At 36.1% G+C, this 242,493-nt stretch overlaps 13 protein-coding genes across 24 annotated transcripts; 8 read left to right on the forward strand and 5 right to left on the reverse strand.

Annotated features, from left to right (window-relative positions):
- Nucleotides 1-878: 878 nt before the first annotated feature.
- mutyh (mutY DNA glycosylase) lies at nt 879-6,317 on the forward strand. Its single transcript, XM_051116989.1, has 15 exons — nt 879-1,259; nt 1,360-1,487; nt 2,018-2,057; nt 2,168-2,241; nt 2,323-2,364; nt 2,453-2,524; nt 2,634-2,747; nt 3,848-3,945; nt 4,038-4,182; nt 4,273-4,363; nt 4,453-4,635; nt 4,724-4,869; nt 4,989-5,138; nt 5,299-5,340; nt 5,937-6,317. Exons 1-15 carry the CDS (start codon nt 1,151-1,153, stop codon nt 6,081-6,083), a joined length of 1,581 nt encoding a protein of 526 aa, XP_050972946.1. The 5' UTR covers nt 879-1,150; the 3' UTR covers nt 6,084-6,317.
- A 317-nt stretch (nt 6,318-6,634) lies between these two features.
- On the forward strand, nt 6,635-10,143 carry elovl8b (ELOVL fatty acid elongase 8b). 2 transcript variants are annotated; one of them, XM_051116996.1, is made up of 8 exons: nt 6,635-6,802; nt 7,233-7,336; nt 7,493-7,680; nt 7,773-7,853; nt 7,995-8,051; nt 9,203-9,317; nt 9,473-9,600; nt 9,767-10,143. In XM_051116996.1, the coding sequence occupies exons 2-8, from the start codon at nt 7,279-7,281 to the stop codon at nt 9,932-9,934; spliced, it is 795 nt and encodes a 264-aa protein (XP_050972953.1). In that variant the 5' UTR covers nt 6,635-6,802; nt 7,233-7,278; the 3' UTR covers nt 9,935-10,143. The 2 variants fall into 2 exon arrangements, with proteins under 2 accessions (XP_050972953.1, XP_050972952.1); XM_051116995.1 differs by having other exon boundaries at nt 7,271-7,336; nt 9,767-10,140.
- Nucleotides 10,144-10,249: 106 nt separating this feature from the next.
- rps8b (ribosomal protein S8b) lies at nt 10,250-14,883 on the forward strand. Its single transcript, XM_051117001.1, has 6 exons — nt 10,250-10,363; nt 10,812-10,918; nt 11,137-11,236; nt 13,074-13,249; nt 13,763-13,892; nt 14,270-14,883. Exons 1-6 carry the CDS (start codon nt 10,360-10,362, stop codon nt 14,377-14,379), a joined length of 627 nt encoding a protein of 208 aa, XP_050972958.1. The 5' UTR covers nt 10,250-10,359; the 3' UTR covers nt 14,380-14,883.
- Nucleotides 14,884-15,887: 1,004 nt separating this feature from the next.
- On the reverse strand, nt 15,888-111,053 carry LOC127169522 (zinc finger protein GLIS1). The gene is made up of 12 exons (XM_051116970.1): nt 110,984-111,053; nt 110,518-110,886; nt 110,058-110,356; nt 77,619-77,808; nt 72,558-73,779; nt 48,727-48,888; nt 44,335-44,445; nt 42,810-42,978; nt 33,902-34,058; nt 20,136-20,296; nt 17,688-17,840; nt 15,888-16,137 (listed from the first exon to the last, which is right to left on the reverse strand). The coding sequence occupies exons 3-12, from the start codon at nt 110,323-110,325 to the stop codon at nt 16,004-16,006; spliced, it is 2,727 nt and encodes a 908-aa protein (XP_050972927.1). The 5' UTR covers nt 110,326-110,356; nt 110,518-110,886; nt 110,984-111,053; the 3' UTR covers nt 15,888-16,003.
- Nucleotides 111,054-112,422: 1,369 nt separating this feature from the next.
- On the forward strand, nt 112,423-116,412 carry dio1 (iodothyronine deiodinase 1). Its single transcript, XM_051116997.1, has 4 exons — nt 112,423-112,919; nt 114,587-114,730; nt 114,836-115,035; nt 115,395-116,412. The coding sequence occupies exons 1-4, from the start codon at nt 112,565-112,567 to the stop codon at nt 115,458-115,460; spliced, it is 765 nt and encodes a 254-aa protein (XP_050972954.1). The 5' UTR covers nt 112,423-112,564; the 3' UTR covers nt 115,461-116,412.
- Nucleotides 116,413-120,078: 3,666 nt separating this feature from the next.
- ssbp3b (single stranded DNA binding protein 3b) lies at nt 120,079-134,409 on the reverse strand. Of its 2 annotated transcripts, XM_051116992.1 has the most exons (17): nt 134,234-134,409; nt 133,494-133,566; nt 133,341-133,402; nt 132,376-132,460; nt 129,783-129,872; nt 128,239-128,310; nt 127,980-128,039; nt 127,829-127,889; nt 127,624-127,741; nt 125,998-126,046; nt 125,839-125,874; nt 125,700-125,754; nt 125,445-125,509; nt 125,184-125,256; nt 125,059-125,087; nt 122,747-122,845; nt 120,079-121,678 (listed from the first exon to the last, which is right to left on the reverse strand). In XM_051116992.1, the coding sequence occupies exons 1-17, from the start codon at nt 134,287-134,289 to the stop codon at nt 121,646-121,648; spliced, it is 1,116 nt and encodes a 371-aa protein (XP_050972949.1). In that variant the 5' UTR covers nt 134,290-134,409; the 3' UTR covers nt 120,079-121,645. The 2 variants fall into 2 exon arrangements, with proteins under 2 accessions (XP_050972949.1, XP_050972951.1); XM_051116994.1 differs by lacking the exon at nt 128,239-128,310.
- A 750-nt stretch (nt 134,410-135,159) lies between these two features.
- acot11b (acyl-CoA thioesterase 11b) lies at nt 135,160-147,037 on the forward strand. 2 transcript variants are annotated; one of them, XM_051116982.1, is made up of 16 exons: nt 135,160-135,302; nt 137,640-137,856; nt 138,466-138,535; nt 138,622-138,682; nt 139,325-139,426; nt 139,573-139,708; nt 140,022-140,178; nt 140,297-140,416; nt 142,349-142,487; nt 142,658-142,713; nt 142,883-142,949; nt 143,029-143,112; nt 143,233-143,366; nt 144,809-144,940; nt 145,026-145,152; nt 145,406-147,037. In XM_051116982.1, the coding sequence occupies exons 2-16, from the start codon at nt 137,667-137,669 to the stop codon at nt 145,562-145,564; spliced, it is 1,734 nt and encodes a 577-aa protein (XP_050972939.1). In that variant the 5' UTR covers nt 135,160-135,302; nt 137,640-137,666; the 3' UTR covers nt 145,565-147,037. The 2 variants fall into 2 exon arrangements, with proteins under 2 accessions (XP_050972939.1, XP_050972938.1); XM_051116981.1 differs by having other exon boundaries at nt 137,657-137,856.
- Nucleotides 147,038-147,569: 532 nt separating this feature from the next.
- Nucleotides 147,570-150,944, reverse strand: lrriq3 (leucine rich repeats and IQ motif containing 3). The gene is made up of 7 exons (XM_051116988.1): nt 150,658-150,944; nt 150,249-150,572; nt 150,014-150,144; nt 149,734-149,869; nt 148,698-148,781; nt 148,493-148,619; nt 147,570-148,422 (listed from the first exon to the last, which is right to left on the reverse strand). Exons 1-7 carry the CDS (start codon nt 150,922-150,924, stop codon nt 147,788-147,790), a joined length of 1,704 nt encoding a protein of 567 aa, XP_050972945.1. The 5' UTR covers nt 150,925-150,944; the 3' UTR covers nt 147,570-147,787.
- A 432-nt stretch (nt 150,945-151,376) lies between these two features.
- Nucleotides 151,377-156,314, forward strand: fpgt (fucose-1-phosphate guanylyltransferase). Of its 2 annotated transcripts, none has more exons than XM_051116984.1 (5): nt 151,377-151,413; nt 153,029-153,196; nt 153,430-153,597; nt 153,677-153,769; nt 154,036-156,314. In XM_051116984.1, the coding sequence occupies exons 2-5, from the start codon at nt 153,124-153,126 to the stop codon at nt 155,430-155,432; spliced, it is 1,731 nt and encodes a 576-aa protein (XP_050972941.1). In that variant the 5' UTR covers nt 151,377-151,413; nt 153,029-153,123; the 3' UTR covers nt 155,433-156,314. The 2 variants fall into 2 exon arrangements, with proteins under 2 accessions (XP_050972941.1, XP_050972940.1); XM_051116983.1 differs by having other exon boundaries at nt 151,385-151,608.
- A 1,356-nt stretch (nt 156,315-157,670) lies between these two features.
- tnni3k (TNNI3 interacting kinase) lies at nt 157,671-175,062 on the forward strand. Its single transcript, XM_051116974.1, has 25 exons — nt 157,671-157,793; nt 157,999-158,107; nt 158,295-158,380; nt 158,588-158,685; nt 159,244-159,354; nt 159,462-159,560; nt 159,638-159,776; nt 161,099-161,243; nt 161,364-161,468; nt 162,681-162,775; nt 162,927-163,076; nt 163,239-163,325; nt 163,460-163,516; nt 163,823-163,915; nt 163,992-164,049; nt 164,121-164,315; nt 166,520-166,624; nt 166,814-166,866; nt 167,196-167,248; nt 167,491-167,623; nt 169,172-169,281; nt 172,231-172,290; nt 172,374-172,543; nt 173,291-173,370; nt 173,623-175,062. Exons 1-25 carry the CDS (start codon nt 157,754-157,756, stop codon nt 173,697-173,699), a joined length of 2,508 nt encoding a protein of 835 aa, XP_050972931.1. The 5' UTR covers nt 157,671-157,753; the 3' UTR covers nt 173,700-175,062.
- A 153-nt stretch (nt 175,063-175,215) lies between these two features.
- erich3 (glutamate-rich 3) lies at nt 175,216-187,536 on the reverse strand. 2 transcript variants are annotated; one of them, XM_051116968.1, is made up of 14 exons: nt 187,380-187,536; nt 186,164-186,257; nt 185,768-185,893; nt 185,425-185,496; nt 185,200-185,328; nt 183,170-183,337; nt 182,821-183,018; nt 182,541-182,718; nt 182,128-182,314; nt 181,032-181,243; nt 180,672-180,845; nt 180,201-180,584; nt 178,907-179,038; nt 175,216-178,685 (listed from the first exon to the last, which is right to left on the reverse strand). In XM_051116968.1, the coding sequence occupies exons 1-14, from the start codon at nt 187,397-187,399 to the stop codon at nt 175,570-175,572; spliced, it is 5,190 nt and encodes a 1,729-aa protein (XP_050972925.1). In that variant the 5' UTR covers nt 187,400-187,536; the 3' UTR covers nt 175,216-175,569. The 2 variants fall into 2 exon arrangements, with proteins under 2 accessions (XP_050972925.1, XP_050972926.1); XM_051116969.1 differs by lacking the exons at nt 175,216-178,685; nt 178,907-179,038 and having other exon boundaries at nt 179,147-180,584.
- Nucleotides 187,537-191,043: 3,507 nt separating this feature from the next.
- Nucleotides 191,044-196,681, forward strand: LOC127169999 (LIM/homeobox protein Lhx8). The gene is given in 9 exon segments (XM_051117719.1): nt 191,044-191,100; nt 191,103-191,216; nt 192,242-192,382; nt 192,482-192,603; nt 192,687-192,907; nt 194,492-194,592; nt 194,781-194,876; nt 195,009-195,171; nt 196,531-196,681. Coding segments are annotated over 9 exon segments (1,092 nt in total). The 3' UTR covers nt 196,608-196,681.
- A 48-nt stretch (nt 196,682-196,729) lies between these two features.
- On the reverse strand, nt 196,730-237,800 carry slc44a5b (solute carrier family 44 member 5b). 7 transcript variants are annotated; one of them, XM_051117411.1, is made up of 23 exons: nt 237,614-237,800; nt 221,422-221,470; nt 215,345-215,418; nt 214,104-214,188; nt 213,925-214,009; nt 213,683-213,811; nt 212,580-212,640; nt 210,905-211,028; nt 209,413-209,445; nt 206,832-206,915; nt 206,645-206,757; nt 206,379-206,510; nt 206,133-206,232; nt 205,912-206,004; nt 205,130-205,217; nt 204,709-204,971; nt 204,509-204,603; nt 203,248-203,351; nt 202,975-203,048; nt 202,484-202,554; nt 202,186-202,274; nt 200,931-201,015; nt 196,730-197,903 (listed from the first exon to the last, which is right to left on the reverse strand). In XM_051117411.1, exons 1-23 carry the CDS (start codon nt 237,648-237,650, stop codon nt 197,770-197,772), a joined length of 2,202 nt encoding a protein of 733 aa, XP_050973368.1. In that variant the 5' UTR covers nt 237,651-237,800; the 3' UTR covers nt 196,730-197,769. The 7 variants fall into 7 exon arrangements, with proteins under 7 accessions (XP_050973368.1, XP_050973371.1, XP_050973367.1 ...); XM_051117414.1 differs by lacking the exon at nt 237,614-237,800 and adding an exon at nt 226,926-227,240; XM_051117410.1 differs by lacking the exon at nt 237,614-237,800 and adding an exon at nt 221,873-222,023.
- Nucleotides 237,801-242,493: the final 4,693 nt, after the last annotated feature.

Consider the following 242,493-nt stretch of genomic DNA (forward strand, 5'->3'; position numbering starts at 1 on the left):
CCTCTGTATATTATTGTGCTAACGCCTATATTATACAGTGGCATATGAGTTTTAATTAAACTATAGCATCTAGTAACGCTTGTGTCGGTAACAGCGTTGAAAAATAGTCATAAAATAATAAATTACATTGGCCTGAGATGGGACAATACAATTTCTTGTCATTTAAGGTGTTTTCATTTCATGGATATTTAAAAAATATTGATTAAACTTATTTTATTTTAATATTAAGTGGAAAAAAACAATTTTGTGGAACGACCCTTATATAATTGAATGCAATATGTAACTGGAGGTTCCATCTCTGTCTTTTTATTCACTAGTGTTTTTGTTTTTTTGTTTTCAATGATTTATTAACAACAAATAGCATGTACAATGCCATAACTCACTGTATAACAAAACACATTTCACACGCCTCAGAATAAAGGAACAAGGAACAAGAAGAGGAGAAAAAAAACAAAAAACAAACAAAAAAAACAAAACAAGAGAGGGTACATAAGCAGTTTACCGACAAATATATCTTGCACAAATATTTACATTCCATATGATATTACAATGAAATGTTAATACAGAAATGTACTTTGCTGATTAGCACCATTAAATAACCTTATTTTATGTGAAAATGTTAAGGGATGAGCATATATTAATCGTTTTAACCGCTTTACTATTTTTAGATTTTGACATCACATCTATATACATTTTAATGTCTTTTTCAAGGACTAAAAAAAGAGGTTTGCACTTTGTAAACTTGCATTTATGAATGTGAAATTTACATAAAAATAAAATGAAATTTATAATCACTAGTGGTTTACTAGGCTTAAAAAAAAAGCTCTTGACCACGCCTCCTTCTTTAAATATGCAGTGACGAGGCGTTCCAAAATCAGCTATTGGTTCAAAGACGCCCCGCCTTTCAGGAAGTCAAACAAGGCGGGAGCGGTGCTGCTGCATGTTGTGAAAACATGCTCGTCTCTTACTGTCAATAATATTATTGTAATATATGTCGTTTTTAACGCTCTGATGTTGTATTCGTTCTACTTTGTTCTATAATAGCGACCATGTGCAGATACGTTTGTGCTTGATTTTATTTTAAAGTTTTAAGGGAGTTTTAAGTGTCCAACAGGTTTGTTATTAATTAGTAAAAGATAGGTTTAGCGCTATGAGCAGGTTAAGATCTGCAGTGCAGAAGGGGAAGAGAGCAGCTCTAGAAAACACAGAGGTGATCAAATCCAGCAATAAGAAGAAATCAAAGCCTGCTGTTAAAGAAGGTGAGTGGTCCAGTTTGTGCTTTATACATAAAGGCAACTTGATGTTTGCCTTTAAAATGTTATAATGTTTGCGTTTGTATTGATTTCTTATTTCCACCAGAGGAACCATCTGAAACTGAACCCTCATCATACCACTTTTTCCATGATCCAACTGAAATCTCTCTTTTTCGCTCTCAACTTCTGCAGTGGTATGATCAAAATAAAAGAGAGCTTCCCTGGAGGACACTGGTAAAGACATCTCATATTCTTAATTAGTAAAAAAAAAAAAACAATCTAAAAGACTAACGTACGTAATTTTTGTTACCTGACCATGCTTTTTGCCATCATATACAGCTACAGCTGAGATGAGATGCTCATGAAAAGTTATCAGCATTTCTATGCTAGTTTAATGCATTGCAGGAAGAAAATGTTTCATTGTAGGCCTAAAAATATGTTTCACACTGGTAAATTGTTTGTGTATAAAAACACACACACACACCCGGAGCAGTGGGCAGCCATTGCTCCAGTGCCTGGGAGCAATTGGGGGAACGGTGCCTTGCTCAAGGGCACTTCAGTCATGGTATTGAAGGTGGAAAGAGTGCTGTTCATTCACAGTCCCCACCTTCAATTCCTGCCAATGCAGGAATTGAACCAGTGACCTTTGGGTTACAAGCCAGGCTCTCTAACCATTAGGCCATGTTTCATTGCATTTCATGAGCAGCAAAATAATCCTTTTTTTGGTCCTTTTTTGTTTTGGTGTTTGTATTTTGTCCTTTTAGGCTATGACAGAACCAGACGTTAATATAAGGACATATGGAGGTATGAGAAAACTGCTTTAATGTCATGATGATCATAACCTTTTTCAAAGCTGATCAGAATCCTTTCTTCAATTTTTATTTCTTTATTTTTTTTTCTCATGCCGTTCTTAGTGTGGGTCTCAGAAATCATGTTACAACAGACTCAAGTTGCCACAGTGATAGACTACTATAACAGATGGATGAAGGTAGGCGAGCTGACTGACTTCTCCTCTCACAGTACCTCTGGAATGCCACATTTTATGCTGTTTCTGCGTCTTTATTTTTAGAGATGGCCGACTGTGGAAAAACTTGCTGCAGCTACACTGGAGGTGATAGTTAAATCCATAGACATACACAAAATAAACAGACAGAAACATAGTGAGCATCTGACAGTAGTGTGTTATTGTCTCCCTGCAGGAAGTGAACCAAATGTGGGCGGGTCTTGGATACTACTCTCGAGGACGAAGGCTGCATGAAGGTGCTCAGAAAGTAGGTTTAAACACAGTAATGCAGAGTTTAGATATGATTTATATATTTACTCTTATATTTATGTAATCTGCACATATCTGCACAAGATACATAATGATTCTTACAATAGGTAGTGTCAGAACTGGATGGACAGATGCCAAAGACCACAGCAGGACTACTAAAACAGCTCCCTGGGGTTGGACGTTACACTGCCGGGGCGATCAGCTCTATTGCACTTGGACAGGTAACTTTGTTTTGTTAATACATTTGATAGCTGAAATGTACTCACCCTTAGGCCATCTAAGATGTAAATGAGTTTCATGAGGCAGACAGTAGTGAAGTACTCTGCTTTTATAGTACTTTTCAAGTTCTGAAAAGTTACTAAAGTGCTACGTTTTTAATGTTCTTATTTATTAAATGTAAAAAAATCCAACAACTTTTATTTATGAAATGTAGTCTAGTAAAACGTATGCTTTTTTATGCTTTGGAATGTAGTGAAGTCAAAGTTTTCTAAAGGAAAACACTGATAAGTACAGATACTTTTTAAATTTATTTGAGTAAAGCAAAAATACTTCTACTCTCCACCTCTGGAAATTTAGCATTACGTCACTTGCTCACCAATGGATACTCTGCAGTGAATGGGTGCCAAACAGCTGATAAAAACATAATAATCTACAAGTGATTCACACAACTCCCGTCTTAAATTAACATCTTGTGAAATCCATCATGAAGACATTTTGAACGTCAAGCTGTCGCTTCTGGCTAAAATACCAGTCCATAATCCATGATTATGCTTCTTCCATCCCCTGTTGTTCTCTCACAAGATAAACCAAACAGTTTAGAACTGTTTTGGACTGTTTGTAAACTCTGCTTTATTTGTGCATATTTTTCTCCTGATTCAGACAAGATGAATTTTTTTCACTTGAGAAAGCAATATTATGGATGGAGGATTTGTATTTTAGCTGGAAGCAGCAGTTTGAAGTTAAAAGCATCTTAATGATGGATTTGTTTATTACAAGCACACAGTTCTTCTCTTCACAAGACATTATTGATAGACTAGATTCGTGTGGATTACTTCTGAATTATTGTGATGCTTTTATCAGGTGTTTGGACTCTCATTCTGATGCTACCCATTCACTGCAGAGGATCTATTTGTGAGTAACTTTTGTAATGCCTGTCTTTGGGTGAACTACTCCTTTATTAGAATGAATTTACTTGTGTGATCCACTGATAACGTGCCGCAGATCACATTGGGCAGCATTGCATTGTCGGGGTATTAAACACTGTAAATATTTAGCAGTAACTATTTATTTATTTGTTGCAATGGTGTTTGTTGTTCTCCAGGTGACAGGTGCAGTTGATGGAAATGTCATTCGAGTTCTGTGTCGCGTTCGAGCCATAGGAGCAGACAGCACTAGTCCTGCTGTAACAGATGCTTTGTGGTACGTAAAGTTCCATCAAGTTGATGTGCTGTTAAGCAAATCTAGATCTAAGTTGTATAATGTTTGATTTAATTGTGATGTGGTCTGTTCAGGAAAATTGCTGATACACTTGTCGACCCAGAGAGACCTGGAGACTTTAATCAAGCTGTGATGGAATTAGGGGCCACAGTCTGCACCCCGAAATCCCCTCTGTGCAGTCAGTGTCCCATTCAAACCCACTGCCGTGCCTTCAGGAAGGTACTGCTGAGCAGCTCTTATCGAAATACTTCCTTGTAAAACTGTCAAATGACCTATTATATATCATATTTTATGTGTTTTGTAATGTAGGCAAGCATTAAACAAGAGACTGACTCTAAAAGACTTATAAGTAAACTTGTCTCAAAGCTCAACACCTCAGTTCCTGACATAGAGAATTGTTGTAAGTTGTAAAATCTCTTGTTGAAGACTTCATACATCAGCTCTTCAAATCAAAAGCAGTGTCTAATGTATGTTTATATTCTCTGACAGTGGCTGCTGGCAGCTGTGGTTTGTGTCTGTCAGAGGACTGGAATCCTCAACTCGGGGTGCAGAATTATCCAAGAAAGCCTGTTAAAAAGGCTCCACGTGTGGAGCAAACCCTAACCTGTGTGGTGGAACGTCAGCGAGCTGGAGAAGAGATGGAATATCTGCTCACTCAAAGACCAAGCAAAGGTGAAACTGTAGTTTTGGCTGGGTGAACGAGAAAAATAGAATAGAAAATATGAAAAATATGATTTTGGATTATATGGATGTGTTGCAGGACTCTTGGCAGGGATGTGGGAGCTACCCAGCATGCTCCTGGAGGCTGACATCTCTGAGAAAAAATATAAAGCCTTGATATGTGACATGATGCAAAAACTGCTGGAAAAATCTCTAGATGCTAACTCAGTGAAGTTTGTTGGAGAGGTGGGTGTTTTCAAAATTTACTCAACAGATGTATGATTTGCATCTTTGGCAGTGATGTGCATGTTCAGTTACAATGCAGGTGTTTGATATTCATCCATGTCTTTAATGTTCTCTGTCAGGTGGTGCATATTTTCTCCCACATCCATCAAACCTATATTGTGTTTTCCGCGCGTGTGTCTGACTGGTCAGAAGGAGATAAAGAGCAGAAGACCTGCTGGCTCACTAAATCTGCTCTGAAGGAGGCAGCTGTATCCACTGGGGTTAAAAAGGTTGTGTGTATTTTCATAGGTGTCACAGCAAGGCCACACTAACCAGAGTTGTAACCTAAAACATTTTAAAAATGTTTGTGTGTTCAAGAAATGCATTCATAAATCATGTTGTCGCTGTCATTCGCATGTATGTAATCATCTTGTATATTAAATTACACAGATTATGAAGCTCTATGAATCTTCAAGCAAGGTGGACAGCAAGGTAAGTTTTCCTGATTTTGCAGGTTTGGTATTTTCGTATAATTTCTTGATTGATATAGAGGGTTTTCATCAATCGGCCATATTGGTGGCACTGAATGTAAACAATGCCACTGAACTGAATGAAACTCGCATATTTTGCTGATTATTGCTGCTGAAAATGGTCAATTATTGTCATGTTTTGGGCTGTACTAATTGGATGGACCGGGAAAAACATTTGGAGTACTATAGTTTCACGGAAATTTCCAGGGCAAGAAAATCAACATTCGTGTTTGTTCTTATTTCCGGTCAGGTAGGTGAAATATTAGTCTCATATCTTAATACTGCTTGTGCGTATCTTTACCAGTAACTACTAAATTTAGTTTGTCAAAATATTGCGCCCTTTCCTGCTTACTAAGTCTTTATCTATATGATTTATTTGCTTCCACACATTTTTTCAGTGGTTTAGACAGCATCAGTTAGCAGAATGACGTACTTTGTAGTACATTAAACGTGCAATCCATGGTGTTGTTTACATCCGAGTATCGCCAATATGGCCACGCATCCAGGTAACTGACCAAATGGTGGTGTAAGTGCAAACCCTCTTTCACACTCTTTCAGGAAAAGAAGAGAAAACCCAGCCCTGAGAAACAGTCAAACAAAATAAAAAAGCCTAAGGGTGCTTCTACTAACGAAGGACCCAAACAACTCTGCATCAGTAAATTCTTTTCTACTGCAAAGACAACAGCCAAACACCAAAACTGTTGACAGAAGCTTGTTTGTATATTAAGGTTTATGATTTTTGATATGGTCAATACGTACTGTAGTCATCATGTAAATTTGCTATTATGTCAAGACAGTCCCATATAATAACTCATAGTACCTAAAGATTTAATGTTTTATGAGTTGTGTTTTTAAATAAATAATGAATGTGTAATATGAATAATATTTTTAAATAAATCTGACCTGATTTCATAACGCATTTTCTGTTTTTTTTTTTTTTTCCAGCATACTTTTAATTTAACAGCGTTTAGCCAGACAGATAAATTTAATTACATAGTCATGTAAATTTAATTCTCCGCGCCCTGAATGTACTTCCCTCTCAGATACTACAATGTCAAAATAAGAGTCAATGTATATATTTTCTGTAACAAACCTAAGATTATTTCTAATATAACACTTGAGGAAAAATACTTTGTAGCTCTAAAGCGCTGTTAAATGTATCCTTTGGTCTGTTTGTGTAAAGTTCAGATTAATGTATCTGTTTTTTTCAAACGCACTGGGACTTTTAACTGTGAAATAAAACTAGTCATGAAGTCTAGGTGTAGTCCGAAGTTTTTCTCCAACAGTTCAGTGTACTTCTGCATAACAGCTGATAATACCCCATCTTCCACGTTACTCAAATGATTCAGTTTAAAGTTCCCATCTAACTGTGCGACTGACTGAAATCTTTCCCTCAGTGTGATACGTTTGTACTTTCTCCCCAGGTAAGTTCACCGGTGAATTTATGCTGATTGCAAACTTTGCAAAATGCGAAATAATCCAAACACGGATAATAAGATAACTGCTGCTAATGAAAACGCACGCTATACAATTTTTTTCTCATTTGGTTAGACGCTTATTTATTAAAATTAAGTTGCATAAATAGCACTAACGTTACCTGCATAGGTTAAAGGTATCACTCAAAGACAAGACCTCAAATCGGTGTGTTGCAAAACTTGTTTCCTTAACGCGGAAGGTATGCAACTCTTCGCAGTATATCGGATTTTATTTACAACGTGCAAATACGGGATATACTATGGTAACGTAGAAGTATGCAAAGTATAAGGAAATAAATATAGAGAGAGTAAGAGAGCAAAAAGTAGTAGTGGTAATAATAACTCTTGTTTTTACGTGTTTTCTCCTCTTCTGCTACAGTAAATAGACTTATTAATTATAAAGCAATCCTATATTAGGGTCCACTATGGAATCAGCGTGGCAGAGAATGGAGTCCATGCATCGCTGGATTCTTGAAAATGGAGGTATTTATTTTTTTTAAGCATGATTTATTTCTATACCTTGTAATTTACTATCTACATGGAGTAATACTTGTATAATATAAGTACATAAAAACGTTACATTGTAAAATACGAATATAATAATTTGCCGAACTCTTTGTGTTTTCTATGTTATTTTAGACAAGCGGACGGACCCATGGCTTCTAGTCTACTCTCCTGTACCAGTCATCTGTATATTTTTGTGCTATCTTGTTATTATTTGGATCGGACCCAAGCTTATGAAAAACAAAGAACCAGTGGACCTAAAAGCAGTGCTTATTGTGTACAACTTTGCCATGGTCGGTTTGTCCATTTACATGTTCCATGAGGTACATTATGTGTGTCATATATACATACTCTAATTCAGTCCAAGTCCTAATACCCTAGTCATCAAATCTAAAATCCAGTTTTCTTTTCACAGTTCATGGTCACATCTTGGCTGGCAAACTACAGTTATCTGTGTCAACCTGTGGACTACAGCCGCAGTCCACTAGGAATGAGGGTGATTACATCTGTCTCACTTTCTTTTTCCAAATCATGTTTTCATGTTTTCCAAATCATAATCGAATTGACCCATTACTTTATTATATTTACATTCCAGTAAACATGCATTTGTTTCCTATGTATTACTGTACCTTTTCAGATGGCCAGTGTATGCTGGTGGTTCTTTTTCTCTAAAGTGATTGAGCTTAGTGATACAGTAAGTTTTACTATTTTATTGCATTATTGCACGTACAGTTGATGTCAAAAGTTTACATACCCCTTGCAGAATCTGCAAAATATTAATTATTTTACCAAAAGAGGAGGGATCATGCAAAATGCATGTTTTTATTTAGTACTGACCTGAATAAGATATTTCATATAAAAGACGTATACATATAGTCCACAAGAGAAAATAATAGTTGAACTTATACAAATTACCCCGTTTAAAAGTATGCTTGATTCTTAATACGGTGTTGTTACCTGAATGATCCACAGCTGTGATTTTTTTTTTATTTTTTTTTGGTTTAGTGATATTTAGGCAAAATAAGAAAAATGTACACATCCTCATTCTGCTCAAAAGTTTACACCCCTGGCTCTTAATGCATCGTTTTTCCTTCTGAAGCATCAGTGAGCCTTTGAACCTTCTGTAACAGTTGCATGAGTCTGTCAGTTGTCCTCAGTGTGAAAAGATGGATCTCAAAATCATACAGTTATTGTTGGAAAGGGCTCAAATACACAAAAATGCTGAAAAACCAAAGAATTTGTGGGACCTGAAGAATTTTTCTGAAGAACAGCAGGCACTTTAACTGTTCAGGACAAACAAGGGACTCATGAACAACTATCACTATCACAAAAAAAGACAGCGAATCAAGCGTATGTAAACTTTTGAACAGGGTCATTTTTATTCAATTTTATTCAATCCAAATTTATTTGTATAGCGCTTTTCACAATACATATGGTTGACTGGTGACTATGTCAAGTTGATGTACATATGGCAGAGATGTATGGTAAAGATCAATTAATGACATAATCAAACAGACAAAGAACACTACGTTGTAGCTTGGCAATGTTTCTAAGATGGAAGAATGCTGTTTTTGTAACATGAGAAATATGATTTTCAAAAGACATGATTTTTCTAAATTCAACTTATTTTTTCTTGTGGACTAAATGTAAACGTCTTATGCGAACTATCTTATTCAAGTCAGTACTAAAAAAATAACGCATTTTGTATGATCCCTCTTATTTTGGTAGAATAATTAACATTTTACAGATTCTGCAAGTGTATCTAAACTTTTGATCTCATCTGTATACACACCTGTTGTACACGCACAGTTCAAAGACAGATGCTTTCTCAATTTTCACATTCAGATTTTTTTTATCCTGAGAAAAAAGAACAGCCAGCTCACATTTCTACATGTGTATCATCATGGAACTATGATCTTCAACTGGTGGGCAGGAGTTAAATATTTGGCAGGTGGTCAATGTAAGTCAGAAATATGTCTAAGATTAAATTATTAATAATAATACACACAAGTTGAACACTGAACTAATAAACCTAGACTAGACTAAACTTTTCCTCTGTGTTAACATTATATAACATAATACTCAATGTATTTTTTTTTTTTCTTATTCTTTCAGCATTTTTTATTGGGCTGCTGAACACCTTTGTTCATATTGTGATGTATTCTTACTATGGCCTGGCGTCCCTGGGGCCTCACATGCAGAAATATCTATGGTGGAAGCGCTATCTCACCTCACTGCAGCTGGTAAATAAACACATATTAGTAATCTGGTCATTTGAAAAGACTCTTTTAGTCTATCAGAGCCTTTGTTTCACTCATTCAAATTATAATATTTGAATTCAATATAGGGATCCATAAGATTAAAACAAACAACACATAAACAGGGCTGTTAAATAACCTCTCATTACAGGTCCAGTTTGTCCTGCTGACTATTCACACTGGATACAACCTCTTCGCTGAGTGTGACTTCCCTGATTCCATGAATATGGTTGTGTTTGCATACCTCGTCAGCCTCATTATACTTTTCAGCAACTTTTACTACCAGAGCTATGTAACCAGGAAAAGCAAGAAGTCTTAACAGAGTAATTCTACATGATGAGCGGAGGAATCACCCGTCCTTTGACAGACCAACTTGTCCATTGGTTTTCGCATTGCAGTTATATTTAGTCATCAGGACTGAAAATTTGGTTACACCACTGACCTCGTATCTAGTTTGGGTTGTAAATATGACTTATCCAATAAAGATGTGACATGTCTTATTATTACTTTTTGCATTTTGGAGCTTTATGTCATTAACCGAAATTACCAGAATTGTAAATAAAGTGTAATTTGACTTTAAACTCCAAGATGGAAGCTTATTAATTTATCTGCATCGTAAAACAGCTTTGTGTGTCTCTGTTAACAATAGTGAAGTGCACTAGATGGCACCATTTACGTATCTTGACTGCAGCTGCCGATGTTCTCGCAAATTCCCGCGATAATTAGCGTCGACAGCACCCAGGAATGGGTGAGTATTTCGTAACGTCGACTGAATAACCTCAATTACGCAGGTCTTTCTTCAGCCTTGTCAACACTTTATAAACCTTAAATTTACAATCACAATATGACCATAATATAAAGTGTTTGAGATGTGAATAAACAGCTCAGGACTGGCGTTTTTGCGGTGCTCACTGCTTATCGCTGTCAATAGCTATTTTTAGTCTACAGCTCTTCCCGTTTCAGTTTTGCACTACAAACACATTCGCCAAAATCACGTATTAATATTAATTAACTGAACCATATACTCAAATCAAGCCTCGCAATATTCGCGACAGGTGCATTGCAGTTTATAAGCAGCTTATTTCCTGCAAATACAGCAGAGCATTACTTCCTATTAGGAATTTAAAGTAATGACGTTTAGGTGCATGCATCATGTCAGTTTATTTGCTTGTGTTTTTCATCTCTGTTCTCTTCAGGTATCTCCAGGGATCACTGGCACAAGCGTCGTAAAACTGGTGGGAAAAGGAAGCCCTACCATAAGAAAAGGAAGTATGAACTGGGCCGCCCTCCTGCCAACACAAAGGTGCGAGACTTTTGTTGACGCGCGTCAAAAATAAGCATCGGGATATGTGCGTCATTTTGTGTGGTTTTGATAACTGCAGAGACGCAGTCTACTTTCCTAAGTGGTTTAATACAATATGTTGTTAATAGCATCAATTATAGACATAAATTAATATAACGTAAATACGTTGAATATACACAAAAACAAATTATTGTAATAATATTTTGGGAACTCTTTAGATCGGTCCCCGCCGTATTCACACAGTGCGTGTGCGGGGAGGCAATAAGAAATACCGCGCACTGAGACTGGACAGCGGGAACTTCGCCTGGGGCTCTGAGTGTGAGTGCACTTATTTCTTTCTTTCTTTCTTTTTCTTTCTTTCTTTCTTTCTTTCTTTCTTTCTTTCTTTCCTCCTTTTCTTATTATTATTTTCTCCTTATTCTCCCTATTCTCCCTATTATTCAAACTCCAAAAGCAATTCAAATGTTATGTCAGCAAGTTCAGATTTGTGTTATGTTTTGTTCTTTTTTTTTTTTTTTTTTTTTTTTTTTTTTTTTTTTCAACTATAGTATTTAAGATTAAATCTACATTTCTCATTGACCTAAAACTGTCAATATTAAGCAGACATTGCAAGTTTACATACTAAATTATTGTTATTTATTCTGCATATCCTTTATTAGTGACCCTGGAGAACAAAACCAGTCATCATTTTTTTTAAATTTAGATTTATGCATCATCTTAAAGCTTAATAAATAAGCTTTCCATTCATGTATGTTTGTTAGGATAGGACAATATTTGACTGAGATACAACTATTTAAAAATCAAAATATTGAGAAAATCGCTTTTAAAGTTGTCCTAATGAAGTTCTTAGCGATGCATATTACTAATCAAAAAATTAAGTTTTGATATATTTACGGTAGGAAATTTGCTAAATATCTTCATGGCACATGACCTTTACTTGATATCCTAAAGATTTTTGGCATAAAAGAAAAATTTTCACACATACTATGTATTGTTGGCTATTACTACAAATATACCCGTGCTACGGTTTTGTTGTCCAGGGTCACATTTGTCACTTTATTCATTAATGTTGTTAACGATTCCTTTATTTGGTAATTTATAAATTCATCATCATTAATTATCACTTGGAAATTAAAAGGATCATGACATGTTTTTTTTTTTCATTATTTTAATATGTTCCGTGAGGTTTACTTGTAATGTTAAACGGTTAGTTCACCCAACAATTAAAATTAGACCATTATTTACTCACCCTCAAGGCATCCTAGGTATATATGACTTCCTTTTTTCAGGCGAATACAATCAGAGTTATATTAAAAATTGTTTTGGCACCTTCAAGCTTTATAATGCGGTTTCTCTTTATCAGTTCTAAACAAGTCCAATAAAGCGCATCCGTCCTTAATAAAAAGTGCTCCACACGGGGGGGTGAATAAAGGCCTCCAGTAGTGAATCGATGTGTTTTAGTAAGAAACCCTTTAATAACCCTTTAATAAATATTACTGCACAAAAAAGAAATAAATAAATGTGGAGTAATGATTATTTTCAACCCTCGTTCTGATCCTCTATGTAAGCTATGTAACCTGCAGGATGTTCTAATGGTACAAAGACCTCTTATATGCCAAAAGATCATGTGATGACCCCTTAGGTTTTAGAACTACAAACTAACCAGCTCTATTGAATAACTTTATTGACCTTTTAAATGTGTAGGCAAAATCTGTGCGTTTTCATATGTTTTCACCCCCTAACTTTCAGAGGTCTTGCTAACTAATATTTTTATTGGTTGTCAGGACCCTGAGTCTGTGTCAGTGTGTTTAGAAGTATTAAAACCATGAAATGCTTTTAGACTGAGGTCATGGAAGTGGTGCCTGGAAATTTTCTCATAAATTTTGCGTGAAGTCTCTGATGTAACACATCACTGTTAAACAAAACAATTTGCTTGCGCAGGGAAAACTGTTGAATTGACCTGTTCTTAAATGTCTGTCTCATGGGTTGCATGGACATTTTTCCGTTTTTACACATGCCATACATCATGCCATGTGAATTATTTATTCTCTGTGAGCAAATCCAAACATGACATTAGTGAAGTTCTACTCTGGAAGTTCTGTTTTTTTTTTATAATAATTAAAAGTACATGTGATTTTGTCACTCTAACTCACAGGTTGCACTCGCAAAACCAGGATCATTGACGTTGTGTACAATGCCTCCAACAATGAGCTTGTGAGAACCAAGACCCTGGTGAAGAATTGCATTGTTCTGGTGGACAGCGCACCGTTCAGGCAGTGGTATGAAGGTCACTACGCCATTCCACTGGGCCGTAAGAAAGGGGCGAAGCTGGTAAGCTTTCATTTCACAGCTCACAGTATAAATAGATGAGCCATGTCTATTATTAGAGATTGAACCGCCTCAGACAGTTCATAGACCCTTGCATGCATATTGCACATAAAATGACAAGCTTTTCCAAAACCACAAGCTCCAGTGTGTCATCTTTGTATGGTTGCTACAATGCAAGTTTTGACATTTATGTTGACATAAGCAACAGAGAGACTGGCAATGCAACACATTTGAGAATTGTTAAACTTTATGAAATCGAAATAACGCAGAAACACTTTTAAATCCACCTTTAGACTTCAAATTGCGCAACTTTAGAAGTGCACTATGGGTTAGTTCGGCATCTTAAGCAAGAATTAACCAATATCGTTTTCTAATTAAACTCCAACAATCCACACCATGTACAACACCAGAATCTAAATCTCTTGAAGCTTTTAAGTGCGTAAAAAGAAATACGAGATAACTGAGTATTTTGAGGAGTTGCTTTTGTAAATTTACATATGTATCTTCATCCTTCAGACTCCAGAAGAGGAAGAGATCTTGAACAAGAAGCGGTCAAAGAAGGTTCAGAAGAAGATTGATGGACGCAGGAAGAAGAGCAAGATTAGCAGTTTGCTGGAGGAGCAGTTCCTGCAAGGCAAGCTTCTCGGTGAGTTTTCCTTTCACAATCATCTCCACTTTCTTAAACTGGTCATCGGCAGTTGTTTTCTCAACAGCATTAGCTAGAAGTGACACATTCCCATTAGTCCATTCAATCCAAAGCAAATAAACATTACAGTATGCACACTAATCCTTGCTGACTGATTTAGTAATATCACAGGATGTTCTCATTTTTATTATCATTTGAGGCATGTCCCATTAGAACAAGAAACAAGACCAAACTGTGGTCTCTCACCCATTTTTTTTTGTTTTTCCTGCATTGTACATAACCAGTTGGACTGGTCTCAGTCAAAGACAAACCTTTGTTTAATCAGTCAAAGAGTGACAATGCATCTAAGTTTGTTTTTTGCTGTTCTGCTGTGTCAGCCTGTATTGCGTCCAGGCCTGGGCAGTGTGGCCGAGCAGACGGATACATCTTGGAAGGAAAAGAACTGGAGTTCTACCTCCGGAAGATCAAAGCCAAGAAAGGCAAATAGACTTAAGCAATATAACAAGAGCTCTACAGTATGAGCACTTACGGGTGAAAATGACTATGAATGTGAAAAAGAAAATGTAACGATTAATGATTTCCTAATCAGCTAAAAAAAAAAAAAGCTTTTCCCTGAAACGTACAGCTTAAAATATACCGCACTTTCACTCACCTGTGTGATCACTTCTGTATCCCGCACTAACTGCACTTTTAAGTTAGAACTTACTATTACTAATTGGGTTTTTTGTTCTATTTAGTCTTGTCGTTGTCGCTTTAGCTCATGTTTTAGAGTCCAAATTAGGTAAATCATACATAATGACAATAAAATGATTAAATCTTTAAGGTCAATCAAATTAGTGTGTAAAATGTGAAATTATGAATAATTATTTTCTCTGACTGTATAAAACTAAAAGTTTAAAATTCTAAAACATATAAAACTTAAAGTTGAAGTCTTAAAGGCTTCTGAGTGTAGAGCTCTGATTACATGAAACAATAAAATGTACTCATTTCAGTTTTTTGGAGTGCTGTTTTCTATAGTCTCAGTTGTGATATTTAGTAATTATTTGAAACCTGAAAGGACAGTTCATCCAAAAATGAGAATTTTGATTAGTGGGATCCTCATCCTCTCCAAAAGGGGGCAGACTGTCCCCAAAAAATAGTCTACAGTCGTTTATTTTTTTTTTTCCTGCTCAGTTCATTATATGGCTAAGTCTAGTTCTAATAAACTTAAAAAATAAAAAAAAAGTTAAGGGAACATATGTAAATCATTTGCAAAATGTCTTGTGGTTTGATTCCCCAGTATATTTCATAGTGTTTAAACTGAATTTAATGATATTTGAGTCTGAGTAACACCATATTTATTTAGTTAAACAGTCAACATAATTACCACATCTAAAACATACAATGATGAGCGTTAGACTGCAATATTCAAGAGTCATTTATTTTCAGAGATTCAGAGATTGACATAATTATTAATATTAAACAAACTGTACATTTTATACATATGTTGAAAGTGTGGTAGATATTAAAGCCATCAACCATTACAAAATAAAGAACTCTGTTTATCTGGGATGATGACAACCAAATGACAAAGCAATACAAACATTTGCAAACATTCACTGACAAAACACAGCAACACTAAATAATTGTTTCCAACACAACAGCCAACAAATTCAAAAAAAGAGCTCTGAGAGGGAAATGTGGAACTCATCACTGATGAGCTGCGGTGGTTCTGAAGTTTCTATCAAACTGTTCCAAAGTCACAACAGGATCTGAGCTGACCAGCTGGATTTATTAAGGCTAGTGATGCCGTGATGACGACAAGGGAGTATCTCATGAGACTTGAAACATATCTTTCAAATCACTGAGAAAAAAGCACAATTTCATAACATCCACAAATAAACACCCCCCAACACAAAACCCTCTTCATTTAACCTTCATTTGTTGTGGAATAGCAGCTTTTTGCTTAGTCAACAAAACAGATATTTCAGTCCAATGAGGTGATGTAATCATGCATTTTAGGGATTTTTTTTTTAAAAAGTTGAATTGACAAGTTGAAACTGCAGAGGTGAAAAGAACATTTTGGTCTGAAAGACGACAATTGTATTGATGGCTGACAAGGTAAGCTGGTCCTATGTCTCTGTGTACACTGACGACATTTGGCTCAAGCCACGATCGAAGCCGCCCACCTGAAAGAAAACGCTCTCCTCTGTGCCCGGTGAGAACTGGCAGCCTGATCCTATGATGTCTGGTACCAAGCTGAAACCTTTGCATTATGAAAAAGAAAAATATGTTAGAATTCTATTAAGAATGTGCAAAAAATGTCCTGTTAGCTCATAATTACAGTTGAGGTCAAAAGTTTACTTTGTAGAATTTTCAAAATATTGTGTTACCAAAATAAAGGGGACATACAAAATGCATGTAATTTTTTTTTTTTTAATGTAGTACTGACCTGAATAAGATATTTCACATGAAAGATGTTTACATATAGTCCACAAGAGAAAATAATAGTTGAATTTAAAAAAAAAAAAATTGTGTGACCTGAAGGATTTTTCTGAAGAACAGCAGGCAGTTTAACTGTCCAGGACAAACAAGGGACTCATACACAACTATCACTAAACCTAAAAACACAGCTGTGGATCATTCAAGTAACAACACAGTATTAAGAATCAAGTGTATGAAAACTTTTGAACAGGGTCATTTTTATAATTTTTTTTTTCTTGTGGACTATATGTACACGTCTTTTATGTGAAACGTCTTATTCAGGTCAGTACTACATAAAAAAACAACATGCATTTTTTTTTTTTATGATTTCTCTTATTTTGGTAAATTAATGAACATTTTGCAGGTTCCGCAAGGCGTATGTAAACTTGCCCTAATGTGTAATGACATCTAACAATATCAATAATAAAAGGATATGTAGAGGTAAAGGTTTAGTCACATTTACAGTTATTTGACGAATTTTTGTGAATTTTCTCAATCCACAAAATTGCATGTCAGGGCAAAAGTATTGATGGCTAAAAACAGCTTTGTGAAGTAAGCATCGCTGGTTTTAATTTTTGGTTCTGCAATAGATTATTTTTGTTTTAAAGAAATAGACATTATTTTAGTGCCAATACAAAAATGAAACTGAGTTTGGAAAAAAATGAATCAAACTCTGATATTGTGCTTTAATGTCAAAAGCAGAGCTTTGAACCAAAAAGATTTCCTCATGCAGATTTCACAAAAGGTTTAGGCTGGTCACAAATGATCTGGTCAAAATCGCAGTATTGACCAACAGAAATCTGCTGGGTTTAAAAGTGACTTAATTGTGAGCTGTGCTACATACAACGCTACACTACTGAAATTAGACAATTATCTTTGCCAAAGTAATTATACCAAAATTTGACTTATGTGACTGATCTTTAAAGGGATAGTTCACCCGAAAATAAATTCTGTCATTAATTACTCAACCTCATGTCGTTCCAAACCCGCAAGACCTTTGTTTATCTTCGGAACACAAATTAAGATATTTTTGGTTATATGTAAGAGCTTTCTGACCCTGCACACAAAAAATATTCTTGTAGCTTCATAACATTACAGTTGGGCACACAGACTATTTTAACAATGTCCTTACTACCTTTCTGGGCCTGGAACAGTCTCAGTTGCATTGCTGTCTATGGAGGATCATAAAAGCTGTTGGACTTCATCAAAAATATCTTAATTTGTGTTCTGAAGATGAACAAAGATGCGGGTTTGGAACGACATGAGGGTGAGTAATTAATGTCAGTTTTCATTTTTGGCTAAACTATCCCTTTAAGAAGGGTATTTGTGTACCTGTGGAAGAGGTGCTGGTGGAACAGCTCATGTGGAAGCCATTGTGTGGGTTTGTGTTGAAGCTGTGGGACTCAGGTTGATGGCCGCTAATGGACTGGTCCATTCTGTAGCCGTCACCAAAATGGAAACAGCTCTGGAAGTTGCCACGGTAATCTGTGCACACATACCCAAACACAAAATAAAACATCAGAATAAAATGGCATTCAAATGTGGCTTTTTTCTATATGTTCAAATCTTAAAATAGCTCTTTAGCAACAGCAAAAACCACAGAAAGTCTGCATTCCTGGTTGTATTTCTATTTTTGGACTATTCCCCTGTTTCTCCGGGTTTGCTTCCAGAAGTGTTAAACGAGTAGTCTCTCTCAGATGGGGGTCTTGGATTTGAGGTGGTACACACATGTACATCTGTGTACTGACAGGGAAGTTGAGCATTTCTCTTTCACAGCAGTTCTTTTGACAGACAGCTTAGCTGTTTTGGACTAGGACTAGGTGGTTTTAGAGCAAAAGGCTTCCTCTTGTGGTTCCAGGCATTTTTTTCAGCCCACATGTTCTGGCTAACGCACACAGCACTGCAGAGGCTACGCCAGTTCTCATACTGATGGGACACTCTGACACGAAACACTCATGTGCTGAGATTTTTAAATGGGTATACTCCAATAGGTCACCAGTAAAGGCAGGCGATGGGCGCTGTGAGATTGGACTTGCTCAGGAAATCATTAATATTAAAGGATTAGTTCACTTCCAGAAAAAAAAAAGAATCCTGATAATTTACTCAGCCCCATGTCATCCAAGATGTTCATGTCTTTCTTTCTTCAGTCAAAAAGAAAATAAGATTTTTGAGGAAAAACAGTCTAGGATTTTTCTCCATATGATGGCCAATGGGTTGAAGGTCCAAATTGCAGTTTGAATGCAGCTTCAAAGGGCTCTACATGATCCCAGCTGAGAAATAAGGGTCTGATCTAGCAAAACGACAGTCATTTTCTTAAAAAAATTAAATAATATAATTTTAACCTAAAGCACTAGCTCGACCTTATGCATTACATAGTCACGCTGGAAAGTTCATGCATGATGGAGGCGGAAAGTACCGACCCAATCATGTCAGACCATTTTGAAGCTGGAGGAGAAAATAAGATGGAGTTTTTCGCCCTATCCTACCTTTCTGAACCCGAGTACACAGTTGAAGAACTAACCACGCATGACTTTTCCAACATGATTACATAATGCGTGAAGACATAGACTTGCAATGCAGAGCTAGTGCAAGATGAGCATTGTTGGGTAAAAAGTATATACATTTTTATTTTATTTTTTTTTTTAGAAAATGACAGATTTCGCTAGACCCTTATTCCTCGGCTGGGATCGTGTAGAGCCCTTTGAAGCTGCTTTGAAACTGCAATTTGGACCTTCAACCCACTGGTCCCCATTGAAATCCACTATATGAAGAAAAAACCTGGAATGTTTTCCTCAAAAACCTTCATTTCTTTTCGACTGAAGAAAGAAAGACATGAACATCTTGGATGACATGGAGGTGAGTAAATTATCAGGAAATTTTTATTCTGGAAGTGAACTAATCCTTTAAAGCTGCCTTATTATAAAATCAAAATCAAGTCCTTTTAATGGAAAACTAAAATGTTTATTATAAACAATTTATCTGTGCACATTTTCACCCTATAAAGCCTAACGCATCATATTTTATACATTTGATATTTGATTATAGAACTTCTATAGCCTCTAAATTATTAACATGATCAATACTTTGCAGAAAATAAAACCCTGTTGTAGACAAATAAAAGGCCTTTTAGTATAATTCTGAAAACATCCGTCTTCAGATTATGGTGCTCATACCTTTCAGCTGTGAAATCTTTACTGATTATTATGAAGTAAACGTAAGAATTACTTTTATAGTTATCAATATTTCAAGATGAATAAGACAAATCATGCTAAAATGTGAGTAAAAATATGATACATGAGACTTTTGAGGAACATTTATTTGTCCATCTCTCAGTCGTCATTGTATTGCATGTGCCCCTACAAAACTAGAGAGCTTTAATTAAAAAAATAAATTTCTTACTAAGACATTATTGGGAGATATAGAGTGCTGACTGTCATTTTTATGCATTTTATGTTAGTCTGCTATACTGTTATCAAGGTCTCAGAATTTCACCTACTTTTTGGTCATATAAATATGTATCAATTGATACATTGTTCAATTATGAAACTGGTGTAGAATACTCTCAGAAATTGCTAGTAAATTTCACAAATAATTACAAAAAAAAGAATACCATTTGAAGTTTTGAAGTAGAAAGACTCAGTATTTTCTTGTACTCCAATCATATTTGTAATTTTTTTTACTGTGCAGTTTTAAAACAGCCTAAAGGAAGTGCTAGACTTTTAATGCGTGTGAAGACTACCACCCAATAAAATCAGAGCAAACAAACAGGTCGTCTCGTACCCTCACTTGAAGGTAGGTTGTGGAAGGCGGTGTAGGGTTTATGGTGAGTGTGGAGGTGTTGCTGGCTGGAAGAAGAGTTCTGTTGCTTCTCTAGTGTTGGTGGAGGAGACGTAGTGGCCTTCAGCAGACTGATCCCTGGAGACAGCAAAGCTCCAGATAACCTGAAAGAGAGAAAGTGAATGTTAACTATTAAAATTAATGGTGGAAGATAAGCAGGCCAAAAAAAAAATGCTATAAAATTTCATATAGAGTGTATAATTTGTATTATGTGAGTCCTGTGAATATAGTAACTTTATAGCCTCACCCCATCCTTTAACCCTGAGAAAGAGCTGAGAGGATTACCTCAGAAAAAGAGTCACATAGCCTAAAGTGAAACATTATTTATTTATTTTATTCATTTATTTTTTATTTACTCTAACATGCTTCATCATTTTCCAATTCTTGTTATAATGGAAAGTCATGAGCCTGGTTTTGATTGAGTACAAGCCCATTCTTCACTCCAGATGCCACTTATACATAACATGCCCCTGACTTACTGTACACTGTGATGGCTTTGGGGAAGTTATGATAGCTTGCTCATGCTTGCACACAATGGAACAAATAAAGGCTTTGTTAGTGCCATTAGATGCAGCTGTCACAAGCAAGTCTTCAAATATGCAAAACCAAGTTCCAGCGAGACTCGCAGTGCCAACCCATCGGCCCTGTGAAGTCGTTCCTGCCCCCTAAGTCAAGGCTCTCTGCCTTTAGTGCACACATCAAAGAGTCATATTCTGAATTTCAAAAATGAACAGAGAACAAAAACAAACTCAAAAAAAAAAAAAAAAAAAAAAAAGCCTGTTTAAACAGAAGTATGACAAACAGATGCTTGTCACGATGTAGTTGTGGAGAGATACTATGAGGACATATACTGCTATAATGTAAGATATGGAAGGACAGAGGAAATGAACAAAGGCACTTTACTGATTGTTTACTCTTGATAATGTTCACACACTAATGTTCACTTTAGTACTTAAAAGACCTCATGGAATATATATTAGTGTTTGTGGCTTTTTCCACGGCTCTTAAAAGTTACAATATGGTATACAACACTACTGTATATGCTAGTCTGCTCCTAAATACTGAGAAAATTCATTAAACACTACCATTACAAAGTTTTAGTCATCACGATTTTTTAAAAGAAATTAATACTTTTAATGAGTAATTACACAATAAATGTACAAAAGCGACAGTAAAGACTGTTACAAAAAAAGAAAATAAATCTTAAAATGTATCAGTTCTCATAAAAATAGTAAACAGTAGTGGTGGGAATCATGTTGTACATCATGATCTATATCGATTCTTGGCATCACGATTCGATTTAAAATTGATTTATGATTTTTCGAATTTTAATCACGATTCACAATTTTTCCATCACGTTTTTTGTGCGCACATGTATTTAAAAACAACAACAACAACAACATTATGGGTAGTCCTGACACAAGAAATCAGTGTTTCCTATTAACCATTAACTTCCTAATAAATCAAAAATATTTTACACTTCCTATTAGGGATGTATCGGAATCCGATCATACCATGTTTAGAGAGGGAATGAGGTGTACTACGAAACCCCTAACTACCAGATGGAAGGAAAAAATATATATTTTGATGTTTTCTCTCAAAATTATATCACTGGGTAATTATACTGTTATTAATATGTGGGGCATTGAAATCGCTTTTGAATCCACGTTCGCTTTTTACTTTCGCTTTCGAGATTCGCAATCACACCGTGCGGCAGAAGTCCTACTTACCTCACCTTCTACAAGATTAGATGTTTAGTGGTGCTTAGGATCTGCAAATCATTCGCCATTGTCCTATCAGTCATCTCTTCTTACTCTGTTTATGTGGTAAGTAAAATACATATTTTGTACTTTAAAGGTGCAATAGGTGATTGTTTTAAGAAACATTTTTTGTTATGTCGGTTGAAAGTCTCTTCACATCCCAATAGCAATCATTAAGTTAAGTGGTCTGAATGTATTTAAATGTATATATTCTGTGGAAGCCGTAGGACCAAAAAATGTTCATCCAATCAAAATGTTCGGTCCGAACATTACGATAGGCTGTCCTACCTGCCTGTCAACATATGTATTTGCATACCTCTGCGCACCTTATTTGCGCAGACAGCATACGTCATCAGCGCGTTCACAAACGCTGTGCAGACAGAGCGAGAATGGCAGGCAAACATCAACAACCTGATCTTCCTTCCTGGTATTGTAATACTACTAACTGTACTATAAAGCAGAGGTCCCCAACCAAAGGGTCACGACCCACTACTGGGCTGTGGAAGAATCGATGCGAATTGCTAGAAGACTGAATCGCGATTAACATTTACATTTTTTTTTCTCCCCACCCCTATTAAACAGCACAACTGTTGTCATCATTGATGATAATGAGAAACGTTTCTTAGAGGCATAGCTCCTCAAGCCATCCTAGGTGCATATGACTTTCTTCTTTCAGACAAATACGATTGGAGTTACATCAAAAAATGTTCTGGTTCTTCCAAGCTTTATTGATATTCAACAGCCCAATAAAGTGCATCCATCCATCATAAAGAAGTGCTCCACACGGGTGGGTTAATAAAGGCCTTCTGAAGTGAATCAAAGCATTTGTCTAAGAATAATATCCATATTTAAAACTTTATAAACCATAATCTCTAGCTCCCGCTAACTGTTGTACGTGGGACCCACATTTTGTTTACAGGAGCAAAGAAAACAAAATTTTCTTTCTTTAGAAAGGAAAACCAGTCTCAGTCTGGCTTATATCAAAATCCTCCATCATTTTTCTTAACAAATCCTTGTTTTGTACTTCTAATTTGTGAGCGGTGTTTTGTTTTGCTCTCTCTCCTCTTCATATCCGCATTAGTCACCACATGTCCAGCATCATCCGCAGGAACGCCACTCTCTCACGTACACACGCATGACAGTTAGAGAAAGCTAGAAATTACTGTTTATAAAGTTTTAAATATGGATATTTTTCTTACACAAATGCTTTGATTCACTTCAAAAGGCCTTTATTGACCCCCCCCAGAGCTGTGTGGAGCAATTTTTATGATGGATGAACACACTTTTTTAGACTTCAAAATCTAAAGTAACTCTGATTGTATTCGTCTGAAAGAATAAAGTCGTATACACCTATATACACCTAGGATTGCTTGAGGGTGATGGTAATTTCCATTTTTGGGTGAAATATCCCTTTAAGCATCTGACCAAACCAGCATATCAATGACTGATGAAGGTTAATGACTGGAGTAATGGCTGCTGAAAATTTTTGAATGGTATTGTACACATTATTATTTACAGTCTTGTCTGTAAAAATGAAGCAAAAACTTTTTGTCTCTCCCCCTAATATCAACGCGCCAGCAAGCAGCAAATGTTTGTTCACTGCTTTGATATCAACTAAAGTAATACTGCCTATTTTAAAAGAAAAGACACAGGCCTTTCAATGTGTCATACAAACTAAAAAATAACTAACTACATAAACACATTAGTGTTTTTTTAAACAAAAGAAAATTACTGGCTTCACCTTTAGAGCATATACATTTAAACAGACACATTATAAATTGCATTTAAATTGCCTTTTGTACTATCATCCACAGAGTTAAGACCTAGCGAAGCGCTAATGTAAAATTTGGACTCCAATGAGCTGATCATTCTTTTTTATTTATGTTTCAGGCCTTGTGTGGGAGTGAAATTTCCCATCGTTCATTTGCCCAGAATCTGATAAGGACTTCCTTGGCTGTTACATCTGTTAGACCATTATGTCGTTTTTCACTGTTAGCCAAATACACATTCCAAGGACTCAGTTTCATCACAAGTGCTTAAAAAATATCCACAATTTTTTTTTTTTTTACTGTGCTCGGATGTAACCCCATGAGTCATAGGGCTCTTCTCAAACAGTCATGTCCTCAAAAGCTACACTAACATATTTCACAAGGCATGCAGCGAATATACGTTTAGGAATTAGTGTTAGCGGGCTAGCTTGTGTTCGTATGCAGGAAAGCTGTTCGGATCTAGTCGCTGACTGTGATCTGACGTGCGGCCATGTGTTTCTGCGGAGAGCACGGCGGCAGCGTTTCCCCTGGGAGCTGCTGTCAGCACAAGCTCAGGAAACAGTTATACTGTTCATATTTTTACAAGCAGCCTCTATGTGCAGCTAAAGTGAATCATGCTATAATCACTGCCAGCTGCTGCTCGCTAAGGCTCCAGGAATGAGGGGAATCTTTCATATGCAAGATTAATCTCTCCCTTCGGTATTTACCTTCACTGATCATCTGCTTTCACCTTCGCAGGCTCTTTTTCATGACTATAGAGCTCGTCTCTCACGTCATAAGAGCTTTGTATGGCCGCTGACCTACGGATCATCCGAAAGTTCATGTTCAGCTAATCTTCAAAAGTGATAGAAAAGCATTTGGCTCGCTCAAGTATGACACTTAAGTCGACCTCACAACGGATCTAAATAAGGAAAGAAAAGTACAACTGATGCTGGAAGACTTTTATATTGTTATAAAACATTTCTGTTTCAAATAAATGCTCTTCTTTTGAACTTTCTATTCATCCAAGAATCCTGGGAAAAAAAGTATCACGGTTTCCACAAAAAATATTAAGCAGCACTGCTTGATTGTGAAAAGAAATGTTTCTTGAGCACCAAAACAGGATATGAGAATGATTTTTTAATTCTTTTTTATTTTTTTAATGACATTTTAATTCGCATGTCTGCTTATTTACTGGCTTAGTGCTATGATAGGCATATTTAAATAATTTATATTACTTGAAGCACAAACATGCCAGTTTCTTTGGAAGCCCATTTCCACCACAGAATAAACACAATTCCGACTTTTTTTTTATCTCACAACTGAGAGTTTACATCTTACAATTCTGATGTTTTTCCTCAGAATTGCACATGAACTCACAATTGAGTTAGAAAGAGCTCGAAAAGTCAGAACTGCAAGATATAAACTCGCAACTCTGAGAAAAAAAAAGTCACAATTGTGAGTTTATATCTCGCAATTTGGACTTTATTACTCAGAATTGCGAGTTTAAATATTAGAATTCTGAGCTTTTGTCCTCACAATTGTGAGTTTATATCACACAATACTGACGTTTTTCCTCAGAATTGCGTAATACAAACTCGCAATTGCGAGTTATAAAGTCAGAACTGCATGATATAAATCACAATTGTGAGAAATAAAGTCAGAATTGAGAGATAAAAACTTGCAATTCTGACTTCTCGCAAATCCAAGTTTGTGTCTCGCAATTCTGGGTTTATATCTTGCAATTCTGAGGAAAACAAGTCAAAATTGTGATTTTATATCTTTCTTTTGTTTTCCTCAGAATTATGATATAAACACGCAATTGCATGTTGTAAAGTCAGAATTGCAAGATGAAAACTTGCAATTCTGAGGGAAAAAAGTCAGAATTGTGATTTTATATCTTTCACTTTATTTCTCAGAATTATGATATAAACTTGCAAATGCATGTTATGAAGTCAGAATTGCGAGATATAAACTCTTATAAATCCAAGTTTTTTCTCGCAATTACAAGTTTACATCACACAATACTGACTTTATAACTCACAACTGCGAATTTACACCACGCAATTCTGAGAAAAAAATACTTTATATTCAATGGCGGAAACAGGTTTCCATAAGTTTCCATGCAACTGACCCTTCGCAAAGACGCGTCCCCTTAGTTAATGCTGCTATGTCCGACAAGCCATGGCACTCTCACACCACACATCATGTTCTCACAAGGTGAAAAATACATTCAATGTGTCGTGACAGATCGCTGTAGCACCTCAGTTTAAGCGTTGTTGGATAAAATAGCAGATTCGGCATTGGTCAGATAGCCTGTCAAAAAATGTAAAATAAAATGTAAAAAAAACCAAAGAATTTAAAAAAATAATTAAAATAAGATTCAAGTTGTCTATTGATCACAGCGGCAGTAATTCAACAATTTATAACCACAACCTCCACTCAGAACTAGCAAGATGGGGATTTCTGCAATGCAAAATTGTATTTATCACAGATTTGTTGCGGAGCTTCTGAATTGGATGTTTTGAGTTAAGAGTGATGGTTTAGGAAACTTTGGTCCACTATCTAAAAAAAGGCAGTGAGTCGACTTCACAGTAACTTCAAAGCATGATGACCTAACCCTTAATAGTTTGCTTGTGAACAAAGTGTTTACAAATGGTGTTTCTTCAAAGTAGCAGATTGAGTAATAAAGGCAAAGTGCTTAATGCTGACTGTGATTCAGTGAATGTGACTCCATGGAAACTTGTATGAATATCCCAGAGCATCGCTCAGTTGACATGAGTAAGTCCTTACTCAGCACAGCAGACGTGATTCAATGAACGTGACTCTTCTGAATATGATTCACTAGACGTGCTCCATGTTAAAGAACATATACTTTACAATACGTCTGGCTCAGAAAGTAACCACTAAAAGGATCAAAGAACGATAGTCTAAATGGGACATAGCAACTTTGACCACAAAAAAGAAAACGAAAAAAAATCATGTTTATGTGAACAAACCATTGGGGGTTTGAAGTTAAGTTTACACTGCTGACACACATTGCAAAGTTACATTTTGGATGATGGAATAATAGTGTTATTAAATGCAGGCTGCGAGCTTCACGAAAAGCGCTGTCGTTTTCAAACTCCGTAGTGTCACGTTCCAGTTTAATCCCTGTTAGAGGGGTCAAAGACCTTACAAATCGTGCAACAGAGGTGCTGCTTTCAGAGGCGAGGCAATCCTTATGCTCAAACAGACACAAATCCTCTAGGAGTCGGCTGGAGACAAAATAGATCAAGATGGAGTTTTTTTTTTTCCTCCACATCCTTTTTGAATGAAGATTCATGAAGATGAGTGCTCTGTTCCCAGTTTGTCTTGTCTCACCTGTCAGGTTGTGTTCCACTGGGAGACGGCATGTATGAGAGAGCGTGGATATCCCCTGTACCTCACGTTAAGCTTTTCTGATTGAAGAACGAAGTGGCCGCTGACTTGGCACGGGTCGGTGGGAACCTTTCTGGTTCTGGTTAGCAAACTAAAGCCACTCGTGAGAGATCAGGCCCTTACTGATCCAAGCCTATTGCTCACTTCTAAACACTCAAAAGCTGAAGTGCTCAAACGCTCAATGTGCAGTCAAGCGGGGAAATTAGCTTAAGATACAGTGTATCAGTGCAGCTACTGTTTAGATCAGGGGGCGATAGTGAAACCTGCTGAAATGAACTTAAGATCAAGGAATTTGAGTCTTTTTGACAATATTTTATGACACTAGTCAGTGTTTTAGACTATAGAGTATATATATATGTAAATTAATATATATATATATATATATATATATATTTACAGACACATACACACACTACCAGTCAAAAGTTTTTTAATGAGAAAAATTAAAAAAAAAAGAAAAAAAGTTTCTTCCGACCACCAAGCCTGCATTTATTTGATCCAAAGTACAGCAAAAACAGTAAAATGTTGAAATATTTTCACTACATAACTGTTTTCTATTTGAATATATTTTAAAATGTAATTTATTCCTGTGATTCCGAAGGTGAATTTTTAACATTATTACTCCAGTCACATGATCCTTGAGAAATCATTCTAATATTCTGATTTGCTGCTCAAAAAAAAAAAAAGATTTTTTTCAAGTTTCTTTCATGGATAGAAAGTTCTGAAGAACAGCATTTATCTGAAATAGAAATATTTTGTAACATTAAAAATGTCTTTATCTTCACTTTTGAAGCATCCTTGCTAAATAAAAGTATTTCTATAATTAATTATCCCCGCCCCCCCAACCTTTCTATCTTTCTATTTATCAAAGAATCCTGAAAAAATGTACTGATAATAATAATGATATGAAAATGTTTCTTGAACAGCAAATCAGCCTATTAAAATGATTTCTGAAGGACCATGTGATGCTGACTGAAGTTTTTAAAATAACTGCTTTCTGTTTGAATATATTTAAAAATGCAATTTATTCCTGTGATCAAAGCAAAATTTTCAAATTCAAATCTTGAATTTGAAAATTTTGCTTTGATCACAGGAATAAATTGCATTTTAAAATATATTCAAACAGAAAGCAGTTATTTTAAAAAAGTAGAAATATTTCACAATATTACTGTTTTTGTTGTATTTTGGATCAAATAAATGCAGTTTAGAGTAACTAATGTTTTTTTTGTTTGTTTGTTTTTGAAGGAATGGTCCCTTATGCTTACCATTTATTTAATAAAAATACAGTAAAAACTGTAGCATTGTGTGATATTATAATCAACTGTTATACATTTAAATATATTATAAAATGTAATTTATTTCTGTGATGACAAAGCTGAATTTTCAGCAGTCATTACTCCAGTCTTCAGTGTCACATGACCTTTCAGAAATCATTTTAAAATGCTAATTTAATGCTTAAGTATTATCAATTATTATTGGTGCTTAATTATTAATATTTGTTCTTTTTATCATTGTCACAAACAGCTTTTGCTACGTATTTGTTTATTATATTTTCATGAGAACCATGATACATTTTTCAGTATTCTTTGATGGATAGAATGAAGGGGGTGGAAGTGCATTAATTTGAATATTTATTGATAAATTGTTAATTTTTCTTTTTTTCTTTTCTTTCTTTCTTTTTTAATATTGCTTAACCTAAACATTTGAATGGTAGTGTATCATGGTTTCCACAAAAAAAAAAAAAAAAAAAAAAAAAAAAGCACTAAATAAGCATATGAGAATGATTTATGAAGGATCATGTGACACACTGAAGACTGGAGTAATTCAGCTTTGCCTTGACAGAAATAAATTACATTTTACAAAAATAAAATAGAAATTATTTGAAATTGTAATAATTTACTTTGGCAATCACAAAAGACTTCTTTCAAAAACATCTCACCAGCCACAAATTTTTGAACAGTAGTGAATATAAACGCACTCCAATAAAAAATATTACATTTTTAATACCCTCTCGTTAATACACACCTGTTTCTCATTACCATTAATGTACACAAAAATCAGCTATTCCTAATTTTACTGTAAAACTGTCACCTACAAAACATGCAAATGAAGCCGTTGAGATGCCAATGCCACCCATTAAGCCCCTCGGCCCTCCAGCACATTTCTCTGAGCAAAAGCCGAACACTTCTGCCTCTCTCCATCTCAAACTCCACACAACGCTAAATGTATTTTCACTGGGATATTTTTTAATATTAGCTTCAAAAAATGACACTTGTATTTGCGAAGTAAAAGGAGTCTAAATGGGCCATTTCAGCCAGGGTAAACACATTTAGCAATGAGGTCAGAGGCTGCAGCAGTGGAGTCAAGCAAGTTAGATAATTTTGTCAAAATGTTTAACGTCCTGCTAAACCATTTGGGAAAAACAAGAGCGGCAGCTGCTGTTGACTTTGGCAGCCAAGTGTATACTCTAGGCTTTAAACATGTAAATCAAAATGCTCCATCTTCAAATGTAAGTAGACGTTTCATACCTGGTTAGTTGTAGGTCCTGGCAGAGATGTGGCGTTAGGTGGATGGCATAAAGCGTGCTATATGTGCGTATACATTTTTGATTGGGAACCCCAACGCTAATGACTTCCGCAAACAAGACGACGCCATTTTCTTAACGCTGTGTTGTGGGGAAGTTATAATATTTCAGCTGACTAGGCGGATAAACTACTAGGTTTTAGGCTACATATATTCGTTACTTCCAAAAAAGTTCGCGTCCACCTTCATTTCATGCTTTGCGTGAAGGGTGTGTATAATCTTACGTTTTCGCAGACTTAAACCTTTAGCATCAGTGAAAAACAGTACGTTTGAATATGTCATCGTGACCTTCAGCGCAAAAGCATATAGAGTTACATGCGTATCCCCTGAGCTGGTTTGTTCAGCTCTCATTCCTCTCCCAAGTAGCAGTAATTGTTTGTGGAGCTTTAAAATGGCTCGCTAATTTTCTTGAGCTTTTTTGCGTTCTTTCTGCGACCTGGAAAAACAGCTCACCTTCCAAAAAGATTTTAAAGAACATGACAACTCACTGCTGCCTAGGCACATTTCATAGATGTTGGGGTATTTAGCTAGAAATTGACGTATCCAATGGGCTTATGCTAACGTTACAGTCACTTTGATTCAAATTTCAGGCTGAGAAATAAATAAATAAATAAATAAATAATGTTTTTTTTCTCCCTGGAAATCAAACCCACAATCTTGGGGTTTGTTAGCGGTGCTCTACCAGTTGAGCAAACAGGAAGAGAAAAAGAACAAGTGAAGGAGAAAGAGTTGTACAGCTCATTATTGTTTCAGTAGAGTCATGTTGTTTACAAGCTCTTGAATAAGTTGCTATTCTCAGATGTGGGTGAATTAGTTCATTTACTTAACACTCCACTTTTGCTTTCATTTAACTCTGATAAAGAACAGAAAAGTCCTATTTGAATCTGAGGCTTTAAAAGAACAGATTTTCTCTCCGTTTCCCTTACTCATTTCCAGCATCTCTGTTTGTCACTATGCACATTGTGCATCTTGATGACACATTGGATTTGCAGCTCTGGACTTGGCTGGTCCAAAGGGAAATCATGGTTTTTTAATGGGAAACATGCCTCAATCCTGTTAGGGACATATTAGGCTTCATTGTATTCCTCCTCTGAGCGTTCCAGAGCGCTAAACACAGCCTGAGGACAGAGAGGTACGCTCGAAAATCTTTTTTGGGAACACGGCCCTGCTTTAATTACACAGCACTGACACCTCCAAACTAAAGCCAAGAGCACAGAGTTGGTTTATGTTGTGTTAGGGTGACATTGGTTTAATCTAGATTTGTTGGATAAATACACACTGAAGCCAGAGCAAGGGAAGAGCGCAGCCGCACGCATCAAATGCGTCGTAGGGTGTGTGTTTTAGGAGCGTGTTACAATGAAAACAAACCCTCTGTATGGACAAGGGAAAAATCTGCCGGTGGTGCTTTGGATGGTAAATAAATCCAGGCCCCTAAATCAATACGGTTCTTACACACAGTGAAAAACACATTAGACGGCACACATTACCAAAGAAAATCTCCCTTTATGAGAAAAACCATGCAGCACTGCAATAGAAACAAGATCCTGGACGTGACTAGTTATTCCACAGCAGTTTGATGACATCAAAAACCACACATGCTTCTCCTAGTTATTAGGTTTTTACAAATAAAAAAGGTTATTATTATTCAGGTGTATTTTTTAAGACTGCTTGTTACACCAGTAGGTCGCGACAAATCACATTTTTTACGAGTGAGTCAATGAATCAACTCAACTGATTCATTCTGACACACTGATTCATGCAGAAATGAAACAAGTGACTGTCTTTATGAGCAAGTCAATAAATCATTCCCTTAATTAGTTCAAGACATTAATTTACACTAGAAAAAGTTTCTTTATGAGGAAGTCAATTAATCATTTATTCAAAATATCAATTTATTCAGGAATTAATCAAAAACAGTTTTTGAATTAAAGCCCATAGGGCAAAGTATGAGTAGTATGATAGTATCCTATTCTGAATTCAGCCACTGTTTCATTTAAAGACAAAAGTGACCCTGAGCGATTCAAACAATTCATTTAAAAACAGAGATTCTTTCAGGAATGAATCCTGTGAAAATCTTTATAAGTGAGTCCGTTATTAAGTTACTCAGTGATTAGTTCCACTCATTAGGTCCAGACTCAAACAAGTGACTACATTTAAGAGTGAATCAATGAATCATTAACTTCACTGATTCATTTCCAAACAGAGGCTGAATTCAGCATACTACTTAGTATCTATGCTGTATTTTTTATGGCAAAATCAGTAGTACACTAGTATGCAAGTATGCTATTTATTCTCAATTCAGCCACTAATTCATTCAAGGAAAAAAAACGTGATAATTCAAATGATTAATTCAAAAACACAGATTCATTCTGGAATTAAATAAGTGAAAATCTTCAAGTGAGTCACTTAAAGGGGTTATCGCATGCCCATTTTCCACAAGCTGATATGATTCTTTAGGATCTTAATGAAAAGTCTATAATATACTTTGGTTAAAAATTCTCAATAGTTGTGTAAAACAACACCCTTTTTACCTTGCCAAAATCAGCTCTGCAAAAACCATCTCATTCTGGTCGAGGCTGCTTTAAATGCAAATGAGCTCTGCTCACCCCGCCCCTCTCTTCTCTCTGTGGAGTGACGAGCCTGTTTACTTTAGCCGCATTTAGCCGATAAACTTGCACTTTATTAGGAAAGGCGATCACAAAGATTCATTAAAAAACCCTCTTATACTCACTTCTGCTGTAAGTGAAGCTGGATCATGAATGATTCGCACGAATATAGACGGATATATGTAGATCAGGAGGCGCATTTCATTCACAAACAAATGTAAACTACTGCATCTTCAGCTGCTCAGATGTCAGGAGTCAATGACAACCACTATGTTCATTATTACATCCAGCAACACAACACCTCAGTCGCTCAATCGGAGATATACTTGTGTAACTTACATCCCTGCTCCGGCATCGAAACAAAGAGGGCGGACTGTGACAGCTGATTTAAGGTAAAATGCTCATGTCAATCAACTATCGTGGGAGCGGCCTCTGTGGGTGTGACACCACAACGACAGGCATCTGAGAATGGCTCGATTTGAAAAAGAGGATATTATTTTAGAAATTTTTACAGATTAATTAAAAACCACTGCATGGATTTTTATTATTATAGGGTAGATTTGTACATACACTGCCAACACACTTTAATGTTCAAATAACATGTAAAAGTGAACTTAGCATCCGATGACCCCTTTAATAATTTACTCAATGATTAGTTCAAAACCACTCATTCATGCCAGACTGAAACAAGTTACAGTCTTTAAGAGTGAGTCAATGAATCATTAATTTAACTGATTCCTTCAAAAACAGTGTCTGAATTCAGCGTACTACCTAGTATTTGTACTAATTTTCTTATGTCAAGAACAGCAAGAGTAGTATGCTAGTATGATATTCTCAATTCAACCACTGATTCATTCCAGAGAGAAACAAGTGAATGATTTAAACAGATTAATTCAGGAATTAAACAAGTGAAAATCTTTATAAGTGAGTCAATCAGTAATTTACTCAATAATTAGTTCAAAACCACTTATTCATGTCAGACTGAAACAAGTGACTATTTTTAAGAGTAAATCAATGAATCATTAACTTAACTGATTCATTTAACACATTCGACAGTGGCTTAATTCAGCACTTAGTATTTGTACTAAACTTTTTATGTCAAAAACAGCAGAATGGTATTCCCAATTCAGCCCATGATTCATTCGAGAGAAAAACAAATCTGAGTGAGTCAAATTCACCCAGTTGATTTATTAAAAAGCAGTGATTCATTCAGGATGAAACAAGTGACTACTAAGTGAATCATTCTATACTTACTGTTTAATTAGACTAAAGTATATCCTTTCATCATCATTTTCTCTAAAATTGTTCACAGAGCATATCGCAATGCACAGTGGGATTGCCTATTCCTCAAAGGATCCATGCAATGCCAATTTTGGTCAAAAGGAGATATCTTTAAGAGATATAACAGGGTTTCTGTCACAGCTCACTCAATGGAACAGAGCCAATGAGTGTAACGATGACTACAGTGATATATGTTACTGTGATGACAACCTTCATCCATTCTGACATCATCTACATTGATCTCATCCACCCTGCGTGTATGTTAGAGCAAACTGGGAGTAAATGTGACGCTCGGTGGGTTAGGTACTCACCCTTCCCGGTTGTTCTCGAGGCCAGACAGCGGGGAGAGATGGTGGGGGCTGCCAATGTCGCGGTCCAGGCGGGGCTGCCTGGGGGGCAGGTCAGGTCCAGAAGAGAGCAACTCAAGTGGGGCTCCATTGTGTGTCGTGCTGGAGCCGGCGTACAGGCCTGGAAGACAAACAAAACTAATGCGCAAAACATGCCTGATAAACCTCAAGGAGCCCTCAAGAACGGCACATTGACCAAATTAAATCTCTACAAAACAGCCCTTAATGGCAACAAGCGCTTGTTATGACAACACAAACTCACCAAGGCCCTTTTGGATGAAATTAAATGTTCCTGTTCTGTGCTGTTAGCAATTTACTGTACATGATTTATGTTGCCGTGCGGAATGGATTTGATTGACTGTTGCTGTTTTGAACATAACATCTTTGACAGATTGCTTCAATTTTAATGGAATGGCAGAACTAATAAGTATAGACAGATCTACTTGAAGCTACTTGTATTGAAATGAAAGGAACAGGTAGGCCGGAGCTACAGCCAAGGACACATAACCTTGAAGCGAAAAACAGCGGACGCATCAACTTCATCCACAGTTTATAATGGAAATAACAGTGTAGATCAGAGCTCCAGCTGCTTCAAATGTCATCCCACCATAGATTATACTACCGTGCGCAAACCGGCCCAGACGAAATTCATAGTTGCTCGTTCCGTAAAGGGGCTTCTGCCGTCCCCGGGCTTCTTGTGCAGCCTGAGAGACTGACAGGCGGACACTGTTCCCGGTTGCTCCGCCTGTTAATGTGCTCCTCTGAATTTGCCCGGTAATTGTTTTCCCAGAATCCCTCTGGAGGGACGGCGGCTCGACCCAGCACCCCGTTCTCTTTGTGCTCCTCTTCAACTGCTTTACGGTGGAAGCGGGGCCCATCTGACAGTTTTCTGAACTGGTTACAAACTTGATTCATTACCCGAAATCATCAATCAAAGTCCTTAAATGCTTTCCCCTTTAGCCCTAACATCTGCTACCAGACTGGGAAGCATTCAACAAGTAATGGCCATGATTGCTTTAGTTGTTATCTGCTGGAGAGAGGGAAGGGGTGCACCAAGAGGCAGAATCAGACTCTAATCGCTGAGAGTGATCGTAAATAATAATAAAAAAAAAAATCAGTACATTCATTGATTAACATGCATGTTCAATAGTTGGTGCAGGTTTTTGAGTGTATTCTAATTGTGACAGTGTTTTTTTGTAACTTGTAAAAATTCTTTTATTAAGGAATTTTCTAATTAGATTTTTTTTCTATCACACAAATGCACTTACATTTATTAAAAGTTATACATATTTGACCCTGAAGCACAAAACCAGCCTTAAGCAGCACAGGTATATTTGTAGCAATAGCCAAAAATACATTGTATGGGTCAAAATTAACGATTTTTCTTTTATGCCAAAAATCATTAGGATATTAAGTAAAGATCATGTTCCATGATGATATTTTGTAAATTTCCTATCGTAAATATATTAAAACTTAATTTTTGAATTTTTGAATTCTAAGAACTTCATTTGGACAAATTTAGGTGGGATTTTCTCAATATTTAGATTTTTTTGCACCCCCATCTTAACAAACCATACATCAATGAAAAGCTTATTAAATCTCAATTTTTAAAAAAATACCTTTATGCATGGTTTTGTCCAGGGTCACATATTATTTCAAGAATTATACAAATATAATATGTATTGCTTGTATTATTGCACTTTTATTTATTTTAGTTTAAAAAAAATAAATAAATAAAACAATAAACTAAATAATAAAATGTGATAATACCATTATATTTTAAAATAAAAGTTTTAAATAAAAATACAATTATTTTATATTAAACCTAAAAATTAAATGCTAATATGTACTTTTTCCCTTTTTTTTTTAGAAGGATATGAATATGAATTTTCATCAATTCAAACCTAAAATCAGCAAGCTTTTATTTTGGCAGGTTGCCGGTGAGTAAGTATGTGTGCTACCGGGTTTAGCGCTGCTGAGTGAAAAGCTTAAGTGAAGTGCATCAGTAAATTAAATAATGAAATGTCACAGTTTTCGGTTTGAATGGAAATCTTACACAGTTATATAGTTAGTCCACATAAGACAGTGAGTGTTCATTAACAGCTGTCAATCATGTCGGTACAAATGAGCGGTTTGAACTTATTTACAACCCCCTTTTTTTTTAATTTTGGTTGGGCTTGCACACCATTTATGTGCATCCTTGTATGTATATATATATATATATATATGCACTAAACACTAAAATTACATAAATCAGCAATGTATAATTACGACAAGATTAGCATATGTTTAAGCAGCCATAGAGATTGCACAAAATTGTATGGAGCAGCCAAACGCAAACTACACAAAGACACAACGCAGGACTAGAACACACTTTATATGTGCAAATTACAAAATGACAGAGGTGCCCGCTCTCCACTTAGCTTTTCTTTTTCTACTGGCCCCGGAACAAAGCATAGGGAGAGGCAGAAACATCAGGAACATTAAATGCAGGCATCTTGGCCAGATCCAACCACAACTTCTCCTCTAAACAAGAACAAACAGCCACAGTAACATAACAGGTCCTTCAGGCTAAAGACATTTGCACATTGAAGCAACAACTTATCCCCTTTGAACCGAGCGAATGAGAGAGCCGGTGTAAGCCAGGACGTCTATTTTTCCCTGGCACACGTTGGCAGCGATTTACGCTGTTCCAGTGCAAAGTGTGTTTTGTACAAGGATGCTTTAATGATGGGGAGTTTTGCAATTGTCCTTTAAATTACTCTCACACGGACATTTAAGGTCTGTTCTACCTTTCTCCTGCATGAATTTCTGCTCTTAAAGAAATAGTTCACATAAAAATCAAAACTCTGTCATCATTTACTAACAGGTCATTCAAAACCTGTCCAACTAACATTCTTCCACAGAATTCTGAAGATGACATTTTAAAGAGTGTTTTCCATGCTCTGGTTTTTCTGTGCAATTGCGATTAAATGGTTCAAAACATGCTGGAAAAAATGCATCAGCATAGTAAAGGTGGTCCGTATGCTATGTTTTAGACATGAAACGCCTGAGAAACAGACGGAAATTAAGTCATTAATCATTGACAACTGGGTTTACTGGAGGTAAGGCTGCACAATTTGGAAAAAAAAATGTTTATCACATTAAAATGTGATAAAAATGCATACTATGCTTGTTTGTAGATATGCACAACAAAATGATAATAGAATATCATTATTTAATATTATTAATACAATTAATATATAATAATTTAATACAATTAATAGTAACAATAATAATAATTACCGTTGTTATATTAAATAAAAATATTTTATATTAATATTTAATATAATAATAATAACTATTATTATTATCGCAAGTTATTCTTCTTACAAGTTTGGAAAGAAAGTTGATTTTACATGTTGCATTTATCAGTAATTAAAGGTTATCAGTAAATAAAAACTTAAATTTCAGTCTGTTTCTCACAAAAAAAAAAAAAAATCATCTGGTTTTCAGAAGACCAGAATATAGTCACATGGATCACATTTATGATACTTTAATGGTGCGTTCACATGGTGCTTTTTGAAGCCTGAATGCTTCAATCCTTATTCATTTTAATTGCATAGATGAGAGAGAGCAACACAGTTTTCAGAAAGTTTCCTTATGTGTTCCATGAAAGAAAAAAGTATTGGGATGACATAAATGTTTGTAAATGATAACAGAATTTTCATTTTAGGGTGAACTGTTCTTTCAGTATTTTAGTTTTGCTTTTTCATGAAATCTCCTCTACATTATGTGCAGCATTATGACAAGAATAAGCAGAAGAACATGAAGAATTACTTACAGTGAGAACCATAACTACTGTGTTGTAACTAATGCAAAGCAAACTAAATACAAAACATGCAAAACCTTAACCTCTGACCTCCCTCCCTAAATCAAAGAGTCATGAGTCATAGTAGGGTATTTTAAGGTAAGTGTCCTCTAGCTCCGATTTAGCGTGAATTGCATAACATTGGAAGTAGCATGGGAAAATTCACATCTAACGCAGATCGTGCATTGCAGCTGTTTGCAATATTATCATAGCATATGGTCTTCATAACATTACAATCCCCTTTATTCTGTCATGTCCATTTGAGCTGTTAAATCGTAGCTTATTGGTTTTGGATCACATAAATGGTTCTGCAAGTGAACGTACACTTAAACACATCTGGGTTTTGGTACATTCTAGGGTGGAGGGAACAATCCTCTACCCATCTCTACAAAACATCCCAGGATACATAAATTAGACAGCACATATGCTCCTACAAAAACAAGCAGTAATGGATTCTATAGACCAAGATATACAATCATGTCTCTCAAGGTTTAGAAAGCAGCATTTAATCTCACAAGTTAAAGTATAAAATTACTATCAACATAACCGTTAGAATCATTTACGTAATTATTTAAAAACATTTCAGATATTATTATTAGGATCATTCAAACATATTTAAAGTTAGATTCAGAAGAAAACATGAGTGGTGACCGTCTAAAACTCACATCGCAATGCTTGGGGTTTGCTATGTGGTTGCAGCGTGTTCCAAAAAATAGACCAAAAAAGTAATAAAAAGCAGTGTGAGGCCCATGTATATGGGATACTTTTCATTGCCCTTTTTAATATCCGCCAGGTTAAAATTGATACTATGCATATATTATCCATCCTAAATAGTATGCAAAATTAAAATTAGTGTGTCCCAATTTGTAAAAAGCTTAATTGTGTACTCCAAAAGTGTTTCTAGTTCAAATTTGAGGATGCAGATTCTTGCACTCTCTAATGGCTAATATTGCCCACAACTCATTGCATATGAGTATTCAGTTAAAATACAACCATGAACAAAAGGTGTTAAAAACTACAAATACTGGGGACATAATGTGACAGTTAAAGCGACAGTTCACCCAAAAAAAAAAGTTCGGTCATACTCACCCTCATGTTGTTCCAAACCCGTAAAACCTTTGTTCATCTTTAGAACACAAATTAAGATATTTTTATCTTTCTGACCCTGCATAGACAGAAACGTATTTACCATGTTCAAGGCCCAGAAAGGTAGTAAGAACATCGTTAAAATAATCCATGTGACATCAGTGGTTCAACCGTAATTTTATGAAGCTATAAGAATATTTTTTGTGTGCAAAGAAAACAAAAATAATGACTTTGTTCAACAACTCTTTCTTTTCCGTCTCAGTCTTCTACACAACAGGACCACGACTCTCCAAATGTGGATGAAAGATCCACAGCAGATCAATGTGCTACATAATTTCTTTATAACATAGAAAATTAAATTAAACAGAACATAAATGTGATAACATGACTGACAGGGCAGTTTAAACAGTGACAAAAATGTACGTAAGTGACAGAACGGTTTGTTTAAAACACAATTATGACAAAGCACTTTTCTGTTACACACTCAAAAATATGTACTATTTCTTCACTAAAAGAATACACACTTTCAGGGCATAATATAAGTAGGCAAACTGGGATGCAGCATTATAGTAACAAGCCACTTGACTTGAGATACCAGCGTTTATAATAAAAACAGAGCCAGAGAGTTTAATTCTCATGGTATGAGCAAAAATAATAGTGATGCTTGTTTTAGCGAGCACCACTAATTACAATCGCAATCCATGATTGAAACTTAAAGGTATAGTTTATCCAAAAATTTACTCTCCCTCAAGCCATCCTAGGTGTATATGACTTTCTTCTTTCAGACAAATACAATCAGAGTGGTATTAAAAAATATCTTGGTTCTTCCAAGCTTTATAATGGCAGTGGGTAGTGATCCAGATTTTAAAGCAAAATAAAGTGCATCCATCCATCATAAAAAGTACTCCACTTGGCTCCGGGGGGTTAATAAAGGCTTTCTGAAGTGAATCGATGCATTTGTGTTTAAGAAAAATATTTAACAACTTAATCAATAAATCTCTAGTTTCCGCTAACTGTCGTACGCATGTTCATGAGAGAGAGAGAGAGTGGCGTTCCAGATATAGGACGTAGGCTTAGCATTAGCTCTGGTGAGAAAATGCTAGTCTCTTGAAAACCAAGTTTTGTTTACAGCAAAAGAAAATCACTCTTGTCTTATATCAAAATCCTCCAACATGTTATTTTATTTGCAAATCCTAGTTTTGTACTTCTAATTCCAGACTGGTGTTTTGTTTTGATCCCTCCTCTGCACTTCTGCATTTGTCACCGTGTTCGCATACGTCAAAAACTACAGAATACACAAGAGGTGTCACTCCTACAGTTTTGACCAGCAAGTAATTTCGTCTTTTTGTTTTAATGTTTAATTAACATTGAGACAGATCTATATTAACACCTACTGTAACGCATGGATCTAATATAATGTTACACATCAGATTTTTCCCCACCATTAACTAAACGGTCATGTAAGACAACAGATTATGTTTGTGTGTATCTCACCAAGACATATTTCGCAATAATGTACTTTATAGGGAGATCGAGTGTATTCGGAAAGGCACGTCTTATGCAAGCGCTTTGCAAATGTCAGTCAGTGCAATTGTTTTGTTTTTATCAGCATGGGTTTGACTTATGTCACTGAGATTTCGATGTGAATTTTCACAAAGCAGAAATGCTGCGCAGCAATAGACCTACAACTTGTGGTGAAAAGCAGCAGCAAAAGTGAGCAGAGAAAAAGGTACTCCTCTCAGAAAAAGAAGTAATAAAGATCATTTTAGATGGTAAATTACTATTTGGGCATTGGGATCGCTAGAAAAAAGCTTAACCCTTGTGTGTCAATAAAGAGAAATTACACACAGGTCCTTAGTGGACAAAAATGTACAAAATGTCAATGTCAAAAAGATGTCATAAAAATTTGAAATTACAGAGCACAGACTTATGTTTGGTCTCATTTTAAAGAAGACCCATGGCAGATTATTGTTGAAGTAGAAAAAGTTTAAAAAGTAAAACCAAAAAAAAGTTATAGAGGTTTAAGTTTATGAAAATGTTTTATGAACAATATATATTTCATGAAATAGGTTGAAATCTAAACTTGCTAGAAAATCAAAGCCTGAAATCTAAACAAGTTGTATTCCAAATCTGAGGTTGATATCTTAAAAAATGAGCTTTCAGTAAGATTTTGTTTTGGGCGCAGTACCAGATTTTCCTCATTAGGTGCCAGCGAAACTGCACTGGCGCACACAGTGGTTGGATTTGTGATTTGCAGTATTTTTTCTCTCTCAAATATTACGAGAACACAAATGCACACACGCACAATTTTTTTGAGACACACATACAAACCACACTCTGACATCCATACCAACACACACACACAATAGCTGCATTATTTATCGAATTGGCTCTATAATATGCAGAAGCAGAAAACAGGAATAAAGCAAGTATTTGCTTTATAGGCCATACCTGAAAAAATGGCACCATCTGGTAAAAAATAGTAAAAAAATAAATTTGAAAAGCCTGTTAACAAAAAATGCATCATTTTACAGTTAAATGGCACTGCAATTAAAAATTGCAGTTTTAATGGGTTTCAATGGGGAAATTTTTGTCCTTAAGGTCCCAAGAGGGACCTTGTACCTAGTGCAAAATAGATTTATTAAAAGGAAATAGGGGTGAAATAGTAAAATTCCAATAAAAATACACACATGTGCCAAAATTTATGCAGCTGGCAATAACACAGTCAAAATGATTAACTGAAAAAAAAAAAACTGACATGGACAAAAATGTCCAAAAGGTTGCACAAGGGTTAATGAACTAATTTTTGTGAAAACCTCAAATTCAACCAAAACGAACATTTTTCACTTCCAACTAATCTTTCCAGCCTGTGTCTCTATTTAACAACATTAACTTATAATAGTGAAAACTTATAATAGTGAAAGACGTCTTCCCTCACGTAGATTGTATGTTTTCTAGCTGTATGTTGTGCTTACATTCAATAAGGAAAGGAAAGGAAAGGATATGACATGTGGCCAAGAATGGTGACCCATGCTTGGAATTTGTGCTCTGCATTTAAACCATCCAAGTGCACACACACAGTAGTGAACACACACACAACGTGAACACACACCTGGAGCAGTGGGCAGCCATATTGCTATTGCTGTGGTGCCCGGGGAGCAGTTGGGGGTTCGGTGCTATAATAATCACGTCTTTGCATTGGCTCAAACTGATTTGCAGAAATCAAAACGAGAGTCCCACTCGCTGTGAAGCCACTTCCCACCAACCGCTTCTCTGATGTATTATCGCAAAAGAGAATTGTATTGTTGGCCCCCTAGTGCTCAGGGCTCTGGACTGCGCCCATGTTGCCCATTAGAACAACGCGACCCTGGGAGCTATACTTGCATGCCCGAGAAGAGTTTCAAATATGGCCGCTGAGTGAAATGACTTGTCTTAAAGGAACTTTTGCTTACGTCTTACATCATCCACTGAAACGCCTCTCTCTTTTGAATGCGTGAACGACAGTTAGCGGCAGCTAGAGATTATGGTTTATAAAGTTGTAAATAAGGATATTTTTCTTACAGAAATGCATTGATTCGCTTCAGAAAGCCATTATTAATCCCCCGGAGCTGTGTGGAGTACTTTTTATGATGGATGGACGCAATTTATTTTGCTTCAAAATCTAGATCTCTACCCACTGCCATTAAAAAGTTTCAAAAAGCCAGTACATTTTTAAATATAACTCTGATTGTATTCGTCTGAAAGAATAAAGTCATATACATTTAGGATGGCTTGAGATTGAGTAAATCATAGGGTAATTTTCATTTTTGTGTGAACTATGCCTTTAATATCCATTCCTCCATTCCATCTGATTTCTTCATTATACCTCACCCACTTCACATCACTGTCAAATCACTGTCAAAAGAAAGTGCATAAAGAAGATAAAGTAGGCTGTACCTGTGAATATCTCCTGCCCGAGCGCTGGGGAACGGCCTTCTTTCCCATTCAGAGAGTGCTGAGAGGTGGCAGGACAGTGGGGATGCTGGGAAGGGGCGGGGCCATGCAGATGCTGCATTGACAGACATTCGCTCAGGGCATCTGATTCTAAATGGGGGCAGGCCCTTAGCTGTCAATCAAAACGATAACCAATTAAAAGATTAGGCAATAAAAATGTAATTCTGTTGCACATTATAAACATGTGGAACGTCTGTTCCAGAGTGTGATGGAGTGAGAAGAGTCACGCTTGTGTAAAATGGACTGGCCCCAAACAAAAGTAATAAATAATTATAATAAAAAAACACATCAGTAACTGTGGTGACATCCCACACCAGCCAGCAAAGGAAATGACAAGCTTAGAGAGGCACGATTTTTCACCGCAAACAGGAACCTTTGATTGGAAACATGAGGGGATGAGGGGAAGACATACCCCACATACACATCCATCGCCTCGAGTACAGGTTGGGATGTCACGTTGCCGGCTACAAAGAAGTGGAGGGGTCTCTTTCACTGGTGAGATTAGCATGCAAAGCTGATTTTTCCCTCCGTAAGGCAACAAAATCAAAGTTTTGGCAGTAATCATGTTATATGCGACATTTGTTTAGAGTTTGAGAGTCATATGTGTTTAGGATTTTACTTTGAAAGCTCAGATTGTAGCATGGAATTATGTTTAACTGGAAAATTTTCTTCGGTCACATGATTTCGTGGACTGAATCTGGAGGCGATTCATCGCAATAAACAATAACCAATAACCGAAATGAGCCGTGACGTGCAACTTGAATGTGTTATGTTATTTTAATTCCAATGCAATTAAGATTTTCAAAATAAGAGCTCACAAACTTGTGAATTAGAAATAAAACAAACACGTTTGAATTAGACATGAAGCGGCTGCAGCTCTCGAATATTACAAAAGAGCACAAACCACACGTTCCTCAGATGAGACGCTGGTCCAAAACTCCCAGCCATTCGTCAAACGTTTTGGTGCTTTGCCGCAACGTGCTATAACAGGCGTCGCTCGCGATAGATGGAGTGGGAGTGTTTGTTTGACATCGGCCCACAACATCTGGCCACTGGGGTATAGCGCTGCACAGGTTATTAACAATGGTACACGCTCACATGTGTTTCCGCTTACAACGGCAAGCAAGAAGAACGCATCAGTCAGCTGTCGTTTAGACCAGTGCAACAATGAGGCCATTCTGCTTATAATTACCCACTTTAATGAGGAATGCACTCTTCACCATGTAGATGCTGAAATGTGGTCAGAGTTGATCTATTGTTGGGGAAATGATTTTCAAAGACAAACCTAACTAGAACCAACTGCACCAAGCCGTGAAAAAGACACAAGTGACCATGAAAGATATCTACTAGAAATGTTTCTCAAGGCCGATGGCGAGAGCCAAAGAGCTAATTGTACTCTGATGTGTTGATTTGTACAGAGAAAAATTTACAAAAGAGAGAAAGTGACATGAGACATTTTTATCCTTACCTTCCTACGCACCTGCTGCTCTTTGGCCGAGTGGATCTTCACATGCTTGCGGAGGGAGCTGGGGTCTGTGTAGCGTTTAGTGCAGCCAGGGATCTGACACGCATATGGTTTCTGAAACAGGAAATGCACAATGAGTCTGAGAATCGTGATTATATGCAGTTTAGCCACAAAGAAGACACAGAAACACACTGCTATGGACACGCAGACCACAAAATTATTATATTATGACAGCATTTGTAATTGAGTAGATATAATTATAGTTCATAACAGACATTAAATGCAGTGCACAACATTTATGAACAGACATGGAAACTAAAAATACATGACAATTTAGACAAGCAACTATTTTGAACTCTCAAAATAAATGTTGTGTTTTTAAAATTGAAAGTATATTTAAAGTCATTAAATCTGCATTAAATTGCTAAATATAAAACATAAAAAATGTGTGTGGAAACTGGGACTGAAACTTGAATTTAAATCTGAACATTTTATGTAAATACATAATAATAATAAAATATTTAATATTCTGCACTATTTATACAGGTAGGTTATTAATACAGGTGTCAATACACAAATTTGGGTAACACTTTACAATAAGGTGCCATTTGTTAATATTAACATGAACAAACAATGAATACATTTATTACACTATTTATTAATCTGTTAATGTTAGTTAATAAAAATACACATTCATTGTTTGTGATTTTAATAATGCATTAGTAAATGCTGACATTAACATTACTAAGATTAATAAATGCTGTAGAAGTATTGTTCAATTTTAGTTCATGTTAACTAATATAGTTAACTAATGTGCATTACCCAAACTTGTTCTTTCTTCTTCTTTAAATTTGTGGTAAATTGGACAAAAATGTCAAAAAAAATTAACTTTTGAAACCCACTGCATACTTTTTTTCTATAATCAGCCTTAATATTCACTTTTAAATTGAATGTAAATGGACAAACACAAGTGCAATAACTTCTTATTTTGAGAGCTTATAAATAGTCAAAGTTCAAGAGGAAAGACAGTATCCTACCTTTTAGCTGAGAGGACATAGGTAGAAGAAAAGAAGAATACAGATTGTTTGGTAAATGTCAGACAGGCATACAGGTACTGTACAAAAACTCATTTACTGCTTTACAGGTAACAGACTACTCTGTCAGTTTTGAAGTTGAAGTACTTAAACATGTATATTTTAAGTTATATATATATCAGTGTACCCATTATTCTCACTGGTAAACTTACTGAAACACTCTTTCTCTCAGTCCAAAACATGCAGAGGTGATTTTCTCCCATGCATTTTACACTGCTCTTTTTTCTAAAACAGAGGCAGTCATTAAAGTGAAAGTGGATAGGCTTCCTTTATTAGCTCTCTTTTCCTACCTTCCCTCGTTCTCTAAATAACGCTGTTTTTACAAGCCGCTTGCGGGGCAGCTCGTCTCTGCGCATTTATTTGTTTTCACTGTGCAATGCCATATAATCCCCCTGCCGTCTAAACGCACTGAAAACAGAAAACGAGAAAGCTTAGGAATGGAAAAAAGAAAAAAGGCCGTCAAGAATAAATATCATTACAGTCGGAGTGATTTTTTCACTGTATATGAGGCGTGTGGGAAGGCTGTGACAGGGCGCACAGGCGAGTTAATGTGCAGCGCTGGGCATCTGGAGTCGGGGGGCTAATTGGCCATGGCAGCGTGGCGGTAGCGCAGCGCGGGAGCTGTGCTGCGATGTGATACAGCGCAGGGTTTTTGCCAGTTAGTGAGGAATTACTAAGTCAAGCTTTCCCTGGCCTTTGTTTTTCCTCACATTGTTGGAGTGGGATGCAAGACGGGCCTGCCTCTCTCTCTGTTTCTTTTTCTATCTCTCTCTGCCATGTGTCGTTGCTATCACAAACGGAGCATGGTGTTAAACGACGTATGATATAACGTGTTTCCCCTCATCGACCCATAGGGACATAACCTTATGCCTGTTTTGTGCATGCAAAATTAACATTTGGGTCAAAGAGGGGTGGCAAACAGCACATTTATGGCTTTGTTTGTAAGGTCCATTTGGTTGGGGACTTAAGTGCTTGGGATTTTTGCTCTGAACTTGAAGGTCCTTGGTTCACTCTTTAGTTTTGTTAAAAGGAAGGTACAGAAGTTAAAATACAGTCTGAAAAATAGTTAGCAATACTAAAAGCTACTAACAAAAGCAGTAAACTACATCACGCCTACGAAAAATGGCAATATCTATTAAAGAAAAATATATATACAGTTGAGGTCAAAAGTATACATACACCTTGTAGTATCTGCAAAATGTTAATTATTTTACTAAAATAAGAGGGATCATCATCAAAGTGCATGTTATTTTTTATTTAGTACTGACCTGAATAAGATATTCCATGTAAAAGACGTTTACATATAGTCTGCAAGAGAAAATAATAGTTGAATTCATAAAAATGACCCCGTTCGGTTTACATATTCTTAATAGTGTGTTGTTACCTGAATAATCCACAGCTGTGTTGTTGTTGTTGTTGTTTTTAGTGATGAGGGACTCATATGCAACTATTACAGAAGGTTCAAATGCTCACTGATGCGTCAGATGGCAAAACGATGCATTAAGAGCCAGGGGTGTAAACTTTTGAACAGAAAGAAGATGTTTACATTTTTCTTAATTTTCCTATATATCGTATTGTTTTCATTTAGTACTCTCCTTCAGTAGCTACAGAAGATACTTACATGTTTCCCAGAAAACAAAATAAGTTAAATGTACTCTGATCTTCAAATTCAAAAAAGTTTTCACCCCCCAGGTCTTAATGCATTGTGTTCCCTTCTGAAGCATCAGTGTGCGTTTGAACCTTCTGTAATAGTTGCATATGAGTCTCTCAGTTGTCCTTAGTGTGAAAAGATGGATCTCAAAATCATACAGTCATTGTTGGAAAGGGTTCAAATATGCAAAAATACTGAAAAACCAAAGAATTTGTGGGACCTGAAGGATTTTTCTGAAGAACAGTGGGTAGTTTAACTGTTCAGGACAAACATGGGACTCATGAACAACTATCACTAAACCAAAAAAAAAAACAACAACAACAACAACAACAAAAAAAAACAGCTGTGGATCATTCAGGTAACAACACAGTATTAAGAATCAAGTATATGTAAACTTTTGAATGGGGTCATTATTATAAACTAAACTATTATTTTATTTTGTGGACTGTATGTAAACATCTTTTATGCGAAATATCTTATTCAGGTCAGTACTAAATAAAAAATAACATGCATTTTTTGTGTGATCCCTCTTATTTTGATAAAATAATTAACATTTAACTGCAAGGTGTATGTAAACTTTTGACCTTAACTGTATATAAAACCCCCAAAATTATATATTAAAATGTTAAAGAATAGCAGTATTTAACAAAATATTCCACTAAAAATATCCAAGATGCTATGCACAGACTTAGATTGTGAATTTAATTTTTTGTTTTCATTGTATTTGTCTAAATGAACTAATTCACTAGAAAGAATCAGCGTTCACAGAGCTATATATCAGAGAGAACCATTTAGGATAAAACAAAACAAATTACTTCCCAACTCTAAATATGAAAATGAGGACCTTTTAGGATGAACTGATTCACTACAATGAATCAAAGTTTGAGAAAAAAAATAAACATTTAGAATGAACCGAATCACTATATATATTTAACTTTCTAACTCTACATATGAAAGTGAGGTCCTTTTTGGATGAAAGAGTGCTATATGTAAGAAACAATAACAAGACAGCCTTGCTGTAATGTAACTTTTCAGTGCTACTGTATGTACAGTCGTTTAAGCCAACGGATTCACTAGAATGAATCAGACTTCTAACACTACATTGGAAGGAAGGAGAACCGTTTAAAAAGATAGTACCCACAAAAATGAAAATTCTGTCATGAATTACTGACCCTCATGTTGTTCCAAACCCGTATCGTTGAACCACTAATATCACATGGACTATTTTTTACGATGTCCTTACTTCTGAGCCGTTTGAATGTGTAAGTTGCGCTTGAATGTGTAAGAAAGCTCTTGGATTTCAGCCAAAATTTTTTAATTTGTGTTCTTTAGAAGGTCTTACAGTTTTGGAATGACATGAGGGTGAGTAATTAATACCAGAATTTTCATTTCTATTTTTTGAAACGATTCAAAACAGTATTTCAAATTAACACTGCTGCCACACTTGTCAATGTATTAAGTATTTAGTAACACATACAAAATTGAGCAGCGTCACTAGACTATCATTTTGTGTTTCCCCAACACTGCTAATTTCTACATATCAGGATGGTGTCAGTTAAGAGTCGTGTTTGCTTTCTCGTGTTTTGAAGCACTTCTTTCAGGTTTCAGCTATGACATACAGGTTAGGGGCAGTCGCATTCATTTACTCACAGTGTCTAGATGTGTGCGCTGGTGCTTTGCCCTGTCACTGGAGTTGCTGAATGCTTTCTGACAGCCCGGATGCTGGCACAGGTACGGCTTCTCTCCTGTGTGACTCCGCAGGTGAATCTTCAGATTCTCCAGCCGTGAGAAAGCTTTGTTACACCCTTCAAACTAAGAGAAAGATGACATCAGTAAACATCAACAAGTGTTTTATTTCTTTTTTGAAGGATGATGGTTACTAGGCCTTGCATTTAATATGTGCATGAATGTGAACAAAGCTTTCATGTCATTTTTCATGTCAGCACTGGTCTGGCCAATCAGAATCCCTCAAAAGTGCAGACCATAGACAGTTGACTACTACGCTGTGCCCCGTCCAATTACATCTACTCCTCCTAAGTCATTACAGGATGGTCCTCTGCAATCTATCTCTAAGGCATCTGTGTAATGAGGGATTGAACACACTGATAGTACATGCTGTCTTGTAATTTAAGGGCCTCATACATCCTATACAATCTCTTAGCTCCACCCCCAAATGTTGACAGCCCTCCAATCAGGAGCCATGGATGGACTAGGGTGGTAGATTATGGAGGTGTCAGAGAGAGTGAAACCTGACATGGCAGCTTTGCTCTCTATTGTCCACTGACCTCTAACTGAGGCCCCCGCTTCTATCGCAGCTCCAGTTTCACTGAAGGAAAGAGCCTTCCATTCTTCTAATGGGCCCTCAGAACATCATTCGGGCTCTGGCCTCCTTCAATCACTCGCAAAAGGCTTGCTATTGAGGCCAGGCCATTTAATACGGGCCGAAACCTTAGACTGCCACGGTCGGGATATATTGAGTGACCTGGATTATACAGTGTGCGTGTATTTGTGTGTGCAGAATTCTTATATGGCACACTAAAAGCATGTGAAAACAAGAGAAAAATAAGCCAGTTGCACTTTCACACGTTTCACACACAGACAAAACTGGATTTGCATTTGCAAAACAAAAAAAAAATCAAATGTCACATCGGAGAATTGGATTGAAATCAATAATAGACAAGGAATTAATAATTTTGTGTGAAAATATTCTTTAATGTTTGTATTTAGGAAAAACATAAAATGTTAGCTGTGAAAAAATCATCATTTTAAAATGAATGTATTCCTGCGATGGTAATCTAAATTTTCAGCATCATTAGTCTTCGTGTCACATAAAATCATTCTTATATGCTGATTTGGTGTTAAAAAATGGTTGTGCTGCTTAATATGTCTGTGAAAACTGATACATTTTTCAGCACTGTTTAATGAATAGAAAGAAATCTTTTGCAGCATTATGAGTTGATAAAATTGCATTCGGTTTTGATCAATTTAATGTGTCCCAACACAAACTTCCCTCTTGTAAAAGTACATAAAAGTTTATATATTTCATAAAATAGAATTTATCTACAAAACATAGTTTTAATGGAGTTCATATGTCCAGTAGTTGAAGTTGAATTAATTGCAGAGTTTTGTTTTTTTTTAAGATGGGGTTTGTCAGAGGAATATCAATCCAAACTGTAATCGGCCACGCACTTTTACACATTAATTTCATAAGCTCACACAACGGAGCGACACAGTGGTTGAGACACGTTTGCATGGGGCTTTTGGACGTTCAAACCTCACAATGTCAACTTGTGCCTGTATTATTCCACAGCATGAAAACGATTTAACATATCCACAACACAGAACTTAATAAAGTCAGGCAAGCTTGAGATATATGCCCCGTACTGACTCCTAAAATACATCGAGTTTTCAAAACAAACACAGCGATTATGTATGTCCTAAAATGTGTGTATTTATGTATAGGGGAAATAATCATTCTTTCACTGCTTTCTTTAACGTAATACAAATTTCAGGCTAAATTTAATTTATGGGTCCGCAGAGAGCATCCTGCTAATCGTGTAAAGCCCGCCATTAGCGTGAGGATCGACTGCCAATGAAGCGAGATGCAGAGCATTCTGGGATACCTTGCAAACACAGCAGTGCATTCTGGGATGCCACGCAAACACAGCAATCCGCCAGAGTTTAATCCACACGACTGGGAGGAATTTCTTTCTCTCACTTCTCATTGTCTCTCCGCTCATATCTCTGGCTTTTTTTTAAGAACACAACATTCTCTTTTATATAATAGCGCAAAAATGCATCAGTATTTGCCAAGCACAGAACATTATTTTCCAAATAATTCTAATGCAACCGGTTTTACAACTGACGTCAACATCTATCAAAACATCCCCAAATGTTAACCGAGGAATGTGAAGTTTCTGAGGCACACACAGACGTTTATCATAAAAACCAGAGAGACTCTAAACACACTGAATATACATTGCGTTTTTAAACCAACCATGACAGCTCTTAAGTCTCCACAAGTCTTTGATTTTATTTGTAAAAACAGTTTAGCACGCTAATCACATTAATTGCCCTAAACGTGTTTAGCTTTCCCCTCTGCAGGCCTGTGTGAGGGCAAACAGAGTGATAACCGTCGAAAGTGGACGGTGGTAAGTCATTTGACGCCATCTTTCCGAAGTGGGCCTCAGGGTCTGCCGTACACACACAGAGTGACAGTTCGGCCTGACATTTTTGTCAGGGGCGCACAGCCAATCACGGATGATTGCGGGCCACTCGGGTTGGCGGAGGCCGCTCGACCCTAACCTGATGACCGTATGGGAAATGAAGCTTGATTGCGGCCGAAAACGTCCGACGAGGCATCGGGCAGCTAAAAGCTCATAGTGTACACAAGCACTCGGAAGAAAAAACAGTTCATTAATAGCCTTAAATACCTGTCGAATACAAGCCAGCCATTATGGCGCATTTTCAAGCCAAAATAAGGCCACGCCGTGTCGCTTGTTGACGTCACACTGCGAGAAAATGTGCTTATTATGGGAATTGCATTCGGGCCACATTCTTTCCCATGGAGTCAAAGGTCCACTGCTGTTCCCGTTAACATTCGGAGGTGCTCTGAAACATAAAACATATTTCCCCATTATACTGTAACTACCGACCTCACCTTCCCTCAGGCTTGCGTTTATTCTGACATTAAAACCTTTAGCAACTAACAAGCATTAAATACATTATTACTCGTAATTAGTGGGCTGAAAGGCAAATTTTAACGAGCACCGTGACTTTTCTTACACCCAGGCGCGTTTTCGGTAATTCGTTGTGACGTCCAAATTGCCCCAGCGCTCTCGGATAAGCAATACGGGGTCTGTCTGCGGGTTATGGCGATGTTCTGTGATCTGCACTTGTACAAAATCGATTCTGGTTTCTTTTGCAGAACGAGAGGTGTTACGAGGTTTACCGCTGAGCGCCTGGAGTAACTGTGACCTGTAAAAGAAAAACCGCCGACACGTCTTTCGGCACGGAGAACTCAGACGGAGTGGCTAAAAACTACAGGCGAAAGCGAACATGTGCCTTTAATCTGCCTGTTTCCAAATGCCCCCTGGCAACCACAGCAAAGAGCAGAAAAACGTAAATGGATGAAATTATATCCATATGATTCAATGAGACAGCTAAGGGGAGACAGGTTTCTCATGCACTTCATCAGGGTACAAAATTAAACACAGCTTAGCTAAAACATTCGCATTACATAGTTTACACATATCATTTCCACATCCAAACGCCACTCGTTTTAGCAGCCAACTTCATCTGTTGCTAATAGGAGGTTTAATATGAATCAAAGATCTGGTTAATTTTTCTCTCTCTCTCTCTTGCTGGTTTTTTTGAAAAACATATTTTTGGAACGAAGCTGATGTGAATTCACATTCAATTATTCTCACGAATCTTTGATTTTTCTTTGTTGCTCTTTCGTCTGTTATTTTCGAATTTCAAAACATTTGATTTATACCTGATGTGATGCATACACAAATCCTCAGCTGACAAATGTTGTCCAGATGGGATCGAAGGCTTGGCCGATAAACTGGTGGAGGAAGTAGTCATGTAAATGACTAGCAAAATTGCTCCGAACAGCTTTTTTCTTCTCATGCAACACTGGTTAGACCAGACTGAAACCCATGTTAGACTGTAGATCTAGGAACATTCACAGGAAGCAACCTATGATGACTAAATTGGGCCTCTCGCGTAGTCATTACGCACCCCCCACTCGACGTTTCTGAAGGAAATCGAATTGAAGGTGTATTACGGATTCTGACCTCGCTACTATGGAAGTCAGGCATTAGCAACTTATGCTACATGTGGGAATCCTGAACGTGAACATGAAGGAAACATATGGGTCTTTATGAGAGCACTTAACCCAGTGTCGTTCTGGGGCACACCGTCAAAGTGTTACCAGCCAGGAGACACTTTGTCCATCAAAACTAGCTGTGATCTTCTTCTGACCTAAATAAATTCATATTTAGACAGGTGAAGGTCCTCTTCCAGGTTAACTGTGGCTTCGACATGTTCTCTTCCTTTCCAAAAAAAGCATTTAACCTGTAACTCCAGTATGAACTTTCTCTGGCGTCACTCACCTGCTGCAGTAATCTGAATTTATGACTAGGTGGCGTGCTCATTTAAACATCCTGAAAACAGATTAGTGTAGTAAAAGTAATCTATATACTGTACCTCTAAGCCATGTTTCAGGCTTCCTACCAAGACAATCCATTCTGATGTTAAAATAGCAGATGATGTTGTATGGAATGGATTTTTTCTTTTATGATGGATTCTATTGAAACAAGATGAAGATGCTGGTTATGCAAGAGGAGTTTGGGATGCTGGATCTTCTCTATATCAGAGTGAGCACACAATCAGGGTTCATTTTTCTTGTCACCAGAGATGTCACTACATTTAAGGTAAAATGCCCATCTCATTTGAGGCAGAAGGTCACCTGTGTCACGTTGCTGGTGTTTTTATTTTTATTTTTTAAATAGTCACTATAAATTATGAAATTATTATGTAAACATTCAATGGTAAATCAATATATTATAAATATTTTCAAAGATCATGTGACATGTGATGGCTGGAATAATGGATGCTGAAAAATCTAATTTTGTCAGCACGACAATAAATAAAATTTAAAAAATAGTATGGAAGCCCGTTTCCGCCACTGAATAAAAAAATAATAATAATACATTTTAATAATAAAAAAAAGATTATTGCGACTCTTTTTCTCACAGTTTCAAGTTTATGATATAAACTCGCAATTGTGAATTATAAAGTCTGAACTGCGATGAACTGAACTGCGTTGAAAAGTCATAATTGTGAGATATAAATCACAATTATTTTTGTACAAACACACACACACACACACACACACACACACACACACATATATATATATATATATATATATACATATATGTATATATTACAAAAGTACAAACAGTAATATTGTAAAATATTCAAATTTATAATAGCTATTTTCTGTTTTATGGAAGTCTATTTTTCCCCCACTGAATAAAAAATTTAAAAAGATAATTGCAGCCTTAATTACAATTCTGACTTTTTTTCTCAGAATTGATATATTGATATATATGCATCATTAAAGAGCAAAAGAATCATCTTTCAACAACATTAAAAACACGAATGTATGACCCAAAAATTTTGAACAGTAGCATATCTAATTGATTCCCTTATTCAATTGAACTAAATAGTCAAAATGCATAAATGTAAACAGAATTTTTCTTTAGTCTTTTACATTAGTAAAAATGATCAATTGCACACACAAGCACACATTTATATGATACATATTCATCAAAAGTCAGGATAAGTTTATTCCATTACTGTTGCAAGACGGGCCCTTTTCAATTTTGTGCTATAAAAAGTAAATTACCAGACGTTTCCTTGTATTTATCTTAATAATATAAGCACATGCTACAGTCATTACTAGTAGTACATGCACACTGTTCTTAAAGGCACAGTTCACCTAAAAATGAAAATTCTGTCATTAATTACTCGCCCTCATGCATGGGTCATAGTACTATTGTAAACAAATGTCAAACACTGACACGGAAGTGAAATTGTTGAATGAAGTCATTATTTATCTTTTCTTTGTGCACAAAAAGTATTCTCATAGCTTCATTAAATTCTGGTTGAACCACTGACATCACATGGACAATTTTATCAATGTCCTTACTACATTTCTGGGTCTTGAACGTGGTAGTACCATTGCTGTCTATACAGGGACAGAAAGTACTGATTTCATCAAAAAAAATCTAAATTTGTCTTTTGAAGATGAATGAAGTTCTTAAGGTTTTGGAACGGCATGAGGGTGAGTAATCAATGACAGAATTTTTATTTTTGGGTGATGGTGACATGATGGTGTAGGAGTGTGCCCGAATAGTTAATCCGTATTCAGAAAGGCATGAAAAAAACAAATCGCATTCAACGGAACCACAAAAGGGACACGTTTCGCAGCTTGCTAGCGGTAGCCTGCTACATTACACTACATAAAATTTCACCTATCCAATAAACAGAGTAAGGAGAGATGAGTGTGTGAAAGTGAATCTTGAAAGTGAAAGTAAAAAACGAGCGTGCATTCTAAAGCGATTTCAATGCGCTGCATATTAATAGCAGCTCCCTGATGTCCACAATTCACATACAATATAATTGCAAAGAAAGCACTGTAATATATTTTCTCTCCCATCTCATATTTATGTAGTTATGTGTGTTATGTAGTACACATCATTTCCTTTCCTAACACGGTAGCTATTTGGATTCTTAAGTTCTTAAGCTTTTGGAACGGCATGAGGGTGAGTAATCAATGACAGAATTTTCATTTTTGGGTGAACTAATCCTACAAGTATGGCATCTTCCCTCATCCTACCATACATTTTACAGGTCTAAAGACCTGGCACCATTAACTCAGTGTCAAATTTATTTAATCCGTGTTTTCTTTGTTAAACCGAACACCAGAGAAGTCAACCGGCGTTCTCGGTTTCTCTGTGGAAGCTCTCAAAGCGCTGATGGACACCAAGCACAATCTGTCACTCCAGTAACCGGCCTCTCACTCTCTCTGTTCTAAATATCTCTAATAGCTAATTAGAGAGTATTACACTCAGCCCGATGCCTTTACAATACCACCGAGCCATCAATTATCCCCCGGTTTCGTGCAACATGAACCAGGACACAGATGAGATGCAATGAAACTCCTCAACATGATATGTGCAGTGTGTTCATGCCTGCGGAGGGGCAAATCCAGCGTTTGACGCTGAGGGATCTCAGCGTCCATTAACGGCCGTCAGTCCCCATCTACTCACTGACACCTGCTAGCGTTCGGGTTCCCGGCAGTGGTGACACAACAACAGGGTAACGTGACAGATACTTTGACTTTAATCGCTCGGAAACTTCCTCTTTAATTGGTCGGCGCGAGAAACCCGTCGCTTTTAATATGCTGGAGTGTGAGTTTTTCCTTTTACTTTCGACTTATGAATTACGCTTGTTGAAACTCACAATTCTCACACGTGAGCTCTTTATTTAAAAAAATTGGCTGTCAGGGTCACGCCATACTTCATCAGGTTCAAACGCCATCCGAACTCCAGGCTCAATACCAAAAAAGGCCACATTTCACAACATCTCTCATTATATGACATGAATAAACTCTCCTGACCAACTGTCTTTCTCTCGCCTTTTCTTTCCGTCCTCCACCCTGTTGGCATAACGTCTAGAGTTGACACAGCTGGCTCTGTCTCGTGCCCACTCTCTGAGCTACTCTATATCTCCGACCTGACAACAAATAAACATCCCAGAGTGCTTTGCGCCTGCCAAAGCAAACACCTCTGCGTCAAAGGCCCCGTCAGATTCATGAACAAAACAAAACTGTTCAATTGGACAATAGGTCAACATGGCACGTTAAACGCGTTAAGTGTTTGGTCGACGCTGTAGAAGAGTAGAGTGACATCTAGCACAGTTGGATTGAGAAGCAGAACATTTACGCCCTCCAGAAATGTGATGAAATTCAACTACAATAGAGAGAGCTTGCGCTGTTGTCTTTTGGGAGCCCAATTGTTGCGTTTCCCCTTCAGGATTCTCTTGTTTTGTTATTTTCTGCTCAAAGTGCAGTGAAAGGGCAATTTATCAGGTCATATTTCAGAACAGAACACATTATTAATACTGATACGTCATACAGTATGACTCCACATTAAATCATGTTGAATCACAGTGGAATATGAGGCAGAGTGTTCTGAAAATAAATAATATGTAATACTTACAAAGACCAAGTCATTATTAAATGAAAACTTAACAGCGCAACAAAAGGGAAAAAGATTTACAAGATAAACTGTTCTGAAATATAAAACAAAATAATACTAACATAAAATCCAATTTCACTTCAAAATCAGTGACTCAACTGAGAAAGAAAAAAGAAAGAAAGAAACAGACCCGAATAACAAGGCCTCACTGTCCTGTGATATTCCACAGTAAACGTTTTCATATTTATGGAGTATTTAGCTTGAAATTTCTCATCACATACTTGTTTACCTTAGCAGTAATATGAGTCTAGGGCTGGCACTCAATCCTCTCTTGGTATTTGCAAGCGAGACGCTCACTGTATTACAAAGCAGTGTTTTTTCGACGCTAATATCCATTTTCCATCTTTGCATTAAATTGCGCATGACCTAATCTAAGTTTTGGCTTTTCTATGCTGAAATATGAATTTGGCTCATCCGTGTCACTTGTTCTGGTTGTATTTAAGCTTTGAAGAGGATAATATTCAGTCTTCAAGGAGCCATAGAACATGCTATTTTCTTAATTTTTCACTACTGTGGAAACAATGGCTGGACATTATACAGAGATTTGGAGCGTTCCTTTATGGTCACATTCAAGTCCATTAAGAAACTGAATCCTTTATAGCTTCACAAACCTGTCGTTTTAAATCAAACTTAAGGGGTGAGTAGATGAGACACGAGCTTTGAGGTCACTTAGAATTTATCAGAATGCATCATGAGACCTTTAGTAAAGGAATGAAATCATGGTTTGGAAAAAAAAGCCTTTGGCCGTTTGTCACTAAAATGAACAAAACAAGAGTTGTATGTCTGTGCTACTGATCTTTGGGATTCCACATCAATGGGCTGCACACAATAACAAGCCACATGTTATCTCGATGAAAACTTACAAGCACACACAGAGCAGGCACTTTCATATGGAAACATTTCTGCTGGAGCAATGACACCAAGGTCATGAGTTCGATTCCCAGAGAGTGCATTAACTGATTTAAAAAATGCTACATAAGTTGCTTTGGATGATACTGTCTGCCAAAGTTTGTGGTTTGTAAGGCTTTTTCATGCTTTTAAATGTCTCTTAAGCTCACCGACTATATTTATTTGATATGTGAATATGTGATATGTGATTGTGAAATATTATTACAATTTAAAATAACTGTTTTCTATTTTAATCTATTTTAATGTTCTTCATTCCTGTGATGGCAAAGCTGAATTTTTAGCATCATTACTCCGGTCTTGTGCCACATGAGCCTGAAATAATGCTGAAAACAGCTGTGCTGCTTAATATTTTTGTAGACACGGTGATACTTTTTAAATATTCTTCAATGAACAGAATTCAGAAAAGCAGCATTTTTAATTAATTAATCAATTTATTTATTTATTTATTGTGACATTATAAATGTCTTTACTTTCACTTTTGATCAATTTAATGCATCCTTGCTAACTAAAGGTATCAATTAAGGGAAAAAAAACACTTTTCTAACAAGTAGTGTAGATGTGAAATGTAAAGCCTATTTCCATGTGTGGAACTGTGACTAACTGTGACTTCACTACTGCAACTTTGTTTTTATCAACTGCGATTTGGTATTTCTAAATGTCACTTTGCACATACGCTACCAGTCAAAAGTTTTTGAACAGTAAGATTTTTAATGTTTTTTAAAGAAGTCTCTTTACCAAGAGTCTGCTCACCAAGCCTGCATTTATTTCTACTATTTAAAATAACTGTTTTTTATTTTAATATATTTTAAAATGTAACGTATTCCACGATTTCAATGCTACATTTTAGCATCATTATTTCAGTCATGATCCGTTACAAATCATTCTAAAATTCTGATTTGCTGCTTTATGTTCAAAACAGTGGAGTAAATTTTTTTTCAGGTTTCTTTAATGAATAGAAAGTTCAGGAGAACAACATTTATCTGAAATAGAAACATTTTGTAACAAAATAAAAATGTCTTTGTCATCACTTTGAACAATTTAAAGCATCCTTGCTAAATAAAAGTATTAATTTCTTAAATTTCTCTAAATTTCTCTAAAATGTGCAGTTTCTTGAACAGCAAATCAGCATGTTAGAATAATTTCTGAAGGATCATGTGACATTGAAGACTAGACTAATGATGCTGAAAATTTAGCTTTGATCACAGGAATAAATTATATTTTAAAATATATTCAAATAGAAATCAGTTATTTTTTAAATGGTAAAAATATTTCACAATATTACTGCTTTTGCTGTACTTTGGATCATATAAATGCCGACTTAATGAGCAGAAGACACTTCTTTAAAAATTTAAAATCTTGCTATTCAAAAAAATTTGACATTATCTCAAAATGTGGATATTTTTTAATTTTGCAGTTCCAACTTTTATCTCACAATTTTACACAATATGACTTTATTTCTTATTTGAAACTTTATATGACAATTACCTTATTTACTGTATTGTAGAAACAGGTTTCCACACTTTCCTTGACACACAGAGAAAGTAAAAATAACTTTATTTCTTAAAAATATTAATGAATGATTTCGGATAAAAATGACAAACAGATACATTCTAAACATTTCGAGAATGTAATTTGTAATAATAAACAACGATGCAAACAAGTTAATGCAAGAACAGGGTAAGTTCATGATGGTGTAGGAGTGTGCTCGAATAGTTAATCCGTATTCAGAAAGGAATGAAAAAACAAATCGCATTCGACGGAGCCACAAAAAGGACACGGTTCGCAGCTTGCTAGCGGTAGCCTGCTACATTACAGTACATAAAATTTCATCTACCACATAAACAGAGTAAGGAGAGATGACTGAAAGTGAATCTTGAAAGTGAAAGTAAAAAACGAGTGCACATTTTAAAGCGATTTCAATGCGCTGCATGTTAATAGCAGCTCTCTGATGTCCGCAATTCATATACGGTATAATTACCCAACTATATAATTACAAAAGAAAGCATTGTAATATATTTTTCTCTCTCATCTTGGATTTATGTAGTTATGTGTGTTATGTAGTACACGTCATTTTCTTTCCTAACACAGTAGCTATTTGGATTCGGGCCCATCAGAAAGTGTAAAAGTAAAAAAGTTACTGTTATTATTATTGGTAGAAATTGTCACTCACAGTGTAGTCTTGGTGATGGCTGTTTCTGAGCTGTACCTCGATACCAAAAGTTGAAATAAATCTACTGGCTTGACAATATAAACAGACAAGTGCTTCGAAAGAGTGTGGACAGCTCTTCTGGCGAAGAATGAATAGTTTCATAGGGAGAGCTCTAATTGGACTGTTGAATCCAGCTGTGAGTCAGCAGTAAAGCGCACCACGTCCTGCCAGATCTCTATATAACACCCGGCTTGAAATATGGAACCAAAACAGTGCACCACATTCTTACTGCACCCCCAAATCCACACCCATAACCGTTGCTGTGGCGAAGACTTTATGAGAACGGGCTTTTGGTGAAGATGTTGCTCTGGTTACATCCATCCGAGTGACAGCAGATGACAAATTAGACAGAACGCTGTCACAGCCCATAAGTCTGTAAGAGAGAAGCTGTCACAAGCCGCCCACACTTAGTTTTGGGCTCTGTTCAGACCATAGATGGGACGTGGTTTTGAGCTAGTGGGGCACCATGAAGTCTCCAGTTATGTGGCTGTTTATTAACTGGGTTGGTTTGGTTTTGAGAGATACTTGGGATCCTAACCTGGCTCTCTGTGCTGCGAAGTCCCATGGCGCATCTGTACCTCAACAAATCCTTTCTGAGAACACTGGGATATTCAGTCTTAACTCAAAACTGTCCATGCTCTGTTTACATGCTGGGGTTTATGGCGAATGTTTGCGGAAAGGCTGGGTGCGATGTAAATAGCGCCTTGACTACTGTTATTTATTCTAAGGAGTGTTTGGCAGATGCCACTTGGCATAAGCTATGTGTCAACATTCTCTCTGTAGTGACAATGAGGAAGATACTCTAAATTAAACACATTTATGACTGGCCCTGTGTACATTTAGGCCATAAAGGGCCCACACTGAGACATTAAATCACCGTTATATAAATTTATGACCACATTTCTTATGTGTAACTAGTGAAATAAAAGCACTATAGAAACACCGTTAGCACTTAAAATTCATAAAAAATTAATAAAACATATTTATTACCATACCTGTGACCAAAATGTTACAGACAAATTTAAAGAGATTTTCTGGATTGTATATAAATTAAGCTCAACTGACAGCACTTGGGACTTAATGATAATTAACACAAAAAATGAGTTTGGATTAGTTTCTCCTCTTAACTCTATAGTGAAAAATAAATATACTAAATATACTAATACTTGATTAAAAAAATACTCTGCAACTGTATTTTTAGTATACTAAACTGATATATTTAAAGCCTGCTAAATTGACTAAACTAATTTTGTACTTAATGCGCAATAATTGTGCGAAAGTAGTGCAACTAAAGATATGATTAAGTATATTTGATTTTTCTAAAGTGGAACTATACTTTAGATATACTTTAAATATCTTGCATTTAAAGACAGATATTATTTAAAGATCATACAATCCTCCATCAATAGTGACATTAAAACATATTTTAGGCTTTAATGTGCATTGTGCACAAGTAGTTCTCCCAATAAAGTTTAATTAAAATTTTTATATCGGTAAGTCTCGAGTGATATGTCTGTAAATATTTTAATACACTTGAACTATACATAGTATAAAATAAATGCTTTTTAAATCTATTACTTTTTTACTAGAGAAATAAGTAAGTAGATAAATAAGCTTTACATTTGCGCTTTTAAATTTGGTACTATATATATTTTTAAAAAAGGGTGCATTTACTTTTAAAGTGCCTCACAGTAAATCCAATTTTATTATTTTATTTATTTGTTTGTTTTTTTAAGAAAATTAATGATACAGTGAAATTATTATTTGTTGTAAGAAACATCATGCCACAAATGCTGCTGAGTGAGCTTAACTTCTAAAATGTGAACCCATCCCACGATGCATACGAAGAGTTCATTTGCAAAAACAGATAACTCATTTTCTAACAGTTTTCAAAAATCATGTTTTTTCATCGTGCGTTCCAATTAATCTCAATCAAATTGCTGTTGGGTTATTTTGATTAAAGGAGAAGTCCATTTCCAGAACAACAATTTACAAATAAGTTACTCATGCCCTTGTCATCGAAGATGTTCATGTCTTTCTGTCTTCAGTCATAAAGAAATTATGGATTTTGAGGAAAGCATTTCAGGATTTTTCACTTGATTGGTGCCCCGATTTTGAACTTCCAAAATGCAGTTTAAATGCAGCTTCAAAGGGCTCTAAACGATCCCAGCCGAGGAAGAAGGGTCTTATCTAGCGAAACGATCTGTCTTTTTTTTTTTCAAAAAATAAAAATTTGTATACTTTTTAAGCACAAAATCTTGTGTAGCACAGGCTCTGGGATGTGCGTCCATGACACTACGAATTAGTAATGGGTCGTTCTTGAACGATTTGTTAATTTTGAATTTTGAATCTACATTGTGACTCGGGAAGAACGAGTCGTCTCGGGGAGTGATTCGTTCAGTCGCGCATGAGCAACATCCTATTAGGTTTTGTACTGGAATTAGTTCACCTGTTTCGAGTCTTCGGGTTTTTCTAGTCATTCGTTCATCTTATGGGGCTGTCACGTGATGAACGAATGACTCAAACCCGAAAACTTGTCAGATAAGAGCCCTTTGAAGCTGCATTTAAACTGCATTTTGAAAGTTCAAAATCGGGGCACCAATCAAGTCCATTATATGAAGAAAAATCCTGAAATACTTTCCTCAAAAAACATAATTTTTTTTACGACTGAAGACAGAAAGACATGAACATCTTGGATGACAAGGGAGTGAGTAAATTATTTGTGAATTGTTGTTCTGGAAATGGACTTCTTTAAGTAAAAATAGCTAAAAAAAAAAAAAAACACTTACACAACTAACACAATAAAACACAAAAAAACATGATAACATAATAAAAACATGATTTTTGAAAATTTAAAAAATGGAGTTTTCTGTTTTTGCAAATAAACTCTTCATATCAACTTTTTTTTTTAAAAAATGTATGACCAAGGAGCATAAGAAATATGGCTAGCAGCTCTTAAAAAGATAAAATAAGCTATAACAGTGCTACTGAATGCCAAATATCTGTATTTAACTAGCAACACTTCACTTTACAACAACTCAGCATTTTCTTGGCACACTCTCCACCAGATGTTTTAATGTCACCTGGCTGGATCATGTTAAACCAAGTGATTTTCCACACGTTTGTGCTGCAATGCTAATAAACAATTGCAAAAAATACAGACAGAGGTTATATGGGAATAATAAAAGTAGTAAAACTGAATAATAAAAGCAATATGGCACTAATATAAATTAATAGTATGATATTGGAAAAAAGGACAATAGAAACATGAGGCTTTCCACAACTTTGTGCAGTAAATAAACCAAGAAAGTGCACCAAAAGTCCACAAGCCACATTTTTATGTAAGAGTAATTCTGACCAGGTCTCAGTCATTATTTGAGCAAATATAATGTTAATGGAGTTTGTTTCAAATTACCTTTCACAAATCAGCTGGAAAGTCCATTATAAGATGACTAAAGAAAGACAAGCCTTTTTTTCCATACTTAGGATGATGGGACTAAATTAAGCCACTCGTGTATGTGGCAGGATCTATTGCTCAAAAAGCCTGAGGAAATTTTGACCATTAGCTTTATTTAGTCCCCTCAGTGTATTAGCAGACGATACGCCCCACTCGCAGGGTTAAACCGATTAAGTGCTTGGACTCGGGACAGATATGACACAATGCTAAAATAATGTGCCCATCAGTCTGTGTCTCACATTTCAGGTATGTAATTAAATGTGAGGAAATGACTTACTCAAAATATAGCATTCCGGACAAATGTAATTAGCACAAAACATGTTATGGATATATCATTCTTTGATACCTGGTCATGCGCATTTAAAGCCCTGCAGCCATCAGGTGAACCGGCTGAGGTGAATGCATCCCATAAAAAATAAAGGGGGAAAAAAAAGAGCTACTAGATATTTGACAATGATTATGGGTTAAGTAGCTATTAAGAATGCTTAAGTGGCAGAATGTCAGACAGGAAGAGAGAGAAGAGGAGGAGTGACTGGATTGCATTACTATACAGAATGACTGGAAACCTTTTACGGCTTGACAAGAACTTGGCCTGGCGTATTTGACAAGGAAAACAAGCACGATCCATCAATTCCCAGGCCTTTCATTCCATTGCCAAAACATCAGTCTCCTGACAAATCTCAGACATTTTATGCCAGCAGTTTCATCATGCTAATATATGTATCACATATGGTCTCCGTTGCCTAGCTATTAGCATGACGGGAAGACAATCGAGGCGCAGATTGGATTTGACAGCGAGAAAAAAAAAGGAGGCGGATTTGTTGATCTTGAAATTAAAGATATAATTCAACCGTAACTTTCATGTGATGAAACATTAGAGAGTTGAAGGTTGCAAATTATGAGCCGTAATTGTAAAAATGATTCTGACCGCGTGCATTCTTCGGCAGTACCATCTGGAAACTTGGATTCGAGGGAGATTTATGACGTTTCTAAAAACTCGTATGAACAATGATCATTCACTCCACCTTCCCATTAAATACCCCAAACAGAACAATCTCCCCGAGCCACTGTTTAAAAGTCATTCACCCAGAATGCAAAGCTTTGGCAAATGGAAACAGATAGGAAACAGTCCTCGAGTCCTGCAGCTTCAGCGCAGGTAACTGTTGCTACCTTCTAGCATAATGGAGCTTAGAGAGTTGGCAGTTGCTAAGTTGAGTAGACAGGGCCGTAATGTCAGCAGCTCATTTTAGTACATCCACATTAGTATCAACGCCACTTTCTGCCTTTGCTGGGGCACAACTCAGACGGCTCGGGTTTCGCCGGTGCATTCAGAGGAAAAAGTCGGCTCATGGACACAGGCCGTGCGTTTTAATTAGCTAATGGCGCTAGTCGTTTCATCTCCAGCATCTGTGTCGATTGCTTACAAAAGCCTCCATTTACTCCAAAACACGCCATTTTGGCAAAGGCCTCGGCCGGCTGCTGCTGCAGAATTCTGAACGCCTGTCCAAGAATCAGTCTAATAAATCTTTATATATACGTTTGCCGCTTTCACACTAGCAAAGGGGGGGAAAAAGGAAATTCCATGATCTATGTTTTTTCCAGCAGGTTGTTTCAGCCAATTTTCCTTCAAGCAAAGGGCTTGTATGTTCAAACTTTGAAACGAATGCGCCGTAAGGGTGGCTCCGCATTTAATTTTGATGAGGTAAGAAAAAAGGTGTGGTTTAGGAAGTTAAATCCTAATATCCGTTAACATTACAACATGTAATTTAAAAATAAAAACATTCATTTGTGGGCCAAATGTTCAATGGCCAGCTGTCCGGTGATGGTGACGACGACAAAGATGAGAAATGCAAGCAAATGGGTGTGGGCTTCTAAGAAACATTTACTGCTTCATTAAAAATTAAGTCACATATTCAGACTGAACTGCAAAAAGCTTGCACACCCTGTCCATGTGATCTTGTACAATGAATATTTCACAAATTAGAAATGTTGAAAAACGAGGTCACTTTTGAAGATGTAATATTTGGCAAATGAGCAATAAGAGTAAAGTAATAATAATGATTCGAAATATATTTATAAATAAACGTATTATTATAATTATTTCTAAATAGTTCTAAAATATGGAATGACATGTTGGAAAGGTTTCCGACCCCTGATTAATATTTTAGGAAAGACAATGCAGGCAAAATTTTTTCATGCACCTGTCAAGTTTGAGATTTTGGGCTTTTTGGTTTTTAATAAAGTGTTTTTTCAGACTAGTGGGCAGAAAACATCCAAAAGACACTGTTAAGTGTTTCTTTTATAGCAGTTCATCTATTTGTGTCAATAGATTTCAATAACAATGCATATTTTTAAAGGCCACTTTCTCAAAATGAGTTTTTTCTCCTACATTGAGCCATAAATCTCCATTTTAGTAGCACTTACACACACCAAACTTTACATTTTTATTCCTGTCTATATCCTGAATATATATATATATAGGGATTTGTTCATATATAATTTGCTTGATTTTATACAACATTTTATGCCCCAAAAATTATTATTTTTTTTTTTTCTGAATTATGGAGTGACAAAATGAGATGCTCAAAATTCCCTCTGTAAAACACTGGACTCTAATGTTTCAAAAAAAAATTAAGCAAGAATTTTGAAACCAACTTCATACAGTGTTTAGATTTTTGTACTAGAAAATTAAGCAAATTAGCACATATTTCATTAAATAATGCCTCATTTTGCATATTTAAACCTAACATTTTAGAAAACTTGTAATACAAAAAATGTTTGCAATTATCAATGTAATCAATCAACTGGGTAAGTAAGGTGATAACTATTAGTTAAATTTTTTACCCTATTCACCTGCAGAGTCTCGCCTTAAACTTGAAACTTTATTACGTAAAAAAAGCCAAAAAAATGCAAGACAGAAATCACTGAACAAACAATTCTGTTCCAAAACACACAAAAGACATTTTTGCATCAGACTTCTGAATGAATGTCAGCAGAGATGACGCAGAAAAAGCCAAAGTAGTAAAATCTAAAAGGTCAGAGGAATTAATACAGAGTGTTATTATGACTATGAGAACTCAGTGACCGTTTAGTACAGTAGTAAACACACACTAACTATATAAAATACAGAACAGCACAGCCCATATTCTTAACCTGTCACAGCAGGCACAAAGTGCAGAAAATGGCAAGAAAGCCTCAAGTCAACTGCAAGCACGCTAAACCAAAGCCAAGATATTAATGAAATAAACTGATACATTCCAGAGGAAATTCAATAAAGAAACAATCATTAACATCCAACGTTGTAGCATGGATCTGCTCATCAAACATGATCAGCTGGATAAGTAACAAGAGTATTACGAAATGATATGCTTTGATGAATATTTACATGAATTTCATAAGCTGCTGGGATAGGTGATCTAAAGACAAATCCAGAGATGAGTCCAGTACAGCATTGACGTATAAAAGCCCTGGGACAGTGTTGGGGCAGCAGTCGCAGGATAAATTTTTAATATTAATGCAGACGAGAAGGGGAAAAAAAGCAATAAACTAAAACAACACTTGAATTAGGCATGAAACACAACAGGATATTGCAGTGAGATTATGTTGTTTCCTTTTAGATGCCTTCCCTCTCTGCTGTCCGACTACCACAAAACAGCCCGCGGCCCTTTTTAATTGGACAGGGTGAACCGAAAAGAACCTCTCAAACTCCGCGAAGCAGTTTTAAGAAGTCTGCCGAGCTCAGTGATTGCAGATGTAGCTGTGTTTTTACGTGCCGGGGCATAAAACCACGTCCAGGTATGGACGGTGACAAAGCGGAGAGTCAGAACCCCGTCCTGTGTTTGTGATAATGACTTTTTCCTGCCAAGGCGCTGCATGATACAAATGAAATGCAGCACAGCTGGGAGAAAAGACAAAGAAAGGGAGAGAAATAGAAAGAGAGAGAGAGAGAGGAATGAGAGAGTGTTATGTTTGGATGCAGGAGAATAATGCCTCGTGCACTCTCGGAGGAATCTGCAGTTGGAAAGATAATAAAGGGATTAGCTGGGTTTTCTGAAGCATTTGCTTCTAAATCAAAACGTCTCATCGGTTTCCTCTGCACAAATAGCTGGAATACCAAAAGGTCTTAGTATATTGTGCGAGGGCCACAAATGCAACATGTTTCAGAAAAAAAATGCTTCCTGCGGAGGTCACAGGAAGGCATTGATTCGGAGGAAAAAATAAAAACATTACAGAACCGGAGCAGGGTCAACTAGTCAAGTATGTGCACTTAACTAGTCCAATTTTTAAAATATGATTTTAATAAATATAATATTTTGAATAAATGAATAATATAAATATAATGTTTTCTCTCTAATATTGAGTAAGTACAGAATGGATTAAGATGAGTTATTATTCAAAATTAAACAGTTTATATGGTTGTGTTTATTAAAGGCTTCCCACACTGTAAAAAATTCAAACGCGTATTTTCCAGTTTACGAATCATTTTGAGTCTCAAATACTAAAAAAAGCTCTTTTCTTGAAACAACATAAAAACCCTTGTTAGACCAACAAAATTGCCCCAAATGTTGTCCTAACTAGTCAAACACATTTTTCTAAACAAAGAATTTCATATTGTTGAAATGTTAAGGCTTTGTGAGTTCCCAGCATGCATTGCAGCATGAATAAATTATGCAGTTACTGTTATAGGATTATTGTTTTGTTGTTTGCTGACTTAATTTAAACTTTTTGCTGTTGTTTTGTCATTATTGTTAGTTATTTGTTGCACTGTGGTGTAAAGAGCTCATCTTTTTAACATCCATTAGGTTTCTATAACAATTCACTGTTTGTCATTTGTAAATAAACAAAAAAAATGATACATAAAAAAATGAATTACCTCAACGACAGTAATTGTTGTTTCAGTTGCTGTGACGAGACCTTTTCTATTAGCAAAATGAAACAATCAGCATTGCATGAACAAATTCATGTTGGCTAAACAAAGTATATTTACTGAGGAAGACTAAAAAACTATTGTTGAGAGAACTCAAAAGTCTTACTGCATCAAGTTGCCTTACTTTTTTAAGTTTTCTCAACTATTTTTTTTTTTTTTTACAGTGCATAAAAACTGCAAAGAAACCGCATAACTGGATTATATAATTTAGTATTAGTATTAGTGCTGAGCGGTTTCAGCAAAACTCTATATCACTTTTTTTCCGTTAGGATTCTGATGGTTTCACAGTTTAATAAAGTTTTTTCCATGACTGTGTCTTTATATGAATCAAAATGCATTAAACAGCTGCAGAACCGCTGCATTTTATTCATGACTCAAACAAACATGCTACATGTAGAATTACAGTTTTATATAAATTAGATTGTATAATTTTAAAATTTGAAGCAAAAACAGAATGGTCTTACATTAGCTTTGTGAAATTATGTTACATAAAACATCTGAATGAAACAAAAACAGCAGACAGGCTGAATGAGAACGCAAATTCACTCTCTGACAGCAGATGGCGCTTATGGAACAGCAGCGATATAGTGTTTCCTTGGTTACTGCTTTAAACAAAGCAGCGCCAAATGGTATGGTTCAGTACAGTATTGTATGGTATGCAATTATTTCCGTTTCCATTGTCTGAAGTTGTGAATGGTACCGAAATAGCGAACTATACTGTACCACTTTTTGGGAATCCTTCCGCTGAGGTACCTAGCATAGCAAAAGGTGCCAAAAGGGTGGAGCTAAACTCACTGCAGAAAGTCAATTGGTTGACTAGAATCGTCATTTGTGCGTGCTACAAGGGAATAAAGTGTCTCCTTCACTCATTCCGCTATGCTGTTTATGCATGTTGGGCTTTTTTTACATCAAAGTGCGCAATTTAACAGTGTATTTTATAATTTTATATTTTCACACAGACAATAGCGGTTTCTCAATATGCGTTCTTGTCTCTTCTTGTGGACTTGTGAAATGTCATTGCCCAAAAACCCACATAATTTTCAAAATATTACTGTTATTGTGTCATGAAATGTAGTTTTAAGAGTTTTCAGGCAAGAATGTAGTTGTTTAAAACTTAAATATGCAGTTTATTTTTAAAGATAGTACCTACACTCTTAAAAATAAAGGTGGTTAATAGGTTCTTCACAGCGATGCCACAGAAGAACCATTTTTGGTTTCACAAAGGACCATTTAGTCTAAGGTTCTTTTAAGAACCATCTCTTTCCAACCTTTTTATAATCGGAAAAACCTTCTTTTGCCACAAAGAACCTTTTGTGAAACAGAAAGGTTCTTTAGGTGTTAAAGGTTCTTTATGAAACCATTTAGACAATTTAGCACCTTCATTTTTAAGAGTGTATTTGAAAATGTACTATGCTGATTTTGGAGATGTGCTTTCTAGGCGATGACCATTAGCTCAGTGCTCATGTATCCCGCATAGAGCAGCCTTAGCTCGGCTGGTCCTTCTGATATTTGCCACTGGCTCTGATGTCTCTTTAGTGATTAAACATGAGATACAATTTGTTTTGGGTATATCTAACAGAAAAACATCACTGGTCTCATAAATGTATTATTTGTTCCTGGTCATATAGTTTTGGCTGAGCACAAAGTTGTTTAACTTTAAATATTTATTTAAAACTTTACCTTAGTGCAGCGCTGACTTTGTAGCATACGTTTGACTAAATTGTTTGCTTTTGTCTTTATTTCCTCTTATGTTAACCTCTTATACTTTGTATTTATACTTTTATTATGGCTATTATTGTTCATTAAATTATTGTTCATTAAATTATGTCAATATTGAGAAACGGCTATTAACGTGCTTTATCGTCAATCACTATTTTACCACGCCTATCAAAGTCTCTGTCTTCTGTTAATGGCCAGTTACAGTTGGTTTTATTTTTTAGTTAAATAATCAATTGTGTGTTATTCATAGTTCTTACGACGATGTCTACTTTGTTTAGCCACTTTTATTTGTATGCCTTTTTTTTAAAACCTTGTGCGTAATTCAAACCACTTACCGTCCAGCACTAATTAGTATTAATATCATTAAAGTCACTTTTAAATAAAAAAAAACATTAGTACTGTAAAACATACCACCCAGTAATATAATAATTCGGATCAATTCAAGTCAATTCCAAAATCCACACAAAACTGAACACATTAATTAATATTTGAAAGTCCTATGCTGCAATTTTTTAAACACAAAACAAAAAAAAAATTTACCTTAGGGAACACATAATACCAGCTGGGAACTGTTTAATGATCCACTAAATACTTTGATGTTTGACTCAAATTGATTTTTTTCTGTTATTCGCACAGGAAACCTTAATGAGATTCTAGCCCAGGCCACCGGACTGCCTGAAAACAGAAAGTGAACTTGGACAGGGTTTGACTCAGTGAGAGGCCCTCACTACATCCAGAGACAATGTCCAGCCATTTTACAACAATACATGGGTTTGTTCCTATCTTAGCATCTGCTTAGCATTGCCATGAATAAAAATGAGTGTTTGTTTGTTCTGACAGGTTGTGACACAAGGGCTCTTGCCACATACTCTGAGCAGAGTTTTGAGAGTAAGAACAGAACCCCTAAAGCGCTGTTTACAAATAAGAGCATGTCAGAAAAAGAGAGATATTATGCCACAAAAAACAAACCAACAACAAGAGCAACAAGTCACAAAAAAGATTTCCAGAACTACCAAGTTTATGCCGCAGAGTGCGCAGCGATGCCGAAAATGTAGTTGTGATCAAATTACATCTGTCAGTCCAGCTGCTGTGAGCTCAGAGTAAACCAACATTCTCTCAAGAATAAACAAAACTTGTCATTAATAACCTCAACGGAACTACTAAATGCTACTCTTGTAACATACTCCACATATTCGTGTACAGCTGTCTCCTATTGACACGGCTAAACAGATCATTTGGATACAAAAAGGTATCCCGGGATTTAGAGGAACAGGCCGACTTCAAAACAAGCTGTTAAAGTATGTGTAAAATAAAAGGATTTTTGGACCCAATCTTGTATATGAAATTGAATATATCTGACAAGAAATCCAACATTCTCCGATTGAGCAATAGAGGGGAATTTTGCTAGTCATCTCCTCTGCGGCTCCGTTCGTACAGACTACTACATTTTTCCAAGTGTTTAGTTTGGATAAAGAGCCAATTCGCTTAATACTTGTGGGACAACTAAACGTTTAAACCTCCTATTTAAAGGGATCAAGTGCACGCATTGTTTGGTTATGTTAAACAGATGTGTAGGGTTTTTTCTTAGCTCTCAATCATTTCGATTTTTTTAAAAAGGAAAAGACAGATCTACAGAGACAGAGAGAGAAAGAGATCTTAAGAAAATAAACAGAGTTTCACCCTACACAAATTGTGGACTAATTGTGTATTTGGACTTACGCATTGGTGGGGCCGCAGCCATTTTTCCACTTGAGCTGAGAATGTTAGAAAAGGCACTTTGACATTGATTAGTGTGTTGACTTGTGGAATCGGAGAGTTTTACCTGGATGTCTTGGGTTTCACCACAACACTATTTATACAGCTAGACTACAGGTCCAATTAAATACCCAAACCCGTCAGTGGAAAAGTTAGCTGCGCTTTCAGTTGAAATCATAATTTCTCATGCCATGCGATATGGTTGTGAAAAAAAAAGCTGAGGAAAATAGGCATAGGTGGTCCCTTGAAAGCTGTTACAAAAATGAAGCTTGGAGAGAACTTCCAAATCCATTCATTGAATAAAACAGACATAAAATCTCAAAATTATACATTTGTAAAAAATGTTTTGTGGGGCCCTCAGAAAGAAATTTGGTTTAATAACGCCTAACGAAAGAGTTATTCGCCCTCTGTTAATAATACATACTTAAAAATTGATTTTAAAACCTACCTGCTAAATTAAAAATAATTATACCAGCATTTGGTTTCCCCAACTTTCCACTCAAATTAAAGTCAGTGAGGATTCCAACACAAACAATTCAATCCGAAATACTGCTTATGCATTTTCAAGGCCATTTCAGCTGCCAGCTATAATCACCTCTACGAATTTTATTATGGGGACAAAAAATGCGCTGCATTTTTGACATCCAGTTAAAAACTGTGGAGACTCACCATGCATTTGTTAGGTTTCTCTCCAGAGTGAACCCTCATGTGGATGAGCAACTTGTAGCGGGCGTTGAAGGGTTTGTAGCGCCGGACGCATCCGGCCCAAAAGCAGGTGAAGTCCTCGCCCTTGCGCTGGTCAATGTGGACCTTCTCGATATGCCTAACCAGCTCCTCCTGCTGCTCATACGCGGCGCTGCAGTCAATCCATCGGCATACCTGCTTATCGCTAAATACATCCTCCCTGTCTCCCACCTGCTGTTCGACCAGGCCTGTGGGTTTGGGTTGTGCCAGCAGGCCTGAGGGTGGAGACTGCTGCTGGCTCTGAAGATGCAGTAGAGCTCCTGGGCCGGAGCCCATGTACTGGTGCAGGTGGTAGGGAGGGGGCATGGGCGGCCGTGGGGGGCCTGTTTGGTGGTGGTGGTGATGGTGGTGGTGGTGGGAATGCCCACCGCAGTGGCTTCCGCGGCTCGTCAGATGGTGATAGTGATGCTGAAAGAGCTCCTCCTCACTTGGAGAGAACTCATCCACCGGTTCTTGTTTCAGCGTCGCCGCACAGCCGTCCAGCACAGCGCCGGGCTGTATGAGAAGTCCAAGCCCGTCGCTGCTACCCACGCCGGGCCCCGGCTGCATGGAGCCTACGTCCTCGCAATGCTCCACCGACGACACCGAGGAGGACGAGGACGAAGAGGACAAGGGTAGGAGGCAGGACGAGGTGGAAGGTGACGGCAGCTGAGGGCTGGGTGTGGGGAGAGGCTTGTGGGAGAACGTGGCGGCGGTAGGCGACGACGAATTGGTGCGCAGGCCGTTAGCGCAGGACATCTGGGAGGAGCAGATGTTCGCGGCAATATCGATTCCCTCCGAGGCTGACTGGGAGGCCACCGAGAGGCAGCGTCTCTTCAGTCCGCTCGCGTTCGGCCTTGCTGAGTGACGCGAGCTCGGGGACAAAGCCAGCGGGGAGGAGCCATCTTCATTATTAAATGGATACACAGTCACCGCCATTGCCGACAACGACAGAACGGTTGCTAAGTTACCTTCGCCACCGCCACCACCACCGCTGCTCGGACGGTCCAATTCCCTGCGACCTGCTCCCATCCCACCTGAAAAGTCGGCCAGGGATGATCCCAGCTTGTAGCCCTCTTGTTTGATGGGGTACGACGGCAACGCATGACACCCATTGACGCCACCGGACAGAGACGACGAGCTGAGATCCGTCTGAAAGCCAGCAGACCTGCGGGAGAATGAAACACACCCAGAGGAATATGAGGAGCGTTTAGGCAGAAAGAATATGCACGCTATTAGCGGCCCGGCCTGTTGAAAGATAAAGGCCGGGGCTTCTCAAAGCGCTGCCAACTCTGCACGGGAACAGTCAAGCTCTGTGCTCCGGTCCTGGCAAACCTGCACTCTCAAACATCTCTGTTAACACTGACACTTTGACCAAAAGCGGCACGATTGGAGATTCATTTTGCAAACTCTTACAGAATCTTACTAGGTTATAATGTTTGGTTTGTGCTGATCAGAAGCGACTTTTCAAGTTCCCCTCTCTCTCAGGAAACAGCCATTGGATGGGTTTCCACTGCGGTGTACTTTAAACACCAGTTAGATCCACCACAAATGCTCCTGAGCAATTCCATGAATAAATGATGCAGGAAATTTGGCCTGAACTATAGTTATGAATGGGTATTTAAAAATAAGAAAAGAGAGAGATGAATACAGGCAGGCTGTCATACTCCAGCTATGACAGGCTTTGATGACACAATAGGAGTTAACCGAAGCCTACATGTGAGCTAAATAGAAGTCACCTGGTTTTGGTGGTATAATGGTGGGCCTCTAAACGCTCTGTGTTTACAATACTCCCCATTATAGTGGGAATCTTTGCCCCCCCCCCCCTTGAATGGGGGTCATATTTCCCAGTGCGTCGCTGTGATCTTCCACATAATAATTCCTGTCAGTTTGCTCATTATGGATTTGTGCGCAAAACTCTGGGATGATGTGAGAAGGGCTCTCTGTCCCAGCAGCCTATGAAAGATTTTGTCTAAGTCCCCTTTTCACTTGGTGCGGGAAACCGCTAATGCTAGCGCACTGGCTGAGCCGAAGCCTCAAGTTTGTCATGAGTCGCTCCATTCAGGCTCGCCACTTCCTGTTTGGCTGAAGCAGTGACATTCAGCGACAATATTGGGAGAGTTGGACGGCATGTTTGAGTGAAAGCACTTTGGATTGCATCCCTCGCTGAAACGATGGGTTTCAACTGTACTGTGGCTACACAGAAGCCAACAGAAACCGACGGCAGTCTCTTTTCCTAGCCGTTTAAAAAACAAACGGAGCCAAGAAGCGCCATCAGTACTGCAGTGTTTGACTAAGTTGTTTGACTTGTTCTGCACTACATTAAGCTTTATAAAACAACCTACATTAAGATGCAGATGTGTGTTTACATTTCAAATATAATTAGCAGGACAGTAAAATGACTTTATATACACTTTATAAGATCCTAGTATACAACTTTATATTTTGAACAATGTGTTTAATGGGTGTCCTTTTCTGTCATACAATCACTCCCATGAACACATGAAATCCTGGACATCTCAGAGGGCAAAAAATAAATCAAAAGCAAATACTTTTTTTCTTTTAATAATGGTACTAATATACCATTTAAAAGTTAAGGATAAATGGAGTAAAAACAGTAATACTGTGAAATACTATTACGATTCAAAATAACTCTTTTTTTTATTTTAACATATTTTATTCTATCTATTTTATTCCTGTTACGGCAAAGCTAAATTTTCAACAGGCATTACTCTGGTCTTCGGTATCACATGATCCCTCAGAAATCATTCTAATCATATGCTAAAACTATAATATTGGCACAAATTTTTCAGTATTCATTGATGAATATAAAGTTCAAAAGAAAAACTATAATAGTCTTTACTGTCACTTTTGATCAATTTAATGCAAACTTGCTTAATAAAAGCATTAATTTCTTTCTTTGAATCAATCAATCAATGAATTTACACTACCTTTGAATGCTAGTATAAATAGAAGGAGGTGCATTCAATGTTGAAAAAATATTGATTTCTCCATTTTAATCGCTTCTCATTTTTATGAAATGATATTGATTCTGAAATGCCAAGAATCAATTAGTCTAGCCTGTTTTCAGTTAATGAACGGAAAATTGTAGCACACCTCCCATCCAATAAATCGTAATAAGCTTTGTGCTTTTTTATTTTTGATATGAAACAAAGTCTCAGATTTCAAAATTCTGTCCACTTCATTACAGTATTCAAACATTAAATGCTGTTTTAGTGATGTTTAATGTGAAGTGACAGATTGTTGTAGCGCCTCAGTTTAAGAGAAGTGCAGCACGAAGTGGCACGTTAAATGATCATTTCCTCTGCTTTAACCAGTTTCAGCATGAAATAAACATGAATTACCGTCTGAAGATATGTTAAATAAAGAGTCCAACTTACTGAAATACGTATCCTGTCTCATGTAATTACTCAATTAGTGTTTCAACTGTGCAAAGATATAACAATATATTCGGTGACCAAAAAAGAGCATTTGCTAAATATATGTGCTATATAACATATTCATTATAATTTTTACTGTTCTTCAATGTTTAATATACGTTTGAATAAATCTGTTAAAGGGGAAGTCCACTTCCAGAACAAAAATTTACATATAATGTACTCACCCTCTTGTCATCCACGATGTTCATATCTGTCTTTCTTCAGTCGATAAGAAATAATGTTTCTTGAGGAAAACATTCCAAAATTTTTCTCTGTATAGTGGACTTCAATGGTGCCCCAAAGTACAATCGGTAATTTTTAAAACAAATTGACAATTTATTTACTTTTTAACCTCAAATGCTCATCTTCTCTCGTCTCTGCGATGTGCATGCGTAGCCTGTAATCCGGGTCAATACATTTAGGGTTGTCGGAAAAACTCCCGTCTCGTTTTCTTCTTCAGTGTCAAAATCATCGTTCATTGCTGTTTTACCTTTTTTTTTGTAAAGGGCGTTTGATCTTCTCTACATGTTCACTTTGTAAACACTAGGTTGGTACTTCTGCAGTGATGTAGGACGATTTTGAAGTTGGGAAAAAACGAGATGGGAGTTTTTCAACATACTCTAACTGTAGTATAGTATTGACCGTATTGAACTGAAAAAAAACAGAGTTCACGCAGACTTAGACAAGATGAGCGTTTGAGGTTAAAAAGTATATAAATTGTCAATTTGTTTAAAAAATGACCAATCATTTTGCTAGATAAGACCCTTCTTCCTCGGCTGGGATCATTTAGAGCCATTTGAAGTTCAAACTTGGGGACACCATTCCACTATATGGAGAAAATTTTGGGAATGTTTTCCTCAAGAAATTTCTTATCGATTAAAGAAAGAAAGACATGACCATCTTGGATGACAAGAAGGTGAGTAAATTATCTGTAAATTTTTGTTCTGGAAGTGGACTTCTGTTAGTTTCTATGAGAGCCACCATTTAAATGTTTATATTTGAAAAAACTAAGTGGTGTTGAAATATAACTAATGTAATTTAAAGTTAAAGTTAGTATTAGAACTTTAATATTATAGAAACCTCAGAGTATAATTTAAGTGTTTGTATACAAATAAATTTTCACCTTCAATATTATAGTAATGTAGTGCCAACTAACTCTCATGCCTATTTTACAGCATTAGCTCAGAGATTTTTTTCCTTAAGAAAATCTGGCATGTACTGTACCTGACATATATCCAAAATAATGTTGAATCAGAAATCAAATCACAAGCTTGTGAATCAGAACTGAATGGTGAAATTTGTGTCAAAACCCAGCCCTATTAATTAGCCTAATCAAAAATGACTAAGAACGTTCACAGTTTTTACAAATAAACAGTCAATGTAATGAAGATCAGATTTGTAGCGTTTGCAGATTTCCAAGTCAGAACTTACAGTATGCTTAGCAAATGTTCAAAATTTAAACAACATTTTAAATAGCACACTCAGTTACTTGTTTAGGCACATAAGTAAGTTCTCATAGAGCACCCGTTCTTGTTTATCAGTGCATGTGTTGTGCTGGGAGTCTCACCTGGCATCTCGGTGTGGGCTTTCCTGCAGGTGAAGATTTTGTGTGGGCTGTTCACAGTGGCTGCTGTGGTGGTACTGGGCTCCAGGCTGAACTGGCAGGTTCTGTCCACAGCGTAGCAAGTTTCCTTCTTCCGCTGTCAGCTCAGAAGTGCTCTCCTTCTCTGAAGAGAATGAGATACATCCTCCATTCACTGAAACAGGTGAAAAAAACAATAGGTTAACAATCTTTTAAACCCATTGCACAGCTTTTTGGAATACTCCATTCTAATTGGCCAATATTTTTGACTCAAATCAATATACCATGTTTATTTGGTAAGTGAGAGACAGTTAGTGACATTTTAAACTTTTGAACTGAGTGTAGCAAATGTAATTAAACTAAAGATAAATATGATTTCACAGTGTTTGAAAATGACACTCTTTTTGATTCCAGCGTGGATGACCGCATCTTTCATGTTTTTTACTAACTCGATTTGAGAAATTTAATTTGCTCACAATGGTGATATTAATAATGCAACACCCAATACAGTCAATGATGAAAACCAGCATCTAAACCTGTGGATAAAGCCAAACCAAAAACAAAGGAGGTTCGCTTAGATATTGTTTCCATGTACACAAAATGAAAAGGTGACAAGTAATTGCTTTAAAGCAAAAAAAAAAGTGAGGAAAACAAAGAATTGAGTGTTGAGAGGCGAGAAGAAACGAGAGAAACAGAAAAAGAAACGATGGAAGGAAGCTCACAAGACACGCAGGTCCTGTAAAGCACATGCTGGATCCACTCAACTCTATAAACAGAAGAAACACACTTTTTCACATCCATTCTAGTTTTCAAAGAACAATAATGGTTGTTTATTAAATCTTGGATCATTTTTTCTTGGCTTAGAAATCCCACAGTTGGAATGTCAAACTGTGTTTGTGTATAACATCACTGCTCACTGAGCTAAAGCCAGGGCTTTCTTGCTTCATCTGGAGAGGATTGAGAGGTTTGTCAATGACGCTGGAATAGTTTGTTTCACACTAAAACTAACATTCTTTTAATTACGTCCTCCTGTTCTTGCGTCCCTTAGCGTGCTACTTTGCCGTGAGCTCATTTTAAATAGAAATTATATCTCTGAAACGTACTTTAGCCTTGATTCCTGTATGTGACACTGATAATCGGTTTCACAAGACGTCTTCGAATGCCACAAAGTCAAGAGGTAAACTATACTGCTGATGTGAGGTGCAGAGAGAATATAGCCAGAAGCCACAGGAATTTTCAACACAAATCTGTTTTACAGATTTTCAAAATTGCTCAATATCATATCTGGGATGCAATTCTTGCCACAAGAGGCAGCTTGTGAAAACATTTTGCTGTTAGTGCTTTAGCCCTAAGACCCTTTAACCCCCAAAACAGCTTTTTAAGCAACCATGAAGAACAGAAGACACAAATATGCATTTTTTTCCCCAAAAAAATAACAGTAGAATCTTTGAGCCACTTTTGATTACAAGTCAAGAATAGCAGATGAAACGCATTTGCTGAAGATGTCTGGAGTTTAGATGACTGTCCCTCTTTTGCAACACCGAAATGTGCACATCGAACCTGCAGAAGATGAGGCAGATGGCTCAGAATCAGAATACTTTACACTCCATATGCTTCTTTTAATGTATTATTGTCCAGCTCCAAAAAACATGCTGCCAAGTTACATCAATTCGGATCCAAGTTTGCATTAAAAGCCTTGCTCTATACAGAGAATTATGGGAGAGGTTTAAAGATACAATGCTTTGTTACATTAACAGAATTAGTCACGGCAAGGCTGCATCAGAGAAGCTCCTCCACATTTGGAAACTTGGACAGAATGCTAGATTGGATTTATATTGAATTTGCAATGGTAATTCACTTTTGGGTATTGCACTTGGTTTTGGTCAGAAGGTGGGAGTCTGTGAAAGCTCCAGTTGTGAAAGCTGGGACAAAGAGAAACTGAGTAAAGAAAATGAAAGAGAGAGATTTTAATGCTCGGAGAGCAGTGGAAACCCACAGTCTAACACTGGTAGCATCAGATGTATGACTGAATTTATGTTTTCCTTGAATTATAAAGTATTGTTTAAGAGTTTCGTTGGGGAAGCCAGATTCAAAACTGCATCTGCCACAATGCTAAATTTCCTAATAGGATGAAGAACACATTGGCTCTCATTTATACCTGGAGGACAGTCAGAACACAGAGAGGATGTTTCTCCAGAAGATCTCTGATCCTTGACCAAATGTAAGCGAGGGTAAAGGAGGGAGCAGGTTTGCAAGCATTCAGAAGCCATTAAGGAATGACAATCTTGGGTGTGAGATCACTGCGTGCTGTGCCAATAACACCTGAGGGCAAAGCAGAGCTCTGTGATGAAGACCAGACTGATGTGCTGGCCTCATTCACAAAAACACAAGAACACAATCAGCAGTACCGAACTGAGGGAAGAAAAACACTTCCATTGTCATCCTCGTTTCACATGTACAAAAGAACAAGGCTTTTAGACTCTGAGCAAATAACAAAGCTGTTTTTCATAGCAAATGCTTCCATGCTGCAAATCCATTTTAGCCAGACTTGTCAACTGTTAAAAAGAAGAAAAACATTTCCCATATATTTTGTTGTTAAGTCGAAGTCTCTGCTTCTAATCAAGTGCCACTTAATTGGTGCAAATCCATCTCTCAGTTGGTTTCATACTAATGAAATATTTAGGGAAATTAATAACAAAAATTGGGAAATGAATCCCATTTTATATATAAATGTACAAATTTCAATGTCAATTTGTCATGTAATAATAGTCATAACTTTCACAAACTGTGTTTGCACAATCTCACACCAGTTGTATCCTAACAAAGTGTAAGTAACCTGGAAAACTGTTGTTTTATCAAGTGAGGAATGAATGATACATATATATATATATACATATATTTTTGCCCACTGACTAACATTTAACTTTCTACACAATTCAAAAGTTCAGGGTCAGGTTTGTTTATTTATTTTTTTACGTGCAGGTCTTTTTGCAAATGTCTATTTTTATCTTGCAATTCAGATTTTTTTCCCTTGCATTTGCAAGGTTTACATCTTTTACATCTTGAGTTTACATCTTGCAATTCTAACTTTTTTTCTCAGAATTCGGATATAAACTCGTAATTTTGACTTTTTTCTCGCAAATGTAAGTTTGTATCTCGTAATTCTGACTTTTTTCACATTTCTGACTTTTGTTCTCGCAAATGTGAGTTTGTATCTTGCAGTTCCAAGTTTACATCTCGCAACTCCGATTTTTTTCTTGCAATTCTGAGTTTATCTCACAATTCGACTTTTTTCTCACAATTCTGACTTTTCTTCTCAAAATTCTGATATATAAACTCACAATTCTGATTTTTTTCCTCAAAATTCCAAATTTATCTCACAATTCTGACTTTTTTCTCGCAAATGTAAGTTTGTGTCTCATAATTCTGACTTTTTCTCTCAATTTTGATTTTCTCACAATTCTAACTTTTTTCTCACAAATGTGAGTTTGCTTTTTGTAATTCTGACATTTTTTTCCTCACAATTCCAAATGTACATCTGGCAATTCTGACTTTTTTTCTTGCAATTCTAAGTTTACATCTCGCAATTCAGATTTTTTTTCTTGCAATTCCGAGTTTATCTCACAATACAGACTTTTTCTCACATCTTGCAATTCTGACTTTTTTTCTCACAAATGTGAGTTTGTATCTCACAATTCTGACTTTTCTGATATATATTTCTGATATATAAACTCACAATTCAGATTTTTTTCTCACATCTTGCAATTCTGACTTTTTTCAATTCTGGCTTTTTTCTCGCATCTCACAATTCTGACTTTTTTCTTGCAATTCTGAGTTTCACACAATTCTGACTTTTTTCCTTGTATCTTGCAATTCTGACATTTTTTCTCACAAACGAGAGTTTGTATCTCGCAATCCTGACTTTTCTTCTCACCATTCCGAGTTTATATCACAATTTACTTGCATCACGCATCTCGCAATTTTCAACTTTTTTCTCAGAATTCTTCTTCAGAAAAAAAAATTCTTTCAGACTTTTTTTTCGCAATTCCAAGTTGATATCTCATAATTCTGACTTTTTTCTTGCAAATATAAGTTTGTTTTTCACAATTCTGACTTTTTTCTCGCATCTCTGAGTTCTGACTTTTCTCACAAATGTGAGTTTGTATCTCCCAATTTTAACTTTTTGTCTCGCAATTGCAAGTTTATCTTACAAAACTGACAAACTTCTTGCAATTGAGTTTACATCTTGCAATTCTGACTTTTTTCTCAGAATTTGTGAGTTATAAAGTCCAATTCTCCAATTCTGAGGGAGAAAAAAAAGACAGATATGTTCTTTTTTCACAATTTCACAATTTATATTTCACAATTCTGACTTAACTCTCAATTGCATAGTATATAGTCAGAATTGTCCGTTTGTAATACACAATTCTGAGAAAAAAATCAGAATTGTGAGATAAAGTCACAATTATCTTTTTTTTTTTAATTTTGAATTTTTTATTCAGTGTCGGAAATGGGCTTATATAATCTGATGTGAAAACTGGAGAAAAAAAAACATTTAAAATCTCATGTAGTTATCAGGATACTGTTGCACATGTAAACACACTCAGCATTTGATTTTATAAATATTTTTGTGGATATTTTGTTTGATAAACAATTTCACTATTACTAGTGTAAGGCCAAATGTCCACTTGATGTCCAAAATCAAAAGGAATCTTGAAAAAGTACTTCAAATCAGTCCTTTACAGTAACATACAGTAGTTGAAGACACAGTGCAACCCCCTATAGCCCATAACCCCACAACTGGACCACGGGGACTCCCTGCATCTGATCAGCAGATGGGTCGACCATTATTAAATGTAATTGGTGGTAATCTTAGGCGATTTTTTATTTCGGTGACACTTCATTTTCTACAATTCTCGCCTCCTGCCTTTCAAGTCACCTAAGTGCAGCATTAAGTGCTGGAGTGAGACCGAGCTTGTGCCAGCATTTAATGTTTTCAAGTCTTCAGAGATGCTGGCAATGGAAAGCAGATGTCTGAAGACGCAGGAATACGGCAGAACAAGACGGGGCTTAGGAGAGAGGATGGGAGAGGACTGCGCGTATGCGCATGTGTGCCAGTACACGTATGTGTGCATCAACTCTAATGCACGTCAAACATGTAAGCCTACAGAACAACAAGCTGCCAAAACCACAAGATAGATGCATCTGGAAATGCACTGTGACATTTCTACTCAGGCCACTTTAGCACCATAAATCATAGCATCCACACTTAAACAGTTAATAACAATCAGAAGTCTCTGATGCTCTCTTCCTCTTACATTCGCCGGGCTTTTTCTGCCTTATTAACTCGTTAGTGGGGCTAGCTATAAGGTGGGCATAACTATTACTAGTGCTGATATTCAGGGTTAAGGATTAAATGTTTACATCTGTTAAACCTCAAATCATGCAGCTTGTATGAGAAAATGAAGCTTTAATAGTTTTCTAAGGGATCTGACATGTTTTACCTGGTGGAGCATAAAACGAACAAAAAAATCTTATAGCATCGGGAGCAAACCACTTTGCATTTCCTAAAGCAATCTTAAAGCACAGTTCTGTCTTTTTCTTTTAGAGACCAGATCTGGAGACCCCTAAGAGTCAGCTTACCATACTGGATTCTCTTGCGCTTCTCAACACGACTGTAGTGTCCTGCGCAGATGTTGCATATTATGGACGAGAGCCTTTTCCATGTTTAAATCTCATAACTCATGTCTATACTTGTGTCTCCACACAGACCCGGAACTTATTTGTTTGCTTAGTAATGAAGGTTTGATTGAAAACCTGAGGGTACAACAAAATGAAAAATAACAATGTCTGGGGAAAGGTTCCCTTAAACAGGTGCCTGGCCCTGCAAGGGTACGGGGGGAAAAAAACTTGATTAAATTATGGGAGACTGAAATTACTTTCTTTTTCTTGCTGGATTAACGGTACCACCAGATCAGGTTTTTCATAAGGATGAAATTGGTTTGTTATGGCAGTTTCTGTATGAAGAGAAATCTTGGTTTGGGTTTCATTTCTAAAGACAAAAGTGTCACTTTTAGCAAAAATATATTCTTTACAGAGTGTTTCATGTCAAAGGTAACAAGATACACCAAGAGTAAAGAAACTGAAGGCCTCAATATGATATGAAACTACTTTTGTGTTAGGGTTATTACCATTAACTAAAACTAAAACCATAAAAAAAACATTTACTTGATTTGATATGAAATAAATGTTAACTGAAAATAAAATATAAAAAAGTAAACACACCTCTCGCAATTGCTAGTTTACATCTCGCAATTCTGACTTTCTTCTCAGAATTCTGAGATATAAACTTGCAATTCTGACTTTTTTTTTTTCGCAAATATGAGTTCGTATCTCGCAATTCTGACTTTTTTCTCACAATTCTGACTTTTTTCCCTCAGAATTCTGATACATAAACTCACAATTCTGAAGTTTTTTTCTCACAATTCTGTTTTTTTCCTTGCAAATGTGAGTTTGCATGTTGCAATTCAGACTTTTTTTCTATTCAAAGTTTCTCACAATTCTGACTTTTCTTCTCAGAATTCTGATATATACTCACAATTCTGACTTTTTGAGAGTTTGTATCTCGCAATTTGGAATTTTTTCTCGCAATTCCAAGTTTATTTCTTGTGATTCTGTCTCTTTTTTACACAAGTGACTTTTTTTTTTTTTTTTGCAAAAGTAAGTTTGTATCTCACAATTCCGACTTTTTTCCTCAGATCTTGCAATGTTTTTTTTTGCAAATGTTATTTCTGTTATTTCAGTTCACTGTTGTTTAGTTGAAGTACCAAATAACTAAGACTAAGACTGAAATAAATATTAACAAAACGCATGTAGATATTTTTAAGAAAATTAATAAAAATAACAAAATTACAAAAAAAACATTTTAAAAAAATCAAATGAAAACAGAAAATATAAAAACGAAATCTAATTTAAAATATAAATAAAAACTATAATAGTATATCAATTAATAACTAAAATAACATTATTTAGAACACAATTTTTTATTCATTTTTAGGTGAAAAACATTTAAAACAGCAGTAAAGAAAAGTACTAAAACTACATTTAGTAAAATACAAAATAAATAAATAAATAAAAAGTAATTAATATTCTGTCACAATTTACTCAGTCTCATGTCTATCAAGTTCCAGTTGGAAAAAATACAATAAAAGCACCATGGAAGTATAATAAAAATAATTATTTGTAGTTTAGACAGTAAATCATGTCAAAGGAAACAGCAAAAGCAAAGAATATGATGGTTATTTTATAGAGAAACCACTTATGTTGTCAGGGTTAAATCATTAACTAAAATTAAAACCATAAAAAATTGATTTGAAACTGAATAAACGACAACTAAAAATAAAATTAAACATATTTTTTATCAGCCAGTTGCTGTTTAGCTTAAGTTGAAGTACCAAAAAAACTATAACTAAAACTGAAGTAAAAATTCATGTAGATATCTTCAAGAAAACAAAATAATAAAACGACAAAATTACCAAAAAAAAAAAAATTAAAATTAAAACAAAATATAAAAATTAAAACTTTAAAATATTAATAAAAACTATATTCATTATATAAGTATATATAAGTATATCAATTGACAACTAAAATTTGTAAATAATTTGTAAAAAAAAAAAAAATGTAAGAACTGGAAAAAAGCATGAAAAGTACATTTAGTAGAAATGCAAAAAAAAAAAAAAAAAAAAAAAAGGTAATTAATATTTTGTCATAAATTACTAATCATAATTTTAACTTGTCATAATTTAGTCTCATGTCATTTTTTCTGTGGGATACAATTTCAGTGAAAAAAAAAAACATACAATAAAAGCACCATAGAAGTGTAATAAAAGTAGTTTATTTGTCTTTTTGTCATTATTTGTTGTATGCAAAAGAACTGCATGGACAAAAAAAATAGCTTATGGGTTTGGACACAGACACCGACGTTGAGTAAATAATACCAGCATTTTTATTTGTGGGTGAGCTTTTTACAGCACAGCAAAGATTCCCTTTTTTTTGCAACCACATGTGAGGTTTTACTTTCAGTTGCACAGACAAAATTAAGTTAAAAATCAGCTGTAACATTATATCTACACAACGCTTCATCAAACAAAAGAAGAAGAATCGTTTGCTCGTGCGAGGGACAGATGCAGCTGGCCAGTGATTTCATAATAGCCTCGGCTCCTAAAACAGTCCGAACTGACCGCAGACTACTGAACACAAACAAACACAAAACACTGCCTGCACTACTCCTACGGTTCAATGACTAAACCGCACGCTTGGACAAGAGAGCCTTATAAATCAAGCCTCGCAGTGATTAAAGCATTACACGGCCATTTCAAAACCATATCGGCCTTGCACATAAGGACAACCACACCTAGCAAAGAAATGCACAAGATTGTGATCAGTCCAGTGACATACTTCTTGATGTGCTTCCAGATATCATGATCAGTTGTTGATGTTCTTCCATACATTTATTGTAATTACTGGGTTCCACTTGGGCATGTCACCACCTGCTGGTGACTGGCTGTCACTGGAGGAGCCTGTGAGTCTGTCCTCTGTGGACTGACGTGGGTGGATCTGGACCACCATCGCTTCGGTTTCCAGTAAGCCGCGGGTGAGGCTGGGTCAGGGTGGTGCTGGAGAACCTGGCAGAGCTTTGGTGGTGCCCATTGTGCCAGAGATGGGGTTCGTGGCTTTCGTAACTTTTCGGTTTGTAATGGATACGCACTCATCAGATCAAATAAGATACAGTGCAGCTCCTGCCACCTCAGTGACTTATATAACTTTCCAAAGCCATGAGCATTCAGGTCTTCTTTTTCAAAATCAAGTCATCTTCAGTTCTGCCATTATGACCATTATCTTCAGTCATTTTGATCATTATCATCAATAAAAAATGTCAGACCTACTGTTAATGTGTCGTTTCACTGAAGCAAGGATTATTCAGCGTTGAAATGTGGCCTTGTTTTCAGAGCTAATGTCTTATGGAAAAGGTTTAGAGTCTGATGAGACATTAGCTCAGATGAGCTTCAATATGGAAGCTTGTTTCCACGACGGGACAAAAATAAATAAATAAATAAAAGGTAACTGTAACTTTTAAACTCACAATACTGACTTTATATCTCACAATCTTGAGCTGTGAGAAGTCAGAATTGTGAGATATAAACTCACAATTGCAAGAAAAAGTCTTGAGTTCGAGAACTTCGAGTTTATATCTTGCAGTTCTATTCTTTTATTCAGAACTGCAATGAAAAAGTCAGAATCACGACATTAAATGTCAGAATTGTGGGATAAAAACTTGCAGTTGCAAGAGAAAAGTCAGAATAGTAAGATAAAAAGTGGCAGTTACCTTTATTATTTTTTATTTTGTGGCAAGAACAAAAAAAAAAACAGAATTGCAAGATGTGATTTTAGAATTCAAAGAAAAAAGTTGTAATTGCGAAATGTAGAATTTTTGTGAAAAAAGACATAATTCTATAATATAAACTCAGAATTGCAAGATGTAAACTTGGAATTGTTAGAGAAAAGTCAAAATTGTAAAATAAAAAGTGGCAGTTACCTTTTACATTTTTATTCTTTGGCAGAAACAAATAAACAAAAAACAGAATTGCCAAAGAATTGCCAAAGTAGAATTTTTATGAAAATTTTTTTATGAAAAAGTCATAATTCCAAAATATCAGAACTCAGAATAGCGAGATGTAAAATCAGAATTGCAAGAAAAAAACTCTTTTCTGAGTTTATATCTTGCAATTGAGTTTTTTTCTGATTACAAGAGAAAAGTCAAAACTGTAAGATTTTTTATTCTGGGGCAAGAGCCAACAACAACAACAACAAAAAAAGAATTCTGAAATGTAATCTCAGAATTAAAAGAAAAAAAGTTGTAATTGTGAATTGTAGATTTTGTCTGAGCAAAGTCATAATTCCAAAATATAAACTCAGAAAAGTTTCTGTTTTTTCTTCAGAATTGCAAGGAAAAAAGTTGGAATCGTGACATCAGAATTGTGAGATAAAAACTTGCAATTGCAAGAGAAGTCAGAATTGTAAGATAAAAAGCGGCAGTTAAAAAAAAAACAGAATTACAAGATGTAATCTCAGAATTCAAAGAAAAAAGTTGTAATTGCAAAATCTAGAATTTTTGTGAAAAACATCATAATTGCAAAATGTAAACTCAAAATGCAAAATGTAATTTCGGAATTGCAAGAATAAAAAGTTAGAATTTATATTTTGCAATTCTGTTTTTTTTCCCCTACAAAATTCCAAGGTAAAAGTCATAATCGCAAGATATAAAGTCATAATTGTGAGAAATAAACTTGCAGTTGCAAGAGAAAAGCCATAATTGTAAGATAAAAAGTGACAGTTACCTTTTTATTTTTTATTCTGTGGCAAGAACAAAAAAAAAACAGAATTGCGAGATCGTGGAATTCAAAGAAAAAAGTTGTAATTGCGAAATTGCTAGATGTAAAATCGGAATTGCAAGAAAAAAAACTTTTTAAAAGTTTATTCTGCGCTCACATCTTGCAAATCTGTTTTTTTTTTCCTTTAGAATTGCGAGAAAAAGTCAGAATCCTGAGATATAAAGTCAGAATTGTGAGAAAGAAACTCGCAGTTGCAAGAGAAAAGTCAAAATTCGACGTTTTTTTTATTTTTTATTCTGTGGCATGCAGGAACAAAAAAAGCTGTAACTGCGAAATGTAGAATTTTTGTGAGCAAAGTCATAATTCCAAAATTAAAACTCAAAAAAGCAAGGCGATCTTGCAATCTAGTTTTTTTCCCCCTCACAATTGCGAGGAAAAAGTCAGAATTGTGAGAAAACTTGCAATTGCAAGAAAAAAAAAATTGTAAGATAAAAAGTGGCAGTTACCTTTTTTATTTTTTATTCTGTAACAGGAAAAAAAACAGAATTGCAAGAAAAAAGTCCTATCTTGCAATTCTGCTTTTTTCTCTCCAAACTGCGAGGAAAAATTCAGAATTGTGATTTAAAAAGTTGCAATTCCCTTTTTTATCATTTCATTCCATGGAGGAAACAAGCTTCCATAATTCAAAGAGCTCTCAGTCAACTAAAATGATTTTCTATTGTTCTGTTCAATTCTATTGTCCTAGAAGAACTAAATCATGCCAGGGCCCCTTAAAAATAATGCAGTGTAAAAAGAGAACAAGAAAAAAACTTGTTTTACAACGAACAGTAGTAAGAAACGGGTTCACAAATAGAGTTCTCGTTTCACGGTCTACGTACAGGATGAGGTTCCTGGAAACGATTTGACATCAGGCCCACTGGAATCTATAGAGTGTGAAATACTGGGGCTGATTACAATGTAAATGTGTCAGTAGCACGGAGCTGCGGTACATTCCTGTGTCTTGTGCTGTAAAAACGTACAGCTTCAACATTAAGACTCGAGGTTCCTCATCACAGACTGCTGTTCTGGCTTTTATTGGATCTTGACGGCTCTTTGGGGCTCTGTAAAAACACAAGAACTTTGGGACCTCGGAGGTCCTGCGATACTGCCGCAGTGAAACTCTACGGGTTGCATTACGTCGTTTCTGTTTTGCGTGCCTGCATGTGTGCAACTTATGTAGAAATAATATATCAGTAGTTACTCCAAGCTTTGAGACAAGACAAACAGCCCGTGTTTGAACAGAAACAGAGCTTTTCTTCTCAAGCAAAGTGCTTTGGTTTCTCTTTTTCCCCTGTGAAGTCATATTTAAATAGTCTTGTATTGCCTGCAAAGATTATGTGAAATTAATTCCATTTGCAAAATATCTTTTCACACTAAATCAGGCTGTCAAGGTTGTGGCTTAATAATAAAGTTCTCACATAATCCTTATTATGAAAACTGGCCATTGTAATTAAAAGTGAAATGCAGTCTTGTACTCTATCCAGCGTTCTAAGCACAAATTCCTGTATTGTATGAGTCAAGGCTAATATTTTCATTTAAAGCATTCCTAAGGTATGACAGCTAATGGTCAGCACGCCATTTCCAATAAATACATGACGAAGGGAGCTTTACTATACACTTCAGCCGTCCTATTAGTCTTGTTCTTTTTAGTTTATTAGAAATAAATGGCATACCAGTGACAAATATCAACCAGTACAGGGGCGACGGCAGTCCTGTCACTATCTGTGACCAAAGACACGCTCTGCACACAACTGTACTGGCCCACATTTCCGAGTATAGCGTTCACTTTAGGCTGCTTCCAATATTTACAAGCAAGCCTGAAACTGTGAGAGAATTCGATTGAATGCAGATGGCAGGAAGTTCCACTCAAATGACAGTGGCCAAATTCAACCGCAAAACATGAGAGGAACCTCACAAGCACACATCACGTATCCTCTTTCCAAACGCTAGTACACTTGTCTGAAGCTGAAGAAGACTATATTCATACATCATTATTTCAAAAGTATAAAAGATGCTTATAATGTTACAAAAGACTTCTGTTTCAAATCAAATTTATCATAGTTTCACAAAGGTATTAAGCAGCACAACTGTCTTCAACATTCATAATGATAAGAAATGTTTCTTGAGCAGCAAATCAGCATATTAGAATGATTTCTGAAGGATTATGTGACACCAAAGACTTGAGTAATGATGCTGCAAATTCAGTTCTGCCATCACAGGAATAATATATATTTGAAATATATTCAAAAAGAAAAAAGTTATTTTAAATTGTAATAATATTTCAATAATCTATACATATATCAGGGGCGTTACCTCAGAGGAGGCAAGGAAGGCAGTGTCACCTTTAAAAAATTGGATGAGAAAAAAATTCATAGCACAAATATAGCTGCAAGCAGCGAATACCATGTTTCAAGCACTTAAGGCATTTAAGCATATATAGAAAAAGACATTACATATTATTTAGCAAGACTGTACCCACCTAAATGAATGATTAAAAAAGCATTTTCAGTCCTTTTTAACTGTTACAATGCCATTTGTGGTCTGATCTCCTTAAAACTTTGCATGCTTATTTAAAATCACCTGTCGCATGTGCTCACCAGGTTTTGTGAGGTTTTGAGTTTTCCTTTAGGCTTTATAGGATTTTGGGACAATTTGGACAAGTCCCTTTTCTAAACGACCCCATTGTAGCCTCCCAAAAGGTAAATTTCAACATTTTTTGATAATTATTGACCTAAAGAGTCCAGAGAATTGTACTGGAGTGTTTTTTTTTCCAGATTGAGCAAAAAAACTAGGACTAGTTCACAAAAGTAGGTTTTTGACATCTAAGTTTGACAAGTAGGTTTGATTGACAGCAGTGGTTCTAAAGGTAAAGTTGTCTGGAATGAGGACTTCTATTGTATGATATGAATAAAGCATGTATATGTACGAAAATATGCGCAATGTGTAATCATTTACGCCCTTGAAAAATGCTATATTGCCCCCCAAGTGGCCAATTTCTCTCTTTTGGGGCTGTGAGTCAAACAGGCCCATCAAGTCCCGTTCTGTTTCTGATCGCCGTTTCTGATCGCCCTCCACTAACCTTGTTTAACACGTGCTCAAACTTCGTCTGCCAATGGCGGCCATGTTTTTTGAGATACACAAATGTTCTTTTAGACAATTGTGGCACTTTGGACAAAGACTGTGCACACAAATTGTCATGTTGAAAGGACAAATGGTTGCGCAGTTATAGCCATTTTTATGTTTTTCCCCTCTAATAGCGCCACCAAGTAGCCAAGCTCCACAATTTTTTTCCTGTGACCTCAGATCTTACATAAGTGTTCTGAGTTTGGCGAAGATATCTCATTCTGTTCAGGAATTATAGACATTTTACTAAAAGTGGCCCTGCCCCTTTCTTACGTTTTCGATGGTGAGTCGAAAGTTCAACTTTTTTTTGATAATTATTGATATTCACTCTCCTGAGAGTTTCGTCCAACATGAGCCAAGGAATCCATCGACATCTGACACCTGAGCCTGTGACAGACGGTTTAGGAGTTACGAGCGATTTTATACTTTTTATCGCTGTAGTGCCACGTCAGGCCGATTGGGGCGAGCCTTGGTAACGCTGTAGTCTCTTCAATTCTCTACAACTTACGGTTTGGTCTGCACAATGAGTTTTACGCGGAGATTGCTGATCCGTGACCAATAACAATTACAAATAGGTTTTAGTGCTACACGCTTGAACTCCTAAAAATAAAATAACGCAAATATTACAAAATACAACATAAAAGGTGTATAAATCACTTGTTTTCCTGAAGTAAAACTGTCCAACAGCGACAGCAGCAGGTAACGTTACAGCAGGAGTCCGCGTCTCTCTTGCCTCCCCTGAGCCCACTGAGTTTTAAAAGACTTTCTAAAACGTGCGGTGAGTTTGGTGGGGGGTAATTGATAATGAATGGGGGAAAGTCACATGAGAGGAGTCAATGCCTCCATTGCGATATGATTGGATATGCCCGGTTATGATCGGCTGTGATTGGTTCACACCTCTTGTATTCATGCTTGTTCGCGAATCAGTCTGAATAAACAATATAATGTCATTAATGGGAAGACTAACTACACAATGTGTAACTGTTTAAATAAAATTTGTTATTTTGGAATAAATGTAAAATGCTTAAAAACTCTAAAATAATGAGATTTAAACTTAACTTAAAAACTTTAATAAACAGAATAGCCTATTAATTACATTGTTAGTGTAAAAGTACAATTTTTTAGTTTTTTATTCTGGTAGTGTAAGGAATGTTTATTTAACCAAGAAAATGTAACTCGGACATGAATTTACAATTGAAAAATGTATATATGTATATATATGTTATGTGTGGGAAACCCCTTGACAGTTGTAGTTTAATGACAGAAGTGCTTGTAATTGAGTCATAAATAAACAGAACAATGTTTGACAATGATTTTATTATTTTCTACAGTGTAGCTCTGCCTGCGATTCTCTAAGGGATCCTTTGTTTTTAGATGATAAAACCAGATGGTTATGCGAGGAACACAACAGCGAATCATATTTTATTTCCTATTTTTTGTTATGGTTGTTTTAGTGGAGGTAAAAATGGAAGCTTTCTTTCCGAATAAGACGTTCAAAGCAATCGGTATAATTGGTCTGGCTTTGAAGTCTCTGGCAGGAACCGGGATAAAATCTTACTACCAGACTCACACACTGAGTAGTCTTGTTGATTAAGAAATGACTTGGCTCCACAATTTTTTTAGGAGTCATGATATGCTTTGACAACAGGGGCAGTAAAGGAAAAGCTTTTATTTTTATTTGATTATTCATCTTGTTTCATGTTTCCCGCTTCAAGCCCCATGCTTTCCTATTACAGTGTGCTGAGATGACCAGTCCAAGCCGAAACAAGAACATAATCCCTGCTGATATCCCCAAACAAATGTTATCTGCAAATTCACAGCAGATGACAGAGCTGGCTGTACTCCGCAGTGGTAAACTAACTTAGTTTCTATCAAAGCTCTTTCTCAGTCAAGCATCATGGCCATGGCTAAGACTGTTTCGGGCTTTGAAGAACACAATAGAGAAATTCAACCCAAGGCGACTTCACAAATAAATATAACTGTCAAAATTGAGTCCATGCTGACTTTTGATTCTTTCTAATATGAATATTGCATCAGAGAGAGCTCAAAATCAATAACCATGTTTACAAGAACATAATTTTCCAATTAACTTGGTCAAAGGAATATTTTACTAAGAAATGAAAAATCTGTCATCATCTTCTCACCCTTACGGCATTGTATTACTCTCACAGATCACACAAGGAGAACATTTAAAGCAATTTTCCATGCTTTTCTCTATGCAATTACAATAAAGATTTCAAGCTTCAAAAAAATCACCTTTAATGCAGCATAAAAGTGGTTCAGATGACTCTTCTGAAGCCATACAGTAACATTGGTACATCAATGGAAGAAGCAGCGATGACCAAATCAGTGATTTGGTTAAAAAAACAGGTCTGAGTGATCCATTCATGAACCAGACTGATCCGACTGAGGAGTTAAACTTACTGATTCAACAGGTCACAGGTTATCAAAAAATAACAGTTAACATTTAAATGAGATACAGATAATTTACTCACTCTTTCTTTCTTCAGTTGTAAAGAAATTATGTTTTTTGAGGCAAACATTTCAGGATTTTTCTCCATATAATGGACTTCATTGGTGCCCCGATTTTGAACTTCCAAAATAGTTTAAATGCAGCTTCAAAGGACTCTAAACGATCCCAGCCGAGGAAGAAGGGTCTTATCTTATCTAACTATCAGTAATTTTTTTTGGAAAATAAAAATTTTATACTTTTTAAGAACAAAAGCTTGTGTAGCACAGGCTCTGGGATGTGTGTTCACGACGCTACGTACTATTGAATCACGTCGAAAGGTCACGCCGAATATAGGCGGAACTACAGACCCAGTGTTTACAAAGCGAACACGCAAAGACTAAGAAAGTGCAAATAAGTCAAACGCTGTTTACAAACAAAAAGGTACAGCGATGTCGGTACACAGACGATGAACTTAGACGTGATTCGTAGTAGTGATGGGAAGTTCGAATCATTTTACTGACTTGGACCTTTCAGTCTCGTTCAGCAAAATGAACAAATCTTTTTTCAAGTCGTTTCTTCATTTCGCTCATTTTAGCAAAATATAATTAAAATGGTACATGTTACTTCCCTGACACATCTACTGCTTACACAAACGTTGATCACACCACAAACAAGACAAAACTATAATGCTATAAGAAACAGAAAAGATTAATTCATTGTTTACCTGGGTCTTTATTTTATGATTAGCTCACCTCACCTCTTATCTGACAAGTTTTCGGGTTCGAGTCGTTTGTTCATCACGTGACAGCCCCATAAGATGAAGAACGACTCGCTAAAAACCCGAAGACTCGAAACAGGTGAACTAATTCCAGTACAGAACATAATAGGATGTTGCGCATGTGTGGCTGAATGAATCACTCCCAGAGACGACTCGTTCTTCCCGAGTCACATTAAAGATTCGTTCAAATGAACGAATCGTTCAAGAACGACCCATCACTAATTTGTAGCATTGTGAATGCGCATCCCAGAGCCCATGCTACACTAGCTTTTGTGCAGTAAAAGTATACAAATTTTTATTTTTCAAAAAAATGACGTTTGTTTCGCTAGATAAGACCCTTCTTCCTCGTCTGGGATCATTTAGAGCCCATTGAAGCTGCATTTAAACCACATTTTGGAAGTTTAAAATCGGGGCACCAGTCAAGTCCATTATATGAAGAAAAATCTCGAAATGTTTTCCTCAAAAACCATAATTTCTTTACGACTGAAGAAAGAAAGACATGAACATCTTGGATGACAAGGGGGTGAGTACATTATCTGTAAATTTTTGTTCTAGAAGTGGACTTCTCCTTTAAATTCAGAAAGGATGAATTAAATGTACCAAAACTGACTTTGTTTATACAAAAAAAAAAAAATCTGTTAAATAAATGCTGTACTTTTGAACTTTCTATTCATCAAAGAATCCTGACCGTTCACAGTTTCCACAAAAAATATTAATTAGCACAACTGTTTTCAACAATGACAATAATAAAAAATATTTCTTGAGCACCAAATCAGCATATTAGAATGATTCCTGAAGAATCATGTGACACTGAAGACTAAAGGCTGCTGAAAATTCAACTTCAGGAATAAATTACATATATATTTTAAAAATCTATATTTAAAAAAAAGTATTTTAAATTGCAATAACATTTCCTATAATTGCTGTTTTACTGTAGTTTTAATCAAATGATCAAATAAAACATTAAAAAAAAAAATTAAACCGTACTATAAATGAATATTCCGTACAGCCAGTTTTCTGAAATAAGTGTTTAAACAACATAGACATGCTAATATAGCAATATTCTTGTGTAATTAAACACCTCATTGTTTAATATGTAAAAGAACTGACTTTTAGAAATAGGCCTAAGCACAGGGGGCCCACAACACACATTTTTATTCTCAGAATACATCCACACAAGATGCCTATGTTTTTCCATCACCCTCAACCTGCGTAGAGTTTCAAACCACACGTATCCCTGAACGGAAGTGGGCAAAACAATGTGCCTCTTTTTTGTTTTGTGGGGTATCATCCTCACAAACCAAAGGATCACTCTAAACCGACCCACTTTTATAGTTCCCCCCACAACTCCTGTCCCGCTCAGGCCCCTGGTAACCCGAGAAGGGACAGATCAGCAGACAATATACATCATCACACATCAAACGGGGCCCTCACAATGCAGACGTCCCCAGAGAGGAGAAGAGAAGGTAGGGCATCCGTCAGCACGGGAGCCCCCGGTCAGGAATAACACGCCGGCTGCCGGTTTGAGAAATGAGGGCTGAAAAACCAAAAAAAAAGAAAAGGCAGGGGCGGCATGCATAAAAAAGCAGGGCATCATGGGGTGATTTTAATGGAAATTCTTTCAATCTTAGTCCAGCGATAGGGTTTGTAGGGGAAGGTGGTAAATAAAGCAGTATTTATGCAGACAGCGAGTCACATCCAGCTGAGGAGAACGGGCCCACCGTCAGTGCAGTTTAAGAGCAAGCCTATTCTCACTGCGCAAGCATTCAGTGGGTCACAGACCCTGGTGTTTTTTCTCCTTGCTTGATAGCCGTCTTTTACTTAATCACATGTGGTAAACAACGTCATTATAACAAAATATCATGAGTTATGGCTCAACTAACAAGTTCACGGTTCGATTCCTGATCCAGAGCTGCAGAGTTTGGCTAATGCATCATAAACAGCGTTGAAAGTCAGTCAGCGAGCGTTTTGTGGATCTTTATTTCCTCTCAGGGCTGTAAGCATGACTTAACACCAGCATTTTCGCACAACCTGGCATCGGCTGTGCGTTTATGAACTATAAATCATATTCATTTCATCCCGGGACTTTTCCAAAAAAGACTCCAAACCCATAAAGAGTTTGTTTTTCGTTTCACTCTGAAAGAGCTTTGAAATGCAAATATTTGTTTCCTTTGCAAGAAAAAAACAAGGCAAAATTTGAGGCGAAATATGAATTCTTGCCATTTTACATCATCGCTAATACAAACATGTTAAAAATGGGTCCATGGTGGGTTCCTACGGCCTTTTTGTGTGCTTTTAAACGAGTGAGTTTTGGCTGGCGGTAGTGTACATATCCTAATGATTTGCTAGCCAATTATTGGACTTGGTTCCTGCTTTCAGGCCTCTTGAGGTTTGTAGAAAATTGGCACCTACAAACTGTACAAACACGATTTGACGTGCAGCTGGTGGTCAACTCACCATCGCCAGTCTATCGGCAACTCTAATAAGCCTTGATGACATGCTACAAACCAAGATATTTTACAGTAGTTAGTGTTGTTCATCCTATAGCTGACCGCATTTTGCCTTGGCCTGATTTGATTTGGTTTAAAAATATGTAATGTATTTCCTTTATGTAGACTGCTGTTTGTTCAGTCAAGGTTGTGTGCATAACTTGCCTTTAAAACTAACTTTAAAAGAGGGGGAAAAAAAGAAGGAAAGCACTTATTTCACAGTGGCACTTCTAGTTAAAAAATATTCACTTAACACACTTAACAGCTTGTGCTTTGTAAGCACTTACACATTTTGAACCCATTTCCTAAAAACTCACTCATTCATCATTTTAACTGCGTTTAACATTAAGCGTTCTGTCGTAAAGTACGTTTTATCAAAAAGTACAAGCATGCAAAACGAGTCACTGCTGAGATAATGATGAGAAAGCATGCACAACATTGAAAACATGTACATCGAAAGCTGTTACGCAAGTCTTTTCTGCTGGCTTCCCTACATTTCTCTGCCATCAAGTAATCCTCAAAGACAATCCTTCTATTTGTCACTGGAGTCGAGTCAAAACTATATGGAGTCAATTAAAGCACAAAGTGATCTGAAGATGTGGCTAACCCCATGTAAACAAAGAGAACATATGAAAATACAACTCAAAGTCCTTTTCAAGATGTGTGGTTGGCAGCGATCTGGTGAATTGGAATGAGAAACATGTTTAGAAAGCTCCGCGCTTCCAATCGCAGAGGCATTCGCGAAACAGAGGAGGAGGGCGTGGGAGAACCAAAAAGGCCTTCGAAATGAAGCTGCATGTCTAACGTCATTTCTCTCCATATGCTTCACTGATAAGATGTTTGTAAAAACATGTTGTAACATTACAGAGATGGGATCGCTAGTGTAATGAGCAATTTGGCGTAAATACTAACGTGAATGTCAAGATCCATATGGATGCATTAAGTAATCAAGATCTAGCTGGTTAGTATGGCCCTGTCAGCCCCTGCTGGTACAAGCTATAACTACACCATCTTTATTCATTGACACATAACTACTGTAGATATTATAAGAGATATTACATATAAAAATTGTATCAGATCCTTCAACATGCCATTTATAGAGCTACTAAAAGGACAGAAGATTGTGGTATATTTTATAGTTTTGAATTTAAATTTGGTTAATTTTAAGTCGTTTCATTGTTGTCACATCATCACACCAATGAATTTTACTAGCTCCAGGGGTGTTTCATCCAAGGAGGCAAGGAAGGCAAGTGCCTGCTCAAAATATTGGATGATAAAAAATTTGTAGTACAAAAATAAAACAAAGCCAGTATTAGAAAATACAACATTAAAACGTGTATAAATCCCTTGTTATTCTAAATAAACTTTGTCCAACAGCGACACCAGCAGGTAAAATGACAGCAGTAGAGTCCGCATCTCTCACGCCTCCCCTGAGCCCATTAAGTTTTAACAGACCGCCTAAAGTGTGTGGTGAGTTTGATGGGGGGTGATTGAGAATGAATGGGGGAAAGTCATGCAAGAGTAGGCAATGCCTACTCGTCAATGGGAAGACTAATTTTAAAAAAGTAAGTAAACAACTCACACACTTAGTAACATCAAAAATCCAAATCCAGTCTTAAATCGCAAGGGAATATTTGTAGCAATAGCCAAAAATGCATTGTATGGGTCAAAATAATTAATTTTTCTTTTATGCCAAAAATCATTAGGATATTAAGTATGTTCCATAAAGATATTTTGTAAATTTCCTACTGTAAATATATAAAAACTTAATTTTTGATTAGTAATATGCATTGCTAAGAACTTAATTTGGACAATTTTAAAGGCGATTTTCTCAATATTTAGATTTTTTTGAACCCTCAGATTCCAGATTTTCAAATAGTTGTATCTTGGCCAAATATTGTCCTATCCTAACAAACCATACATCAATGGAAATCTTATTTGATTGGTTCTCAGATGATGTATACATCTCAATTAAAAGACCATTATGACTGTTTTTGTGGTCCAGGGTCACATTTAAATTGTTACTGCTTTGAGTTATTATTCTGAAATAAATGTAAAATGTTTAAAAACACAAAAATGATGAGATTCGTACTTGGCTTTAATAAATAAAAACTGATTACATTGTTAATGTAAAAAATATAAAATAGAATTGTCTTTTTTCTTTCTTTTTCTTTTTCTGATAGTGTAAGTAATTTTTAACCAAGAAAATGTGACTAGGACATGAATTTACAAAAAAAAAAAAAAAAAGGAGTTTCTGAGTACATTGCCTTTATAATTTTCAGATCCCCAAATGTCTGTAAAACTTGATGCTGTAATTTTGAATATTTACAGCTAATTTCATTTCTTTAAAAAATCTGGACGAAAATAAATTTGCATTTTAAAAATACAACTCTATAAAATGTCATAAAACTGTTAAAATCTGTTAAATACCATGTTTATAATTCAAATTCCTAAAATGTGACCCTGGACCACAAAACCAGTCATAAGGGTACATTTTTTTAAATACACCATCTGAAAGCTTTCCATTAATGCATGGTTTGTTAGGACAGGTCGAGATGCAACTATTTGAAAATCTGAGGGTGCAAAAAAATCTAAATATTAAGAAAATCGCCTTTAAAGTTGTATCAAGTAGCAATGCATATTACTAATCAGAAATTAAGTTTTGATATATGTACAGTAGAAAATTTACAAAATACCTTTATGGAACATTATCTTTAGTTATTCTCCTAATAATTTTCGATAATTTTGACCCATACAATATATTTTTTGCTATTGCTACAAATGTACCCGTGCTACTCAAGACTGGTTTTGTGGTCCACGGACACAAATGTAAATTCAACAACAAAAAAACCATAAATACATTTTGTTAAAGGTCACGTGACAAGAATTCAAATTTACACAATTCATTAGCCACGACTGCTAACAGATAACTTTCTCTAGGTAATTCTCCTGACGTCATCCGTTAACTTGACTGAAAAGTCAATCACTGCAAGCGCTCACAGACTTGTTATGACAATACAATCCTCTAGGCAGTCCACTGTCTCCACTCTGTAACATCCTTGAAAATAAGTGTGCTGATTCTAAAGAGAAACCAGAGCCTCCAGATGAGCGCAAATGTCTCCGGTAAGGCTCGCTCTCATTCTCAATGTAACCCTGCAGACAGAAGGTATGTGTTAGTCACTGTTTGATTCAGACATATTTTCAATGGCGGCTCATTGAGAAACAGGGGCTGTTTTGACTCGGTCATCTTTGAGAAAGCCTGGTCTTGGAGACTAGCAGCATTTGTAAAAGATTAGCGGGCTAGCTCTCGTCTACTGTGCTCGGGTCAGGTAGAGTGCAGTAAGCAGACAGTTATAACGCTGATATCTCTCCATCTACATCGGGCAGAAACATTCCTACAACACGAACGGCCCTGTAATCCAATTAAGCCCCGCAAAAGATGTGACCTTCGGGCACGAAGGTTAGGTTTGCAGGTATCCCGAGGCAAGATTTCTGCAATGTAATGCAATTTCTTTATGTCGCAGATCACAAAATCCCTTTTGATGAATCGCTTTGCCGCAAGTTCCCGAGCATTAAACTCACGATCGATCTTTCTGTCAGCGTAGGGAGCGAATATGCTTTGTCATTGCGGGAACAGGCCCAGTTGGGGTGCGTTCGCAGTGTAACACAGCGAAAGCAGATCACTCTGCCTTAACCTATCATTAGCCAAAAGAATAAATGCAAACCAACTGTGCGAGAACAATAAAATAATTTGTCAAGGGAAAAGGGTGCAGATAAATTCTGGGACTCATTTTCCAGCTGGCCTGAGAAGTGAAATCGCTCGCCAAGTCCACAGCACCTGGCTGTCAGGGCTTTCATACGGCCTTACTTCATTTCAGATTTTAAAAAGCAAAGCAGTTAGGTCATTCACAACACAAGCGCCTTTTTTCTCTATTAGTCAACATTTGACTTTTTAGGGCAAGAATTAAGTAAACACCAAAAAACAAGAGAGACTCACAACACGTACCGTGGCTCCAGCCTCTTGTCAGAAACTGCGAGTGATATATAACTGTTTCCTTCTGCCTGTGTCATCTTTTTTCTTTAAATAGGAACCTTGTGAAGTCAGGCGTTGCTTTATGTGTAGATTTAGGAACGCTAGCAAATCAGTTATATGGCGGAGCGTAGCTGCATGGACCGGCCCTGCTGTAAAGCGCGAGCGTGGAGCCAAGGAAAGGCCGTAAATGTCAAGCGTGGCCTGGACAACAGAGTGACCTGGTTCTGATTAGGCTGAGATTGTTTTCGTTTCCACTTTCTCCACGGAGATATTGAGCACACACACACTCGCTTCCATTTCCATAAGATCCAGCGATGTATAACCGCCCTCACATGTGTTAGTTCAATAAGAAACACACGTGCATGAGACATGAAGGTTACGTGTGACAGACACGCTCAACACGCATTCCTCGCTCCGTCACTTATGAATGTGACCTGGAGGTCACCAGGCGTACTTCCCATTTTTTCAGTACTGGCGACGTTCCTTTCTTTGACTGCATCCCTTAGACATCTAAAAGTAATGGTATAGTCAAATTGAAAGGTTTTCTCATGCGTTCTATAAGCACACGACTGGGTGAAAGAAAAATCGAGCAGTCTGCCATAATGGGATGTCTTATTTCTCATATTAATGGAACGTTTGACAGTGGAATTAATGCTATGTCAACACTAGAGAAGTATCTTAACGTTTATGGTACATTTGCTGCGGCGTGATGAGTATGTTCTCGCACACACACACACATGTGCACATAAAGGGGTGAATCCAGTGGAAAGTTTGGCACAGGCCAAGCCCTGGAAAACTCATCTGTGAGATTGCGGTCAGAGCTTAAAGGGTGAAATAGTGGGGGAAATATTTGTGGTAGGTGATAAGTCAGCAAACTCAGTGCAAATTGTAAAAAGCTGAAGTCAACATTCATTCCTCGAATTCCTCTCATCCTGTTAAAGGGCCGGGACACATTAGTCTCTCTCTTCTCTCATGCTCTGCTTTCTCATGAGCTATTGCAGTCATACCTCAAATGCTTTATTAGGGATTTTGGTTCTTTTTATGCGTTAAACGGTAAGGCCCGTCACACATTCTACATCTGAACCGCATATTTACAGTATTAGGCATCCATATCGACCACATTCACACTGTCCAAGTGAGCAGTACGGCGCTGCGGCACTGAGAGTATAGTTTCAGCATTGAGGCTTTGTGTAACTGAAAGGACACATGCTGAAAATGCACTGTAAACCTTTCAATCACAATCTTTTGCAATATAGATTTCTACAACACAAAATAATTTATTGAACTAATCACCAATTATTTGAAAAAAGGTGATGCAAGAGAACAGTAAAGAATTTAATTTGGTCTGCACTGATAGCCTCGTTGGCAGCTTGCTGACATATGGTGCAGATGTGCTGTGGGTGTCCTGAGTTTGAATCCTGCCTCTTGGACCTTTCCCAATCCTGTCCCCCAATCTCTCCTACTTGCTTCCTGTCATATCTCCACTGTCCCATCAAGAAAAATGCAAAAACACCAAAAAATAAAATAAAATAAAATAAAATAAAATAAAGAATTTAATTATCCATTAACAAGTCTTACAGTGTTTTAAAGAATAACTATTTTAAAAAAATGCAATTTCATCTCTGAATGGGAATTTAAAACAGTACAATAACTTATTAAATGCATTAAATAAAGCGACAACAAAAATATTATTATTATTAAAATATTAATATTTTTATAATTATTATTGACCCTCACCAACACTAGCACTCTCTATTCTATTTCTATTCTAATTTTTACTTTTTATTTGTTAAAATAACAAAAAAAGACCCTCTAGCGTTTTTATTCTTTTTCTATTCTATCTACATGTTTTGATGTTACTTATTATTTAATAAAACTGCCTACATTTACTGCATTAAACTAACTGGGACTTGTCACAGCATTTACATATTATTGCTCTTTCGTTAGTTTGATTGCTTCTGTTGTCCTCATTTGAATAAATGCATCGGCTAAATGACTAAATGTAAATGTTAACATCAATGTAAATTATTATTTTTTAGTACAACACACAATATGTGTATCCTTAACAGCACACTATCAAATTTTTTTTAGCAAATCAGACTACACTGGTTGTGCTGTATGTTTTTTAGTCATTATAATCAACCACACTTATGAGTTATTAATTCTGGACTACACTGTGTGGTCCTACCCATGCCTGCTTTAAAAATTCAGACAAGACATGGTCTCTATAGTTATGCTGTATTTATACTATATCAGCTGCTCAAAACGAAAAAAAAACCTCTCTACACAACACAATAGTGCCACTTAAAGATGCAGCACACTAATCATTACACAATTACTTAATCTTAAATAATTGATTAATCATTGCACACTAAATGTTGGGTGAACAACTGCTTGCACTGCATGTTTTTGATTCAAGGACAGTAACACACAAGTCATTCATTCAGGAACTGGACTACATTCAATAAAAGAACTCTGACGCAAAAGAATCATTGTTAGGAAAAAGGGCTACACTGGACAAGCTGTATGTTTCTTGTTGTACATTCTGTTGCAACATCATTAAGTAAATAGGCCTAATTCAAAATAAACACGTATTTAAGCACATTATTCCATCTGCATCAGTTTAACCATGCAGGTGGTTAACAGAATAAAATTGTATTCTTTTTCTGGCATTTTTTTTTTTAATGTAACCAGATTTGAATAAGAACTACTTTGTAATAATTCTAAATGGCTTCTCCCAAATACGTTTTCTTAATTTATGTCTATTATTAAAATAAATACTTAATGAGGTAACCTAAAATTAATTTTCATTTCTGTATAGAGCCACAGCACATGAAGAACGAGAACTCTGCATGTCTGCCATTGCTGTGACGCTCACGCCCTGCAGACGCAGTCTGGCCTAATTTTTTACATGGCATGTAACAATTATTGGTCAAAAGTTCTTGTATTTCACACAAAAATTCCCATAACGCAAAAACAAAGTGAAAGATCAGGCAAAAAACAGACAGGACAGTCTGTGTCATGGGAAATTGTGTCCTCTTATCGTTCGCCGGCATCTTTTTCTCCAAATATTAACCTGCCAAACTGCTGATTTCAATTTATGCTTTAAGTCTGAGTAAACACCCCAGAGCACTGTGTGGAGATGAGACGATCGAGTTGTCTGACAGAGAAAAGTTTAATAATGTTCAGTGTTCTTTTAACCTCGCTCTGAGCATGTCTCCGTCTGAGTAATCCAACAGCGGCTTGACGGAAACAGGAAGTAGGAATGCTCAAAGCTTACCAATTCGTGACTGTAGACTGTTCCAAAATGCCTGGAAAAAACTTTAAGCCCTGAAGGTCAGATGAATCTGATTGGGCTGTTGCTGGATGTGACAAAAATACAACAAGTAACAGCGCAAAATTATTAGTTCCACTCCATGATATCCATTATGTCTGGTATTCACAAAAATATTAGCTTTGTTGAAGAAAACGAGGCCATAAATTATATTTTAGCGGTATTTTATGTGCTCGCAGCGAACTGTCTGTCTCCGAATATTTATTAATGTCTGTCAGTTCCTTTTTTTGCCCTTTGAACTGCAGAAGGTCAAGTTTACTTGACACATGCTCAGCTGGGAAGGCGGTGAAATGTTGTTTCTGTGGCTGTATGTAAAAGAACTAGACAAAGAGCCAATGAAAAAGGTTTTTCATCATACCAGCACTCCAATTCACAAACAGTATGAATATATAAAATTTACAGCCTTCGGTGATTCTAAAGACGAATGGCTCCCATCACATAATCCAGATCTGTTCGTAAAAGCAAAGTGTTTTCATTCTAAACAATCTGCATTCAGGGCCCAGGTTATTAGCCTTCAGAAATCCCTGAGCGTAATATAATATTACACTCAGTTGGTGTTGGATCACTAGAGGACGAGAGAATAACTAATTCTTCCAGAACCCTGCGCTTTATTAACAACCAGCAATAAAGTATATAAACTGCACTATTAGACTTTATAATGTATTTCATAGTCCTCAAGGGTCATTCCAGCCAATCAGATCGCAGACCCAATGGGCACTGCCCCATGGCAGCTTCCTGGCACGATGCAACCACTGAACAACAGAAAGGATATAACCGTGCCTACTGGAATGATTTCTGCTTTCTGCTAATGAAGGACTAAATGTTTGAGCATTTGTTTTTGACCACTCGAATGAAGCCAGCGCTCGATTGGACGGCTGACGTGCCCAGACTTGTAACGTCTAAGGACTGGCAGAAAATGCATTATGAATCTGTCTACATTCACTACGTCCTGTGTATAAATTAAAGGCGGTTTGTGCAGCCAGATTTCCAATCTGCTGTAATCTTTGTGGTATTTCTCGATATAAAAGAATAATACTTATTCTAATAAAAGACCCACCAGGGAACTTGGCACCGCTTTTAGTATCCATATTTATGTTCTATTAAACAGGCAAGTGAACTGGGCGGAGTAGAAAAAACAGCTGTATTGGTACAAAGACCAGCGGGGTGTCGATCGCCACCCGTCACCTTTAACACTAAATCAACAGCGGATCCGAAGGGTCACGGCCACCTAGACGGGAAGCCGGGGCCCTCGTGTCCGCTTCAGGCCTCGCGATCAGCGCCGCCACAAGGAGGATTTTTCTTTGATGAAGCAAACGAGCGCCGGGCCAAGAACAGCAAGTGCCACTGTCGAAATGTAAATCAAAAACCCACCCGCGTGCACAGTCACACGCGCTGAGAAGTCTGGAGACGCAGTTGCTGCCGTCTAAAAATGCATGAGTAATTCGGCCCGTGTAGATGTGCGGTTAGCTGTGGCATGTCCCCCTGGCACAGGCCGAGAGCGAGTAGCCCCTTCATCTCAGTACGGAGTCAGGGAGACAGAGCGAGTAGGCAAAACAATCAGATCCATTTCACATGAGGCAGGAATTCGACCCCTATATCAAAAAGCGAGAGGGAAAAAAGGTTGGAGAGTGTGGGCGCATTTTTATGAGTGATTCTCAAGACATGGTCCAAGCTAAAAATACACTTTATGATGACACATCAGAGCCAATTCTGTTTTTCCTCCGTTTAAGCCCAGGTCCAGAGCACATTTCCTCTGGTATTCCAGCGATATTTCGACACTTATTCAAACCAGATAATATTTTTTTAACAGAATTATTGGTTTGAGGGTTGTATTGGCAGGGCGAGGGTGCCCTTGAAATGAGGGATGATTCAGACCGTTGCTTTGGCTTAGTATTACACATCCCGCAAGCATAAATAAAACAAAACTGGACATTACTATGACATCACAGGTGCCATAAAAAGCCTAAATTGCAGTTTAATCCAACCAGCAATAAAGGTTGCCGACGTCTGAATGTTTTACCTCAGGATTGATTAAGCACGTTGAGGTTTTACATATTATTTGAAAAACTACAACGGAATGATCCCACACTATACCGATTGAGCGACACGCTGTAATCTTCTAAAACCACAAGGGTATCTTTCAAAAACGCTACCCAATTCGATTATAAAATGTTTTTCAGATTATGCCTCACCGACCGCATCTTTCTCTCAAAATTAAGCTTGTAAACTCCCCACCAAATTAAGCTGAATCAACACTCGAGAAGGTCCTCCAGAGACCCGTTTGTGAGAAATGATTCAATGGCTTCCATTACAGCAAGCTGGCTCTTGAATGCCTGGTGACTGATGCTGAAAAATGTTCACTTGGTAAAGGTTTGCTCGCTGATGTCATCGACCAGGATGAAATAGCTCTGCACATTGATCATGAGGACTTTGTGAATCAATGGAACAAGCTGCAAACATTACAGTTTCCCCACACAATCAGTTTATCCATGCCTCATTCTGATGTCATAGGAGTTCCCCAAAAGACGTGGGCCGCAGTCGAGGAGGATGTGTGGGAGTGCGTAGAGATCAAGTGTGTGTAAGTGTGAGAGAGAAAGCCCGAGGACCAGAGAAAAGCACGGGAAAATGCTCAGGCGAAAGCAGGTTCTTGCACAGTCTGCAACGGTTTACCAGTGATGCAACCACCGACGTCAACATTTTTTTAATCTCAAGTGCAGCCAGCCACAGCAACTCAAACAAAGCAATCTTGTGGACAACACATGTTTACAGGAAGCAATAATGCTAGTTGTTGTATATAAAGCATCCACCTATAAATCCACCTCTGAATCTGATCAGTCTGAGACTTTCAAACAACCAATAATGGAAGCACAGAAACACACAGGAAACTTCATCAAGCTACAGGAATTCAACTTATGCCACATTTTACGGAGTGACCAAACGGTGCTGAGTTTGTATATGTGTGGGAGCAGACGCATTGCCATAGAAACCCGAAACACTATACCAATGACTCCCTTTAGAGTCAATTACTCATTTTTTCATGAGCTGAATCAACACTTCGACGTGGGAGTTTGTCTGCGTGTACTAAGCATTACCTTGTGTTTAAAAAAAAACCCACAAGCACGGACTATCTCTGATAAGGATAATCTCAAATTCTGAAAAATTACTTTGAAGTTTTAAAGTAACTTCATAGGCCGACTTTAGAACGTGATATCATTCAGCTCAGAAATTGGAAATTTTCCGACTATATTTACCAATGCACCACAAATCAGTAATTGACTTGTCCAGGAGACAGAAAGCCAAAGAACTATTTAATTAGCCATGGTAGAGGGATTTTGTCCCATTGGACAAGTGTTGCGTTCTTAGGATGTTCATCATGTACGTTTGTGATACGCCTTGCCAACTAAACAACTTTCTCATGATCTTGCTGAATTCTACAGTACAATACAAATGCCGCTGTATTAAATGCATCTCCCAGGTAACTTTATCTTGTATGATAACATGGCATTTCAACAAAGCTTTGTCTAGATAAGAGCTTCAAACTACTTAGCTACAAAACAATCACATAATTAAATAAGTGTCTTAGAAACATAACCTTAAATTACTTCATTTACAATGATGTAATGTACCACATACCGTATACAGATTACATATATACTTATACGCATTTTTTCTTTCTTTCTTTTTTTTTTTTTTTTTTTTTTGAAGTATAAATCCAACAAATGGCCTGCAGGAATAATTATAACTGAGACCTGTAAAAAATTTGCACTATGTGCAAAGAATAATGAGTGAAAAAGAACATGCTTCTTCAGAAAAACAAAATCACCATTCTTAAAAATATTTAAAAAAAGACTAATAGGTAAGGTAAGTTTAAATATTTGTACACATCATTGCCACATCATTTAATTTACTGTACAATCAAGCATGTTTTGCCCTTGCAGTTGAAATGAGCACCTGATCAGTGACTATTTTTAACGGAGCATCTGTTGTCTTTATATTTCAGCCTATACACAAAAACCCAAATGAATGCAGAATCATATAATCAATGTTTTATCGCAGTGATGTTCTTTCATTTAACATTTAAAAATCACTGCACGTGTAAAACAAGATAATTTCTCGTAATCATGCAACATGCTACGTTTCGCAAAAGTCCATTCCATTCCTTTCCAGCACGTAACTTAGGATGCCCAAATAGGTATATGTAAAACATCAGTGTTCCTTTATGTCAAATACATCTGAGAGACATTGCAATGATTCACTTTGGACGGGGGCGACTTGTGGACCCAAGTCTTATAAATGCTGAGACACATTCAAGAAACATTTGGTTTGAATTTGTTAGGCAATCATCATAATCAAACCCTCTGACTCTCTTTTGTGACAAGGTATGATTACTAATATAAGTCAAATTTGTATAATCATAAGCTGGAGTAACTTGCCAACCCCCGCAATCCCACGCCACTGTAGCATCATCTAAACAGGGTGACCACCCTAAGTCCAATACCAGAAATCCCTGTTCTTGAGGGATGCATGCTCAATTTACAACTGACATGAATTGCGATAACAGCGTCACATCTAAACACACATATGCATATAGTAAAGAGCATAATCAATAGAATGTATGTTCTTTCTACAATGAAAATAGTGAGGTAAGCTGTAAGTATCAAGATGCTTCTGTGACTAAAAGAATAAGTCTTCAGTGATATCCCAGTGCAATATTATGGTGTTTACGTAATGCATCCAAAAATTACAATTCGGTTGTCATTTCCTCACCCTCATGCTGTATTGGGTAAACCTGTATGACTTTTGTGGAACACAGAAGATGATGTTAGGCAGAATGACAGCCTCAGTCACCATTCACTTTCATCGCATGAAAAAAGATGCAATGACAGGGAATAGCGAGTGAAACTGAATCTAACGTGTTCCACAGATGTAACAAAGGCAATTTTTATGATAACAGAATGATAACAGAACTTTAATATGTGAGAGAACTGTTTCATTAAGTGCGTAATGAAGAATTAATGTACTTAACGCGATTAAGTATTTTGTCAAATGACAAAAGATTAATGTAACTTTGACCATCTGAAAATTAATTCTCTGTTATTTAATAGTTTTTTTTTTAACTTTCTTCAAAACACGATAACTTCTAGCAATGAGGAATTGTGTCAAATTGTTTCAAAACACACCGCGACAGGACGATGTTAGGCTGTTATGCACAATTTTGCGGATGCGCTTAGACGTTAATATTGTAAATTACGTCCACATCTTATTACGCACTCTAATATATATAAATATATATACATGTCAGTTTGAAACACAGGTAAGGTAAGGTAAAGAGTGCATAAACTATCCCTGAAAGAACAAGGTCCACGCTTTAACTACACTGACATTTGCAAAATTAAAATTTGGTGGCTGATTTGCAATGTCTGACTGCTATGCAACAAAATAAATTATTGCATCCATATAAATTGTATGTTATTTGTAATTAATTTTAGTTATTGTAATTTTTATTATTCTTTTTGTTTATTTTAAACCCAAATGTTTCCCAAAAACTAATGGCTTTTGGCTCTGCAGCGCAGATTGACATTTAGCATCTGTGTTCAATTAAAAGGTACAGAAGCCGTTGTAAGCTAAATTTATTTTATTGCAAAGTATTTTTATTATTGCTGTCTTATATTTGCAATCTTAATTCTGCTCGGCCATCGCTGATTAGCCAAAGTAGATTAGGATCGCGAAACCCCGAAAAAAAAAAAAATACATATGTGAAAGACAAAAGCCCGCAAGTACCTACCCTCTCCAGGTGACATGGTGAAACAGTGAAGTTTGGAGGTGTGATGCGTGTGGAGTTTGAGATCTTCAGATCCGCAGCGCATCTGTATCGAGGCGGGATTCGAGCCACAGCCGTCAGCAGGGACGCGTTTCGGGCAGATGTCTGTTTTACTGCTGAACATGGAGAAAGTGAGCTCGGTGAAATCTGTCTGATGACTGACCATCCCAAAAAGCGCTGCAGATTTCTGCATCTGGACTTCTGACTTCCAAGTGTGCATGTCAGTCCCCATACAATATAATAGTCCTTATCGTTTCCTCTACCTGTGGGATGAAGAATCACACCATGAACTTGAACTTGAACGGAACAACTCTCAAATTGCAAAATGATCAGCAAATAGCCAATAAACTTTTATAATACAGTAAAACATACTAAATAATTAATGTTTGCACATGTTGCAGTAGATTTTTCAAACATAGCTTACCTATTTAAACCCTCCAGAGCAAGAAAGAGAGGATATTTTGATTGAATGATGATGACTCTCAACTTCTGCGTCCAACAGGCTGTTAAATGTGTTCTTACCGACCGCATCCTCTCTCCCGTTTCAGCTGCAATTTTATGAGTTTTCTATAGCATCAATTCTGAAAACCAAAACATGCGTCCCTTCTTTGATTGACAGCTCGAAGTGCCAATGAATATGCGCTGCAGAAAGAGGAGGGACCAATCGGGAACAAACTGGATGCATGCGATGATGTGAAGAGTGAAACTGATCTTGTAGCCACTTCAAATTGCGACTTATAATTTGCCTTTACGCCACTAAAACAGGCCTGGACAACTTCCTCAGATAAACAAGCTATGGCAGAGACGAGATTCATCATTAAACAGCAATAAATAATGAAGAAAATCATTAAAATTACACAGAATTAACAGATATTTCGTGGGCTAATTACCTGGAGGATGATTTGGCAGTTGCGTAAAAATCAAAGCTTTTATTTTTATGATTTTCGGTTCAGAGAATTAGGTGAAAGACACAGAGATGATACAAAAACAGTGAGTTGTGAAAAAGGCAAAAGAAAAAAAAAAGATAGAAAAGAGTCGAACATATCAACAGTGACATCTTATGGACATTTTTAGAAACGTCAGTCGGCCTATTAGTTATAAAGACCATGGAGATATATATATATATATATATATATATATATATATATATATATATATATATATATATTTGGACAGTAAGACTTTTAATTTTTTTTAAAGAAGTTTGAAATATTTTTACTATTTAAAATAAGTTTTCTATTTGAATATATTTTAAAATGTAATTTATTCCTATGATCAAAGCTAAATTTTCAGCATCATTACTCCAGTCACGTTATGAAATGAAATCATTCATTAATATGCTGATTTTCTGTTCAAGAAATATTTATTAGTATTAGTATTAGTATTAGTATTAGTATTAGTATTATTATTAATATTTAAAACAGTTAAGTACATTTTTTTCAAGATACTTTGATGAAATAGAAAGATCCAAAGAACGGCATTTATCTGAAATAAAAAGCTTTATGTAACATTATACACTATACCATTCAAAAGCGTGAAGTATTTTTTATTACTTTTATTTATCAAGGATTGATCAGACGTGATGATTAAGACATTCCAGATAAATGTTGTTCTTCTGAACTTTCTATTAATCAAAGAAACCCGAAAAAAAATCAGCTGTTTTCAACATCATCATCATAATAATAATAAATGTTTTTTTGTTGTTGTTTTCTTTTTTTCTTTTCAAATCAGAATACTAGAATGATTTCTGAAGGATCATGTGACTGGAGTAATAACCCTGAAAATTCAGCTTTAAAATGAGAGGAATAAATTACATTTTAAAATCTATTCAAATTGAAAGCAGATATTTTAAATGGTAAAAATATTTCACGATATTACTGTTTTTGCTGTACTTTGTATCAATTAAATGCAGGCTTGGTGAGCAGAAACTGCTTTAAAAACAACGACAACAAAAAAACATTAAAAATCTTACTGTTCAAAAACTTTTGACTGGTAGAGTATAAAAGCAATGTAGAATTTATAGAGTATTTTCACCAAAAATGGTTTCCGTTTACAAGTATTCAACTCACAGAGCTAAGTTATGATTCCTACTATGGCGAAGGGGGCTCATGAATATTAATTACGTTGCGTGGCGTTCATCCAGCTGATTTGCTAAAGGCGAGTCGTAGGTAATTGGTCGCTAGTCAGCTGGCGAATCAGCGAAAAGTGCTATGGAAATGGCTTATAAATAATATTTATTAATATCAAGTTCCAGGAAGGTTTCCAAGCAACACCACCAGTCCTAATTAATAATAATGAGCAAAGCCTCTGCCCTAGTAAGATTAGATCCTGATTCCTGAGTTTGGCGTGATGTAATATTGTTATGTTTAGGAGGGTGGTAAAATTTTGCTACAGCGCAGACAAAGTTCGATGTCGCTGTTGTTCACGTAGTGTTGACACCACGACGCGTGGACTGTTAAATCCTTCTCGCGATGGGGACCGCAGTGGGATATGCGCTGAGAAAACTTTTTGTTTATTTATCAGCTGTGGCAATGATATTATATGCGATCATGCACATGACCTTGATGAAACTCCTTTCAATCGTTTGCCCGGGACTGATGAAGAAAATCAATCTAAAAATGGGTGAGAGGTCGACAATGACCCAAAATCCCAAATTCAAATACGAAGACTGGGGTCCAACTTTCTTTTCTCTGGCGTTCATAAAAACCGTGATCTCCGTGAACTGGTGCTCGCTGGGCCTGGAAGCGTTTGAGGGGCACGCCGCTCCAGACACAGCTTTATTCACCCTGGACGGGCAGAAAACGAGCATTCATCGTTTTCTTAAAGGTACAGTAAATGCATTCTATTAGTAAATTAGTAGTGGTAGTAATAGTAGTTGTTGTAGTAGTAGTAATAGTTTTGTTGTGGTTACTGGAAAAGTTTAACTAATTGTACAAGTACCAGTAACGTTACTATTATTATTATTAAGCTGACTGCATCAGTCAATAATATACTGATACTATCGTATCAGTAAGATTTGTAATGTTTTTTTAAAGAAGTCTTTTCTGCTCAAAAGGCTGTTTATTTAATTAAAATACAGAAAAACAGTAATATTGTGAACATTTTTTGCAATTTACAATAGTTGTTTTCTATTTTAATATAGTTTCAAATATAATTTATTCCTGTGATGCAAATCTGATTTTTTAGCATCATTACTCCAGTGTTGCATGCAGAAATTATTCTAATATGCAAAATTATTATCAATGTTGGTAACAGCTGTGCTGCTTAATATATATAACGTATCACGGGTTCCTATATATATATAAAATAGATCTTTTGTAACAATATAAACTACCGTTCAGAGTTTGGGGTCAGTATTTATTTATTTTTTTATTTGAAAGAAATTAATACTTTTTAAAAACCTTATATTGTTAGAAAAGATTTCTATTTTGAATTTTAAAATGCTGTTCTTTTTAACTTTGTATTCTTCAAAGAATCCTTACAAAAGTATCACAGGTTCTAAAAAAATATTAAGCAGCACAACTGTTTCCAACATTGACAATAAATCAGCATATTAGAATGATTTCTGAAGGATCATGTGACACTGAAGACTGGAGTAATGACTGATGAAAATTAAGCCTTGCCTCACAAAAATAAATTATATTTTAAAGTATTTTCACATAGAAAACAGTTATTTTAAATTGCAATAATGTTTCATAATATTACTTTTTTTTTTTTTCTTTTTAATCAAATAAATGGAACTTGATGAACATAAAACACTTTTAAAAATATTAAAAATGTTACTGATCCCAAACAGCAGTGTATATTTATATTTATTTCTTTTTATTATTTTTGGATTAGTGATTGGGTAACTTACTCTAAAAACATAATTATTAATAGTTTCTGTCTCCAAAAGTATTGCATTACTTATACTTTTTAATTCCATTATCAGCCTTGACCACTTAAACAATACAATGAAAGACATGAAACATGAACAATAAAATTGTATAAATTATTCTTTAACTGACGAAAGTATTTTAAAGGACTGTTACATTAAAAACATGAATTTTTATAGTCTATCCACTTTATTTTTGCCCTATTTTTCCCCATTTGTAAATTTTATGGGTCTAGCTTCCCATCTCATACATGCTATTTTTAGCTGTAGAAAACAGCTTGTTTTTCTGCTTGATGTTGCAAATTGGTGTCTTACCATATTATTTTAATGTACTATCTTAATAATGAACACACTGGTTTGTAGTGCACACAATTTTGCCGTTTACTGCACGTTGTTATTCCTCTTATTATTTCCTATAGCGGCTAATGAACAGGAAGTCTCGCCCATAGGCTTACTTCTGCATTGAAGAATAAGGTGGATACAGTGCAATTAATGCAATTACATCAAAACTGTAAATGACAGGAAAAATAAGATTAAGAGTAATCATTTAAGTGACATTAATGAATTACTTAGTAATGCAATGCATCCAACACTGTTACTAATGCAGTCTTCTTCACAGGGAACCGTCCACTGGTTCTGAGTTTCGGAAGCTGCACATGACCCCCGTTTCTCTTCAAGCTTGACGAGTTTAAACAACTTGTCAGGGACTTCAGTGATGTGGCTGATTTCCTTGTGGTTTACCTTGCTGAGGCGCACGCAACTGGTATTGACAATAATATTTCAATTAATTTGCTGTAGTCTTGATGCAATAGAATTATGCCTAGAATACAATGTAGAGTATTTTAGAAATTCTTCCGCATTGTTATAGATGCTTGGGCCTTTGCAAACAACGTCGACATCAGCGTACACAAAAACTTGGAGGAGAGACTCTCTGCAGCCCGGACCCTGGTCAAAGAAGACCCTCTCTGCACTGTGGTAGTGGATGAGATGACCAACATCACTGCCAGCAAATACGGAGCCCTGCCTGAGCGCCTCTATGTCATTCAGAGTGGGAATGTTATCTATCAGGTGAGCATTTTGCAGTGTAGACAAACTGCACAGAGAACAGGAAATGCCTCCACAGCTTCATAACTGCTCTCGTGAGAGCAGTAGAGAGTTGCTAGTGAAACCTTTGGAACATTTTAACCTTGGCCACTGGCTTTTACACGCACTCTTCCTCTTGTAGAAAGAGATTTCACATGTTTATAGAGGTCAAAGGTTTGGAATGAGCTAAACAGCTCAAGGCAAAGGGTTTTATAGCCGCTTGGGTCTGTTCTTTTGCTTTTGTTGCATTTTTGATTGCCAGTGTCTCGTATTGTCAAAATATATATATCAGGAAGTCCAAAGTCTGGAAGGATTTTTACACACATTTTTATTCTTCCTAACAGGGTGGCATTGGACCTTGGGGGTACAAGCCTGAAGAGGTCCGAAAAGTTCTGGAAAAAATTAAATAAAGGGGGAAAAAAATCATGACTAGATTTATATACAGTATTTGCACTTTTCTGAAATTCAGGTGCCTGAACGCATTTTCTGAGTCCTTGTGTTTGCTTGTGACAGATACAGATTAAACCAGCTGGTCTCTGTATCTTGATGTTTCAAACACAGGCGGATGTAAAATGTAAGTTGGTGACAGTATCTTTAAAAAAACATTTTTTAATGGAATATGTAATCAAAATGTTTTTTGTAGGGCTGGCAAATGATTAATCGCAATTAATCGCATATAAAATAAAAGTTTGAGTTTGCCTAATATATGTGTGTGTACTGTGTGTAATTATTATGTATATATAAATACAAGCACATTCATGTATATATTTAAGAAATATTTACAAGTATATGTATTTATTATAATTTTTATAGAATTTATATTAAATAAAAAATATTTTGTACATAAATAAAATATTTCTCTTAAATATATACATTCATTTCTGTGTATTTATATATACATACAACTAAATATATTGTAAAAATTGTATATGATATGGATATGTATTGTGAAAAGCGCTATAGAAATAAATTTGAATTGAATTTGAATATACATAATAATTACACACAGTACACACACATATATTAGGCAAACTCTAACTTTTATTTTGTATGCGATTAATCACGATTAATCGTTTGCCAGCCCTACTTTTTGTAAATATTTGATATATATTTTGTCTGCTTTAATGCAAGTGTGTAATTATCATACAAGCAAGACTACATAAATATCAGTCAGCAAAGACTGTGAAGTGCATCTGTGCCTTTAAGGTTTTTTTCTGAACTTGTGACTGTAAATGATGCTTACAGGGTAAAACTGTGTAAACTGTAAACTGATAATTCAGTCATTTGTTCAAACAATTTTAGAAGCACAGATTTTTAGTGAGTTTTTAACCACTATTCAAATAAACGGTCATATCATATTGAGCCAGTGTATGTCATTATATAAGGTATGACAACTTTACATCATATCAATGGTGTGTGCTTCTCCTTTAGTGAAAAGCATGTCTTGAGCTGCTCTTTTAACCATGCTTGACCTGACAGATATTTCAAATAACCTCTTTTCAACTGCACAGCAAAGAAACTATGTGTCATTTTCACAAGTCAAGATAGATTGCGTTGTGATGTGGTTATGAACTACTTGAACACGCAGTCATTAAATCTATTTAAAAAAACATAAAACGATGGAACAGCTTCAGAAAATCATTTATGTTCAGTGTATTAAGTTAAAGTAGTTGAGGTATACACTTGGTATCTTTAGAAACATTCCATCAAGTTGATGTCATCAAAATGATCACAGCTAAATCTATTATTGGCCTGCTATTTAAATCACAGTAAACTTGGTCTACATTTGGACAGTGCTAATCTAGATATAATTATATAGACATATACAGCAGACTCTATATAAATTTATATATATTCATGAATGATAAACAACTATCACTTCCCATTCTTTAGCCTCAAGAACTTTAACCTTATGACTGCATTTGTACTTTGGACTCACGTCACATTGTTTTTGGCAGTCAGGATTCTGTTGTGGGTTTCTCACTGAGCTGCAGACTCTACAGACTGATCCAAAGGCAAAGTCTGACACCAGACCCGTCTTTCATTAATTTTAAACATTTCTCTTAAGGACTAAAGGTAAAACTGGTTTACTAAAGCAGCTAAACATAGATATGCAAAGCCTTTAATATTTGCTGTAGTGTCAGTGATATGCAGTGAAGTTGATTTACATAATATTTTTTACCATGACCTTTGATTTCCATCATAATTATGATGACAGTTCACCATTCCCCACAGGATCAGGCAGTAAAAAGAGTTGCAGAATGTAATACCTAGTGTCTAAGAAATCACCTTGTCAAAAGTAAACAATTATTGACTATGTGTAAAAAAAAAATATATATATAAATATATATTTTTTAAATAATTCTCTTCTGCTCACCAAGTCTGCATTTATTTAATCCAAATTACAGCAAAAGTAGTAATGTGAAATATTTTTACTATTTAAAATAACTGCTTTCTATTTGAATATATTTTAAAATGTAATTTATTTCTGTGATCAAAGCTACATTTTCAGCATCATTACTCCAGTCTTAAGTGTCACATGATTCTTTAGAGATCATTCTAATATACTGATTTGCTGCTCAAGAAACATTTATTATTATTTTTATCAATATTTACAATTGAGAACATTTTTTTTCAGGATTCTTTGATGAATAGATAGATCCAAAAATCAGCATTTATCTGAAATAAAAGCTTTTGTAACATTATACACTATACCATTCATAAGCTTGGAGTCAGTAATATACATATTATAGTATAGTACAGTATAGAAATTATAGAAATTAATATTATTTATTTAGCAAGAATGCTTTAAATTGATCAAAAGTGATGATAAAGATATTTATAATGTTACAAAAGATTTCTATTTCAGATAAATGCTGTTCTTCTGAACTTTCTATTCATCAAAGAAACCTGAAAACATTCTACTCAGCTGTTTTCAACAAAATAATAATAATAATAATAAATGTTTTTTAGCAGCAAATCAGAATATTACAATGATGCATCGTGTGACTGGAGTAATGATGCTAAAAATTCAGCTTTGAAATCACAAGAATAAATGACATTTTAAATAGTAAAGATATAAAATATTTACTGCTTTTGCTGTGCTTTGGATCAAGTCAATGCAGGCTGAGTGAGCAGAAGAGACTCATTTAAAAAATATTAAAAATCTTACTGTTCAAATTGTTTTGACTGATACAGAACAAAAACAAATAAAAGATGTTTCTTAAGATATCACCCTTTCGTGAAATAGGCTTCTCATGGCTTTACAATCTTAAAACACCACGGGTATTTTATCCACCTTATTTTTCCCGTAAGCGCGGCCATTTGTAAATTTTCCGGGTTGAGCTTCCGGTCTCATCCGCGTCCAGCTATTGTTAGCTCGTTTTTCTGCTTGATATTGCAAATCGGTGTGTCTTGGCGTATTATTTCAATGGATTAACCTAATTATGAACAAATTGGCTTGTAGTGCAAACAGTTTTACCGTTTACTGCATGTTGTTCCTCCTCCCGTTATTTACAGCGAATGAACCGGAAGTTTCGCCGATAGGCTTACTTCCGCATTGCAGAATAAGGTGGATAAAGAATATACATTTATCTGGATATGCAAGGCTCTCAAATATATTTCACAGGTAGAAACCGAAAGTAAAAATATTTTTAAAAACCCATTTGCAATAAATAATGCCTAGAAAAGTTTAGTTAATCTTTGAAAAAAACTCTGTCGTCAGCAGACATACCAGAGGAAACCCATTAGCCTAGATGGGGGTGGGTGCTTCAAATATTTTTGGGATCATTAGAGGGTCAAAAAGGTGGCAAACCACTGATGTAGCGCATGTTTACTTTGAAAAACATTTTCTGTGGGAATGGTGCCTAATGCCATCATTGTGTTTAAAGGAGAAGGCCACTTCCAAAACAAAGATTCAAATATAATTTACTCACCCCCTTGTCATCGAAGATGTTCATGTCTTTCTTTCTTCAGTCATAAAGAAAGTATGTTTTTTGAGGAAAACATTTCAGGATTTTTCTCCATATAATGGACTGATATGGTGCCCCGATTTTGAACTTCCAAAATGCAGTTTAAATGCGGCTTCAAATGATCCCAAATGCGGTTGTAAACAATCCCAGCCGAGAAAGAAGGGTCTTACCTAACGTAACGATTGGTTATTTTAATAAAAATAATACAATTTGTATCATTTTTAAATGTCAAATGCTCATCTTATCTTACTCTCCCTGAACCCTGTTTTTGTTCCTGTTCATGACAATTAGGGTAAGTCGGAAAACTCCCATCTCATGTTCTCCCTCAACTTCAAAATCACCCTATATCACCTTTTACCTTTTTTGTTAAGGGTGTTTGATCTTTTTTTGCATGTTCACATTGCAAAGACTGGGTTGGTACTTCTGCAGCGATGTCGGATAATTTTGAAATATTTTTTAAAGTTGAAGTAAAAATTACTATTCAAGTTTTTCGACAAACCCTTTAACTATAATAGACATTGTTCAGGGAGAGCAAGGCAAGAAGAGCATTTGAGATTAAAAAAAAAAGTATTTAAATTGTATTTATTTAATGAAAATAACTGATCGTTTCGCTAGATAAGACCCTTATTGGGTCAACCACATTTGGGATCATTTGAAGCCGCATTTAAACTGCATTTTGGAAGTTCAAAATCAGGGCACCATATCAGTCCATTGTATGGAGAAAAATCCTGAAATGTTTTCCTCAAAAAACAATTTCTTTACGACTGAAGAAAGAAAGACATGAACATCTTGGATGACAAGAGGGTGAGTACATTATATGTGAATCTTTGTTTTGGAAGTGGACTTCTCTTTTAAGTAGTTTAAGTGATGGTTGGGCAAAACCTGTAGAGCTCTTATGAATCAGTTCTGCCTCACAAGTTGTGCCGTGTCCACTATGATCCTGCTGGACATTTTGCAAAAGAGGAGAACGAAGAACTTCGCCTTTGTCTTTTTGTGACATGTTCTGTTACAAACATTACATGTATTGTACCATGAGTGAAAACAGACAGAGACTTGAGACAATTTGGGAACAACTTTATCTTACATCGAAACTGGTTCACTGATTCAAAGAGAATGATTTACATGGAAATCAAATGGCTGGATCTTGGCCCTCTGGAGAGATGCTACCCTAAAGAAGTCGGGGAACATCAACAGCTTTACATCATTTTCCAAAGTTAAAATCATTTCACATTGAGCTTTCCCTTTTCTCTTAAAAAGCGAATCGCTGGAAACTGAAGGTAGGCTGAAACGCTGCTTTCCTGTTTGAATTAGTATGAACGACTGAAAAACATAAAACAACAATCCTCAAAGGAGCCAAATAATTTAGTAGTCAATATATAAACAAGCCTATTCAGCCCACAGTTAAAAGTATGATGCACAAGCTAACAAAAGCAGTGCAAAACAACTACTAAAATGTAAAACAATGTCCAAATGTCTGTATAAATAGAATAAGTTACCATTCTAACTGTAGTATGACTTTGTCTGATGTCGCTCAAATGAAACCTAATACAAAACAAATCCAAACACACTAGAGTCTGGCTTACAAAAGCAACATCCTTACGGGATGACACCTCTGAACCAACACCAAACCATTCCAGAGCTAAAACAAGAGGCACATGGTAGGGAATTACAAATATAAAATAAGAAAATCATGATATGGGTGTCTTTAACCATCACAAATTCAACATGACATAATCAAACCCAACGACGGCCGAACATTTTGCAGGGAGACCCATCCAGACGCGTAATCCAGTCACCCGCCTGAGGAGCTCTGAGAAGGTCTCATAGGTAGTATGTTTGTCAGGGTCAGCATCTGAGAGGATCAGCGTATCATTCAGTCTTTGTCCAAAGATTGAGACAGCAGTTAAATTTCAGAAAAATAAGAGAACATGAAATCAGTGCAGAAAACAAAAAGAAGTCATCTTCAGGAAGGGACCCGTCAATGCGGTTATTCCTTTAAAAGCAGCTGCTTATAATGCTTGAAGACAAAAATGACAGTGTACGAGTAAAATACAACTGCGAGTCTTTCCCCGTTCAGAAAAGACAGAATTCTCTCACCACTTGATGCATTTTTGCTGGAGAAAAATAAAAACAGGTCATCGAAAGGCAATAAAATATTCACAGAATTCAAGGCCACGTATGAGAGTTCAGTGTCAAAAAGTCGGAGGAAGTTTCGTACGTGTAAACCATGCTGAAGTTGGATGTGGATGTCGGATTTCGAGAGCGAACTGCGATTATTCCTCTTCGGCACAAAATGTACACACATCCAGCAATTATGTCAGCAGTAACCATACTTTTCTTCTTAATGAGAGATGGCCTCTGAGGGGAACAAGAAAACTAAAAAAATCCAGGAGCACTGAGTCACATTTAGATCTTCTGATCTTAGAGAGGAGAGAAGGTTTGCTAGCCATTTAAAAAAAAAAAAAAAAAAAAAAAAAAAAACAACAAAAATCATTTTGATATTGCATGAGACCACTTGTGAGGACGCAGGGCAGTCCCACCCAATTCCATTTCCTGTACATGTACTCTGTCTATGTCATCGATGGCCAACTGTGAGTTTCCAGAACGGAGCAAACAGACTGGCATCAGACGCTCATGGTCATGGAAGGAGAGTACTGCTGTAAAGACAAAAACAAACAAGTCAATACACTCCACAGGAAAAGTACAAGTCAAGTCAAGTCACCATTATTTATATACCGCTTTTAACAATACAGAATTGTGACAAAGCGGCTGTACAGTATTAAATAGGAAATAGTGCATCAATAATGCAAAAGGGCAACAGTAAACACTCTATTTTCAGGTAAAGGCAGTTCATCATTGGATTCAATGATGTCATCATCTAGCTCAGTTCAGTTCAAACAGATACAAATACACTTTACACCACTTTGGTGGTCGTCACATTGTGCCAGCATACTATTTACATTTGAGCACAAAAACAGGGTTTTTCCTGGAAATGACTTGGTGTTAAAGGGATAGTTCATCCAAAAATGGAAATTCTGTCATTAGTTACTCCCACTCATGTTGTTCCAAACACGTAAGACCTTCGCTCATCTTCAGAACACAAATTAAGATATTTTTGATGAAATCTGAGAGCTTCTGACCCTGCATAGTCAGCAACGCAAATGACACGTTCAAGGCCCAGAAAGGTAGTAAGGACGTTGTTAAAGTAGTCTATGTAACAGAAGTGGTTCAACTGTAATGTTATGAAGCTACGAGAAACAAAAAAAACAAAAACAAAACAAACTACTTTATGAACCACAGATGTCACTATTTTAATGATGTCCTTACTACCTTTCTAGGCCTTGAACGTGTCGGTTGCATTGTTGTCTATGCAGGGTCAGAAAGCGGTCAGATTTCATCCAAAATATCTTAATTTGTTTTCCGAAGATGAACAAAGGTCTTACAGGTTTGGAACGACATTAGGGTGGGTAATTAATGACAGAATTTTCACTTTTGTGTGAACTATCCCTTTAATCTTAACTGCTAGCTGGCATTTTCAAAACATAGTTATAATACAGGAATCCCTAAACTTGTTTTGTCAGTTGATTAAATTAAGATAATTCAAATTTAATTTAATTTTTATGATTTAATTATTTGCTTTTCATCAACTCACAAACCACAGTTTGGGAAAGCTTATTATTATTATATATATAATGTAAATGGATGTAAAAGTTGGTGAATCTTACATTCTCATTCTGAAAGGAGTGAAGGTAGCTGCCTCCCACATCCTCATCTCTTGGGGTCCCCGGTGGATTGCTCATGCCACTCATGTTGTTAGGAGAATTCTGAAGACGAGATGTGAAACTTAGTTGACACGTTATCATATAGGATGTGAAACAAGTAATGGATAGAGTGCTGCAGGGCTGATTTATTTATTTGTTTATTAATTCATTTTAGACCAACCTGGAAGTTAGAATCACCATAATTCTCTGACAAAAAGGTCTCCAATAGGATATTTCCATTGGCTTTTGGATTATTACATCAAATACGTTGTGTTCTTGTTCATGATTCTCCATTTATGATCCTTTCTTTTTTGTTTATCATGATAATCTTCACAAATTAATACAACATATGAATTCTCAAGCCTAAATACAATTGGCAATATTAAAAAGCTAAAAGTTAGACTGTAAAATGAACTACACCATGACATGACTGCAATGTCACCATCACACATCAAGTTTCTGAAAACTCTTTCAATCTAATTGTAAAATCTACAAGTCAAAAAAACAACAACCTGAGTTCGAATAGCTTGCAAAAATGTGAATATAAACACAATGAGCTGTAAAATTGAAATACTAAAAGTCCCTGACAACCTCTTTAGTCCCATTTAGCCCCTTGTTAGCAACTGCTTTTTAGAAAAAGCATGAGCCACAAACCCCATTTAACCAAAAACCCATCGACTTCAGGACGATGGAACTGGAAGTACATACATGCTAACTCAATTCCATGTTTCAAGACATTCCTGCAGCACTCCATTAAATAGTCTTAAAATACATCTAATTGTGATGTGACTCCTATAAAATATAATTGTGGTGGCCTTAAAGTGTCATGAACTGAGAAAACAAAATTCCCTTGATCTTTTGACATACAAGAGCTCATTGTACTATAATAACATTGTGTAAATTTCAGAACTCAAAACTTCATTGTTGGTCTACAAACAGCTTATATTGAAGGCAGTCTGCCAAAACAACAGCTTTTGGAATGTTCTACTCTATAATGTAATAGTGTGAATAAGCACCGCCTTCACAGAAAAAGATCTACGTCTGTGTCTACTTGCCTACATCGCTGCCTGTTTAGCCCCAGCCACCAATTCACGCATAGTGTTTACAAAAGAGGCGAACATGCAGGTCTACACAGAAACCAAACAATAAAGATGGCTCTGATCCCAACATTAGGAAAGAGTGAATGAAGTTAATTTTTAATTAAAGGAGAAGTCCACTTCCAGAACAAAAATGTACAGATACTCACCACATTTGTCATCCAAGATGTTCATGTCTTTCTTTCTTCAGTCGATAAGAAATTATGTTTCTTGAGGAAAACATTCCAGAATTTTTCCCCATATAATGGACTTCAATGGTGCCCCCAAGTTACAACTTACAAAATGCAGCTTCAAAGGGCTCTAAACAATCCCAGCCGAGGAAGAAGGGACTTATCTAGCAAAACAATCAGTCATTTTCAAAACAAATTGACAATTTATAAACTTTTTAACCTCAAATGCTCATCTTGTCTAAGTCTAAGTCTGGAACCATTTGAAGCTGTATTTAAACTGCATTTTGAAGTTCAAACTTGGGGGCACCATTGAAGTCCACTATATGGAGAAAAATTCAGGAATGTTTTCCCTCAAAAAACAATTTCTTATTGACTGAAGAAAGAAACACATGAACATCTTGGATGACAAGAGGGTGAGTAAATTATCTGTACATGTGTGTTCTGGAAGTGGACTTCTTTAAGATCCAGACTGCGTCAGTAAGAACTTGGTCCTTTGTTCACTTCATATTACTGCGGATTCATTTACAAATAAGGCACAATTCGACACAGGATTTTCAAAAAGATTGAAACTAAAGACGATGCTATGCTGACTGTTTTGGATCCAACAGTAATGCCACAACACAAGTGAGAGTAACTGCTTTCATTAAGTAGTCACTATTGCTTTGTCTCTACTTACGGATTATTTGATATGTATGGAGTTATTTATGCTTTTTGATCTGAATTACAGCAGAGTCCATCTAAAAGGAATGTAAGCTGTCAAATATACACAAGAATTAGCCAATCATAGCAGTGGGCATTTACTTCTGAGTCTACAATCTGCCATGCCTATTCAAACAGAGCGTTCTGATGAGGTGGGTTAAAAACAGGACAGAAAATAGCCTATTAATTTATGATGTTTTTTGAAGTAAATATCTTGATAACATTATAAGTAGACCTCAGAGAACAATACAAAGTGAAAAAACAAAGGCAGTTCATGACCCCTTTAAAATATTAGAAAGATTATAATCACCTTTGGAAGTCCATCCAGGTCTCCAGAACCTACAAAGGAAGAAGATAAATAAAGTTTTCCAAATATAAGTATTTATTTTTTTCTTAAACTTCAAACATAACCATGTATATTTATAGTAGCATTACCTCCATTCATATGCATCGGGTCCATTCCTGCCATGGCCCCTAGGGGGCCCTCAGAGCCTGGGCCTATGGGAAACTGGACAAAACCAAAGAAATTTAGAAAAAACAAAAACAAAAAACAGACATGTTCTGTCATCAGACAGTAATAATGAAAAAGGGTAACATGAGCGCAGCCAAGGGCACGTCTGCTGTGCTAATGTACTACACTAAGCAATTTCTGAATGGTGTGCCTCTGAGTAATGAGTCAGCAGGTCTGTCTCTTACACTGTTGCGACCTCCGCCTCCCGAGTTTATCATGGTGTACAGGTTTTCACTGGAGTTGTTGGAATCTGAGGATGAGACATGTTTCATTAATGGAATGGAAATCTCTGCATGATCAGTTAAACGATCAATATTCTGCTTTAGGCAAATCTGACATCTACGGAAATCAGAGTTAAACTAAATCCAATAGAGAAGGTTATGAAAGATGCTTAGCCGAATTACAGTGTGTTTTCTGAACTGACTGTGTGGCAAACAGACCTGCTGGACTAGGAACAATTCCAGGTGTTCCTGGAGGCCCCCCTCCTTGTGGACCCTGGACAAACAAATGGATTACAGCATTGAGTCACACTCCAAAGTCTTTATGTATTATTATAGCAATGTGGAACTCTTTTCTTACCCCATATGCACCAGGAGATGGTGATGAATATGGCATCTAAAACAAAACAAACAGAATTATGTTTGAGCATGTAGCAACTGATTATAACAACAAATGTAGTAATTGTAATAAAGTGCTTAATATTAGTTAAACTATGACACAGAAACAATTTTGACTCACATTGTTGGCATTTGGATTTGGCCATGGTGGTCTGCCATTTCCAGGACCCCTGCAAAACACAAAATAAGGTATATTAGGATTCAGATTTTTTGTTTAAACAGTAATTAACATTATAAACTACTGTACAAATGTTTGGGGTTTGTAGGATTTTTTTATGTTTATTGAGAGAAGTCTCTCATGCTCCCCATTTGTCTGACAAAAAATACAGTAAACACAGTAAGATTGTAAAATATTTTACAATTTAAAGTTTCTTTTGTAATATTTTCAAATGTAGTTTATTCAAACTACATTGTGTTGTCAAAGCTATTGTGTTGTCAAAGCTGAATTTTCAGTATCATTACTTCAGTTTTCAGTGTCACGTGATCCTTCAGAAAGCATTTTAATATGCAAATTTGTTCGAGAAATATTGTTATTTTCAATGCTGAAAATAGGCTGCTGAATACAGCTGAGGTCAAAAGTTTACATACACCTGCCAGAATCTGCAAAATGTTAATTATTTTACCAAAATAAGAGGGATCATACAGAATACATGTTGGTTTTTTATTTAGTACTGACCTGAATAAGATATTTCACAAAAACAGACATTTACATAATAAAAATGTAACTATTATTTTCTCTTGTGGACTATATTATAGAAAAACGATGCATTAAGAGCCAGGGGTGTAAACTTTTGAACAGAATGAAGATGTGTACATTTTTCTTATTTTGTCTAAATATCATATGTGACCCTGGACCACAAAACCAGGCTTAAGTCGCTGGGGTATATTTTTAGCAACAGTCAAAAATACATTGTATGGGTCAAAATTACTGATTTTTATTTTATGCCAAAAATCATTAGGATATTAAGTAAAAATCATGTTCCATGAAGATATTTTGTAAATTTCCTACTGTAAATATATCAAAACTTAATTTTTGATTAGTAATATGCATTGTTAAGAATTTCATTTGGACAACTTTAAAGGTGATTTTCTCAATATTTATATTTTTTTGCACCCTCAGACTCCAGATTTTCAAATAGTTGTATCACGGCCAAATATTATCCTGTCATAACAAACCATACACTGATGCAAAGCTTATTTATTCAGCTTTCAGATGATGTATAAATCTCAATTTTGAAAAAGCTACCGAAGATACTTACATGTTTCCCAAAAGACAAAATAAGTTAAATTTACCCTGATCTTCAAATTCAAAAAGTTTTCACCCCCCAGTTTGCATGAGTCTCTCAGTTGTCCTCGGTGTGAAAAGATCTTAAAATCATGCAGTCATTGTTTGAAAGGGTTCAAAAACACAAAAATGCTGAAAACCCAAAGAATTTCTGGAACCTGAAGAGTTTTTAACATGCATTTTGTCTGATCCCTTTCATTTTGGTAAAATAATTAACATTTTGCAGATTCTGCAAGGTGCAAGGCCTCAACTGTATTTCAGGATTATTTAATGAATAGACAGTTAAAAAGAGCAGCGTTTATTTGAAATAGAAATCTTTTTGCAGCATTACAAATGTTTTTACTGATACTTGATATCACTTTAATGTGTCCATGCTCTAATAAATAAAATTAAATTGAATAAAACGATTCATTTTACTAAAATCTTTTAAACAGTAATCTATATTGTCAGTAAATGTCTTACATGTTCACTCCTGGCATGCCAGGGCCCATTGAGTTGTGTGGTGGTCTCATCCCTCCTCCAAAACTCTGGGGGCCCATGGGACCCATCCCTCTAGGAACACTCATTCTCTGCATCGGCCCTTGAGATAGGAAAGTAGTAGTCAAATTAGTTTAGGCTGCAGCTTTAAAATATGTTTAAAAACTTAGATGTCATAACTCAGGCTCACCCTGTAGTCTGGGATCCATGTTTGGGAGCATTGGCTGGGCAGCTGGAACTCCACCTGGAGGCTAAAACATTTAGATACACATTTAATTTTTAATCGGACATTTTAATTTAAGCTACAAAAGCTGACATCAAGACCACACTGACAAACTCACCTGATTGCCCATTCTGATGGGGGGTCTTGGTCCCCCACCAAAGCGAGGTGACATGAAAGGCTGCAACAGAAATCAACCTGTCAGAAAATTGTAACACTGACATTTTGTGTGAATCTAATGAAGTTGCAAGGACGCCTGCGAGAACATGGGGGAACCACAGCTCAGCAGAGCGGGCTAACAGGAAGACAGCGAGAGAAAAACAATACAGAGGGCAGAATCAGTCAAATGAAATAGTCCGTGTATAGACAGGAGCCGCTACCTGGCCGTGGGGTCCCATCATGCTGTTAGGGGGAGGAGGAGCGTGAGGGGAGGCCTGGGAGCCGGGAGGGCCCTAAGAAAGTGAAGAGACCACACGAGAGGAGAGCAGGAGCGAGAGACCAAGCACGGGAAAGGTAGCAAGTGATAAAAAGAGCAATGGAGAGACAAGAGAAAGAAAAAAGAGAGAGTCATTAGGCTATTTAAAGAGCTGGAAAGAGAACAACACCACAGAATGCACTGAGAATCATAAGTGACTGGTGGCTGAACAGCTAAACTCACACTGAAAGAGCAAAGCATTATAGACAAATGAATCAAACAAACGAATCAACGTGTGAACAAAAGGGATTAGCGAGAGCACAATTTATGAAGAATTCAATGGGAGAATCAGAATTTAAATAGAGAAAGACAATACTGGATCCAGCACTGAGTAGTCCAAGCTGTTCCATCATTTCCTGTTTTCACATAAGGTTACATAATTTAAAAAAAAAAAAAAAGTTATTTTCACTAGTAAAACCTCTGGATATACTGCATAAGTTACCATTAATACTGGTACTTTTTAAAATGAATGAAATATATATATATATATATATATATATATATATATTTAAATATGATAATATTTAATGGTTCCATAGGATTGCATAATCATGTTGTATCCTATAAAATCTTTTAATTTGTATTATTAATAATATCAATAATATCAAATTATTATTTAGAAAATATAAATATCAATATTACATGTATAATACATGTCAATCAATTGAACTGTAAATAAAAGAAACAAATATAACTTTATATAAAATATGTAATTATAACTAAATTATATATATATATATATATATATATATATATATATATATATATATATATATATACATACATACATACATACATACACACACACACACATACATACATACATACATACATATATATATACACATATATACATACACACACACACACACACACACACACACACAGGACATTTGGTCCCCACAATGTAGCAAAAACAAGTACACACACACACACATGTCTGGTTTATTATCTTTGTGGGGACTCTCCATAGGTGCAATGGTTTTTACTCTCCACACGTATTTTCTATCCCCTTAACCTAACCCTACCCCTAAACTTAATCCTTACAGAAAACTTTCTGCATTTTTACTTTCTCAAAAAAACTCATTCTGTATGATTTATAAGCTTTTGTACCCATGGGGACCTCAAGCCAGTCCCCACAATGTCAAAAATTTCAGGTTTTACTATCCTTGTGGGGACATTTGGTCCCCACAATGTAGCAAAAACAAGTACACACACACACACACACATACACTACATTGTATAAATATATATAACTATTTAATAATAATAATAAAAACAACAACAACGATGTATAACACTTACTATAAAAACATACAAAGCTTTTTAAAATTATGAGTAACATCAATTCACTGTGACCAAATATTTAGTCTATGCAGGGTTTGGATCAGTGACATCTTAAAAATATCTCACAAGAGATGAGGTTTAGACAGAGGTTGATGATCTAACCTGGAAGAATCCAGGGGGCATGGGTCCACCTGGCATGCCATCTCCTGGTGGCATGTTCCCAAGAACAGGACTGGGGGCTGCTGCGGCACTCTGTGAACACAAATCATTAAGAAAAAATCTGATTAGGGCTCATTAGATTGGGGGGAAAAACACCTGTCCATCATAAGAACTGATCGTTTTCCCTATGAAAAAAAAAACAGATTTATTCCACAAGTAGAAAATGCAGCTTAATGCATTCTAGCACTCATAAATCTGTGCTCTAACAGCAAGCAATAAAGCCAACGGCACAGCCACAACTGACTGGTGTAAAATCCAATTTTAAGGTCTACAAAACCAAGAGGAAAGAACTAGGTTTCAGAGCACAACAGGGATTTGATCATGCATATAATGGTAGTGGAAAAAGCACAGTGTGGTCTGCTGCCTGTCACACTTCAGCCCGAGTTAACCGAGCAAGGCTTTTCAGAGAGCGCTGTGAAATACCACAGGAAGGAGATAGAAAGAAAGAAAGAAGCTGACCCTGATGGAGCAACACAGATCAGAACCGGCCAATGGGAAGAGCCAGACCGAGACTGATCTGCAACAATGGATCAGCTACGCTATTCATTCAGACTATTGAAGTTCACAATTCAAGGGCCAAGAGGCCTTTTTATTTACAAATAATAAACATAATATATTTTTTCTGGACATATCATTCACACTGGATATTTGTGACCCTGGACCACAAAACCAGTCTTAAGTAGCATGTGTATATTTGTAGCAATAGCCAAAAACACAATGTATGGGTGAAAATAATTTTTCTTTTATGCCAAAAATCATTAGGGTATTAAGTAAAGATCTTGTTCCATGAAGATATTTTGTACATTTTCTACCGTAAATATATTAAAACTAAATTTTTGATTAGTATTATGCATTGCTAAGAACTTATTTTGGACAACTTTTAAGGAGATTTTCTCAGTATTTTGATTTTTATTTTATTTTTTGCACCCTCAGATCCCAGATTTTCAAATAGTTGTATAGCAGCAAAATATTGTCCTATCCTAACAAATCGTACATCAATGGAAAGCTTATTTATTCAGCTTTCAGATATAGGTATAAATCTCAACCCTTATGGTGGGTTTTGTGGTCCTGAGTCACAAATAACACCGCAGTGCATGTGATTCCAAAGAAGACTTTTCTATTTGGGCTGACGTTAACAAGGCTGCCATTTCCTGTTTCGAAAGGTGAGCAATCCAACAAAATGAAAGGAAACTCTAGAAGAGAACGCCTACTTTTCATGATCTAATCAATTCTCAAAGGATAAAATCAATTTTCGCCCTTCCCCTCCTTGCCAAATGTCTTGCTTCGCTTGGAAAATCATATTACAAAAGTGAAATAGGTAGGAATGTCATTTTACGTTGCCTTAGGATTAACAAAATTTCTCATAACTGAGGAAAATCCTTTAAGGATGAGTTAAGCCAGAAAAACATTCATGGTTGTCCCACCCTGACGACAGCCCTTTGTCGACAATCGAACAACGTTATATCACTAAAACGCCCGGAAATAAAAACAAATTTCATCCTTTCCTCGCGCCCCAAGTTTGCGTGCATGCTCCTCGTTCCATCTGTCTCTTCCCTCCCTTTCAATCTGCCTACCGACAGGCTCCATGACAGCCATCAATCACTCTCCATCCCCACCGCAGCCCGAGGGGGAGTGTTTCCCCTGACACAGCATGAAGACAACATGGCCACTGTTTAAAGAGGGCGCAGCCTCCTCCCCCACCCTCTGGAGAATAAGAGAGCACAGACCTGACGCCACGGTCCCAACCACAGCTGGGCACAAAAGGCAGGAGACAGCGGAGATCACACCATGACTTCAAAACAATGCCCTACAACACTCCTGTAGATCCAAACACGCCGCTAATTTTCAAATGACGGATAATGTTTCGTGCACCCCTAAACGGCAGCATCCTTTCAGATTACGATGTCTAGACAGAAGAGCGAGGGTTTGATTTTTAGACTCGCTGCATATGACCTCTGACCTGTGGCCCCTTGCTAAAGCTTGCGGCTAGACAACAGCAGCCGTATATTATTGGTAGAAGTCTAAAGCTGGAGATTTTGGCCTAAGAGTTGCAGCATTCTTGTTGGGAAAATGCACAGAATGAGATTTAAAGATGCTACAATTTCCACTTAATGCAAAACTAGGGCTAAACTGCTATTAGATTTTATTATTAGATTTGTTACTAACTTCATGCCACTGTAAAGGGCATCTGCTTGCAAATCCATTTTAAAAAGTGCCACAATTTTGAAATATCCATCAATACTAAGAGCTGTCCTGGCTTGGTCACGCAGACCTTAATTTCCATCCTGCCAAACATCACATACATGACAAAGCTGATCATCCGAGAAACAGTGATAATTCCATGGAAAACCCTGCTGACATCATTGCTATTATAGGGGTGATTACTACATCCTTCACGCATGACACTGTACACATTTCCTTATTATAAAACACAGAGACGCTTCCAGAGTCTGCAAGATTCACAGGCACATAAAATGCAATTTTGTCCTCCAATCTGCATACATTATGGAAACAGTCTGTGTATTTCTGTACTCACATAGTCATGGAAAGCCTTGGCCTCGCTTGAATGTTCACATGTGTCTCTTCTCTCAGGAGCTGCACAGTAGAGGTCCCAAAAGACACTGGGGTGAAGAAAAAGTGGTCAAATAAGCCTGCATATGCTCAATTAGTGGCTTAAAGGAATGGTTTTTGCAAAATTTTTACTCATTTTTACATAATTTCAAACCTCTATGACATTTGCTTCAATGGAATAAACAAAAAAATTATGGGAAGTTACAACTTTAACAACTAATTTCAGTCAGTTTCTCGCAAAAACCTATTTTATGACACAAAAAAACAATTTTATGACACATTTTGCATGCTTTTTTTTTCTTTTTTCAGGCCCCATTATTGTAATTGCATGTTTAAAAAAAAAAAAAAAAAAAGTGACCAGTACAATCATCAGAATTTCTATTTTTTTTGGTTCAGTACTATTATAAAAAAATAAAAAAAGTCATACAGGTTTGCAATGATATGAATGTGACTTCTATGACTTTTGATCTAATGGAATAAACAAAAATTGTTGGGACGTTTTTATTGCAATAACAATGAACCATACCAACACAAATTTTAGTCTGTTTCTCCATTATGTTTTAAAACATTACACAAGTTGCATGCAGCAATTTTATGACTTTTGCGTGTTTTTTGTTGTTGTTGTTGTTGTTTGAAGACTTCAGTCCTCATTATTATATATTAAATAATAATATTATATTATATTATATTATAATATATTATATCATATTAGATTATATATTAAAAAATAATAATTATATATTATATTATATATTATTATATATTAAATGTTATTATTGTTCTTATATTCATTAAAATAAAAAAAAAAGTCATACAGGTTTGCAACAACATAAAGCTGAGTAAATACTGATTCAATTTTTTATTATCGTTAATTTAAAAAAAAAAAAAAAAAAAGAGAGAGATAAGACAAAATACATTTAACATACTCACCACCACCAGGAATGCAAGAACCCAGGAGGGTCTCCCAATGTGATGTTCTTTTCCCATCGGATCTAAAAGAGACCACAAAATAATCATATCTTAAAAAATGTCAATTGTGTGTATGTAAAAAATATGGTCATCTACTGAGATTCCAGTTCTTACTTCTGACAAGAAAGTCTGCGCAGACTTCTGAGCACCAATGTGTAACAAATACTCATAAACATACAAAGCTAACCTGCAATAAGACAGAGAGAACATAATTTTAGTTATTAAAGCAACAATTGACCAAAACACAAATGCAAAATACGGTTGGTGAGGGCAAAAATCAAGAAATCCATATTATGTCACACTCCTCTCTGGTTTATACTCCAACAGTAGCAAAACTGTATGTATTACCTAAAGAAAATATTGATTATATTAACCAAAAAATATGATAAATACCCATAATTTACATTAGTAAATGATCAAAGAATTTGTATTATTTATAAACCCCCCATTGAGCAACGCTGCACCCAAAGAACATGCAAAATGCATAAAAACTAAACAAAAGACGGGACCCACTCCCCTCCAAGACTGGCGTCTGAGGCAAAATGAAACAAGGAACACTAAAGCGCCCGTCCCGCATGCAGAAACTATTTCAAATGGCTACATTAAAACGTAGGTGCTTTTTAAAAAGCACGGTTTTTATTCTGGATCACATCACCATAACCAGAGGCGAAAGCCCTGTGCCATAGGGGGACCCGAGAATGGCGCACGGCCGGGCACTTTCGATTCAACGCTCTCACGACAAGCCTATAGCAGCAGCATACGCTCCATATGCAGCCGTGCCTATACTGCCCTAACAATAGGCTACATCCAACACAATAACACACGCACGACGGGCGATGTTCAAAAGACCTTACTTTTCCCGAGCTTGACCATCCGATGGCACGACGGAGCTTTTGCCTTTAGGAAACATGTTTTTTTTGTGCACGGGAGAGTCGCCCGCGTTCGCTTTTCCTCTATTTTCGACAATTCATCTGTCACTGCTCCAGGTTCGACTGCACAAACTAAACACACTGACGCCTTCTCAACCAACCTTGACCACTGGGGCGGGGAATTGTGTTGGGTGATTGACAAGGGCAAGTGACCAATAGCGGAGCGCTGTTTCTCTTACGTGATGCCCTGCAGTGACGTATGCTCGGTGACCACATAGTTCCTTCCTCCAATTTCCTGTGATTCTTTAAAGATGGGTTGCATTAATCGCCCCACATTAATTAGCCCTGTGTTTGTTTACTGTGTTGCTTTAATAGGGTGCGTGCTACGATAGTAAAACTGAGAAATCGCAAAACAAACAAGCTGAATCATTCACTGATATGTATTATTATGGCTTGGAAATTATTCAAATACTCGTTATGAATTACAAAAAATATATATGTAGCCTATAATAATAATAATTTTAACGTAAACACATTTATACATTATTATTATTAGGTTACCTCTAAAGTTATTTATGTACAATGCACTTTTCATCAGCAAAAGTAATCACATTTCTACTCTTTGCAATAAATTTCGATTTAGAAATGCTTGAAGTAATTACATAGACTAAGAGAACATGTTTTGTCTTCGATTTATGGGTTTGTTAAGCAAATTCTTAAATTAACTTAATGATTAAAAACCCTACACGCGGATTATTTTTTGTTTCTTAATATATTTCTGTAATACAGAAATATTGTTAGCATATTCCACACTAATTCCAGAAGTTCATAGTGGATCTTGTGTAATGGAATCAGTCTACCTTAAAAAAGTTTCTGGGCGGCACTGTAACTTCATACTTCATACGGCTTATGGCAACAGTCGAGCGCACTGTAGTCGCTTTGTGTGACTGGGAATGTTTGTTTATTTATTTGCATATATCTTGCAAAGATTCAGACATCAGGCAGACATTGTTTCTTTCTTCGTGCAAATGAGAGTGGTTTGACACCTATTCATGTAAGTTTGCTCATTACGTTTTATGTCCTTACCTACCAGCCTAAGCACTGTAGTATTTTAGTTCAGACGCATTTGACGTTTGGAATGTCACAGAATAAACTGCGGTGCAAACTTTAGAAAAACAGAATCATCAGTTTTGCATATGGAAGAATCAGGAGATAAAGGCATGTAACGTAATGTTCTTAACTTGTAGAATATTATCGTAGCCTACTATCTTTTATGTTTTTTTCTTTTATTAAAAAAAATAATGTTAAGATGCATAACTAATAATTTAGTCTTTAATAACTTTACGTAGTCTTTCATAACTTGTCTGCACTGCAACTCATAACAATGAAAATTATACACTTGTGAATGAGTAGGAAGATGTCAGTCAACAACAGGTTGCTTGCAGTCCAGATTTTTTTTTTTTTTTTTTTTTTGGAGGTCATGACACATGACAGGTTCTCGTATTAGAACTGAACAGGGCTGTTACATTGATTAGCCTGTTTGATATAACTGGTTAACATTTTATGCTTTTAATTTATGCCTGTAATGGAATATGAGCTGTACATATAATATGTTGTGTAGTTACATGTCTCTTAATAGCTGAACTATTTGACTGTGTACGGCTTACAAAAAGAAACAAGTAAGCGTATTAATCGCTATGGCACGTCATTTTTACAGACAAAAAAAGGCTTTGTCCTGTAAATAATCTGGCACCTAGAAACTGGAAATTATTATAATACACACATCTTGGTTGATCCAGCAATTATTCTTGATGTTAAACGATCTCTTATGATTTTGTTGTGTTTTTAATTCATACAGCTAATCTTTTCGCATATGCTCAGAAGCAGTAATTCCAAAAAAGGAAATATCCCTTTTGAACTGACTCAAGATCTGTGGTTTATGAAAATAAATAAAAGCTTTATTTAGTCACTGTATCCACTGTATCCAAGCCTATGGGCGAGGTTTCCGGTTCATTATACGATATAGGGAAATAAGAAGAAGAATAATAACATGCAGTAAACCAGGGGTCACCAAACTTATTTCTGGAGGGCCGGTGTCCTGCAGAGTTAACCTCCAACTTTCCTCAACACACCTGCCTGTAAGTTTCAAGTATACCTAGTAAGACCTTGATTAGCTGGTTCAGGTGTGTCTGAGTAGGGGGAGGAGCTAAACTCTGCAGGGACACCGGCCCTCCAGGACCGGGTCTGGTGACCCCTGCAGTAAATGGTAAAACTGTTTGCACTACAAACCAATGTGTTCATAATTAAGATAATACATTAAAATAACATGGTAAGACACACCAGTTTAATATCTCAAGCAGCAAAACGAGCTGTTTTGTACAGCTAAAAATACAGTGTATGCGAAAGTTTGGGAACCCCTTGCAGAATCTGTGAAAATGTGAATAATTTGAACAAAATAAGAGAGATCATACAAAATGCATGTTATTTTTTATTTAGTATTGACCTGAGTAAGATATTTTCCATAAAAGATATTTTCATATAGTCCACAAGACCAAAAAAATAGCTGAAATTATTCAAATAACCTGGTTCTCAATACTGTGTGTGGTTTGTTTTGTTTTGTGATGGTTGTTCATGGGTCCCTTGTTTGTTCTGAACAGTTAAACTGAGCACTGTTCTTCAAAAAAATCCTCCAGGTCCTGTAGATTCTTCAGTTTTCCAGCATCTTTTGCATATTTGAACCCTTTCCAGCAGTGACTGTATAATTTTGAGATCCATCTTTTCACACTCTCTCTAATTGAGGGACTCAAACACAACTATTAAAGAAGGTTCAAACATTCACTGATGTTCCAGAAGAAAACACGATGCAAGTACCTTCTGTTGCTTCCAAAGGGCAGTATTAAATGGAAAAAATGATATTTCAATAAAATAAGAAAAATTTGGACATCTTCATCTTGTTCAAAAGTTTTCACCCCTCGGCTCTTAATGCATCGTGTTTCCTTGCATTAGTGAGTGTTTGAACTTTTATAATAGTTGTGTTTGAGTCCCTCAGTTGTCCTCAGTGTGAAAAGATGGAGCTCAAAACCATACAGTCACTGCTGGAGAAGGTTCAAATATGCAAAAGATTCAGTAAAACTGAAGAATCTACAGGACCTGGAGGATTTTTCTAAAGAACAGTGCTCAGTTTAACTGTTCAAAACAAACAAGGGACCCATGAATAACCATCACAAAACAGTCGTAGATCATCCAGGTAACCACACACAGTATTAAGAACTACATTTTTATAGACCACTTTATAAGAGGATTTGACCTAAAAGCTTCCAGATATCCTTCAAGTGATATTCTAGCCTATTGCTCTTACCAGTGCTAATCAGCACCAAATATGTACATATAGGTTTGTTGTTCCAACAGAGTCCTAGTCATGGCGAATGAGCCCAGTGATCCTCTGCCGCTGGAAGCACCCATGTTTATTCTTGAGAATGGGGAGATGTACAGGAACCCAACTGAGGTAAAGATGAGCCAGATAGTCCTCCCCTGCCATGCTAACTACTGTGGAGAACTCAGCGCTGGGCAGCTACTCAAGTGGATGGACTCCACGGCCTGCTTGTCTGGTCTGTTTTGAATGAAACAAACTTTTTAACATTTGTTTTCTTAAATTATCCATGCCAATGATCCAGTAAATTATGTTTTCAAGTCAAGTTAACGCTATAGAATAGTCTTTTAAGGTGATTTGATTTCACTCTGAGTCATTGTCGTCATCTTCAACATTCACGTAAACACCTCCACACCATATGCTTGTACTAAGTGTCATTAGACATCGCAGATGGAGGAGTCTGTGCAGTTTGGGCTGTGATTTCCATCCTCTTACTGTGAATAAACAGAGTAACGGGCTGGCGAGAAAGTTTATTAGCAGTTGGAATGATTTTTAATCGCGTTTAACTGATAAAAGGCAAAAGCATTTCAGCTGAGTATGTGGCTAAACCTTTTGTAGCACTGTGAGGAGCACAGATGGTGGTTGGTAACAGCTTTACTTGCCTTAATGTTGCTCAAAATAAGCTGTGTAGGCCTGTTTGTTTTTTCACTTCGCTCTGTAGCGTGGAGCATTTTTTCTTCCTTCAGGATTACATACTTACATGTTTGCTCTTCAGACAAACCTGACGAAATACTTGCTATGGGTGTAAATATTTATTAATCATCAATATTTGCTCTCTTGTTTCCAGCTGAGAGACATGCTGGCTGCTCTTGCATCACAGCCTCAGTGGATGACATTCACTTTGAAACCACCATAGGGTAACAGTGTTTACAGGAACTGGTTATTTAGAATTGAAACAAAATAATTTTGGTCGTTATAAAAAAATGTGTTGCTGTTTCTTTAGGGTTGGACAGGTTGTAAACATCACAGCCAAAGTCAACAGAGCCTTCACATCCAGCATGGAGGTTTGTGGGAACATCTACTATTTAGCAAAATACATAAGAATTTAGAGAGGACAACTGATTTTATGTTAAATTAAACATCTATTTATATTATTAACATGCTTGTGTGTGTTAATCTATAGGTCCATATATGGGAAACTAGTGCTTATATTATCAATATACTGCAATAAACTACCAGTCAAAAGTTTTTGAACAGTAAGATTTTTTATATTTTTAAAGGAATTCTCTACTGCTCACCAATTTCTCTCTCATGAGCTGAACAAAACTTTTATCTCACTTTGTTCTTTGCATAGTCACACATTTCAAATATAAAAATATGAGTATAAGAAAATTATATTTCTATAGTTCTATATGTACTATAAATATAAATATACTGATCTATATATCACAATATAAATATACAAAATTACATACATTACATACATAATATACTGTCATATTTCATTATATGAAAAGCAGTAATTCCTTATGTATATATTAAATATATGTTCTTAATTTTATATATATATTCTTATTTTAGATTTGGTTTACAAATATTGTTGACACTTATGATAAATTGCTTGCAATGTTCTTCATTTGTAAGCCGCTTTGGATAAAAGCTTTTTCTAAATGAAGTATGACTGATGCTGTAGGTTTTTGTCTCAGGTTGGGATTTTGGTGAGCTGTGAAGATCTCTTCAGTGACAGACAGTGGAAGGTCTGTCACGCTTTTGCCACCTTTGTGGCCCGTCGTACTGAAACCGGAAAGGTAAGAAACATCACATCAAACTAAATCAGAACAATTCCAGGCACAAGTTTTCACACCCTTGAGTCAGATCTGTGAAAAACATCTTGGATTTAGTCCATGTCTTGTTAGAGTTGTGATTCATCAGCGCAGCGTTTGGGTTTGCACAGGTACAGCTGAAGCAGGTGATTCCACACACGCAGGCAGAGCAGATGGAGTACAGCCTCGCAGCCGAGCGCAGGAGGATGAGACTGATCCATGCAGAGATAATTAACGATCTTCTCAGCAGCTGCTCCTCTCAGACAGGTGAGCAGAGACGCTGCTCACTCACTTTCTCCAGGTGTGTTTGTTTACTTGCAAGACTTTGAAGAGAGGTCTCAGGAATACTTGCCACAGGAAATGAGTCATAAATCAGAAGTTGAGTTCTGATTAAAGGTGTCATTCGGTTTGTTTTCATGTGTCTTCGTAAACATGCCGCCAACACTCATTTAAGCATATATATATGTGCTGTAAACCTTCACCGTTCACTTACAAAGGGTCACGTGGTTTGAAGTGTGTAGAATAAATAGACATAGAAGATGCAGTAGCTCTGATAAGTGGTGCTCTATCTGTTTGTCAGTGAGTGAGTGTCTAGATTACCAGGATGCGGTGCCTGCGGAGCGGACTCGGGTAGAAAGTGTCGAGCTGGTGCTCCCCCCTCATGCCAATCACCAGGTCAGCACGTTTGGTGGACAAATCATGGCCTGGATGGAGAATGTAGCCACCATCTCTGCCAGGTGAACAGTCAATATTTTACTACAGTCAAATCTGATGATAAAAAAAGATATTCAAATGAATACGTAAGAACATCATTGGTATTTTGGTGCATTATACTTTATATGCTTTTTCTTCTAGTCGTTTGTGTAATGCTCACCCGACTCTACGGAGTATAGACATGTTCCACTTTCGTGGGCCATCCCACATTGGAGACAGACTGGTGTTGAAGGCAATCGTAAACAATGCTTTCAAAAAAAGGTATGTCTATATTAAGAAAAATCATTGTATACATATTTACCCTTCGAAAGCATGAGGTGAGGATTTTTTTAAATAAAATATTTAAAAGCGTAATTTTATTTAGTAAGGTTGCATTAAATTAACCAAAGACTTTTACATTGTTAGAAACAAATCTTTTGAAAAAATGCTGTTTTTTGTAACTTTCGTACAAAATATATACATATATATATATAGATAGATAGATAGATAGATAAATAGATAGATAGATTTATACAGTGCCTTGCGAAAGTATTTATACCCATTCATTTTTTTCACGTTTTGATATGTTGCTGCCTTATATTAAACTACTTTAAATTACTTTTTTTTCCACATCAATCTACAATCCATACAACATAATGGCAAAGCAAAAAAAGTTTTTATTATTAAAAATAAAAAACTTAAATAATTAAATTGCATAAGTATTCATACCTTTGGCAGTTGAGCTCAGGAGCATTCATATTGCTTGTAGTAGATGTTACTACACTTCAAGTGAAGTCATCTTGTGGCAAATTCAATTGAATGGGTATTATTTAGAAAAGCACACACATCTTAATAAAAGGTCTAATGGCTGAAAATGTATATTAGAGCAAAAACAAAGCCTTGAGGTAAAAAAAACTGCCTGTAGAGCTCAGAAACAGGATTGTATTAAGCCACACATCTGGGGAAGAGTTCAGAAAAACATTCTGCAGCACTGAAGGTTCACAGGAGCATGTAGTCTCCGTTACCCTTAATGGAATAAGTTCGAAACAACCAGGACTCTTCCTAGAGCTGTCCTCCTGGCCAAACTCAGCAACTGATGGAGAAGGGCTCTGGTTAGACTCGTTACCAAGAACCTGATGGCCACGCTAGTTGAGGTGCATGATCATATGTGGAGACAGGAGAAATCTACAAAAGGACAAACATCATTGAAACACTCCACTGTCTTTATGGCATGTGGCCAAACTCAATCCTCTCCTCAGTGAAGACACATGAAAACACACTTGGAATTTGCAAAAAAAGGACTCTCAGACTGGTCTGATAAACTTCAATTCCAAGCATCATGTTTGAAGGAAACCAGGGATTGCTCATCACCCGCATAGTAGCATCCCAACAGTACAGTGTGCTGGTAGCAGCCTCATCCTGTGGATCTGTTTTTCAGTGGCAGGGACTGAAGGACTCGTCAGAGCAGAAGTAAAGTTCAATGTACTAAAATATTCATTAATATTCAATAAATATTCAATATTCAGAACTGGGCAGAAGGTTCACCTTCCAACAGGGCAATGACCCTAAGCACACAGCAAGAGTGACTGTGAATGTCCTTGAGTAACCCAGCCACAGCCTGGGCTTGAACCCAAAACATTTCAGCAGAAACCTGAAAATGTCTGCCAGCCCCCAACCTGACAGAGCTTAAGAGGTAAAGAGGGAAGGATAAGAATGGCAGATAATTGCCAAATGCTGATATGCAAAACTTGTATCATACCCAAAAAGAGTTAAGGGTATGAATACTTATGCAATCTACTTATTTCTCTTTTTTTTTAAAATAAATTATGAAGTTGTGAAAGTTCTGTTTTTGCTTTGTCATTATGGTTTATGAAGTGTAGACTAATGTGGGAAAAAAAGTAATTTAAAGCAGTTATACATAAGGCAGAAACAGAAAACATGAAAAAATGAAGGGGTATGAATACTTTCGCACGGCAGTGTATTCATATATATAGGCTATATATATATAGGTATAAATAATTACATTTATCTCATTGTATTATAAAAGCTATGGATCAGTACCACTATGTATACTAAGGACTTAAAAATCTTAATATAGTATATACGTATATTATAACCACTAAAAGCTATGGCTCAGTATCACTTGCATCCATGAGTTAAGGAGGCCTGATTTATCCTTGAACAACTGTTATTTTGTGTGTGTGTCTATTCCAGTATGGAGGTGGGAGTGTGTGCAGAGGCCTATCAGGGTGGAGAGCCCCTGCGACACATCAACACCGCCTTCATGACCTTTGAGGTCTTGGACAATGACAGGAAGCCATGCACGTTGCCAAGGATACGGCCTGAGCCTGTGGTGAGCGCTGTAACATTCCTGGAATCCCTCACATGGTGGAAGAGTTTAACTTGTTGTTGGATGAGTTCAAGAGGGTGAAACAAAATGAAGGCTGGAACTGAAGGGCTTGCTTTAAAACGTATCTTATTATTTTAATAACAAATCACAGTCTTCTCATTATGTCTTTTTAGCATGGTAAAAGACGCTTTCAGGAAGCAATAGCCAGAAAGAAAATCCGCCTTGACAGGTACAAGTGTCTATTATAACAGGTTATGTCATATTCTTATGATATCATACGCCTATTTTTAAACTCTGGCTGTATGTCATATTCAAAGTTAACTTTAAAGCTATAAAAATTCCTGCATAGCAGACCAGCATGGAACATTAGATCATGTGAGTATGCTCTCCTCTTACAGGAAGTACATAATATCCTGCAAACAAAGTGAGGTTCCTCTCTCAGTTCCCTGGGACCCAAGTAACCAGGTATATTAACCTGTTCTAAACATCATCTGATTGCTCAAATTGCTTTGTTGGATCATGTGACTATTCCATGTCTTGGCAGATGTACCTCAGTTACAACAATGTTTCGGCACTGAAGATGTTGGCTGCCCGGACTAACTGGGTCTTAACCTCAGAGAAAAACAAGGTGGATAAGTTTAATTTTAAAGTTTCCATTTTGTCCTTTCGAGATTACATGGGTGACTTGAGCAGTCAAAAATGTTGTAGAAGCTTGAGAGGAATTTATGAGCTGAAACATTGTGTCCAGGTGAGTTTATACACCCTGGAGGAGAACCAGATGTTGTGCTTTAAGGTGGAGACTCATGTGGCTGTGGCGGCCGAGCAGGTGTTTCTGTTACTCTCTGATCTAAGGCGAAGGAAGGCATGGGACCACCACTACCAGTAGGTCAATCACAGTTTGACGCAATTTACAGTACATGAAAGTAAATTATATCAACACGAATGTGAGGAATCTTAAAAGATAAGTTCACTTCCAGAATAAAACATTTCTGATCATTTACTTATTTCTGATCATTTACTTACCTCCAAGATATTCATGTCTTTCTGTCTTCAGTCGAAAAGAAATTAAGGTTTTTGAGGAAAACATTCCAGGATTTTTCCCCATATAGTGGACTTCAATGGTTGCCAGTGGTTTGAAGGTCCAAACTGCAGTTTCAGTGCAGCTTGGGGGAAGTACCTACCCAGTGTTTACAAAGCGAACGTGCAAAGAAAGTCAAACAACCTTTACAAAAAAGGTAAAACAAAGTCAGATGATTTACAAGTACACAGTACGAAGTACACAGACGAAGAACTAACCATTTTTAGAAAATGACCAATCGTTTCGCTAGACAAGACCCTTATTCCTTGACTGGGATTGTGCAGAGCCCTGTGAAGCTGCATTGAAACTGCAATTTGGACGTTCAACCTGTTGGCCACCATTCAAGTCCACTATACAGACAAAAATCTTGAAATGTTTTCCTCAAAAACTTCCATTTCTTTCCAACTGAAGACTGAAAGAAATTAACATCTTCACTAATATAACATTTAAAGTATCTGCAATACCCACTCTATTCCCATACAACCAATATGACCAGGGTGGAAAATTAACTTTTTTTCACCCTCCAGATACAGTGGCTGAGATAGAAAATATACCATTTTATGAGAGACTCATGTTTAACAGCCATTTTTTAAATTAAAATATAAACTTTGGAGTCTGTAGTTTTTTATTTTATTTTTGTTAAATAATTCGTATTTTAAATAAATGCTGTTCTTTTGAACTTTCTGTATATCAAAGAATCCTAAAAAAATGACAGTTTCCACAAAAATATTGAAAAGTATATAAAATATATTAAAATGTATATTAACCCATTAGCGTTCCTGTCAAACTTAACTCAATGCAAAACGTTTCGCGGGTGGAACGTTGGAACACTAAGGGGTTAAAATATATGAAAGATAAAAAGAATCATGTGACGCAAGACTGGAGTAATGGCTGCTGAAAATTCAGCTTTGCCATCACAATATATTGCATAGAAAATACATATGAGAACATGTGAGACTTTTTTAAAAACATTTGAAAAATTCTATTACTTTTAACAGACATTTTTATTATTTTCCAATAAAAAAAATCATTAAAATCTATTAACGAAAACTTTTTGGTCCACTTTTCGCCACAATGTAAATTTGAATGAAATGTTACTTTTAAAAGCATCATTTTTATTTACATCTAACAGATTGTTTGCTCCAGTATCTGGCAGATAAAGCAACATGATCACAGTTTCTACTTGATTTAACATAGAACACATTATGATATTATAACTGACCAAAATAAATATGCCTTAATACAGAGAGTGTGAAGTGATAACTGACTCGAATGAAGACGACACCATCTACCGTGTTGTCACCCCCTCTGTGACTAAAGGAGGCAAAGTACAGGACTTCATCCTCCTGGCCTCCAGGAGGCGGCCTTGTGATTCTGGGTAAACTTTTTAAACTCATACAGAATCTTTGTATTGTGTCTTGTGTCTTTCCAAAAAACTAAATAATCATTTTTGTCACTTTCAGAGACCCTTATTTGATTGCCTTGCGTTCTGTGACCCTGCCTGCCTACCCTCCCACTGAAGACTACAACAGAGGGGAGGTACTCTGTGCTGGGTTCAGTATCTGGGAAGAGGAAAACTCCTTCACTAAGGTAATAAATACACAGAAACCCTAATGGACACTTACACTGAATGAGTGAATGAGTCACAGTTCAAGTATTAACGCAGCTTTGAATGTAGCAATCTCTTTAACTGAAATAATGTGCATGTACATTAGCCAATAACACTGTTTATAACTCATGTTTAGAAACTGCTTAGAGCAGTCCCTGGTACTGTCAGCTAGGTGTTAAAGTACTAAAGGTTAAATGCGTTTGGCTTACATGCTTATGTATGCATTTCTCTCAGATTTCTTACTACAACCAGGCCACTCCTGGCGTGCTGCCCTATATCTCCACTGACATCGCTGGGCTTTCCTCCAGCTTCTACTGCACCTTTGCCTCATGTAGCGCTTTCCTGGAGGAGAATAAAGACAGCCTGGCTTCCCTGCCCACCTGCAGCCTGTGAGAAAGCTGAATTCGACATTCTGTGCTCTTCAGAAATTGATTTGGTTTCTGAAAATATATCTGGTTATGGTCAAGATAAGTGTGACCCTGGACCACAAAACCAGTCTTAAGTAGCATGGGTATTTTTATAGCAATAGCCAACAATACATTGTGTGTGTCAAAAATTGTAGATTTTTCTTTTATGCCAAAAATCATTAGGATATTAAGTAAAGATCATGTTCCATGAAGATATCCTACCATAAATGTATCAAAACTTAATTTTTTATTAGTAATATGCATTACTACAGAACTTCATCTGGACAACTTTAAAGGTGATTTCTCTATATTTATCAATGGAAAGTTTATTTATTTAGCATTCAGATGTATACATTTAAAAAAAATTGACCCTTATGACTGGTTTTGTGGCCCAGGGTCATATATAGGGTTGACACAGACATTGACATTTGAATTTAGTATAAATGATTGTTAACTTTAGGTACGTAAAACTCAGAAAATAAGTTATAAAATTGTCACTGGGATGGTACTCTAAGATACAAAAGCTAAAAGTTACATCTTTGTACTGTATTTAACTCTAAATAACACATATTAGCACCTCAAACTTACATATTAGCACTTTAAAAGTATATATTAGCAAATGAACTGTACATACTAGTACATTTTGAAAGGATACCACCCCAGTGACAGTTGTGTACTTTTTGGAATTTAGAAAAAGGCATTAGTATTGTTATCAGGGGAGTCTTTTTTGCTGAAACACCATATATAAATATATATAGAGAATTATTTTGTATGTAGCCTTGATGAATAATGTTATTTAAAAAAAAGAAAAAAAAAGAAAAGAAAATTCTAGATAGTTTAGATATTTCACCTCTTAGACTATAAGCTAGAATTTAGGGTTATGTGCAATAACGTAAAATTCCTCTTTAGATGCCACTGCCAGAGGAGTAAGCTAGTAAATTTCACTGTTGTCGTTGTCAATAACGCAAAGTACTCAAAATAAAACTAATAAACTTTAAATAGGTGGCAAGGTCGATATGTGGTACTTCCTGGGACATGCACAATCACGTTTGCATAGATTTTCAGTCTAGTTAGCGACGGATGTTAGCCTACCTTTTCATGTAAGGCCAGAACAATGCACTGAATTTCACATTTCTGATTCAGTGAAAGGAACTTTATTGAATTCATAAAATCTAAATAAAGACATTGCATAATGCTTTTTGATTTTTTTTCATAAATCCTGTTACATTTATCAATGTAATGCAGGTCATCTTTATTCACTGTCAAGCTATCCTGGCCACTGCATTTTCTAAGTTTATTTAAAGATCCTTTTGTATTGCAGTAATTTGAGTCTGTTCTACTGTTTAAACATGTCATTCAGTTCGTCTTTCTTAAAGGTATAGTTCACCCAAAAATGAAAATGCTGTCACTAATTACTCACCCGTATGTCGTTCCAAAGACCTTCGTTCATCTTCAGAATACAAATTAAGATATTTTTGATGAATTCCAAGAACTTTCTGACCTTGCATAGACAGCAATGCTACTACCACATTCAAGGCCCAGAAAGGCAGTAAGAACATCGTTAAAATAGTCCATGTGACATCAGTGGTTCAACCTTAATGTTATGAAGCTACGAGAATACTTTTGTGTGCAAAGAAAACAAAAATAACAACTTTATTCAATAATTTCCTTTATTTTAACACTGTCCTTACTACCTTTCTGGGCCCTAAATGTGGTAGTTGTGTTGCTGTCTATGCAGGGTCAGAAGGTTCTCTGATTTCATAAAAAATATCTTAATTTGTGTTCCAAATATGAACGAAGGTATTACGGGTTTGTAATTAATGACAGAATTTTCATTTTCGGGTTAACTATCCCTTTAAGTGCTTATTTAAAGCGTATAATAATGACCCAGTTAATGAGGAATTATTTTTTATACAAAGTTGGTGGTTTTAATACTAGTTTCTGTTGACTTGCGCCTGATGGATGGGGGTGGTTCTGTATTAGGAGAGTATTTCTGGATACCTGTTATGTAATATTTTGGATTTTGAAAAGAGGAGCAGATCGCACTGTCTATAGTGTAATCTTTGCAGATGTCTTGTAAGTACTATAATATACTATTCTAAATAATAGTGGAGTAAATCTGTTTTTGAAACTGTACGCAAAGGGTTCTAACTAACCATTGTGTAAAGCTTATGTTAAACTGAGTGTTTAATCAAAAACAATCATGCATTTATTGCTGGTTACCACGTTTCCAAGTGTTGTATCTGAGCACAGCCCTCGCTAGGGTGTTGTGCTGTTGGCTGAAACTGCAAACCATTTCTTGCTCCTGAATCCTCATCCTCTTCTCTTCCAAAAACCGGGCATGTTTTTGACGTGCATGGTGGATGTCCTGCTCCAGCTTGGCTCTCTGTAGACTAAGAGTTTTTTCCATATCCACTCTTTCCCGCTCTTGACGGAGACGGACTTCCGTCCTGCGAGCCTCTTTAAAGTTATCCCGTCGACCCTTGGCTACTTCGCGGTCAATGTGGCGCTCAGTTACCTTCTCTGCAAGGTCTCTCTGCTTTCTGGCCTTCTCAAATGCTTGATGAGCTTTTTCAATGATTTTGAAGGGGGTGAGGCTGATGCCATCATGGCAGCGACCAATCAGATGCTTTCCTGAAGTAATGACAGGTGAGTGCGGCTGTAGACCTGGCCTGTGAGTGTGAAAATGGCTGATAGCCTCACGGACATCCTGTCCTGCAGCTTTACGGGACCACATCATGTCACTCAGTGGCTCACCCTGGTGGACCGAAGCCTTTAGTCCCAAAACACGAAAGGTTCCTTCTTCAATTTCTTCATTACAGGGATCAGCGGTCACACTGATGTCTAGACAAGCAAAATAAAAGCATTCAGTGAATTAAATCTGGGAGCTAACTAAAGCTAAAACGTGTTGTACCTTGGTCACAAGATGTGTTAAGTTGGACTTCAGATTTCAGTCTTGGACTGATTTGAGGGCTGTTGCATGGTGCTTTTATGTTTTGTAGATTGTCATCTGATTTAGCATTTGTAGCCTCCTGTAAATCCTGTGCAATCAATGAATGATTAGTAAAGAGTCTACATTTAGATAGTGTGCAATGTTTTTATTTATACTGTTACTTTACCTCTGGGTAGTCAGCTTGCATAAGATTATTAAGGTTCACATGAAGTCTTTTGATCTCTGTAACTCTCTCCCCCTTTTCCTTTGGCTGAAAAACAATTAAATGTTAGAATACTGCACTGGAGCATATAAAATATTATTAAGTCCTTCATACGGTGTTAGTGTACACTACCAGTCAAAAGTTTTTGAACAGTAAGATTTTTCATGTTTTTTAAATAATTCTCTTCTGCTCACCAAGCCTGCATTTATTTGATCCAAAATACAGCAAAAGCTGCGAAAATTGTGAAATATTTTTTAATATTTAAAACAACTGCTTTCTATTTAAATATATTTTAAAATGTAATTTATTCCTATGATCAAAGCTACATTTTCAGCATTATTACTTCAGTCTTCAGTGTCACATGATCATTCAGAAATCATTCTAATATGTTGATTTTCTCTTAAAGAACATTTTCTTATTAGTATCAATATTTAAAACAGTTCAGTACATTTTTTCCAGGATTCTTTGATGAATAGAAAGATCCAAAAATCAGCACTTATCTGAAATTAAAAGGTTTTGTAACATTATACACTATACCATTGAACAGCTTGGAGTCAGTACAATTTTTTGGATGCTTTAAATTGATCAAAAGTGATAAAGACATTTATAATGTTACAAAAGATTTCTAATTCAGATTAATGCTTTTCTATTCATCAAAGAAACCTGAAAAATTCTATTTAGCTGTTTTCAACATAGTAATAAATGTTTTTTTAGCAGCAAATCAGAATATTAGAATGATTTCTGAAGGATCATGTGGCTGGAGTAATGATGCTAAAAATTCAGCTTTGAAATCAAAGGAATAAATTACATTTTGAAATATATTAAAATAGAAAACAGTTACTTTAAATAAAAAATATTTAAAAATTTGACTATTTTTGCTCTACTTTGAATCAAATAAATGCAGGCTTGGCGAGCATAAGACTTCTTTAAAAAACATTAGACATCTTACTGTTCAAAAACTTTTGACTGGTAGTGTACATCAGTAAAATATAACGCATACTTGCTCGCTGTGGTCATCTGTGTCCTCCTTTGTAGTTTTCTCAGACTGAGATGGTACCTGGTCATTTTCTGTCCTAACAGGTGGGTTGGTAATAAATGGTTTCCCAGACTCTGTCCGTTTCTTTGTGCTGCAAAGTCTGACAATGTAGAATTCCTCTTAAAACCAATTTTTCAACCCACTAAACAAAAATCCCAAATTATATCTGTACTTAGTAGTTTCTCTGTACTTCATACATAAAATGCTGCCTCAATATCCAAAAATTGCAGTGTATCATATTTACCCAAGACTTTTTCTGATTAAATAACCTCGAATCCAACGCTGTATAATAAGTGTAGGGGAATAAAAGGCTTGAATCCTGTTTATCTCAGAGATTATTTTATATGCCACTTTCATCTCTGTCTCAAATGAATCCTGTGGAAGAAGAAAACATCAAAATAGGTTTTTTTTTTTTTGCACTTAGACATAACAGTAAACAGTACAAACAAAGAACACCAGGATAAATAATGAGCACTAACCGACTTTGTACATGGGTACAAACTGACACAAAAGTGTTGTTTCATGGCTTTGAATTGAAAGGGAAGAGTCCAGTTTTGAATGATTTCCTCATCAGAGATAACAAAGTTGTCCAAGGCCTTCAGTGACCATATGTTGTTGACCAGACAGTGTCTATAGTTCTTCTTCAAACTAAGCGGGGTGTCAAAGAGAGTTAAAGCAGTCAGGTTTAAACAGCCGGCCAGGCCTTTAATATTGTTCCAGGCTGACATGTTGTTGTCGTGTAGATATAGAAGTTGCAGTTCTTTCAGATTACTCCAACGTGAAACATCAGGAAGCTGAACAATCTGAGCAGAAAGATTATTAGTAGTAATTTGTTCTCCTTAAATATTGAATAAATTAAATATTCAGGAGAGCGAATGAAATAAATACCTGATTTCCTTTCAGATCCAACTTCACCAAGCAAGTGCATTCCATCAGAGCATCAATCCTGGTTAGAAAGTTGTCAGCCAAGACGCAAATCCGCAGTGCTCTGCATGATCCAATCTGATCCAGACTCTTTAAAAGCAAACCGCTCAATCTGACCATCACAATGTCCTTCAGGTCTTTCTCACCCTTGGACATCCAGTAGCCATGATCCAGTATCAAAGACTGAGAGCAGTTTACCAAATAGGCCCGGTATCCTTCCAGGGAATCCATTTTCACATCTTTTTGAAGTTCATCTTTTATTTTTTTGAAGGAAACATTTCTCATATCACAAAAACACACTGTGGTAGCATAACTGTCAACACTACATGATTACAGTAATATTCCTATCACGTATTCGAACATATTTGCATATTTCACAAAAATTAAACTGTTCAAATTCTCAATCTGCTCTTGAGTTTGTTCTTACCATGATGGTTTTGTGCCTGGCTCTCAATTGTATTCTTTTGTTGGCGGAATGATTCTCAGATAAAAGTTGCTATGACAACATTGGCTGGAATTACAAGAAGCTTCTCCAAACATTTTCTTGAAAACCATTCACACAACATTACAAATAAAACGAATATTGTTTTTTGTCGGGAGGTTGAATATAGTAAATAATTAATTCAGTGTAATGTACATTATTTGATGGAGGGAGCGAGAACGTCAGTTTGTTTGTCACGTGACTGGAACCCGGAAGTGCCGATGGAAACACAAGTTACCGTACGTATTCTAATCTAACGGTTTTGATTAACGTTTTGAAGGCGGCAAATAACTGATAATTGTCGCACAACATGTTTCCGTACAACTGTTATCGATGTCGTTTTGGGCGCATGGGTCAAAAGCAGGGCGAACAGGAGAAGCTATTAATGTCCTAGCCTTTAAAAGTGGGAACAGAGGGAGATTTACTGATGCAACGTAAGTATATACTGCAGAATTAATCGCCATTCAAATGCAAATTAGCTAAGCGATTAAAAAAAGAGAACACCGATGTAAATATTAAGCTGTCAAAATCTGAAGGAAAAAGTATATGGAAAGAATGGCAACAACATCAATGGGACAAGGAAACTAAAGGGATACATTTGTATGCCATTCAAAATAAAGTTGGTGTTGTAAGGAATTGGGAAGGGACTAGGAAGAGAAGAAATAGTGATGATTAGGTTAAGAGTAAAAGACAAGCTAACCAAAGTCTTCATGAAATATCTGTAACATACTGTAACCACTGTAAAATTCCGCAGTGGTTGTGTAAAGCAACAACCTTTTTACCTTGTACCTCTGAAACTAAAGTTGTAATTTCTTCAGATTTAATAGCATCACAAAGTTTTCAATCTTGGCCATATTGGAGATACTCGGATGTAAACAACAGCATGTTCTGCTAATTTATGCTGTCTAAACCACGAAAATACAACGTGTAGAAGCTGCTAAATCATATAGAGAAGGACTTGGTAAGCAGGAAAGGGCGCAATATTTTGACAACCAAAAGTTAATAGGTGGTAAAGATAGGTATAAGTAGTATTAATTAAGATATTAGCCTAATATTTCATCTACCTGACCTAAAAATAATAAGAACAAACACGAATGTTGTCAAGATTCTTGCCCTGGAAATTCTGGTTCAGTTTGGCCAACCTCAAATTGAGCATTCAGATGAGTTTTTTGCACTCATCTCCTTAATTTGTTATAACTGTTGGCAGTCTGTAGTGCTCCAATGTTTTTCTTGGCCCGACCAATTAGCAGAGTCCAAAACTTGGCAATGAGTGACCAATTTCAGCAACAATAATCAGCAAAATATGCGAGTTTCACTCAGTTCAGTGGCATTATTTACGTTTCACTTTGTCCCGCTAATATGGCTGATTGATGACGATTATTTTATATATAGACATCTAGAAATTTTGGATTATAATAATCTGGGAAAATGGATAATACTAAGGTAGCAGTTACATTAAACATGGTAGAAGAAAAGACTCTGATTCAACAAGCTTGTAGTAATGAATAGGAGAAATATTGAGATTCATGCAAGAAAAGAAGACTATAGAATATAGAGTAAAATAAAACATGGTAAAATTTGTTATAAATAGGAAAGAATATATTAGATTTACAAGATCAAGAATGCATCATACAAATTTTAATGCAACATTTTTTGTCGTCGCCAAGCACAACTGGAAGCAGGAAACATTTTAATTCATTGCATTAAATATGAACAAGAAAGAATTAATCTTAAGAACTGCAAGCGATTGGCTTTACAGAATTTACGTTATGTAAATTTTAAAGATGAGCTTTAATAATGGCTTTAATGATGTTCCTGGGAAATAGTGGTGTGAATAACTTCTTCACACTCCAGCCCAGTAGGTGGCGGTATGCATCTTTTAAGTTGGTTTGCAACCTGCCCATGAATCCATAGAAGAAGACAACCGGTCAGACCTGCTGATTGTTATAATGGCAGAGCTGTCAAACACCCATCTGCAAAAATCCACAAAGGAGAAACTTGAAAAATTCAAGCAAATGAGAGGTAAAGTTTCCATCACGTCTTTAAACATTTATATTTAAAATATACAGCTGTTTGACTTGTGTTGACTTTGGTAAAGTTACGATATTGCTCCTGAGTGATTGTCTCATTCATATACCATGGTATGTACATGCTTTAGTCTACTGGAATACCATAGCATATGGTACATGTCCAACTAAACATGCACTACGTGTCTTTGTTTTGCTGCTTATGAGTTATTCATTTCCCATCCACAGGTAGAGAAGTTCAGTCTGATGAATTCTGGGATCTTGTGGTGATTACTGCAGTGGATGAGGACCAGAGGTCTGCTTATGAAATTCAAATCACTGAGAAACTGGAGAGGAAAGAACTGCCTCTTGGCATCAATTATCATGTGTTTGCAGATCCTCCAGGATGCAAGATTGGTAAGATACATAAAAATCTGTTTTACAAATTCTATTTCGCATACATTTTTAAGAATTGTTTCTTCATCTGACAATACAGGTAATGGTGGATCCACTTTACATTCACTGCAGTGTTTACATGATAAATATGGCAAGTCACTGTCTGGATTTAAAGTCATCCTAATTCATGCAGGTACTGTATTAATCTATATCATTTTCACCAAACATCATTCAGTTTTCAGTGTCACATGATTATCACATTATCACACAGTGTCACATTATTATCAACATATAATGCTGCTTAATATTTTTGTGGAAACCTTGTTACATTTCTTTTCGGGTTCTATGATGAATAAACAGTTTAAAAGAACAGCCTTGAAGTAGAAATATTGTTTATATTCATTTGTATGCTTTTAATAAAATGTACTTATTTATCTGTGCATTTTGTTCCATATGCAGGAGGATTCAGTCAGCGATTGCCCAATGCCAGTGCCCTGGGTAAAATATTCACGGCTGTGCCACTGGGAAGCCCTTTATATCAAATGCTGGAGCTCAAACTTGCAATGTATGTGGATTTTCCCTCACACATGAAGCCGGGAATGCTGGTTACCTGTGCTGATGATATAGAGCTCTACAGTATTCCCGACCAAGAAAATGTGGTGTTTGATAAGTCAGGTTTTACTGCCTTAGCACATCCCTCCCCTCTCGTTATTGGTACCACTCATGGAGTTTTTGTTCTAGAGCCAGCAGAGACACCCAGAATTTGTGACATGGATTACAGAACTTGCTCTCAATTTCTACACAAACCAAGCATCGAAAAGATGTTTGAATGCAACGCGGTATGCAAGAGGGAAGGAGAGGAGTTTGTTTACACTGACAGCACTTACTATTTCGATTACGGGACTGCTATGACCCTGCTGACCTTGTTCAGTGAAATCAGCCCTCTGACATGTGAAATCGACGCTTATGGAGACTTTCTTCAAGCCCTGGGGCGAAGAGCTACTGTGGATTACACGGAAAACACAGCCAACGTCACAAAGAAGGAAAATAGTCTCGTTGAGATTCGCAGAATGATTTTCCATCGTCTCAAAGGCACGGCACTCAACGTCATCCTGTTGAACAACTCCAAGTTTTATCATGTCGGCACCACAGAGGAATACTTGTTCCACTTCACCGCTGACCCCTGTCTCAGAGCAGAACTCGGCCTGCTCTCTGCTGCCTTCAGTGTGTGCCACTTGGAGCCATCGGAGAAAACTAGAGCTTGCGTGATGCACAGCATCTTGCATCCCAGTGTGACCGTAACCCAGGGCAGTGTCGTGGAATACTCCAGATTGGATGTTGGAGTTAAAGTTGGAACTAGATCTATCATTAGCGGCTGCTGGATTGGCACAGATCTAACGGTGCCAAGTGACACCTTCATGCACTCTTTGTCTGTGAACCTGGATGGAAAAACAGGTTTTGTGACTGTGGCTTTTGGTGTTAAAGATGATCTAAAGAAAAGCGTATCCAGTCCTGCTCATATGAAAGCATTGAGCTTGTTTAAGGTTAATCTGGAGGACTGCGTTGGACTCTGGGGTTTGTTTTCCGAGAAGGTCAGGTTCTCAGGAGACGCGTCCATGTGTAGTTTGTGGAATGCCTGCATTTTCCCAGTGTGCTCTAATCTAAAGGATTCATTTGTGATGTCACTGGGGATGTTGAATGCACTGGATAGTGGAACCAAATTCACTCTACCAAAAAATGCCACACTGACCTCTTTACAGGAAACTCTGCAGAGCAAGAACCTGGAGGAAATGCTGAAATTTAGGAAAGAACTTTATGAAGACATTCTCAGGGTGAATTTAAGTAATTCTGTCTGAGCATGTGTGTGTAAATGATCTGTAATTATATTACATATACAGCACAACATATGCAAAGCGCAGCAAGTATCCAGATTTTTTTATCATAACTCAGTTTTGACAAAAGGTTACTGCATTTTGCCTTGTACACTGTGAAAACAAGTTGATTCAACTTAAAATCATTTGTAACCTGCCTATTATTAGGTAAGCAAAGAAACTTCAGTTGTTTGCACAGTATACTAGTTTTTCTGGGTTTCTCAGGGAACATCAAATCTAATTTAATGTTTTTTAAATGCTTTTTAAATGCTGAATTTTCAGCATCATTACTTCAGTCTTCAGTGTCACATGATCCTTCAGAAATCATTCCGATGTGTCGATTTGCTGCTCAAGAAACATTTCTGATAATTATCAGTGTTGAAAACAGTTTGGCTGGCAAATATTTTTGTGAAAACCATGATAAATTTTATTTTTCAGGATTCTCAGATGAATAGAAAGTTCAGAAGAACAGCATTTATTTTAAAGAAAATCTTTTTTTATTATTATAAATGCCTTTACTGTCACTTTTCATCAGTTTAATGTGTTCTTGTTGTTTTTTAATTAATGGTATTTTTGAATGCTAACATATAATGGTTTCCACAAAATATTCTGCAGCACAACTGTTAATAATGATAATCATAAAGAACAATAAACAACACTGATAATAATCAGAAATGTTTCTTAAGCAGCAAATCAGCATATTAGAATGATTTCACTGAAGACTAGAAAATTCAGCTTTGAATCACAGGAATAAATTCTATTTTAAAATACAATATATTCGCATTAACAGTTATTTTAAATTGAAATATTTTGTAATGTTACTGTTTTTACTGTATTTTTTGTTCAAATAAATGCAGTTTTGGTGAGCAAAAGAGACTTCTTTGAAAAACATTGAAAAATCATAATGAGCGCCAAACTTTTGACAGGTTATATGTTTTAAATCAACCATTCAGTTTGGCAGTGATGCAGTAATGATAATCTTGGGTATTTCAGAAAATCTACATAATTTAATAAACTATCACTCTGAACTGAATTAGAAATGGATCAGCAAACACCTTAAAATGTCAAAATACATTGGCAGAAGTCTGGGCAGTGAAGGAAAAACTTTTAAAGGCTGGAATTTATGCAGTACTGCAGAAATTAGAGTTTAACTATATTTACTTTTAATTCGTGTGCCTTAGTCAGTTTAATGAGTCAGAGTTGGAACTAAAAGTAAGCAATTTTTTTCTTGTAATTCATTGCAGTTTTGTTTGTATCTTCTCCTAGCATTAGACTCATTTTCCCAAGTAAAGAAATTAACTTTAACTTTTTTTTTTATTTTTGTGTAAATGTAATTTTTTTTTCTAAAGCAATATTTTTCAGTCTTCTATATTATTTCGTACTTACTTAAATCAGCATATTTGTGATTATTGGCCCCTAATTTTTTCTAAGCCATTTTTGAATCTAAATAAAGGGTATTTTTTCCTAATCTTATGAAATGTTTATCTTTCATATCAAATTCTAATATTTTATTATTACTAATCAAATAAAATCACAAAATGTGTCTTTCCACTGCAGAAGAGACGAAGCAGCTGAAGTGGCATTTAGAAGCTCAAATGTGCCATGAATGAATTTACATTGCAACTTAAAACGTTCCTTTGAAACAAGTAAACTGCAAAATATTTTTTTTGTACAGGGTAGGGCAGTATAGCCATGTGATGAAAATCTTAAATTGCCTGTAACAAACATTATAAAAAGACAAAGAAGGTGCCCTCACATTACTATAAATGGGAGAAATTCCAACACACAAAATCCTGCCTTCTGAATATAAGAGCTAATCGACAGTTAGTAAAGTCAACACATCACTACAGCTGCCATTGAAAGTCATTGTCCAGAGATGAACATGTGCATTGGCTGGTCCAGTCCGGAATATAAGCTTTTTTCATGCTATTTGAGCATAAGAAACAACATTTATGGGACACAAAGAGGAAAATCTTGCTGACCCCAAACTTTCAATGGTAATTGCATTTCAATTGCAGTACACAGAATCACAGTACACATCCAAGGGAAAGAAATAGAGATGAGTCCTGATGCAGCTGTTGTCTGAAAAGAGAAATCAACCGTGGCTTCACCCTGTAATAGGTACAGATCCTCAGGGAGGTCAGCTGTCATTGTTGTCACACGTTCCACACTGAGGCTGATGTATTTTTAGCAGGTGCTGTGATCCCTTATCGGACTCTTCCCTATTGTGCCAGAGCGTTGTGTTACCACTGCATGAGACTTTCCCTTTAGCTAACCGTGTACAAAAATTTAAACCAACAAGTCTGATGGGGAATTATAAATCAAGACCCACTCAAACCTGTACAGGTAAACATTAAGTGTTTTTAATTGATTGTTTGATTAGTTTAGTTCATGACAATCATGATAATGTTTAAAAGATTACAATATTTTCAATCTTTCAATCCTTGTTGACATTTACCGTCTCTGCTGACAGTGAGTAATGATTGTTCTGTATGTAAAACTGGATTACAATGTCCATGCTGTGGTCTTGATTCAATTTTTTTTGCTTTAGATGAGTGGAAAAAGAAAGTGAGCGAGTCATATTCTGTTATCATTGAGAGACTGGAGGAAGACTTGAAAATTAAGGAGGAGGAGTTCAAGGAACTCAAGCATGTTTTCAGGTGAGACTGACTGAAACTATGATTTGTTAGTATTATTAGCGTTTACAAACATGACTTAAGGTGTGGACTTCTATTTTAATAATGCTACTGAGGAAAGAGTGAACGTATAGATCTGCTTTTTAACTGTATCTTGGTTTAAGCACATAAAGTTACCAATTTTTCTGTTTCTTTTTTTATATATATACAGCTCAGATGAAGCATTCAATAAAGTGAACCTGAATTATCGCACAGAAGGTGGACTGTCCCTGCTGCATCTCTGCTGTGTATGTGGAGGTAAAGCCATAATGCAATGATTTGTTCATTTTGAATCCTTATTTATTACTCATTCCAACATTATATTAAATCACTGTTGTTTCACTCTGAAATAATACTTGACTTGCTTTGTAGGAGTGAATTTTCCCCTTTTGATTTGCTAGGTGCATTACATTTAGTTGTTATGGTACTTTAATGCAATTTGCGTTGTTCTTTCTTTGCCTTCAGGGAATAAAGCTCATATCAGGACCCTTATGCTGAAAGGTCTGCGTCCATCCAGACTTACCCGGAATGGATTCACAGCACTCCACCTAGCTGCATTTAAGGTCAGTCAAGGGTTAAAGGAGATGTTCACTTCCAGAATGAAAATTTCTTGATAATTTATTCACCCCCATGTCATCCAAAATGTTCATGTCTTTCTTCAGTCGAAAAGAAATGAATGTTTCTGAGGAAAACATTCCAGGATTTTTCTCCATATAGTAGACTTCAATGGTGATTGCACAAGCAAGACAAGCATTTGTGGTTAAAAATGATATAAGTTTTTGTTTTTTTAAGAAAATGACATTTCACTAGATAAGACCCTTATTCCTCGGCTGGGATGGTGTAGAGTCCTTTAAAGTTGCATTGAAAATGCATTTTGGACCTTCAACCCGTTGGCCACCATTGAAGTTGACTATATGAAGAAAATTCCTGTAATGTATTTTCTCAAAAAACGTAATTTCTTTGCGACTAAAGAAAGAAAGACATGAGGGTGAACTTATCTTTTAATAATCCAAAATGTTGTGTGCCAGGAATTGATAGTGTTCAAAATTTTATGATAAAGAATTAAGTTTCAACATCAAGAATTAATGTGATAACTTGTTACTTTTGTTTCTGTATTGTAGGGTAATGCTGAACTGGTCACTGCGCTGCTGCATGGTGGAGCAGATATCCAGCAGGTTGGGTACGGAGCCCTCACGGCCCTGCATATAGCAACTGTTGCGGCCCATCTTGAGGTGCGTTCTGGACCTATAGGGGTTTAAACTGCCATTCAGAAAGTTTGATGGAGTTTGTATGATAGACAAAGTTGAAAGGTTTTCCCTATGTTTATTTTTTTTTCAAGGTTGTTGATATTCTCTTGCAACACGGGGCGTATGTCAATGTCCAAGATGCAGTGTTTTTCACCCCTCTGCATATTGCAGCTTACTTTGGCCATGAGCAGGTCAGTCTTTACTTTGTATCATAAATGTATAGGGCTTCATAACAGGTCGCTCATGATCTTTTTCTCTTGTGAAACAGGTATGCAAGCTCCTGATGAAGTTTGAGGCTGATGTCAATGCGAGTGGAGAGGTGGGAGACAGACCGCTACATCTGGCTGCAGCTAAAGGCTATCTGGGCATTGTCAAACAGCTGATGGGTGATGGCAGCAAAACTGATAGTAAGAGTTTTCTTGTATCAATATATCGACATTTAATTGATATAACATCTATTAAAGGGGTCATCGGATGCTAAGTTCACTTTTACATGTTGTTTGAACATTAAGGTTTTTGGCAGTGTATGTACAAATCTACCCTATAATGATAAAAATCCATGCAGTGGTTTTTAATTAATCTGTAAAAATAATTTCCCTTTTTCAAATCGAGCCGTTCTCAGATGCCTGTCGTTGTGGTGTCACACCCACAATGGCCGCTCCCACGATAGTTGATTGACATGAGCGTCTTACCTCAGATCAGCTGTAACAGTCCGCCCTCTTTGTTTCAATGCTGGAGCAGGGATGTAAGTTAGACAAGAATATCTCCGATTGAGCGATTGAGGTGTTGTGTTGCTGGATGTAATAATGAACATAGTGGTCGTCATTTACTCCTGACATCTGAGCCGCTGAAGATGCAGTAGATTACGTTTGTTTGTGAAGGGAATGCACCTCCCGATCTACATATATCCGTCTATGTTCGTGCGAATCATTCATGATCCAGCTTCACTTACAGCAGAAGTGAGTATAAGGGTTTTTTTTATGAATCTTTGTGATCGCCTTTCCTAATAATGTGCTAGTTAGCAAGTTTAGTGGCTAAATGCGGCTAAAGTAAACAGGCTTGTCACTCCACAGAGAGAAGAGAGGGGCGGGGCGAGCAGAGCTCATTTGCATTTAAAGCAGCCTCGACCAGAATGAGATGATTTTTTGCAGAGCTCATTTTGACAGGGTAAAAAGGGTGTTGTTTTACACAACCATTGAGAATTTTTAACCAAAGTATATTATACGTATATATTGATCCTAAAGAATCATATCAACTTGTGGAAAATGGGCATCCGATGACCCCTTTAAAGGGAAAGTTCACCCAAAAATGAACATTCTGTCATTAATTACTCATCCTCATAAACTTGATGAAATCTGAGAACTTTCTGGCTCTGCATAGACAGAAACATATAGCAATGGTACTCTTGTGAACGCATATCGAAGACCGACACAGAAGAGAAGAAATTGCTGAATAAAGTCATTATTTTTGTTTTCTTTGTGCACTATTCATAGCTACATAAAATTATTCTCATAGCTACATAAAATTACGGTTGATTCACTGATGTCACATGGACTATATTAACAATGTCAGTACTACCTTTCTGGGCTTTGAACATGGTAGTTGCGTTGGATTTTATCAAAAATATCTTAATTTGTGTTCCAAAAATGAACAAAGGTCTTTTGGAACGACGAGGGTGAGTAATTAATGACTAAATTTTCATTTTTGGGTGTCTGTATCTCCTATTCAGTCAATGCTCAAGACAACGAGGACCATGTTCCCCTTCATTTCTGCTCTCGATTTGGACACCATGAGGTTGTCCGTTTCCTGCTGCAGGGCACCTTTGACATACAGCCGCACTCTGTCAACATCTATGGGGACACACCTCTCCACCTGTGAGTTCACCTTAGAAGTGAATCACACACAACACAAGGTGGCAGTTAAACTCAACAAATCACTAAAGTAATGAAATAATCTTACAGTGATTTTGATTTGAGTCTCATGTTCCTCGTCAGAGCTTGCTACAATGGAAAATTTGAAGTGGTGCAAGAGATTATTCAGTTGTCTGGCACAGAGAGTCTGTCTAAGGAGAACATCTTCAGTGAGACAGCTTTTCACAGGTAACCTTTCTCAGTTTGTAACTTTTTTATTAATTTAGGCATTTCATGAATATTAGAAATGTGTTTTTCTCCAATTACAGATTTCACCTGTATATTTTCACCTGTATTCACCTGTTAAAGAATTACTCAACTTTCAAAATAAAAATTTCCTGATAATGTACTCACCCCCATGTCATTCAAGATGTTCATGTCTTTCTTTCTTCAGATGAAAAGAGGAAATGTTTTTTTTGAGGAAAACATTCTAGGATTATTCTCCATATAATGGACTTCAATGGCGCTCAACGATTTGAAGGTTAAAAATTCAAAGGGCTCTACGCAATCCCAGTCAAGGAATAAGGGTCTTATCTAACGAAATAATCTGTTATTTTCAACCAAAAAAATGTACGAGTTATATATTTTGTAACCTCAAATGCTCATCTTGTCTAGCTCTGTGATGCACATGTGTGCTCTGTGCACTCCGGTTCAAGACAGGGTATGTCGAAAACTCCCATCTCATTTTCTCCTCCAACTTCAAAATCATCCTACATCGCTGCAGAAGTACCAAGCCAGTGTTTAAAGAGTGAACAGCAAAGGAGGTCAAACACCCTCAACAAAAAAAGGTAAAACAGCAATGTAGGGCGATTTTAAAGTTGGAGGAAAAAAATGAGATCTGAATTTTTCGACCTGTCCTAACTATCTTGAGTGCACGAAGTATGCATGCGCAATCACAGAGCAAGACAAGACCAGTGTTGCCAGGTCTATGGTTTTCCTGAATATTTTAACGCTGTTGCCGTGGCTTGTTTTTGATGTCCGCGGGTTGAAGCGACCCCAATAATGTCATATTTAGCCCCTGAAATACGAACCCCAGCAAAAAAATATGTATTTTATCCCCCAGAAACTGTTTTTAATGGGGAACCCCCTCGAAATGCAATTGAGCTAGTTTTGGGCTAGTTTTGAGTAGCAATTGGGTGGGTTTTGTTGTGAAAACCTGGCAACCCTGGACAAGATGAGCTTTTGAGTTTAAAAAGTATGTAATTTTTTTTTTTTTTTTTTAGGAAATAACAGATTATGTAGCAAACCATCAATGTTCAATGTTTTCCTCAAAAACTTTAATTTTTTTCATCTGAAGAAAGGGGTGAGTAAATTATCAGGGAATTTTTATTCTGGAAGTGTAGTAATCCTTTAAGACATCAATTGTGACACACTAAATGAAGGTCTACTTGTATTCTGTAGTGCCTGCACCTATGGCAAGAACCTAGAAATGGTCAAGTATCTGCTCAGTCAGAATGCTGTGAGCATCAACCATCAGGGGCGAGATGGACACACAGGTAGGATGACAGCAGTAATCTGTGGTTGACATCAAAAACGATGACAAAAATTACTGCTCTCATCATCTATGTCTTGATATCTCAGTGTTTTAAGACAGCTGACATATGTTGTGAATTATGGTGATAGTCTGGTTGATTTCCGAAACAACAGGTCTGCATAGTGCCTGTTTCCATGGACACATCCGACTGGTCCAGTTTCTTTTGGACAACGGGGCAGATATGAATCTGGTGGCTTGTGACCCCAGCCGTTCCAGTGGGGAAAAGGATGAACAGACTTGCTTAATGTGGGCCTATGAGAAAGGTTATTTTATATCTATGTATCTATAAATGTTATTTTCTATCTATCTATCTAACTCTAAAGGCTAAACATGACTGAAAAAAGCCTTGATTTTCATATTTGTGACTGACAAATATACATTTTACTGTATACATGTTATGATCCATGTGTGAATGTTCATTTTAGGTCATGATGCCATTGTTACTCTGCTAAAACACTACAAACGACCTCAGGATGATTCACCCTGCAATGAATATTCTCAACCAGGAGGGGGTATGAGACACTTTCCACATGTAACCTGACAGATTTGTACTATGAATTAGCTGGTTGGAAACTTCTGTCGCAGTTGTGAATTTTAGGGAAAGTGTGAGAGTGTTTTGTTGTTGTTGTTGTTGTTTCTGTTGCAGATGGATCTTATGTTTCTGTTCCCTCTCCCCTGGGAAAGATTAAAAGTATGACTAAAGGTAAAAAACACACACACACACACATACACAGAGTTAGCTGACTCCATGAATCACTGTTGCTATGAGACTCTTTTAATGTCCTGAAATACTGCTACCCACAGTCACCAAAATCTTCTGAGAGTCAGTGAGTCAGAAACTGTCTTCAAACATCCTCCTACTGCGTAATTGCTAGAGTTTAAGCCTTTAGTTGGTGTCTTTCATGACTCACAGGCATATGTCAACAACATAAGTTAAATGAAACGTGAGAGTTTCATATGATGATTGATGTGAAGGTATTAAACAAACAAACTCCTCTTTTCTCCTCAGAGAAGGCAGATGTGCTGCTCCTGAGAGCAAGTCTTCCATCAAACTTCCACCTTCAACTTTCTGAACTGGAGTTTAACGAGATTATTGGATCAGGTACCGCAGTTTAATAATAAATATTAACTCTCTCTGAGTCTCCATTAAACCCTAATCCACTAAAACGCATCCATAGGTTCCTTTGGAAAGGTCTACAAAGGAAGGTGCCGCAATAAGATAGTTGCAATTAAACGGTAAGCTCTTTTCTAATTGTCCACATCATGTATACAAAGTGAACTGCCATGACCTTCATACCGTTCCACAGGTACCGTGCAAACACATACTGCTCAAAGTCGGATACGGATATGTTCTGTCGGGAGGTGTCCATCCTGTGTCGTCTCAACCACCCCTGTGTGATCCAGTTTGTGGGGGCATGTTTGGACGACCCCAGTCAGTTCGCAATAGTAACCCAATATGTGTCCGGAGGATCACTGTTCTCACTGTTACACGAGCAGAAGAGGTGATTTTAAGAATACTATGTGTATGTATAAATGTGTATACACTAATGTTCAAAAGAAATTCATATCCCTGCATGAAAAAATACTGTAGTAAAATGTAGTATTTACAATAGTAAACTGTAGTAAATTGTAGTATACTGTAGTATATTATAGTATTTACTACACTTTGTTAATTTACACTACAGCATAATATAGTATTGACTACAGTGAGTTCATAAACTAGTAAATACTGTAGTAAACATTAGAATTTACTGTAGTAAATTGTAGTACACTGTAGTATATTGTAGCATGTACTACATTTTGTTAATTTATACTACGGCATACTGTAGTAATGACTATAGTGAGTTCATAAACTAGTAAATACTGTAGTAAAGCGTATTTACTTTAGTAAACTGTAGTAAATGTCTGTAGTAATGACTATAGTAAGTACATAAACTGTAGTAAAAACTGTAGCAAACTAGTAAATTGTAGTGCACTGTAGTATACTATAGTATTTACTATTTGTTAATTTATACTACAGCATACTGTAGTAATGACTATAGTAAGTTCATAAACTAGTAAATACTGTAGTAAACGTTAGTATTTACTATAGTAAACTAGTAAATTGTAGTACACTGTAGTATATTATACTATGTACTACACTTTGTTAATTTATCATACAGCATACTGTAGTAATGACTATAGTAAGTTCATAAACTGGTAAATACTGTAGTAAACATTGGTATTTACTATAGTAAACTGTAGTAAATTGTAGTACACTGTAATATATTATACTTTGTACTACACTTTTAATTTATACTACATCATACTGTAGTAATGGCATTAGTGAGTTCATAAACTGTAGTAAATACTGTAGTAAAGCATATTTACTTAAGTAAACTGCAGTAAATTGTAATATACTGTACTATATTATACTATTTACTACACTTTGTTAATTTATAGTACAGCATACTGTAGTAGTGACTATAGTGAGTTCAAAAACTAGTAAATACTGTAGCAAATTTTAGTATTTACTATAGTTAACTGTAGTAAATTGTAGTACACTGTAATATATTATAGTTTTTACTACACTTAGTTTATACTACGGCATACTGTAGTATTGACTATAGTGAGTTCATAAACTAGTAAATTAACTAGTAAAATAAACTAGTATTTACTATAGTAAATTGTAACATACTAAAGCATACTACTACACTTTGTTAATTTATACTACAGCATACTGTAGTAATGACTATAGTAAATTCATAAACTAGTAAATACTGTAGTAAATGTTGGTATTTACTATAGTAAACTGTAGAAAATATTGTAGTAAAGCATATTTACTTCAGTAAAATGCAGTAAATTGTAGTACACTGTAATATATTATAATTTTTACTACACTTTATAATACAGCGTACTGTAGTATTGACTATAGTGAGTTCATAAACAAGTAAACTAACTAGTAAAATAAACTGTAGTATTTACTGTAGTAAATTGTAGTATACTGGTATGTACAGTGTGGTATGTACTACACTTCGTTCATTTATACTACAGCATACTCTAGTATTAACTATAGTGAGTTTGTAAACTGCGGTAAAATTGGGTTTTTACTATAGTAAACTTAGTAAAACTGTAGTATATTATAGTATTTACTAATGGATGCTCTAACATAATGTGATATTGTTTTTCATTTATATAATGTTACAAAAGATTTCTGTTTTAAATAAATGTTATTTAAAAACATTCAAAAATTCTTTCAACCCCAAACTTTTAGATGTAATGTACACTGAGTAATTTCTTTATAGCATGCATTTTGTATATATAAAACAGTACTGCAGTGTTGATTGGGAGTGTGGGGAGATTTGATTACATAACTTGCATTGTTTTATGAAAGTGGGTGGTCAGTGTTCCAGTTCCCATTTCCATAGTAACAGCAACTTTTCTGATTGGTGGAACTTGACAATAAGGTTCATAAATAGGGTCATTTTCAAAAGTTGGAGAAGTCCTGACTAGAACTAGAACTATAAAAGAAAGATATCCGAAGCAATTTAGGATGTGTTTATAAGACCTGCATTAAAGCCTCTAAGTGTCTGATTTCTTCTTAGTGCTCCATATGCTGTTTCAAGGTGATCATCATCTCATTGATCTGTTTGAGTTGGAATGATGGGTTTGTGTATTGATCAGTGGTGAGGAGGAGGTGTTCACTTAATGATGTCTTTACATCCAGAATCATCGATCTGCAGTCCAAGCTCATCATTGCCATTGATGTGGCGAAGGGCATGGAGTATCTGCACAATCTGACCCAACCAATCATTCACCGAGACCTTAATAGGTTAGTCACCCTCATTATCATCACATGCTTCGTTCAATAATCAGTGTGTTTCTCGGTCCATTTGTTTAAACCAGCCTATTATATGATAATCAGTATATTTTTAGACTGTCAAGGCAGGCGGCAGTGATTAAATGTAGGATTCTGAGCTCATTGTTTTAAACCTCCCTTCACCCAATGATATCTTTTCAGTCATAATATTCTGCTCTATGAAGATGGACATGCTGTGGTGGCTGATTTTGGAGGTATGAAATGTCACACACACTTAACATCGAACAAAGTCTTACCACAGTCTTCCATGCTTTTACTACGTTTGAGTCAAGTTGAAAATCCTGGATTCAAAATCTAATTTATGGCTGTAAAAAAAACCTGAGAGTTTTAGGATGTTGAAAAGCTGAAAACAAAAACATTTTGACATAAAATGAAGAAAAAAAGGGACAAACCACACCCAAAGATATTAAATTTCATGCTTCAAATTGACTTTTCACTCAAACTGTTGTGTTGATAATATAATTTGTAATGAAAAATCTATTCCACAGTTTATGTAATGAAATATTTCCATATTGTTCTGCAGAGTCTCGCTTCCTGTTGTCTGTGGATGAGGATAACATGACCAAACAACCTGGGGTACATGCATTTAGTGCTTGTTTGATTCTGTATTAATTATCACCTTAAAAAGGTAATGCAATAATAACCTGCTTCAGCAGTTTTAATACTGCTTACACTGTGGTTTTGTCTCTCTTGTACGTCACGTTAAGTACGTCAGTGTGTCTTTGGGGGTATGTGTGCTTGTCCTTTGGGGTTAGCAAGCTTTTTGTAAGTCACACATTGTTTTGTGTTTGTCATTTTGCTCCCATGATGCTGTGCAGAACCTGCGTTGGATGGCCCCAGAGGTGTTTACCCAATGTACACGCTATACGGTGAAAGCGGACATGTTCAGCTATGCTCTCTGCCTATGGGAGCTGCTCACGGGGGAGATTCCATTCGCACATCTCAAACCAGGCACTGCAATACCTAATATTGACCTTCAATCCCCTTTAGACTGGGTTATGAAGTTTCATTTTATCTGTACTTAACAAAATATTAATTGTAAAACAGTAAAAGCATAGTTCACCCAAAACTTAAATTTTGCTGTAAATGTATTTACCGTCTGACCATCTAAGATATAGTTTGTTTCCTCATTTTTCATTTTGTTTCTCACCTCAGTTTCTTTTCGAAACAGATTTGGAGAAATTTAGCATAACATCACTTGCTCACCTCTGCAGTGAATGGGTGCCGTCAGAATGAGAGTTCAAACAGCTGATAAAAACATCACAGTAATCCACAAGTAATCCACATGACTACAGTCCATCAATTAACGTCTTGTGAAGTGAAAATCTGTGTGTTTGTAAGTGTGTTTAACTGCAACCCTTGGTTCTGAATCAGAAGAGAAATATGCAGAGATCAAAACTGTTAAAGGAGAAGTCCACTTCCAGAACAACAATTTACAAATAATTTACTCACCCCCTTGTCATCCAAGATGTTCATGTCTTTCTGTCTTCAGTCGTAAAGAAATTATGGTTTTTGAGGAAAGTATTTCAGGATTTTTCTGCATATAATGGACTTCATTGGTGCCCCGAATTTGAACTACCAAAATGCAGTTTAAATGCAGGTAGAAGATGTCAAAAAACTCAAATCGAATCGTCTGACATCATTGTACCTTTTTGTTTGTAAACAGCGTTTGACTTGCACTTTCTTAGTCTTTGCACGTTCGCTTTGTAAACACTGGGTCTGTGGTTCCGCCTACATTCGGCGTGACCTTTCGACGTGATTCAATAGTACGTGAACGCGCAACCCAGAGCCTGTGCTACACAAGCTTTTAAAAAGTATACACATTTTTATTTTCCGAAAAAAATGAGTGATCGTTTCGCTAGATAAGAAACTTCTTCCTCGGCTGGGACCGTTTAGAGCCCTTTGAAGCTGCATTTAAACTACATTTTGGAAGTTCAAAATCGGGGGCACCAATGAAGTCCATTATATGGAGAAAAATCCTGAAATGTTTTCCTCAAAAAACATAATTTCTTCACGACTGAAGACAGAAAGACATGAACATCTTGGATGACAAGGGGGTGAGTAAATTACTTGTGAATTGTTGTTCTGGAAGTGGAGTTCTCCTTTAACAAGCGAAAACAGTCTAAAGCAGTTCTAAACTAATGTTTAATAAAAATGCCTTAATGGATTTGTTTCATACAAATGTGCAGCTTTTCGCTTCACAAGACATTAATTGATGGACTGGAGTTGTGTGGATTAGTTGTAGATTATTATGATGTTTTTTCGGCTGTTTGGACTCTCATTCTGACGGCACCCATTCACTGCAGAGGATCCGTTGGTGAGCATTTTGGGTGAACTATTCCTTTAAAAATATATTAAAACTGATTAAAATAAATATAAATAAAATACAATAAATATTGGAATAAAATTAAATTCTTTGAAAAGTATATTAATATTATAATAATATAAATCATTTTTAAATAAAAAGGTCTCACCCTTATCTCTGTAAACACTTTACAGCTGCAGCCGCTGCAGATATGGCGTATCATCACGTCCGCCCTCCTGTCGGATACTCGATTCCCAAACCCATCTCAGCACTGCTGATGAGGGGCTGGAATGTCTGTCCAGAGGTAAGTGACCCACATCTAGCCCAAAATGTGCTCAGGAAAATACACATACAGTAGGTTTATCAAGAGAAATGCAGACTTACTTCAAATCCATGTAAAATAGTATTAAAAACAGTATGAAATTAGATTAGTTGCGTCTCCACAGTTTACACTATTGCAAGTACATAAAACATCATTTAAATAAGTTAAAAGTTGGAATAAAGAGTTTAATCTAATTTAGGATTATTCAAATTCTTCAAATCTATTAAATTTAATCCATTCATGAACTACTACTCTGTGCCACTGAGAGTGTTTATAATTACCCAGAATGCCTTATCTCTGTAGCTCAGGACAAGTCATATTTCTATTTTTGTTGATTAGCATCCAGTTGCTAGCCTACCTGGTCTCTCTACAACAAACCTGTGCCAGGTGTTTTGTCTTATACAGCGTCTTTGCAATGTTCTCAGCACTGGTCCCTCAGGTGCATGGCTGAAACTGTGTCAAGCGTGCTTGTTAGGAATGTGCCCTGGTACCAAGTGCAGCTTGACACTATTCTCTAGAGCACAGAGCTTTTGCTGAGCAACACTTTAAAAGAGCCAGGATGCTAACAGCCTCTACAGTGCTTTCATTTAGTGTTGCTTAAAGGGACAGCTCACCCAAAAAACAAAAAATACCCCATGATTTACTTACCCTCAAGCCATCCTAGTTGTATATGACTTTCTTCTTTCAGATGAATACAATTAGAGTTATATAAAAAAAATGTCCAGGCTCTTCCAAGCTTATAATGGCAGTGAATGGCTGTCGAGATTTTGAAGTTCAATAAAGTGAATCCATCCATCATAAAACGTGCTCCACACAGCTCCGGCGGGTTAATAAAGACCTTCTGAAGTGAATCAATGTATTTATGTATAAAAATATCCATATTTAAAACTTTATAAACTGTAATCTCTAGTTTACTTATATTTAACTCATATACATCTAGGATGGCTTGAGGGTAAGTAAATCATGGAGTATTTTTGGGGGAAGGGGGTGAACTATCCCTTTAAAAAGATGAACATATTGTTAAACACTATATTCAGTGACAATACTGCTTTATATTTTAATACATTACATTTTTGAAATTATGTAATTTATTCATGTGATCAAAGCTAAATCATTACTCCAGTCATCAGTGTCACATGATATATATATACACAAAATGATGGCCAAAAGTATTGGCACCCTTGCAATTCTCTCAGAAAATAGTTTCAGTTGCAAATGTTTTGGTACTCACATGTTTTTTTTTTTGTTTTTTTTTTGTTGTTGTTTGTTTGCATTGGAACAACACAAAAAAACAGAGAAGAAAAGTCAAATCTGATACAATTCCACACAGAACCCAAAAAATGCACTGGACAAAATTATTGGCACCCTTAACTTAATATTTGGTAGCACCCCCTTTGGAAAAAATAACTGAAATCAATCACTTCCTGTAACTATGAATGAGTTTCTTACACCTCTCTACTGGAATTTTAGACCACTTTTCTTTTGCAAACTGCTCCAGGTCATTCAGATTTGAAAGATGTCTTCTCCCAACTGTTGTTTTGAGATCTCTCCACAGGTGTTCTATGGGATTCAGATCTGGACTCATTGCTGGCCATTTCAGAACTCTCCAGCACTTTGTTTGTAACCATTTCTGAGTGCTTTTTGAAAGTGTGTTTCAGGTCATTGTCCTGCTGGAAGACCCATGACCTTTGGTGGAGATGCAGCTTTCTGACACTGGCCACTACATTGTGCCCCAAAATTCTTTGGTAATCATGAGATTTCATGATACCGTTCACACAGTCAAGGCATTCAGTGCCAGAAGCAGCAAAGCAACCCCAAAACATCTTTGAACCTTCACCGTGTTTGACTGTAGGGACTGTGTTCTTTTCTTTGAAGGCCTCATTTCTTTTTCTGTAAACAGTGTCATGATGTCCTTCACCAAAAGGCTCTATTTTTGTCTCATCTGGCCACAGTATGTTCTCCCAGAAGGATTGTGGCTTTGTCACATAAGTTTTGGCAAACTCCAATCTTGCTTTTTTATGCCTTTGTGTCAGCAGTGGTGTCCTCCTGGGTCTCCTACCATAGCATCTGTTTTCATTCAGATGGCGACGGACAGTGCGAGCTGACACTGTTGTACCCTGTGTCTGCAGATCAGCTTAAATTTGTTTGGAAGTTAATCAGGGTTCTTTATCCACCATTCGAACAATCCTTCGTTGTAATTTTTCATTAATTTTGCTCTTCCGTCCACGTCCAGGGAGGTTATCTACAGTGCCATGGGCTGTAAACCTCTTGATGATATTGTGCACAGTGGACACAGGAACATTAAGATCTCTGGAGATGGACTTGTAGCCTTGAGATTGTCCACGTTTTTCCACAATTTTTTTCTCTCAAATCCACAGAAAACTCTTTACACTTCTTTCTTTTCTCCATGCTCAGCGTGACACATAACACAAAAGTTGAGTCAACTTTTCTCCATTTTAACTGGTTGCAAGTGTGATTACTATATTGCCCCACACCTTTTACTTGTGTCTAAATACAAATTATAGGAGCATCACATGCTTGAAAAGCAATTATTTTTTTATAATTTTTTTACCAATATTTTTGGCCATGACTGTGTGTGTATATATATATATATATATATATATATATATGTATATATATTTCTTTTTAACCCTGATCATTTGAACTGTGGTGTATATATAGTCTTCATGATCTTTGTTATGGTTAAACCTTCTTTATGTGTTTTTTTTTTCTTTTGGTCTCTCTTCTCTGATGAAGAACTGTGTCTGGTCTTTTGAAGTCCTTCTCTCTGAATGATGCTTAAGCAGCGATCAGCAAGTCCACTTCAGCAGAGCAGCTGATTGGATAGCCAGAGATTATTTCCTGTACTTAAAACCTCTCTGGTGCAAACCTCTCTGATGAAAATCCCCTATTTTTGACTCTCTCTGACAGGAAAGACCTGAGTTTTCAGAAGTGGTTGCCAAACTAGAGGAATGCCTGTGTAACGTGGAGGTAGGTAACATACACATATAAATCTGCTTATATATTATTAATCTATTTGTCCAGTACTTAATCATATTTCTATGTGTGTCTAGCTTATGTCTCCAGCCTCCAGTAACAGCAGCGGATCTCTTTCGCCCTCATCTTCCACAGACTGCCTGGTAGCACGCGGCAGCCCAGGACGAAGTCACGTAGCCGCCCTTCGCTCGCGATTCGAGTTGGAATACGCCCTCAATGCCCGTGCCTATGCATTTTGGACCCAAAAGTATACAAACAAACACACAACGCTGTACAAACCTACACACTAGTCAGGAACAAGACTGTGATTTTGCAAACTGAGTTGGATTGGCTAAAAAAAGTGTCTCTACTCCGGCTTACTGCCAAACTACATTAGTGAGAAAACAAGTATGAATTTAAATAGAGGCCATTACGTCATACCCATGCATTAATGGAGGATTCAGGTCACCTTGCTCTTTTGTTTGGTCAGTGCTGTGCAGTCCAACCACAACACTTCTGTACAGTCTGAAGTGCTGTTGCTTGGAAACCGAGGCATGAAAACAAAAGAAAGAAGAGAACCTTTGCTGGTGGTCACCTCTTAATTCTTTATGGGTGGTGATGAATGCATGTGTGTTGTGGCGAAACCTGGCAACTGTCAACAAAACCGCCAACTGAGCAAATAACTAGAAGTCACTCCTACTTTGGAGCCTAAATTAGTCATAATCTTTGCAATATGATGTTTTATGTAATCAGTTCCAGCATGTTGATGGTATAAGCAATAAATCAGGCTAAAGTGACACTATGAATGACTAAATAGAAAACAAATTCAATAGAGGATCATCTGAGCAGGACAAACCCGGCAAGGCCTCATTGAGCTGATATGACAACAACAAAGAAACAGAAGTGTATCCTATTTAGCATCATTAAAATTTCATATAGCAGAAGAATCGTGCTTGTTCTGTGGTCTTTAGTGTAAACCAATACTAATCGCATTGTTGAATCAATTTTTTGACAGCTCTGGTCGGAGGTCTTCGCAGGGCTTGTCCCTGGATGAGCTGAGGAGGAACATGCAGTTCCCACCCATTGACCGAAACGGTTCGTGTCCAGCTGGAAATTATTATCAAATGCATGATTCATCTTTTTATGTAACAGCTTAATAGGGGGCAATGTTGTTTTTCATTTTAATATGGCAACAATCATGTTGATATAATCCATTCAAATTTGTTTTGAAGTTAACATGACATTTTCACAAAGATGAGGGCACTGTGCGTGTCAGCATATGGTGCAACAAGTGGGTGGTTGTATTGGAGTGTGTGTCAGTCACTGTGTTCTGTGCTGTTCCCGCAGGATATGTGTCAGATCCCATGAGCACCATGCGTTTCCATTCATGCAGCGGCAGTGGAAGTTTTGAGGACAGCAACTAGACGCAGCAACTCTCTGAAGAACATCACACGCAAACACACTTGCATACATGAAATGTCTGAATTACCATAATAATACGTTTTCGACTTTTAGAAACGACTATTCACTTTGTTGTCAAATGTTCAAAGAGCTTCTTCAAACCACTTCTTCAAACCACATGGTATGACAAACATGAATCACAAATGAGAACAGTTCAGGGAAGAATATCAGGATTGTAAACCACAATAATTATAACGATAATAATAATTCTGATTATTATGGTGAATGCACCGTAAGAACATTCACCAAGACATGAAAGTTCAGTCATTAATTACTCATCTTCATGTTGTTACGACCCCATAAGACCTTTGTTCATCTTCAGAACACAAATCAAGATATTTTTGATGAAATTCCGAGAGCTTTCTGACCCTGCATAGACAGCAATGCAACTGACACGTTCAAGTCCCAGATAGTTAGCAAGGACATCGAGAAAATAGTCCATGTGACATTAGTGGTTCAACTGTAATTTTATGATGCTACGTGAATACTGTATGTGCGCAAAGAAAATAGAAATAACAATTTTTTAAAACTATTTCTTCTCGTTTGTGTTAGTCTTCAACCCATGTTCACATATGTACCACAACGCATTTTTGCACACAAAAAGTATTCTTGTAACTTCATAAACTTTAGGTTGAACCACTGATGCCACATGGACTATTTTAACGATGACCTTACTTCCTTTCTGTGCCTTGAACGTGTCAGTTGTCTTGCTGTCTATGCAGTGTCAGAAAGCTCTTGGATTCAATCAAAAATATCTTAATTTTTGTTCCTAAGATGAACGAAGGCTTATGGATTTGGAATGACATGAGGGTGAGCAATTATTGACCCAATTTTAATTTTGGGGGGAACTATCCCTTTAATCTAGGCACATATTTGGATATTTTTTTCAGCTGTTGTGTTTTCTTTTGTATATGAATGAATAGTGTTACATTCATCTAAAAGTTTTGATTTGAAAGTCAAAACTTTTATTTTTGTTGTTGTACAAGGTTTTTATACTGTGTTTGGTGTTTCAATGTCGAATAAGCATCTGGTAGATCAGGACAAATAAAGTGTATTTCAGTATTTTATTCTAATTTTAAAAGCAAACACCTTTTTTAGACAAATAAGCCAGCGTGTGACAAAGATCATGATTGATGTCACCAACAACACGTGTACTATTAGAGCAATTTGGCCTTGCTTGTGGGATCAAAACATCTCAAGTTTTGATTTACTGTAACTCATGATCTGCATGATTATGACGAGAAACAAAGAAGGTGTCATAGCAATGTATGTGCACTAATTCAGTGTAAAATCATAAGAACACCATTAAACTATTGCCAAAAATCAGCAAGGTGTTCATGTCATTCACATCACACTGTGCATCTGCACATTTAAGTGTTCTGGATACTAATAAGGAACACAGAAGAAAGTTCTTAGTGAAGTTCTGAAGTGTCTAAAGTATGTTGGTATACTGCTAGTTCAGCCTGACCAAGTGGAGGGCTCTGCATCATGAATAATTAAATTATTTGTGCTGCGTGAGTCCTACGGTGTCTATTTTCAGTGGGCTGTTGATAGCTTCCCTACCAAGCGCACAGGACTCACTATGGGTCTCTGATAAGGAAAAGCAAGTGCCGTTATTTTAAACCCAATAATATGGGTTGAGGCAGGGGTGTCCAATCCTGCTCCTGGAAGGACGATGTCTTGCAGTGTTTAGTTCTGAGTTTGCCCCAAAACACTTGTCTGGAAGTTCTGTTAATCCTTTTTCAGATATTTTTAATTGGTGTTGGACCTAAACTCAGCAGGACAGGAGAAGGACTGGACACCCCTGGGTTAGCCGAAGGATTTACTATTGCACTAATAACTGTTCTCCGTGTGAGCAGTCGTTAATCTCGGATATCCTGCGGGCCCAAAAAACCTTGAGTCGTCCAATGAGAAAGTGCTTAAAGTGTCTCTGCTGCTGAGAGTCTGTTTGAAATGATCATCGATTACTTTCGTTTTCCTGTTTCCATCCACGTTCCTGGTTCCATCCGACTGTCTGGAATGAAAGTCTACACTTGCGGTATCATCCTGGCTCCCGTTTTCCGATTTATTGATGATTGTGAGGTCTGTAATTACTGTGATTGTCGGACTCTGAGGCTCGATACACTCCGTTTGAGATACAGGTTCAAGTTGCAAATTGTGTTCTGAACTCTCCTGAGTCTCTTTGTTACTTGCTTCCTCTGTTTGGGATAAATGTGTGGTTTCATCAGTCATGTTTTGTTGATTACTTCTTTCAGACTCTTCTGCATTCAGGTCAACATTAGAAGGTACGTCCTGATGTTCAGTATCAGATGGTGCTCTCTCTTCAATGTCTTCAGATGTTGCTGCTAGGTTTATGACATCATCTGACATTGAAGTTTCCTGTCCAGCAGTGTCTTTTTGATTGGTTTGTTCGTCATTACTCTGTCTTGACCAAGTGGCCAAAGAACCTTTAGTATCTCCATCCTCCTGGACTCTTTCCTCTTTGGTTGAGGTGTGTATGCTGTCTTTAGAGTGATTACTATGAGCATCTGCTTCAATGCCCTCAAGTTTAGTCTCTGATTTCAAGCTTTCAACTACAGACTCTGTGTTCTCATCAAGATTTTTCCTTACAGGAGTTGCAGTTTCATCAAGGCCCTCAATAACAGTGCTTGTTGGTGTGTCTGTAGTTTTTAATACTTCACCATTTAGCCTTTCCTCAGATTCTTCCGAGATGAGACCCTCTTCTTCAAGAGGCTCGATGAAAGTCTGAAAATACCTTGATTCTTGGTGTATGTTAATCCAGTTGCTTACTAGATCCACCCCAACTGCTTTAGTTAAAGCTGCTGAATGAATGGCCAGATCTTCTGAATCAATGCTCAGAGCTGGACCTTTGAGCCCTCTCTTGACGTTCTCCACAGGCTGTGATTTCAGTGAATGAGAAACTGATGAGCCACCATCATTATTTACAGAATTCCCTTTCCTCTCCAAAGGTTCCACTGGATCACCATCCATTACTTCAGGAGCATCTCCACTTCTTAGTTCATTGTCAGTACCTTTCAGTTCTGACTCTGGTTCTTCTGCCGAGACAATGTCATTTTCTGTATCCTTATTGACCATCTCCTGGGTTATCTGAGAGGTTACATTTTCTATGAACGTTGTTGCAGATGTTTCTGATTCTTTATCAACCTCTTCCTTGTCATCCTCCTTGTCTGCTTTTTGATTATCACTAGCTTGGTCCTCATGTTCATCACCCAACTCAGACTCTCTTTCTAAGGGAACAAGTTCAGCATCTGATTTGTTTTCAATCTCTTGCACATTATCATCACCTTTTTCTTCTTCTTCATTAGTTTCTGGCTTTTCGTTATCATCTACAACATCTTCCGTCCTATCACCAGTTGTCTCACCCTCTGATTTGCCTTGCGTTTCCTCTTGAAGATGTTCTTCTACCTTCTCAGCCTCCTCAAGACCGACATCTTGTCTCTCTCCATTTTCAGCATCTATGTTACTATCCAGCAGATCATTATTCACCCCAGCAGGTTCATCCACTTCTTCCTTGGTACTGGCCTCTGTTTCATCATTGGGCGCCCCCCTGGAACCTATTTCATTTTGTTCTTCCTGTGAAACAGACTCCTCATTTTGGTCCTCAGAGTTGACTTCTAGTTTTTGGGCCTTTTCTTTTCCATCCCCTGCCTCTAATGTATTCTCACTAATTTTGTTCACATCTGTCACCTCTTTCTCTGACTCTTCTACCAACTTCTCACCTGTTTCTAACTCATTCTCTACCAAATTTCCATCTGTTCCCTCTGCCATCTCATCTATCGTCTTGTCCTCCTCCTCTGCGTCGTCTTCTTCCTCTTTCTGAGCCCCATCTTCCATTGTTTCGTCTTTCACTTCTTTGGTTTCTCCTCCAACATCTTCCTCGCTGTTTGGTTTCTCTTGCCCTTCTTCCTCTAGCTCAACACTAAGTTTGTCTCTAACCTGTTCTGCATCTTCTGTTTCATTCTGTTCATCATCTTCTTTTTCATTACCCTCTGTCCTCACATCTTGACCACCCTCTGACTCATTTGGTCTATTCCCAACCTCATCATTCACACTATTTTCACCTTTTTCTGTACTGTCCTCATTTTCTTTACCTTCTGCATTTAAATTATGGCTATCCTCATTTTCCTTCTCACCATCCTGGGTGTCTTCATCCCCAGGTTTCTCTGCTTCCTCTGTTCCCAAATTTTCACCTCTGTCCTCAACCTCTACCTTTTCTGTAGCTTCCTCCTCTGCCTTGTCTTCACTAGATTCTTCTCCATCTTCCACCATCCCGGCAGAGCCCCCATCATCCACCTTGCCATCTGTCTCCTGTACCATGTCCCCAGTTGACCTATCATCCTCAGCCCCATCTACTAGGTCGTCTCTTTCATCTCTGTCTATCTGTCCATCGCTCCTCCTCTCTATGTTCTGATCTGCGTCATCAGCGTCTCGCTGCCTCTCAGTGTCAACTGCACCTGTTTCTGTACCATTCTCTTTCTGAGATGCCGTGCCCTCTCCCTCCATATCTGTATCCTCAGTTTCTGTATTTCCAGTGTCCAGCACTTCATCATGTGTCTCTGGTTCTTGTACTAATGATTCTTTGTCTTCTTTAGACTCTGTATTAACCTCATGTGTATTGTCCACATCCATAACTTTCTCCTGTCCCTCCTCAGTTTCAGTTTTTACTTCCTCAGTTTTATCTGGTTGTTCAACCTCATTTGTCCTCGCACTTTGTTCTTCTGTCTGCTTTTCCTCCATGTCTAAACTTTCTACTTTTTCCTGAAACTCATCTATTTGTTGTATTTCTTCTTCTGTGTGAAAATGAGGTTCCTGTGCATTTGTTTCTTCTATATTCTGACTCATCTCAACATCATCATGCACCCTTTCATCTAGAACATCATCCTGTGTATTTGATGGTTGTGGCAAAGTGATCTCAGCCATTTCGGCTCCTGTAAAAGTGAGCATTTACAGTATTATTAAACAATTTCATATTTATGCACTTTTACAAACACAAAACTGTCAATGTTTTTTTTTGTCTGAGCACTGCAGAAAATACTTGTGTTGTGTAAAAAAATGTAGCTTTACTTGTGCTATCTAGTGCAAAAGTCATTTGCCATTGAGCGTTATATGATCTGTAGACTGCGTGTTCAAAAGACAACGTCTTTTTTACCTTGGCCATCCTGTTGGGTCTTCACTGAGGCCCTTTCATCTTCCTCTGTGCTTGTATCACTAAACTCTGGCTCTGAACTACATTGAGATTCCTTCAAAATAGCCTCAGCCAACTTCTCCTGCATTGACTTGGCTGTTTACAGTCACGGGGGAATGAGACAGACATATGACATCCATAACACGTTAATGTTAACTTGAAAGTGAATTAACTAAATGAATAACAGTCACAAAATTAGTGGGATGAATTTAATATTTTAAACAAAACAGAGAAGCAATGAAACAAAAATGTTACCACAAGCACAGCAAACACTTTGATTGGGAACACAGCATGCAGCGAACAATCACTTAAATCCTTTCACACAGGACAGCTGTCCAAAAAGGATGCATAACCATCTCTGATGAGAATACACATGGATTTTACACACTTGAAATGTACCAATTAAGCCAAACAGTGTAGTTAATCATGTGTAACAAAGAACAAATAAAAAATGTTTATATGCACATTAATTCAAACACATTGAAATCAGAACTCAACACAAAATCACAAATAAAAAACACTGCTCTGTATTCCCAGTAATTAAATCGGCAAATCCAGCCAACACGTAATGCATACTACAGTTTGTAGATTGTTTTGCAGTGCACTTGTCATATTTTGAAATATAAGTAGCTCAAAAATAAGTCTAATCATTCTTCAGGAATTGTGAAAGTCAAGTTTATACAGAGCAGTATGCTTAAGGAAACACAAGTAACATGCTTTCAAAAGCATATTTGTTGACAAACCAATCAATACAATGACCAAGACCACCTAGAGTTAAACAAACTGGGCTCTCAGTGGCCTTGACAATTACACAGAGAGGAGTGTAACATGTTATGCTTTTAACACAATCAGAACTCGAGTAATTAGTAAGGTCATGTACTTGCAAAAAACATATCATCCTTTCCTCAGATGAAGGTATTTCACATAATATCAGGCTAATAAAATATGCTAATTAGTTAAAGCTGAAATGTGTCATTTCTGTGCCTGCAGCGACACGAAATAGAAATGTAAAAACAGATGTCTGCTTATTAAGCTGGAAAATAAGAAAGTATTTTAACATCCGACAAATGACGCTTCAGCTTTAATTAAAAATGCTGTGTAACTAAACCCTGCTTATCTTGCAGCAATCAAACATAGTTTATTTGTGAATAGCAAAAAACAGACACTCCAGTTCCGATGTTGTAAAAGCCATCATGAATAAACACAAAAGCTCAGAACATGACAGGAACACAGCACTAGATTTCATGCAGGCACTCACCTCTCTCCGGCTCATTTTCTTGTGGCTTATCTTCAGGTTTGGCATCCTCCCCAGATTGCTCACCTTCAGTTCCGTCTTTCTTGTCTGTGTCTTCTGACATTTCGAGGTCGCTCTTCTCCGCGCCATCCATTGGACTATCCTGTGTCCCAGAGTCTTCTGCTGCAGCTTGAGGCAATGTAACATCGCTGGACTCTGTGGCCTCTGTCTCCTCCGGTTTGGTCTCAGCTGGGGTGAGAACTTCCTCTGCTTGTAAGCTCTCCTCTGGAACATCAGCAGCGGTGACTTCTTTGGTGTCCTCCACAATTTCTCTTTCACTATTGTCGTTGTCACTGCTGGACAAACTGGATGTTCGACCAGATGAGACAGATGGTGACCTTTTGACCTCTGAAGAAAGAAGACATAATCTGTGTGTTTTAAGTGTTTACTATGTTGACATGTTACTGAGAAGCGTGACAATAAAGTAATACTTACTAGACATATTGGCATCATCACTGTCAGAGTTGCTTTTCTCTTCATTTATGTCATTTTCATCCCTGCTCTCAGTTTCTTTTTCTCCCCCATTGGTAGCAGAAGATGGATTTTCCTCTACTTCATCACCATCTTCAACCGGCCCTTCATCATCTGCCTCAAAGTCTTCCTCATAGTCTATATGTTAGGAAAGCATAAATGTGGAGGGTCAGAAAGCTCTCGGATTTCATCAAAAAATATCTTCATTTGTGTTCCAAAGATGAATGAAAGTCTTACAGGTTTGGAACGACATGAGGGTGAGTAATTAATGACAGAAGTTTTGGGTGAACTAATCCTTTAAAGACTTAAAGACTAAATTTGTACCATCTTTGGTCTTTTTCTGTCCTGTTGTTTTTCCATTAGATTCTGTCTCCATTTCCCGAGGCGTGTCAGGCTCTGCATTAGACTGTGTTTCTACATCTTCATCTACATATGTGGTCTCCTTAGCATCAGGGGATTTAGAGGTTGGCAGCTCTTCTTTCACTCTTTTTTGAGGAGGGGTGGGTTTTTTGTCCAAGCCCATGGCAATAATACACCTGAAGAATTACATCATACAAAACCATAATGCATCTTGACAAGTGGCCAATGGCCAAAGCCAATAATGAATGATAAATGTTGTGGCTGAAATAATGCTACCACACTAACAGTTTTTAAAATGATTTTTAATGATTTTAGTCAATTTTTAAAGTCTCTTCTGCTAACCAAGCCTGCAAGCCATTTATTTGATTCAAAGTACAACAAAAACAGTACAATTCTGAAATATTGTTACAATTTCAAATACTTGTTTTCTATTTGAATATATTTTAAAATGTCATTTATTCCTGTGATTTTCAAGGCTGAATTCTAACCATCATTACTCCAGTCACATGATCCTTCAGAAATCATTCTAATATTCTAATTTGCTGCTCAAAATTCATTTATTATTATTATGTTGAAAACAGCTGAGTAGTTTTTTTTCAGGATTCTTTGATGAATAGAAAGTTTAAAAGAACAGCACTTATCTGAAATAGAAATCATTCATAACATTATAAATGTCTTTATCATCACTTTGCTAAATAAAAGTATTAATTTCTATTATTTCTTTCTCAAAAAAAAATACTGACTCCAAGCTTTTGAATGGTATAGTGTATAATGTTAGCTTTTTATATACTCAACTGTTTTAAATATTGATAATAATAATGTTTCTTGAACAGCAAATCAGCATATTAGAATGATTTCTGAAGGATCGTGTGACACTGAAGACTGGAGTTATGATGCTTTCAAACAAAAAGCTGTTATTTTAAATAGTATTTTATTATTTTAATAGTATTTTGGATTTTCTTGGTGAGCAGAAGAGAAGTTTCTTTAAAAAACACTAAAAATTCTCAAAAAAGATTGGTATATATTGAAATGTATATATATTGAAATATATTTGAATTACTTGTAGCACGGAGAGGCTCCCTCCACACCGCAAAATCCAAAGTGTCCGTGTCTGCCTCCGAGCCGAGCTCCTTTCCTGTGTTTGAACTCACAGCAGGAGCTGAGGCGATCCACTTGCAGGCCATTCAGGAAGAACGTAAGACTGAATGGAAATCCTTGGTGACGTCTTGACACAAACTGGAACACTTCTACAAGTGAGGGTAAGCGAAAAAACTTAATTTTTATTTGCTTTTGATGAGTGTGTCTTATAATCAAAGAGGAGAATCACATATGCATAATATATTCTAATATATGCAGCACTGCCAGGTAGGAACCACTTATTATCAAAAAGCTCTCAGATCAATAGTGTAACTCATTTCATGGTGTTCTTAAGATATCAATACAAAGCACAGGTGTACAGAGACCTACACTGACCTCCCTCTCTCAGCTTCCCTTTGTAGACACACAGATTCTCTCCTCCACAGTGCTGCTGGAAGACCTTCACCTCATCTCTGAGGTCCATCAGATCATGAGACAGGTGAACACTCTTCCCAAAGTACACCATGCTTACTAACACTTTACTCTGGGCTGATGTCCTCTGGAGAGAAGACGGCTACAGAGGAATAGCAGAATATATGTAAGTGAAGATTTTTATTTTAAAGGGTTTGTCAACCTTCAGATCCCTGAATACTGTAAGCAACTTAAACATACTGACCTCTGTAGCAGCTGTTGGTGCCGTAGTGGGTCTTAACTTTCGACCCCTGAGTGTGCCGTTCGCTCTCGGTCCTCTCTCTTTCTTCTTTGTGAGGGGCGGCACAGGGGTCACATAGTTGTTAATGACAGGAAGACGATAGGGCGAGACAGTGCTAGAGAAGTCTGTCGTGGTCAAATGTTTCATGGCGTCTCTGTCCAGCTATAAAACAACACAAAACGTAGATTTTCAACACTTTAGCAGAGCAGTATGAAAATTAGTAATAATAGATGTTTGAGTGTGTGGTTTGTAAGTGAGCCGTGATGATGGGTTAGTATTAGGTGCAAGTATTAGGACCTCAGGACAGTTTTACCGTATAATTGAGGGGCTGGTCGGTGTCATTGGAGGAGTCTCGGTCGCGGGGTTTGTGTCGAGGGGAGCTTCTCTTCAGAGAGGCCGTGGCACTGTTGCTGTTCAGGGGCTTGAGTCGAACAGGCCTCTGCATCTTCCCTGGAGCCGTGTTTGGCCTTGAGGAACTCGGCTACAGGAATAAGACAATTTTAGATATGCTAATTATATGTGCTTAAAGGAGTAGTTCACTTCCTGATAATTTATTCACCCCCATGTTCTCCAGGATGTTCATGTCTTTCTTTTTTCAGTCACAAAAAAATTAAGGTTTTTGAGATAAACATTCCAGAATCTTTCTCCATGTAGTGGACTTCAATGGTAGCCAACGGCTTGAAGGTCCAAACAGCAGTTTCAATGCGGCTTTAAAGGGTACTACATGATCCCTAGTCTCAGCCTCAGACATGACGCCCACAGACCACTGGTTGAATGTCTGATTCATACGGCACACTTAGCTGGAAACACTTCGGAAGTTTCAAAGTCGTCATCGGATTGGTTAGATTATACAGGTTTTCTGGGAGATGCATGTCAGATTCATTATCGTTCTGCATGGAAGCAAAAATGCTGTGGAGCGAAACCTACTCACAAGAGAAGAAAGCGGTCTTGTTTACAGCTGTTATTTACGGTCTGTTATTGTGGCAAAATTTCCACGCCCCCTAAACATGACGTTGCACAAAACAAAACGTGATTGGTTGCTTTACCTGTCAGTCACATGGCCTCTTGGGTGGGCCTTGGCCATTCAAAGCACCCAAGGCTCCCAGACCTTCTGCCGTCAGTCTGAAGGTCTGGCTACGCAAGATGATCCCAGTCAAGGAATGAGGGTCTTATCTAGCGAAACGATCTGTCATTTTTACTTTTTAACCACAAATACTCATTTTGCACTTGTGTAATCACATTGGAAAAGTCATGCATGATTAGTTCTTCATCTGTGTACTTTGGTTCAAATAGGTAGGAAACGGCAAATAACTTCATCTCATTTTCTCCTACAACTTCAAAATCATCCTGCATTGTTGTTTTATCTTTTTTTGTAACGGACATTTGACTTTTTTTGCACGTTTTCTTTGTGAACACTGGGTCGGTACTTCGACCTAGTGCAAGACGAGCATTTGTGATTAAAAAGTATATAAATTTGTATTATTTTTTAGAAAATGACTGATTGTTGCACTGGATAAGACACTTATTCCTCTGCTGGGATCATTTAGAGCCCTTTAAAGCTGCACTGAAACTGCAATGTGGACCTTCAATCTGTTGACCACCATTGAAGTCCACTATATGGAGAAAAATCCCAGAATGTTTTCTCAAAAACCTTAATTACTTTTTGACTAAAGAAAGAAAGACATGAACATCTTGGATTACTTTAGCGGGGGAGGTGGAGTAAATTATCAGGAAATGTTCATTCTGGAAGTGAACTTCTCCTATAAGATATGTCCTACTAATGTAACACTTGTGCAGTAAACAAAAGGAGTTATGTATACACTAACCTTTATAGCCAGTAACTATAAAATATTACTTAAAGTCAAGTCGAATCACCTTGAAGTTAAAACTACTTAAATTTTTAAGCAGATTTTAAACTAATAAAGTTATAATCTTAACATGTGGCTTTACAAAACACATCTAGAGAAACCAGAGCAAACAATAAAGCTCATGTGTCATCAGTTTGCTGGAGCAGTAACTCTCCAGGCACCTAAAACGTCAACAGGCAAACATCCATGATTGGAACAAAAACAATACTTCATTTCACCTTCTGTTAAACGTCAGAGCCTGATGAGCAAACAGTGATCTGAATCTGCAATTTAGCAACCATTAAGACTCGCTGGGTAACTATCTAAGCTGATATAAAATTCATAATCTTTTTATTTTCATAAGTTGCAGAAAATGTACTGACCGATCATCACTAGGAAAACAGTCATTTATAATACAGCACTAAAGCACATTTTATTACAGAGGGGTGGCCTACTAATTGTGATTACCCATTATACACTTAAATAGGCCACTCACAGATTCTGTTGACTCTGAATGTTCTCCCTCTGGCCCACAATGGCGTGCGTGTGTATTCTTTGGCCTTGTAGGTGGCCGAGGTGACAGCATTAGCATTGGTTCATCCTCATATCTCTTGGTGCGCTCAGCCTAACATAAAATCCAAAAGGTTAAATCACAAAATTTACTTTATCATGTCTCCAAGGCTGGTTTGAGTCTGAAAGGAGTTCTGTAAAAATGACAAACCTTCATTTTGTGGATTCGTTCCCTCCGTGCAAATTCCTCAAGTTTTCTCTTGATCTCTGTTTGATGAACGCGCTGAATAAACAGTGAAAAAGCGAAATATAGAAAATATACAGAAAACATTTTTTTTGCTTTAAAACATGATTTTATAAATTTTATTTAATTATTTGAAAAATATATATATAATTGATTAATTTAAACTACTTGTGATTGTTTTTTTTTATATAAATACTGCCTTTTATACTGTAAAAATCAGATTATGTGAGAATATCTTTTTGACAGTATATAATGGTCTAGGATAATAGAGCTTCTGATAAAGCACCTGTGGACTGTATAATGCTCTCACCTCCATGTCTAGCACCTTGTGAAAAATGGCTTGAGCCAGACACTCCCTCACATGTCTCTGATGCGCTCGCTGGATCAGCTTGTGCTTGTACTCCTTATCGGGAACAATCCGGCCGCTCCGAGTGATCTGAAGCACATGCACCTGCATTTAATGACTGATGCATCTGATCTTGTATAAAATAAAGTGCCTTTCCTTTCATCTTTTAACTGGTTATTTAAAGCGATTATTATGGGAATACTAATTACTTTCTAAAACGTATGACATAACATTCGCTGAGATCAACGTACGTTAGTTTGTAAATATTGAAACTTCGAGGAATGATCTAAACTCTAGGTTGATCGCAATGAATAATCATAACATCATTTTCTAGATTGACTATCATAAATTTGCACATACCAGTCCAACTTTCTGAAGATGTCTTCGTATTCTGGCATTGTTGAAGTATCCAGTCAGATGTTTGTCAGTTAAGCTGTTGTAAGCTGAAATAAGACTACATGGACAAAAATATTATCAACACTGTATTGCATGGTACTCTTCGTGAACGCGTCAAAGTTGTTATTTTTGTTTTCTTTGTGCACAAAAAACTATTCTCATAGCTTCTTAAAATTAAAGTTGAACTACTGATGTCACATGGACTATTTTAACAATGTCCTTACTACCTTTCTAAGCCTTGAACATGTCAGTTGCGTTGCTGTCTAAGCAGGGTTAGAAAGCTCTTTCATTCATAATATCTTTATTTGTGTTTCGAGAGATGAACATAGGTCTTATGGGTTTGGAACGACATGAGGGTGAGTAAACAATGACAGAATTTTCATTTTTAGGTAAACTGTGCCTTTAAAAACATTCATATATCTCATCCCAGGCATGATGGACTTGTAATGTAAAGACGTGCCTGACCAGACTGATGGAATGATTCAGTGATCCTCAAGGCCACCAGTGCCAAGGATTTCAGCTTGAGGTGAACACTCTACATCTGTGTCAAGTGTAGTCTTGGAAATGCTCGACTGTTTGTCTGCCTGGCTTTTTCCGATACAGATTTGATTTCCCTCAGCGTTTGTAAAGAAGACAACACAACCTGTACACCAATCCTCAGGCCAAGTAGATACCATTACCGGTGTCTGGTTTCTATTGGAATTGAGTGTGGATGGATAGCACACTTAACCCATGGCCCCCCTTTGAATTCATGTCTCTCTCTAAAATTGTTCAGAAATAAAGCATCATGTCTGTTTTGGACAGTCTAAACATATGGAATAATTCTAATTGCACTTACATATATTTCATTTTTGTCTTATTTATCAATTCAGAGATATTTAATTCGACAGCTAGCGATGTTAAGTATGTTTAACAAATAAATAACATCCACTTAAGTCATGCCTGAACAATATCTCCTGTGCATTAAGGAGTGGTTGATCTCTTTCTGTTGTCACATCTCCACAGTAACAAGAGCTTTTTGTCACTTAGTGTCATGACATCAAAATAAAGCTGAAAAAGTATAATTATTATGCATATTGCTTTGTAATGCGGCTAGCAGTTTAAGACAGGACAGTAGTTAGTGAGCATTTTAAAGTACATTTCAGTCAGCACTGCAACTTGGTCTAGCTTGGTTACTCACCCTGGGTTCAGATGACTCATTTTGTCGCTGCGCAGTGATCTTTGATATGATTCAGGCAATCAAGCGATAATAGGAGAGCTTTCTTTAATCCAGAGGACATTAAAACTATGTGTGTATCTGTCTGCCCGGCTCTGAATACTCAACACCTTTCCTCGCGCGGAACTGATGACAGCCAGCGTTGCCATGGTGCATCACGTGACGATGCCCTTAAGACTCCGCATTCTTTCGGGTTTATTTTTATTCGTTCTACATTATAATACTTCAGTTCATATTAATAAGTCTTATAGTCAGTTTTTTACATATCCGTCATGTGAATAAATACAGAGCTTACTAGACTGATATGGAAAAGCTGAACAGTGGAAAAAAATAAAATGTAATGTATTGTCTAAATAACATATCACTTTTGTGAAATGTTATGGTTTTGATTATTTATTAGGCCCAAATGTGAATTCGGTTTATTTCGTGAAGATTATTGTAGGTCAGGTTACAGCAAGCTTTAAAGCTGTACATTAACGCCCTCTAGTGTTTTCACTGGGGATTGTCCGTCCATATCCTAATAGTGATAAAGAAATCATCAGAATATCAACGCAGCCAGATCTCCAATATTTTAGAATTTAATTCTTGGTAACATAAATACGTTAATTTGTCGAAGGAATCGAGAAATAAAACGCAGCCTAAGTAAAGAAAAGCAAATTAAGCTTTAAGCTTTTTTCCTATGTTCCCTTCATTCCCATATTCTTTTTTATTTCCATGTTCTTTCCTATATGTTAGTTTTACTATATGTACAAAGAGTCATAAAAAGCATTTCAGTACACGCCGTATACTGTGTATGGTTATGTGTGTGTGACAATTTTATAAGCAGAAATTATTTTTCTAATTATCTCGTCGCTTGACAAAAAATAGTAGAATAACATATAAATAACAAAATTTTCACTGTTATTACACCTGCAACATATGATTTGTGACCATGGACCACAAAACCAGTCATTCAGATTTATACATCACCTGAAAGCTGAATAAATAAGCTTTCAATACAGTCAATACAGTCAATTAGGATAGGAAAATATATGGCTGAGATACAACTATATGAAATCTGTTATCCGAGAGTGCAAAAATATTAAGAAAATCGCATTTAAAGGTGTCCAAATGAAGTTTTTAGAAATGCATAGGCTTTACTTTAATATCCTAAAATCCCTGGTGAAAAAAACAGCATATGCTGGTAGGTAGGTTTTGATGCTGGTTTAAGCTGGTCCTTTGCTGGTTTATGCTGGTCATGTTGCTGGTCAAGGACCAGCTTAAACCAGCATTAAAACATACCTAACCAGCATTCGAGCATTAAAACATACCTACCAGCATATGCTGTTTTTTTCACCAGGGAATTAATATCCTAATGATTTTTGGCATAAAAGAAAAATCGATCATTTTGACCCATACAATTTATTGTTGGCTATTGCTACAAATATACCCGTGCTACTTATGACTGGTTTTGTGGTCCAGGGTCACATATTTATTCTAAAAAACGACACATTCTTATTGAACAATTTACTACAATGCAATTTATTTATCTCTGTCTTTGCGCCACATCTCGCGTTATTAACTTTAACGCTTAAAGACGATCTGACCTTGAGGCTTTTCCGTCTTCCACGCCACGAAAACGGACGGACGCTCCCTCTGTGTACTCAAAAGCCTTGCTAGCCTTTTTCTGTAGGCTTCTGTAGGTTATTATTATTTTTAAAATAATAATTTTCACTCCATCCTAATGTGTATATAGCCTGAATATTGCACTGCCTACTCTCAAAACATCTACGATCATTACGACCAAACGACCAAATATCCCCACAAGGATAGTAAAAAATGTTGACATTGTAAGGACTGGCCTGTGGTTCTCAAATAATAATAATAAAAAATTAAAAATACTAAACGATGTTTAAATCTGAAAGTGTAACAATTCAAACAGGTTTTCTGTGAGGGGTAGGTTTAGGGTTGGGGTTTGGTCAGGGGATAGGTCAGTATAAGAACAATGTAAGTCGTGTGTGTGTGGTTCAGGTATCCTACGTTATGGAGAAAAATGTCCCCACAAACATGGCAATATCCAAAACCCTTGTCCTTGTGGGGACATTTTTTTGGTCCCCATGAGGAAATAAGCTTATACATAATACAGAATTTTTTTTTAATCTACAAACAGCAAGTTTCCTGTGAGGGATGATTTAGGTGTAGGGTTAGGGGATAGAAAATACAGTTTGTACAGTATAAAAACCATCACGCTTATGGAATAAGCCCATAAAACATGGAAACCCAGCGTGTGTGTGTGTGTGTGATGGCATTGGTGGGATTGTCGTGGTGTTTGGGTGTGCTGTGTGTGGCAGCAAGTGCAATCAGTGTTAGATTGGACATTTGTGCTGTGATTGTGGAGAAGGCAATCACTCCCTGATTAGAGATTTTTACAAGGCTCTCTGATTTGGCCAGACAGAGATCGCTGTAGTCCTGAAGTGCTCACGATACCCTCAATCCAAAACACACAAGGTCCAATGGCATAAATTATATATATATATATATATAAACTAAATGCATTAAAAAAAGTTTCCATGGAAAACAAAATGAAAACAGATGCCAATTATGGAAAATGTCAAACTGACTGTATTAGTAGAGTTACTGAGAGAAACATTTTACATTTTTATTAGGTGTTTTTGTTACTGTAGTTGTTATAATCTGTTTAGATGCCTAATATGGTAGGCTACATGTTTATAGCTTATATAACTTATGATTTATAAGTACGCCTAGTGGATATCAGGCATTAGGCACAATTGCTTAAATTTGCTTAAAATGAATAAAAAGCAACCCCATGAACTTAGGGCCTACAAGTAGCCTAAATCTTGTATTTGACTAGATAATCCTTAGCTAGTCCTAGAAAATTAAATCAATAACGATAGGCTAATAAAACATTAATAATAATAGGATTATTGTTTATTATTATTATTGTTTTAAAGCATTAACATAAAGTAAGAACATTCAAACAAAAGTTTAAAACGTCCTACAAACTGTGTAGTTTTTGTGGCACATGTCTGTCAGTTGGTGCATAAAGACTTTAAAATGACATACAATTAAAATTAAAACGCTCATTAAAAAGGAAATTGCTTTAGGCCAACACCTATTGTTTAATTTATAAATAGCTACAACGAACAAATAAATAACTAAAAAGCGCCTTTGTCGACATAACGATAAATTGATTTTTTTTTGTCCCGAAGTGATGTGTTCCGTCCACAGCTCGGACGGAATATTTCCACCATTTCCCCTAAATTATACCAGAAGAAGAAAAGGACCCGCCTTGAAATGGCAGCAATTAAGTGTCAAGAGTTTAATGAGACCTCTTCACCTTTGGGCTGCTCTGGTTGCGCGTTTTGTGCCAACGCGGGGTTTTAATTGGTGTTATTAAATAAATCAATTCTCTTCTTCCACTGATTCTTCAGAGGGTTTGACTGGCATGCGTAATTGATACGTTTGGGGTGAAGGCATTATGTGTGAACCGTTTCCGAATCCCTAATGCGGATTTCAAGTACATAATATACTGCACAGATAACCATTACTCCAAGAGTCGGACGTGTTTTAACAATGACTGGAATTTTGAAAAGTCGTAAATGTAGTTTTGGTAATTGTTGCGGTTGCCATGGTGAATAGAAGAGTGGATGATGTTTATGGGATGGAGGGAGCACATTTAAAGGCTGCTGTGTTTCGGTGCGAGATTTGGAAATCCGAAGCGCATTCACTACAGTCATGTCTATGGATCGCAGTGAGGATTTAACCAGCAAGTGCAGAGAAGTTACAAGCGACATTTGTATGGTAAATATATGTATTTTTTGCTTGACCATAACCTTAAGCCATCGATGAACCAAAAACTTTTCAGTGTGTGTTACGATGTAGAGTGTCAACTATTACTAAATTTCTAGGTTGGCTATCCAGTGAGGTTAATTTTTTTGCGGCCTTAAATAATTTTATAAACTTAAATAGTTTTGACAATTTTGTTATGTAATATGAATAAATCATAGAATAAAGCGTTAAATAATGACAATATCCTACCTATGCCTTTCCGGTGTACCAAAAAGTTACCTCCTCAGGCGAACGCGCTATCTGTTCGTAAAACGTAGCAGTGAAAATACGTTTTTTTAAATTGAAAATTAATATTTTATTAAATATGTACATTTTATATGTACATATAAACAGGGAAACAATGTGTCTTATAAAGTATATTACAGTATATTACTATATATATATATATTGTTTTGTACAAGTATATTACAGTCTAATTCTACATTTAATTTATTTGATTCAACAATTAACTTTTTATGTACAGATGTACATTTGATATTAAATGCATTGTTTCCCTCACCCATTGCATATTATTCTGTGCTTTACAGAGTGCACAGATTAACTATAGTTTTCAGTTGTGTGAAACTAATTTTTTTTTTTTTTTTTTTTTTGAAATTTATACATTTCCAATGATGTATGGTTTTCTATGACAGGGCAATATTTGACCAAGATGCAACTATTTGAAAATCTGGAATCTGAGGGTGCAAAAAATCTAAATATTGAGAAAATCTCTGTCCAAATGAAGTCCTTAGCAATGCATATTACTAATCAAAAATTATGTTTTTATATATTTACAGTAGAAAATCTACTAAATATCTTTTTGGAACATAATCTTTACTTAATACCCTAATGATTTTTGGCATTAAAAGAAAGATTAATAATTTTGACCCATGCAATGTATTGTTGGCTGTTGCTACAAATATACCTGTGCTACTTACGACTGGTTTTGTGGTTTGATGTTTGAAATTATAGACCCAATATCATTTCTGTTTCTACAGAGTTTACCGGGACTTATGGATGGCCTATCTGATCCGGGTTCTCCATCAGCTTTACCTCAAGCAATGGCATCTGATGCTTTCCAAGGCAACGCAGTTTGTACAAGGTGTGGAGAGCACATCCTAGACCGGTATCTCCTTAAGGTGAGAGAGATCATTTACTTAATATTTATTCATTGCATTGACTATTTGAAATGCCGTATGATCAATTCCATAATCCGTTTGTAATGTAATTTCTTAAAGGTCAATGACTTGTGCTGGCATGTGCGATGCCTTTCATGCAGTGTGTGTCAAACCACTCTGAGCGGACACACGACCTGCTACGTTAGAGAGCGAGAGGTCTTCTGCAAACTAGATTACTTCAGGTACTTCTGAATAATGTATATTATGTAAATGCATACAGGATGTTTCAGTATTATTAAACCTAATCCAAAAATGATTATGACAGGAGGTACCTGACATGGTGCTCGTGCTGCGGGGAAACAGTTCACTCCACAGACTGGGTGCGCAGGGCAAAGGGAAACGTTTACCACCTGGCATGTTTCTTGTGCTTCTCTTGTAAAAGGCAGCTATCCACAGGCGAGGAGTTTGCTTTGGTTGGGCAAAAGTTGTTGTGTCGAGTTCATTACGACAGCATGCTGGACAAACTCAAAGGTGCTGCTGAAAAAGGTAAGACAGGGTTTGTGCTTTAACTCTGTCCACCTTTTTGTAAGTTTTATGGGTCTGACTTTCAGTCTCATCTACATCCAGCTATTTTTAGCTGTACAAGACAACTTGTTTTTTTGCTTGTTATTGCAAATTGGTGTGCCTTACCATATTATTTTAATGTGTTATCTGAATTATGAACACACTGGTTTGTAGTGCAAACAGTTTTACTTCTGCGTAGAAAAATAAGGTGGGTAAAGCCTGCTGTATCGTATTTGATAAGCAGATTTCTTCTAAGGCCTCTGAATTGTCAACATGATCTAAACTTTGCTGAAAAACCTGATGCACACAATTTACTACATACAAGTAAAAGCTTTTTTGGTGTAATTCCTAAAATGTACACCTTCAGGTTGAGGTATGTATCTAAATCTGAAAAATGTACACATTTTTATAAAGTAAATGTAAGAAAATATTATACTGTTAGTAATGTTTCAAGATGACACTGGACTGAATCAGCTTAGGTTTATGTTTTAAAAATCATATAGTGTATCAAATACATCAGGATGTTTTACATTTATTAACAATATACAAACCATAATGAGAACATGAAAACATATAAATTCAGCTTTACGATACATCAGGCTTTTGAGGAACCTTTATTTGTCCATCTCTAAATATTTAATACAATCTCAATAATTACAATTATTTGTCTCATAATTGTATTGCATTGCATTATGTTTTTCTTCCATAATTAAAACTAGATCTTAAAATTGATTAAATATCATTTTACTAAGACATATTGTTGTGAGATATATCATGACTGATATGTGAATACATATCAGCAACTTTACCAAACTGCTGGTTTCCTCATTATTTATGAGCTCCACATTCTGTATTTCATGCTATATCAGCCATAAAAAATATATAATGGTATATCAATGATACTCGACAACAAACATATGCCTACTTTTTGTCTAGATTTTGTCTATTTGTCTATAAGTCACCAAGCCTGTATTTATTTGATCCAAAGTAGAGCAAAAACAGTACAATTTTAAAAATATTCTATTTAAAATAACTGTTTTCTATTTGAATATATTTTGAAATTTGATTTTAATAGGAATTTAAAATATATAAAATATATCCCATTTAAAATATATTTCCATTTAAAATGTTTTTAAAAATGCAAATCAGCATATTAAATGATTTCTGAAATGATCATGTGACACTGAAGACTGGAGTAATGATGCTGAAAATATAGCTTTGATCACAGGAATAAATTACATTTTAAAATATATTCAGATAGAAACAGTCATTTTAAATAGTAAACATATTTCACAATATTACTGCTTTTGCTGTCCTTTGGATCTAATAAATGCAGGCTTGGTGAGCAGAAGAGACTTCTTTAAAAAACATTAAAAATCTTTGACTGGTAGTGTATGCCAGGCTTTACAAGAATGAACTAGATATGATTTGCATAGTTTGTATAAAAATAATCCAGTAACATCTGAGGGTGAATAAAACAGTTTGGTTTTGAGGTCTTCTGGTTTGTAGCATGCTCGGTATATCTTACACATATTTACACCTGTGCCTTACTTTTCATTATTCCAGGAAAAACCGTCTCTCCTGAAGGTGCGTTGCATACAGGCTGTGAAATAAACCAAAAACCATCTAAAAGAGCACGTACCAGTTTCACTTCAGACCAGCTACAGGTAAACAAAAGCATCACTCTTGCCATTCAATATATGCCACATAATGAGTTCTGGGGTTTAAAGTCTTATTAAAATAGTTCAGTGTAAGCAATAATGAATCCCTGCAATGTTGTTACTGTAATACAGATTTCCCACTGGCTTAATGTCTCTGGCCCTGTTGACACTATTTTGATGTTTGTGGCTCGCAGATTATGCAGGCCCAGTTTGCTCAGGACAATAACCCAGATGCACAAACACTTCAAAGGCTTGCTGAAGAGACCGGGCTTAGTCGACGCGTCATTCAGGTTACATTCCTTTAGCAATTTTCTAAATTGTGCTGTTATATCTAACACATTTTACCATTGTTTAATGTATGTCGCAACAGACGAGACTTAATATGTTGTCTAAATCATTTCTTTGAATATCTTCCTGCTCAGGTCTGGTTTCAAAACTGTCGTGCCCGTCATAAGAAACACATTTCCCCCCCTCGTTCAACACCGACAGAAGGTGTGTCTTCACAACAACCTATGTCCGCCTTGAATGAGCAGCACTATTCACAAACATCCCTGCTTACAGCACTGCAAAGCACCTGCATCGATAGTGAGTCTCTTCATATGAACTCTTTAAATAGTACATTACCTCTTTTTAGTGTGGGAAAACTGCTCTATAAAACAGAAATACTGAAGGAGCATCAAATTTATTGGTGTTAAAGGAGAAGTCCACTTCCAGAACAACAATTCACAAATAATTTACTCACCCCCTTGTCATCCAAAATGTTCATGTCTTTCTGTCTTCAGTCGTGAAGAAATTATGGTTTTTGAGGAAAACATTTCAGGATTTTTCTCCATATAATGGACTTCATTTGTGCCCCGATTTTGAACTTCCAAAATGTAAATTAAATGCAGCTTCAAAGGGCTCTAAATGATCCCAACCAAGGAAGTAGGGTCTTATCTAGCGAAACGATCAGTCATTTTTTTCGGAAAATAAAAATGTGTATACTTTTTAACCACAAAAGCTTGTGTAGCACAGGTTCTGGGATGTGCGTTCATGACGCTACGTACTATTGAATCACGTCGAAAGGTCATGCCGAATGAAGGGGAAACCACAGACCCAGTGTTTACAAAGCGAACGCGCAAAGACTAAGAAAGTGCAAGTAAGTCAAACGCTGTTTACAAACAAAAAGGTACAACGTGTCGGACGAAGTTGTAGGAGAAAACAAGATGGAGTTTTTCGCCATACTCTACCTTTTTTTTAGCCGCAGTACACAGACGATGAACTTAGATGTGATTACTTTTAGTGATGGGAAGTTCAGATCATTTTACTGACTCGGACCTTTGAGTCTCGTTCAGCAAAATGAACGAATATTTTTTTTGAGTCATTTCGTTCATTTTAGCAAAATCAGTATCACATGACATCCCCATAAGATGAACGAACGACTCGAAAAACCCGAAGACTCGAAACAGGTGAACTAATTCCAGTACAGAACGAATCACTCCCCCGAGACGACTCGTTCTTCGCGAGTCACATTAAAGATTCGTTCAATATGAACGAATCGTTCAAGAACGATCCGTGGACATGCATCCCAGAGCCTGTGCTACACGAGCTTTTGTTCTTAAAAAGTATGCAAATTTTTATTTTTCAAAAAAAAATGACAGATTGTTTCACTAGATAAGACCCTTCTTCCTCAGGAATCATTTAGAGCCCTTTGAAGCTGCATTTAAACTACATTTTGGAAGTTCAAAATCAGGGGCACAATTGAAGTCCATTATATGAAGAAAAATCCTGAAATGTTTTCCTTAAAAAACATAATTTCTTTTCTTGGATGACAAGGAGGTGAGTAAATTTTTTGTAAATTGTTGTTCTGGAAGTGGATTTCTCCTTTAAATAAATGTTAGCGTCAGGATGACATACAACTTGTCCTTTGTGCTTTTGTTAATGGCTTTGTTTCTCTGTTTTTAGTGCATACACCATCATCTCTACTCTATCAGCCGTTACTGTCCCACCAGTCAACACATCTACCAATCAGCAGCAGCTAAATGAAATCCAGATGTAAACGTAGTGCCAGTCGCTCTACATTTATGCCACCGATACCTTTTTATTATAGTGTGTTTTGTTCCTATCCCATGTGGTTTAACTTAAAATAAATAACTTCTTGTCATGTGTTTATGAAATACTTTATTTCCAAAATCATCCTTGCATGCACTTGGATTACATCATACAGTGTTATTAAAGCCTTGCAAAATAACACAATATATGTTTATAAAAATAACGTTTACCACACTGTAAAATATAATAAGAATTACATACCAATGACATGATTAAGACAGGTGTTAAACTCAAAATACAATTTAGATGAATTACGAAAGCTGAATATCAATCACAGTTCACATTCAAGTGTTCTTAAACAACATAAAACTAGTAATGAATAAACGTAATACTTGATAAGAGAAAGAGCAACGAATACTTCAAACTGATGGTAATGACATCAAAATATGAGCAGAAATTAGTTCACATAAAATAACTACCGCTACTCTGTACACATATTCATATCAAGGTGTTATTAAGATAAATTCAAGTCCTTCCCTGACTAAAATGAAGTGTGAACGGACACAATCAAATCACACTCTGAAGGAGCGAGGAGTGCAAGTAACCTCCTACTGCTAGAGAGCAATCGGCTTGATGAGAAATGCAGTTGGGTGGATGAATAAGAGCAGTAATGAAAGAATAAATAGAGTTATAAGCTCTGCACAGCAGAAAAGGGCTCATATCAACATGTGGTTGAGGTTAAAAGAGCTGTTAACTGTGTATTAGAATAAGGCACTTCAGCTGAACTGCAATTACAAACTGCAACTTATAAAAGTTGAGAGAAATTCATTTAGTGAAAAGCGAATAAATGTTACCGGTCATTTTCTCAATATGAGAGAAGTGGCAGTTTCACCCCAAATGGGTGTTATGGCTAATATAAAAGACAAGAATCGGTTAAAAATGACTAAAATCTATAAAAATCCATACATTTCTACACATCCATAAACACAAAGTAATCTCAGTTCATTTAGTTGCGTACTGTCAATTATATTTACTTGCATAATGAACAAAAAAGATGCAGATCTACAACTACATACGTGACTGAATATTGCTTAATTCAAAAAACAGAATAACCAGAATCTGTTTTACACGTCAGTGCCTTTTGTTTGGTTGCTACTTCTTCTGTTTTCTACGTTTCTTTTTCTCCTCTGGTCTCTTGTGGTTCTTCTTGTTGAGGATGGCACGCAGGCTGCTGGCCATGTAATACGGACGGCTCGCCGAACCGTCGTTCTTCTCCAGATCGAGCACTGAGAACAGAAGCACAAGCAACATTAATGCCAACTAATCATTCATGAATCAGAATTTGCTGCTTAATTTTATTGGGGAAACCTTGATATATTTCTTTCAGGACGCGACAGTTGTCGGCCCGCACCACAACAGCTAAAGTCTGTCTACATTGGACGCGACAAAGCGACTGTTGCAAATCATTTGAACTTTGTGTGAGCACGTCATAGATAGAACGCGATAGTAGTTTACTGTTGGGGATTTGTCGAGTCGCATCCACTTTAAAGCATCAATTATTATAATGGGTTCTACTGTATTTTGTCGCGTCGCTCGCGTCCGGTGTAGACACAGTGTCTAGATGAACAAAAAGTTTAACATTATATGTAACCCTGGACCACAAAACCAGTCATAAAGATCTTTTTTTTTTTTTTTTTTAAATTAAGATTTATGCATCATCTCTTAAGATAGGACAATATTTGGTCGAGATAAAACTATTTGAAAATCTGGAATCTAAAGGGTGCAAAAAAATAAATCATTAAAATATTGAAAATCACCTTTAATATGAAGTTCCATATGAAGTTCTTCGCAATGCATATTACTAAGCACAACGTTTTGATATATATTTATGGTAGGAAATTTACAAAGTATCTTCTTTCGGAAAAATCAATTATTTTGACCCATACAATGTCTTTTTGGCTATTGCTACAAATATACCCATGCAACTTAATACTGGTTTTGTGGTACAGGGTCATATATATCTTTATTTTAACTTTTGATCAATTTAATGTGTGCATGTTATGCAAGTATTAATGTATTAAAAGTATTAATTTCTTTTTTCTTTGAATGGTAGCGAATTACAGTTTATACAAAAATATTAAGCAGCAAACAACTGATAATAATAAATATGTTTCATGAATACCAAATCAGCATATTATGAAAAATCGTGTGAAAATTCAACTTTGCCACCACAGGAATAAATTACATTTTAAAATATATTAAAATAGAAAACTTTTTTTTTTTTTTTTTTTTTTACACATTGTAAATTGTAACTTTTTACTGTAAATAAATGCAACATAAGAGACTTTTCCCCCAAAAACATTAAAAAATTGTAACTATTCCAAAGTTTTGGACGGCATACACTGCCGTTCAAAAGTTTGTAATCAGTAAGACTTGCAATGTTTTTTTTAAAGAAGTCTTTTATTCTCATCAAGGCTGCATTTATTTGATTAAAAAAAAAAAAAAAAAACCCGAAAAAGAAAGTAATATTGCAAAATGTTTATACAATGTAAAATAATGTTTTTTTAAAGCTGAATTTTCATGAGTCATTACTCCAGTCTTAAGTATCAAAAGTATAAAAGTATTAATTTGATTCAAATAAATAAATAAATAAATAAATAAAATGTACTGACCACACACTTTTGAACGGTAGTGTATATTATTAGAAAATATCAATATATCAGTTTTAAATAAATGCTGTTCTTTACAACTTTTTATTCATCAAAGAACCCTGATTCCAACATTGATAATAAATCATCATAAAGATGCTGAAAATTAAGTTTTGATCACAGGAATAAATTAGATTTTAATGTATATTACAACAGAAAAAATGTTATTTTACATTGTAATAATATTTCACAATATTACATTTTTTCAGTATTTTTTTAATCAAATAAACAGCCTTGATAAGCACAAGAAACTTTTTTAAAAAACATTAAAAGTCTTACTGATCCCAAACTTTTGAATGGCAGTGTAGATATTATTTTAAGCTGAGAATGTAATGAATAATATTGATAATAAAATTTGTTAGCATTCTGAAAAATAAGAAAAGAATCAAACCATTCATAATATTTAGTTCAGCTTTATTCTAATGGAAAAAACACATTTCATGTTTACAAAACGTCCCCCATTAAAAGACAACTTGTACTGAACTTCACAGAGTAGACGCAGGATTAAACCCGTCTACAAAATTACAAAAAAATGGCTTTTATGTTCCTTTTATAAATTGAACTTGAAAAACTTTCAGATTGATTGCAAAAAACCAAAGGAGAGCAGCGCTCTTCCTTTTAAACTAGGCACAGTTACTAAATACTGCCATCAGAACACCTGAAAATTCATAGATTCTATCAAAACATGGATATAAGAGAATATACACTGTATCTATTAAGATACCCCAATACAGTAGCATTTGCCATTGGACTATGACAAAGTTAATATTAAAATCATGTGGACTAAGTATTCAGTCAATCCATCCACATGCACATCAATGTACTGCATGAATTTATAAACCAAAAATGACATGAAAAGGGCTGTATAGAAAGAGTAGGAGGATACTGCAAGATAAATAGAGTAAATATATAGAATATAACTTGCTTTCATAATTGATTACCAGAGTATTATCAGACCTTAGTTCAATCGCTTTGCTCCAGAAGACAAACAATAGGTAAGGCAATGATGGACAGAATCTCAGCAAAAAGAAAACAGAAGGAAAAAAGTAAGGGAAAAAGTTCAGCAGGAGTCAGTCAGTATCAGCAGACAGTGCAGAGAGAAGATCGCTTCTATAAACACTATTTGATTCCGTATCCCAGAAGGCCTTGCTGTGCTGCGGGAGAGATGCAGCGTGCTACAGTACTAGCGCTGTTCTTCACGTGTTCAGACGTCCCACTGAGGTGACAGTTTCAGGACACAGCATACTTTTTGCCTGCTTGATCAGTTTTGTTAAGTACCCTGTGCAGGCCTGGAGGCATGTAATACGGTTTGGAAGGACTGCCATCGTTCCTTTCGAGATCTTCACCTGAAGGGCGTCCCCAAAAATCAGATGACGGAACAGTGGAAGAGGAGTGAAGGAGGAAAGACAGAGGGTGGCAAGGAAAAAGGGAAAAAAGAAATAAGAAAGCAGAGTTAGTCAGCAGTTTGAAAAGAAAGTATCAGTAGTGAAAGTATCAGTATTATTATTAGAGAACTGAAGTGATTGAAATCATGCACAGAGAAGAAGAGGAAAGGTAAAGGAAGACACACGCACGAATATTGCAGATTTAATAAGGTGTACTTACAGAAGCAGAGGAACAATGTATCTACACACATGGCGTAGACGTTAAAGAACCCGTGTGCGATCATATACGATCCAAATATCACAGTCTGTAAATGGAAAGAAAACAGATTAAAAGAGAAATTAAATGAGAATAAATTAGGGTTCCCAACATACCTCTTCATAGAAGCATTTTGATAATGTCTTTCAATGACTTTTTAAAATGTTATTTTATGTATGTATGTATGTATATATATATATATATATAAACATGCAATATATAATAATTTATTTATAATGTATTTATAATAAGATTTAAATAACAAAAGAACGTAATAAGTCTATTTTTTTACATTGATTTCTTTAGAAATTAACAAATATATAAAATGCATATTGCAATATTTAAAAAAACATGATTTTATAATATAACAATTTATTAATATTTAAATCACTGAAGACTGTGATAATTCTACATTTTTCAATTGATTTTTTTAATGAATGAACAAAAATATAAAATGCATTATACACACACACACATATATATAGTTTTTTAAATGTATTTATATACAGATATACATATAATGCATTTTATTTTTTATATTTGTTCATTTATTAAGAAATTAAATTTACAAATATAGAATTATTAATCTAAAGTATTAAAAAATTGAATTGTTATATTATAATTTAATATATATATATATCGTAATGAACAAATATATAAAATAAAATGCATTATATGTATGTATATATCTGTGTGTGTGTATACATACACACATTTATTAATATTTAAATCACTAAAGACTGATAATTTTATAGTTTTAAAATTATTTCTTAATAAATGAACAAATATATAAATATATAAATCTGATATATATATATATATATATATATATATATATATATATATATATATATATATATATATATATATATATATATATATATAAAGTTCTTAACTAACGAACTAATATATAAAATAAATGCATTATATGTATGTATATATGTATATGTATATATATGTCCTGATAATTTTATAGTTTTAAAATGATTTCTTAATAAATGAACAAATATATAAAATGAAATGCATTATGTATACACATATGCATACAATTTTATAATATAACAATTTATTAATATTTAAATAACTAAAGACTGTGATAATTCTATATTTTTAAACTGATTTCTTAATAAATGAAGAGATATATAAAATACATTATACACACACACACACACACACACTTCTACAACTAATTTCTAGAAGCTGCAATGCTTTCACTCACCAAAAGAGGGACCCAGTAATAATTTAATGATGGCACCTCTTCCTGGATCACTGGTATTTGGCGGGTAAAGAAAAAGAACGCAAGGACACCTGCAAAACCATATTCACAATATCAGCAAACAAAAAGAGCCAGGACGGCAAACAATGTGACCTCATCAATAGATTTTGTGTTTATAACTTATGCGTGTATGTAGACAGAAGGTCCATTCAGTGTCTGTATGTGTGCGGTTAAAGCCCCCAGACTCTATTAGTCTTAATGTTGCCCTGTCTGTATGTCACAGATGAAACGCTTGACTCACCCACACTCCCTGAGATCAGCAGTTTGCCCAAGAACAGCAGGAAGTCAGTCACCTTGTCCAGAACAGCAACTCTAGAGAAAAACGCACAGAATAATAAATAGATGCTATATATAGTCATATGCTGTTACATAAACCAGACATTGTAAGGAATATTTAAATAATTCGCCATTTATTAAATAATATTATTTTTCTAAATATGAACAGTGCCTGACAAAGATGTGTTTTTCTCCATCTTTGACATTTGTTAAAACACAAAGGACAAACCATTAAACAACAAAATGTTTTCTTAATAGCACAAAGGCAACATTTAGTGAAATTTGACAGTGATAAACCTAACAAAACAATAACATCCTAAAAACATCCTGGAAATGTCACAATAACTAAAACAAATTCTTGAACAGGTGTGTGAGTGTGTGCGTGTGAGACGGAGACCTTGCAGCTTCACACTTTGACAATGACATTATAAATGTCGCAGCTGTGCAGAGTCTTACCTCATAACGTTCCTCATTAACAGGAAGAAAGCGTCTCGCGCTGAGGCACAGAAATTCTTCCCATATATTGAAATCTGAGGACATGAATCAAAATAAACAATAAATGTCAAAGCACTCCTCCTTTCTGACAACTCAGGTTCAACAGTGCCTTTCATATTTAAACAAATGAAACTGTTAAGTAACCACATTTAAAATGCATGCTGTAATGTAGTAGTTACATATATAGTATAAAGTTATGAAATGCCTCTACCTTGAAAAATTGGAGTGACTCACCATAATGTAAGCATTCCTGTTCATGAACTTGATGAAGTGCTCTAGGCACCAGAAACAGCATTTTAGGCAGCAAAGCAGGAAGCGTGTAAATGCATTGTGAGCACCTACAGCAAAGACAGAAGAAAGAGCAGCACCATTATTCACAATGTATTCTACACTATATGTAGTTTATCAGTCTAAGATAAAAGACATTTTAATGTTATGATGCAATTATTGTGAAAATGCACTATTTGCAACTATTTAACTCCAATAAGTTAAAATCTGAAGTGAGAAAAGCCATAAATTCAACCATACAGCCAATGTAGATAAGTATATTATGTTTGAAGAATGAAGTAAACTTCACTACCAGTCAAAAGTTTTTGAACAGTAAGATTTTTAATGTTTTTAAAGAAGTCTTTCTGCTCACTAAGCCTGCATTCATTTGATGCAAAGTACAGCAAAAACAGTAACATTCTGAAATATTTTTACTATTTAAAATAACTGTTTTCTATTTGAACATATTTCAAAATGTAATATATTCCTGTGATTTCAAAGATGAATTTTTAGCATCATTACTCCAGGCACATGATCCTTCAGAAATCATTCTAATGTTCTGATTTGCTGCTTAAAAACATTATTATTATTATTATTATTATTATTATTATTATTATGTTGAAAACAGCTAAGTAGAATTTTTCAGGTTTCTTTGGCGAATAAAAAGTTCAGAATAACAGCATTTATCTAAAATAGAAATATTTTGTAACATTATAAATGTATTTATCATCACTTTTGGTCAATTTAAAGTATTTTTTTATAAAATAAATTATTAATTTCTATAATTTCTTTCCAAAAAAAAAATAAAAAATTATACTGACTCCATACTTTTAAATCGTATAATGTTATAAGAGCTTTCTGGAAGAATGTACTTAACTGTTTTAAATATTGATAATAATAATAAAAATGTTTCCTGAACTGCAAATCATCTTATCAGAATGATTTCTGAAGGATCATGTGACACTGAGACTGGAGTAATGGTCCTGAAAATGTATCTTTGATCACAAAAATAAAGTACATTTTTTCAAATAGAAGATAGTTATTTAAATAATAAAAATATTTCAAAATTTTACTGATTTTCTGTACTTTGAATCAAATAAATGCAGGGTTGGTGAGCAAAAGAGACTTCTTAAAAAAAAACATTAAAATCTTACAATAAAATATAGTTTTACTAAAATATTGTAATGAGTGAAATGAGTCAAACTTGTGAAAATTATGTGATTTATACCTTTCAGTTTGTGGTCGAGATACTCCAGAATAATCCGGATGAACTGTACAATGGACAGAATCAGAGCTCCAAATGCAAGAGAGCCTGTGTGATACCTGGAATAATATTATAATGTGATTACAGTGAACATTTAATTTCAGTCCTGCAGCCCTCCTCTTAGACATAATCAATCATCTACAAGACCACAGGTGGCAACATACCTTAAAGCCCTGCCAAAAGATGAAGCCAGCGGGCAAGGTGGGATGTCTGCTGGCTTCCTCAAGGCCCAGTAATATGAGGCAAAAGCCCCGGCGAGGGTGCACTGACCCAGAGCGATGGTGAAATTCACCAGCCAGAGGAAGACCAGGAAATTGCAGAGCTGAAGAACAAAGATGTAACGGTGGTACAAACTCTCCCCACCGTAAAAAGCAAACGTGCACTGGGAGCCCGGACACAGTTTAGTCACGTTGGACTGACTGAAGGTCTGAAATACATCAAAGAGACACCAATATGACACAATTACTAAACTGGAATTAATCTAAATGGATTTAATACTTAAAATGAGCAGAATGAAAACCTGTACAGTGTATAAGCAGATTCCCGTATCTCAGATGATCAGTTTACAGTAGGGTTAGTTCTTACCTCTGGGTCACAGGTGAAGTTGGTGTACTTGCAGTCAGGTAGCGTTGACATTACTTTATACACTGCATCTCCAGATGATGCCAGGAACCTGAAAGAAGTTGTGGTTAAGGAGAATACAATACAAACTAGTTAAGTAAATCTAAAGTGTGTAATTTGTGTGGCACCGAATGTAACTGCTAAAATGAAGACTGCTCCAATAAAACACTTCACTGGAAGCTTGTTTCTGCCACATAATGAAAAAATAAAAAGGTAGTTGTGGCTACCTTTTCACAATTCTGAATATACATACTCTCAGTTCTCAGTTTATGTCCTGCACTTCTCAGTTTTCAACTGACAATTCTATAAAAAAAAGTTATTTTTTTTCTTGCAATTGTGAGTTTACATCACAATTCTTATTTTTCCTTCTCATAATTGCTCACAAATTAATATCTCACAATTCTGAGAAAAAAAAAATAACGATAAAAAGTCAGAATTGTCACAATTACCTAGATTTTTTTTTTTTAAATCCTGTGGCAAAAAAATAAACTTCCAAAGACTTGCTCCAAAGCCATGCATCAAAACAAAAACCTATTAAACCTAAAAAAAAGGAAAAAAAAAATGTTTTGATGTTTTAAAACTGTAATATTTGATATAAAAAAAACTGTAATACCATAATAAATAAAAGAAAACATTTAATATTTTAAAATTTAACAAAAATAAATATAAAAAAATATTTTGTACACATATTAAAATATTTGCACTTGAAATTAAAAAGTATTAAACTTAAATTGAGATTTGGATACACGGCTGTAACAGCCCAGTATGCAATACAAAGAGCCAGAAGCAGGAAGGTGATGATGGGATAGAACAGTGTTGACATGATGCAGCCAATTGCCCTGTAGGAAAGAGAGAGATAACATAAAATAAAATTTGACAGCTTCGTTCCAGGCGTTTTTCCACACCTTCCAAGCACCATTATTAAAAAAAAAAAAAAAGAAAAAGAGAGAAAGACAAAGAAACTTACTTGCTGCCCTCCTTTAGAAGAGCAATGGCAATACGAACTCTGTTCCGCAGGAATATCAGCACTAAGATGATGATAGCTTCAATGACAGCCAAGGAGATCACTGCGGCAAAATACCAAGCTGTCAGTCAACTTTTCCTAACCTTCATCAACTTGACAGTGCAGAAGCATTGCTTGGTTTGAGATCTATTATCTGCTTTAAACTGCATTACAAACATTTATATAGTGGAATAATGGAAGAAATCTCACTGAATATGAGCCAGGTCTGACTCAGCTGCAAATAAACCCGGAAGTCAGTCTGGAATCCAATGTCTGAGATGGTGATGTCAGAGTCTGGCTTCCCCTTGAGTGAACTGTACTCCCAGTAACAATGCCATATTCCTGCAAATGACACAGTTGATGAACTTAAAGTGCAGAAACATTCACAAATTAACCTCGCAGCTTCATAACACATGCGTTGTGGTACTTTTGTGAACGTGTCGAAGATTAACACGGAAGAAATCGTCATCACCAACCATAGCCAACAGCCGCGATGACCCCGAAGATGACCATCCAGAAGAGAACGCCAGCGGTGAACCTCAGCAGCAGAATGAAGATCAGACTGACCAGCATACTTATCACCAGACCACTGAAAACACACATAAACCACAAATCAGCTACACTGTATCAATCTGTTGCATCTCTTATGCATGTTATACATACATTAGGATCCAAAACCAGGAGCTGGCGTAATCCTCAAAGATTTTGACGCCCACCTCCTTTGCATCCAACAGGCTGGTGATGCCACTGTAACAGAGTAAGAAAACAGTCAAAAACAGTCAACTTTATTTACTGTACACAGCAGTTTATGGAAAGGTTTTGGTCTCTCTCTCATAAACATGCCACATACAGTTCATTCCTCATTAAACTAAGAAGCAATGGCACACTATAGCTGGTTACTACGGATCTACAGGTCAGGATGTTTCACACAGGTGTTACCAGATGTTTCACACAAGTGTTACCGGTGTAAGAAAACATCAGATTTGTTCTACTGCCCTCCTTTCATGAAAAAGCCACATTTCATGCACAGTGGAGGAGTAGGGTTAAAGAACTTAGTCAAAGTTACTGAATCTGACACAACTGAAAATTATGCTGTGAGGGATAGATGTACAGTCCTATCATATCCTAGATAGTCTTGTTTTTACACAGGTTACACTAAAAATGAATATAATGTGTATTCTATGCAAGTCTAAGGTCAGAGGTCAGGTCAAGTGCTTGTATACATACTACAATTTAAATGTTTTTAAGAAATCAACATTTTTATTTTATATGCCATATTGGTCAAAAGTTTACATACACCTTGCAGAATCTACAAAATGTTAATTATTTTACCAAAATAAGAAGGATTATACAAAATGCATTTTTTATTTAGTACTGACCTGAATAAGATATTTCACATAAGATGTTTCCTTGCAGTCCACAAGAGAAAATAATTTTGCATTTATATAAATGACTACATTCAAAAGTTTACATACGCTTTATTCTTAATACTGTGTTGTTCATGAGTCCCTTGTTTGTCCTGGACAGTTAAACTGCCTGCTGTTCTTCAGGTTTTTTCAGCATTTTTGTGTCATTTCCATCAATGACTATGATTTTGAGATTCATCTTTTCACACTGAGGACAACTGAGGGACTCATACGCAGCTATTACAAAAGGTTCAAACACTCACTGATGTTCCAGAAGAATGATGCATTAAGAGTCAGGGGGTGGAAACTGTCTGAATATGAAGATCAGGGTAAATTTAACTTATTTTGTCTTCTGGGAAACATGTAAGTATCTTCTGTAGATTCTGAAGGGCAGTATCACATGAAAAAAAAAAAGGATATTTAGGCAAAATAAGAAAAATGTACACATCTTCATTCTGTTCAAAAGTTTTCACCCCCAGCTCTTAATGCATCTTTTTTCCTTCTGAAGCATCAGTGAGCGTTTGAACCTTTTGTAATAGTTGCGTATGAATCCCTCAGTTGTCCTCAATGTCAAAAGCTGAATCTCAAAATCATACAGTCATTGTTGGTAAGGATTCAAATACACAAAAATGTTGAAAAACCAAAACAAATTGTGGGACCTGAAGGATTTTTCTGAAGAATAGTGAGCAGTTTATCTGTTCAGTACAAACACAGGACTATGAACAACTATCAATAAAAAAAAAAAAAAAAAAAAAAAAAAAAAATAACAGAGCTGTGAATCATTCAGGTAACAACAGTATTAAGAGTCAAGCATATGTAAACCTTTGAATGGGGTCATTTTTAAAAATTCAACCCTTATATTCTCTTGTGGACTTTTATGTGACATATCTTATTCAGATCAGTACTAAATAAATAAAAAAAAAACATGCATTTTGTATTATCCCTCTTATTTTGGTAAAATAATTACCATTTTGCAGATTCTGGCAGGTGTGTGTAAACTTTTGACATCAACTGTAGTTTTGTGATATTCATTGATTTGGAAAGAAGTGAAGTAGTTTTGAAATGGATACCCAATTTAAAGTCTGGTCAAACTCCATCAGAGCTACTTAAATGCAGTTGTCTACACTTAGCTATAATTTGGTATAATTGTTGTAAAAGATAAAAAGAATAGCTGCTACAAAAGTTACAAAAAATGTAATGCAGACACCTGCACAGAAACTCAAAGAATCATATGAATGATTCATATGGGAGCATGAGTCTGCAACAACAACAAAAAAACAGAATTTTGTCATGTTTCATCACTAAAGTAGCTTGCTTCTGAAAAGCTGCACTTTACTGAAAACAGCTCAACTACTTTCATCAAACTTAAAAATATAAATAGGTTTAGTTAGTAACTTTCTCTGCCTAGCAGAGATGAAGCACTCAAAGTAATGCTGATGAAATGTGTTTCTCCCTATAGCAAAAAAGCTTTCGGTAAATGGAGATCTCTGCGTCCCAATTTCAACATCTGCATTTTATACTCCTACGCTCATTTCTCCCTTGCTGAAAACACGATCAATACAGTTCCAGTAGAAAACAACCTTGCGATGACATTAAGTCACATCTTCCTCACTTACGTTTGCCATTATATTCTTAAAAAGCTCTTTCAGCAGAGAGACATCTGAAAGGCAGAGGGATTTTGTCAGTGACCTCAGGGGAGAAAAAACATACAGAGGTGTGTTTTTTCTGTTCTACAGATTCTTTGAGAGGCTGCAGGTGCAGAGTGTGCAGTGAGGGAGGTTAGTTTGTAGATAAGCGAACGACAAGGTCGAGTTTCAAAGCTAACAAGAAATGAAAACCTTTCTGTTCCTTGCTGCACAGCCGTAACTTTGCTACAAAAAAGAAACATTGAGCATGTTACAAAAGGCACACATGGAGCAAAAACCTTGGCTTTTTGCAATCAAGGAAACAGTTGCAAAAAGCATCTGCAGATTAGAGCATAAAAGTGCCTGTTTTTGTGAGTGCAACTAAATACAAAAGTATAATTATTTAAGTCACGTTTACACAGGACATATTCTTGCATTCAATAACAGATGGAAAAAGTTGAACTACTTTTAACCAATTTTACCTTGTAGCAAGATGCAATGCAACGGCAAGATGTAAGAACACTTCCTGTGTGAACATCATCTTATAGATATTAGTTACAAGAAACCTTCCTGCCAAAATAAGAAAGTACGCCGTGTGACCTTTCACCCCAGGCGTTTAAATCAGTACTATTAAGGCAGCAGCAAACTCATGCGAACATGCACAGCTTGACTTATTTGCTTAAAAGGTCAGATTCTCTCTGACCTTTTGTAAGGCCAAATGTCATACCCAGATAAAACTGTCCTCTCTTGCCTGGATGGAAAGACAGTATATTTAGGAAAAAATGTTGGAAATAACTGTATTATTTGTTTATCTGCTGTATCTACCAGGTGAAATGCACATATTTTTAATATCAAAACGCAAGACACTTCCATTTTTTTTTGAAAGAAATTAATACTTATTCAGCAAGGATACATGAAACTGATTAAAAACAGTAGTAAAAACATATAATATTATAAAAACAGTTAATTAAAATGAATTCTGTTCATTTGAACCTTCTACTCATCAAAGAATCCTTTCAAAAAACATTAAAAAATCTTACCAACCCCTAAATTTTGAATGGTAGTGTACACGCACTTTAAATCTGACTCATACAACTAAAATGGAAACTGAGAGCTCCAACAGAAGAGCACTCATTAATTAATAATCATTACATGTAATTAGCTAGATCTGAGCGATTTTATGCAGGGCAAAAGGTATTTTTAGACATACATATATGGGATAATGTATAGTCAGCCAGTTATTGCAGCAAAATAAGCACTGACAAGGTGATCGGGACCCTGATGTAAAACAACAAGGGTTTATTTTGCATGAGTGACCGACAGACTGTATATTATTCCACTTGAAACACAGCTACTTAAGCAAATAAATACATAACTAGACATGAAATATTCTTTTGAGATTCAATTATTTTACATATGGAAGAAGACAGAGACTTCAGAGTGATACAAGTGAAACTAGCACTTGTTTAAAGTTATATTCAGTATAATTATGTAAGTGAATTATACAGTTTAGCGCCATTATATAACAATATTAGACCAATGGCTTTTGTAATTAAGGTTGATATTTGAGAAACATGGTTGTAACTGAACTCTTACGTCGATGGCTGTTTTGGTTTGCATAACTAGTCTTCCCATTCATGTTACAATAAACTAGAACAGTTTTGAAGACAGACACTGGACAACTTTTACTAATAAGTGAACTTACGTGGCTGCATCTCTCAGATCGATGACACTTCTGATTTTACCGTGCCCATCTTTGAAGCTTGTTTGGTTGGCAACAGTTAATGTCCCGTTTCTGGTGATGAAATCGGGAAAGCACCTCTGAAGAACTGATGGAACAACAAAGAATAAAGAAAAAAATCCCACTCAGAAATTAAGTATTTATAAGTAGTTGAGAACATGCTTCGTGTCTGCTTGTTTATCTTCAAGGCCTGAATTCCTGAGAGGTGATAAGCAGCAGCTTTCCAAGGGTTTTGTATCTTTCTGTGCCTCCTCTGCTGATATGGAAAGGATGCAGTGACCTTCTCAGCCTTGGAAGAGACATTTTCTCACTTTGTATCTCTTACATTATTCACATTGTTTACATTCAAGCAGATGTGATGGCTTCAAAGAGATCCAATGTCCTGAAATGAAACTCATGATCTCCTGTTCTGCAGATTTCTATTCATATTCACGTGCATTCATGTAAGCTTTCATTAGTCTTTGTTTGAACTACACACAAAAATTCTACCATAAATTAATTAAACTTACTTACAGAATCTGCATAATGTTAATTATTTTACCAAAAAAAGAGGGATTATACGAAACGCATGTTATTTTTTATTTAGTACTGATGTTTTAATATGGTGTTGTTACCGGAATGATCTACAGATGTGTGTTTTTTTGTGTATTTAAACCCTTTTCAACTGACTGTATGATTTTGAAATCCATTTTTTCACACTGAGGACAACTGAGGGACTCGTATGCAACTATTACAAAAGGTTCAAACGCTCACTGATGCTCCAGAAGGAAAAACGCTGCATTAAGAGGCAGGGGTGTAAACTTTTGAACAGAATAAAGATGTGTCCTTTTTTTATTTTGCCTAAATACCATATTTTTTCATGAAGATACTTACATGTTTCCCAGAAGACAAAATAAGCTTAATTTACCCTGATCTTTAAATTCTGAAAGTTTCCACCCCCTGACTCTTAATGCATCATTTTTCTTTCTGAAGCATCAGTGAGTGTTTGAACCTTCTGTAATAGTTGCATATGAGTCCCTCAGTTGTCCTCAGTGTGAAGAGATGGATCTTAAAATCATACAGTCATTGTTGGAAAGGGTTCAAATTCACAAAAATGCTGAAAAACCAAGGAATTTGTGGGACCTGAAGGAATTTTCTGAAGAACAGCGGGAACCTATTCAGGACAAAGAAGGGACTTATGAACAACTATCACTAAACAAAAAAAAAAAAAAAAAAAAAAAAACATTCAGGTAACAACACAGTATTAAGAATTAAGCATATGTAAACTTTTACACGGGGTCATTTTCATAAATTCAACCATTTTCTCTTGTGGACTATATGTAAACATCTTTTATGACGTGAAATATCTTATTCAGGTCAGTACTAAACAACAAAATTACATGCATATTGTGTGATCCCTCTTTCTTTGGTAAAATAATTAACATTTTGCAGATTCTGTAAGGTGTATGTAAACTTTTGACCTCAGCTGTGTGTTCTGGCACTAGCTCACTCCTCAAACTTCCGAGATTCTCCTTGAATTGTGGGTATTTTTTTTGAAGTATTTAACTAAAATTTGGCACCAAGACAGACAATCACAGTGAAAAATACCAGCACAGAAAGCATTGTTTCGACTATATATTTATCTTGGAAAAAAACTTACATGGCCTGCTTGGCACAATCATTGAGGGACAATCTTCATCCCGAAGCACCTGAGAAACCGACTGCCAAACAAGAAAGAAAAAAAGAGGGTAATTTAGGGGGGTGGAAGATATTTTCCAAAAAAAAAACAAAAAACGTCTTATTGCTCTCTACAGTATCTCTCCAGCATGTCAGGCCTGGCTCAAACACTACCACCATGTGCTCCTCTAAATGTGCATGTGTGAAAATCCAGTGACTCAGCAGAATCAGACCATTGACAGTTTGCGTTGGTACATTTCCGGACTGACACACAAAGAAACGTAGGCACCTTCCGGAGCATTCAAGTGTGACGTATTGAACTGCTAAGATGAACCATCGTCATCAAAAGTGCTGATGTATCTGACCATAACAGGCATATATTTAATTTATTCCTGTGATCAAAGCTGAATTTTCAGCATGATTACGTCTTCAGTGTCACATGATCCTTCAGAAATCATTCTAATATGCTGATTTGCTGTTCAAACATTACTATTATTGTTATCAATATTTCAAATAGTTGAGTACATTTTTTCAGGATTCTTTGATAAATAGAAAAATCCAAAGATCAGCATTTATCTGAAACAAAAAGCTTTTGTAACATTATACACTACACCATTCAAAAGCCTGGAGTCAGTATTTATTTATTTTTTTTTTTGCGAAAGAAATTATAGAAATTAATACTTTTATTTAGCAAGGACGCCTTAAATTTATCAAACATGATGATGACATCAAATTTTCATTTTTGGGTGAACTATCCTTTTAAAAATCTTACGGTTTAAAACCTTTTGACTGATAGTGTACATTAATTTATATTTAATAAATTTTTAAAAATTAATTTGATTCAAATCAATTTGCTAATAAATTATGTAGACTGATCAATAAGTCAGCTAGATAGAAATTCCGCTAGATTTTCTTCATTTCCATGACTTTTCCAGGCCTTGAAAACAAAATCTTAATTTCACGACTGTGGTAAACATGTTTCAATAATATTCAACCTTCAGTGTGCACATTTTTGCACATTTTCTCATCGCTGAATTTGAACAAAGTTTTGGTTCTTGCGGGCACTTTCCTGTCTCCACATGGTACCTTATCAGGATTGTTGAAGCCCGGCTTGCAAAATTGCTTGTAGTATTCCCAGTAGCTCTTATTGCGTCTATAGTTGTATTGCATGTCGATGTAAGTGGCGAATCTGTCTGGGCACTTGGATACACACAGCTGGGGTGAACAAGAGAGAAAGAGAGGGATCAGTTACAAAACAAGTCAGTGCTAAACACAGAGCGATCCATCAGAGCGAATGACAGATGGTTCGCAATTAATGCCTGTATTACCTGAGTTGTAGGGCACTGGAGGTTAATGAGGACTGTAGGATTGGCACATTGCAAAATATTGAAGTAAAATAATATGGCTTTATTTCTGTGAGGGAGAAACAGAAGGTGTTTCAATCCATCTTTGAAACTTAAAAATCTAATAAATGTATAAAAGCGTCAATACATCAATTTCTACTCACGCATTAGGAGTACCCTGCTGTCCACAGAACTGCCCATAGCTGTCTGTCGGGTAAACCACTTTCCGGGGATCCCCATGCATCCAAGCTTAAAAAACATAACACAAGCCATGTCATCTGATTCATGTTTCTCAAATAAGTTTACCACAGTTGAAGCGTCATGCATTTCAAATTTCTGCTGTAATAAAAAAAAAAAAAAAAAGTATTTTGCACCAGCAACCTCAGTATTTATGGCAACTGTGAAACTACACCCACTGTTCCCACTGAGAAAAAACAGGCAGAAGCAAAGTAGACAAACACGAACAGATGCATGAAAAAACAAACTAAAAATAAAGTCAAACTCTTTATTTAATTCATAGCATGAGAGGCTCTTTATGTAATTGAATGCGAGTGATTTGAGTCCACAGTGAATCGAACACACTACAGCTCTGTGGAGAAGGATTCTGCCTGATGATTTAATTTTCTCCACTCAAGTCTGCATGGAAAAGTGAATTTGAGCTTTAGGGGTCACGAAAAGTCACCTCAAGCCTAAAACGGTCACATGAGTTATCAGTGCACTTCAAAGGGCAACAGAAAAGCCAGTCATATTAATTTAGCCCAGTCAGGATTAAACCAATAAGACGTCAGAATGAGATCAGCGTGAGAAAGAAACAAAGCTGTGAGAGAAACAGTGAGCTTTATACACAGACCCAATATGTACAATTTGTATAATTATATTTTAAAATAAAATTTATATTATGTAATTTATTCCTGTGATGGCAAAGCATTCTAAAAAAAAAAACTTTAAAATTAGATTTTGCATTTCAGATTTTCAACGCAAACTTTTGGGCGCCGCTATATATATATATATAGCAATCACAGGCGGCGTGTTTCCAAAACAGACAGATCCAACAGTCAGCAAGCTGTGAGTCTCCCAGAAACGACACAAGAGAAGAGCCTGTGACAGTTTTAACCGCAGACTCCACATTTAAACCAGAAATGATGTAACCGATCAAATGTCAGAGTGAATGAATGGGTTCGTGTGAGTCCTCTTGCTTTTTCGAGAATGGACTAAATGACTGTCTTTATAAAAACAGCCACATACGGTGAGGGGAGTGTAACTGAACATAATGACACTGCATTAGGCTGCTGTTTACGACTGACGCTCCCCCGCCGCTTCTATTTGGCTGCTTAATAGCGCTGGATTCATGAGCCGCATTACGCAACCTTCTCTTCTGAAGCGCACGTTAATGAGTGTAACTCACCCACTGTTCCCAGAACGATGTAACCGAGGATGACGATGACGAAGATCACACAGCAAAGCACGTCTGTGCAGCCCCTGCAGTGGGAATGTGAGAAAAGAGAATGTACGGGAGAGAACGAGAGCGCTGAATGAATAAATCACAATGTATTTACATTCATAATGGCATTTCAGTATATGAATAAGTTAACGGAATTCTATATTCTTAATTAATGAAATGTTGTAAAATAAAACTTTTACAACTACTGTGAAGTCTCAATCTATAAATAAAATAACATTATTCACTAACACAGTGTGTTAAACACACAGCACCTATACTGTTTTCGTGATAGTTTTTTCCCTGCTGACTGTAACCCCGTCAGACAGACTTGTGACCCATTTTTGGGTGCCAACCGACTAGTTGAAAACTAAATAGCAGCTTTGCAGACTGAGAAAACGAGGCTGAGGTCACAGCAAGGCGACAGAAAAGATTAACAGATGTGCTGCATTCACATTCACATATTATCCATTCTAAATAGTATGCAAGTAATTCAGTAGCGCACAGGGTGGTTGTTAACTAAATACTAAACCTATTAAAAACGGTTTCCATTAAACAAATTGATTAAAACTTAAAAAATGAAAACATAAAATCTAATTTAACTGGCAATGCATCCTAAATTATAATACACTACACATTCTAAATGCCAAGATGATATACTCCATAAAAAGTACATGAATATGAGGACAAATATACTGAAGTAGTTTTTAACTAAAGCAGTTTAGACAGTAAGATTTTTAATGTTTTTTTTTTTTATTATTTATTTATCATTTTACAATATAACAATCAGCACATTTAACAAAAGAAATATCCAGCATTAAGTAGCATCAGAGTGTACAAATATGAAAACGTATACATCATCAAATCCAGTTTATGTTGCTAGATTAAAACAGAAATCAAATAACAGCACATGAATGGTCAGTGTGATAACAATGGGTATTATCTAGGCACAAGTCAAAGGGTTCATAAACGATCCAAAAAAAAATGTTCCAGGTCTAGATTTTTAATGTTTTTTGAAGAATTTTCTTCTGCTCACCAAGTCTGCATTTATTTGATCCCACATACAACAAGAGCAGTAATATTTTTACTATTTAAAATAACTGCTTTCTATTTGAATATATTTTAAAATGTAATTTATTCCTGTGATCAAAGTTACATTTTCAGCATCATTACTCCAGTCTTCAGTGTCCCATGATCCTCCAGAAATCATTCTAATATGCTGAAATATTTAAAACACTTGAGTACATTTTTTTCAGGATTCTTTGATGAATACAAAGATCCAAAGATCAGCATTTCTCCAAAGCTTTTGTAACATTATACCATTCAAAAACCTGGAGTCAGTATAATTTTTTAGAAACTTTTGTTTAGCAAGGATGCTGTAAATTGATCAAAAGTAATCACAAAGACATTTATAATGCTACAAAATATTTCTATTTCAGATAAATGCTGTTCTTCTGGACTTTCTATTTATCATAGAAACCTGAAAAAAAATATACTCAGCTGTTTTCTACATAATAATAATAATAAATGTTTTTTGAGCAGCAAATCAGAATATTAGAATGATTTCTGAGGGATCATGTGACTGGAGTAATGATGCTAAAAATTCAGCTTTGAAATCACAGGAAAAAAATACATTTTAAAATATATTCAAAAAGAAAACAGTTATTTAAAATAGTAAATATATTTAAAATGTTACTGTTTTTGCTGTACTTTGGATCAAATAAATGTAGGCCTGGTGAGCAGAAGAGACTTCCTAAAAAAAAAACTTTAAAAATTAGGGCTGGCAAACAATTAATCGCGATTAATCCCATACAAAATAACAGTTTGAGTTTGCCTAATATGTGTGTGTACTGTGGGTAATTATTATGTATATATAAATACACAAATTAACGTATATATTTAAGATAATATGTTATTTATGTACAAAATATTTTTATTTATATATCATATAAATTCTATAAAAATTATAATAAATACATATACTTATAAATACATATATTAGGCAAAACTCAAACATTAATTTTGTATGCGATTAATCGCGATTAATCGTTTGCCAGCCCTATTAAAAATTTTACCGTCCAAAAACTTTTGACAAGTAGTGTAAATTATAGTGAATTTTAAGCTAATGATGCTAACAATACAAAGCATGGAGGTTTGCATGGATAGTTCACCAAAAATGAAAATTCTGTCATTAATTACTCACCCTCATGTTGTTCCAAACCCGCAAGACCTTCATTTATCGTCAGAAGACAAATTAAGATATTTTTGATGAGGTTTGAGAGCTTTCTGACCCTGCATAGACAGCAACACGACTGATAACGTTCAAAGCCCAGAAAGGTAGTACGGAGATCATTAAAACAGTCCACGTGACAACAATATGAATCTACACAAATTCTTTTTGTGTGCAAAGAAAACTAAAATAACAACTTTATTCAATAATTTCTCATGAACTCTTGTGAACACATGTCAAACACTGACACAAGAGTGACATGGTCGCTATTTTTGTTTTCTTGGGGCACAAAAAGTATTCTCGTAGCTTCGAGGTTGAACCATTGATGTAACATGGACTACTTTATCTATGCCCTTACTACCTTTCTAGGCCTTGAACGTATCAATCACGTTGCTGTCTATGCAGGGTCAGAAAACCCTCGGATTTCATCAAAAATACCTTAATTTTTGTTCTGAGGATCAACAAAGATCTTATGGGTTTGGAACGACATGAGGATGATTAATTAATGACGCAACTTTATAATGTGTTAACATGTCATAATACTACACATTCAAAAGTATAAATACATACTAGTAGCGCAAAGTATATGCTTGCTATTTGGGACATAGCCATACGGTATATTAGGACAGTAAACTTTAGTCTTGTGTACTTCTGACTGCACTAATCCAAATCTGACTAATTCGCAGCATACAGCAGCTTTGAGTGGACAGCTAGTGTGGAGGACAGTAGAAATGAGTGACGTGTCTGATGTGTAAACTACAAACCCAAGAGCTACAAACCCACGGTGTCATCTGTAACAGCGTTTCCTGCGCTATATTTAAATTCTGCTCAACACAGACGGGGAGTGGGTGGTTGCGTCGGGCCATTTTCACACAAAGGTGTGGATTTGACGTGTTACTGGGAGTCAGTGACATTTAATGCAATACAGCTTGAGTGATATTTTCAGAGATATAGTGTTAATGGACCAGTGGAAAACTGACTAATTAAGAAAATGAATCTCTTTAGTTTTTTTCTTTTTTGTCTTGATGCAGCTCTTTTTTCATTCATTATGACCATACAACCCAAAAATGCTAAAACACCATAAAAGTAGCTCATGTACTACAACACCTAAGAAACAGACTGAAATTTACACTGAACAGCTGCAACCAAATCATTACGTCGATAAGCAAAAACTGGGAATTGGACCAGCTTCTAATTTGTGAACGAGCTGCTCACAGGTTGAGTGAAAAGAACCACTTGTAAAGATTGATCTGTTCACAAATCAGACTGATCTAATTCTCAGTGATCTGGTCACAGCAGTTCTGCTCACTGGTGAAGATTTTCAGATGTTTCTTACACAAAACTGTTATGATATTAGATGACTTGCACAAGTTTTATGGACTTTTTTGGTGCTTTCTGTAGCTATATATATATGTGTGATCACTATAAACTGCAGTTGTATACAAAATGTCTATGTGAAGAAACTTCATCAAAAAAAAAAAAAAAAAAAGTCTTTCATAAATCATCTCTTGGTTTATCAAACCATAAACAACTAAACAAAAGCGTTATCTGTTATTACTGAGCCACTATGATAAACAACTGGGTCAGCTGTGTCACGGATTGTACCACAACTCATCCCAGCAAACACAGCACAGCAAAGTACCGCAAAGTACCGCATGCTGTGTTAACCCAAAAGAGCTTAAGCGTTTTATATCAGTCAACGCTAATTAGCAGTAGCCAGCCCTTACAAATACGGACTAAACCCCATTAGAAACACACTGGGTTGCATACTGTGATGGCCACTCTCTATTGAGAGCAACAAAAATACACTGAAACCCACGGCTTGTTGTCCAATAATAGCAGAATTACCTCACAATCTGCTGAATACTGTTGAGTTTGAATGTTAATGATTGTCTTATTAACATTCAAACTCAATAGAAACAGATTGTGAGCAACTCTAGACATGTGAGCAACAGTTATTGATTTCTCTGCTCCTGTGGGGTGAAAGCCGTGCTGTCCGCTATCACTGCAGAGCTAACCATTGATCCACCAGCAACTCTGGATCAGAGCGAGAAACAGGCCAGCGGAGCGACAGGTCCATGAATGAAGTCAATATTTTTATCAATAACAAACACATGCAAATCAGGACAAATCAAAAGACAAGGCTTTGAGGGTGTGCATGTGTGTTTTTGACCTAACTAAAGTTTTGAGGGCATTATCGCTACTCAGTATTCACAGAAGTTAGCTAAATATGAAAAACCTAAAATGCTGTCTTTAATTACTACCTTTCTGGGTCTTGACGTGTTAGTTGCGCTGCTGTCTGTGCAGGGTCAAAAATATCTTAATTTGTGTTCTGAAGATGAGCAAAGGTCTTAACGGGGTTTGGAATGATCTGAGGGTGAATAATTTATGACAGAATTTTCATTTTCGGGTGAACTATCCCTTTAAAAGTATAAATGAATCATATAAGACTAAATAATGGCTTTATTCAGTTCAAAGAAAGTAACAAAAACCGTATTTTAATTGATGCATGTTTTGTTACATCTGGAGTTCATTTTCTACTCAAAATGACACATTCATGCTCAAAAATGAACCACATCGTCATTGTGTATTGTGTACCAAGTATTGAAGTCTCTGTGTTCGGATGAATGCTGCATTACTGACTATGTAGATTTGGTGTCTACATGATATCTATTGCATAATTTACTTAGACGTTTCTGCATAGTTTAATTAAGTGCTATATTAAGTAAAATCAAAGTACTTTGACTAAGTAAAAATTACTGGCATTTTTATTGGCCAAGCTAAAGTTACTTATTTTCTTTCTTAACTTAGGTAAGCAAATTTTAATTAATTCTATAAGTGAAATTATTTATAATTATGTAATATTTGCTTAATTTCTTTCTGAATGTTAAGTTCAATCGTAAGTAGATTGTACAAAGTAGCAGCTTTAATTGTGTATTTTTTTAATAAATCACACAAGTTATTTTTTTCTGTGTATGTTTCAATTATATATATTAGTAGTTAGAATTGGCTTCATTTAAAACAATAGTTCACTTTAAAATATGTATGCATTTATATAATGTATAAAAAATGTTAGTAGTTGATCTTATTTTGTAAATTCTATAATGTAAAATTATATATACATTATAATTCATACAAATGTGCATATATATATATATATATATATATATATATATATACATACATACACATACACATACATACATACATACATATATATATATATATATATATATATATATATATATATATATATTTATATATATTTTTTTTTAATTTATAAATAACTAAATAACCCCCAAATCCTTTGTAATTTTATAAAAAAAAAAAATTGTTTTTGAGTTTGTGTAAAATAATAGTAAAATAATTACAAATATTATGCATGTGTATATGATATGACATGCAACTTCACATAAGATCCAAAAAGCATCAAAAGGAGTAGGACTGTCAAACGATTAATCGCAATTAATCGCATAGAAAATAAAAGTTTAGTTTGCCTAATAAATGTGTCTGTACAATGTGTAATTATTATGCATATATAAATACACATAATGTATATATTTAAGCGAAATATGCTATTTATGTACAACATTTTTAATTAATATATTGTATAAATTATATAAAAATAATAATAAACATAAAATTGTAAATATTTCTTAAACATATACATGAATGTGTTTGTATTTATATATACACATCATAATTACACACAGTACTCATACATATATAAGGCAAACCCAAACTTTTATTTTCTATGCGATTAATTGCGATTAATCGTTTGACAGTCCTAAAAAGGAGGTAAGATTTACTCTACCTATTGTGAACAGGTCCTCTGAATGTGGGGTCAAATTTGTGCGGCTCCCCTGTAAAACAAGAACAAAGTGTCAAAATCACATTGAAATCGTCAAAAATACAACTGCAAAACTTCAAAACAAGAGCAACAAAAGAACTAAATCTATTCTGGTTATGAGCGATTCTTATAAGCTGCTATGACCAGGTCAAAGAGCAAACAAACTAACTGATTTAAGAACAAGCCCACGAAGAAACAACGCAAAACAGTGTCACCATCCTGTTCATGTAAACAAAGAACCCAACCAAGTAGATCAGAACAGCCCCTCAATGCTTAGGAGCGCATCTGAGCCGTAACAAAGCACAGGCGAACAAAAGAATGTACCTGCCACAATACTAAACACGTTGGATAATTTTGACATAAACCTCACAGAGTGACATTTCCCCTCATCAAAGTATTTGCAATAAGTTCATACCCAATTCAGCTTTGTAGTATCCTCCTTTTGGTCCGGTCATGTTCACTGCTCTCTGAATGAAGACACTGTGTGTTTATATAATGTTGCCGTGCGTGTGTCACTTCCTATGAGGGCTGAGGCGGTATCTTCTCGCCTTTCTCCGATCGGTTAATCATTACACACAAAGCCGTGTTTGCGAGAGGAGGTGGAGGAGAAATCAGGCTGGTGGGCGTTTGCGTCGCTTCCATCTGCCTCTCTCTCTCTCTCTCTCTCACTATCCACTCTCTACTCCTTCTCCACTCATTCCTTATCCTCTTTCTCTCTCGCTCGTTCACAAAGGAACAGCACTGGTGTCTCGCGGCTCAGATTGGTAGCATCCACTGACACACCAAACACAATGAGACAACAGCACGGCAGCCACCTGCTCAAAGCTTTGCGCGGACGCACACACAGACTCAGAAAGTGCTGTTTGTACGTCGCCAAACATGCCATCACTTCTCGTCTTAGTGGAATTAACATCCTGATGTGTTACTAACATAATTAATAGATCAAATCCTTCAATTAAAATGGATATACTTACTGTCTGGGGCAAATTTTGACAGAACTAACACGTAGGTCTGCTAGGATCTGTGCCAGTGTAACTGAACAAGCTGAGCGGACAGACGTCAGCCGTCACATATGATGATGCACGACTAGGTGGCCCAAGTTGGAATCAGGCAGCGATGCCATCTTGGAAGAAGAAAAGCAGTCTTAGCTGGTTTAAACTGGTTTTTAGATGCTGAAAAGTCACCAAAACCCATATAAAACCAACCAACAGACAATTCTGACTAGGCTGGGAGAACCAGCTAAGGCCAACATACCATCTTAGACTGGTTTAAGCAGTTTTTGATGTTAAATTGCAGCTTTATGAAAATATCATGAAGGATGTTTCTGGCATTAGTAGATAAAAACATTTCAGAGGAGCTTCTGATTCTGGTTCAGTTGTGGCAATTTAGGTGCCAAAAAAACAGCTCAGTAACCACATCTCTGAGAAAGCACAGAAGATCCTTCACATTCAACACAACAACCACCAATTGCAAAAACATTCTGGACCTCTTGACCTTGGCAAAGGAGAACAAAGGAGGACTACACACACTAGATTCTGGATGAGCTCCAATAAGCAATAGTCAGCTCTGCTCCTCCGTCTCTATTATCATCAGGGCTGAACTACATCCTGAGCTGTGAACAATGTGAATTTAATGACTGTCCTCTCGTTTCAAACTACTCTGAAGAAAAAGTTGTGTAAAAACTTTTTGCTTAGAAACTGCTAGTAAATCTCACAAATAATTCATCATCAAGTAACACAATGATTCAGTAAGACTAAAATAGTATTTTCTTGTAAAATGCATTCTAATATTTGTTTTAACTACAAGGATAAAGAATAAATAAATACAACAGCATGTAAGTAGGCCTAAGCTATTTAAGAGATGTAAAATACCACAGAAATTAAATTTAATGTAAAAACAAAACACAGCATTGTCTTTGCATGAATGAATTATTCTGTATACTGATTTGTACTAAAGCTAAACTAAAGTTATTCAAAATTTGTGAGTGATTTTCTTAGTTTTTTGTTGTTTGAATAACATTAAATAACATTAGGCTGCTGTCACTTTAAGATCTATTGCACAGGTCCACTTTACTGACATGCGTCTGGTTTTATACCACCTGTCAACCTTAGTCATAACCAACTGTGTTTATGTGAAAACTAGCTATTTGACATGACTTTGTGTGAAACCATTTTTATTTTTTCCCAAAATTCAATTTTATTTTTTTCCATTTTAATTCTCTGAATTTTTCTAGACTCTGTTTTAATGGTTAAATTAAATTTTATTAATAAAAAAGCACGAAACGTACACAATTTACCAGCAATTTATTAAAAGTTGACATGTTTTAAGGCCCTCAAATTTAGTTTTATTTTTACCAAATTCTGTGATTTACATAATTTTCTGGATTCCGTTTTAATGGTTTTATTACATTTCAATAATCAAAAGCATCTGTAAATAATCACTTTTAGAAAAAACTAATTTATTATTATTATTATTATTTATTTATTTATTTATTTTATTTTATTTACATCAGGGGTGTCCAACCCTGTTTCTGGAGATCTACCTTCCTACAGAGTTTAGTTTCAACCCTGATCAAACACACCTGTCTGTAATTATCAAGTGCTCCTTCAGATCCTAATTAGTTGGTTCAGGTGTGAGGAAGGTAGATCTCCAGGAACAGGGTTAAGCACCCCTGATTTACATTTTTCTGGTAAATCAATTCTGGTATACAATTTTTCTGGTAAATATTCCTTAAAAATAAAGTTTTTATAATAATTTTAGTAATAGTAGTAGTACCATCTTTACACAAAGTAGGCCTAATATATTTCTGTCACAGTTTCTTCAAGTTCAACCGAACAGGTCGCTGTGAAGACCTTTAAGTTTCTGTTTGTAAATGATATGACAGTAGTTTTGGTTTTTCTCAAAAGAAACAGTAAAATGCTCATGAAGTGACTCTCAGAGCAGTTCTACAGATTATGTTCATGTGTTCATGTACTTATATATCCAGGTAGCAAAGGCTGAAAACACAGCAAGCGTTACATGCGCTTCTGTATGTGTGTAGTAAACGGATGGTGCGTCAGCGCCATTCATTCACACAGAGACCCGCAGAACATGCAGATTAACATTTAAATAGTGTTTTGTTAATTAGTATTCACAAACACTAGTCAATATTTTGATGTAAGTGTACTGACCTACTTTTGATTTATTCACCCAAAATTTGGCAAATTCCGTGACATTCCACGCTATACTGTAAATTCCATTTTTAAGACTGGATTCCGCGATTCCATCCCATTTTTTCTGTATCACAGAAATCATAGCGCTCTACAATTTAAGCAAAGTAAACCACAAAAATAACCTCTATTCAGTATTTATATGCTGTTTGATGGCTGTTTTGTGTGTGAGCTGTCAGAACAGTGTACGAGTACTGAATTGAGTTCTCTTTTATGTTAAGCAAAATGCAAGCAAAGAATAAACTTTATGACACTGCAACATTGCAACTTCACATCAATAAACGCAATAGAGAGGGTAATCCAACATTCTTACCGGTTGTCAAATTTACACCGATTTCTTGTGTTTACCCCCCTGCTTTATACTGACTACAGTTACATTTACAGTCAGATGTTGATTCTCAGGCTACGTTTACACGACAACAATGTAGTCAAAAACAGAAAAGTTTTTCCCTTGCATTTTTAAATAGTTTCCCATATACACAGCAACATTTTCTAAATGATTTGTGTTTACAGATATCCACGAATACTGCCAAAAACACTGTATTGCGTATGCCATGCCAGTAGCTGGCACACTGTTTGTTCGCGCTTGCTTTTGAAGGAGAACTCTGTCTTTAAACATTAAACACATTAAAAAAGTATATAAATTGTATTTTATTTATAAAAATAACTGATCGTTTCACAAGATAAGACCCTTCTTCCTCGGCTGGAACCGCATTTGGGATCGTTTGAAGCCGCATTTAAACTGCATTTTGGAAGTTCAAACTTGGGGCACCATATCAGTCCATTATATGGAGAAGAATCCTGAAATGTTTTCCTCAAAAACAAAATTTCTTTACAACTGAAGAAAGAAAGACATGAACATCTTGGATGACAAGGGGGTGAGTACATTATCTGTAAATTGTTGTTCTGGAAGTGGACTTCTCTTTTACAATCAACGCGTACTACGCATGCCTACATACCTAACACGTAATATGCTCGCATGACTTCACCGTTTTCAAAGATTCCCGTAATGGGTGTTTACACAGAAACGATAAAAAACGATAAAAAAAAAAAGTGCACTTTGAAACCCGTTTTCAAAATGATGCGTTTTCAGTCCCCAAAACGCTGTTGTTGAGTAACGAACTGGCAAAACGCATAAAAAGTTTCTAGTTTTTGGCTGAAAACGTCACTGTGTAAACGGCCTATCAGAGAAAAGTGTGTTAGACAAAGAAAACGGTGTCAGAAAAAGAGACAAGAAGAGACATTAAGAATATTGACAGACATGAGAGAGATAAAAGAAAAAGAGAGAGAGAGCGAAAAAAGAAGAATTGATAAGACACTGTGGCCAGACAACAGTGGACAAACAGGTCAGGAAAATGCCCCTGAGGTATTATGGGGAAAAACAATGTCAGCATTACTTATCCTGTCCCATTTGACAACAGGTTTGCTAAAAATGTACTCACCCTTAGGCCATTCATGATGAAGAAACAAACTCATCTACATAACGGATGGCTCAAGGGTGAGTACATTTTCAGCAAATTTTTATTTTTGAGCAAACTATTCCTTTAAGAAAGCAGCTAATTTTAGAAACAAACTATCTGCAATCATCCTCAGAAGTTAGACAAGTGTTTGATTTGTTTAAAAAGAGAATAAATAAAAGCTATGAAATGCAGCTCAAGTAACACTCAAAAGGACTAAAGAACAGATTTATCAGTCTTGTCTAACTGCTGAATACATAAAAACAAGCAAAACCTTCAAGCAGTTACAAAGTTGTTCATCAGAAGAGCCATATTTTCTTTTCCCTCGATCTGACTGTATAGCGAGGAGAGCGGCAATGAAGTTGACTCGCTAACAGGCCGTCTCCTGGGACACATCTTACATCACAGCAGCCCCAGACAGCAGATCAACGGCTTATCCCCACTTCTCTGTCTCATTTATAATCTGCCCGACATTTAACAGACTGAGTGGTTCGTCAGTTTGCATGGCTTAATTGCATCAGCTGAACCGTAGCTAAGGAACAGCTGGTGTCAATCCTTCCCAGGTAAACTAAATTACCACCAATTGAGACAGCTACAGACTCCTCAGTGACACTAATTTCAATGGTGACACCTTCTTCTATCACAAACATCCTTCCTGCCTGATTTAGCATTTTTGGTGATTAAGATTGACATATTTGTAAACTTTCCATCTGTATACTTGAAAATGATAACAATACAGCAAACTTTGGGGCTGTGGTAAAGCATAAATAAATGTCCAAATAAATAAATAAACCAAACTCACTCCCTTGTAGTTTCCTCATGCTATTCTGAATATTTCTCCACCGCAAATCCTGTTGAGTTCCAGTCAAAATCCTCTGAGATCCTCTTTTTGAAGTCACATTTCCCAAAACATTCACTCTAACGAGATTTATTCTGTTTTCCCCCACTCTCCCCCTTATTTAATGTTGATATGAATACATTAGAATGAATTGGTACGGAAAGCGGCAGTTATTCTTTAGAAAGCTAAAGCCAAATGTGTCACAGTTTTCTGCTAGGTACAGTAATTCCTTCCTTGAACTGCCTCTGGAAGTCTCATCTCCCCTGCTATACCTCTTCTTCTCATCCTCTACTCCCACTAAGCTTTTTTCTCCATGCACACACATGAGTTCACACACTGAGAGCAGTGTCTTGCAGGCCTTGCTGTATAACACAAGCCTCTTTCACGGTTTCTCCATAAGGAACAGCCTGGGAAGGCGCGCAGGTGCAGACAGCATGGGATTGGTCGAATGGAAACTCTGTGTGGTTACTTTTTCCTCTTCCTACCAGAACATGGAGTTCCCACCCCATGGCATTAAGTCACAAACAAGATCCTGGCATATGCTGCATCTCAATCGCGACCTCAAGCGAACTGGCTAGAAATAATTTATTTTTACTGTCAGTTTTAAATTAATTAATAATGCTATTCAATCAATACACAAACAGATAATTAATATACAATTAGACAAACATTTTGTACAAAGTGTAAAACAGAAATCACAAAAAAACAGATGAGACGTTGATAAATGTTGTAAATGTTTGTGTGCTTTCATTAAATCAGTAAAGACTGTACAAATTAAACTAAGATTAAATAAATATTTCTAATTTTTTGACTATATATATCAGGGGCGTCTCAAACGAGACAGTGCCTCCTCAAAATACTGGATGAGAAAATTTGTACAAAAATAAAACAATGCCAATACTACAAAACATTTGAGTTTAAGTCGATTGGGTGGGGGGCAATTGAAAATGAATGGGGGAAAGTCACGTCAATGTCTCTACTGCGATATGATTGGATATGACTGGTTATGATTGGCTGTGATTGGTTTGTGTGATAAATCCCGCCTCTTGTGTCCGTGCACGTTCCTTGTTTGCAAATCAGTCTGAATGAACAATATAATGGCGTTAATGGGAAGACTTATTTAAAAATGTAAGTAAACAACTTGCACACATAGATATAACCACTCTGGTACTTCAAAATAAGACTTAAAATGGCCGCCTCAATATTTGAGTACATAAAACGTACACTAACCACATAAACGCACCACTTTTGTTCTTCCGCATGTACACAAAAGGCTTATTTCTCTCAAGTATTGTTCACAAATTTGTCTAAATCTGTATTAGTGAGCACTGCCGAGATAATCCATCCACCTGACAGGTGTGGCATATCAAGATGCTGATTAGACAGCATGATTATTGCACAGGTGTGCCTTAGGCTGGCCACAATAAAAGGCCACTCTAAAATGTGCAGTTTTATCACACAGCACAATGCCACAGATGTCGCAAGATTTGAGCGAGCATGCAATTGGCATGCTGACTGCAGGAATGTCCACCAGAGCTGTTGCCAGTGAACTGAATGTTCATTTCTCTACCATAAGCCGTCTCCAAAGGCATTTCAGAAAATTTGGCAGTACATCCAACCGGCCTCAGACAACATGTAACAACACCAGCCCAGGACCTCCACATCCAGCATCTTCACCTCCAAGATCATCTGAGACCAGCCACCCGGACAGCTGCTGCAACAATCGGTTTGCATAACCTAAGAATTTCTGCACAAACTTGTCAGAAACCGTCCCAGGGAAGCTCATCTGCATGCCTGTCGTCCTCATCGGGGTCTCCATCTGACTGCAGTTCGTCGTCGTAACCGACTTGAGTGGGCAAATGCTCACATTCGATGGTGTCTGACACTTTGGATAAGTGTTCTCTTCACCGGTTTTCACTGTACAAGGCAGATGGCAGACAGCGTGTATGGCATTGTGTGGGTGAGTGGTTTGCTGATGTCAACATTGTGGATCGAGTGGCCCATGGTGGCGGTGGGGTTATGGTACGGGCAGGCGTATGTTATGGACAACGAACACAGGTGCATTTTATTGATGTCATTTTGAATGCACAGAGATACCGTGACGAGATCCTGAGGCCCACTGTTGTGCCACTCATCCACGACCATCACCTCATGTTGCAGCATGATAATGCACGGCCCCATGTTGCAAGGATCTGTACACAATTCCTGTAAGCTGAAAACATCTCAGTTCTTGCATGGCCAGCATACTCACTGGACATATCACCTATTGAGCATGTTTGGGATGCTCTGGATCAGCGTATATGACAGCGTGTTCCAATTCCTGCCAATATCAAGCAACTTCACACACCCATTGAAGAGGAGTGGACCAACATTCCACAGGCCACAATCAACAACCTGATCAACTCTATGCGAAGGAGATGTGTTGCACTGCGTGAGGCAAATGATGGTCACACCAGATACTGACTGGTTTTCAGACCCCCCCCAGACCCCCTCAATACCGCAAAAATGCACATTTTAGAGTGGCCTTTTATTGTGGCCAACCTAAGGCACACCTGTGCAATAATCATACTGTCTAATCAGCATCTTGATATGCCACACCTGTGAGGTGGATGGATTATCTCGGCAAAGGAGAAGTGCTCACTAACACAGATTTAGACAGATTTTATGAACAATATTTGAGAGAATATTTGTGTACATAGAAAAAGTTTTAGATCTTTGAGTTCAGCTCATGAAAAATGGGGACAAAAACAAAATTGTTGCGTTTATAATTTTGGTCAGTGTATAAAGTTAAACAATCTCTGAAATGCTCTGAAAAGCTATCGCTGTATACAAACAGAAATGTACAAAACATACTGTCAAAATAAAAGTTTGGTTTAACTTGAACAAACTGTAACAGAAATGTACTACTTGATGTAATGATAATAGTACTACTAATAGTAACTACTAATTATTATTTTAAAAAAAAAGATGTTTAAGGAATATTTACCAGAAGAATTACTTAAAAATGATTTTAAAAAAGAGAGAGAAATAAAATAATAATACAGTTTTTTAAAAAATAAAATCAATTAATTAGAGATGCTTTTGATTATTAAAATTTAATAAACCCATTAAAATGGCATCCAGGAAATTAATGGAAATCACAGAATTTGGTTAAAACAATTAACACTGAACGTTATTTATATATGTTAAGTTATTAAACTTACCTAATAATAAAAATAATATAATAATAAATAAGTTAATAAATTGCTGTTAAATTATGTAAGCTTCATGACTTATTAGACATGCTTTTTGATTAATATTTATTTAACCAATAAAAAAAGAAAAAGAAAAAAAGAAAAGAAATGCAATTTACCAAAAAAAAAATAATAATAATAATAGGGCCCTATTTCAGCGAGTAATCAGTTTGGTGAAATTTTAAGTAAATCTATGTGTCTGTGACCAATATTTACAGAGCTCTGATGACCAATGATCTGAAAAATTCAAAAATAGTTAAAAGTTAAAAAAAAAAAAAAAGTATGAAATATATTATTTAAACTGTTTATGGCTTGAGTTATTATTTTGGAATAAACGTAAAATGCTTAAAAACACTAACTTGATGAGATCTTTGAGGACTTTGACATTAATTTACTGTTTCTGATCTGCAGACACTATCAAACACATAAATCAAATTCTCTTACTGCAGATGTACTTGGATGTCATCAAAGACACCAAGACAGAAGACGGAGTGACAGACAGCGAGACAGACACGTAAACCGTCAAGGACAGATGGACAGGCGAAGTGAAGACAGTGACAGACAGAGCAGATTGGTCAGGCAGGAAACTCTCTCTCCCTTCAGACTTGTGCTTTGCTGACTCAAGGCAAAAAACTGTTCAAACTGGTATATGCTCAAATAAAAGGCTTGGAGCTTAAATCTCTTTACTTTCATGTGGCTGCTTCATTACTACGCCTAACAAAAGAGCTGTTCCTAATGTATTACCACAAAGGTCATTCAAATAAAACAGTATCTGCTGTGTTAATTTATTGTGTGATAATTATGGCACTTGATATATGTTAATTACAGGCATTATTTAACACTACAAGTACTGTAAGAAGGTGAAACTCACATGGGCATTTGTTTACAAAGCAAAATGCAAAGGTACATTAAAATCTGTCACACATTTAGTCACTATTCTGTTGCTCAGCCCCAATCTGAACATAAAAATCCTGCCAGTGCCTGTTCAAAAGAGTGAAGCTGCTTGCATATCTCTCAAGGACACCAGCTTTAGCCTTGAGCACCAGGCGGACAGCACAGACATTGACAGTGTGAGTGTGAATATGACTCCTGGATACTGTCTGAAATGTGATTTGCATCTTTACAACCAAAGGCATCATGCAGCGCAGCTTTTTTTTTTAAGGTGGCACCAACCACCTAAAGTGCAGACCTGGATCAGTTCATTCCCTAGGCAAAATAACACATGACCAAAAATTACTTTAACTAACAAAGCTATCAAATAAATACACTAATTAATAGACTATTATGTAAAATAAATGTAAACCTATGTCAGGCTAAGTCAAGTCACATTTATATAGTGCTTCACACAGTCCAGATTGTTTCAAAGCAGCTTCATATTAATAAACAGGAAAATAATACTGTTAATGCGTAAACTTAAGCTATAAAGCAGACAATAGTGTTATTATGCAGCTCAATTTAGCTCATCGTTGTTTCATTTCTGTTCAGCAACTGTGTCATTGTTGCAAAATTCATCAATTATGAAATGAGTTCACATTATTTTACGTAACACAACAGCATTATGCAATCTTTTATTTAATTTTTTGGTTTCAAACAAGCAGTCCTGGCTCAATTTGTTCCTGAGATAAAACATGACCAAAAACATGATGGTTCAGTAATGTGGAAGATGTACTGGTATTACATCAAATCTTGATATAAAATATTTTCCATTTGCTCTTTTACCCTCATGTTGTTCTAATCCTGTATGACTTTCTCTCTAACAAAACAAATTCTGAAGACTGGTCATTCTTTCCATGCAATTACAATGAATGGGGACTGAAGCTTTCAAGCTTCAAAAATGAAGCTTGGTGATTTCACAAAATCACTGAGAGGATCAAAAAGCGGTCTATATACTTGCACTACTTTTCAAGTGTTTTGAAGCCATACAATAGAGAGAAACAGACTGAAATTAAAGTCAAATCATAAAGCAAAAGATCTGGTTTAAGTGCAACTCAATTAGACTGGCATGAATGAATGATTTCTGCAAATGCATTTTAGAAAAAACTTTTTACCTGCACTCAAAGACACACACTGTATTTTGGAAAATCGGCTTGAATCAAAACCAGGCAAGACGCTTTGTGCAAGTCTTTCATACAGGACCACTGATGCTGTCCATTAGCTGAACCTATACAACTTCCCAGTCATTTACAAAGGCACTGGAAAAAGAGATGACACCCATTATGAACCATTCATCCCTTAGTGTGGCATTTCAGTACAATCGGTCATTGTTAATGTCCCAGGCGCACAGTAGAAAGCTCATTCTGATCTCTATGGCAGACTATGGCATGTGCCACTGAGAGCTGCTTTGTACCAGAGGCAGTGGATATGAAAGAAAATCTTCTGTGTCAAACTCTTAAGAGATAAAGAGAGACTATCTGGTCCCAGATGAATGCACCGACTGTCCTCTCTATTAGCTACATAATTCCAGGCATCTTTAATGTACCTCTTGCAGCAAGCTCTGAAGCAGCAGTGTAATTTCCTTTCGGTCCTTAAGGGTGGATCGTCCTGTTGAGGAACCGTTAACAAGATCCTTCCACGTCCAGAGGGAGGCTTTGTAAAATTTACATCCGCATCGGGCCGGGAACCCAGTGCAATTCAGCTTCTCTGCTTTTTGTCGAGAGCTTGAAAGATGAATTTTCTCAGTCTTTTAAACCAGAACTTTCTTTTGTTGGCAAAATATTCTGGCTATAATTCAAGTACAATTGATTTATCAGAAGACAGGGAAATAAGAACATCATAAATGGAGCTAAAATGGTATTCCTCATGGTTTGAAAGCCTATAAGGAGAATCTGAAGACTAGTACTATCCAGCTATGGCAAATGAGAATTCTGACAAAAAAATTCAGTCAGCTGCTCACACAAAGCTATCGTATTGCTTTAGAAGTCTTGGAAAATAACGTACAAGTCATATGGACTACTTTTATGATACACTGTAAAAAAAAAGTCATGGTCAAGAAAGAAAGAAAGAGAGAAAGAAATAGAAAAAAAGAAGGGGGATTGGATGGGTTTGGGTTCAGTTATTGCTTTCTTATTATAATAACTAATAACAGGCTTCCATGCTGCATAAATGTTTTTAAAAAATCTATAAAAATCATGGTATTTAAAAAAACTCACAAATTAAACAACAGGAGTTGTAACAAATCCCAATATAGATAACTGATTTAAAAAACTATAAGAAACAATTATTTAAATTAAATACCATCAAATGTGACACAAAATTCTGGGAATGTCAATTTATGTTTTTTACTGTAAATTATGACTGGTAGATAACTGGTTCTTTTCTCACTTCCACAAACTGTACATGTAACATTTTATGGTAAAATTACATTAAATGTAAAGAATAATCTATTGCAGTTTTTCCTCATATAAGGGTACTAAATCAAACCAACCATTAACTACAGTTTTTACTGTAACATTTTCAGTCAAATTACAATCTTTTTTGCAGTGTACATTCATGGTGTGTCTGTGTGTGTTTTCTTTTTTTGCGTGGCCTTTTTGTACATATAGTTGAGTTCAAAACTTTACATAAACCTTCCAGAATCTGCAAAATGTTAATTATTTGACCAAAATAAGAGGGAGCATACAAAATGCATGTTATTTTTTATTTAGTACTGACCTAAATAAGATATTTCACATAAAAGAGGTTTATATATAGTCCACAAGGAAAAATAATAGTTGAATTTATTAAAATCACACAGTTTCAAAGTTTACATATGCTTGATACTAATACTGTGTTGTTACCTGAATGATCCACAGCTTCTTTTTGTTTAGTGATAGTTGTTCATGGGTTCCTTGAAAAATCCTTCAGAAGGGTACATTTAACATATTTTGTTAAATATGTTAACAAAACATATTTAACAAAATATGTTAAATATGTTTATATAAATATGTTTACATTATACTCACTGATGCCCCGGAAGGAAACATGACTCATTAAGAGACCCCCCCCCCCCCCGGCTCTTAATGAGTCATGTTTCCTTCTGGGGCATCAGTGAGCGTTTGAACCTTCTGTAATTATTGCATTTAAGTCCCTCAATTGTCCTTAGTGTGAAAAGATGGATCTCAAAATCATACAGTCATTGTTGGAAAGGGTATTTGTTGGACCTGTAGAATTTTTCTGAAGAACAGCAGCCAGTTTAACTGTTTAGGACAAACAAGGGACTCATAAACAACTATCATAAAACAAAAAAAAGCTGTGGATCATTCAGGCAATAACACAGTATTAAGAATCAAGCGTATGTAAACTTTTGAACGGGGTCATTTTTATAAATTCAACTAATATTTTCTCTTGTGGACTATATATAAACATCTTTTATGTTACCTTATTCAGGTCGGTACTAAATAAAAAATAACATGCATTTTGTATGATCCCTCTTATTTTAGTAAAATAATTAACATTCTGCAAGGTGTATGTAAGCTTTTGACCTCAACTGTATATGGTTAGGCTACATTATACTAATAAAAGCACTGATTCAAAGGAACAACTATTTCAATGAATAAAAAAAGGAAATGACTAAGTCAGTAAAAGATGAGTAAATGATGACAGAATTTTTATTTTTGAGTGAACTATCCCTTTAAGAGAAAAGGAGATCATATTGGCGCAGTGTTGCAGAGAGATCCTAATCTCTTTAATTTATTCTAGAGAGTCTGCATCTCTCACTTTCATGTACCTTCTCTCTCAGCAGCAGTTCTGGATTGCATTTGAAATGCTAAATCAGACAGAACAGCCGACCCAAACACAGATCGGAACAAGCTCCACCCCGATTCAAAAGCTCCACTCCTCCAGACATTTGAAACCTCACAGTTCCACTTCAAATGAACTGCAATTACCGACCACTTCCTTTGTGAATCATCTCAGTACAGTACTCCCACTGCCATGATATCAGCCAGACAAGCACACCACCAACAACAAAAACATACCAAAATCTGTTTTAAATTTGACAAGGAACCAGACGCCAGATTGTCAGATGCTCTGACAAAAAAAAACCTCAAGCTACCTTGAAACAACCATATGCTTGCACATCATATCCGACAGCTTTCTTTCTAGATTTGGGTATGTCTCCACAGACTATTTCCCAATTCTAGCCGAGAATAGTTGTGATTGACAGGTGGCTCGTGGGAACTTAACAATACATGAGGCAAAGGCCAAAGAGCTCGACCCTGCCCGAGCGAGACAGAGAAACAGCTGCTCCCTGCACTATTTACGTGACAAAGAAAACGCCGTTCTTTGACACTCCAACAGCACTGCCATGGTGAGCCATCTAGGCTGTAAAAATAGAGATTCAGATGCACTATATCACATGATAATAATTACAACTCTATTTGTGTTATAATACTGAATGGCTGTGGGTACGTAGGCGTACCAGATGCATCCCTTTGGCATGGTTACGTGATATAATTAGACAGATTGCCTCTGAAAAATATTTAGTGTAGTTGTGTTAAATGGCTAGAGGGGTCTGTGAGTGCTCTGCTCCTGCTCATGAGGGATTGTGAACGATTGGTTTCCAGAACAATGTAAAAGGTCTCTGATGACTACCAAGGAATGTGAAGCAGACTGACTGCATTCCCAACGTTCTAAAAAGTTCTCAACATTCTGTTCCAGACTGACTACATTTAAATCTGGTCTACATTTAACTGACTTTTCATAATCTGTATAGTACAGTGGTTCTGGACTACTTGACACCTATCGAACTGCAAGCATTAAAGGGACAGTTCACCCCAAAATGAAAATGACACCTTGATTTACTCACCCTCAAGTTATCCTAGCTGTATACCACCTTCTTCTTTCAGACAAATACAATCAGAGTTATATTAAAAAAAAAATGTCCTGGGTCTTCCAAGATTTATAATGGTAGTGAATGGCTGTTAAGATTTTGAAGTCCAATAAAGTGCACCCTTCCATCATAAAAAGTACTTCACATGGCTCTGGAAGGTTAATAAAGGCCTTCTGAAGTGAGTTGATGCATTTGTGTAAGAAAAATATCCATATTTATAAATATGTAAACTGTCGTATGTGTGTTCACAAAAGAAATGTTGAAAGTGGAAGCACAGTGGAGCGTTTTCATGGATTTGTAAAGAAAAAATTTTGGAGGCTTTGATATAAACCAGTAAGAGATTGGTTTCCTTTGCTGTAAACAAAACTTGGTTCTTGTGAGACTAGCATATTCTCACCAGGGCTTACACTATGCATACGTCCTACGTCATCCGATGCCACTCTCTCATGAACACGCAAACGACAGTTAGCGGAAGCTAGAGATTACAGTTTATAAAGTTTTAAATATGGATATTTTTCTTACACAAACGCTTTGATTAGCTTCAAAAGGCCTGTACCAACCCCCAGAGCTGTGTGAAGTACTTTTTTATGATGGATGGATGCACTTTATTGGACTTCAAAATCTCAACACCCATTCACTTCCATTATAAATCTCAGAAGAGCCAGAACATTTATTAATATAACTCTGATTGTTTTTATCTGAAAGAGCAACGCCATATACATCTAGGATGACTTGAGGGTGAGTAAATCACGGGGTCATTTTTATTTTTGGGTGAACTATCCCTTTAAGTTTGCTTAGTAACTGTTGCCGCTTTGGTCGATCTTCTCACCTTTTTTCTGTTTTAAAACAACACAATCTTGGATGCAGTTTAAACAAATGTAGGATGTTGGTGGTTTGTTAGAATGATATTTTATACTATTAGAACTATTTTTTTTTCTAGCTGATGAACCATAAAAACACTGACATAAATCAGAATCTACCTGCCTTCGACATCGAACATTTAAATCGTTAAATTAGATTGCTGTTAAAATAATCCTATAATTATGCGTACATTCCACAATTAACAAACAAATAAATAAACATGTCGAGCGCATCTGTAAAAACTTAATAGTTTAAACTATTATGTAAACAGTAAGTAGCAAACAGTTCTTCTATGGTCTGTCCGCACAGGCTGTTTGTGTACTGTAACAGTACCGTTAAATGAGGTTTAACACGGGACAAAGACACAAAACCCTCTTAATATGAAACAGCTTGCGCAATAAACACCATATATGTTTTCTACTATTTCGATTCTTGCTCTTATTGGCCGCTTTCCAGTTAACTTCTATGACATAACAATTAAATCCTCTCCGAATTACAAAGACACCGAATCCGCATCTGCGCATTGTGTGCACTTCATCCAGTTTTGCAAAATCAAAGTAACTCAAATCAGGATGAAAACATATCAGCAGAGCTACTGTGCTGCATTGAGGTCTTTGAAATATTTACTGCGCTAGAAAACAGCCAAACACTTACATGAATCAGGTTGACACCAGCACCGCTGGGTCAGTTCCCTTTGTCAATGGTCTTACTGCAAAAACTTGATTTTACGCGATTCACAAGCTGCTTACCATAGTATGAAGGGGGGATTGCACTTTTCCTTGCCATTGCACCTCCGACGAGCAGTCCTCGTGTGTCTTTTGTTTATGTGATTGCATATGAAGCTGTGAACGTGAAAAGCGTCTATCGCGTTCGTCCACATACACAACGCGAATCCGCGATTTGCTGGGCTACGCAACACCGCGTCACTGTGTTTACAGCGCCATCAGCAGTGTGAGACACTGCGCACACAGAGGCGGTCCGTTCTATGAGTGACGTGTCGATTATCCAATCGCTGACTGCCATCAGCTCCTAACAGCCAATCCAACTTCAGGAGGCGGGACTTATCGTAGTACTTGTGGGGAAAATAGAAGAAATCTCACAGGCAGGCACAGGAAAAACACTTCAGTGGACACACGAGGACGAAGATAATCAGCGAAAACAATGTTCTAGTGTTTTCAAATTCCCTCATGCCTAGACACAGTAGTCTGTGAGTATTTATGTACAGTATGGCCTTGTGGAAACCACAAATATAAACCATGTAACCATTAGTAAATGTTTATATGTTAGTGGAGAAGTACAAAATACATTTCCCCCCAAACAAACTAACAACTGGGTGTGTACGGAATGGGTAACTTAAATATAAAGTTAGCCTGCTATAAATAGTTACATGACTTTATATTATACTTTACACACTAATAAAAAAAATGGTTTTCTATACAATAAAAATATCATGGTTTCGAGGTACAATACTACTTTCTGACACTATGGTATCACCACAGTAGATTTGGTTGCATTGTGTCATTCTAGGACTACTACATTTAATATTGGAAATATATAAAATAATTTATATAATGTATGTCATTTTAACATGTCTCATCTCGCGAAATAAAATAAATAAATAATACCGAAAAGTTAAATCAACCACAAATTATGGAAATGCAAGTTATTAATTTCTGTGGCTGCCAATGTTTGCATTTCACCACCTGATGGCAGTAATGTGTTGTAAGAGATGCTAATGAAAATTGATAAACGTGCCAGAGGTTTTCAATCCTCATCATTATCTGAAACGTGATAAATAAGGAAGACATACAAAATATGTGAGAATTTTTTTATTTGATTTCAATTTTTAATATCCTGCATATGCAATAGCGCAAGAAAGAAAGTGTTGGAATACACTTTTGGTCTACTTTCTGTTGTAACTTCTATTTATTTATTTATATTTACTTGATTAGTGGTTTGGAAAAATACAGTTCTTTTCAAAACCCAGATTTTTTTCTGTCTCATCTGAGGGCATAGTAATGCAGAGTTCAAAAGTAAAACCAACACATGCAAATGCAATGCATTCTTCCTGAAAACTTTGGAGCAGGCAATCAAAAACCTATTAAGACTCCAGTAACTGGTCTAATAAGCAGTAATGATTCATTCAATTCCTTGCAAAATTAGAGGGCAGCTGCAACTTCTTGGTCCTGACATGATTCACTAATCAGAAACTATAATGGATATTCTCTCTCTCTCTCTCTCTCTCTCTCTCTCTCTCTCTCTGTAATGTAATTTAAATCTTTAGTTTAAACAGTCTTTTGACACTTTTTGTTCGTTCAATGGGTCAGTCAGTCTGACAGGTAAGATTTATGATATATCTGGCATCATGGTATAAATTAGAAGATTAGTGTCCTCTGATCTTCATTTTTTTCCATATACTAACATTCTTCTTCCAAATGATGTTTCTAATGTTATTTTCAGCGATACTTTAACAGTTTTCTCAATGTTGCTTATGTAGTAAAACATATCAGTCATTAAATGTGCAATGGTTTTGTTAAGTACAAACCAATCCAAAATAATGAGAATGATGAAGGGAGTGCAAGAATTACTGTATGAATAGAGAGTTTGCACTTACGCTACAGTTTGGCCAGTTACTCTACTACCAGATGATACTCATATCAATCAATCACGTTTATTTATACAGCACTTTTTAACAAAACAGGTTGTGTCAAAGCAACTTTACAGTATTAAATAGGACAACAGTGTGTCAATAATGCAAAAGTTCCATGTTGCAGCAAAGTCAGATTGCAGAGGACTCATCTGATTCCTGTAGTCTTGTGCTGACGGCCGTCTAGGTAATAAGTTCCTCACTGATGGTCCGTCTCTGGGGCTCATCTAGTTGACATGGTCCCCGCTGACATTCAGGGATGTAGAGATCGTCTCTAGGTGAGCTGGGCTGGGTACGGACTGGATCCAGGGGACTGCAGTGATCTGATCTGGATACAGATCGGATCTGGTGGCTACGGTGACCTCGGAATAAGAAAGAAACAGACTAATATTAGCATAGATGCCGTTCTTCTTACGATGCACTGAGTACATCAGGTGTTATGGGAAGTGTTCCCGGTTCCGGTTGACCTAGTTAATGCAGCCTAACAATCCTTTAACGAATTTGGATTATAGAAATGAGTTATGTGTAGGCCAAGTTAAAAAGATGGGTCTTTAATCTACATTTAAACTGACAGAGTATGTCTGCCTCCCGAACAGTGTTAGGTAGATTGTTCCAGAGTTTAGGCGGTAAATACGAAAAAGATCTGACGCCCGCAGTTGATTTTGATATTCTAGGTATTATCAAATTGCCAGAGTTTTGAGAACGCAGCGGACGTGAGGGACTATAATGTGATAAGAGCTCGCTCAAGTACTGAGGAGCTAAACCATTCAGGGCTTTATAAGTAATTAGCAAGATTGTAAAATCTATACGATGTTTATTAAGGAGCCAGTGCAGTGTTGACAGAACCGGGCTAATATGATCATACTTTTTGGTTCTAGTAAGAACTCCAGCTGCTGCATTTTGGACCAGTTGAGTTTGTTTATTAAGCGAGCAGAACAACCACCCAATAAAGCATTACAATAATCTAACCTTGAGGTCATAAACGTATGAATTAACGTATCGGCATTTGACATTGAGAGCATAGGTTATAATTTGGATATATTTTTGAGATGGAAAATGAGATGTAAAACAGCCATCAAGTATAAGACAGCGTTTTAGGTTGGAGGTTTTAGGTCCAATAATTCACACCTCTGTTTTTCAGAATTTAGCAGTAAGAAATTACTTGTCATCCAGTTTTTTATCTCAACTACACAATTCTTTAGTTTTTCAACTTGGTATGTTTCGCTGGGCCGCGAAGAAATATAGAGCTGAGTATCATCAGCATAATAGTGAAAGCTAACACCATGTTTCCTGATGATATCTCCCAAGGGTAACACGTAAAGCGTAAAAAGTAATGGCCCTAGTACTGAGCCTTGAGGTACTCCATACTGCACTTGTGACCGATATGATACCTCTTCATTCACTGCCACAAATTGCTGGCGGTCAGATAAGTACGATTTGAACCATGCCAATGCACTACCACTAATGCCAATGTATTATCAGTCTGTTTAAAAAAAGAATGTTGTGGTCAACAGTGTCGAACGCAGCATTATGACCTAGTAGCACTAACAGAGAGATACAACCACTATCAGATGATAAGAGCAGATAATTTGTAACTCTAATAAGATCAGTCTCAGTACTATGATATGGTCTAAAATATGTGAATTTGATTTCATGGTTAATGTACTATTGAATATGCTGTTCTGTCAATTTACCCTGTCTAAACCATGGAAAAATGTGTGGAAACTGCTAAATCACATAGAGGAGGACTTAGAAGGAAAAGGCGCAATATTTTGACAAACTAAAGTTAATAGGTGGTAAAGATACGTACGAGCAGTATCAATTAAGATATTAGCCTAATAGTTCACCTACCTGACAGGAAATGATAAGAACAAACACTAATGTTGTCAAGATTCTAGTTGAGTTTGGTCAACAACAAACGCCTTCTTTCCTCAGACAGAGGATTTGTTATAACTTTTGACAATCTATAGTACTCCAAATGTTTTTCCTGGTCTGACCGATTAATACAGCCCAAAACATGACATAACTGATAATTTTCAACAGCAATAATTAGCAAAATGTGCAAGTTCTGTTCAGTTCAGTGGCACTGTTTACGTTCTGTGCTGCCAGTATGGCTGACTGACTACGCATCATGAAAACACTGTATTACTAAGGCTGCGTCCGAAAGCTCTAAAATGCTGCCTTCGGAGGCAGCATTCCAAGGCAGGAAGGCATCAAGGCACGTTCCGAATCCAAATTCTGCTTTACTTCCTGTCTTCGGAGGTACCTTCTTCTGATCGAATTTTGAAGGCAGCATAGATGTATCCTTCGCTGCCTTCGATTTCCCACAATTTTGTGTGTGTGCATCATATAGGCTATATAAATAAAGATGTTCTGGTGAAATTAAACTCTTACTTTACTTTACACTCTAAAAAGTGTTGGGTTATTTCTGTGAACGCATTGTGGGGTTAATTGTGCTGGGTCAAAATTCTGGGTTGTTTGAGGTACTGTAAACACAGTGGACACAGTTGGGTTGATCATGCTGGGTCAAATGGACTCTAGGGGTTCTTTCACCACTAAACACGCGGGTTAGGTTATTTTAACCCAACCGGTTTGTTTATTTTTCCACTTCATCAAACATTCTGGATTCTTCACTCGTCTCCTCGTCAGGCGGACACACTTTCTAGAATTTGTTTTTCATCTAGGAAAAACAATAATAATAAGGCTATACGTTCATTATTTCAAAAAGAAATTGTTAGTAAACCACATGTTATTTTCTATTGGTCTAAGTTTATCAGAAATATTGATTGGAGGAAAGTCTGGGTATTACCTAATAAATATCTTATTACAAATAAAATGAAAGAAATTTAATTTAAGGTACTGCACAAGTTTTACCCTGCTAAGCATTTTTTAAACAGATTTATTGAAGAAATGGATGTAAATTGTTCATTTTGTACATCACACCCAGAAACAGTACCTCATATTTTTTGGGATTGTCAGTAT

The sequence above is a fragment of the Labeo rohita genome, chromosome 8, assembly GCF_022985175.1.
Source record: "Labeo rohita strain BAU-BD-2019 chromosome 8, IGBB_LRoh.1.0, whole genome shotgun sequence".
Lineage (NCBI taxonomy): Eukaryota > Metazoa > Chordata > Actinopteri > Cypriniformes > Cyprinidae > Labeo > Labeo rohita.

Bases quoted from the DNA above. Each gene is read 5' to 3' on its own strand.
- acot11b (XM_051116982.1), top strand. From the start codon at position 137,667: ATGGCGAATGAGCCCAGTGATCCTCTGCCGCTGGAAGCACCCATGTTT. The intron at 138,536-138,621 runs GTAACAGTGTTT...CTGTTTCTTTAG, and splicing joins CACTTTGAAACCACCATAGG to GGTTGGACAGGTTGTAAACA. The intron at 139,427-139,572 runs GTAAGAAACATC...GGGTTTGCACAG, and splicing joins GTCGTACTGAAACCGGAAAG to GTACAGCTGAAGCAGGTGAT.
- erich3 (XM_051116968.1), bottom strand. From the start codon at position 187,399: ATGAGTCATCTGAACCCAGG. The intron at 185,329-185,424 runs GTTTGTCATTTT...ATTTTATGTTAG, and splicing joins AACGAATCCACAAAATGAAG to GCTGAGCGCACCAAGAGATA. The intron at 182,719-182,820 runs GTCAGTATGTTT...ATTCCTCTGTAG, and splicing joins CACCAACAGCTGCTACAGAG to CCGTCTTCTCTCCAGAGGAC.
- LOC127169522 (XM_051116970.1), bottom strand. From the start codon at position 110,325: ATGGGGACTGACATGCACACTTGGAAGTCAGAAGTCCAGATGCAGAAA. The intron at 73,780-77,618 runs GTGAGACTCCCA...ATTCTCCCGCAG, and splicing joins AGCCCACACCGAGATGCCAG to GTCTGCTGGCTTTCAGACGG. The intron at 17,841-20,135 runs GTACGAGACGAC...ATGTGTGCACAG, and splicing joins CAACCTACCTTCAAGTGAGG to ATTACCGTGGCAACTTCCAG.
- lrriq3 (XM_051116988.1), bottom strand. From the start codon at position 150,924: ATGGATTCCCTGGAAGGATACCGGGCCTATTTGGTAAACTGCTCTCAG. The intron at 150,573-150,657 runs GTATTTATTTCA...CTTTCTGCTCAG, and splicing joins TGGATCTGAAAGGAAATCAG to ATTGTTCAGCTTCCTGATGT. The intron at 150,145-150,248 runs GTTAGTGCTCAT...CTTCTTCCACAG, and splicing joins TGTACCCATGTACAAAGTCG to GATTCATTTGAGACAGAGAT.
- elovl8b (XM_051116996.1), top strand. From the start codon at position 7,279: ATGGAATCAGCGTGGCAGAGAATGGAGTCCATGCATCGCTGGATTCTT. The intron at 7,337-7,492 runs GTATTTATTTTT...ATGTTATTTTAG, and splicing joins CTGGATTCTTGAAAATGGAG to ACAAGCGGACGGACCCATGG. The intron at 9,318-9,472 runs GTAAGTCAGAAA...TTATTCTTTCAG, and splicing joins ATATTTGGCAGGTGGTCAAT to CATTTTTTATTGGGCTGCTG.
- tnni3k (XM_051116974.1), top strand. From the start codon at position 157,754: ATGGGGAATTATAAATCAAGACCCACTCAAACCTGTACAG. The intron at 164,050-164,120 runs GTAAGCTCTTTT...ACCGTTCCACAG, and splicing joins AAGATAGTTGCAATTAAACG to GTACCGTGCAAACACATACT. The intron at 172,291-172,373 runs GTAGGTAACATA...ATGTGTGTCTAG, and splicing joins AATGCCTGTGTAACGTGGAG to CTTATGTCTCCAGCCTCCAG.
- fpgt (XM_051116984.1), top strand. From the start codon at position 153,124: ATGGCAGAGCTGTCAAACACCCATCTGCAAAAATCCACAAAGGAGAAA. The intron at 153,197-153,429 runs GTAAAGTTTCCA...TCCCATCCACAG, and splicing joins AAAATTCAAGCAAATGAGAG to GTAGAGAAGTTCAGTCTGAT. The intron at 153,770-154,035 runs GTACTGTATTAA...TTCCATATGCAG, and splicing joins AGTCATCCTAATTCATGCAG to GAGGATTCAGTCAGCGATTG.
- rps8b (XM_051117001.1), top strand. The intron at 13,250-13,762 runs GTAAGCTTTCAT...TTCATCCTTCAG, and splicing joins GTAAGAAAGGGGCGAAGCTG to ACTCCAGAAGAGGAAGAGAT. The intron at 13,893-14,269 runs GTGAGTTTTCCT...CTGCTGTGTCAG, and splicing joins CCTGCAAGGCAAGCTTCTCG to CCTGTATTGCGTCCAGGCCT.
- ssbp3b (XM_051116992.1), bottom strand. From the start codon at position 134,289: ATGTTTCCTAAAGGCAAAAGCTCCGTCGTGCCATCGGATGGTCAAGCT. The intron at 133,567-134,233 runs GTAAGGTCTTTT...GTCTTATTGCAG, and splicing joins GATGGTCAAGCTCGGGAAAA to GTTAGCTTTGTATGTTTATG. The intron at 125,755-125,838 runs GTAAGAAAAGAG...TTGTTTGTCCAG, and splicing joins CATCTCCTGGTGCATATGGG to GGTCCACAAGGAGGGGGGCC.
- mutyh (XM_051116989.1), top strand. From the start codon at position 1,151: ATGAGCAGGTTAAGATCTGCAGTGCAGAAGGGGAAGAGAGCAGCTCTA. The intron at 2,525-2,633 runs GTAGGTTTAAAC...TTCTTACAATAG, and splicing joins TGCATGAAGGTGCTCAGAAA to GTAGTGTCAGAACTGGATGG. The intron at 4,636-4,723 runs GTGAAACTGTAG...GATGTGTTGCAG, and splicing joins CACTCAAAGACCAAGCAAAG to GACTCTTGGCAGGGATGTGG.
- slc44a5b (XM_051117410.1), bottom strand. From the start codon at position 221,912: ATGACCGGACCAAAAGGAGGATACTACAAAGCTGAATTGG. The intron at 205,218-205,911 runs GTATCCAAATCT...AACTTCTTTCAG, and splicing joins TACTGGGCTGTTACAGCCGT to GTTCCTGGCATCATCTGGAG. The intron at 201,016-202,185 runs GTGAGTGAAAGC...TTCCATTTACAG, and splicing joins ATTACTGGGTCCCTCTTTTG to ACTGTGATATTTGGATCGTA.